This window comes from Dendrobates tinctorius, unplaced genomic scaffold (genome assembly GCF_039654945.1).
Source record: "Dendrobates tinctorius isolate UK_male_01 unplaced genomic scaffold, ASM3965494v1 ptg000231l, whole genome shotgun sequence".
In the NCBI taxonomy this organism is placed as follows: domain Eukaryota; kingdom Metazoa; phylum Chordata; class Amphibia; order Anura; family Dendrobatidae; genus Dendrobates; species Dendrobates tinctorius.
Window position 1 is genome coordinate 22043195 of NW_027361898.1, and position 288358 is coordinate 22331552.

The 288358-nt window shown below is 46.0% G+C and overlaps 3 protein-coding genes across 6 annotated transcripts; 2 read left to right on the top strand and 1 right to left on the bottom strand.

Annotated features, from left to right (window-relative positions):
- Window positions 1-69495: 69495 nt before the first annotated feature.
- Window positions 69496-70750, top strand: LOC141059772 (gap junction alpha-3 protein-like). Its single transcript, XM_073555895.1, has one exon. The coding sequence runs from the start codon at window positions 69651-69653 to the stop codon at window positions 70722-70724; it is 1074 nt and encodes a 357-aa protein (XP_073411996.1). The 5' UTR covers window positions 69496-69650; the 3' UTR covers window positions 70725-70750.
- An 11995-nt stretch (window positions 70751-82745) lies between these two features.
- Window positions 82746-206405, bottom strand: ZMYM3 (zinc finger MYM-type containing 3). Of its 2 annotated transcripts, none has more exons than XM_073556173.1 (25): window positions 206181-206405; window positions 188581-189266; window positions 156995-157038; window positions 147502-147559; window positions 146752-147097; window positions 146466-146640; window positions 145437-145649; window positions 143523-143673; window positions 143318-143433; window positions 134843-134929; window positions 134609-134759; window positions 133856-134028; window positions 133546-133720; window positions 122514-122572; window positions 118619-118778; window positions 116376-116491; window positions 116097-116268; window positions 93648-93794; window positions 93466-93566; window positions 93199-93373; window positions 92526-92677; window positions 91288-91402; window positions 90879-91133; window positions 86601-86718; window positions 82746-83990 (listed from the first exon to the last, which is right to left on the bottom strand). In XM_073556173.1, exons 2-25 carry the CDS (start codon window positions 189155-189157, stop codon window positions 83792-83794), a joined length of 4035 nt encoding a protein of 1344 aa, XP_073412274.1. In that variant the 5' UTR covers window positions 189158-189266; window positions 206181-206405; the 3' UTR covers window positions 82746-83791. The 2 variants fall into 2 exon arrangements, with proteins under 2 accessions (XP_073412274.1, XP_073412275.1); XM_073556174.1 differs by lacking the exon at window positions 206181-206405 and adding an exon at window positions 206022-206137.
- Window positions 206406-271332: 64927 nt separating this feature from the next.
- NONO (non-POU domain containing octamer binding) lies at window positions 271333-282386 on the top strand. 3 transcript variants are annotated; one of them, XM_073556176.1, is made up of 11 exons: window positions 271333-271442; window positions 275837-275980; window positions 276062-276255; window positions 277041-277342; window positions 278261-278356; window positions 279524-279720; window positions 279870-279954; window positions 280036-280138; window positions 281250-281292; window positions 281397-281509; window positions 281597-282386. In XM_073556176.1, the coding sequence occupies exons 2-11, from the start codon at window positions 275842-275844 to the stop codon at window positions 281723-281725; spliced, it is 1401 nt and encodes a 466-aa protein (XP_073412277.1). In that variant the 5' UTR covers window positions 271333-271442; window positions 275837-275841; the 3' UTR covers window positions 281726-282386. The 3 variants fall into 3 exon arrangements, with proteins under 3 accessions (XP_073412277.1, XP_073412276.1, XP_073412278.1); XM_073556175.1 differs by lacking the exon at window positions 271333-271442 and adding an exon at window positions 271493-271664; XM_073556177.1 differs by lacking the exon at window positions 271333-271442 and adding an exon at window positions 271553-271577.
- The last annotated feature ends 5972 nt before the right edge of the window (window positions 282387-288358 follow it).

Below are 288358 nucleotides of genomic sequence, written 5' to 3' on the forward strand. Positions count from 1 at the left end.
TAGACGCCTCATCACAGCTGGAGAGCTACACAAGCCTAAAGAAAGAAAGGGGAAATCTAAACTGCCCCAGAGCAGACCCCAAAGCAATAGACAGCCCCCAACATGTATTGTCGGTCAAAACAGATGAAAACACAAACACAGACAGAAAGACAGGCAGAGCAAACGATGGGGCCCAACTAACTAGATAGGACAGGACAGAAAAGATGCTGGCTGCAATCTGCAAAAACCCTACCAAAAATGTTCCAACACGTCTGATAGGAAAAACGGCCCTGAAGTTACTAGACTTCAAAATCCCTATATCAGCACTCCAATATATTCTGAAGACAGAGCAAAAGAGATTAAACCGATCAGGGACAAAATGGAAATTCAGCAAAGCCCCAGCCGGGGCAGCTGAACACAAAACTAAGCAAATCAGACGAAATCTCATGGAACAATAACAGAGAAAAACTTAGCTTTAGAAGACAGGAACTGAACTGGAGGCCAGAGCTCAGAGCAGAGAAATCACCAGCAACCCTACAGGGCGTCGGCTGCCTTATATCCACTCAGAGATTCCTGATGTCCAATCGCAATCCACCTGTTCAGGTGACAGCCCTCTCCCATCCAAATCAGTTTCACCACCTCCTTTCACCAGCAGAGGGAGTTCATCGGACATCAAAGGTGAACGAGAAAATGAGCTCACAACAGACACCTCTGCGTGTGAAAGGCTTTTCTTCCTGGCTGACCTGAAAGGTGAAAGTGTCTGACTGTAGATTCCAGAGAAGCCCAAGGCTGCGTTGCTTTGGTGTGGGGTCTGACCCCAGGTTCAGGTCTCTGAGACTGTTACCCAAGTCTTGTGAAGGGAATGCTTTCATGAGTTCTTGGCTATTTGAGTCTATTTTGTGAATCCTGAGGTTAGAGCAAGCAAGCATCTCTTGGGCTCTCCTGAGAAGACTGATGGCAATCTCATTTGAAGGCATGGCTTTCAAACAGTCATCAACATAAAAGTATTTTTCTATGAATTGTCTGACATCTGATCCGTATTCTGTTTCTCCTTCTTGTGCCGACCTTTTGAGTCAATAGATGGTGACTGCAGGTGAAGGACTATTGCCAAAGATGTGCACTCTCGCGATACTCTGTGACCTCTTTAGTAGGATCATTGTCTCTGTACCAGAAGAGTCTTAGGAAGTTCCTGTCTCTCTCTCTCACAAGGAAACAATGGAACATCTGCTGGATGTCGGCGATGAAGGCAATGAAATCCTTACGGAAGCGCATAAGTACTCCCAGCAGTTTGTTATTGAGGTCTGGTCCTGTCAGTAGAACATCATTCAGGGAGATATCATCAAACTTAGCACTGGAGTCAAACACCACTCTAATCTGGCCCGGTTTCTTAGGGTGGTATACTCCAAACATGGGTAGGAAATAGCATTCTTCAGAGTCTTTGAGAGTGGGAGCTAGCTCTGCATGGCAGTTCTCAAAAATCTTTGACATGAAGGAGAAAAAATGATCTCTCATCTCTGGTTTCCTTTGTAGATTATGTTTGAGAGAGGCGAAATGTTTTAATGCTTGATTTCTATTGTTCGGTAGATGTGGTCTGTGGTTTCTGAAGGGAAGAGGTGTGACCCAGCTGTTGGTCTCATCTTTTACAAGTCCCTTGTCCATTACCTCTAAGAGCAACTTGTCCTCTACCGACATTGCTACTTGGTTGTCTTGCTTAGTTCCCTGGAAGAATGTGCACCCCAACTGATCGTCATAGCTTCCTGACACCATACCACTGTCATGAGTAAAGTCTATTAAATGATTGGACAGTTGGATGCTGTATGGTAGTTCCTTGACATGGAACTCATTGTTGCAAGGTTGAAACAAAGATGGGCGTCCTTTCTCCAATGTATTTGTTAGCATACTTGTCACAGAAGATGGGGCGTGCATACAGTATGTCCGAGGCATACGTTTCCTATTATGACCCATCCTAGGTCTAGCTTTTGGGCATAGGGAGCATTGTGGAGTCCATTGATATGACTTCTCACTTTATGAACCTGTAGGATATCTCTTCCCAACAGCAGTATTATCTGTGCCTGATGGTTGAGTTCTGGTATAAGGTGTGCTATGCGTTTCAAGTGAGAGTGATGGATTGCCACATCTGGCGTAGGTATTTCAGATCTATTGTTTGGGATCTGATTACACTCGATGATTGTAGGTAGTGGTAGGCAGAATTGCCCGTCTAAGGGCTCAATTTGGTAGTCACTAGCTTTCCTGCCTGCTGTTGTCACAGTACCTGCACACGTTTTTAATGAGTAGGGAGTGCTTGGTCCTTTGATGTTGAATAGGTCAAAGAATGTTGATCTAGCCAAGGATCGATTACTTTGATCATTCAAGATAGCATACAGTCTTACAGCTTTGCCTCTATGACCCTTTGGGTACACTCTGACGAGGCATATTTTTGAACAGGACCTACTGTCTATTGTCCCTTTACAGACTTCAGTACATTGTGATGTGATCTCTTGCGTAGCTGCATCAGTGTTCCTTTCCTCCATGCTCACTGTCAGCTGACGTGTTTTGTGCACTCCATGGAGCTGGGCCAGGGTGTAGAGCAGTGTTATGATCTGTGGTACCACATTCTGTGCATTTTACACTGACCTTACAATCCTTGGCGAGATGAGTTGTGGATGAGCAGCATTTGTAGCAGATACCGTTCTCTTTCAGGAAGCTTCTGCCATCTGACATAGATTTTCCCCTGAAGGCTCTGCATTTCAGAAGAGGATGAGGCTTCTGATGGAGCAGGCACTGCTTATCAGGGTCTTGCACTTTTGTCTCTGATTGGGAGCAGCCAGCAGACATGTAATTGGAACTTGGAGAAAAAACATAAGTCTTGTGCACTGCCACAGATGTTCTGTGTGGATTTGCAGCTGGTGACAGTGTGGCATATGACATTGCAAAGTCAAAGCTGGGATCATTCCTAAGTGTCAGTTGTTTGTGTACAAAGTCTACAAAGACGGAGAAGGGAGGGAATGGAACACTGTGTTTGTATTTGTACGTGGAACCATGTGTGAGCCACCTCTCTTGTAGATTGTAGGGCAACTTTTGGACTATAGGATTAACAGCTTTGGCTGTGTCAAGGAATGCAAGTCCTTGTAGGTCACCTTCACATTTGGCAACTAGGACTTGCTTTAGCAGGTCACTTAGTTCTCTAAGTTTCTGGAGACCGTTGTTAGATATTTTAAGAAAGTCATTGATTCTTTTGAACAAGGCTCTCTCTATTACGTCTGCTGAGCCGTAACACTCATCTAGCCTCTTCCAGATCTCTTTGAGGCCGATCTCAGGGTGATTTATATTAATGTCTCTGATACTTACTGCGTATTTGACTGACTCTTCTCCTAGGTATTTGACGAAGGCTAGTTTCACACTAGCATTTATGAGCGCAGCGACGGCCTGCGCACGGCCGCTGCTAAGCCCCGCCCCTGCCACGCCTCCGCCGGTAGCTCCGCCCACCTGCGCATGACGCTGCATGTGCCCTGCGTCCCCTATCTTTATCACTGGGGGCGCAGGCCGTGCGCAGTATGCGTTTGGCAGTGCATGCGTCCTTTTGACGGTGCGCCGACCTGCGCCAAACGCAACCTGCTGCAGTTTGGTTACATCGGCGCACCGTCAAAAAGGCGCATGCGCCGCCAAATGCATACTGCGCACGGCCTGCGCCCCCTGTGATAAAGATAGGGGACGCAGGGCGCATGCAGTGTCATGCGCCGGTGGGCGGAGCTACCGGCGGGCGTGGCAGGGGGCGGGGCTTAGCGGCGGCCGTCGCTGCGCTCATAAACGCTAGTGTGAAAGTAGCCTAAGAGGTCTATCTCTTCCCTGTGTTGTAGCCCCAAGTCTCTAGTGACTGTCACGCGGCGGCTGCCGCGCACACCTCTCTTTGCCTCCTCCCGGCCGCAGCTTACCCGCTCGCCGGTGTCCTCCTCGCCTTGGCGCCGGCTGCCGCGGGCTTCTCCGCTGTCTCTCCCGGCTCCTCTCCTCCGTTCGGCGGCCGCCTCCGTCCGGTCTTCCGGACCGCGCCGGGTGCACGCCCCCGCCCCTCCTGCTCGGGGGGCACGTGCACACACTGTGCCTGGGCACGCGCGCTCCTTCTCCTCCTCCTCCTCCTGAGGACGCGCGCCGGCTCCTCCTCCACTACAGGTCACGACCCGGAAGCCCTCCTACTAGCCCCTATATCTGGCCGCCTCTTCCTGCCAGCGGTGCCTGAGTATCACTGCTCTTCCCTAGTGATTCTGGCCGCTCTCTATGCACACTTCTGCGTCCTGTCCATCCGTTTCTCGTTCACCTCTTCCATTATCCTCTCTCCTAGGTCCTGTGTCTCCAAGCCGTGCCCACCTGTCCTGTGTCTCCAAGCCGTGCCTACCTGTCCTGTGTCTCCAAGCCGTGCCTACCTGTCCTGTGTCTCCTAGCCGTGCCCACCTGTCCTGTGTCTCCAAGCCGTGTCTATCTGCCCTGTGTCTCCAGGCCGTGCCTACCTGTCCAGTGTCTCCAGGCCGCGCCCACCTGTCTCGTGTCTCCAAGCCGTGCCCGTCTGTCCTGTGGCTCCAAGCCGGTACCGTCAGTCCTGTGTCCCCAACTCGGTTCTAGCTGTCTGTCTGGCGATACTTCCCCAGGGTATCAGCTGCCGTGGTAATAGCTACCCGCGGGCTTGCCCCAAACGCTCCCTGTATAGGGGGTGGTCCACCTGGTCAGCTCGCCCCCGGGAGGTTCGTTACCACGGTCTAGCGGGTCCACCCCAGGTGTACCTTACAGAGACATTTTGGAAGGAAGCTTTCCAAGCTCTGTAACCTTCAGCATGGTCAGTGAATTTGAGTCCCTTGGCAACCTGTTCACGTCACGTGAAGAACTTAGCAAATTCTGTTGTGAACCGGTTGTCAGCAGAGTATACTGGTGATGGGTCGCACTGATAGTGATGTGAGGTGCGTTCATACCTGTTAGTATCCTCAGGGTGGCACCAGCCGGTGTCATATTGCTTCGGTCTGACGTGCGGTGTGTCAGCAAGGTGATTCACATTGGTTACCTGGCGAGTTCACATTGGTTACCTGGCGAGGGGCAAGATAGTCATTAGCAGAATTGTTTTGCGCCACGTTTTCCTGGAGCTGAGCCTCATTGTCACGATGACCCGTCCTGTGTGACGTGACCCGCAGGCCAGTAGCTAAAACAACAAGATGCGGTACGTGATACTGTCCTGTGTGACACGGCCCGCAGGCCGGTAACTAAAACAACAAGAAACGGGAAAGGGGAAACAGTTTCAACGGTGGGCCCTGCGATAGGGAATGGGTATATGGAGACCTCCTGCAATCCACTGAGTCAGTGGCCCTAACGCTCCTAACGTTCCCTATGCCGGTTCCGCACCGAGCGCCAATCAGGAACCTGTCGCCCTAGCACACCCTACACCTATCCCTTGCTAGGGAGCTGGGTGGCCCAGGCACTGGCCCCACCGCTGTACTAATACACACTAAGGAAAAACACAAACAGGGAAACACCACTTAGCTTTACTCTACTGCACTTGCTCCTGGCAACAGAGTCCACCACCAGAATGCAGCTCTCCTACTGAATCGCTGCCACCAAGCTCTGTCAGAGCTATAAGGAAATCCCCTATGACTCCTTCCACACCAGGGCTAAGACAGTGCTGCAAGGAACGCTCTCCAGCTCCTTCCTCCACCAAGGATGGTTGAAATGAACACTATCACCAACACTGATTGCAACACCTGTGACTCTTTTATAGCAGCCAGAGCAATCACACCTGCATTATAATCATGTGCACTTAACTACAGAAACCAGAGTACAATGATGCTCACCACCACTGGGGGCAAACTTAGAACAAAAGACACCACAGTGCAATACTCCTAATGGCCACCAGGGGCATAAACCAAACTTAAGCACAGCTTAAGAAAAAAAAGGTTACCTGTGCTTTTTATCAGTCCTGATCCAGCATAGATCATGACAGTACTCTCCCCTTAATGAGGGGCCTCTGGACCCTCAAGACCGCTCCTCATCAGGGAACCACCTACAGCGGGGACGCCCAGACCCAGCATTCACCCCAGCAACTACGTGCACGTCAGGTTGATGACAAATGAGCCCACTGGTATTGGCAACGTTTCTGGAGGCACCACTCGTCTCCGAAGTGCTGACCTGGGGAACGAGTTGTGTATGTGTATGTTTGGTATGAGCTGGTAACACTCCACAACACACTTCCACTGGATGTTTTTTGGTGGCCACCCATACACGCTCGTTCACACACAGGTCCAGACCTGAATATTTATTGTCACTCGTTCGTTTGTCACCATTTGGAGAACTCTGGGATTGACAACAGAGGTATCCCCCTGTGTCACCACACTCACACCCCTGCACTTCACCAAGGGGTACACCACCCTCCAACCCCTTCCACCACGAGGTCTGCGCCTCCCAGGGTTGGCCAATGGCGAGGGTTGAGACTTGCCCCTACTCTCCTGCAGCACCTCTGCTGCTCTCACCGGAGAGGAAGGGGTCCGTTGAAGAGAGATGGCAGAGATAGTAGTTCCTAGGCAGCAGCCCTCACACGAGTGCCCCCAGCTGGCCACTTCCCTCGCCCGCCAATCTATTACCGGGTTGTGTCTTTTCAGCCAAGGGAGACCTAAAACGATAGGTACTGGCATTCCCTCCAAGACGTAGCATGACAAGGACTCCTCATGATGTCCTATACGCAGATGGATATTCTCTACGACTTGGGTCAAGCTCCCCTGGCTCAGTGGAACAGAGTTTATGGCCTGGACGCTAATAGGTTGGGCTAGCATCCTACACCTCAGACCATGAGTCTGGACAAAGCAAGCATCCACCAGACTGACTCCTGCTCCACTGTCGACAAGCACCGGTATCACCTCCGGTACCCCGCCAGCCAAGACATCTGCTGACATGGTACCTTGGGAGGGCAAAATGGAGGAAATGTATACTCCCTGGTCGCTTCCCTCCAAGCGACCAGGGGAATGCGGCTTCTCAGATGGCACAGATAATTTGGCGCACAATGGGCAAGCCTTCAGGACATGACCAGTCTGCCCACAGTACAAACATGCCGACACCACTCCCCAAACCGTAGGCAGCTCCGAATACAAACTAGCGCCTCCTACTTGCATAGGTTCGTCAGGAGACTTGGCATGAACTGGGCAGGCTCTCATAAAATGGCCATGCTTCCCACAGGAAAAGCATACCCCCCACCACGACGAGCCGCAGACACCCCCTTTTTTGTATCAACAAGACCGGGCTGTCTGGGTTCCTCCGTCCGCACTGGTGGGTCCTCCTCCCTAGTGAGGACATCAGGGGGCACTTTTTGTATATGTCTTTCCCTAAGGTGTCTCTCCACCCAGATGGCAAGGGACATGGCGGCTTCCAGCGACCTGGGGGCGGTGTACTGCACCAGAGTATCCTGCAACTTTGGAGACAAAACCTGCACAAATTGACTCCTAAGCGCAGGGTCATTCCACTGAATGTTAGTGGCCCATCTCCTAAACTCTGAGCAGTACTCCTCAGCAACCTGGGCTCACTGTTTACACCTATGGATTCGGGATTCCGCCAGGGCTTCGGCATCAGGATCCCCATGCACAAGCGCCAGATCCGCAAAAAACTCATTCACGGACACCAATGATGGAGAATCGTCTGGTAGGGAGAATGCCCAGTATTGGGGATCCCCTTTAAGAAGGGACATAATGATTCCCACCCGTTGCTCTTCACTCCCTGATGAACGAGGGCGCAGCCTGAAATATAATTTACAGGCTTGTTGAAACACCAAGAATTGATCTCTCCCTCCAGAAAATCTGTCAGGGAGGGATATCTTGGGTTCTGGCTGAGCCTGTCTCTGAACCAAGCCCCCAAAGCCCACCAACTGCTGCAGTTGCTGCACCAACTCACCGCGCAGCCCCCTAATCTCCTCACTAAGGGTCTGCAGCATTTGGGCAAAGGTCTGAACTGGGTCCATGGCTCAGCAGAAAAAAAAAAGTTATGGGTTGGTGATAATGTCACGATGACCCGTCCTGTGTGACGCGACCCGCAGGCCGGTAACTAAAACAACAAGACACGGCACGTGATACTGTCCTGTGTGACACGGCCCGCGGGGAAAGGGGAAACAGTTACAATGGTGGGCCCTGCGATAGGGAAAGGGGACGTGGAGACCTCCTGCACTCTCCTGAGTCAGTGTCCCTAACGCTCCTAATGTTCCCTATGCCGGTTCCGCACCGGGCGCCGATCAGGAAACTGTCGCCCTAGCACACCCTACACCTATCCCTTGCTAGGGTGCTGGGTGGCGCAGGCACTGGTCCCACCGCTGTACTAATACACACTAAGGAAAAACACAAACAGGGAAACACCACTTAGCTTTAGTCTATTGCACTTGCTCCTGGCAACAGAGTCCACCACCAGAATGCAGCTCTCCTCCTGAATCGCTGCCACCAAGCTCTGTCAGAGCTACAAGGAAATCCCCTATGACTCCTTCCACACCAGGGCTAAGACAGTGCTGCAAGGAACGCTCTCCAGCTCCTTTCTCCACCAAGGATGGTTGAAATGAACACTATCACCAACACTGATTGCAACACCTGTGACTCTTTTATAGCAGCCAGAGCAATCACACCTGCATTATAATCATGTGCACTTAACTACAGAAACCAGAGTGCAATGACACTCACCACCACCGGGGGCAAACTTAGAACAAAAGACACCACAGTGCAAAAATCCTAATGGCCACCGGGGGCAAAAACCAAACTTAAGCACAGCTTAAGAAAAAAAAGGTTACCTGTGCTTTTTATCAGTCCTGATCCAGCATGGATCATGACACTCATGTTGACTCTCACTCGCTTCACTGGATGTGTCATGTTCTTGGTTATAGTTTGGATCAGGAAGTTCATTAACATACTGAGATGTGCGTTGTGGCGAATCTTGCAGTGGCAACTTCAGACTTGACGTACTGCTTCGGCTATGCAGCTCAGGGTTTTGCGCGGCTTCTAGCGATTCTGCTTCAGCTATGGCTGCGGCAGCTTCTCTTTTTGCTGCTAGGCTCTCTAAGGCGGCATCCACGGGTGTCTTCTCTAACTGCATGTTTCTCTCTTGCTCATCTCTCTCTAAGCGTGACCTTCTCTCTTGGTCATCTAGGCATGCCTTCTCTAACTGCACCTTTCTCTCTTGCTCATCTCTCTCTAAGCGTTACCTTCTCTCTTGGTCATCTAAACGTGCTTTCTGTATTTTAAGTTGCATCTCTTCTTCAGCATAGCTTGCTCGCATTTTGGTGGCTTCAGCATTTGCGCAGGGAATGGCGACCACGCTGTTGATGGATATAGTCTTTGAAGAGACGGAAGTAACAGATTTTGTCTTGTGTGATTTGTGGGACATGGTGTCTTGGAGCAAAGCTTGGCTGTGCAGAGATTGCTGCAGCTGTATTAAGTCTCTGTGTAGCCGGTGACTTGAATCTTACTAGGTGGATGGCTGCAGTTTCACTAGTCCCTGCAGGCTGGAAGGCTGTCTTTTCCCTGAATTCCACTAGCTGGATAGCCACTGTTTCACTGTTCTGTCCTCACTAAATGAAGCAGAATTCATGTAGCTATACAGGCAGCTAAACCGCTATACCGGGATCAAATAAGGAGACTGTAGATTGAATCTGTGCTTTATTGAACGTGATGGTATATTGATGTGAAACTACAAGCAAAACATATATATACACTCAGTTAATACAGGGTACATCAGGAATTCATATATACATAATACATTATAAATCAACATCTGCACTAATAGCTAACCAGGGGAAGAGCTAATTAACCAGGCTAATATGAGACAGAAATTAGATACAGGAAGCGTAAATACATACCAGCGATGCTATCACAAGGGGGGAAGAGAAATGAGATGCTTCCTGAATGCAGGCAGATGGAAAATGGAGAACTGGGCTGAAATGGAAGCTGAACTAACTATAATACTTTGCAAAGGCTACCAGGATGCATTGCAACCTTACCAGAATGCACTGCAAAAGCTTACCAGAATGCACTGCAACGGAGGGAAAAAATACAAGCATCAAAGTGAAGCAAGCATAAATACAAGCATGCAAGAAATACAAGCATCAAAGCTTTCCCTTTCTCTGCAATTCTAGGATGTATTAACAGAAGCATACAATCTAGATCATGTGAAGTCATTATTTCCCTCTACTCCTCTTTGGTCAGACCTCATCTGGAATATTGTGTCCAGTTTTGGGCACCACATTTTAAAAAAGACATCAACAAACTGGAGCAAGTTCAGAAAAGAGCAACCAGAATGGTGACCGGTCTGCAAACCCTGTCTTATGAGGAAAGGTTGCAGGATTTGGGATTGTTTAGTTTGCAAAAGAGAAGACTGAGAGGAGACTTAATAGCTGTCTACAAATATCTAAAGGGCTGTCACATTGTAGAAGGATCAACTTTATTCTCATTTGCACAAGGAAAGACTAGAAGCAATGGGATGAAACTGAATGGGAGGAGACACAGATTAGATATTAGAAAAAACTTTTTGACAGTTAGAGTGATCAATGAGTGGAACAAGCTGCCACGAGAAGTGGTGAGTTCTCCTTCAATGGAAGTCTTCAAACAGAGGCTGGACAGACATCTGACTGGGATGATTTAGCGAATCCTGCTTTGAGCAGGGGGTTGGACCAGATGGCCCAGGAGGTCCCTTCCAACTCTACGATTCTATGATTCTATGATTCTGCTTCTTCTCACTACTGGTGACATATCCCCCAATCCTGGCCCCCTCTGCCTCATACATCTCACTAATTCTCACCCCTATCTTTCTCACACTAAAAGAAACTACCGCAATCCCTCACACTTAAAACCCGTGCCACTGACCCCCTCCCTCCCGCACCCTCTTTCTGGAGCACTTTGGAATGCTTGGTCCATCTGCAACAAGCTCCACGTGATCCACAACATCTTTACCTCCTGCAACCTTTCCTTCCTGGCCCTCACTGAGACCTGGCTGACACCCCCTGACACAGCCTCCCCGGCCGCACTGAGTTATGGCAGCCTCCACTTTACCCACAGTCCTCGCCCTGGCAACAGATATGGTGGAGGAGTGGGTTTCCTCCTTTCTAAAAACTGCTCCTTCAACCCTATCCAACCCCCACCCTCCCTTATCCTCCCTTCTTTCGAGGTTCACTCTGTCCGTATCTACTCTCCCTCTAATCTCCAAATGGCTCTCATATACCGACCACCGGGCTCAGCCACTACCTTCATTAACCAATTTTCCACCTGGCTCCTCGACTTTCTCTCTCCTGACATCCCCAACATCATCATGGGGGACTTCAACATCCCCATTGACACCCACCAACCAGCAGCCTCCAAACTCCTGTCACTTACCTCATCCTTTGGACTTACTCAGTGGTCCTCCACAGCCACCCACACAGATGGACATACATTAGACCTCATCTTCACCCGCCTATATTCCCTATCTAATCTCACAACCTCTCCCTTCCCCCTATCTGACCACCATCTACTCACCTTCTCATCCTTGTCCTTCTCACCTGCCCCCCATGTCCAGCCACTAGCACATCCTTGCAGAAACCTCGCACACCTAGACACTCACAGACTCTCAGACTCTCTTCTACCTCTGTCCTCCATATCTTCACTCCACAACACGGACAGTGCCACCGCTTTCTACAATGTCACCCTCACATCAGCCATAGACTCAGTTGCTCCTCTCAAGCATGGCATGATGCGACAAACCAATAGGCAATCTGGCACAACAACCTCACCAAAAAACTTCGACAAGCATCCAGGGTCGCAGAGCGGCATTGGAAGAAAACACGCCTGCCAGATGACTTCACTGCTTTCAAACAAGCTACACTTGCCTTTAAATCAGCCCTCACCTCTGCTAAACAGACCAATTTCACAAACCTTGTATCTTCACTATCCCACAACCCAAAACAACTGTTCAGCACATTCAACTCTCTCCTCCGCCCACCACTGCCACCTCGAACTCCCCTCATCTCTGCTGAGGACTTTGCCACCTACTTCAAAAACAAGATTGACCAAACAAGGCAAACCTTTACAGTTCCACCACCCCAACCGCTCCACATACCAGACCTCTGCCCTTCCCTAATAACCTCCCTCTCCAACATCACTGAAGGAGAGCTTACTCATCTCCTTTCCAAATCACGCTTCACCACCTGTGCATTTGACCCCATCCCTTCCCACCTGCTCCCCAACCTCACTAACATGATTATTCCAGCCCTAACCTATATTTTCAACCTATCCCTAACTTTGGGTACCTTCCCCTCTGCCTTCAAACATGCCACAATAACACCCATCCTCAAAAAATCAAACCTTGACCCAACTGCTATGCCCAGCTTTCGCCCCATATCACTGCTCCCGATTGCTTCCAAACTCCTTGAACAGCATGTCCATGCTCAACTTTCCTCCCTTCTCTCATCTAACTCCCTCCTTGACATCCTGCAATCTGGCTTCCACCCCCACCACTCCAATGAAACTGCCCTGACCAAAATTACTAATGACTTACTCACAGCCAAAGCTAACAGACAATTCTCCATCCTCCTCCTTCTTGATCTGTCCTCTGCCTTTGACACAGTTGACCACTGCCTACTGCTACAGATTCTTTCTTCCCTTGGCATCAAAGACCTTGCCCTATCCTGTATTTCCTCATACCTTTCTGACCGCACATTCAGCGTCTCCCACTCCCACACTACCTCCTCATCCCGCTCCCTCTCTGTTGGAGTCCCCCAAGGCTCTGTCCAGGGGCCCCTACTTTTTTCCATCTATACTCTTGGCGTAGGACAACTCATAAAGTCCCATGACTTCCAGTACCACCTGTATGCAGATGGCACTCAGATCTACCTCTCTGGCCCAGATGTCACCTCTCTGCTGTCCAGAATCCCAGAGTGTCTATCAGCCATATCCTCCTTTTTCACCTCTCGCTTCCTAAAACTCAATGTAGACAAAACTGAACTCATTATCTTTCCTCCATCTCACGTATCTTCCCTACCCGATCTATCTATTGTGGTAAATGCCATCATGCTCTCTCCCGCACCTTGGAGTAACTCTCGACTCTGCCCTGTCCTTCAAACCACACGTCCAAACTCTTGCCACCTCCTGTCGTCTCCAATTCAAAAATATTTCCAGAATCTGTCCCTTCCTCAGTCCTCAATCTACTAAAACTCTTGTACATGTCCTCATCATCTCCCGACCTTGACTACTGCAACACCCTCCTCTGTGGCCTCCCTGCTAACTCTCTTGCACCACTCCAGTCTGTCCTCAATTCTGCTGCCCGACTAATCCACCTCTCTCCTTGCTACTCAACTGTCTCTCCCCTCTGCAAATCCCTCCATTGGCTCCCAATTCCCCAACGAATCCAGTTCAAACTACTAACACTGACCTACAAAGCCATCCACAACCTTTTCCCTCCCTATATCTCTGAACTAATCTCCCAATATCTTCCCTCATGTACTCTTCGATCCTCCCAAGACCTCCTACTCTCCTCCACACTTATTCATTCCTCACACAACCGCCTCCAAGATTTCTCCCGAATATACCCTATCCTCTGGAATGCCATGCCTCAACACGTCCGATTATCCACCACCCTCGGATCCTTCAAACGGAACCTGAAAACCCATCTTTTCAGGAAAGCTTACAGACTGCAATAACCATTCTGCCGCCTCACCACCGCCTGAGCTGCCACCTCATCACCACCAGAGCTGCTGCACCCCCGACCTTCTGTCTTTTCCCCGCTATCCCGTAGAATGTAAGTCTGTAAGTCCGCAAGGACAGGGTCCTCTCCCCTCTGTACCAGTTTGTCATTGTAAATTTGTTGTGGAAACTTGTTTACTGTTAGCGATATGTATAACTTTGTATGTAATTCCCTTGTCATGTACAGCACCATGGAATTAATGGCGCTATATAAATAAATAAATAATAATAATAATACAGTGAAAGTAAAATTACACTGCATGTTATGAATGAGTCACCGAAGGAGGAAAAAACAAAAATACAAGCTAAGTCCAGAAAACCGGAGAGGTTGGTAGCTATCGGATTGCAGACCCCTGATCCTATTCACACAACTAACAGTAGCCGTGGGGGGTTCCTACGGTGCCCTAGACCCCTCGTTCACAGCCGGAGAACTAAATAAGCCTAAAGAAAGAAAGGGGAAATCTAAACTGCCCCAGAGCAGACCCCAAAGCAACAGACAGCCCCCAACATGTATTGTCGGTGAAAAGCAGATGAAAACACAAACACAGACAGAAAGACAGGTTGAGCAAACGATGGGGCCCAACTAACTAAATAGGGAAGGACAGAAAAGATGCTGGCTGCAATCCGCAAAAATACTGCCAAAATAATGTCCAACACGTCTGATAGGAAAAAGGCCCTGAAGTCACTAGACTTCAAAAACACTATATCAGCACTCAGGTATATTCTGAAGACTGAGCAAAAGATCAACTTGACCTGAGACAAAAATGGAGCTCAGCCTGTACCAACAAGGGCAGGCAGAACACAAACACTAAGTAAACAGACAATATCTCATGGAAAAATAAGAGAGCAAATACTTAGCTTTCAGAAGACAGGTACTGAACTGGTTTGCAAGAGCTCAGAGCAGAAAGGATCACCAGCACCGCTGTAGGGCGTCGGCTGCCTTATATCCACTCAGTGATTCCGGGTGTCCAATCAGGCTCCACCTGTTCAGATGACAGGTTCTTCCCAACCCAATCAATTTCACTACCTCTCTTCAGCAGCAGAGGGAGTTCATCAGACATCAACGGTGAAGGGGAAAATGAACTCACAACTTCGGTTATGACTCTGGTCACCAGAGGGAGCCAGAAACACTGAAAACATTAACAAGCAGATAATCAGGATTATAAATCAGATGTTGGAGACTGGTTTTGACTTACAAATACTGGGGTAAAAAACTCACCAAATACTCAATGTGTGCACATGGTCTTTGTGTGAAGCCCAACTCTTGTCCTGATCTCCTATTCTGCAGTGAAAGTACAGGTTGTAGGCTCTCCTTATCATGCTAGTCAAGTTTCGCCTTTGTGAGGCAAAAGTGACTTCTTCTTCACAACACATGAAGGGATTGGCTAACAAACAGACAATCCCTGCATATGTTGCAGCTGTCTAACAGCAGCGAGACATGCAGCCACGGGGACTCAAACATATTATCTGAGCTCGCTGAAGTCACTAAGTTAGCACACGGGCATGTTCAGATTATTATTATTTATTTATATAGCGCCATTAATTCCATGGTGCTGTACATGAGAAGGGGTTACATACAAAGTTATATACATATATCTTTTACAGTAAACACATTTACAATGACAGACTAGTACAGAGGGGAGAGGACCCTGTCCTTACAGACTAACATTCTACGGAATGATGGAGAAGAGACAGAAGGTCGGGGGTGCAGCAGCTCTGGTGGTGGTGAGGCAGTAGCTCGGGTGGTGGTGAGGCGACAGAATGGTTATTGCAGGCTGTAAGCTTTCCTGAAGAGATGGGTTTTCAGGTTCCATCTGAAGGATCTGAGGGTGGTGGAAAAATGGCCGTGTTGAGGCGGGGGATATTCGGGAGAAATCTTGGAGGCGGTTGTGTGAGGATCGAATAAGTGTGGAGGAGAGTAGAAGGTCTTGGGAGGATCAAAGATTACGTGAGGGAAGATATTGGGAGATTAGTTCAGAGATATAGGGAGAGGACAGGTTGTGGATGGCTTTGTAGGTCAGTGTTAGTAGTTTGAACTGGATTCATTGGGGAATTGGGAGCCAGTGGAAGGATTTGCAGAGGGGAGAAACAGGGGACTAGCGAGGAGAGAGGTGGATTAGTCGGGCAGCAGAGTTGAGGACAGACTGGAGTGGTGCAAGAGAGTTGGTGGGGAGGCCACAGAGGACAGTGTTGCAATAATCGAGGCAGGAGATGATGAGGGCATGCACAAGAGTTTTAGTAGATTGAGGGCTGTGGAAGGGACGGATTCTAGAAATATTTTTGAGTTGGAGGCGTCAGGAGGTGGCAAGAGTTTGGATGTGTGGTTTGAAGGACAGGGCAGAGAAAAGCGTTACTCCGAGGCAGCGTATTTCAGGTGCAGGAGAGCATGATGTTGTTTACCATAATAGATAGATCGGGTAGGGAAGATACGTGAGATGGAGGAAAGATGATGAGCTCGGTTTTGTCTACATTGAGTTTTAGGAAGCGAGAGGTGAAGAAGGAGGATATGGCTGATAGACACTCCGGAATTCTGGACAGCAGAGAGGTGACATCTGGGCCAGAGAAACATTGCCGGAAAAAGCAGAAGACTGCCAAGTGCAGTGAATACTGCCGTCAGGTAATGAGCGGTCCCGGAAGCAGATGCGGCCGAGCGATAGCGGGTCAGGAGGATGCATCGCTGTACTGCAGGACACGCAGCTGGACAGTTAAGTATAAATAGAATGGCCCATATCTGTAATGTTCAAGTTCGGGGTTCCGACGCAAGTTCGCGTCATCTCCGGCCACGAACTCGAACTTTGCAAAAAACTCAGGTGAACCTGCCGGTCCCGAACATCGGGGGGTTCGCCCATCACTAAGAGTTACCAAACATTGCCTTTCCATGCAGTGAAAGTCGCACACTTATTTGCAATATTGGGATTTTTTAAGTTGCTTGTAATATGAGGTTTCTTATTGGATGATGTATATAAAGTTCTATTTTAAGTGAGTAAGCCTTAACAATAATACGGCCTACTCTGGCAACTCTCCAGAACAGCTGTTAAGTCCATGACCCCCGTGGCAGTGAAAGCATTACCTATGACATAATGGATGCTAGTTTGATATGGCTTTGAAAGGAACATCCATTTAAAAACATCATCTCTGGTTTCCAGTTGGGATCATCTGTTGCAGAAACATTGCTTATTCTGATACACTGTGTTATGTATAGAGCAGTACATTATGTTCTGTTATTGCTTTAGTATTAGAATGTTACAAATAGGTTTGTGAAAGGTTTTGTAATTCACATATACAACGAGTGGCTCATGTGCTGTCCTAGGATTACATGGCCACTATTCAAATACCCGGCTGCCAAGTAATACGACGTTTCCTGGCCCGCCCAGCATTTTCCGAGACCCTTAATGTTTAAAATTTTTGGTCGATGGGGATGTGTGAGGGATTATTTTTAACACCCCGAGTATATTAATACCATTTTGGGGTAGGTACAATTTTTTGATCACCTCTTATTGCATTTTTTTTGTGTTTTGGGACAGCAGAAAAACTAATTCTGGCATTTTGTTTCTTTCATTACCGATCACATTACTTAATTTTTTATTTTGTTTAATTTTAGTGTGGGTGGAGGGTGATTTAAATGTTTATATTGCTTTTATTTGTGCTTCATATTTTCAAAAACATTTTTTCCACTTCTCACTGTATTTATTAGTCCCCTTAGGGGACCTGCGATCGTCTGATAGCTTGTGCTATACCGCTGGGGCATTACTGTATATAGAAACAATCATGGTCTCCTATGAACTCCAGCCAGAAGATGGGGTTCAAAGGAGTACCTTCATGACAGACATCACAGTCCTCAGCAGATCCCCGGCCATTATGGTGTGGCGTCCCTGAGGGTTCAGTCGCTACAGAGGTACTGCACCTCCTCCTGAGGTGTGGTACCCCACCATCCAGGTAAGGTGGAGACACCTGACCACGCTCCAACACCTGCATCCCACACAACATAGTAGTGTAGCAAAGCACCCTTTGGTGGCTCCCTGCTTGGAACACGAAGCATGCTGGGAGGCGGGTGGAGTTTAGGTTGCATCAAAAGAGTGGGACGAGTTTAGGATTTAGTCAGTCTGACAGAGTCAGAGGAAGAGTGAAGATCCCCTGAGTGGGATGGATGAAGCAGGTGCTGCAGCCGACCTCAGTTACCTGGGTCCGCTGGCACAGGAAAGGAACTTTGATAGAAAGCCTGACTCTCCATAAGAAGGAACGGATTAGTACGGAACGTGAGGAGAAGAGAATTAAGGATTAGGGTTAGAGGAGAACCCTTCCCAAGTTCTAAGCGCAAGGTAGGGGTCCGGTCCCCAAGGTTGTATGGATACTAATGGTCCTGCATCAGACACCGGAGGAATAGAAGTTGTCACCACTTTATTCCCACACCAGACTTGGGGGCACAACAGCATCGATAGTGAGTCGGGACTAGATAGTAAGGAGTCCCCGAAGCAGGCTACAGCTGTCTGCCGTACAAGTACAGTTCATAGGAACATCTGACAGGAGGAACTCCAGTGTAATTCAGTACTGTGAGTACTTCACTAAAGGCGCTAAGAGGGAGACATTCAGAAAAGGCATATATGTTGGCGGAGTGTTGGAAAGGAGTGCTTCATCTTGCCTGGAAGTTGGCTGAGCCCCTGACCCGGAGGACACGGCCCCGAAGCGGGCACCGGTACCTGCAACAGACTGTAAGTAAAGCTTTGGAACTACATGCCCTGGTGTCCTCTACTTATTCCTGCGTCAGCACACCCAGCACTACTACATCCTTGTGCCTAGCCCTGCACCCAACACTACACCATCTACGTGTCACTTCATCTCACTGCCCTGGGACTACAGCCCTGCCTGTGGAGGGCTATAACATCATTGCTGCACCCCACCATCTGTCCCAGAGGATCTGTCTGCAGCGTCGGCTTAACATCTTCATTGCCGAACACCACAGGTGACATCACAACTCATTCATGCATAAACTTCAATCATCATAAGCACACTGAACATTCCCCCTTTGTTACAATGGGCGCCCAGGGCCACGGGCCGGGTCCCAGCTGCCGTGACATCTCCCATTGAAGCTCATCGGGCCCGGTACCGAGTACCCCACAGCCCTGGGAGGGCGACCCAGTGGCAACCCTTGAGCACCCTATAATTGCGCTATACCCATGGGCACATAGAGTGACTTGGCCTCCTGCCGTCATGTGGTAGATGCTGAGGTCAGAGATTGACAGCAACATTTAAACATTTAAAAGGTTAACAGCTCAAAGTATAGCTATAATCCATGTGCGGCTGTTAGAGGCAAATGAAGGCTGAATATCACAGCCATCATCTGCCGTGAATTAAGTGGGCTCAGTTACTGAGGTAAGGGGTCAAAGGGCTATTCTCATCTTTTGGCATCAGCGGCAGACTTCTCCTCACTCTCCCAATGATTGACAGTCCAGACCAGCAGCATAACTGCACCGCTGATCCAAACTATTGTCTTTCCAGGGCTACAAACAGATGCATTGTTGTCTCTGCTGCATCACAATAACACAGTGGCACCCAGCGATTGGTCAGATCCAAAGCAGCACTTACAAATGCTGTGCCCCTTGCCTAGGAGACTGGCCACTGCTGATAGGTTAAGGCCACCTCTGCAGTCTATGTAATGAGCTGTAAATAAAATAAAATAAAAAAAACTCTCGGTGCCTGAGAGTGGAGAGGATTATTAATAAGGGGTAAAATTGCAAAGTTACTTGTTTTTCCAAGAAATTTGTAATTTTACCGATTTTAAGAGGATGACAAACCTCTTAAATGAAAATATACTAATGATACAAATAATATTTGATTGTGGGAAATTTTCTATGTAGATATTTATTAATAGGTCAATATCTTAACTACATTTGTATATTCTAACTGGAAAAAAATGAAAATTCAATTCAGCCAAGGTAAAGCTAAAAAAAGAGGAAGTAACAGACTTTTGCTTCTCTTCTTGTCACATGGGCATCTGTTTAAATGAAATTATATAGTTTTGTAACAAGGTAGCACGGGGTGGTAGTCATGACTGAGTCCATTAAAGCAACAGTCTATAAGCACCCCGCCCGGCCCTTTGCACATGAAAAAGAAAGGTGCGGTCCCAATCCTACAGCACAGTCAGTTATCTTCTTTCCACTTTCACTGCAGCTGGAGATGAGGATCCAGGAAAACACGTCAGGCACAGTTCTGATCCAACAGGGAAAATTTTACTGTGGATGAAACAATGCTTCCTGCTGTGTCCCTGCAGTTACTTGAGGCCAGTCAGTATCAGTCTTTCTGATGACGATCCCACGGTCCATCTATTCTGCCAGGCAGACTGATGCAGCGGTCTGCGGAAGCTTTGTAACATTGTCCAGGGCACCTTCTGCTCCTGGCTGTGTGGAGCGTCCTGCCACAGGTGAGCCTGCCCAGGCAATGACTGGGAGACAGAAATTTCCTGTCCCTTTGAGGCTGCAGATCCAGCCCCCTTAGTTAACCTCTTAGGCTGTGTGCACACGCTGCGGATTCATCCGCGCGGATTTTGTAAAATCCGCAGGTGAAACCGCAGGTCAAAAGACCTGCGGTTTTACCTGCGGATTGCTCTGCGGTTTTGCCCTGCGGTTTTTCATCTCCTCAATGGAGGAGATGGCAAACCGCAGGAGAATCCGCAGAAAGAATTGACATGTCAATTCTTTCTGCGGATTGAAAACCGCAGATAATCCGCGCGGAAAATTCCGCACCGTCTGCACTGCGGTTTTTGATTCCCATAGGGAATCATGGTACTGTACACCGCAGCAAAAACTGCTGCGGGTCCGCAGCGGCCAAAACCGCTGCGGAACCGCAGCAAAATCCGCAGCGTGTGCACACAGCCTTACAATCCCTAATCTAACATATGCATGTTGTATTTTACAATGCACAATAGTAAAACATTAAGACAATACCGGACATACAAACACAGCAATAAAACAGTAGTTCATAACAGTTAATACATGGCCAAACTATCAGGACACCACATGGGGGACACGTGTCCGACATAAAGGATTGAGGGAGCAACTGATCGTCCCCGCCACCTCCTTACAGTTTCACTTAGTGGTAGTACCAGACACTTGCAGCACCGTGCGTGGTGTGCTCTTATGGAAATCTCTGTCTTGGGCACCATGAGAACCTGCTGAGATTCTGTTTCTCAGGCTTGAGTACGAAAGAATTGCCAGCATAGCTTGAGAATTCATGGAATTGTGGACACTCTCATGAAGAATGACTTTTGCAGCCCTTGAGGTCTTCTAAAAAGCCTGCTCGTCAAGGTTCAGCATATGATCTAAGCATAGAGGATGTGTCAGTTTCCCCTAACATGTCGCAGATGGGGAGCTTAGCAGGGGACACGATGACAGAGCACTGCCAAGCTATTTGTGGTAGAGTCAGGGAACATGGTGAGATGTGGCTCCAAAAAGGAAGAGGAGAATGAGGTGTCAGGTGGGACACTTGCTTTGCTGCCACCGGAGGACATTACTTACAGTAATGAACTGTATGGTCTAGTTTATGCTTACTATTTTCATTGAAAACCTTGTGACTTTATGGCCAGGTTTACACTTGTGTATGAAAAATCATTCAGAGTTTCACCCAGAAAAGTGGGACGATTTTTTTTCTCACTTCTCATCCATATACAATCCATTTTTTTACAGCAGAAGCTATTAAACATTTACACAAGCATTTACAGTTTCCTATGCTACAGGAAAATATCAGATGTTATACTGTGGCTCCGTACGGCATCCATTTTTTTTTTAGCACCCATAGACTTGAATGGGTGAGTCGCACTTGATATACGGAAGAAATTAGAGCATGCTGCCATTTGAAAAAAATGCTCATCTACACTGCCCCATTGAATAACATTGGTCTGAATACTGTCTTTTTTTCCCAAACATAGCACTTGGACCACAAATGCAATTATGTGAATGAGCTCTATTGATGAGACAAGAATAGTACAAGGAAAGGGAAAGAGATTAGATAGATAGATAGATAGATAGATAGATAGATAGATAGATACATAGATAACTTTTGTATTTTATCATCTAATCAGTGTGACTTTTTCACTGTCTTTTTCTCACGGTGCTGAAGTCAACGCAGTTCAGCCCGACTGGGAACGCAGCCTCAGTGACCCGCGGTAACGTCGATGATGTCACCGATGATCAATGATGCTGCGCTCACAGCAGCTCATTCACCAGTGGTTCTCAGCCTGGACGGTCGCATCTTGGCACTGTCCAGGTTGAAAACTATTTATCCACAGACATGTTGCTGTTTTTTTATTTTTGATTTATTACAGGAGGTGAGGGATTTGGTGGAATTAAGAGTTAGGCGAGTATAACTGTGTTTGTTATCTAATATATAAAGCTCAATGTAGGTGTGTATGTATGTCCGGGATTGGCATTTGCACCATCGCAGCTACAGCCACAAAATTTGGCACAGTCAAACGTCTGGACACCAAGAGCTACATAGGCTATGTTGTGAGGCAAAATTTTAACCCCGCGTATTCCAATTCACCAAACAATTTTGCCTCTATCTACACAATGGGGAAAAAGTGTATGTATGTATTGGCATCTGCACCGTCGTAGCTACAGCCACAAAATTTGGCACAGTCACACGTCTGGACCCCAAGAGCGTCATAGGCTATGTTGTGAGTCGAAATTTTAACCCCGCGCCTTCCAATTCACCAAACAATTTACATAATGGGGAAAAAGTGAAAGGAAAAGTGTTGGAGGCAAATTGACAGCTGCCAGATGTGAACAAGGGGGACTTAAAGAATGAGAGCGATGGTGCCAAAGAGTATATACCGTACAGTTACTAAGGTGGGGCCCTGACATGGGATACTCACCACACACGGGGATATGAACACACACACAAAATGCGCCACACACTACCACGTGCTTCAACACATATACCACCCTCAGCACACATTTCACCACACATACACCAACCTCACCACATAAAAGTCGAAACACAAAAGTCGCCACTCAAAACTCGCCACGCTGTCCCAGAGCTGTTTAAAAGATGAAAAATGAGCTGTGATTGGTTGCTATCAGCAACAGTTTTCTTTGTAGACAGTTGTGGTAACTGAGGCCTATTATTCTTATAATTTCTATGGTGTTATCGTCCTTCTGTAAAGCTGGAAATAACACAATTTATTACTGTGCCAACACAGACCACCCGCTGACCCAGACTGCAGGGGGAGCCCAGTATCACACAGAATAGGATTAGATACACGACTCAGTAGACTGTATCACACAGGATAGGATTAGATACACGGCTCAGCAGTCAGTATCACACAGGATAGGATTAGATACACAGCTCAGCAGTCAGTATCACACAGGATAGGAATAAATACATGGCTCAGCAGACATTATCACACAGGATAGGATTAGATACGCAGCTCAGCAGTCAGTATCACACAGGATAGGAATAAATACATGGCTCAGCAGACATTATCACACAGGATAGGATTAGATACGCAGCTCAGCACATAGTATCACACAGAATAGTATTAGATACACAGGATAGGATTAGATGCACGTTTTTTATGTGCAATATAATCATTATAATTTGTTAGAACTAACCACAGTTGGTTACTATGCCCAGGCAACGCCGGGCTCTTCAGTTAGTTTTTAAATAAAAATGGAAAAGTGTGTTTTGTTTTATTTCTAAAAAAGGACTTTATACTTGCTGTGTCGTTATTTCCCATATAACTATAGGATTAGTAGTGGATAGGTGTCTTATAGATGCCTCTCCATTAATAAGCCGTAGGCTTGATGTTACAGGACAATACAAAGGTGACATCAACCTCACAAATATGAACCCCATTTTCCACCGCTACAGGGCAAGTGGGAATAGCTGAGTCAAAGCTCCAGAATTGGTGCATCTAATAGATGTGCCTTTTCTGGGCAGCTGCAGGCTGCTATTTTTAGGCTGCGGGGAGTCAATATCAATGGCCCCATACCAGCCTGAGTATATCAGCCCCCAGCTGTCTGATTTAGCAAGGATGGTTGTCAAAAATGGGGAGAACACCACACCATTTTGTTAACATTATTTATTTAAATCATTTTTAAAAAAGCATGGGGACCCCTCTATTCTTGACAACTAGCCTTGATAATGCAGACAGCTGAGGATTGCAACCACCAGCTGTCAGTTTTTCCTGGCTGGTTAGCAAAAATATTATAGCGCAGATGGCAGATGATAAATTCTCTTATCAGCCGCCGTCTGCACTCACTGTTATTAGCTGCAGCAGGTGTAGGCTGATGGGAGTAATAGACCCATTAGTCCAGTCAAAATACGAAAAAAATCCTTTACCCTGAACAAATTCCAAGAAAGCGTTTTATTGTTTTTTTTTGGTAGTATTACATGTAGGGAAAAACATACTAAAAGTTTACCAAAATAGGGTTACCACAAAGGGTCCAAATATGACGTCAAAAAATATGGCCGCCAAAGCTGTAAAATGTTAAATGCGACTCACCTTTCAGTGTCTATCATATTTCTTTTACAATTACTACTATTATTATATTTATTATTTAACGATTTATTTATCTTCATCATTTCAGGTCTCGATTTCTTGTAGACTGTCTCTCAGCCATGGGATATTGTTCATCATATTCGAAAGTTCAGCGATTCTAGGAAAACGCTGCCGCTTCTGTTGGCCAGGATGTACTCGGTGGTACCATAGACAGACTGGATACAGCACTGCTGTTCGCTGCGGACAACATCGATCATAATATCATCACGTTAGATGGGAAGGGGACTTTCCACGGCATGGGGATGGTAGCTACTGTGACTCCAGGAAAGAAGGTCAGTCGCACTGTTCTCAGACGGAAGACTGCGGACGTGGAGATAGTTGAACAAAGCAGAGTTGATGTAAGGGAATACCGCTTCGCAAAACACACTGGCCGAAACATAAAATTCAAGCCCTTGCCATTTCTCGACGCCATTGGCCATCATGTTGATGTATTGTGGGAGATGTCTTTATGCTTCAAACAGCCTGCACCGAGCTGGAATGGAATTGTCATGGTCCAGTCCGGAGTTTATCTTCTGCTGTCTTCACTCCGAACTGGTCATGCGGGGGTTAATCTCCTCAGCCTCGTTCTGGAGCTAGCTGGGCTATTTAAATCCCTCACAGCCTGCTGACCAGTGTTAGTGATAGCTCAAGCTTGCAGTTTAGAGCCGCTGACCCTTGTACCCTGGTGATCCTCCTGCCTTTGACTGATATTCACGTGTATGACCCGGACTGATTTCTGACCCCGTCTCTTGGTATTCGTCTCTGCTGTTACATTCCCTCTCTGGCATCTGACTCCCTGGCTTGTACCCCGACCACGTATTTTGTCTCACGTTTTGGACCCCGTGCTCATGTTCTGGCTTTCTGACTCTCGGCTTTGGTATTTTGACTATGTGTATTGCTGCTCCTTCTGGTACGTCTGCTCCTGTTAGTTTCTGACTCGATTCGTCTGACTATTCTCTCTTGTTACCTGTGGCACCTGTGCTGTTGCTCAGGGTTGCTACTCTTAGTGTATAACCTCTCTTCCCTCACCAGCTCCCCCTGGTGGAGGTTTCACTACAGGAATGATGCACATGCTACATAAAAACTGTGATCATCCGGTGTCGTCTTCGGTAATCTTCCTGCCCATCATTGACATGTATTCCGGAGACAAGTCATGCATCTTCTCTACTCTTGAGTATCTGTGCAACCTTGCTGATAAACACCGATCCGCTGCAGTTGTTACATTCGATCAGTCACTCTACTAGAAAGCGTCAGAAATCAAACACGAGGTGCCTGAAGACAGCCCGGTTCGAGATGTTGTCCTGATGCTCAGGAGCTTCCACACATTGATGAATCTTATGGGTGCCATAGGAACGTTGATGGATGGGAGTGGAATCAAAGAGATCTTGGGAACATTTTACGGTGACAATGCTGTGCAACACATCATGACTGGAAAGGCAGTTCAGCGTGCAGTTCATGGCCATCTCCTTCTTGATCAGTGTCTTACTCAGCAAGTTGCAGACAAAGTACTTTGCGACCATCCCGGTTTTGCAGACCTGTTGCAAGAACTTGAGCAGTTGTATGCTCAGACACTGACAGGGAAAAGTGACTTGAATTCGGTCATCACTTCTACCTGCCTTAGTGAAATTGTCCACCTCTTGTCCACCAAAAGAAATGCACCAGTAAACTATGGCTGAATTACCAACAGATGGTTGGAATTGCAAGGGAGCTTATCGAGGCCGATCGTACAGGATCCTGGCTGATGCACCTTCATGCTGTAGCCGAATGTTTGCCCATTCTTGCAGCTGCTGGGCATGGGAACTATGTGAAGGCCGCCTACCTTTACCTCCAGTCTATGACCACCCTGGAAGATGATATGCCATCAGTCTTCCATAGATTTATGAATGGCTTGCATGTTGTAAGGCGAACTGATCAGTACTGGGCAGGCCTGGGTTGCGACCTAGTCATCGAGCAAGCTCTGATGCGCTCCCTAAAAACTGCAGGAGGACTCACCAGAGGAAGTGGAATGTCCGAACATCAGAGGGTCTTGTGGACTCTGTCTGTGCCAGTGTCCTCTTCCTACAGTGATGCAATGCAGGGTTTCACTCGCCTGAGCTTTGTCACCAGTGAACAACACAAGGAGGCAAGAACGTCAAGGACGAGAAGAGATCGTGAAGACCTGGAGAAAATTGCAGATAAACTCGAGACCTTTTCACCTTTCTCTGATGAAGTGTCTTTTCGCAACATTATCACCGGTGTCAATGCAAATAAGGATGTGAATGTCCATAACCTGTTCACCATTGGCAGAGAAATAGTGGCAACAATGGAGGGTCAATCACTGTTTTCAGTTAAGTACAAGCGGTCAATGAAAGCCAAGACCCTGGCATCCAGTGAGGCTAGTGACAAAACAATAGACCCTGCTCTTTTGTTCCAAAGGTTTCTTGTGGTGTCTCAAACTACTGATCTTTCCCTTGATGAGGTGATGGCCTATGAACTTTCACCATACCCACCATCCCTCTTTGAGGCAAAACATCTCTTACGCAAACCAAACAAAGCACAACTGAAGGCTGCTATAAAAGAACAGAGTTCAGATGACGCAGTACTCAAGGATGTACCCGAAGTGGAACATTATGTTCTTGATGGAGGTTCTCTTCTCCATCAACTGAAGTGGTCAGAAGGAAAGACATATTGTTCAATCGCTGAAGACTATGCATCTTTCACACTAAAGCACTATGGTAAGGCTACGATAGTATTTGATGGTTACATTGGAGGACCAAACACTAAGGACATTACCCATCAGCAACGAGGCAAAAAACAATCAAGTAACAAAGTGAACATTGCTGAAGGAACAAAATTTGTCGGGAAAAAGGAGGACTTCCTTTCGAATGTGGAGAACAAACAGTCTCTTGTCAATCTCGTTTCGCAGTGCATGAATGACAGAGGTTGCCACGTAATACAATCAGAGGGGGATGCAGATGTGGAGATTGTTAAGGCAGCAGTGTCAATGTCATCCAACAAAAGTACTAGTCTCATTGGCGAAGATACAGATCTTTTGGTGCTGTTACTTCATCACGCGTCAACCAGTGATGACAACAAGCTTTATTTCTACTCGAATAAAGGGAGTCCTGCAACAGTATACAACATTAAGGTTATGAAGAAGTACCTGGGAAACCATGTCTGCAGCAGTCTTCTGTTCCTTTATGCATTCACGGGTTGCGATACCACTTCCGCGGTTTTTGGAATCGGAAAAAAACTCGGTCTACACAAGGTTTGGAAGGGAGACTCGGTCTTAAATAGCTGCGCTAAAATCTTTTGCACACCTAACAAAAACAGAGCTGAGATTGAAGACGCTGGGTGTAAAGCGATGGTTTCATTGTTCGGGGGCAAACCTGAAGACAATCTGTCTGCAATGAGGTATTCTACTCTCTGCAAAAAAGTTGGTTCAGCCAAAATCTTTGTTACACCTGGACAACTGCCACCGACCCCCTCTGCAACGAAGTATCATGCCCTTCGGAGTTACCTCCAAGTGATGCTTTGGATGGACAATGGTGAGGCCATGGACACTACTGAATGGGGATGGGAATTGCAGAACAACAATCTAGTTCCAGTGAGGATGGATACTTCACCCGCGCCAGAAACACTTCTGAAAATAATTCACTGCAGTTGTTCTCGTGGTTATAGTACACTTCGGTGAACTTGCAAAAGACACGGACTTACCTGTTCACGGGTATGCGGACCATGTCAAGAAGGGCATTGTGACAATATGAGTGAGGAAGCAGTGTCTGATGATGAAAATAGTGACTATTGACCTGACACGCTTATTCAGTGATGAAGTAGGTCTTAAAATGCACTGTGTATTAATTCTTTAATTTCTAGAAATGTACATATACTGTATGTCATGACGTCATTGATGATGTCATGACCTCGCCTGTCCATGTAGTTAGTATAAAACTTTGTATAAAAATTGTTATATGAAAATATATAGTATACAAAATACAAACTCTTCTGTAACCTAAAGCTACAGCTTTGAAATAGGGAAATATTCGTTATTTTTAGTGCGATGGCTGTCATCGTCTTATGACGCATTAATTAGTGTGTACGTGTCTCCGGTACATGTGAAAACTGTCACCACACGTATCGGACACACTGACGTGTGAAACCAGCCTAAGAGCTGATTTCAACCAGTGAATGAGTGTTTTGTTCATTCATCAAGTGATTGGATTGGTGACCTATTTACACACAAAGATAAGCATGAAACAAGCATTCTTAAAAACACTCATTCACGATCACTCATTCACAATTATCTTTCAGTGTAAATGACCATTAAAAGGGGGTATCTGAGACTTTCTGAAAAACAAAAAATGTGCCTAAGCACTAACAGGCAGGAAATTGTTACTTACCTGCCTGTTGTGCATGGCACCATTCTTCCCTGACACATAGTGGTCACTGAACGCTGCTGCCGGGGACTTAGCGACCTCTGCTTACTTTACGTCGACAGAGCAGCTGCTTCTTTTCCGCTCTGTCGACAGGGAGGGACTTCTGACATCATTCTGATTGACAAGCAGCTCCCCCAGTTAGGCAGCGAGAATCCAGCTGTCAGTCAGAATTACGTTAGAAGTCCCGTCCTGTTAACAGAGCGGAGTGGGAAAGAATCCGCTACTCTGTTGACGTGATATCAGCTGAGGTAGCTGAATCCCTGGCAGGAGCAGTCTGTGCCCGTGAAGAACGGCGCTGTGCACAACAGGCAGGTAAGTAGCTACTACCTGCCCGTCACTGATTAGCCAATTTTTTATAATTTTATTCTTTAGAAAGTCCTAGATATACCCTTTAACTGCTACTGTAATTTGCTACCATTTTGGTACGTGTCCACGATCAGGAATAGTAGCGCTTTGGAGACAGCTTATTTCACTGCCTTCAAAACGCTGCGGTCTTCATTACAAGCACAGTGGATGGGATTAATAGAAATCTCCTGTCCACTGTGCTTTTTTTTAATGCTGTGTAATCTCACCTGATGTGCGGGTTTACGAGCCACAGCGTGTCAATATCTGTAGCGGAGATGCTCGTCTTCTTTATGTACTTTCCCTGAATAGATGGTTATTAGATGCGGTAAACCCGCATAGTTCTAAAAGACAAATGCGTATGTAGAGCGCAGCGTTGTGGACACAGCGAAAATAAGCTGCATCCAAAACGCTACTATTTCTGATCGTGGGCACATAGCCTTTGGCTTGTGGTGGGGATAGCAAAGTGTTGATTACTATGTGGCACGCTGAGTGTGGTCTTGTTCTCTTTCATTTATGCTTTTCAGACAGACAGTACTAGCAAAAGTCCATCTGTGCTTCCACTGCTCTCTATAAAGCCCTTATATACCAATATACCATCGCTCCTGACGGCACCCACAGTGTCTTATGTGGTGTGTTCTGGCAAATAGCATAGAATTAAACATCTATGAAAAGGAGGAAAAGTTGCAAAATCTCGAAGAGAGGTTAGCTACATTGAAGATCATTAAGGAAGGTGAAGAGTTCTTGGACAGAGCAGAATGATCTCTTCATGTTACAGAAAGAGAAGAAATTCGAAGTGCACCTGAAGAAACAGAGGAATGGAGACATGTGACCCAGAGAAGCAGGAGGATCAGGAGACAGTCAGCACCCATACTTCTCAGGAACCAGTACCAGGCTCTCACGCAGGAAAATGATGAAGAAATACATCAGGATAAGACTTTGCCAACAAACTGCAACCTTGTATGCCTTCAGAGTCCTCCTGGATGGAGAAAGAAAAATGTTGTGAAGAAGAAACGGAGAGTGGTGGTCATGGGGGATTCCCTGTTGAGAGGAACAGAGGCCGCTATCTGCAGACCGGATATAACTTCAAGAGAAATGTGCTGTCTTCCAGGTGCAAAAATTAAAGATGTGTCTGACAGGATATCAGGACTCTTCAGACCTACAGATGACTACCCATTCCTGCTACTACATGTGGGAACAAATGACACCGCAAGAAATGACCTGGAAACCATCTGCAGAGACTTTGAAGACTTGGGCAAGAAAATGAAAGAACTGGGAGCGCAGGTGGTCTTCTCTTCCATCCTCCCAGTGGATGGCCGTGGAACAAGGAGGTGGAATAAGATTCTGCAGGTGAACAACTGGCTACGTCGATGGTGCCGTCAGCAACGATTTAGATTTATGGATCACGGAGTCAATTACTTTTATGATGGACTACTTACTAGAGATGGGGTGCACCTTACGAAGACTGGAAAACATGTATTTGGAAGTCGCCTTGCTACACTTGTAAGGAGAGCTTTAAACTAGAACAACATGGGAAGGGAAGCAAAAGACCAGAAAAAGCCATACACCTGACAAATGCTATTGAGAAGTCTGCTATTAGAAGTGGAAAGGAAGAACAAAGTCAAAAGAATCTAATTAATAAAAAAATTGGAGAAAGAGAAATCAATCACAAACTAAAATGTTTCTATACTAATGCACAAAGCATGGGCAACAAACAAGGAGAATTGGAACTACTAACACAGGAAAAGAAATATGATGTCATTGGAATCACTGAAACTTGGTGGGACGATACACATGATTGGAATACAAGACTAGAAGGATACAACTTATTTGCAAGAAACAGACTTGATAAACGAGGAGGAGTTGTCGCATTGTATGTTAGAAACGCGTATATTTGCACAGAGATTGAAGCTTCAGAGACTGGGAGTTCTGTGGAAACTGTTTGGGTAAGAATACAAGGACAGAACAATGGAAAGGACACCATTGTAGGCATTTACTACAGGCCACCTGTGCAAGCTGAAGATATGGATGACCTCTTTATGCATCAAATGGCCAAGTTCTCCAAAAAATATGACATAGTTGTCAAGGGAGATTTCAGCTATCCAGACATTTGTTGGGAATCTCTCTCAGGCAAAACTAACAGGTCAAGGAAATTCTTATCCTCTCTTGCTGACAACTTTATCTTCCAAAAGGTAGGGGAGAAAACAAGGGGAACTGCTACCTTGGATCTAATCCTTATAAACAGGGAGGAAATGGTTGAGGAGGTAAAAGTGGCTGGGACCCTAGGAGGTAGCGACCATGCTATTTTAGAATTTTGGATAACTAGAGGAGGAAGACCTGTGAAGACTCAGACGTCAAGGTTAGATTTCAGAAAGGCAGATTTTAAGGGATTCAGAAAGAGAATTGGAGGGATCCAATGGCTGGATATCCTTAAGGACAAAAATGTCCAGGAAGGATGGGAAATCTTGAAAAATGAAATTCTCACAGCACAATTGTTAACAATTCCGAAAAGAGGGAAGAATAGGAAGCATTTAAGGAAACCAGGATGGATGAACACAGAACTTAAGCACATGCTAAAAAGGAAGAAAAAAATGTTTATAAAATGGAAAGAGGGAGGCATATCTAAAGAAGAATATAATGCTGTCTGCAGAACCTGCAGGGCACAAATCAGATTAGCTAAAGCTGAAAATGAATTGAGGCTTGCAAGAGATGTCAAAAGCAATAATAAAGGATTTTGGGGATATGTCAAAAGTAAAAGCAAAGTCAAAGATGCTATAGGATTTTTACAGGATGAAAATGATGAAATGGTAAGACAGGATGTTGAGAAGGCCGAACTTTTAAATTCCTATTTTGCATCTATTTTCTCTCAGAAAGGAAATGTAACATCGACTGTTCTTCACTGTCCTATTAAGGGAATAGAAGAATCCAGGATATCTATAAACAGAAAGATAGTGAGGAAACACTTAGCTAACCTAAATGAATTCAAGTCTCCAGGTCCAGATGAATTACACCCCAAAGTACTGAAGGAGATAGCAGAAGAAATTTTTGAACCCCTCCCCATAATCTTTGAAAATTCTTGGAGAACAGGAGAAGTCCCAGAAGACTGGAGAAGAGCAAATGTTGTTCCTATCTTCAAAAAGGGGAAGAAGGTGGACCCAGGCAACTATAGGCCTGTGAGTCTGACTTCTATACCAGGAAAGATCTTTGAACAAATTATTAAACAACATGTATGTCAGTACCTGGATAAGAATGAAGTGATTAAACAGAGTCAGCATGGGTTTGTAACTAATAAGTCATGTCAGACTAACTTAATTTCCTTCTATGACGGAATCACTGATTGGGTGGATCAAGGAAATGCTGTAGATATAGTATATCTTGACTTCAGCATAGCATTTGACAAAGTATCTCATACAATCCTTATTGAAAAAATGACTAAGTATGGAATTGACTAGGCAACTGTTAGGTGGATTCATATCTGGCTTAGTGATCGGACCCAAAGAGTGGTCGTAAATGGCTGCACATCCAATTGGAAGAATGTCTCAAGTGGGGTACCACAGGGCTCTGTCCTGGGCCCTGTATTGTTCAACATCTTTATCAATGATTTAGATGAAGGAATTGAGGGTAAACTGATTAAATTTGCTGATGACACAAAGCTAGGAGGGATAGCTAATACTAGAGAAGAGAGAGAGGATTCAAAAAGATATAAATAAACTGGAGAAGTGGGCAGCAACTAACAGAATGGTTTTTAACAGGGAAAAATGCAAAGTACTACATCTGGGCAATAAAAATGAAAAAAGCATATACAGAATGGGAGGAATAGGGCTAAGCAACAGCACATGTGAAAAAGACTTGGGTATACTAATAGATCACAGACTGAATATGAGTCAACAGTGTGATGCAGCAGCAAAAAAGGCAAATGCAATTCTAGGATGTATTAACAGAAGCATACAGTCTAGATCACGTGAAGTCATTATTTCCCTCTACTCCTCTTTGGTCAGACCTCATCTGGAATATTGTGTCCAGTTTTGGGCACCACATTTTAAAAAAGACATCAACAAACTGGAGCAAGTTCAGAAAAGAGCGACCAGAATGGTGACTGGTCTGCAAACCCTGTCTTATGAGGAAAGGTTGCAGGATTTGGGAATGTTTAGTTTGCAAAAGAGAAGACTGAGAGGAGACTTAATAGCTGTCTACAAATATCTAAAGGGCTGTCACATTGTAGAAGGATCAACTGTATTCTCATTTGCACAAGGAAAGACTAGAAGCAATGGGATGAAACTGAATGGGAGGAGACACAGATTAGATATTAGAAAAAACTTTTTGACAGTTAGAGTGATCAATGAGTGGAACAAGCTACCACGAGAAGTGGTGAGTTCTCCTTCAATGGAAGTCTTCAAACAGAGGCTGGACAGACATCTGACTGGGATGATTTAGCGAATCCTGCTTTGAGCAGGGGGTTGGACCAGATGGCCCAGGAGGTCCCTTCCAACTCTACGATTCTATGATTCTATGAACACGCAAAGGCACAAAGTAGGCTGACAAGTTATGCCATTCATTTGGTCTAACATGAAATGGCATCAACAAGTAAATGAAATACATTTTTGGAAAATATAAACAATTTCCTGCACTGCTCACCAGCTAATCAGACCAGTTTAAAAAAGTTATATACATAGGGAAACATGGCTACCCAACCCTCCCAGCACCACTCATCTCATGGCCAAACAGTGGTTAGATTCATATCATGGTTAGATTTGTTTGGTTCATCTTTTTCTTTCTTTACAGCAGTTGATGGGGGTACAAAATATAGGAAAGTCAACTTTCTATTTCAACCTCAAATGCCCCCTGACTGTAAAGCCGCAGTCAGACGGCCATATTAAATGTCCGAGATCAGAGCACAGTGCCACACTGCCTGTACTGCTGTGGATGAATGCTTTACATCTTATTCACAAGAAATCTGGCAGAAACATCTCTGAATATCTGCATATAATGTCAGAAATAAATATGTCCTGTAGTAGACTTCTTTTGTATTTGCTCTATTATTTGACGTGTTTGTGGATTCCCCATACACAGACTCACAACAATCAGTTTACTGTACTGCTCCATCAAGTCAGTCTACATAAAAACAGTGAGGTGTTAACAAAAAAATATATATTGGCACTAGATATCTGGCCCACATATAGCCATGTAAAGGGAGCATAATTCCCCCACCACACAGTGGCGTACATAGAAATCACGGGGCTCCATAGCAGAAGTACTAATAGACCCCCAACCAAAAAAAATAATTAACATGTGGTGGGGGTCACAGTTGAGCATATCTCACAAACTGGCCTTTACAAAGTAATTTTGCTCCTACTGGAGTCCTAGGTTCGCCTTTCATTGCTCCCATAAAGTATGATGCCAACAAAAGTGGTCCACAAAGACAGTATGATACCCCTACAGTGAAGTATCCTCCACACGCACAATTTGATGACTCCACCTCAACTCTTCTGACAAAGTATGGTGACCCCAACAAAGTTTGATCATGCTTCTGTGACCCCCACACAGCCATCCAAGTAGTATAATGGGTCTCCAAACAGTATAATGGCCCCACAACTCACTGCACTGTTTAAAGACCCCCATTAGTCCTCCAAACAGTATAATGGCCCCCAAACAGTTTGATGGACCCCATACAAACCTACAAACCTTCACACTGTATAGCTGAATACAGTATAATGGCTCTCACATAGCCCTCCAAGTATTATAATGCGCCCACATAGCCCTAAATATAGTATAATGGACCTCATAGTCCTCCATATAGTATGTTGCACTCCCCTTAGTCCTCCATATAGTATAATGCACTCCTCATAGTCCTCCATACAGTATAATGCTTTTTCCCCGTAGTGCTCTATACAGAATAATCCACTCCCCATAGTACTCCATACAGTTTAATGCGCTCCCCATAGTCCTTCATACAGTAAAATGTGCTCCCTATAGTCCTCCATATAGTATAATGCACTTCCCATAGTCCTCATATAGTATAATGCGCTCCCCATAGCCCCCCACATATTATAATGCTCTTCTCATAGTCCTCCATATAGTACTATGCAGTCCCCTTAGTGCCATGGAGGAGGAAGCATTAGCTGATGCTCTCTCTTTCATCATTGCTTTCAACTGTACTGGAATCTAGGCTGCTGATACTGTTGAACTTGATGATGGGCGAGGGCTCTACCCCTCAGTTAATGGTGACATAGCAGCCTCTTGGCCTGCCGCCATTGGCGATACGCCAGTGCCTCCCATACACTTTAGATAGCCGTTGGCCAAATCATTCTGCTGGCACCTATCTTTCCCATCTCAACAGACAGAGGAGTGCCTGTGTTCTTGTTATGCACGTAGCTCACTAATACATGGATAACTGGAATAATTAAGCATACAACACAGAGAAGCTGTATCCAAACCCTACTGGTCCCTAAACAGACTTGACAATCCCTAGCTGCACAACTAAAAACACCACCTCAGATCTGACTCCCTAAAAGGCCGTCGAATCGTTTCTCATACCTCCTGAGGAACCAGAGGGGAGGCAGCTCTGCACAACAATTCAGGAGAGGGAAAGTGTGCAGAGCGATATGAGGACCCAGAGTGAGGAAAATTAAAGCAGGTTGCAAGAAGGGGCACTAAGAAGAATAATAAATGACACAAGAATAATCTCCCACCAACCTAACTGAGGAAAAGGAAAGGTGCTGGGAAGAAAGACAAACAAGCACACAGCAGAAATACAAACTGTGTTTGCTTAGCAAGAAAAATCCCTTAGTTGAAGAGCTGTAACTCCTTAGCACTAATCAAGTTAGAAGTATAGCCAGCAAGTAAGTCTAGTGAAGGATAATAAAATAGCCCAACCCAGAATGTGATAGGGCAACCAAAATGGGACAATGGGAAATAACTGAAGAGGAGCAAACCCATAAAGGAAAAATAAAGTCAATAGGAACCATCAGCTGAAGGCCAGAGAAGAAAAGGCCAATAGCTCAGCAAACAAGAGGAGCAATGAGTCACCGGATCGACTCCCTCATGACGGTTCTCTATGGAAAAGCTACTGCCAGATTTCTACTCTGGCGGTAACATATCTTTTGCAGAAATCAGACATCGGAAATTCCATATATGCTGGATCCTTATCTCCCCTCAACATCATCTGGAATGTTGGGGCCCCTATACACATTGAACTTGTCAATTGGAGTGTTCGGCTGATGTTGGTCTAATGTGTATGGGGGTTCAAAGTAATAGCTGAAAATAATGTGTGTTTTTCATCCAGGGATTGGTGGCTGTTTACAGTGCAAATTTACAGCAAATAGACCAGTGGCCTATCAGTTTTGGTGAAGACAGGTCAGGACAGTTATAAATACATTTCCATTTTCCCTGGAGCATAAAGTGTGACCTAATATATTTTTTGCCATGCAACCTTAACTCAAGTGACCAAATCTTAGTGACAAACAATGGCAACTGGCTGGTTTAGTCTTGCTGAAGGAGACTGAATGAATTCCTTACAGGATTAAATTTCTTCCATGAGTAATATTACTGGTATTAGAATCAGTGTAAAGAAGTACTCAGCAGGATAGGATCCAAACAAAGTTGAGATCACACGGATTATCTCAACCATCAAACTATGCTTACACTGGTTTTTTTAAGTGAATGTGGGCGGAAAATGTCCTAAAAAAGACTTTAAAAATTATTTGAAAACTCTTTCTATTCATTTCTACTTAGTGGTTCATAGTTTTTTTAACTACTTTTTTCCTGAAGATTTTTTAAAAGATGATAGCATGATACACCGGAGCCCAATCATACACTAAGAATTGGTCAAACAGTAAGCAGCTGATGGCAAGTACATCCCTGTTAATAGCGTACTAGAAATATTCTAAAACACAAACACTATACCTCCGCACTATAGAAGAACAAATACATACTACTCACATAGAACTCAAAAATTGTGAGCAAAAGTGAGTCCAAGAGTCAACATAGTTGTGACTGCACTCCAGGGTCACTGCAGTAAATCATTAGCTAATAGTTACACATGTATCACAATCAGGACTGGTTTTAGACAAAGTGGGGCCCTGGGCAATAGTTAAAGTGGGGAACCAAATGCTCACATTTTGGTTGTATTTACATGCGCTGAGTTCAGACCGTTAAATGAGCGTGAGTGACAATATTGAAGTCGTTCGATGATTGATCCTGAGTTTCTTTACACTGGCTGAGGAAGCATGATGGGTACATTTAGTCCTCGATACAGTATAATGCAGCACCCATGGTCCTTGATAGAGTATAATGCAGCCCCCCTCTACGTATACTGCAGCCACCTCAGAGTATGAGTATAATGCAGCCCCCCATACAGTATAATGTAGTCCCCTCAGAGTATAATGCAGCCACCTCAGACTATAATGCAACCCCACACACACCCAGCCCTCCATAAACAGTATAATTCAGCCCCCTTACACACAGTATAATGCAGCCCAAACACAGTATAGGGCCGTCCCCTAACACAGAGTATAGTGCAGACCCCCCGACACAGAGTATAATTCAGACACACACATACACAATACTTACCTCTACCCATTCCTCCACTGCCTGCTCTGGCTTGTGCAGTGCTTCTCATTGGCTCCACTGCAGCCATCATGCACCTGCGGAGTCACAAGCTGAGGGTTAGTGAAGGGACAGTGAGCAATGGAAGAGGGAGTGTCATCTGACTCTCTCCTCTATCACTGCTTTCAACTGTATTGGCATCTGTGATCTGTGATGACAATAAGTTGAATGTGCAATGCAGGAAGGGGCGCGGTGCCGGGCCTCTCTTACAGGCCCCATAGGGTCCGCGTGGTGTGCCGCTACAAGCAGCATGCCACTGGCTGGAGGCCCCTGGAGGAGCGGGGGGCCCTAGGCCGCTGTCTGGTCTGCCTGCCCCTAACGCCGGCACTTATCACAATCTATCTCCATGGGAAAAAGCAGTAAAGGCCCTTTTACATTTAGCGATGCACCAGCGATCCGACCAGCGATCCGACCCGGTCAGGATCGCTGGTGCATCGCTAAATGATCGCTAGTGAGCTTTCATACAGAAAGATCTCACAGCGATTCAGCAGCGACGCAGCGCACGATACTTACCATTCACACACAGCGATCCTGGCGTCCTCCCGCCCGCCTCCACGCGTCGCTCGTCGTCACAGCAGGAAGTCTCAGCAGGAAGCGCCCGACGAGAAATGGAGCTGGACATTCTCGCGCGATCAGCGATGGACAGCGGGGGAGCCGGTCGCTGGTAAGTATCACACATAGCGATATCGCTAGCAATATCGCTATAACGTCACAAAACCAGTGACGTTTTAGCGATATTGCTAGCGATATCGCTTAGTGTAAAACCCCCTTTATTCCTAACATAAACCAAGGCAAAGAGACAGAACCAACCAGGCTGAAAAATGATATAATATTGACCACAGAGTGAAAGGTAAAAAAAAAATATTATAAGTATATATTTATATACCAACCTGTTTAGTGTGCATGTTGGTGGCTGCCTGACAGATACAACATGACCAATTAGGCACAGGTGTACCAAGTGGAGGACAACAATGTCAGTACACTCACTGCTAAAAGTAGGGTTCAAGGTGCAGAGCTGTAAGCTTTTCCAATTTGATGATTAATAGCGGTGGAGCACTGTCGGCATGTATAACAGAGAGGAACGATGCAGCAATCCAGGGAGTCCCGGCCAGTGATGTCAGTGGAGATGGAAGCAAAGCACAGGCATGAGCAGCGTGTGACGGTACGCAGTCTCTGAAGCACAGAATCCGAGAATGACCGCACTTATCCTTACGCATTTCGGAAAGATGCGGCTTTCAGCATTAGAGGGGACCTGTTTCCTTCATCATCAATTTGGAACATCTTACAGCTCCTGTACCTTGGACCACTTATGACAAAGATCAGTCCTCTTAAGGACCCCATCACACACAGTGAGATCGCTAGCGAGATTGCTGATTTTGTGACGCATCAGCTATCTCTCCAGCGATCTCGCTGTGTGTGCATCCATCAGCGACCGCCCCCCCCCCGCCTGTTATCACTGATCATGTAGGATTGTCCTGGGCCATTTTTTGATCGCTGGTCTCCCGCTGGCCAGCAAGCATCGCTGTGTGTGGCAGCGGGAGATCAACGATCAGCGACGCTGCACGCTGGTATCTAGGGTAAACAGCGGGTAACTAAGAGCCGCGCGGCTCTTGGATACCCGCTGTTTACCCTAGATACCAGCTTGCTCGCCGGTCCTGATCGCTGGTGAGTCTGTCTATGTGACAGGTCACCAGCGATCACCCTAACTATGTGCCAGCGATCCCATCGTTGTGTGTAACGGGGCCTTAAGCTGTCTATATGGACATGGCAACAAAAATCCCATAAACATGATGTGGTGTAATGGAGATGGGGAAAAGCAACCCAAACTCCAGCGCCAAAATGCACAAGCTCAAAATACAATGAGAACCAGGAGAAAAAAATCGAGCATGTGATAAACAGCATATAAAAAGGTCATATTTTATTAGAATAAAGTACTACAATTTATATATATGTAACAATGTGCTCATCAGACAAAAATAGACGGTATCAACCCAAATACCCTACTCCTCCATATAGATGGAAAAAATGCCCCAGAAAAAATCCCCAGAAAAGCCCATGTGCTGTAAATAACAAGGTGAAGGAAGTGCCCAAACAAGAAGTCCTAAATTAGACATCATGAAAATGCAGTAAGCGAGGGCGCCAGCATGCCATAATGGCCCTGCCGCAAATTGCAGCAAAGTAACATCAAAAAAGGAACCACAGAGGTGCTTACCGGGACAAGGAGGAGAGGGAGAACCAGGCTATGCCACCCCCGACGCGCATTTCGCGGCGCCTCAGGCCGCTTTATCAAGAGGAATCTAGTAAAGAGGTCCAAACAGGAACTTAAAATAGCCCCTGAACTCGGTCATTTGACCGGGATTGCCCAATGATGGTGGCGCTCTTTGCGCATGTGCCCCAGCCTCTGCAGGTCCTACAGAGCATTACAGGCATCATGCACAAATGCGCACACGCCGGGCTGTAGCCCGAGCGCGCGCATAGTACATATAGATGTCGAACGCTGAGTGGAGCTGCAGGGTGCAAAGAGCGATGCGCACGGCCGTCCATCACGGAAATAAAATGGTGGGAGGGAGGGAAATATAGTGCAAAAAGATAAATGCAGCGATACAAAGTATTTAAGAAAAGGAAGGAATGCATAACACACATATAATGCCATATAGTGCATGTATACATAGGTCCATCTAAAAACCGCCAAGTGTGAATAGCATAATACTGTATGAGGGTACATAAGGCGGTATCACAATACAGTCATGGCCAAAAGTTTTGAGAATGATACAAATATTATATTTTCACATGATCTGCTGCCCTCTGGTTTTTATGTGTGTTTGTCAGATGTTTTTATCACATACAGAAATATAATTGCAATCATATTATGAGTAACAAAAGGTTATATTGACAGTTAGAATGAGTTAATGCAGCAAGTCAATATTTGCAGTGTTGATCCTTCTTCTTCAGGACCTCAGCAATTCTTCCTGGCATGCTCTCAATCAACTTCTGGATCAAATCCTGACTGATAGCAGTCCATTCTTGCAAAATCAATGCTTTTATTTTGTCTGAATTTGAAGGTTTTTGTTTGTCCACCCGTCTCTTGATGATTGACCACAAGTTCTCAATGGGATTAAGATCTGGGGAGTTTCCAGGCCATGGTCCCAAAATCTCTATGTTTTGTTCCCTGAGCCATTTAGTTATCACCTTTGCTTTATGGCAAGGTGCTCCATCATGTTGAAAAAGGCATTGTTGATCGCCAAACTGCTCTTGGACGGTTGGGAGAAGTTGCTCTTGGAGGACATTCTGGTACCATTCTTTATTCATGGCTGTGTTTTTAGGCAAGACTGAGAGAGAGCCCATTCCCTTGGCTGAGAAGCAACCCCACACATGAATGGTTTCAGGATGCTTGACAGTTGGCATGAGACAAGACTGGTGGTAGCGCTCACCTGGTCTTCTCTGAATAAGCCGTTTTCCAGATGTCCCAAACAATCAGAAAGGGGATTCATCAGAGAAAATGACTTTACCCCAGTCCTCAGCAGTCCACTCCCTGTACCTCTTGCAGAATATCAGTCTGTCCATGATGTTTTTTCTGGAGAGAAGTGGCTTCTTTGCTGCCCTCCTTGAGACCAGGCCTTGCTCCAAAAGTCTCCGCCTCACAGTGCGTGCAGATGCACTCACACCTGCCTGCTGCCATTCCTGAGCAAGCTCTGCACTGCTGGTAGCCCGATCCGCAGCTGAAACACTTTTAAGAGACGGTCCTGGCGCTTGCTGGTCTTTCTTGGGCGCCCTGGAGCCTTTTTGGCAACAAGGGAACCTCTCTCCTTGAAGTTCTTGATGATGCGATAGATTGTTGACTGAGATGCAATCTTTCTAGCTGCGATACTCTTCCCTGTTAGGCCATTTTTGTGCAGTGCAATGATGACTGCACGTGTTTCTTTAGAGATAACCATGGTTAACAGAAGAGAAACAATGATGCCAAGCACCAGCCTCCTTTTAAAGTGTCCAGTGGTGTCATTCTTACTTAATCATGACAGATTGATCTCCAGCCCTGTCCTCATCAACACCCACACCTGTGTTAATGGAGCAATCACTGAAACGATGTTAGCTGGTCCTTTTAAGGCAGGGCTGCAATGATGTTGAAATGTGTTTTGGGGGATAAAGTTAATTTTCTAGGCAAATATTGACTTTGCAAGTAATTGCTGTTAAGCTGATCACTCTTTATAACATTCTGGAGTATATGCAAATTGCCATTAGAAAAAATGAAGCAGTAGACTTTGCAAAAATTAATATTTGTGTCATTCTCAAAACTTTTGGCCATGACTGTAGAGTATGCATATACAGGGGTTGGACAAAATAATGGAGACACCTAACGTTTTGGCATCATAATCTTTGAACATGTTATAAACATGCAAACCGTGACATATGGTAATGTTTTGTAGTTGATTATTTGTGTTATGTGATATGTGTATGTAAATTAACTGTTTTTTTTGCAGAATTGTAAGAAGATTGATGAAAATCTGATACCAATGGCAGACCTCTTGGATTTTCAAAGAGGCCAAATTGTTGGTGCCCCTATGGCAGGCGCTAGTGTAACAGAAAGTGCCCAAATACTTGGCGTGTCAAGAGGTACTGTCTCCAAAGTAATGACTGCGTTTGAAAGAGAAGGAAAAACGTCCGCAGCAAAGCACAGGTCCGGGCGAAAGTCGAAGTTGACTGAGAGAGACCGTCGGATTCTAAAGCGAATTGTGAGAGAGGATCGCACCTACAGAACCCAGTTTCCACGAAAACTGTTCGTTGGGAGCTGCACAAATCTGGATTCCACGGAAGAGCTGCAATTCAAAAACCGCTACTCTCATTGACAAATGTTTCCAAGCGTTAGAGTGGTGTAGAAACCTCAAGAATTGGTCCCTCGAGCAGTGGAAACGTGATATTCTCAGACGAATCATCGTTTACCCTATTTCTGACCTCCGGCCGAGTGTGCGTTTGGAGACAGCCGAAAGAAGCATTCCATCCAGACTGCCTTCTCCCAACCTTAAAACATGGCGAAGGTTCTGTGATGATCTGCGGTGCTATTTCGTGGAGATCCGCCGGGCCAAAGATATCCCTTCATGGAAGAATTAACAGCCGCGATTATTTAGGCATTTTGGGCGACCAAGTGCTTCCTATGGTTCAAGCACTGTTCCCAGAGGGGAACGCCATCTTTCAGGATGATAATGCACCAATTCATACAGCTAGAATCGCTAAAGCATGGCACGAGGAACATTGTAATGAAGTTGAGCATCTCATCTGGCCCCCACAATCCCCAGACCTCAACATTATTGAGCATTTATGGTCGATTTTAGAGATTCAAGTTAGACGTCAATTTCCACCGCCATCGTCGCTCAAAGAGCTGGAGGGTGTTTTAACTGAAGAATGGGCTACAATTCCTTTGGAAACAATTCACACCTTGTATGAATCCATACCTCGGAGACTTGAGGCTGTAATTGCCGCAAGAGGTGGACCTACACCATATTAAACTAACTTTTGTTGATGTTTCCAGGTGTTTCCATTATTTTGTCCAACCCCTGTATATGGTAAAACATCATTATGAAAAAACATCCAATGATAAGACAGATATAGAAGTCCATTAGACGCTGAAGATACTTGATAGTAGTAGTCCAATCATATAATAAAGTCGCATCCATATCCAGAGCAAAAGGAGTACTGTAAACTAAGGAAATACACATAAAGAAAAAGAAAAATTAATATCAGTGATATAACAAGATTAAAAGCAATAAAAACGAAAAAGGCCGCCATGGAACCTCTGGGAAGATACAGGGATTTGTGAAGGCAGAAGTAAGGAGAAAGGAAGTTCCAAAGTTTTTTAAGAAATCACGCAAGAGAGAAATACCAATGATGATAATCTGGCATACAGAATAAGGGTCATGAAAAGATACACTCCATTGGTATAAAGATATAACAGCACATGGGCATACTAATTAAAGAAAGGGGGCGAAGCTTAAATGTTCGTTGAGTCCTCTCGGAGTCATAGTATCTAACTCAACAATCCATCTCGCTTCCATTTGTGCGAGAATTTTTTTATTATCGCTACCCCTGATGCCCATGTGTAGTACATCAATCCCCCTCACCCTCAGCAACCCAGCATCACAGTGGTGCTGTAGCCGAAAGTGTCGGGGGATTGTTTTTAGTTCAGTCAAATCAGACACCGTCCTCGCTGCGCTAATGTCCCGCACATGCTCACGAACCCGCACTCTCAGCTCTCTGGTGGTGAGACCCACATAGATCTTAGGGCACGGACATGTAGCGTAATAAATCACATTCGATGTGCCACACGAAATGCGATTTCTGATCTTGAACTGTCTTGTGCCGTCTGAGGAACTGAAGGTAGAGCAGCGCAGGACATTGGCACAAGCGACGCAGTACCCACATGAAAATGACCCACTAACCGGACCACAGGAACCAAAGAAGTTCCTGGGAGTAGGAACATAGTGGCTCCGCACCAAAAGGTCGTTTACATTTTTAGATCTACGAGGTGTCATAGAGGGAAAACTCCCCAGGGCGGCCCCCAGGGAAGGATCTGTCTCAAGAATGGACCAATGCTTACGTAAGATGGCCCGCATGTTGTGCCACTCATGGTTGTAAGTTGAAATGAACCTGACAGGTCCATCTCCAACCATACCTCCACTCTTCCGGACAGGATGTAATAGACTGCTGCGTGGGGTATGTCTCGCCCTGTTGTAACTGGCCTTGATACACCTGCGACTGTAGCCTCTAGTTAGAAAGCGGTCTTTTAAGTCCCAGGCCTGTCTCTCAAATCGATCATCGGTGCAACAGATGCGTCGCATACGGAGAAACTGTCCGACCGGGATGGCCCTCACAGTGGCAGAATCATGGGCGGACGTGGCATGTAATGAAAAATTGACGGATGTGGGCTTCCTGAATACATCGTCTGGATGCGCCGGTCGACATCGACCTCCAGGCGGACGTCCAGGAAGTCCACGCATGTATCATCAAATGAATAGGTCAAACGGATGTTGCTAGTATTTTCATTCAACGACCTCATGAAATCCCCGAGCTGGTCGACTGTTCCATCCCACAAAAATGGAACATCATCTATATAGCGATACCAGCACAGCACATGGGACGCGCCCCGCGGGCCTCCGTTGCCAAATACCTCTCTCTCCAAGGCGCCAAGGAAGAGATTGGCATACAAAGGTGCACAGGCCGCGCCCATGGCTGTGCCCCGCTTCAGCAAATAAAATTGGTCTTTGAAGACGAAGAAGTTGTGGGTAAGGATAAAGCCGACCAGCATGAGGATCAGCTCACATAGGGGGCCATCCAGGTCGGAGGTCCCCAAAAACCAGCGAACCGCTTCCAGACTCAAAGAATGATCAATACAGGTGTAGAGACTCTCCACATCAGCAGTTACCAAAAGAGTGGAGGATTCCACAAGGATGCCATTGACCCGCACCAGAACGTCCGTCGTGTCTCGGATATAGGAAGGCAGTGACTCAACAAGTGGTTTGAGATAAAAGTCAATAAATTGACATGCTGGTTCACACATACCTCCTATACCCGACACGATAGGACGCCCCAGGGGGGTCGAGGGCATCCTTGTGGACCTTCAGTAAGAGGTAAAATGTGGGGTTCCTAGGAGACCTGACTATCAACCCATCATGGACTTTTTTGGTTATAGTACCACTCTGAAATGCCCTCTCAAGAATCACTTGGAGTTCCCGTGAGAAAGAGGCCCTAGGATCAGAGGAAAGTCTCAAATATGTATCGGGATCCTTGAGTTGATGAAATGCCTCCCGTTCATATTTCTGGTTGGGCCAGACCACTATGTTCCCCACTTTGTCAGCCGGTTTAAAAACTACATCCCCCAAGGATTGTAACTGGGAGATTGCCTGACGTTGTTTATAAGAAAGATTATCAAATTTTCGTCTAGAGGACAGTTTTTTAAAATCATCACTCACCAGCTTGGTGAAGATCTCAACAGGTGGACTGATAGACAAAGGGGGGAACCTAGTGGACTTAGGCCGAACCAGGGGAGGGAACTTACTTGTGCATGGGCTGCCCTGTTCAGAGAGCAGATCCTCCAGATCAAAAAGTGCCTCCCTTTCAACATCGCTCAGGGCCTCAGGGATGTGACTTCGAGCATGATGTTTTTTCAAAATGAAAATGATTGAAGATCTTTCAGGGCTGTGAAATAATTGAATGAGTTAGTGGGTGAAAATGTCAGGCCTTTGCCAAGAACCTCCAATTGTACCTCCGTAAACACATGGGTAGAAAGATTGAGTACCTGTAAATCCCCCCGGGAGCCGCCCTGGGGGGCCCTTGATCCAGCTGATTTGTTTTTAGAGGACTGACGAATTTCGATCCTCTTGGCAGGAGCCACATTGGTGTTAGTGTTCTGACCAGGGCCTCTCTGTCCCGTCTCATCATCATGATTAGAAACATTAGACCTCAATGATGTAGTCCTTGAGCGGGAATGAGACATATTCCTAAATTTTGGACGTGACCGGCCAGTAGTATCCCGCCATCGATAAACTTCCGATGCTAATTTGTCCTGAACATCCCTCTTAAATTTTTTTGCCTTATTGGCTTGGATGTCCTGGGCCCATTTTTGAAGATCAGCATCAATTTGATCGTTCAATTTTTTGAGGGCATCATTGGACATCTCCTTTTGTAAAATAGACTGTAATTCATCAATCTTGGTCTCAATGGTGGTAAGGGAATCATGGTTCAACTGTTTTAATAGAACCATGAAGCCCTTAGAGCACTCATTAGTTAGTTCTTCCCATTTATTTTTAAAAGTCTCGTCCATAGAATCATAGAATCATAGAATCGTAGAGTTGGAAGGGACCTCCTGGGCCATCTGGTCCAACCCCCTGCTCAAAGCAGGATTCGCTAAATCATCCCAGTCAGATGTCTGTCCAGCCTCTGTTTGAAGACTTCCATTGAAGGAGAACTCACCACTTCTCGTGGCAGCTTGTTCCACTCATTGATCACTCTAACTGTCAAAAAGTTTTTTCTAATATCTAATCTGTGTCTCCTCCCATCCAGTTTTATCCCATTGCTTCTAGTCTTTCCTTGTGCGAATGAGAATAAAGTTGATCCTTCTACAATGTGACAGCCCTTTAGATATTTGTAGACAGCTATTAAGTCTCCTCTCAGTCTTCTCTTTTGCAAACTAAACATTCCCAATTCCTGCAACCTTTCCTCATAAGACAGGGTTTGCAGACAGGTCACCATTCTGGTCGCTCTTTTCTGAACTTGCTCCAGTTTGTTGATGTCTTTTTTAAAATGTGGTGCCCAAAACTGGACACAATATTCCAGATGAGGTCTGACCAAAGAGGAGTAGAGGGAAATAATGACTTCACGTGATCTAGACTGTATGCTTCTGTTAATACATCCTAGAATTGCAAAACTGATAATGAGGGGAAGACCTGAATCCGGAGGCCTCTTGGGATCAGGTCTTTCTTTATATATTGGTCCAGGAACTCGTGGTTCCACCAAATCCGAGTTCTCTTGCGTAATAATTCCTTAAAATTGTAAATGACTTCCTGTATGTCTTTATTGGAGCCAACACATTCCCTGTCTGAATTGTCCTGAAACACGTCATTAAGCTGAGTGCGCCACGTATGGTCACGTGCACGAAAATCCATAATAGGAATAGGGACAACTGTGAGAAACACAGAGACAATTATTGGCAACAAAAATCCCATAAACATGATGTGGCGTAATGGAGATGGGGAACAGCAACCCAAACACCAGCGCCAAAATGTACAAGCTCAAAATACAATGAGAACCAGGAGAAAAAAAATCGAGCATGCGATAAACAGCATATAAAAGGGTCATATTTTATTAGAATAAAGTACTACAATTTATATCTATGTAACAATGTGCTCATCAGACAAAAATAGACAGCATCAACCCAAATACCCTACTCCTCCATATAGATGGAAAAAATGCCCCAGAAAAAATCCCCAGAAAAGTCCATGTGCTGTAAATAACAAGGTGAAGGAAGCGCCCAAACAAGAGGTCCTAAATTAGACATCATGAAAATGAAGTAAGCGAGGGCGCCAGCATGCCATAATGGCCCTGCCGCAAATTGCAGCAAAGTAACATCAAAAAAGGAACCACAGAGGAGCTTACCGGAACAAGGAGGAGAGGGAGAACCAGGCTATGCCACCCCCGACGCGCGTTTCGCGGCGCCTCAGGCCGCTTTATCAAGAGGAATCTAATAAAGAGGTCCAAACAGGACCTTAAATAGTCCCTGAACTCGGTCATGTGACCGGGGTTGCCCAATGATGGTGGCGCTCTTGGTGCATGCACCCCAGCCTCTGCAGGTCCTACAGAGCATTACAGGCATCATGCACAAATGCGCATGCGCCGGGCTGTAGCCCGAGCGTGCACATAGTACATATAGATGCCGAACGCTGAGTGGAGCTGCAGGGTGCAAAGAGCGATGCGCACGGCTGTCCATCACAGAAATAAAATGGTGGGAGGGAGGGAAATATAGTGCAAAAAGATAAATGCAGCGATACAAAATATTTAAGAAAAGGAAGGAATGCATAACACACATATAATCCCATAGAGTGCTTGTATACTTGTCTCCAGATGGCGCATTCTCGGCACAGCCATTAATCTGAAACTGGAAACAGTGGATGAGGTGGTGAAGGCGTGTGTGGTTCTACATAATTTTGTAATTATCTGTCCTCTAGCCTTATGGACTCGTAGTACGTCTCTTCTAAGGAGTAAGACGATCAGAGCTTCATGATCCAGTTCCGGTATCAGATGGGCTATATGCTTCAGATGAGGATGGTGAGCTGCTACCTCTGGCGTAGGTAACTCAGACCTATTGTCGGGAATCTGGTTGCTCTCCAGTATTGATGGCAAGGCTATGCAGGTTTGACCGTCTATAGACTCTACCTTTAACCCAGTTGCTTTTCTCCCCGCCGTCTCGACATTACTACATAATTTTGTGATGGCTAAAGAGCACCCGAACTTTGAACTCGATGATGCAGCTCCTAATATCTGGTAAGGATCAGTGTTTTCTTACAATGCAGTGATTTACAGAGGTATTATTTACTGCCTAGCAGCCAGGAGATGTCATTAACCATTTAGCTACCAGTTCATAGTGAATGTAATCAGGGACTCATGTATTCTCATGTAATGTTTGCATCACTGTACACTTTCTATAAATGTGTTAGCTGTGTTATCATCTGCCGAATACTTACCTATATCATTTTGTATTCCTCACAGTTTTACCGTGCATGTTCCATGCTGTTCACCAATAAACAAGTTAGACTACAGAGAACAGTCTGCTTATTTGGAACAAAGAACAGTGGTTTATGCTGAATGCTGAATTGCACACTGTAACAACGTGTATGAAGGCAGAACAAGTACAATACACAATGCAGTCACTGTTGATCCTGATGACACTGTTGTGTTTCCTGCTAGAATATATGTAGCAGGAAACACAACAGTATCATCAGGAACAAGAGTCAAAGCAGGAACAATACAGCAGTACAATACACAATGCAGTCACTGCTGATTCTGATGACACTGTTGTGTTTCCTGCTAGAATATATCTAGCAGGAAACACAACAGTATCATCAGGAACAAGAGTCAAAGCAGGAACAATACAGCAGTACAATACACAATGCAGTCACTGTTGATCCTGATGACACTGATGTGTTTCCTGCTAGAATATATCTAGCAGGAAACACAACAGTATCATCAGGAACAAGAATCAAAGCAGGAACAATACAGCAGTACAATACACAATGCAGTCACTGTTGATCCTGATGACACTGTTGTGTTTCCTGCTAGAATATATCTAGCAGGAAACACAACATGTTAGGCGTCAGGTTTCTGCGTCTGCTCTGCAGGAATCCAGAGCCTCACATTCTGCGGTCTCCTGCTGTCTTTCTACTGCAGAGGAGATTGCTTTGCAGCAGACCGCTCCAGAGATTAAGTCCATCTGTGCTCCTACTGGGCATGCTCACGAGATGATCGGGAGTCATGTGCCCAGGTCCTGTTCCAGATCTCATTGGTCCATCTCAGAGATCTGGAAGGTCCCGCACGGCTATAAAAAGCGCGCATGGCCGTTCCGCCATGCGATAGTATAGACTATACTTGCTATGTGTGAATGGTGACGGATGCATGATTCTGGTGACTGACTCATTTGAAACCCCTTCCCTCTGATATTACGCATGTGGATAGGGATTAAGTTTCGCAGTCTGCACCAGTCTGTGGCAAGCCTTAACCCACTGTGCTCACCGCACCGCTACGCTAGCGTCCGACATCGCGCTTGCTTTCTGCTTTGTCGTCGAGCGGCACTGTCCTATGCTGCGCTGCAGTTGCAGCCCTCCTTGGCATCCGCAGAAGGGATGCCGCACACACGGTAGGTCTAGAGGGACGCAGCTCCTCTGTCTTGGGTCCTGCTCCTGTGACCAGACACCGTGTGTGCATCTATCTGAAGCCTGTGTCACTAACAGGTTCAGAGTTTTGTGTGTTTTTTGTTGTGGCACCTCTGTGTGTGAACAGAGGCCACTCTGTGCACTCTGGGTGAAGTTTAACCCGTGTGCATCATACCGCCATATTGCTTGTCTGCCACCACTTAGCGGCAGTTATACCACCTACTTCACGGTGGACCCCGAGCGGCGAATGCACTTTATTATTATTTTATTTAGTGCGTTCCGCCATTCCTAACACAACAGTATCATCAGGAACAAGAGTCAATGCGGCATCACAGAGTATGGAAATACTTACTAAACGCCTTTTTGGAAATTGGAGAGGTGCTGTCCCAGCCATCCATCAATGCTGCGGCCACCTCATTCCAGAGCAGCTGGGTCACCACAGTGTCCTTGTACTGCTGGTCAGGGCTGTCCCACAACGGGACACACTCCTGGACCAAGCGGATCAGGTGCTCGTTGTCCAGATAGATGTCTTCGTCCCGTTGTGGAACCTAGAAAAAAAATACATTATAATCTGCCGCTGTTCGGCCTCACTTGCCGGGTCCGATGATGATATCTGTAAAGAAAAAAAATTATTACACATTTGTAGAGGCAGCTATACTTACCCAAAGGCAGCAAGATACTCACCTCATGCTCTGCTTGGGCCAGTTCTTGCTGGGATGGAGAGTATTCCGATCCAGAAGACATGCTGCAATTTAAAAAAAAATAAACATTAGTACATAATAAATTTGAAAGGACAGGCAGACATTAGGTTTAAGAATACTCACATTTTGGCTGCTTCAGCTTGGATCCAAAGTTGGAAGGCTGTCTTGTCTCTTCAAGGCTGTCTTGTCTCTTCAAGGCTGTCTGTAGAGTAGTGGTCTGACAGTGCAGTCACCTTCTTTTATCTATGAAAAAGGAGGATGATTGACCTCATGGAGATCAACATCCGACACTGCGGAGACACCATCACGTGTTTCTCAACGCAGTGATTCTAGAGCACTGCCCCCATCCCTTATGGGAAATATGTAAAACATGCAAAACAGAAGCCGCGGAGACACCATCACATGTTTCTCAACGCAAGCAAATGACTAGCCAGGTCTTTCACCAGGAAGGAACAACCACGGGAAGGGCAGTCTCCAATGAAGGAAACCACCTATGCCAAAACATGGTATCCATCCACAGACAGCTGTTTCGGGGTATTTGCCCCTCATCAGTGTGGAGTAGGAAACTGGCTAGTAGGAGCAATGCCTAGTAGAAGACTATGAAAAAGGAGGATGATTGACCTCATGGAGATCAACATCCGACACTGCGGAGACACCATCACGTGTTTCTCAACGCAGTGATTCTAGAGCACTGTCCCCATCCCTTATGGGAAATATGTAAAACATGCAAAACAGAAGCCGCGGAGACACCATCACATGTTTCTCAACACAAGCAAATGACTAGCCAGGTCTTTCACCGGGAAGGAACAACCACGGGAAGGGCAGTCTCCAATGAAGGAAACCACCTATGCCAAAACATGGTATCCATCCACAGACAGCTGTTTCGGGGTATTTCTTTTATCTAGACTCCACTCAAACAATGTTGCTTGTGTAGGGGGTGGTTTAAACAAGTGTCTAGACATTGCTTACTCCAAAATCGCATGCGCGCAAAAAGCGCTGACGTGCGCATGTCCATGCACACGCATGCGACCCCATAGACTGTATGGGCTGGGGAGTAGCGGGGAGACAGGTGGATTAGTCAGGCAGCATAGTGTAGGATGGACTGGAGCAGTGCCAGAGTGCTAGAAGGGAGGCCAGAGAGTAGGAGGTTGCAGTAGTCGAGGCGGGAGATGATAAGAGCGTGCACTAGTGTTTTTGTCGTTTCGTGGTTGAGGAATGAGCGGATCCGGGAAATATTTTTGAGTTTGAGGCGGCAGGAGGAGGCGTGGGCTTGGATATGTGGTTTGAAAGAGAGCGCAGAGTCGGGGATCACCCCAAGGCACCGAGCATGCAGGACTGGGGAAAGAGAGCAGCCGTTGACATTGATGGATAGGTCTGGTGGAGGGGTAGAGTGAGATGGGGGAAAGATGATAAATTCTGTTTTGTCCATGTTCAGTTTGAGAAAGCGAGCAGAGAAGAAGGCTGAGATAGCAGACAGACATTGTGGGATTTCAGTCAGTAAGGAGGAGAGGTCAGGTCCAGATAGGTAGATTTGCGTGTCATCGGCGTAGAGATGATACTGCAAACCGTGGGATTCTATGAGCTGTCCCAAGCCGAAGGTATAGATGGAGAATAGTAGGGATCCTAGGACAGAGCCTTGGGGAACACCGAGGATGGGTGTGATTGAGGCATCTTTGAAGAATGAGGGAAAGACACCATTTGTAAGTGAAAGGTTGAAAAGGTGTGTTAGAGATAGGATGAGGACTGTGGCCAAGTTAGGGATGAGGTGGGACGGGAGTGTGTCGAGGGCACAAGTGGTGAGGTGTGATCTTGACAGAAGGGTGGAGAGCCGATCTTCTGTCATGGTGGAGAAGCTGGCTTTTGCAGAACAGGGCTGAGCGGCTAAGAGGGGCATTGGAGGCTGCGGGCCAAAGTTTTGTCTGATCGTGTCGATCTTCTGCTTAAAGAAGGAGGCAAAGTCTTCAGCAGAGATGAGAGGAGGGGGAGGAGGTGCTGTGGAACAGAGTAGAGAATTGAAAGTGTTGAAGAGCTGTTTAGGGTTATGAGACAGGGAGGATATGAGAGATGCGAAATAAGTTTGTTTTGCGGCAGAGAGCGTGGACTTAAAGCTGGCAAGGGACTGCTTGTATGCATTGAAGTGCTCAGTAGAATGGGTTCTCTTCCATCTCCGCTCAGCGGCCCTAGAAACCCGTCGCAGTTCTTTGGTCAGGCTGGTCAGCCAGGGCTGCCTGTTGATTGTTCGAGTTTTGCGCTGCGTGAGGGGGGCGGCCGAATCAAGTGTTGCTATTTTTGTGGTGTTATAAAAAGTGGCAGCAGCATCTGTGTCATGAAGGGAAGCTATGTCTGTAAGAGGGAGAAGGGATTCAGAGAGTGATTGTAAATTGAGGTGTTTGAGATTCCTGCGAGGGTGAGCGAGATTATGGAGCGGGGGTTGCGCAGTAGGAGAGGAGAGGGAAGAGAATGTCAGTAGGTTGTGGTCAGACAGGGGGAGGGGTGAGTTATTGAGATTAGTGAGGGAGCAGAGACGGGTGAAGATAAGGTCCAGCGTGTGACCATCTTTGTGAGTGGCAGCAGAGGACCATTGAGTGAGGCCGAGGGAAGCCGTGAACGATAGAAGTTTAGAGGCAGTCGGGGTGGAAGTGTCAATAGGGATGTTGAAGTCGCCCATGATGATGGTGGGGATGTCAGCAGAAAGGAAATGGAGTAGCCAGGTGGTGAAGTGGTCGAGAAAGGTGGAGATGGCTAGTTCTGTGGGGTGGTAGATGACAGCCAGTTGGAGGTTGGAGGGGGAATGGATGCGAACGGAGTGCACCTCAAACGAGGGAAGAGTAGCGGAGGGTGGCAGAGGAACTGGGGTAAAGGAGCAAGTATCAGACAGGAGCAAGCCAACTCCTCCACCACGTTTATTTCTGGGGCGAGGGGTGTGAGAGAGATGGAGTCCGCCATAGGAGAGCGCATCTGGAGAGGCTGTGTCAGAGGGAGTGAGCCAGGTTTCAGTGATGGCGAGGAAGGAGAGTTTGTTGGTGATAAAGAGGTCATGGATAAATGACAGCTTGGTGCAGACAGAGCATGCGTTCCATAAGGCTCCAGGTAAGGGGGTTGGGTGAGTGTGGTGTGGATGAATAGGTATGAGGTTGTCATGGTTGCGAAGACGTGTAGAGGATCGTGGCAGGGTGGTAGAAGTGAGTGTAGGGATGTGTTGAGGGGGGCCAGGATTTGGGGATATGTCGCCAGCAACGAGGAGTAGTAGACAGAGCATTAGAAGGTGGGAGGAGGATAGGACATGATGTGGCCGTGCATTTCTGGAGAAAAAGGATTGTATGGTTAGGTGGCTGGGGTGCATGGAGGGGGAGATGAATAGTTCCTTACTAGGAGGGGGGATTGCAGGAGTTAGGGAGAAATAGAGTAGTATGGGGGTGATAGTAAAAACAAGGCGAAACATTGTTGTGGTGTTATAGTCCGTTACCTTCCAGTCAATTCCAGTCTAATTCAACAGTACTTAGAAATAGTACTTTGAAATAGGATTTTGAACTTGATGGAGCCGACTGCGTCTGGAGCAGACGCATGGTGCTGAATATATGTGCTGCTAAGCACAATCAGGTGTGAGTGAAAGTGGGGTGTGACTGCCAGGCCAAATGCACAGAGTTAAGCAGAGGTCATAAAAGGGGGAAGGGGTTATACAGACCACTTAGATGTGTGGTAAAGATAACAAGATGGACTACAATTATGGATACTAGAAGATGGGTAAGCTATGCATACCATATAAAATACAATGCAGTTCGCATGGGACATTCAGGAGCATGGGAAAGTGGTGGACATTCAGCAATGCATACCATATAAAATACAATGCAGTTCGCATGGGGCATTCAGGAGCATGGGAAAGTGGTGGACATTCAGCAATGCATACCATATAAAATACAATGCAGTTCGCATGGGGCATTCAGGAGCATGGGAAAGTAATGGACATTCAGCAATGCATACCATATAAAATACAGTGCAGTTCGCATGGGGCATTCAGGAGCATGGGAAAGTGGTGGACATTCAGCAATGCATACCATATAAAATACAATGCAGTTCGCATGGGGCATTCAGGAGCATGGGAAAGTGGTGGACATTCAGCAATGCATACCATATAAAATACAATGCAGTTCGCATGGGGCATTCAGGAGCATGGGAAAGTGGTGGACATTCAGCAATGCATACCATATAAAATACAATGCAGTTTGCATGGGGCATTCAGGAGCATGGGAAAGTGGTGGACATTCAGCAATGCATACCATATAAAATACAATGCAGTTCACATGGGGCATTCAGGAGCATGGTTGAGCATGGTTGAGAAATTACAGCGGAAGGCTGGTTTCACATTTGCGTTTTTTAGCGCTGGAAAAAAACGCTAACCTGCGCATGCGTTTTTTCCCCTATATTTAACATGGGTGCGCATACCTGCGCGCTGCCATGCGCATGTATGCGATTTTCATGCGCTGCGTTTTTTTGGGGTATGCGTTGGTATTTTCCAGACGCAGCATGTTGCATTTTTTGGCCCTGCAAAAAAGCGCATGCGCACATATGCGCACGTTTTGCGCTTAAAATGGCCATTATAGCCTATGGGTGCGCATATGTGCGCATTGGCATGCTTATGTATGCGTTTTTTTGCACAAGCGTTTTTTTTTTTTAACCATGGAATTTAGGGGTTTGGGTTAGAGTTAGGGTTAGTTAAAGGGGTTTAGTGTTAGGGTTAGGGTCAGGGTCAGGGTTAGGGTTGGGGTTAGGGTCAGGGTTAGGGTTAAGTATGGTTTGGTTAAGGGTTAGGGTCAGGGTTAGGGTCAGGGTTAGGGTTAGGGTTAGGGTTAGGGTCAGGGTTAGGGTTAAGTATGGTTAGGGTCAGGGTTAGGGTTAGGGTTAGGGTTAGGGTTAGGGTCAGGGTTATGGTTAAGTATGGTTTGGTTAAGGGTTAGGGTCAGGGTTAGGGTCAGGGTTAGGGTTAGGGTTAGTTAGGGTTAGGGTTAGTTAGGGTTAGGGTTAGGGTCAGGGTTAGGGTTAGGGTTAGTTAGGGTTAGGGTTAGGGTCAGGGTTAGGGTTAGGGTTAGTTAGGGTTAGGGTTAGTTAGGGTTAGGGTTAGGGTTAGGGTCAGGGTTATGGTTAAGTATGGTTTGGTTAAGGGTTAGGGTCAGGGTTAGGGTCAGGGTTAGGGTCAGGGTTAGGGTTAGGGTTAGTTAGGGTTAGGGTCAGGGTTAGGGTTAGTTAGGGTTAGGGTTAGGGTTAGGGTCAGGGTTAGGGTTAGGGTTAGGGTTAGTTAGGGTTAGGGTTAGTTAGGGTTAGGGTTAGGGTTAGGGTTAGGGTCAGGGTTAGGGTTAGGGTTAGTTAGGGTTAGGGTTAGGGTCAGGGTTAGGGTTAGGGTTAGTTAGGGTTAGGGTTAGGGTTAGGGTCAGGGTTAGGGTTAGTAAAGTCTTGGTTTGGGTTAGTGTGAGGGGCCACCTAATGTTGGAAAAAAACGCAAACGCGGTAAAAACGCACTAAAAACGCTTACAAACGCATAAAAACGCTGCGTTTTTTTCATGCATGCTCATAAAAATGCTTGAAAAAAACGCAGCAGTTGTATGCTTTTGTATGCGTTTTTTTAATGCGTTTTTTTGCGGGAAAAACGCGCTGCAAAAAAAAGCAAGTGTGAAACTAGCCGAAGCCCACGCATTTTTTAACAACGAATTAAAATAACACCTACACCTCCCAAATTTTGCACACAAACCCTCATCTAATTATTAGTCAGGGACATATAAAAAAAACATGAAATGAAATGGTTTACTGTATGTAAACCATGTGTCATTTCATGTCGGGTTGGGGAATGATTTGATAGAAGCCGGCAATTGAATTAGCGGCTATTCTGCTATGAAGAACTCTGTGAAATATAAATATATATATATATGTTTGTCACAATGACATGTATGTATATATATATATATGTATTCTATGTGTCTATATCTATTCTTTTGTTTCTTTATTAAACCTGTCAGTGTGAGTTTACTGTATAGCGCACTGAATTGCCGGCTTTTCTAAAAGACGCCGGGTGCGTATTTCTCGCAAGTCACATGTGTGGTCCGTGTGCAATGCGTATTTTTAGCTCACCCATAGACTTTCATTGGCGTACTACGGGCGTAGTACGCTGACAATCGCGGCATGCTGCGATTGGCACGGACCGTAGAATACGGACGAGAAATATACGGCTCTTGGGAGCTGCCCCATAGAGAAACATTTGTCCGTGTGTAATGCGTGGTTTTAATGCCTCACACTCGTCCGTATTCCTCTCTAGTGTGACCCAGGCCTAATACACTCTTTCCATGAGCCTTCACAGTCAAATATCTAAAATGAAGAATGGGCATGTCCTGGCAATGGCTCCAAGTGGATGTGTTCACTAAAGCTCCTGTTTTGATAGCAGCCTTCAGCTCGTCTGCATTGTGGGGTCTGGTGTCTCTCATCTTCCTCTTGACAATACCTCATAGATTCTCTACAGGGTTGTAAGGAGAAGGACTGGACCAGGGGCGCCTCTCTTGCGCCGGGTCCGGAACTGTTGGGCTGTCACCTTTGTTGTCCGGGGGAAAGCTTAGAATCCCAGACTGACTTTTGCACTTGACAGCAGGGGGCGTGGCTAAGCTAAAGAGGACAGAGCGTGCAAAAAAGTGAGACCTGATGGAACACGCAGCATGCAGCAGGGGAAGGACTGTGATCAGAGAACTGCCGTATGCCCATTGGCTCCAGCAGCTGAAGGTACCAAACGCTACGGGTCAGTAAATACTGCACGCGTGCTGCCTAAGAAAGACCAGGTGACTCACCGAGAACTATTCCCTCTCACCCGCATACTTCTGCCAAGCTTTGTTAAGCTCAGGCAGAGTTGGAGACTGCACTTCACTTTGCACCACGAATCCTGGACCCAGGACCCTGCACAAGATGTCGAAGACTCACCGTCACCGCCAGGAACCGGATCATCAACGCCTTCAGGACGACACCGGACTCATCAGGCGCTAACAGCGTTGGCGCTACCATTTGAACCTAGGATTCTGCAGTCAGGAAACCAATGGACTGATAAGTTAACCCTAAAATGAACAGTTGCTATACTTATTACAATTGTTACCTCACTCTGCACATCTATTGTGCTCATATCATCTGCCCATACCCCTGTCTCTCCCTTCTCCTCCCTGTGTGGAGTATCCCCCTGTTCAAGTAAAATTAACATTAACCCTTGCTCTGCCTCCTATTCATTACTGCATCCTGCTACCTGCTCACAGGGTTAAGGTCAGATATGGTCACAGGGAAAAGATATGCTGGAGTCCAGTCAGTTTGTTAACTTATGCTGCTCTCCAAGAGAACAGAAACATGACGAGTTGCCCATTATGAGTTTTAGGCCGCGTTCACACTTTAAGGCTAAGTGCAGACGTACTTTTTAGCCCTGCGGATTTTTCCACGCAGAATTGAAGAAATTGCAGAATTGCGGATTTCTTCCTGTTTTCTTGCGGTTTTCCTGCGGATTTCCCCCTGCGGATTTGGAGAATGGAGCAGGTGGAAAACCACACAAAAGAAGTGACATGCTGCATATTTTGAACCACAAGAAAACCGCAGGGAAAAATCCGCAGCGTCTGCACAGCTGTTTTTTTTTCAATTGACTAGCATGCTACTGTACATCACAATGCGGATATCCAACGTTTCTGCGCGGAAAAATCCGCTGCGGATCCGCTGGATATCTGCATCGTGTGCACATGGCCTCAGTATTTGCTCATTATTTTGCATCACTTATTTATAAGCCAAAACCAGGAATGGAACAATCAGAGGAAAAGTATAAGGCCGGCGTCACACACAACGTAGAAATATACGGACTGTATTGTATGGCCGTAATACGCATAAATGGTCCCTAAATAGTTATCCGTATGTCATCCGTTGTCAGGGTGTGGCCGCTTATTTTTCCCATGTAAGCATCCGTATATAATCCGTATGTGATCCGTATAGCGTTTTATTCTCGCAACCTTGCAAAATGGACATTTAACAGTTTTGAGCCCTGCACATAATTTAAACAATCATCACCAACCCTATTTATTGCCTCTACAACAGGTGGCAGCCTCAAATGTGCCCATTTTGGTGCTGTGCTTGTGTTGGTGTCTTGGTGGTTGTTAGCAAACATGTCTGACACACTTCAGTTCACCCCAACTGACCATGTTCTGTTCAACTGGGTTTTGTCCCGGCGCTTTGGCCAGCCATACCCAGTGATTGTGGATCCGAGGAGGAGGAGACGAATGTGGGTGCATCCACATTTGAGACAACGCCTCAATTAAGGCCATTTTCACAGGCTTTATGCAGCTCTGAGGACACATCCCGACTCGTTTTTCCTCTATTGTCGGATGACCGTTTCTACCTTTGAAATTTTGTTGGAGACAGTGTGCCCAGGGATCACCTTCCAGGACACTCGGATGCGCAAATGTATCTCTGCGGAGGAGCGGCTTCTCCTTACGTTACGGTATGTATTCCTCAGCTACAGAATGTATTTAGATTATTCGTTTCAAAAATAATTCTCTTACTCAGTAACACCTTTTTGGCTGAGTGACATTATGAATTGTTCCCAAATATATGCTCTAAAAGTTAGAAGACTTTGATGTGTTCTTCCACATTACATAGCCGTGGTACATGTGTATAAGTATTGTTCGCCTTTCTTCTTACTTACCCACTGTTCTGGTGTTCTATATGTAATGTGTGCATCCTTTAGCATGTAGTAATGTATATATTTTCTCCATTTGTTTAATTGTAGGTTCCTCACAACTGGCCTTTCTTATGCCGCACTCCATCTGGAGTTTTTGATTGGGCGATCGACAATATCTGGCATCGTTCAGGCTACATGTTCGGAAATCTGGTCCAGACTTAATCAACTGGTCATGCCAGAGCTCAAGATGGTTGACTGGCTGAGGATTGCCAGGGGATTTGAGTCGCACTGCCAATTCCCCAATTGTATTGGAGCCCTGGATGGGAAGCACATCCGTGTGCATAAGCCGCCGAACTCAGGGTCCCAATTCTATAATTATAAACAATATTTTTCTGTAGTTTTGTTGGCTCTGGTTGACAGTAACTACAGGTTTATAATAGTAGACATTGGGGCTTATGGAAGAACTGGAGACTCTCGAGTCTTCAATTCTTCCACTATGGGTCGGCGGCTGCGCAATAACCAGTTGGACCTACCCCCACCACGTCAGCTGGCAGGTTCAAATCAAGAAGTGGTGCCTTATGTCCTAGTGGGGGATGAAGCCTTGTAATTGACCACGCATGTAATGAGGCCATACCTGGGCAGAAACCTTTACCACTGGCGCAGGATTTTTAATTTGCGCCTTTCATGTGCTAGAAGACTGGTGGAGTGCGCCTTCGGCATTCTTTGTGCCAAATGGCGTGGCCTCCAGTCTGCAATTCAGCTGAGTGAAGCCAACGACAATGAGGTCATCAAAGCTTGTGTGGGCCTCCGTAACTTCACTAGACTGCATTACTGCTCCTCATCTGATGTGGCTGAAGGTTTAGTGGACAATGGGAATAGGCCTAGGCCACATGTGCTCCCTTTACGGCTTCCTCTCTCAGGACTGAAAGTACGTGATGTGTTCACCCAGTATTTTGTTTCACCTCATGGTGCTACTACCTGGCAAGATCAAGCTGTATCTATGTTGTGATGTTCTTATGTGTGTGTATATAAATAATATTTTTTACTGTCCTATGATTTGTGTGTTCTGTTTATATGGCCTAAAGTTGTCTTACTTATTCGAATGTCTAAAATAATGAAAGAAGAGGCGCAAAGTTGCATTTTCAAAATTTTTATAAATGCAAAAAATAACTTAGAATACTGTTTACCATATTTTTGTCATATGGCAGATATTGACCTGCCCATTGAGGCTTTTCTGTATAGCACATTATATTATTTGGACACCCAAATAGGTAACTAGAAAGAAACATTTGCTAACGCAAAAACATAAACAACTTTTTGGTTTTATAACTGCTGGTAGCTTGGCGGAGGTGATGGCGGGAGGCCTTCATCTCTTTGTTGGAGGTTGGGGTGCCCAGCTTGACCATCACCCTGTTGGGGTGGATGTTCTTGGCCCTGTGGTAATATGTGGCCATGGTCATGTAGCTGCGCGCCAAAGAGACCATAAAGATAATGGCGATTAAACTCCTGTGGCTGGTTGTAGCCACGTCCATCATGCTGGGTGCTGGAGGCTCTGCTGGTTCTGGACCAGATCCAGAATCTGATGCTGGTCCTGGTGCTGGTGGAGCTTGGGGGTTGCAAATGCTCGGGTCAGAACATGGGCCAGCCACCTCTTCACTTTCCCCGTCCGGGTCTATAATGGCCTCAGTATCCGACCCTGTCTCCCTCTCTGTGAGGTTGGACTGAGTTCTGTTAGCAAATGTAATAAAAAAAGCAAAAATATAGCTCTGACCCTAAACAGCATATGTGTCATGTGGTGTGATGTCTGTACTTACGGTCTGAGATCCATAATGGGTGCCAAAAATGACAAGCGGTCAAAATATACTGTATGTATTTCCGCTTGGTTGGTGCTGCTGCCCCACTCCTGGCCCTCTGCTGTCTTTCCTGCCGGTACTGGTCACGGATGCTGTGCCAGCGTCTCATCACATCCTCAACTGCAATGTGAAGGGAAAATGTGCCAAGCAATATTCCTAACATTTCACATAGTCATGTGGCCTAGTAGGGGGTGCTTTTTAGCAAACTTTTTCGTTAGCAAGCAGGGATACCTACATACACAGTATAGGATTGTAGGGTCTACTTTTAAAAAAGCTCACTTCTGGCCCTTAAGATGATTGGTAAAAAAGGCAATTACTTACGAATTTGTTGCTGCTCCTCATGTGGCCGTTGGGCAAAGTCTGGAAACATCTGCACACAGATGCGCCTCCATGCCACCTCTTTTCTGGCCCTGTCGGAATAATGGGCATCCCGTTGGTCCCAAAGTTTGGGCCTTTCCTGGACCAAAACAATCAACAGCTCCACATTAATGTGGGTAGACATGCTGCTGTACTCCGTGGAGGCGTACTTCCTGGATGTCTGAAGAGCTTTTTGAGCTAATTTGCATGTCTAAGCTTCCTGATGATGGATTGGCCCATTTCCTGTCACCAGAAGTCTTGCGTATTTCTCGCAAGTCACACATGTGGTCCGTGTGTAATGCATTTTTTTTGCCCACCCATAGACTTACATTGGCGTACTATGTGCGTACTACGCTGACATTCGCAGCATGCTGCGATTGGCTCGGCCCGTAAAAAATAAGCGACAAAAATACGGCTATTGGGAGCTGCCCCATAGAGAATCATTGGTCCGTGTGCAATGCGTTTTTTTAACGCCTCTCACTCGTCCGTATTTCTCTCTAGTGTGACGCCGGCCTAATAGAAACACATCCCCACTTCTGTATTTATCACCCACTCCTGCTTTTGGCTTATAGATACTGATGTAAAATACTGACCAAATACTGATAGTGTGAATGTGACCTTAAGGGTACCGTTACACGTAGCGACGCACCAACGATTCCGACAACGATACGATCTGGCTAAGATCGTTTGTGCATCGCTAGTAAGCAGTCATACAGGCCGATCTTCATAACGACGCATCAGCGATCAGCGATGTCACTAACGACCACGGTACCGTGTCACACACTGTCTATAATAGCGATTCCGACTTTGAATAGGCGTCCTTCAGCGCTATATATATGAGTTCGGAGTCGCCAACGAGGTCGCTCGCCGTTGATAAGGGGCGTCAAACACAGCGATGCATGCTGGTCAGCGTGACGCCAGCGATCAAAAAATGATCCTGAACGTTCGCGCATGATCAGCGACATCGCAGCAGGGAGCCGGTCGTTTCCGCGTGTCACAATTAGCGAGATCGCTAGCGATGTCGCTGTTGCGTCACAAAATCATTTTCGTTTCAGCGATCTCGTCGTGTGTAACGGGGGCTTAAGAGTATGGTTCCACTAAAAGGACCACACATGGATTCTTGTGGACAGCAGCTGATTTACTACAGTGATAACAGAAATAAATTAACACTTCATTCACTCCTTAAAGATTGGGTAATTTTGTAGTTTTTTCCTCTCCATCTTATGAACCATAATGCAACTTTCCTTTCGAGAAAAAATAAGGGAGAGTAAGCTTACTCTGGATGCATGAAGAGACCACAGGTGTTTCCCTGCATGGTGGTGTTAGAGCAACACAATTTCAATGGGTGTGCAAGGCCTTTCAAAATCCAGCTGAACAGACCATGGATTAAAACTTATACTTTATTCCGTCATATAAAATTCATGGTGCAATACATGTGTGGCGGCACAGTCACGAGACATGCAGCCGCGGGGACTGGAACATATTATATGAGCACAAAGACACTTGGTTAGCACCCGAACACACTCAGATAACAACTTATCTCAGCACATTCGCTCATTACTAGAGTTGAGCGACTTTGGTCGGATCGGGTTTCGTGAAACCCGAATGAAACAAAATAAGTTTCAGATGAAACTCGTCCGACTAGAGCAAAACAAAGTCGGAGTTTCGTCCGACTTTTATTTCCCATTGACTTGCATTGGGGTCGGGTTTCGGACGATACTCCGACTTTGTTTTGCTCTAGTCGGACGAGTTTCATCTGAAACTTATTTTGTTTCATTCGGGTTTCACGAAACCCGATCCGACCAAAGTCGCTCAACTCTACTCATTACTAATAGACACCGATTCATTTAAATGTGTACTGCAACTGTGAAGAATCCACAGACGGAATCTCATGATGCGAGCATCAAAATTTTAATAAATACTTGGAGGAGTTAATTACAAATAATGATTCATTCAATTCCTACCAGATGCAATACGGGTTTTATGTACCTTTGGTGTTACTGATGATTTTTCTTGGATTATTTTGTGAAACTTGGCAACAGCCCTTCTGCATAAGAGTGCATGTCAATAAACCTACAGGTAAATAGGGGTGTGTAGCAGCGGATATTTAGGGTACAAAACAATGATAACATGCCGTACATTAGGAATGCAGCATTTGATTATTATTATTATTTATTATAGCACCATTTATTCAATGGTGCTTTACGTGTGAGGAGGGGTATACATAATACATACAAGTACAGTAATCTTAAACACTACAAGACACGACTGGTACAGGAGGAGAGAGGACCCTGCCAGCGAGGGCTCACAGTCTACAAGGGATGGGTGAGGATACAGAAGGTGAGGGTAGAGCTGGTCGTGGAGCAGAGTGGTGGATCAGTGGTTACTGCAGGTTGCAGGCTTGTCGTGAGAGGTGGGTCTTCAGGTTCTTTTTGAAGGTTTCCATGGTAGGCGAGAGTCTGATATGTTGTGGTAGAGAGGTCCAGAGTAGGGGTGCACTGATTCTTTATTAATGCACAAATCTAACAAGATATAGAATATGCAAATCCAATCAGACGAGGTTACACGTTAGGGGAATGTGCTTTTTTTTCCCTGGTCCATTTGCTTGTAAAACAGCTACAGCAAAAAAAAACAAAAAAAAAACACACCATAAAACTATATATTTAATCTTGTACGAGAAATAGCAGTAAAAACTATGAAAAACTATGAAATAATTGCAGTTTTGTTATTCTTGACTCAAAAAATTAGTATATTAAAAGTGATTACAAAGTCATATGTATTCTAAAAAAAATATTGTATTTGTTTATGCATGGAATGACGAAGGTCGTATGTGGCTAAAACGTTGCAATTTGTTTTACTGTTTGATCTATAAAGACATAAAAGGATTCATCAGAGTCATTATTCCGGTGCCTTGGATACATTTTGTCATATAAATAAAATAGTTAGTACTTTTTTTTTTTTAACTCTAGCCCCCAAAAACAAGAAAACTGTTTGTTTTTTTTCTTTCGTTTGTTTGTTTTTTTAAAGTGATTTTTTTTGTATGAAAAAGTAGTAGAACATATATAACATACATGGTAGCAACATAATTGTATTGACACACAGTGTACACTTACAACATCCCTTAGGCTGGGGTCACACTTGCGAATGAAATGTGAGAAACTCGCGCCTCAGCACCTGGCACTGCCGCCGGCACTTGGACCAGAGTGTGCGGCTGCATGTCTTTCTATGCAGCTGAACGCTCTGGTCCGAACTGCCGGCGGCAGTGTTGGGTATTGAGGCGCGAGTTTCTTGCATTGCATTTGCAAGTGTGACCCCAGCCTTAAGGCTCATTCACACGTCAGTATTTGGTCAGTATTTTGCATCAGTGTTTGTATGCCAAAGCCAGGAAGGGAACTTACCGAGAAAAAAATATAGTTGAAAGACTGACTCCTGTTCCTTATTTTGGAGACATTCCTGGTTTTGGCATACAAATACTGATGAAATACTGATCAAAAATACTGATGTGTGAAAGAGGCCTTACACTGCACGGTGAACTATGTGAAAAATGTAGGAAAAAAAAATCTCCAAATTTAATGTTTCTGTTCATGCCTACTACTTAAAAAAAAAAATAAAAAAAATAAAGAATTAACACTGATCAAAAAGTGGTATGCACCCAAAAATGGTAACAGTAAAAGTACAATTGCTTCAGCGAAAAAAACAAGTCTTAATACAGTGCTACAGAAAAATAAAAAAGGTCATAGCAGAATATAGTGACAAAAAAAGGATTTTTTCTTTGTAAAGTCATTTATTGTGCAAAAGTAGCATAGCATAAAAATAAATTTAGTATTGGTGTTTTAGTATCAACCCACAGAATAAAGCTGGCATGACAATAATATCAAATGTTGAATAGTGATAAAAGAATAATGTAGAATTGCAAGGTTTTTTTTTTTGTATATTTTTGGCCACCCAAATCATTAATAAAAAAAAGTGATGAAAACATTATATGTACCACAAAATGGCATCAATGAGCACCACAACTTGTCCTGCAAAAAATAAGTCATCGTATACCTCTGCTGATGGAAAATTGTTAAACTTATGGCTCTCAGAAAAAGGCAACCCCTAAAAACAATTTATCTTTTCAGAAAGTGTACAAAAATAATAAAACAATTTAAATTGCTTTTTTTAATACTCCTTCCCATAAAGAGGTAATAACTGGTAATTATTAATATTTACAGCTGTGGCAAAAAGTATTGACACCCCTGCAATTCTGTCAGATAATACTCAGTTTCTTCCTGAAAATGATTGCAAATACAAATTCTTTGGTATTATCTTCATTTAATTTGTCTTAAATGAAAAAACACAAAAAGAATTGTCCTAAAGCCAAATTGGATATAATTCCACACCAAACATAAAAAAGAGGGTGGACAAAAGTATTGGCACTGTTCGAAAAATCATGTGATGCTTCTCTAATTTGTGTAATTAACAGCACCTGTAACTTACCTGTGGCACCTAACAGGTGCTGGCAATAACTAAATCACACTTGCAGCCAGTTGACATGGATTAAAGTTGACTCAACCTCTGTCCTGTGTCCTTGTGTGTACCACATTGAGCATGGAGAAAAGAAAGAAGACCAAAGAACTGTCTGAGGACTTGAGAAACCAAATTGTGAGGAAGCATGAGCAATCTCAAGGCTACAAGTCCATCTCCAAAGACCTGAATGTTCCTGTGTCTACCGTGCGCAGTGTCATCAAGAAGTTTAAAGCCCATGGCACTGTGGCTAACCTCCCTAGATGTGGACGGAAAAGAAAAATTGACAAGAGATTTCAATGCAAGATTGTGCGGATGTTGGATAAAGAACCTCGACTAACATCCAAACAAGTTCAAGCTGCCCTGCAGTCCAAGGGTACAACAGTGTCAACCCATACTATTCGTCGGCGTCTGAATGAAAAGGGACTGTATGATAGGAGACCCAGGAAGACCCCACTTCTTACCCCAAGATATAAAAAAGCCAGGCTGGAGTTTGCCAAAACTTACCTGAAAAAGCCTAAAACATTTTGCAAGAATGTTCTCTGGTCAGATGCGACAAAAGTAGAACTTTTTGGGCAAAGGCATCAACATAGAGTTTACAGGAGAAAAAAAAGAGGCATTCAAAGAAAAGAGCACGGTCCCAACAGTCAAAACATGGCGGAGGTTCCCTGATGTTTTGGGGTTGCTTTGCTGCCTCTGGCACTGGACTGCTTGACAATGTGCATGGCATTATGAAGTCTGAAGACTACCAACAAATTTTGCAGCATAATGTAGGGCCCAGTGTGAGAAAGCTGGGTCTCCCTCAGAGGTCATGAGTCTTCCAGCAGGACAATGACCCAAAACACACTTCAAAAAGCACTAGAAAATGGTTTGAGAGAAAGAACTGGAGACCTCTAAGGTGGCCAGCAATGAGTCCAGACCTGAATCCCATAGAACACCTGTGGAGAGATCTAAAAATGGCAGTTTGGAGAAGGCACCCTTCAAATATCAGGGACCTGGAGCAGTTTGCCAAAGAAGAATGGTCTAAAATTCCAGCAGAGCATTGTAAGAAACTCATTGATGGTTACCGGAAGCGGTTGGTCGCAGTTATTTTGGCTAAAGGTTGTGCAACCAAGTATTAGGCTGAGGGTGCCAATACTTTGTCTGACCCATTTTTGGAGTTTTGTGTGAAATGATCAATGTTTTGCTTCATTCTCTTTTGTGTTTTTTCGTTTAAGACAAATTAAATGAAGATAATAATACCAAAGAATTTGTGATTGCAATCATTTTCAGGAAGAAACTGAGTATTATCTGACAGAATTGCAGGGGTGTCAATACTTTTGGCCACAACTGTATGTATTCCAAATAAGATGCCACCGACAAACACAACTTATCCCTTAAAAAACAAGCCCTCATAACTATGCCAAAAGCATGAATCTAGTAATTGTACCACGTAAGTCATCTAATGGTCATCGTTATTGCTACCATTCATTCTCCAGTGTCGATCATTGTGGGCCTGTGACCAAGAATGGATGTGCTGCCGAGAATACTTATGTCCGCATAAAAGCTGTGAGTGACGAGTCCTGTTCTGTCGTTTAATCAGGACATGTTTATACAGGGCAATAATCGGGAACAGACTTTTAAATGAACCTTCATTCAATCAATCAATCAGCCGTCACCCCGTATATACAGCCTTACTGTAAAACTATGAGGCCTACAAAAAATGAAACTAGGAAATTATTTATTTGTTAGGAATCTGGTCATTTTTTATACCATTATCAGCTAGAAATAATTTCTTGCACAATTTCTTTTAGAATAATGTCTATTCAGTTGCTGCCTAGCTCAGGTGATTAAAAGGTCCAAGAAGTGTTCCTATTGCTGGAAATTATTGGGAAAGAAGCCTTCCACCAAATGACCAATCGTAGGGTGGCTACTAGTGATGAGCGAGCGTGCTGGGATAAGGTGTTGTCTGAACATGCTTGGGTCCTAACCAATTGTCTTTGGCGTTCTTGAATACTATGTCCGAGTCCCTGCAGCCGTGAGACATGAGATAGCCCCATTTAATAATATAGCTAATGCATAAGTGGGTCCGCTGGTAAATCAGCGGAAAAAATGGAAAACTACAAGTTAGTTTTGCAAAGGTAAATCCAACGCATGTGAATAAAAGCCTTGGTATCATCTCAGACATTTAGATTCCTATATTCAGGTAAATGAATGAATACCGTAACAATGTTTGATTTAAGAATATTTAGGTTATTGTTCACATGCTGCATTTTTACAATTTTGTTTTTCCAAGCAACGTTTTACTGTCTCGGCAAATAGAACGTCACAAAGGAGGAAGAAAAAGACTGGGTTTTTCAATGTATCCGCGCTGACCACACAAGGACAGAAATAAACTTCAAAGCTTTATTGTGCCAATGCGTTTCGTGGCAAATCTGCCACATCCTCAGGGCCAAAGAATTACAGTATCTGATTACAGCAGTGGTTTTATACAAAACCTTCATGACATCACAATTACATGCAAAAAGACATCACTTCCAAAGTGTAATTCTTTGGCCCTGAGGAAGTGGCAGATTTGCCACGAAACGCGTCGGCACAATAAAGCTTTGAAGATTATTTCTGTCCTTGTGTGGTCAGCGTGGATACATTGAAAAACCCGGTCTTTTTCTTCCTCCTTTGTGACATTGGTGTCTACGGGAGTCTGCGGTAACCACTGGTTCCTTTTACATTCTGCAAGGGGTTGTGACTGTTCACAATCTGTAAAGATGAGTGCACAAACCATGTATTGTCACCCAAAAAAAATCACTTTTATCGCCCTATGTGCACTCTCTTTCCTTAATGGAAAATGGAATGAGAATTCTGAAATCTCATGCACGTCTTTTTTTTTCTTGTAGATTTGAAACCTTCAGCATGTCAATTCTTGTTTCACCCAAACAAATGGGAAAAAAAGCATAAAAAACAGAAAAATGCAGCGCATTTTACTCATTTTTTTCTGCCAGCACTCCAGTATTTGCAGCAGCTTTTTGTTCTGCAAATAATTAAGGTGTGCACATTGCCTTATGTAGTTTTTCTAACCATCTTTGAAGATTCATACTTTCGGAATATAACAAACATTTGCTGCAAGCAATGGACACAATACAGGAAATCCAGCTGGTAAAGCTAATGATTGACTGACCACCAACACATGGATCTCAAGCTTCCTTACTTGACAGACACTGTAAGCAAAATAAAGCTGACACTTGTGAGGTGCTCTGGAAGGAGAGGCTTAGAAATTCCACAGCTCGGTGCAAGTATATATAGAAAAAAAAAAACCTACTCTAAAAATAACAAGTAATACATGAGGGGGAGGGGGTTGTTCAGAGGGTAGCGATGAGACCTGAGGCCAATATTCAGAAGGTAGTCAGACAGGAAGACCCCTAAAACAGGACAGACTGGCTGCAGTGCTTAGGTTCCGCTCTAAGTAAGTAACACTGAAGATTACATTGCTTTTTTTTTTAAATTATTTTGGGAGAGGGAACATGAAAGGAACACGTCACTGATCACTTTTTGGTTCTTTACTAGGGTGAGATGTGACCAATGCTCAAATGGGAGACTGGAACTTGCTAGGGAAACTTCTTGAGAAAGCGCAAGAACATTCCACTGTCGTGGGCAAAGTCTGGTTGACGGTCCTCTTCATTTTCCGAATCCTCGTCTTAGGATCGGCGGCAGAAAAAGTTTGGGGAGACGAGCAGTCTGGATTCACCTGTGACACAAAACAACCTGGTTGTCAGAATGTGTGCTATGACAAAACATTCCCCATTTCACACATTCGCTTTTGGGTGCTTCAGATTATTTTTGTATCCACTCCAACTCTCATCTACCTAGGACATATCCTACACCTTGTACGCTTGGAAGAAAAGCAGAAGCAAAAGGAGAAGTTACGTCAAAGCAAGGAAACCACCGAGAGCGACAAACAGCTCCTTCTTGAACCAACTAAACCCCCAAAACAACCACTGAAAGATGAAATGGGCAAAGTGCGTCTGCGAGGGGCGCTGCTGCGCACGTACGTTTTTAATGTGCTTTTCAAAACTTTGTTTGAGGTAGGATTCATTGTGGCACAATATTTTCTGTATGGGTTTCAGCTACAGCCACTCTACACATGTAGCCGGTGGCCATGTCCTAACACCGTGAACTGCTATATTTCACGTCCTACAGAGAAGACCATATTCATTCTCTTCATGTTGGCCGTAGCGTGCTTGTCTCTGCTGCTCAACCTGATTGAGATTTACTATCTGGGGTTCACCAAGTGCAGACAGGGCCTATCGGGCTCACAGTACGAGTCAGTACCCAAAGTTCCAACTAAGACTGGAAGCATTACCCATACACACATTATTCCACATTACCCCCACTACTCTCCATCAGAGAAAGGGTCCACTTTTAGTCCATCTCTGCCATTTCCCCTCTCCTCCACTAAGAATACTCCATCCGCCATTGAAAGCAGCCAGGCTGCAAGGAAACAGAACCGAGAGAACCAGGCTGTTGAACGCAACGGTATTCCAGAGATGAATGTAGCATTAGAGAGCGGGAGCGACCTGGACCAGAACGAGCAGCAGAGACTACAGAGCAGAAACAGCAGGCAGAGTAGCACCAGGTCAAGGCCCGGTGTACTGGCTGTGTGAAGTGTGCAACTGGGGGAGATACAAGAAGTGATGTAAATGAAAATGGCACTGCTCATGTTTTCAGCATGTGACAGTACTGATGATATGGAGCAGTGAGTGTGTCTGTGTACAAGTGTCCTGAGATTTAAATATTTATAACATTCAATAAATATTTTAGCTGAAGCTGCTTTCACTCCAACGTATCAATCTGGTGTAAAGAATAACAGGCTGTGGCATTATATACAAACTGTAAGTCTGTGTGAACGAATCAACTGGCGAATGTGTGCAGAAGCTTGAAAATCAGAATACTAAGGGTATGTGCACACGTTGCAGATTTGTCTGCAGAATTTTCTGCACAGAATCTGCATCTCTTGGCAGAATCCGAAGGTCAAAATCAGCGCGTTTTTTTTGCAGAATTTGTGGGTTTTTGTGCGGCTTTACTGCAGCTTCTTTGTAGATTGGCATGCGTTTTTAGTCCTGTGGATTTCTTTAATGGAGCGGGTGTAAGAACGCATGCGGATCCACAAAAAGAATTGACATGCTGTTTAAAATAAACCTCTGCGGATTCCGTGCGGAATTTTCCGCAGCATGTGCACACCTATTTTTTTTCTCCATCGTTTTACATTGTACTGTAAATCACTTGCGGATCTGCAGCAAATCTGCAATGTAATAAGTGGTAAAAAAAAATTCAGCAGAACAAGACTAGAGGATCTGTGAAAAGTGAGTGCATCCTGTGTACAGGAGCCCACAACTATCTGGTGTCACACATGCTTGTCTGTCTGCGCACATGGATTTTCCATGTCAGAGAGGAGTGATGAGACGGCAGGAGCAGACACAGGAAAGGATTATTGGTGCACTGTGCAGCCATCTCTGGGATCCGATTCCCTACAGATCTGCAACATGGGGTCGCTTCTATGGCCCTCCTGTAATGTTGGTGTGAGAGCGGAGAGATGGCAGAGGATGTGCGTGTGGAAGTCTTAATTGTAATTTCGTGCTCATTTCAGCAATTCACAAACCACACAGTCGAGAGCTGCATGCAAGCATTATAATTAGTGATGAGCGAATGTGCTGGAATGAGGCAATATGGGAACTTGCTCAGGTGCTGACCGAGTCCCCGCGGCTGTATCTCTCCCAGCTGCAACACATGCAGGGATTGCTTAACAAACAGACAATCCTTGCATAGACTGCACCTGTCAAACAGCCGCGGGGACTCAAATATATTTTTTGAGCACGCCCAAGTCACTCAGTTAGCATCCGAGCCTGCTCCGATAACACCTTATCCTGGCACGTTCGCTCATCAATCTATTCTAGAGTGTAAACAGGTGGTAATAGGAACTTCCATCATTCCTATGGGGGCTGGTTCCATTTCTAAGACCCCAACATATCAAATCTTTTGGAATGTACGGTACTTTTGATATCATAAAATCTCAGATGGTAAGACCTCTTTAAAGTGGTAGTCTGGTTTTCTGTTAAAAGTCTGCAATAAGTCTACATATGCAGTTTGCATACATACAGTCACGTGCCAACTAGACAAGCTCGGACTTGAGCAAGTCTAGTCAGAATGTGACTATAAGTATGCAAATCACATAACTGCAGTCATGTGACTGCCCACTCACAGAAGCATCACCAGGCAATCTCGACGCTGTGTGGTCCGTGCGCTGTAAGGATTCAGAAGTCTGCAAGTTTTATTGCAGCTTCTGAGCTTGGTGCAGTTCAGGATAAAAGTCACAGATTCTGCTTTTAGCATGAAGAAAAACACAAAAACAATAAAATTCAAAAACACTCGAAAAAAACATTAACAAAAAAGATGCACATATGATATGACATTTGTTCTAGTACAATTTATGCCAAAAAGTTCATGACCTAAGAAAAAATGTACATGACCGCAGGAAAACCAAAGTCATGTTTTGAATTAATTATGCATATTTAACATTTCCACAAAATAAAATGCTCTGCTGAAGCCCATTATTATTATTCCAGCATACAAATAGCTTCATGGTGGCTCAGCAGAGCTGCAATGTGCCAGGACGTCAGATGCAATAAACGGTGAGCGTAATGGAAGCGCTCCGGGCGTGGATGGGAGAGGCCGTGTGTGTAAAAGGCTGTGTATACGATTATGTTCGCAGAAACAAATATTCCGAAGAAAGGAGAAGGACGTGGTGAGGATAGATAACAGGAAATTCTATTTGGAGAAAGTCAAATTTACATTTTCTATCATAAGTGATTGCATCTCTGCCAAACACCTTCTGTTTTTCCTGTCTTTGCCTCGATCGCACTAATAATCACAATCAATTTCTTGCACTAATATATGTCAAGAGTTTAGAGAAAATGGTAAATGGATGGAGATACACGGGTAGGGTGCCGCTTCTGCTGATGAGTCACAGCCATGAAGAGGAGGAAGGAAGGAATCCGGCACAACCAGCCAATGTTAAAATCCAGTTTATTCAGGAGCCATTAAAAACAAGGATCCAAGGAAACCGTATAAAACCTGATGTGCTTGTGGCTTGGGGGGAGGAGTGTTTTATTTTTTTTGATCGTAACTAGTGATGAATGAACAAGCTCGGATAAGGTGTTATCTGACCATGCTCAGGTGCTAACCGAGTGTCTTCAGCATGCTCGAAAAATATATTTGAGTCCTCACACTTGCCTGTCTCGCAGCCGTTCGTAAATCCCTGCATGTGTTGCACTAACAGCCACGAGACATGTAGCCGCGGGGACTCTAACATATATTTCAAGCACGCAGTCGACACTCGGTTAGCAACCGAGCATGTTCGCTCATCACTAATCATAACCCACTTGCAAGGAAAACACACACGAGAGTGACGAATCGGCGAATACGGATACCCCCCCTCCGTCACCAATCTGCGACAGAGCTTACAAAGTCGTATCTCTCTGGCGCCCCCTCCCGTTCCCCTCAGGTCAGTCAGGGAACCGCACCTAGGATAAGTAGTCGCCAGAGATGCTGCCCTGTCATGTACTGGTTATCGGGGCACTCTGCAGTGAGGGCAGTATATATATCACCAGTCCCAGGAATATATATATGGGAAAAAAAAGAGAGCGCTCTGGGCCGTCACCGCCAGGGTCCCCCAATAACACCAGAACGGTATGCTGCCACCAGTTCCTCGTTAGATGTAAGCCCGGTCCGTTAACAATCTTATAACGAGTCAGAAACCAACCCCAGGTAGCGTATAAGTACTAGCCAAACTCACGGATGTGGGAAATCGGGTTTCAAGATAAAAGAGAAGCCCAAAATTAATTGATATTTTAATTGCCGTAAGGTGCACTAGATGTTACAAATGTATAGAGAGAAATATAAAGAGGTTACAGTCAGAAGTACAGATAAAAGTAGGGTACAGGGATAGCAGTTAGCTGCATGTGTCACGTTATCGTTTTTATCACATGTGGGTGAGAGGTTCACGTATCCAACAGGCACCTTCTTAGTTTCAGGCCCGTCTCCACACGTGACGTGACGTGCAGAACAAAAGACAAAGGTGTGTATTTAGCTTTTAACCCCTAGCTCACCAGCTCCCATATTTACCACCGCCCCTCTGGGTTGGACCGAATTCTGCTCTCTTGATCTCCTAGCTGAAATAATTTCCAATATCTAGGATGGGTCATAACTTCCTAGTGGGAGGTCCAAACGGGACATCTGACGTCTCAACGGGTTCATTGGGGCAGGACCGATACAGAGAGTCCAAACCTAGGTCGGCTAAGTGGTTCTGGAGAGCCAGTATCGACAGCTAGAGAAATATGAGATGCAGGGGTGCGTGCGGAGGGCTCCCAGGGTTCTGATGGTATATTGGACTTACCCGAGATTCACGGTACTCTCGTAATTCATCTGAGTGTGGGTACCCAAGTGTCTGGAGCTTCCTTTGATGTTGGCTGCCTTGCACAATAGACAGCAGGGGGTCCCAACGCTGCCCCTTCTCTAACACGTGGCTTCTAATTCTCTGGCCATTTGGCAAAAGTTCTGTTCTTTTGGGGATTTGTGTACTTCTCCCAAGGGTGGGGGTCACTTTAGGAGTGGAGGAAGATCTCTGGACAATATATTTGGCCTGAATTAATAAATCTAAAATGGAGTCTCCCTCGTCCCTCACACCACTTTATTTCTAACATTGCATGGGTTTGTGGATGATCTCCTTTTTGCGTGGGTTGGGGAGCAATCATTGATTCCAGATTTCATCCTTTATCTCAACTTCAAGAATTTTTGAGACTTACGTCCAGTAAACCCAGCAACCAAGTTTCTTTTCTTGGTCTTATACTCACTGGTAGTGTTACATTTGCACTTGGCATTGTTGAAACATCAGTGTACAGATGAGAGAATTTTGACAATACCACCTTATTCTCCAGCAGTTGCCGTCCACGACACACTATCAATGCCATTTCACATGGACGGATTACATGGGCCCAGCGCATCCATTCCAGTGATGACACCTTCCTTATAGGAGGGTTTTGTCATTGGTAACAGAATTGCAGACAGGTGTTATGGCAGGCACAGCGCTAAACAGGCATTCAGGTATATCAAAAGCAAATCTAGACATGGTCTTCTATTTAAATTTAACAGTCAGCACACCGGTTCACAACATGAATGCCATACTATCACTTTCTCACACCATACAGTTCCATCAGATTATTTTAAAATATCTACCCATTATTAACCAGGTTGATATCCTTCGGAAAATTATGTATCGGGGCTGCAGGTGTCGACAGACATGGTTGTTCGTTGGGTACTATGCTTTCTCCCAGCTTGACTCGGTCTCCGCAGCCATTTACTTGGCTTTTGGCCAGGGGATTCTACAAATGTTCAGGGAGTCGTTGCAATGTATGAACTTTTACAAAGGAAAGAATCCTTTTCTCTACCACATGGTATGAATCACATTCTAAAATCTTTCATCAATTGTGATTCCCCTCATATGGTTCATTGTATAGAATGCTGTTTGTGCAATGTCAGGTACATTGGTTGTAAGACCAGGAAGCTCAAAAAGTAAATAGCAGAATATATAAATATTAGCAAAAAGGACAGCACCTACTCAGGTGTGGCCTGGCACTTTACTGCCATCTACAATAGTGACTTATCACATATTGAGTTCTATGGTATAGAGAATGCGCTGTGTCCACCCAGGGGGGAACCGGCGAAAGCCCTTGGAGCTATCACTTCTTTGCGCGTAATTGGCATTTACCAAAAATATATATATATGTGAGTGTGTGTGTAGCCACACTAACTCCACACGCAAAGCCCCATCCACACAGCCCACGTTGTTAGCACACACAGGCGGACACACATTCACCTCGAAAGCCACCCTGCAAAACCCACTGGCCTGTGGCATCACAGCAGCTGCGAGCTACAATCAGGCAGAGTATCAGTGTGTGGCAGGCACAGCCACATCTAGCTCCGTCGTATCTAGAATGGAGTTGGCTCCTGTGAGGCATGACATCATGGGAAAGGGAGGAGCTTCATGCATTACCCCGCTGTGCACATGTGGGGTGAAAATGAGAGGAGCGAGGGGGGAAAATGATAGAAGTGAGGTGTTGCTGCAGTATGATGCTATGTAGGGAAGAGTGAGGCGCTGCTGGAGACTGTGTAAAAGGCCACATTCACACGTTCAGTATTTGGTCAGTATTTTACCTCTGTAATTATAAGTCAAAACCATGAGTGGGAGAAAAATATAGAAGTGGTGATGTGTTTCTAAGGTACTTTTCATCTGATTGTTTCATTCCAAGTTCAAGCTTACAAATACTGAGGTAAAAATACTAACCATATAACGTGTGAACTAGGTCTAAAGGAAAAAAGTGTGGTGCTGCTGAAGAAGTAGGTTGTGTATACGATACGTTTTATTACAATTAGTGCAATTTCTCTCGGGATCAAGTGTTTTAAATTGTATATGGAAGAGGAGTGTGAGGTGTTGCCGGAGGAGGTGACCATTAAGGAGAAAAGCTGTGCTGCCGAAACACCAAGGCTACTTACCGGTAGCCGTTTTTTTCCAGAGCCCATGACGGCACACAAGAGAGGGGATCCGCCCAGTCAGGACAGGAACCCTACTGAAGATAAAGGGCGGTACCTCTCCCTCGCTTCAGTTGGTTTACAGAGCATGAGAGTTCCCCGGGTTAGTACACATGGTAAAACTATTACCACATTATATTTAACTAAAAAAGCACCCAAACTACAGTGCACACCAAAGGAGTGATAAGGGGGGGAATATACAGGTGCCGTCATGGGCTCTGGAAAAAACGGCTACTGGTAAGTAACATTGGTGTTTTCCAGTCTCCCATGATGGCACACGAGAGACTTTTGTAGAATAAGACACCTTAGGGAGGGACCACCGCTTGTAGCACCCTTCTACGAAAGGTTAGGTCAGTAGAGGAAGATAGATCAAGTCGGTAGTGCTTAAAAAAGGTTGAAGGTGAGGACCAAGTAGCGGCTTTACAAATCTCCTCAATCGATACCTCCGCCTTCTCTGCCCAGGAGGTAGCCACGGCTCTGGTGGAGTCAGCTTTGATGCCTTCTAGAACTGGAGCGCCACTTGCAGAGTAGGGCAACATAATGGCCTCCCTGATCCATCTGGCAATGGTACTCTTAGCTACCCCGTACCCTTTTCTACTAGCATGAAAGGCTACAAACAGGGACTGATCTTTCCTCCACTGACTAGTTATTGACATATATTGTAATAAGGCCCTCCTTACATCCAATGTATGGAACTTTTGCTCTCCAGGGTTTCTAAGATTATTACAGAATGATGGCAAGGAGATCTCCTGAGTCCTATGAAACTTGAGGACCACCTTGGGGAGATAGGCCGGGTCTGGTCTTAGAACCACTCGGTCACCCAAAATCTGTGTATATGGAGGGCATATAGACAGAGCTTATAGGTCGCTCACTCTACGGGCCGATGTTAAGGCTACCAGTAATACAGTTGTAAGTGTGAGTAGTTTTGGTGACAGCTCTTGTAATGGTTCAAAGGGATCTTTGGTTAAAGCCTCTAAGACTAGATTCAGGTCCCAGGGTGGTATCTTTCGGATAATGACCAGCCTCGAACTGCCACAGGACTTTATGAACCGGGACACTCACCTATTGGATGCTAGGTTGAAGTTATATAGGGCCCCCAGAGCTGACACTTGGAATTTGAGGGTGTTAGTGGCTAACCCGAGTTGCAACCCTGACTGTAGAAATTCTAGGATAGGTCCCACTGGAGCTACAGTACATACCCTAAAGGTTCCCCCAGGAAGTCTAGGAACTTTTTCCACGTTCTACCGTAGATTTTGGATGTTATAGGTTTCCTACTCTTCAACAAGGTGGAGACTAACCCTGGTGAGAATCCCTGGCGACTCAGCAGCACTCTCAAATTCCAGGCTGCAAGATGGAAGCCCTTCACCTGAGAGTGAACCACTGGTCCCTGGGAAAGCAGGTCTGGAACCTCCGGTAAGATCCATGGATCTGTCACTGACATGAGTCTCAGAAGGGAGAAACAAGGCCTCCTCGGCCAAAACGGAGCTATAAGAATTACTCTCGCTTGATCCTCCCTGATTTTCCGGACTACTATCGAGATCATTGTTATCGAGGGGAACACGTAGGCCAGGGAGAACTTCCAGGTTATTTGTAGGGCATCTACTGCAAAGGGGTATTCTTTTGAATTTAGTGAGAACTTTCTGACCCTCCTGTTGCGTGAGGTGGCGAACAGGTCTATTTCCGGTTTGCCCCAAGCTTGAACTATTTGTTGGAAAACTTGGGGGTTTAGTGACCATTCCCCATCTTAGGTATCTGCGACTCAGGAAGTCTGCTTGTGTATTTTCGACACCCCTTATATGCAGTGCCGTGATGGATAACAGATGTTCTGCTAACTGGAAAAGTAGATTTGATATTTCCATGAGGCCCCGAGATCTCGCTCCCCCCTGGTGGTTGATGTGAGCTACCACTGCACAATTGTCCGTCATGACTCGAGTGTGGCGGCCCTGAAGCAAGGGGATAAAATGTTTCACGGCTTTCTCTACTGACCATAGTTCTTTTACATTTGAACCGTGATCCATTTCTAGCGTGGACCAGGTTCTCTGTATTGAGTGAGATCTCAGATGTGCTCCCCACCCTGTAGCACTCGCGTCGGTTGTAAGGATTTCCTCGACTGGTTTCTGCCACGGGACACCGGCTGTTAGATGCTCTTCTACAGTCCACCAGAGTAGGGAATCTTACAGCCATGGAGAGACATAGTTCGCCCTCTAAATGACCTTCTGTGCTGACAGAACTTCCCACTGCAGTTGTCTTAAGTGGTACTGTGCCCATGTTACCGTGGGTATGCATGATGTCAACTAACCTAAAAGGGACATTGCGTTCCTCAGTGTCATAGCCGGCCTTTGCATTGCTGTGCGAGCTAGGCCCCTTATCTTGGTCACTTTGTTCTCTGGTAGGAGGCAGCGCTGTCGCTCGGAGTCCAGTATTAACCCTAGGAAGGATTGCACTTTCACTGGTGTTAATTTTGACTTGGAGATGTTTACTATCCATCCTAACCCTATTAAAGTTGATATCCCTTCCTTCACTTGGTGTGTGCAATGGGTCTCAGACCTCTCTACCACAGGGAAGTCATCCAGGTATGGGACGATCACTATGTCCCGGGAACGAAGAAATGACATTACTTCGGCCATCACTTTGGTGAAAAGTCTGGGGGCTGTAGACAGGTCGAATGGAAGGGCTGCGTATTGGTAGTGTTTGACCTGACCTTGGACATACTCTCAAGTACTTTTGATACTCCCGATGGATTGGGATATGATAGTAGGCATCTTTTAAGTCTATCACAGCCATGAGGCAGTGCTGGAACAGGATTTTTGTGGCCGTATTGATTGACTCCATTTTGAAGGAGCAATTGTCTACCCACTGATTGAGTCGCCTCAGATTGACTATGTTCCTACAAGAGCAGTCTGTTTTTTGTATTAAAAAGAGGGGGGAGTAAAACCCCCTTTCTTCTTCTTGAACTGGGACTTCCTGTAGGACTTGTTTATGCACTAGTCCCAAGACTTCTGTCTCCAGGGCCAGTTGTTGCTCTTGGGCTTTCCTTCGGGGTGTCATTATAAAGGTTTGCCTGGGCGGACGGGTGAATTTTATTTTTAAACAGTCATTGATTATGCTTAGGACCCATGTACAAGGGGAGAAATTTACCCAGGCGGAAAGGAAGAGAAAGCCTTCGCACTACCTCCAACCTGATGTCATTGGGGAGATTTTTTGGAGGAAGTAGAGGGCCCTTTAAACATATAGCCCGATGCTCTCTTTTCTTTAAAGTACCAATTCTTCCTATCTCCTGGGGGACGACCCCTGTTAAAGCTTCTCCGAAAGGGCTGCTTTTTGGGTTTTCCCGGAAATCGGGGAAAGCTTTTCTTCCTATCCCCCATATGCTCCAAAATTTCCTCTAGTTTTTTACCGAAGAGGAATTGGCCATCACATGGAATGGAACACAGACTATGTTTTGATGGCAAATCCCCCGGACTCCCTTTAAGCCACAGGGCTCGTCTTGCCGCATTTGACAAGCTCGCCGCTCTGTTAATCTCGCGGAATTTGCCGAGGCATCCGCTAGGAAAGCCGCTGCTCCATGTACCAGTGTCAGATTAGACAGTATTTCTTCCCTAGGAGCTTTATCCCTGATCTGGTCCTCCATTTGTTATAGCCAGACCATGAGGGCACGGGCGGTACAAGTACCAGCTATTGCCGGTTTTAATTCACCTGCTGATGCTTCCCAGATATGTTTCAGGAAACTATCTGCTTTTATCAAGCGGGTCTTTCAGCACGCCAGAGTCCTCTAATGGTAGGGATACCATTTTTGAGGATTTAGCTATGGCACCAATTTTTGGCATTTTTTCCCAGGTTTCTGAGTCTTTTTGTTCGAATGGGTACCTCCTTTTTGATGTAGAAGGTAAGGCACCCGACCTCTCCGGTGTTTTCCATTCCCTGTTAATTAAGGCCCTTATCTTATCATTTACAGGGAAGGTGCGTTTTTTCTTTTCCTCCAGCCCTTCAAACATAACATCCTCCAATGACTTAGGCGTCTTGCAGACCTGACAGCTTTTCCACATCCTCTGTTGGGAAACACGGACGGCCCCCTATATCGCTGTCCGAGGAGGATTCTGAGGACTGAGTAGAGGAAAAGGAGGCGGAGGGGGACAGGGATTTTTCCCGACCTTCCTGCACTAGAGAGGCCTCTGAATCAGAATCCCTTTTGCGGCTTCTTTTATCTGTCTTTTTGAGGGCTGCCTTTAGGGACCCTTTCACCTCCTCTTGTATTATAGCCGTAAGGCTAGTGACAAAATCAGGGGTTTCATCCCGTATGGTTTTGTTTATACAGTCAGCGCAGAGATCTTTCTGCCACTGAACTGCCAGCGGGTTTCTGCATAGGGCGCATTCTCTATTCTTTGTTTTACCGCTAGACTTCCTCGACCCCTAGTGATCAAACAGAAAAATGGAACCCCGTTACCATAAGGGTGACATTCACGTAGATCACTCACCACCCACTGTCAATCAAAGCTACCGATCTCGGAGGCTCATCAGATGCGCTTGTGACATTTTTTTCTGGATGTCTCAAGAGTCATGCCGGTCGTGTTTACGACTGCCGCTCCCACCACTCGAGCAGCTACTCCTGGTATGCTGGCCGCTCGGCAAGGCATCTGGCGAGAGCTCCTTCTGTCCTTCTTGCCCTATTTCCATTGTGAAGTTTTGGGCATGACTGCGTCTTCTGTGGTCATCCCTCTTTTTAAGAGGGATCCACTGCACTCTCCGCCTCCTCCAGTGCCCATTGGCAGCCCCTCCTCCACGATGATTTGCCAGTCGGCGTTTTTTTTTCCTTCATGGGCGCCGCCATCTTGGATCCGGCGCCACCCCCTGACGTCATGCGAGCCCGCCCATTCCCAGCGTGCCTTGCGCGTGGTCAGATGGGCGCGACCCGGAAGCGGCCGCCTCCTGGAGCTCCCAGAAGCAAGCAGAAGGGGGAGGGCGGCGCGGCAGAGCCTCTGGACCCCAGGCCGCTCTGCACATACGCCAGCTCGCACGCTGAGGCACCGGGGGCTTCCCCCTCCCGACACACAGGGCCCGCCTGATCTTCCACGCCGGCATGGGAGAGGGGCAGGTATGTGTGACCGCTGTCTTCAGCACACGGGTCCCTGTCAGGACAGGAAACCCAACTGAAGCGAGGGAGAGGTACCGCCCTTTTATCTTCAGTAGGGTTCCTGTCCTGACTGGGCGGATCCCCTCTCTCATGTGTGCCGTCATGGGAGACAGGAAAAAATGCTGTGTATAAAGGAGGAGCGTGAGGTGCAGAAGGCTGCTGTGTAAAAAGAAGGAGCATGAGGTATAAGGCCCCTTGGCTGCCACCGCTAAAAGTCGCATTGGCAGTCGTTAAAGGGTTAATGTGTCTAAAAAAAAATTTTGCTTAAAAAAATGGCGCTGGATGTATTTATGTGCAATATAATCATAATTTATTATAACTAACCACCGTTAGTTACTATGTCCTGGCTCTTCAGCGTGTGTGTGTGTGTATATCTCTCTCTCTATCTCCTGTGTGCGTGCTTGTGTTGCGCCAGAAACGCATCAGTTTTATACAGTTTCCTTGATTCTTGTTTTTAATGGCTTGTGAATAAACTGAACTTTAACATAGAATGATTGTGCCCGATTCTCTTTCCGCCACCATGTTGGATATTTAATCTCTGCTGGAGGTCTCAGACACATTAATTGACAAACTAGCGCAGTTGTCTTCAGCCATGTGATATATTAGATTCTCCAGCAATTTAGTTATACAGCGAAGTGTATAGGCACGGCTTCTTCTGGGGTTTATTTTGGGACATGCATGTGTGAAGACAGCAGCTGAATGTACACTGGGGTCTACACAATCTGATGGGTGGGCGTCAGCAAACATCAGACAGTTTCAGAACATCTCACCACAAAACTTTCGATAGTTGAAAACATTCCACGTTCTGCAGCCAGACATCTCTCTGCCATGGATAGACTTGGTAGATTAGATGTGGCTAATAATGGCTAGTTCTGGCATTTTTATAAGAAATGCATATCCACTCACAAAAGGAAATTAAAATCTTTATTTTCAATGAAACTTTCCCACAAACAGGGCTGTCCAGGACCTAGCACATGACAATTGAGAACATGGGGCGAGTGCTAAGGGCAAATGCATAAAAACTGTATGTACATATTTGAGGAGCAGCCAAACCATTGAACTGGATAAAAAAAAATATGTCAGAAGAAAAAAATATTTATCTTTCACACTCAAAGAAAAAAAAAAAAGCCCAATTGTCATTTAAAAAAAAGTCTCCTTTTAACATAAAATTGCCTTGAAGGGATATTGGTCAACTATGAAGACACAAAAGCTTGAAAGATGGCAATTCGGGCTCTCCCATTATGAAGACTGCAGACGTTCACACCCTGTCTTTTGTGAAAGTTAATGTGGAGTTACAAGGACACTTGCTGGCCAATAGTAGAATTACAAAATGAGTGAGAAACCAATGATGGAGACAGTGGAAAGTTTTAAGTGAGGACTATCACTGGGAAGAGTGAGCGTCAGCTCCAGAAAGATGTGATGATTTGGAAGAAGTTCGTTAAATATCTTGACATGAAACGATAATGATCATTTCGGTCCTAGACGTGCCAGTGAGGAAGTTATGAGGGATCCCCAAATTAGAAAATTCATAAGAAGGAGGATATACGGTGTAACTGAATGCACCGACAGGTGGGATAATGTGAATCAGAAGCAGGAAACCCTACTATGTATCGGATGGTAACAAAGTTCTCCATGATGCTGGTCCTATTGGCCTGAATTCAACTGTATCTAAAAAAATCCACAAACATCAGCAGCCCACTCCCTCCAACATTGTCTTCCTATGATGTAAAAGATGGGAGGACAGAACACTGACAGATCACTCCAACACAAAGCTTTCGGTAAGGTGTGGTGGGTAAGTGTCCAGCACTATTTTGTGCTCGAATATGTGGTAGTAGATGAATTCCGAAACTGAAGTCCCTTATCTTCGCCATTGGTCTTGAAGTTCAGAATGGCATGACTGGTGAGCTCACATTCCATTACAACTTTGTCATTGTTCTTCCCCACCCGTGTGTCCATTTAATCAGTGTCCTCGCCTATACTGCCCCCTCGTAACTGTTCTTCATACACCTCTCTCACTGCTAGAATACGGCTCAGCATACTCTTCAACATGTTTTTGTCCATTGGAATAACAGAGTACCAAAGAGGAGATTCTGCCACGCATGATCGCACCGGTTGCAGGTAGAATACATCAGCATGGTTTCTAAGATTTTCAGGGCTGTAGAAATGGGACAAAAAAATTGAGTGAAAACAAATTCAAATGTCAGTGCATCTCATTGAAATGGCCACATAAAGAAGAATCCTCATGCTCCCATCAAAATTTGTATCCTCTTCATATATTGCAGTCATAATATTATACAGTACAGCACTATGCACCAGGACTGTGGAGTCGGTGCTCATTTTGGTGGAGTCGGTATAAAATGGACAGACTCCTAAAAAATATAATAAATTGGGTGCAGTAGTTCAATGCAGAATGTGCTGAATATTTTTTCATAGGAATTTGGGAAAGTTATGAAATGTCCTATAAATGACTGTTCTATTCCTGATCTAAGGCTACATTCACACACAGCGTTTTTTCCTGCGTTTTTTGAGGATACGTTCTTCAGCTGCAAAAGCAGATCAGCTTTTTAAAAAACCGCATCACCTGAAAGGGTTTTGAGCTCATAGATAATGTTTTAAACAGCAAAAGCAGATTAGAAATCTGCTCTATCCATATCTGTCTATCCACATCTTATCTGTACCAAAAAGAATGAAAGCTGGGTAGCACACAGACTAACACTCCCTTTTTTTTTTTAGCACCAGTCAGGTACACCTCATAGCTGCCCAAAAGGACGCCCAGGAAAGGCATTGCTTGTCTTCAGTAACACATCAACATCAATTGATAGTTGGAATAAATAGACTGCATTCACCACATCTTAAGGTGCAGGCTTTATTTTCAAATGTAGGGGTGTGCAGTATGAGATTCCGCGGAACAGTATGAGGTTCTGCCCCCCCCCCCCCCCCCGTCCTAGGTTTGATCCTGGCTTCGCCCATGGTGTGAATGTAGCCTGAGGATCTAGGCTTTGTCTTAGCTGAGATAAGTCATAGTGTTATTATATTTATAATATATATATATATATATATATATATATATATACACACACACACACAGTATACATGTAATCAATATTACACAGTGTATTACATATTTACATTTTATTACAGTTTTTTGTGTTCTAAAGTTGTATTCCAATAAATATATCTTATGTTCTATCTGAATATCTTGACTATTGTATCATAAAAATGATTAAATGTCTGATGTTCACATTGTACTACAATAAATTTTTCACTTAAACATAAGCAATATATGTGGGAGTCGTGGAGTCAGTCGGTGTAAGGGAAATTGAGGAGTCGGAGTCGCAGGTTTGGCTTACCGCCTCCACAGCCCTGCTATGCACTTGCTCATTTTGCCTTTCTACCCAGATAATTCCTCTCTTTACCATCAGGTCTATGACATCACATGATTAAAAACCGAACTGGATCCTTCTAAGCTCTATGTAGAAACAGGAGGTCAATTTTCCCTGTATGAGTCATAAGTCACTGCAAAAGTCCCTGACAGGGGGAGGAGGAGCTGCTGGGTCAGGAGGTGAAGAGGGGAATGATTAGGGCAGGGATAATGTTTCTATATAGAGCAGAAAAAAGAGAATTATCTGGGTAGAAAGGCAAAATAAACAATTGTAAGTACACAGGGCTAAAGCTTACAGCCTGCAATGACCTCGCTGCCTCACTACCTGAGCTACCGCCTCACAAACACCGTAGCTGCTGCAACCCCCCAACCTACTGCCTCCTTCCCCACCATCCTCTTCCCTCTGTACCAATCTGTCATTGTTAGTTTTTTTACTGTAAGGCTATGTGCACACGTATGCAGAAAATTTCTGCATAAAAACAGGACTCCCCAGAAAACGCGCGTTTTTTCCCGCGCGTCCCCAGACACATAGAAAATAGGCAGAAATGTGGAATTTACAGCAAAATTAATGAGCATGCTGCGTTTACCGCAAAGCGTTTTTTTCGCTGTAAAAAACGCATCAATATGCACAAAAAGTGCAAAATGCATTAAAATGAATGGGAAGCTTCTTTTAAGCGTTTTTTGAGCTGAATTTTTGGTAAATCCGTGGGAAAAACGCGAAAAAACCGCTGTGTGTGAACACAGCCTAAGTGATATCTGTAATTTGTATGTAACTCCTTCTCATGTACAGCACCATGGAATCAATGGTGCTATATAAATTAATAATAATAATATGATCATTGCAATATATGAAGATAAAAACCTTGATGGGAGGAGGAGTGCTTCTTTAAATAAAATGAAGTGCAAAAAAAACAAAACATGGCCATACATATATTGTAGTTCGTCCAAAATACATAGCTTTCCAATATCTTGGGAGGCTGGAAATGAGATCTCCCAATCTTATCCTAATGATATGCCATAGCAATACATGTTGTAACATGAGTGACCGTGGTTTACTCTCTGGGGTCCATTGCGACTGAAGAGTAAGGACGATGGGTATAGGACATTTTTTCCTGCCAACCTGTGCCAGCTGTCTAGGAGGTCTGCAATAAGACTCAATTCAGGTAAACGAGCGTGTACTGTGCAGCGAGGATCGCTGTGCAGGGAAATGTAAGAACCACAGAACTAGCAATGGTGGGGAATGGCTCTAAAAGGATGCATCAAAGTAGAGTCTGGAGACCAGAGTAGTTTTGGTAGCATAGCCATAAATGTCCATTTAAAAGCTACATTTATCAGGTGCAGATTGCCAGTGTGTTATAGACAAATTGTGCTCAGAAGTCATACCATTTAGAAAGGTAAAACTCATAAAACTTGACAGGGCATCGGAGAGGGTTCATCTTATTCTCATGCTGCTCCAATAATGGTTGCTGATCATCGTCACGTTTTCGCTTACCTAAACTTTCTTGGGGGCAGAGAAACAAAGAAAAGTCATTCACATGGTGCCACCAGCTCGGAAAAGCAGGGATGAAGACAAAAATAAATAACATATAATTCAATTTATTCATACAATGCAATATACGCTCCTGTTTAAAATTTCTGGGCAGATGTGAACAAATGCTGTAAAGTAAGACCGCTTTCAGCAATAAATGTGTTATTAGCTCATTGCTGTCAAGCAACATTCAAACTGAATTAACTAAAGAGAAATGTAAGTCGGATCAATAGTTGGTGTGATCCAGTTCACCAGTTACAGGAGGAGTGAGGGTCCTGCTCACAAGTATACAATCTATAAGGAAATGGGGGGACACTGGGTATAAAGTGCTTGTCATGTACGGTCCAGCCATCATTATAATAAATGGAGGTTATGCTATAACGCTGCGTGATCCGGTCATCAGCTACTATCTGTACAGGTACAGTTACCAAGTGCTACTGGGTGCATGGAGGACAAAAATGATCTTTTCACCCTCAATTCTTATTTTTCCAAGGGTAACAAGACCCTAACAGATATTGAGCAATTTTTCCTGAGTGCGCTGATACCCCACTTGTGGGGGTAAACCACTATTTGGGCGCATGGCAGAGCTCGGAAGGGAAGCAGTGCCATTTGACGTTTTAGGCTGAAATTGAGATCGGACACCATGTCGCGTTTGGAAAGCCGCTGATGTACCAAAAAAGTAGGAACCCCCCACAAGTGAAACCATTTTGAAAACTAGACCCCCCCAAGGAACTTATCTAGATGTGTGGTGAGCACTTTGAACCCCCCAGTGCTTCACAGAAGTTTATAACGCCCGAGCGTGAAAATAAAAAAAAAATCGTATTTTTTCCACAAACATGATCTTTTTGTCACCAATTTTTTTATTTTCCCAAGGGTACAAGGAGAAATTGGACCCCAAAAGTAGTTGTCCAATTTGTCCTGAGTACGCTGATACCTCATATGTGGGAGAAAACTACTGTATGGGCACACGTCGGGGCTCGAAAGGGAAGAAGTGACGTTTTGGAATGCATACTTTGATGGATTGGTCTGCGGGTGTCATGTGCGTTTGGAGAGCCCCTGATGTACCTAAACTATTGAAACGCCCCACAAGTGACCCCATTGTGGAAACTAGACCCCCCCACGGAACTTATCTAGATGTGTGGTGAGCACTTTGAACCCCCAAGTGCTTCACAGAAGTTTATAACGCCTGGGCGTGAAAATAAAAAAAATATTTTTTTTTTCCACAAAAATGATATTTTTGCCCCCCAATTTTTTATTTTCCTAAGGGTAACATGAGAAATTGGACCCCAAAAGTTGTTTTGAAATTTGTCCTGAGTATGCTGATACCCTATATGTGGGGGTAAAACACTGTTTGGGCGCATGGCAGAGCTTGGAAGGGAAGGAGCACCATTTGACTTTTTCAACGCAGAATTGGCTGGAATTGAGATCAGACGCCATTGTTGCATTTGGAGAGCCCCTGATGTGCCCAAACAGTGGAAACCCCCAATTCTAACTCCATCCCTAACCCCAACACACCCCTAACCCTAATTTCAGCCCTAACGGGAAAATGGAAATAAATACATTTTTTTTTTATTTTATTTTTTTTCCGTAACTAAGGGGGTGATAACGGGGGGTTTGATTTACTATTTATGGCGGTTTTTATGTTTGGCAGCTGTCACATGCTAAAAGACGCTTTTTATTGTAAAAATAGTTTTTGGATCACCACATATTGAGAGCTATAATTTTTCCGTATTTTGACCCACCGAGTTATGTGAGGTCTTATTCTTTGCGGGACGAGTTGACGTTTTTATTGGTACCATTTTTGGGTACGTGACATTTTTTGATCGCTTTTTATCCCGATTTTTGGGACGCAGAATGAACAAAAACCAGCGTTTCATGAATTTCTTTTGGGGGGGTGCGTTTACACGGCTCCGCGTGCGGTAAAATTGATAAAGCGGTTTTATTCTTCGGGTCAGTGTGGTTACAGCGATACCTCATTTAGGTCTTTTTTTTTGTGTTTTGGCGGTTTTATGCAATGAAAACTATTTTACATAAAAAATAATTATTTTCGCATCGGTTTATTCTGCGAGCTATAACTTTTTTTTTATTTTTTCTCTGATGATGCTGTGTGGCGGCTCGCTTTTTGCAGGACAAGCTGACGTTTTCAGCGGTACCATGGATATTTATATGCGTCTTTTTGATCGCGCGTTATTGCACTTTTTGTTCGGTGGTATGATAATAAATCATTTTTTGCTTCGTTTTTTATTTTTATTTTTTAAGGGGTTCACTAAAGGGGTTAACTAATGGGACAGTTTTATAGGGCGGGTCGTTACGGACGCGGCGATACCAAATATGTGCACTTTTATTGTTTTTTTCTATTTTCAAAAAATGAATTTATTGGGGAATTTTTTTTTTACTAATTTATTTGGCGATTTTTTTAAAAATTATTTTTACACTTTTTTTTTTTTTTTTACTTTATTACATTGTCCCAGGTGGGACATCACTGTCCTGTGACATATCGCTGATCTGTCACCTCACAGATCACTGTGACAGATCAGCGATCTGTCACAGGCACTGCTGCAGACTTCCTCATGCCTGCGCTTTGCAGGCACTGAGGAAGCCAGCTCCCTACAGGCCCCCGAAGGTCCCCGTCGCCATCTTGGATCCGGGGGCCTGTAGGGAAAGAGCCCCCCGCAGCAGCGCTGCACATTGCGCTGCTGTCGGGGGCTCAGGGAAGCACGGAGGGAGCCCCCTCCCTGCCGATGCTACCCTTTAACCCCCGGTACACCGCGATCGTGTTTGATCGCAGTGTACAAGGGGTTAACGTGTCGGGGGAGGTCCGTGACTGCCCTTGACACATTGTGCCGGGTGTCAGCTGTGATAATCAGCTGACACCCGGCCGCGATCAGCGGCGCTCACCACGTGGGCGCCGCTGATCGCTATGACGTACTATCCCGTCCCTGGGAATTAAGTCCCAGGGCACATGGACGGGATAGTATGTCTCATGGCAGAAAGGGGTTAAAGGATGACTGACTATAATCCTACAAAATCCCTGACTTATGTACAAGAGTACCTAGAAGAAGTGATGCTGTGTTCAAAGGGCGGTCTCATCAAATATTAATTTAGATTTTTCTTTCATTCACTCAATTTGCATTTTGTTAATTGCTAAAATAAACCATTATCTCTATTTTTGAAAAATTTTTTTTACTTTTAAGCATTTTTTTCACACCTGCCTAACCCTTTTGCACTGTATATGGTATATACAAACACAGACAGAGAGACACAGACATATACACACAGACAGACAGAGACACAGACACACACAGATACAGACAGACATATACCCAGACACACAGAGACAGACATAAACCCAGACACACACACACACACCGAGACACTGACAGACATATACCCAGACACACACACACACACACACACACACACACACACACACACAGACATATACCCTGACATACACACACAGAGATACAGTACAGAATGACATATACCCAAAGACACAGACAAACACAGAGACAGGCACAGACAGATGGGCACACAGATGCGCACACAGAGACAAAGAGACACAGACAAAGACACGCACACAGAGACACAGACAGACACGCACACAGAGACACAGACAGGACAGACATATACCCAGACACACACACAGACATATACCCTGACATACACACACAGATACAGAACGACATATACCCAAAGACACAGACAAACACAGAGACAGGCACAGACAGACAAATACACAGATGCACACACAGAGACAAAGACAGACAGAGTCAAAGACAGACAGAGACAAAGAGACACAGACAGAGACACGCACACAGAGACACAGACAGACACGCACACAGACATGTGAGGTATACCGCGGCACTACTGTGGAGGTGCACAAGTAGGTTACCCAAACCACAATGTGAAATAATCAGAAAACTTGGTACTCAACTCGTGGGTATCTTTGTTCAGAGAATATATTCTCTGAACAAAGATACCCACTAGTTGAGTACAAAGTTTTCTTATTATAGACACAGACAGGCAGACACACACACAGACAGACAGACACAAAGACACACTCTGATAAAATCAAAAATAGATCCACCAGCCCATGTAATAATTGTGAAGCCCAGGTGAACCCAACATACCTCTGCCCTTCTTCTGTCGTGGAGGAGGATAGTATCGGATGCTCACTACTTTGGCAGGTCCTCTGTTAGTTGTGCACTTGCGAGAATGTCTAACAAGATTGGTAAAGGACAGCTGCATATGCTCCTCTGCGGTACGCAGGCCAAAGAATTTGGTATTAAAAAACATGAGTGTGTTCAGGAGGACGTAGGGGGAGTACACACCCAGCTGTTTACAGTCCCACAGATGTTCTTCTTCTACTCGAGAGAATATCAACCCTGAAATTGACCACATGTTAGGTACAAGCCCCCAATCTGTATAACCCAGCACAGACTTTATCTGACTTCCCTCCCCAAAACTACACATATTAAAGCTGTATGCCAGGCAGAACGATTATTGATGTCTTGGACAACATTATGCCCCATTACTTACTATTGGGTGTCAGCTTGTGATGCCACGAAGTCAAAATCTTATTTAATTCTTGAACGAAGGTCAGGTAATATAGGTCAGTGAAAATGTTCACCATCCGATTATTTTCAAGGAGGTACTGCAGAAAAAAAAAAAACCCAAAGAACTGCACATAAGTTAACCGTAGCAGAAAAATATATGTAGTTTTTTCATATCAAATTATTCAATCAGAGTGAGATTATGCATGTACCAAAAGTTTCATATTCTTATGGTCTCTTGATGTTCAGTGACAACAAAAAATATACAGAACAGTATACTTAGTTACTGGCCAGATGTCAGCGTGTCAGGATTTGTCTGAGTGTGTACACGGCTACCGCATCCTCTGTGTTTACAATTAGGATAATCTCCATCATCGTAAAAAGAAATCTGTGCAATCAGATTATTCTTAAATTTGTCACCACATTGAAAATTCTCCAGGTGACGAGTATCGATTGGAAGAGTTTGATTCCTGTTGTAACGCTGCTATGGGTAATCGCCTTGGACCTGATTCATCAAAGCTTTCACACCAGAGTTTGGGCATAAAAGCTTTTAAAAGTTGTAAAATTAAGGCACAGCTCAGAGTTGTGTCAATATTTTGTGACTTTTTGCATTTTCATACCAGTTTTTCCCAGCTTTGCCAAAACGGGCAGAATTGGGGCAACAAGTCACCGCATGTGTAATTCATAACGATCTGTGGCTTTCCCTATGCCAGTATCCAACTGAAGTAAGATTTCTGGAGTCCTGCACGGAGGCACACACTACTCATCAGACGCTCCAGAATCATGAAGAAGTTGAAGAAGTGTGCACCTCTTCATGACTCCAGCCAGGGGCGTACGTAGAAATCATGGGGCCCCATAGCAGAAGCTCAATTTAAGTGGTTGACAAAAGCGGGCAGAGCTCCGCTCCACACAGGAGCAGGTGATGGCTAAATAACACAGCCATCATTTGCCAGATAAAATGCTGGCTGAGCCCACACCAAAGACAGGAACACAACAGATGACAGGAAGGAATTACAGGATTACCTAATTTAGAAATCCCATTTTTATATGCCCTCTATTAAGTAGAGGTTGTCCGAAACGGAGAACCTTTTGATACAAGTGTGGCACCTAATGTAGACATTTTTAAATATATTTCCATAACTTACTGCACATGTTGATTGTTAGCCAAGCATAAAAATTATATACCTTAATAAAGAATCTAAAAAAAAATAAGCAAAACCTCACCTGTTGGATACCCAGGCACAAGTAGTAGATGCTGTCTGGCTCATACCGTTCACCATTTGGTCGTGTTATCTCTTTCACAAATTGTGCTAAACCATAGTTAAGTTCGGCTGCTGTACAGGCTAAAATGTCCTCTTTTATGCGCATAGGTTTAGCTACACAAAAGAAAAAAATAAATATATAAAAATTCCAGGGCTAAGCAAATTAATCAATACTTGGCTATCACATTTTAGTCCCATTCAGTGGTCGATAATGAATGCATGAAGCTAGTCTATCGCTCACTGCATTCAGCTAGCACTTGTGGAACTTGCATTCACATACCACTCCAGCCGCATATAGCAAACGATAGGACGGCAACTGCTGTGTGCATCAATCTCTGATAGCATGAAGCTAGGGAGCATGTGACTACATCTAGGAAGGTGGGATAGGATGGCGCAGACAATACTGCGACCACTGAGGAAGGTGGTGAGTGTAGGGGCTTGGACTTAATGTGATTATAGAAGGTAAAGAAACAAGGAACTTGCTGGTTAAAAGGGGATATGACACTATTGTAACCTCGAGGAAATGGGGATAATGCCTTCCACAGCAATGCAAAAAACAAGGTGAGAATAAACATTTTCTGGGCTTAATCTAAATAGAACAAATTCATATAATATGAAGATTCTTTTCTACTTACGGCCAAAACGTAACTCCTCTCCTTTGCTGGGCTCAACACCTTCATACTTTCGTTGCACCCAACTTTTCCAAGCATTTACGCCATACCTAAAACTGAGGTTTGTGCTGCTGCGTTGGCTGAGTATGGAGTCCCGAGAGCTGCTCTCTTTCTCTGATAAAAGCATGCGCTTTGGACCCTAGATAGAGGGATATATAAATGAGTAATTATTTTATATATGTAAGTTACTAAATCACAAGTCAATCAGTTTTTCTTTGGAATAAAAGGCACCTTTCTTATGACTCGAGAAGCATCTTGTTCTGAAGTGTCGTCAGAGCTCACTAAACCGCAATCCAGCAGGAAATCCACAGTCTGATTTATTTCTGCAGGATCTGCAAAAGAGCCGAACAAAAAGAAAGTAAATAATTTATATAAAAACCTAACAGTTTGTGTACAATGACCTACTAAATTACTTTTTGGGAAGTCAGCCTCAAAGTCCTGCCCAGGTTCTTCTAAGACATTCGCCATTTTGACAGCCATAGCCAGCACATCATCTCGTGTGGGCCCAAAGATATCGCAGTCTTCCAAAAGACCCTCAGCACTCTGGTCACTGGAGAGCTCTGTAGAAGACCATAGCTATGTTAAGTAGGTGACAGTTTTCTCTACACACTAGCAGTTAAAAATTTGTACACACTTGTACATGCTATGGTTTTCCTTGTTCTTATTGGAATGTGCACACTGTAAATTCAGACTGAAGGAAACAAAACCACAAAAGAGCACATAGAGGCAAGAGCAAAGTATAAAGAAACACATGAAACAAACCAGACTGTATATTAAGTCTTAGATTCTTCAAAGTCCCCCTATTTTACACTTTATACACCCTTAGCATTCTGTCCAGCAGCTTCATCCGCTAGTCATCTGGAAAGGCTCTCAAAGAACAGGCATGACCGGCCTTTGGTAGAGAGTGTTTGCAACCATCAGGTGTGTTTTGCAGTCAGTATCGGTACACCGTCATATACAGTGCTGAGCCCCCCATTACACAACTGTTCGAAACAAAAATATTGCAAAAAACATTCAACTGAGTAAGGAGAAATGACAGTCCATCATTACTTCAACCCCTTAATGACCAGAGGTATTTCTGTTTCTGCATTTTGTTTTTAAGCTTCCCATCTTCCCAGAGCCATAACTTTTTTTTTTAAGTTTTTGGCCAAAATGGCCATGTGAGGGCTTGTTTTTTGCGGGATGAGTACTTTTGAATGACACCATTGGTTTTAACATATTGTGTCCTGGACAACAGGAAAAAAATTCCAAGTGCGATGATATAGCAAAAAAAAAGTACAATCCCACAGTTGTTTATTGGGGTATTTGTTTTTGTTTTTTTTTTTAACCATGTTCACAAAATGCTAAAACTGACCTGCTATTATGAATCTCAAGGCCATTACGAGTTCATAGACCCCAAACATGTCTAGGCTTTGTTTTTATTTAAGTGGTGAAAAAAAAATGGCGCATATTCCAATACCCGTTGCGTCTCCAGTTTCGTGATCTCGGGGTGGGTGATGGCTTATTTTTTGCGTGACGACTGCCGAGCTGATGTTTTTAATGATACTATTTTGGTGTAGATACGTTCTTTTGATCATTTGTTATAGCATTTTATTGCAATCTTGTGGCGACCAAAAAAAGTAATTCTGGCGTTTTGCCTTTTTCTGGTTACGCCGTTTACCAATCGGATTTTTTTTTTATATTGATAGATTGGAGATTCTGAATGTGGCGATACCAAATGTGTATATTTTTTTTTTTATTTATTTTGAATGGGGTGAAAGGGGGGGTGATTTCAACTTTTAATTTTTTTAAAAACTTTTTTACTTTTGGCATGATTCAAAAAGGTGCAATTCCACATTTATTTTTTTCCTTCTTCAAGAAATGCTAAAATTGACCTGCCATTATGATTCTCCAGGCCATTATGTGTTCGTAGATACAAAACATATACAGGTTCTTTTTTATGTGGTTAAAAAAAAAATCCAAACCTTATGTATGTATGTATATATATATATATATATATATATATATATATATATATATATATATATATATATATATATATAGATAGATATAGTTCAGACCAAAAGTTTGGACACACCTTCTCATTCAAATAGTTTTCTTTATTTTCATGACTATGAAAATTGTAGATTCACTCTGAAGGCATCAAAACTATCAATTAACACATGTGGAATTATATAATTAACAAAAAATTGTGAAACAACTGAAAATACTGTGTCTTATATTCTAGGTTCTTCAAAGTAGCCACCTTTTGCTTTGATTACTGCTTTGCATACTCTTGGCATTCTCTTGATGGCAAATGGCAGCTGGGGTGAAGTGCACAGCAAGAACAGTGCATAACAGGCTCCTAGAGGCAGGGCTCAAGTCATGTAAAGCTAGAAAAAAGCCTTTCATCAATGAGAAGGAAAAGAGAGACAGGCTGAAGTTTGCCAAAGACCATAAGGATTGGACAATAGAGGACTGGAGTAAGGTCATCTTTTCTGATGAGTCTAATTTTCAGCTTTGCCCAACACTTAGTCGTCTAATGGTTAGACGGAGACCTGGAGAGGCGTACAAGCCACAGTGTCTTTCACCAACTGTGAAATTTGGTGGAGGATCGGTCATGATCTGGGGATGCTTCAGCAAGGCTGGAATTGGGCAGGTTAATCTTTGCGAAGGACGTATGAATCAAGCCGCATACAAGGTTATCCTGGAAAAACAGTTGATTTCTTCAGCTCAGGCAATGTTCCCCAACTCTGAGGACTGGTTTTTCCAGCAGCACAATGTGCCATGCCACACAGCTAGGTCAATCAGTGTGGATGAAGGATCATCACATCAAATCCCTGTCATGGCCAGCCCAATCTCCAGATCTGAACCCCACTGAAAACTTCTGGAATGTAATCAAGATGAAGATGGATTGTCACAAGACATCAAACAAAGAAGAACTGCTTAAATTTTAGTACCAGGAGTGGCATAAGGTCACCCAAAAGCTATACACATATACAGTACATACACACACACACTGAGCTGTATTCACATATACATGCACACACACACACTGCTCTTAAGTGCAAAGTGCAGCTTCATCAAGGGTGAGGTGCCCACTGTACAGAATAGAGAGGTAAGAGTGTTTTACTGGTGACATAGTTTCTGCCTTGCATTTGGAATAGTGCACCCCTACCAGGCATGGCTACTCCAGTATTCTGCAATGACATACCATCAGGTTTGCACTTTGTGTGACCATCATTTGTGTTGCAACACAAAACTGATCCAAATCATACATCTGTCGCACCGCCTTGTGGGATGCAGGCCTACTTATCTCGGAGGGTGGTTCAGTCACGGTGACTCTGTTGGCTCTAATAATCCCTAGGTTAGGTGGCAATTATAAAAAGGAGAGTTTACGGATATATGAGACTGAGGGTTATGTTGATGCCTGCAAGGTATGAGGCCACGGAGGAAAGAAGCATACACTGGAGGTCCCGTGCAAACTTGAAAGATGAATTTTACTGAAGGCTTGAAACAATTCTTATGTTTTTCCATAAAACAGTCATGGATAACAAATACAATTTTCCTTAAACATTGTGTTAGTCAAAGCCTTTTCTCGCTTATGCTGGGTAAAACTTTAGAGGTTAAATATTTGGCGCGAACGGTATCTGATCACTCGCCTGTTTCAGTCATGCTTAGGGGGGGTGGGAACGGGAGGAATGATAGACCTCTCTGGCGTCTTAACCCGTTTTGGCTGCAGCTAATCGATAAGAATGGCGGCTTTATCCCTGAGTTGCAGGAATATCTTAATCTTAATAGAGGCTCGGCTTCTGTTGGGATCGTCTGGGAGGCCTTAAAGGCATACTTAAGGGGAATGTTCATACGAGAGATTTCTAAAATAAAGACCGCCTCCAGGGCAAAATCACAACTTACATTTAGGGAACTGGAGGATGCGGAAAGGGCCCTTGCAACGCAGAGCACACCTGCCACTCGGAAGCGATTGGGGGAGGCGCAGTCAAAGGTGACCAAACAGACATTAGAGGCGGCGGCGCAAAAACGGCTGTTTCAATCTACTCAGTATTTTGAGAGTACGGAAAGTGTGGGGCATTTGCTTTCTGTCGTGACATCGGCACAGAGAGGGTCGGCGGTTATAGCGGGTCTTCAAGATGTGAATGGGCGACTGCTCACTGACGCACCGGGGATTTTAAAAATTCTAGAGATATTTTATGCTGACTTGTATTCCTCACATGCTAGGGCCACGACAGAGGATGTTGTTTCCTTTTTGGAGGCTGCCAATCTCCCAAGGTTGACTCCTGAGGACAGACGCTCTCTAGATAGACCTCTAGGTCTGGACGAGTTGGAGGAGGCTCTGGGAACCATGTCCAATGGTAAGGCTCCTGGGGTAGATGGGTTGCCAGCTGAGGTATACAAGCGGTATAGAACGGTATTGCTCCCTGCTCTATTGACAGTGTTTAATGATAGTCTGGAACGGGGTGTTCTCCCACCGTCTATGCGAGAAGCTGTCATTGCCGTGCTGTTGAAAAAGGATAAAGACCCAACTCTGCCTGCGTCGTATAGGCCCATCTCCCTGTTGACGCTAGACATTAAACTTTAAGCGAAGGTCCTGGCCATTCGACTATCAAAGGTAGTAGCTGTGTTAATACACCCTGACCAGACGGGGTTTATGCCCAACAAATCGACGGCTATGAATATTAGGAGATTATATCTGAATATGCAGGTGAGGCCTGATAATGCCGGGAAGAGGGTGGTTCTGTCCCTAGACGCCGCTAAGGCATTTGATAGTGTGGAGTGGGACTATTTATGGGCGACGCTTCACTGTATGGGCTTTGGCCCGGGCTTTATTGGCTGGATCAAGCTCTTGTACTCGGAGCCGAGTGCTCGGCTGAGGGCTAATGGTCAGTTGTCTGACCCTTTTTCACTTCATAGAGGAACAAGGCAGGGATGCCCTTTATCCCCGCTGCTGTTTGCTCTCGCGGTGGAGCCGTTGGCCTCGAGGATAAGATCGGATGCTGGCATAGAGGGATTCCGGTATGGGGAGCATGAGGAGAAGGTAGCATTATATGCGGACGACCTGTTATTATTTTTAGCGGACGCGGACAGATCATTACAAAACACGATGACACTTCTTGGGGCGTTTGGGGAGGTCTCGGGTCTGGTTATTAACTGGGAGAAGTCTGCGCTCCTCCCACTGGACTCAAGCTCCTGCGATGTGGAAGGTGTGCAGGTTGCAACGTCCCTTCAATATTTGGGCATAAAAATATCCAATAAGCTGACAGATTATGAGAGTCTAAATCTTGTCCCGTTGTTGGACAGGATCAAACAGAAGGTTAAGGCCTGGGCAAAGTTACACCTCTCTGTAGTGGGAAGAGTGAATCTGTTGAAGATGGTAGTTATGCCGCAACTCTTATATGTCCTTCATAATTCCCCTGTCTGGCTTCCTCAGAACAGGTTTCATAAAATTAATATGATTTTTAGAGAGCTCGTTTGGCTGAAACAAGGCGCGAGAATTAAACTTGAACACTTGCAAAAACCTAAGGATGAGGGGGGACTTGCGTTGCCCAACCCATGGCTTTATTTTTTGTCTTCCCAGTGCCAGCATGTAGCAGGAGGGATGGAGGGCGAGTTGGCGGATTTGGTGGGAGGTCAGAAGATCCTTCAATTTTTAGTGGGACGGGGATCACTGGTGTCGAGTCTGGAGTCGGGTAGATTTCGATCTCTTGCATCCAGGTTTCCTACGGTGCTTCTAATGGTGAGAGTATGGGATAAGCTGAGGCAGCTGAGAGGAATACGCGGTCTTACAAAGTACTCCCCCATATGGGACAATCAGCATTTGCCATGTATGAAAACGCTCAGAGGCTTTGCTCACTGGAGGCGGATTGGCATATGGTGGGTGTCGCAGCTGGTGGAGGGAGGGGTTTTTAAAACTTTCGAGCAACTGGGACGGGAATTTCCCCTCCAACGATCTATGTTTTATCAATATTTGCAGCTGCGTCACGCGTATATGGTGCAGAGCAAAAAAGTTGACCTAACCATACACCATGACGTCCTTATTCATAGGCTCGGTATGCAAGGGTCCACCAGAGGACTGATTTCAATGGTGTATGGTGACTTACTTGGACAGGTCCTGTCAAGGCATCCTATTGGCGCACTGATAAAGTGGGAACAACAGCTGGGTACGATATCAGTGGAGCAGTGGGACTCGATTCTACAGATGATTCCCAGATTATCTCTTAGTGAGCCTGTCCGCCTGTCTCAGCTATATGACCTCTATAGGACATACAGGTCTCCCGAATGGTTGTTTAATAGAGGGTTGCGGTCGGATTCAAGGTGCCCCAAGTGCACAGCAGATAATGCGGACATTTTACACATGATGTGGACATGTTCTTGCCTGCAGATATTTTGGATCGTGGTCCTTGGCCTTATACACTTGGTCACGGGACAGGATATTCCCAGGGACCCCATGATTTGTGTTCTGGGTTATGTTGATGAGGTGGGAGGGGATCAATATCTTAAAATTGCTGTGGCCAGAATGCTATTTGTGGCCCGAAAGCTGATAGCTTATCACTGGATTTCTGACAAAATCCCTTCAAGAAAAGAATATATTAATAGGTTGAACCAAATATTATATAGGGAAAAGTCTGTGTATCTTAGGAGAGGTGTGCCGCATATTTTTGGGAAAATATGGGAGGGATGGTTGAAGATTCCCGGCCTGGCAGCCTCGCTGGATTAGTGGGTGGGCTTTGGAGATGGTCTCCTGTCGGTTGTTTCTTGCCTTTTCTCAAGTGATTTGGCTGTGTGATACAATTGGGTTTATTCGCTATGTACCAGTCCATGCCAACGGACAAGGGGAGGGGGGTGTTATGGGGGAAGGGAATGTTTGATAACATGTTGTAAGTTGTACATGCCTGTCATTTCCAAAACTTTTAATAAAAACTATCTGATTAAAAAAAAAAAAGCCTTTTCTCGGTCCCGGTCTTGGGAGGATGGCAGTAACTTTTCATATAACTCACTGTGCTGCGTGAAGGGGGAGGATTAGCTGACCTTAATCGGATCGGAGTATCCGGATAATCTGCTGCGCAGCTCTGCAGCTCCTTCGCTTGTCTCAGCACTTTGTTGCTGTAAACGCGGGGCACTCCAAGAAAAAGGTGCTTTTTATTATCCCCTTGTCCTAGACGAGGAGCCTCAATTTTCTACCTCCTCTCACCACCAAGACCGCATATAACACGTTTTTTCAGTCTCTCACACCACCTCCAACTGCCACTTATTTTCCAATCAGAAAAACAAGTTGTAATGCCAAACTAAGTCAGAATAGGGCAGCATAGTACTACAAGTTGTAATACCAAAACAAGGCAGCAGAGGGCAGCATAATAAGCAATTTACCTCCTCCCAAGGCAAAACAGAAAACCGTTGACACAAATGCAATCATATATTAGTAATGGTTTTTCTGGTCATTACATATACCCCCCTGGTTTAAACAGAGCCGTCCCCGGCGTTTGCCACCATATATATTTTATAAAATAATACAGGTCAAAGTCTAGTTTGAACCAAAGTGCTTTTATAGTCACAATTCCCGTCAAAAGGGCGCAGCGCACGCAAAATCCTACTAGCGCACGGCCATGCTAAAGACAGGGTGTGCAGATCGCTTGCAGCGATGTGCGATACTAGGCGGAGATGACCGGAGGGGGCGTGGCTTAGCGGCGCCGTGTGCTGCGGGCAAAAACGCTAGTCTGAAACTAGCCTAAGTAAGGGCAGAACCCAATGTCTATAGCAAATCTATGGGGTCAACACAATACTTCACCCCATAGGTCACATCGGAACTCCAAGATAGAATTCCGTCAAAGGTAAATTGGCAGACCTGTAAATATACCAGTGGAAGCCAGAATGACTGCAAAATATGTACCGAGGTATATATTGAGATACCAGAAATAGAGTACTATTCTACCTGCCCCCTGTACAAACTTGGGGCACTAAATAATCATGAAAGTATTGTAACATCTGATAAACATGCATTTTAGTGCAGTAATAAACTTTATAACCCAAACTGTGGTTTCACTGTAACAGGAAAACTTATTTATTCATAACAAAAAAAACCACAACTACTAGAGTCTTTCCAGAGGTAGAAATTCTTCTTCTTGTAGCAAATCTTCCAGCGCAGACGAAAGTAACAGTTTTAAAGTAATGCGTAAAATGTGTAAGTGTTTTGGGTCCCCGGGTGCAGGGTCGGGGCACACAGTCCATCAACGTGGCTACACCGTTTTGTAGTCCCGGTGTTTCAAGAAGAAGGGGCATAACGTGTTAGAACCAACAAAAATTAACCAAAAATTCTCTAACAAACTGAGGAAAAGTCACAGTAATGTCTCTGTGCTTAACAGGGGAAGAATGTAGTCTTTTTCAGAAGTAAAAAATATGGGAAAAAACGTGAAGTTCATTCTATAAGTTTTAGTCCAGATATCTAGCTGTAACGGACCTTTGTTGATCCTTCGAGAGCGTTGAACCAGAGTGAATTCCTCCATAGGGTCAGGATATCTCTCTTCAGGGTCAGTTCCGATTTTATTTGTTCTTGCAAGGGGCAACTCTTGATTAGGAGTCATCTGTCTTTGTCCACAGGTAGGCATCACAGGACCAAAACACCAAGATAATGGGGTCATTGATATCGAATTCTGGAAAAGATCAACTGTGGGATCTTTTGGACTCCGGAAAAGATTCACACTCAAATAACTCGTCCTCAGGTGTTGAATCAGGATGGAGGTATTCCGACTTACAGAGTTTTAGTCGATTCCTGTGAACAACCTTGGGTTGTTGAGTATCTCGCTGGATACAATAAATGTCATTCCCCGGGTATGGGATATCTTGGATAGCGGGGTATTATTATACACATAGATGAGCTCTGGGAGTAGTGTTGGCCAGTCAGCCTTTCTGTGAGCTGGAATAGCTCTTAGCAAGTTCAGGATGGTTTGATTCATCTTCTCGCAAAGCCCATTGCACTGTGGGTGGTATGCCGTAGTCCTGAGCTTCTGACAATTGTAGTACTTGCACAATTCTTGGAAGAGTTGTGATTCAAAGGCGGGACCTCGATCGGTCAAAATCTTCTCCAGGCATCCATAAGGTAGCCAGAAGGCTTTCCAGAGGATAGCAGCGGTAGTCTGGGCAGTTAAATCCTTCACAGGGACGGCCACTACAAATTTGGTGAAGTGATCGATGATGGTTAAGACATAGCTATGGCCTGTCCTGCTGGGTTCTACCTTCAGATGATCAATGGCTACCATTTCTAATGGACGTCATCTCACAATCGGATGCAGTGGTGCTTTCTGAACAGCTTTCACAGCTTTCCTAGTCACACACGTGTGACATTCTTGGCACCATTTTTCAATGTCTCCCCTAATGCCAATCCAATAGAATCGTCTACGGAATGTGGCTTCTGTCTTTTGCACTCCAAAGTGACCAGACTGATCATGGTAGGCGGTGAGAACCATGTCTACATCTCTCCTTGGGATCACAATTTGATGGAGATGACTACCTGTGATGGGATCCATGCTACTGCGATACAGCAACCCTTTCTTCACAAAGAACCGCTTTCGCTATCTCCACAGACGAATCAATTCAGGGTCAGCATTGCCTCTGCGAATTCTCACGGGAGGTTTCCCAGTGATTATGAATTCCGAAATTTCTGCAGTAACTACTTTCATTCTGTACTTGTATCCATCTAGTTTCCTCTAGCGGAGGGTCTGAACTAGCTCCCTGGGATTGGGAGGCGGAAGTCTCCTGCCAAAGGGCACTAGCCACATTTTCTTGAGCATACGGGCATAAAAGTTCAGCATCTGCACTTCCTCCCAGTGATCTTCATCTGGCAGGGTATCTGAAGAGGTTGGTAATCGGGACAAGGCATCGGCATTTTCATTGGACTTCCCAGCACGATACTTAATGATAAAATCATAGTTAGCTAGTCTTGAGGCCCAGCTCTAAAGCTCCCAATCTAGCTGTGCTCAAATGAGCAAGAGGATAAATGGAGAGGCAGCTCGATAGTCCTTCAATCGCTCTGTAACGGTCCACACAAGAGCAAGAAACTCTAGTTTAGTTTAAAAGAACTGTAATTTTGATCATTCCGTTCCGCTCCTTTAAGAGATCTGCTAGCAAAAGCGATTACTCGCTCTTTTCCATCTTGCATCTGGCTTAGGACTGCTCCTAGCCCCTTTAGACTTGCGTCGGTGTAAAGACGGAAAGGCTTGCTCTAATCCGGGTAAGCTAGAATAGGTGGAGTGGTAAGCTTTTTCTTGAGATGCTGAAAGGCAACTTCCTGCTCTTCTGTCCAGTGACTGATAATAGATCTTTTTCCTTCCTTTTTTGGGTGACCACGTAAAAGTTCTTGCAATGGTGCAGCGATTTGAGCATAGTTAGGTATTAAGCGTCTATAGTAGCCCGTAAATCCTAAGAAACTCTGGACTTCCGTCAAAGTAGTAGGTGTGGGCAAATCCGTGACCACAGCGGTCTTGTCCGGATCAGGTCTCACTTCTTCAGCACTCACAATATGTCCTAGATAGCGTACTTGGTTCTGCAGTGACACTTTGAAGGTTTGACTTTGAGGCCGTGTTTGATGAGAATCTAGAGAACTTCTGCCAGGTGCTGTAAGTGATCCTCATAAGATTTTGAGTAGACTATGACATCGTCTAGATAAAGCAAAACAGTCTCAAAGTTTTTGTGGCCCAAACAACGTTCCATTAGCCTTTGAAAAGTTCCTGGGACATTGCAGAGTCCAAAAGGCATGTCATTGAATTCAAAGAGGCCCATTGGGGAGGTAAACACCATTTTCTCACGATCTTCCTCCGACATAGGCACTTGCCAGTACTCACTTGTTAAATCTTAGGTGGAGAAATATGCAGCAGACCCCAGAGCGGTTAGTGACTCTTCAATGTGTGGTAATGGATATGCGTCTTTATGGGTAATGCTGTTTATCTTGCGGTAATCCACGCAGAATCGGATACTGCTGTCTGTTTTCTTTAACAAAACTAAAGGTGCAGCCCAGGGACTGTGACTTCCGCGAATTACTCCAGCATCTTTCATTTCTTGCATCATTTTTTTGACAGGCTGATACATGGCCGGTGGAATGGGTTGGTAGCGCTCTTTAATGGGAGGATGAGAACAAATGGGGATGGTATGCGTTATCTCCCGCGCTTTACCATAATCCATAGGATGTTTACTAAAAGCTTGATGGAAGTCTCGAGCAAGCTTCAGTACTTCTTCGATTTGTTTAGATGGGGTGGTTACCTCTCCTACATGTATGTCAGACCACCACGGGGCTTCTGGAGCTACACTGTCCCCCTCTACTACTTGAGTCGCCTGTTGGGCTTTGTTTTGAGTTGGACTCACTACATCCTAGTAGGAAATGATGGATAATTTAGCTACAGGATAGTACCTTCTCAGTTCCACTGCAGTGTCACCTAGGTTTAACAGACGAATTGGTACTTTTCCTTCAGATAATGTAACAAGACTACTTGCGGTCATAAGCATAGGGTGCTCTGCCATGGGTAGGGATTCTACTAGGGCATGATAGTCTTGTCCTTGGATCCCTGGTCGAGAACGACACCACAGCATAGTTTCAGTGTTCGGTTGCAAAATGACAGGACGTACATCACATATGCGGGCACGGCAGATCTCCCCTTTAGGATTACTGAACTGCTGCTGCGCTGACAACACTTTGATAGTTCTCTGCAAAGCTCTTTGCTGTTCTTGTGAAGCAGTGGGTGCTGATTTGCAAAGAGCCTCTAACATTTCGCCATAACAGTTGCACAGGACATTCATGCCTAGAATTACAGAGGTGTCTGGCTTTTCTGGGACATTTACAACCAGAACTCCCTGTTGTGGAAGTTGGGTTTCTCCTGCACAAATGGTGGGTTCCCAATACCCTGTTATAGGTACAGACTGTCCATTAGTGGCTATGATATCTAACCACTGATCTGGAGGTTGCATAAGTAGGTTAGGGTCCCAATGTCTTTCAAAGGTGTCTTTGGTTTTGGTGGTGACCTGGGAACCAGTGTCTATCAGTGCGGTAAATGGAACTCCATTAATGCGAATGGTCACTTCCGGACGAGGTCCAACATATCTGGAGAACCAAGTAACATTTTGGGGACCTACCGTCTGTCCTCCCGAGGGGTGGCCCTCTGCCTCGGGGGTTGCTCTTTTAAACGCCAACATTGACGTTCCAAATGTCCAGCTCGATGACAATATCTGCAGATTGGCCTACCCTGCTTGTCAAAACGGATGGGGTTTGATATACCTGGCTAGTGTGGTCAGCAGGGAATTCCATTTGGGTTCTGGGCGTAGATTCTAGTCGTGGGTTCTCTAACTTGTCTATCTTCTTGCAGACCTCGGCTAGTTCACTATCTCCGCCATCTGTTTCTGTAATTCTATCATAGCATTAGTATTTGGAGCCTGTATTTGGGTGGCTTGCGACAGCAGGACATTACTTCTTGGAAAATTATGCGACAATTGAACTGTTGTATCACTGGCAAAGGTAGATAGTTCAAGTTTTTAAGCCACTGGGAGAAATTCTCTCCCTAAAATCCAAATAGCAAGTTCTTTGAATTCCTGGAAGGAGCTATCTGCATGCTGGAGCGCTAACATTTTTAGCTGACTGCGTAGGGATTCCGTGGCAGCTCCTTCAATAAAATGCTCTTTCAAGACTTCATCTGTAACCCGGGCCTCCTGGGGCTCCACATGTTTCATAGCCCTCCAAGCTTCTTGCAAGGATAAAGCATAGTCTCTTAGCGACTCGTTAACGTCTTGTTTTTTTCAGAAAAAACGCATTTTTAATTCTGATGTGGAGCGGATCGCAAATATGCTTTCTAACTGCTCCAGGATTTGTTCTACAGTCCTTTACTGAACTTTGGGCCAGGACTTGATTTCTCTCAAAGCTGCACCTAGGAGTTGGCCACTCAGGATTTCCACTTTTTGGTCATGGGGTACAGGCGAAACAAAGCAGTCATTTTTTCTCTAAAGTCTCGTAATGTGTTGAGTTTCCCCACTATAATGTAGCATCCAGGGAGCTCCCAAATAATATGGCATGGTGAGAGGCATAAATGCAGTGGAGGCTTTATCAGAAGTGCTGTTGCAAAGATGCTCATTTTCACTTTCGTCTGCCATTTTGAGTGTCACTTTTAGATTAGTGAGCTCTGTTAACACAGTCTTAGTAAACAGTTAGACTACATGCAGGCACAGAAGGTGCACCGCCTTGTGGGATGCAGGTCTACTATCTCAGAGGGTGGTTCAGTCACGGTGACTCCGTTAGCTCTAACAATCCCTAGGTTAGGTGGCAATTATAAAAGGGGGAGTTAACGGATATATGAGACTGAGGGTTATGTTGATGCCTGCAAGGTATGAGGCCGCGGAGGAAAGACGCATACACCGGAGGTCCCGTGCAAACTTGAAAGATGAATTTTACTGAAGGCTTGAAACAATTCTTATGTTTTTCCATAAAACAGTCATGGATAACAGATACAATTTTCCTTAAACATTGTGTTAGTCAAAGCATTTTCTCGGGCCCGGCCTTGGGAGGATGGCAGTAACTTTTCATATAACTCACTGTGCTGCGTGAAGGGGGAGGATTAGCTGACCTTAATCGGATCGGAGTATCCGGATACACGGGTATTACATACCTGGTAATGTGTTTTTTCATGAGACATGACGGCACCACGAGAGAGGGGATCCGCCCAGCGAGGACAGGAAACCTTCAAGATAAAAGGGGCGGCTCCTCTCTCCGCATCAGTTGTTTTACAGAGCACGAGAGGAACTCCGCAGGTTAGTGTACACATAAATAATACAACTTTAATACTGTTAAATTTCCGACACCAAGGGAGTGTATAATACTAATAATGCACCCAACTAATGACGTGATCAATAGGGCGGGAATATAAGGGTGCCGTCATGTCTCATGAAAAAACACATTACCAGGTATGTAATACCCGTGTTTTTCCATTCTACATGACGGCACCACGAGAAGAGTTACAGAGATTTGTATTCTCTTTAGGGGGGGGATCACTGCTTGTAACACTCTTCTCCCGAATGTGAGATCAGAGGTAGCAGATAGGTCTAATCTGTAATGTCTGAAAAAGGTAGATGGAGAGGACCAAGTGGCCGCCTTACAGATTTGGTCGATGGAGGCGTCCGCTCTCTCCGCCCAGGATGTTGCCATGGCCCTCGTGGAATGGGCTTTTAGGCCCTCTGGAACAGCCCTGCCTGCACTACTATATGCTAGTATGATGGCCTCTCTCACCCATCTAGCTATAGTTTGCTTAGAGGCTTTAAGGCCCTTCCTTGCCCCCTGATATGAAACAAACAGGGCCCTCTGTTTCCTCCAGGGTTTTGTCATCTCTAAATATTGTGGGATACATCTCCTAACATCTAAGCAATGTAGCCTCTCCTCTTTCTTGTTACCGGGGTTAGGACAAAAGGATGGCAAGACTATTTCCTGAACTCTGTGGAATTTCGACACTACCTTAGGGAGGTATGCTGGGTCTAATCTTAAGACAACTCTATCGTCCATAACCTGAGTGTATGGCGGGTCTGCTGACAGTGCGTGTAAGTCCCCCACCCTACGTGCCGATGTAAGTGCCACTAATAAGGCTGTTTTTAAAGTTAACACTTTATCTGATGTCACGTCTAGTGGTTCAAATGGACTTTCTGTTAGAGATGATAGGACTAAGTTTAGATGCCAGGGAGGAGATTTAGGAGATGGGACAGAGTTAGCTCTAGTACAGGCCCGGATAAACCTGGCCACCCATCTATCATTTGCTAGGTCATAGTTGAATAATGCTGCCAGGGCTGAAACGTGTACTTTGAGGGTGCTGACAGCTAAGCCCAAGTCTAAACCCCTTTGCAGAAACTCTAGCACTGCCCTCACCGGTACTTCTCCCTCCCGTATTGGGCCTGAGGTGGACAAAAATTTTCTCCATATTCTCCCGTATATTTTTGTAGTCACTGGCTTTCTGCTACTGATTAGGGTGGAAATTAACCTTTGTGAAAACCCTTTTTTCTCTAACAGTGACCTTTCAAATTCCAGGCTGTCAAATGCAACCTGGAGTTCGGAGGGTGATTGAAGGGACCCTGTGTTAGGAGGTCGTGGTCCTCTGGGAGTACCCATGGGTCCGTCACTGACATCACTCTTAGCCAGTAGAACCACGGCCTTTTTGGCCAAAAGGGAGCTATCATAATTACTCTGGCTCGGTCCTCCCTGATCTTCTTCAGGACTAATGGAATGAAGCATATCGGAGGGAAGGCGTACAGGAGACCTGATGTCCATTTTATCCTGAAGGCGTCTACCGCCAGTGGTATGTCTGCTGGACTTAGAGAGCAGAACTTTTGAACCTTTCTGTTGGTTTTTGAGGCGAAGAGATCTATTATGGGTTTCCCCCACATAAGCATAATCCGTTGAAAAATGGACTCTTTTAGGCACCATTCGCCTTGCTTCAACCGGTTCCTGCTCAGAAAGTCTGCCTTCAGGTTGTCCACACCTCGGATATGCAGGGCCGATAATGAGAGAAACTGACGTTCCGCTAGAGTCAGGATTCTTCCCGCTATTTTCATTAATGACCGAGAACGGGTGCCCCCCCGATGGTTCACATATGCTACTGCTGTACGATTGTCTGATAGGACTTTCACGTGATGTCCTGTCAGGTGTGTCAGTAAACCTTCCAGCGGCCTTTCGATGGCTAGCAGCTCCCACTCGTTTGAGGATAGATCTTTTTCGTCCTGAGCCCAAGGATCTTGAAGCCATAGGGTGTCTAGATGGGCTCCCCAGCCCCAAGGGCTGGCATCTGTCGTGACTACTCTGGAGGCTGTATATGTCCAGGGTACTCCCCTTGGAGAGGACTCTATCTGTAACCACCACCTGAGTGACTGGAGTACAGGGTCCGGGATGGTGAGTTTTTGCTCTAACTGCCCCTGAAGCCTCAGATCGTTTTGTAACACACACCACTGAAGTTCCCTTGTGTGAAACTGAGCCCATTTTATTGCTGGTATGCAGGAAGTTAGGGATCCCAACACTGACATGGCTTTCCTCAGAGTCATTACTGGCTTTCTTAATGTTGTCCTGATTAGGTTTTTGATTTTTTCTTCTTTTTCCTCTGGGAGGCGACATTCCTGCACCACCGAGTCTATTGTTAGGCCCAAAAAATTCTGGATCATTGTTGGTTCCAGTTTGGATTTTTTGAGGTTCAGTTGCCAACCCAGAGTCTGAAGTGTCTCCATCACTATCTTGACTTGTTCCTGACAGTGAGAGAAATCTCTCCCCACTATCAGGAAGTCGTCCAGATATGGTATTACCAGAGCATCTTTTTCCCTGAGATGTGCCGAGACCTCCGCAATTAATTTCGTGAAAACCCGGGGGGCTATTGCTACCCCAAAGGGCAGAGCCCTGTATTGAAAGTGATGCCACTGAGATTTTATCTGGACTGCCACCCTGAGATATTTGCGGTCTTGCTGCCGGATCGGGACATGATAGTAAGCATCCTTGAGATCCAGGACCGCCATGTAACACCGAGGAAAGAGGAGTTTCACTGCAGATCTTATGGTTTCCATTTTGAATGATGGGACTATCAAATATCTGTTGAGGCCTTTCAGATTTATAATTGTCCTCCAGGAATTGTCTGGTTTCTTCATTAGAAATAGGGGGGAGTAAAAGCCTTCCTTTTTTTCTTTTTCCGGAACTTCTTCCAGTACGAGTTTCTGTATGAGTGACAATACCTCCTCTTCCAGACTCTCTTGTCTTTCTTGAGAAGATTGCACTGGAGTCTGAATGAATTTTTGTGGTGGCCAATGGTGGAACTTTAATTCCAGACCTGACCCTACTATCTGTCGGATCCAGGTGCTGGATGAGATTCTCTCCCAGGCTGGGAGGAAGTGAGAGAGCCTTCCCCCCACCTGAGAAGGACCGTCACTGGGAGGGTTTTTTGGCTTCCCTGGAGGGCTTGCCGAAATAGAAGCCTCTCCCTCCTCTGTATCGCCTGTCAGAATTGTTTTTTTCTCGATCTCTGAATTGTTGCTTTCTGAATTTTCGGCCCCTCTGAAAGGAGCGCCGAAACGCTTGAAATGTTGTTTTGGAAAATTTTTCTTTGTATCACCCGCTTTTTCCAACACGTCATCCAATGCTGGTCCGAACAAGAAATTTCCCTCACATGGCAGAGAGCACAGTTTCATCTTTGCCTGAGTGTCCCCCGGCCAGCATTTTAGCCATACTGCACGCCGTCCTACATTGGTTAAGGCTGCTGACTTTGCTGCTAGTCTGGCCGAGTCTGCAGAAGCCTCTGCGAGAAAGTCTGCCGCCGCTCTAATAGCCAGTAATGCTTCCAGAATTGACTCTCTGGGAACTCCATGTTCTAGTTGATCCTCCAAGTTGTCTACCCATATCTTTAGAGACCTAGCCACACACGTAGCTGAGATAGCCGGTCTTAGTGCCCCAGCCGAGGTTTCCCAGGCTGTCTTAAGGCAATTGTCCGTCTTCCGGTCCAGCGGTTCTTTCAGAAACCCCAGATCCTCAAAGGGAGGTTTTCCTGGCGACTTTTGATATCGCTACATCGATTTTGGGAGCCCTATCCCAGGATGAGGATGCCTCTTCCTCAAAGGGATACCTCCTCTTCAGAGAATTAGATATCTGGGACTTTTTCTCTGGTTTTTCCCATTCGCGTTTTATGAGCCCTTCTAGTTGCTCATTAATAGGGAAGGTCTTACGCTTTTTCTTTTGTAGTCCACTGAACATGAGTTCTTGGGCTGTCTTTTTTGCTCGCTCCTCTACCAGCCCCATGGTAGATCTGATTGCTTTAATAAGTTCATCCGTAGATTCTACTGGGAACGTATCTTCCCCATCTGAGCTACTATCTGAATAGTGCGTTTTATCTGAGTCCTCCTCTGATCCTGTATAGTCTTCTTGAGAGACCCCTGAGGGGCTGGATCTATCCCTAGTTTTCCTATCTGCATCCGCAGATTGTAATGCACTTACTGACTTACAAACCTCTGTTTGAATTAGGGACCTCAGACTATCCGAGAATGAGGGAGTCTCCTCCGCTATTGTTTTGTTAATACACTCCTGGCATAACTTTTTATTCCAGGCTGTTCCTACGGGACTTTTGCATAAAGCACATTCTTTATTCTTAGATTTTCCCCTACTTTTCTTAGGGACTTCCTATACTCCACCCCGCCAATGTATGTAAGAGAGGGAGGAGAGGGAAGAGAGGAGACAAGAGAAAGAGAACAGACATTAGAGTACTGGACTTTCTCGTAGTTCACTCACCACTCGGACGCTTTCACAAAACGGGTACCGGATCTGGAGGCTGACTGGTCTTCTCACTGTCTCCTAAGGAGACTAGGGACCCCTCCTTCTTGCGTTGACGATCCGCCCATGCGCTGCCCGAGTGGCTTCCACTGCTGCTGCGGCGTGTCTGGCTCTTTTCGTGTGAGCGTGACCGCCTTTCCTTCGCTTCCTGGCGTGGTTGTATATGCTCTGGCGAGGGGCTCTCCATCCTGCCGTATATGTCTGCTGCTATCCTGTGCTGAGAGCAGTCACACCCGACCATATAATGGTGTAGTGACGCCAGCCACTACCGATTTAAATAGCAGCCCCCAGCTTCAAGCTGCTTAGCAGGAGCCACCTAATGAGAGCAGTCTTTTTTTTTTTTAAATTGGACCGCCTGGACCCCGTACCCCGCTTGCGCCCTCTGTGCGCGCGCGCCACTACCTGTGTCCGCGCGCCCCCTAGTGACTGCGCACACCCTCCTGTGTCTCTGCTGTACGCGCCACCTCTACTTCCGGGTCGCCGCTTACCACTTCCGGTTTAGCGTCGGCTTTCTCCCAGCAAGGCCCCGCCATGCGCGCTCCAATGCGCGTGTCCTTGCCGCCCTGGTGTGCTCAGCGGCGCGAACCCGGGTTTTCCGGTGAGCGCCTGGGCCCCATACCGGTCACCTGCGCCCTCTTACCTCAGGAGAAAGGATGGACGATCCACTATACCACCAACGTATACACCAGGTAAACCTTCCAGAGCCGGATTCTGCGGGGACTGGCGTCTGGTCTCAACAGGGCGGGTACACCAATGTGGCACCCCCGAGGAGCAATATCTTCGCCCAGGCACCGATGTGTCACATGGGCTGCATGGCCACCATACGTCGACAGGGAGAGAACACGGAAAGTGGCCTCCGTGGACGTTTTACGGGGTACATTTACATCTTGGAGGGTACACCGCCCGTGGTCTCCAAGGTATCCAGCTTCACCCGGGCATCTGCCCCATGGGTTGTGGCCATGCACTCGCTCAGGGGGGACATAGGAATATATGACCCCCGAGGCGACTACCGGTACCTGGTATCAGGTGTAGCAGACCGGTGCCTGCTATTTGATCACCCGACCCAGGCCCAGGCATCCTCTTCTTTCTTCCAATCATCAAGAGGTTTTCATCTTGAGGGTCTCCCATCGAGGACAGGAAACCAACTGATGCGGAGAGAGGAGCCGCCCCTTTTATCTTGAAGGTTTCCTGTCCTCGCTGGGCGGATCCCCTCTCTCGTGGTGCCGTCATGTAGAATGGAAAAAATCTGCTGCGCAGCTCCTTCACTTGTCTCAGCACTTTGTTGCTGTAAGGCTAAGTGCACACGTACCGGAACTCTCGCGGAAATTACCGCGAGAATTCCGTAATTCCATTCCGCGGGAAAAATCGCATTTTAAATTCCCGCGATTTTCCCGCGGAAAAACTAGCATTTTGCAAGCGTATTTAGCTTGCAAAATGCTAGCGTTTTCCAAGCGATCTGTAGCATCGCTTGGAGAACTGATTGACAGGTTGGTCACACTCGTCAAACATAGTGTTTGACGAGTGTGACCAACTTTTTACTACTGAGGCCGCCTATGCGGCCTCAGTAGTAAAAGATAGAATGTAAAAAAAAAAAATAAAAAATGGTGTTATTCTTGCCTTCTGACGTCCCGCGCATCCGTTCCCAGTAATCCTTTGCGAAAATGCCCGCGATGATGTCCGTTCTCGCGGTAATTCGCGATGACGTCGCGCGAATGACAGCGAGACTTCGCGATCCCGCGAGAACGGACGCCATAGCGGGCATTTTCGCAAAGGCTTACTGGGACCGGGAGCGTGGAGAGAGGCGGGAAGGCTGCGCGGGACGCCAGAAGGTAAGAATAACAATATTTTTTATTTTAAATTCTATTTTTTACAGGGATATGGTACCCAAAGCCCGGAGGACAGACTCCTCTCCTCCGGACCGTGGGTACCATCCGCAATTGTTCTGCTTACTTTCCACATGGTATTAAATAGAAAATGGCAGCACACCAAATATGAAATATGTGAAATACGAATAGCAAAATGGCTTTAGTAATACATTTCATAATAGCTTTTATAAGGCATATCAAATATGTGCACAGCCACATGCGGGAAGTAAACGGAACAATGCATTCCTATGGGTGCGGGATCGCCGCGATTCCGCAAATTAATGAGCATGCTGCGTTTTTTACCGCAAAGCGATTCCGCCGCGGTAAAAACCGCAGCATTAGCACAGCATTGCGGAATCCCATAGGAATGCATGGGATGCTTATTTTTCGTGGCAAAATCGCGCGGTTAAAACCGCCGCGGAAACGCGAAAAAAACGCCACGTGTGAACTCAGCCTAAAGCTGTAAACGCGGGGCACTCCAAGAAAAAGGTGCTTTTTATTATCCGCTTGTCCTACCTCCTTCTCACCACCAAGACCGCACGTAACAACATGTTTTTTCAGTCTCTCACACCACCTCCAACTGCCACTTACTTTCCAATCAGAAAAACAAGTTGTAATGCCAAACTAACGCCAATTTCACATTTGCGTTTAAGGCCGCAGCGACGGCCTGCGCATGGCTGCCGCTAAGCCCCGCCATGCCTCCTCCGGTAGCTCCGCCTACCGGCGCATGACGCTGCATGCGTCCCCTATCTTTATCACTGGGGATGATAAAGATAGGGGACGCAGGACGCATGCAGCATCATGTGTCGGTAGGCGGAGCTACCGGAGGAGGCGCAGCAGGGGGCGGGGCTTAGCGGCGGCCGTGCGCAGGCCGTCACTGCGGCCTTAAACGCAAATGTGAAAGTGGCCTAAGGCAGAAGAGGGCAGCATAGTACTACAAGTTGTAATACCAAAACAAGGCAGGAGAGGGCAGCATAATAAGTAATTTACCTCCTCCCAAGGCAAAACAGAAAACCGTGGACACAAATGCAATCATATATTAGTAATGGTTTTTCTGGTCACTACACATCCAGGCTATGTACGGGCTTTGTGACAAATTATCAGGATGAAGTGCTGTGTTATATGACATGCCCTCCCACAATCGCCCCACCTCAACTCAATTGAGATGGTTGGAATTAGTTGGATGCAGAGTGAAGGCAAAGTAACAGTCGGAAAGCCTCCTCCAGGTGACACCTGAGGAAGCTGCTTGAGAGAATGCCAAAGAGGTGTAAAGCTGAACGAGTAAAACAGGAGAATTGTGAGGAATCTACAGTTTAAAGCACCACTCCAGTTTTTAGTTCTTTGACTTCAGCGCTGGAGTGGTGCTACTTATGTAATATCCCTGCATCATCCAATATTATGTTAACTACCTGCCGTCTTCAGCACTTCTTGGCACCGCTCCAATCCTGCGGTGCCATCTTGTGACCGCAGCTTCTGACTGGCCAGAAGCTACATCACAAGCTCTCAATGCAAGTCTACGAGAGCTGGAACAAATGTCTCATATACTTGCATTGAAAAGTGACATCTGGCTCGCTCCAGCAAACACTAGGGCAATCTGGCAGTTCACAACCTGCTGGAGACCGATCAAAGCGAGTGGATAACAACAGGAGACGGCAGTTGGCAAGTATAATACTAGGGGCAGGGACCTCACATTAGTAGCACCACTCAAGCACTGAAATAACCCCCCCCCACTGGAGTGGTGCTTTAACAGATGCAGGGTTGCTTCCCATGGGTTTCTCTATTCGTTTTAATAACTGTTCTCTTGAACTTTTGCTGCCTTTAGTCTGAACATTCTAATAAGAACAAGGGAAGCCATTGTATATGCAAGTGTGTTCAAACAGATACCAGCAAATTTCCACATAACTTGTTCCCACATAGAGACTTTAAGGGAATCTGTCATGAAGTTTTTATTTTAGGTTTTATCAGCAGTAGATTATCACTAGAGGACTAGTAAAGCTGCTGCCAGGTAGTCCTCCATATTCATGAGCTCTGTATAACCCCACCCCCACCAGATTGGCAGCTTTATTTGTATACTGTACCTGGGCAAAAAGCTACCAATCAGGGGTGTGGGTGGGATTATACAGAACTCAGCATTCAGAGAACTGCTAGATTTGCAATAGATAAAGTGATTTTACCAAAACTACAGCAAGCAGCCCAGTAAGTGATACATTACTGGAACCAGGTTCTCTACCCTACATTATTCTGCTCTTAGATGAGATAGCAAAAATCTGGTGACAGATTCCCTATAAAAGGGTTTAACACCAAATCTGTTAGTCATTCCCTTTTCATAGGATAGGTGATAACTTACTGTGATGGGCACCCAACAATTATGCTGATCTAAGAAGTGGGGCTCTGAATGTAGCAGAGGTTGAGCATGTGGACCTTCTCTCTATTCAATGAATATTTAACTGGCAGAGATAGAAAACTCAGCTCTCTCTGATAGTCACATGCAGAGCCCAAGTCTTTGGATCAGTGACGGTACCAGCGATCAGACTTCCAGCATTCCAAACAATAGCCCATAGGGATCGGGAATCCCCTGAAAACCTGGTACACACCCTTTAAAAGTGCATTTTAAATACTAAATTGAAAGCGTAAGCATTTCTCAACCACATTTAAGAAATACTTAAGATCCACTTTTCCTCTACATGTGATCTTACCACACAAGTCAGAAGATTTGTCCAGCCCTTCAGCCTCCGCAATCATTTCAGCCATGGCCAGAATATCAGCTTCTAGTGGATTGGAAGGAATTTTCACTTTCAGTTCCTCAATGGTTTCCACAATTTTATCAGTATTTTCCAAAGTGGTAGGTAGCAGCAGGGGTACAGGCACCTAATGTAATAACAGTGGCAGGAAAATTGACAACACTATACAAATGTAAAGGGAGCAATGAGGGAAAGAAAGGAGGGAACAAGGGCAAGCCGAATAGAACAACTCACCGGAACAGGCATCGAGAACGGAACAGGCACTTTTTGAGAATATAAATTCATAGGTACTGGCACAAATATGGGCACAGGAACAGGTAGAATAATAACCTGTGGCTTCCAATCCTCATCTACAGCAGAGAAAGAATAGACTGAAGAATACACATCTATCTGGGGAGTCACAATACAGATTATCTAGATTCCTTGTGGATAGCAGAAAACAGGTGTAACATCCTCCTAAATAACTAGTAAGTTTAATAGTCATTACAAACAAAGGGAAAGGGTCATCAGAGAATGACCAACCATTTATATAGGGTTTCATGCAGAATATATATTTGTCTATAGCACTGTAATAAAAATGAATCAGAAACTTGCAAATTTCCCCTGGCCACTAGACCTAATGATACTCATAATGCCGTTCTTCTCAGCAGCCACATGGATAGACTGGCTCCTGCCTTACTGAGTTGTAGAGAAGAATTATGCCTCTACTTTAATTTGAGCAAAAGTAGTTGTGAAGGTGGGAGTGGGGGTGAACGGTATCATCACATATTGTGAAAAGTGGAGTCAGCTTTATCTATTGCATATGGAGGCTAAATGATACCGTGCCAATTTATTGCAGCCCATACTAGCATGATGAACAACCTTCCCCTAGAGTAGACGTGGTGAACCTCAGGCTTATGGGTCGCGTACAGCCCTCAATGGCCTTTTATCCAGCCCCTGGGCAGTTTCCTGGGGACCACAGAGCTTGGGCCGTCAGCTGAATTTAGATGGCCAACTGCCCATTAATTTCTTCTTGCTCTGTGAGCATGTACAAGAAGTGTTCAGTACTGAATGTTAAGGTGCATGCAATGAAAGATTACGTCTCGACATCAGTGCCAGCGTCAGGACGTACTTTGTGGGCGGAGTTGGTGCGTAATTTGTACGGCCCCCGAAGGATGTTATAAATATCCAAATGGCACTTGGCAGAAAACTAAGATTCCCTAACCCTGCCCTGCAGGCTGCAGAGGATAGTTGAGGAAATATCCTTTTAACTAAGCTCTAAACAAAGGGTCTCAAGCACATGGCCCGCATGCAGCCACTGAGGCTGCATCATGCAGCCCACAGGCACTGTAGACCCCTTGATATTCCTGCCCAGTTCAGGGGGCCGATGACGGCAGCGCTTTAATTCAGCTGAATGCTTGGATGCACATTCAATTGAAATGATGTACCTGCTGTGGTGGAGAGGTGGGGGAGTGGCAGCGGCGGAGATGCGGGTCACAGGAGGCAGAAAGCTGGTTGCTGAGCTAACCCCTGTGCCTGCTGCTGAAGAGAAATGAATATTCACGACTCTCCACGCCCATGGGAGTGGAGAGTAGTGAATATTAATTTCTATTTAATAGCGGGCACAGTAAGCGCAGCCGCCGGGTTCCTGCAGCGGCAAGGCGATCATGTGTGCCCGCTACTAAAGATAATGAATATTCACTGCTCTCCACTTGGCCCACCAAATTCCAATTTTTTTTCTATATTTGGCCCATATACCCAGCTGAGTTTGCAACCCCTGCTCTAAACCATATAAAGATGTATGAATTTTGGTAAGAATGTTAGCGGTACGCTATAAACATGTAAGTGTGCTTCTCGCCCCATGCACTGGACAGTAACAACCGTCCAGAATAATAAGACAATATGTGTCAGCACTGGAAGGGTGTTTCACCCCTAATGTGGAACAGATTATAGAGCCCCCTTCTATAACTTATTCCATCCATCTGTAGATATGAAGAGTCTGAACATAGCAGACTTTAGCCCAGAATCTGTACTAAATAGATACATCTGTGATGTTGAATTGAGCTCAGCTTATGGCAGTGGTCAGTAACTGCTCATCGGTTTATATCTGTATTCTCAGCTATAGACATCAATACTTCTCTTTATTAGTCATATTTCTGGCATTCCAATGAGTACAGGATATTTATTGAAATTGCCCGGCATATATTCAAGATTTGTGGTTTGTTTTCCAAGATGATTGGAACAACCTCCCTGCTGACTTCAAATACCATGTGGAAGTGTACCTAGAAGAACTGATCCTGTCTTGAAGATAAATGTCGATCACACCAAATACTGATCTGATTTTTCTTTTCTTCAAAGACTTTGCATTTTGTTATTTGATAAAAATAAAACTTATTAACTCCTCTATTTTTGAAAGCTTTCTTACTTTACAGCATATTTTCCTAAAACTTTCACACAGTGCTGTACATACTGTATACTGTTTATAAAGCATTACTTACCTGTCTGACAGTCACTGCTTTTTGTTTCCACTCGACATGAGACCCCACGATTCTGCATTAATGGTTTACACATAGCAGCCTTGTTTTTACGTGGTACACTGGGACTTGGGGGTGGTGGTGGAGCAGGGGCCATCTCAGACGATCTTGGTTTTGGTGATGCCTAAGATGATCAGACAGATTAGACGCTACATATATTTTCTAGGTTTAGGCTCAAAAAGGAGAGACTCCTGTTGTACAGGTATAATATTAGAGAAGTGAGAACACATCTACATGAAGTTTTACTGTCCTGGCAGAAAGACTCATACAGTTTAACCCCCTTAAAGGGAATCTGTCAGGAGGTTTTACTATTTAATCTGAAAACAGCAGGAAATAGAGGCTGAAACACAAAATTCAATATGTATCACTTCTCAGGTTATGTGCGGTTTACTTAGGCTAGTTTCACACATGTGTTAGGAGGCGCAGCGCACAGCTGCCGTGCAGCTCCGCCCCCTGCCGCGCTCCCTCCGGTCAGCTCCTCCTATGGGCGCATGACGTTGCATGCGACCTGCGTACCCTATCTTTAGCATTGGGTACGCAGGCCGTGCGCTGGTATGATTTTGACGGAGCATGAGCCCTTTTGACGGTGCACCGACGCGCGCCAAATGCACCGCGTTGCATTTTGGTGTGCTCGGCATACTGTCAAAATCATACCAGCGCACGGCCTGCATATCCAATGCTAATGATAGGGTACGCAGGTCGCATGCAGTGTCATGCGTCCATAGGAGGAGCTGACCGGAGGGGGCGGAGCTGCACGGCGGCCGCACGCTGCGCCTCCTAACCCAGGTGTGAAAGTAGCCTTACAATGACTGCTGGACCGAACTCACCCCTTCCTCTGAAAAGCAGCTCAATGGCAATAGACTATGCACACAGAGGGTGTGGTCAGGGCTAGCTTTCTGAGCTCTGCTAAATGCTACCTCTAAGAACTCTGATTGTGTCACAACTGCTGCACCCAGTAATCTAAGTGATACCTCTTTGGATTCAGGGTCTATTTTACCACGTTTGCTGCTCTCAGATGAGATGGCAAAACCTGCTGACAGACTCTCTTTAAAGACCAGGCCTAACTTAAAAGATCTAATCACATTTAGGTTATGTGGGACCATTTTGGGGTACATACACCATAATAACTAACTTTTATTAACACTCTGTGGCAAAAAAAAACAAAAAACAGAGCAATTCTGTTGATTTTTGACATTTTATACATTATGCTTTACGAAGCATTAAAAGGGTATTCCCATCCCCAAGGTCCTATCCCAATATGCAGTAGGTGTAATAATAATATTAGCAAATACCTCCAATTAGAAATGTAGTATAGTTTTTCTGATTGGCTGTCTCTTTCCTCATGAGCAGGCACGGCAGGACCTTAGGTATCCATAGACAAATATAAAAAAATGTTCCCCCCTTTTTTCCTTGGGCCTCATTCGGAGAGCCATAACTTTTTTTTTCATTTTCCAAGTACGCCGCTTCATGAAGGCTTTTTTTTTGTAACAAGCTGTAGCTTTATTGGCTTTATTATATATTGTGCCTCTGGCATGATCTATTATACTTTGATTAATGGCAAACCAGTAAGAGCTGCATTTACGGAGCTGACAGACTGCAGCGAGCACTGACACTTCTTACTCCACATTGCCGTTACCCAAGGGGAACCAAGAGGTAAGACAGTGGGAGCCTCAAATTCACAATCCCGGGGTAAAGAATGACTGCCCATTTCAAGCCCCAAATGGATAGTGACACAGCCATAATTACATGGAAAGGCAGCAATGTGACACTATGGGGTTAACAAAATTGTGCATTAAAAATGTTACATTTAACATATGACTATAGCAGTAATACAATCTAAAAACCATGTCTGCAGACACCCGCAGAGCACCGCTGCATACTTCTGTTTGCTTACGTAGTGCAGCCCCTAATCTATGCGGCTGTAGAGAGTATAGGATTTTGGGCCGGTGAGAAGTGGAAACAGCAAATCTGATATTGTTTATGGGGCTTAGATTTTATGCTGTGCACAGTTTAGTATACAATTACGGCAATAACTTTTTATTTATTGAAGTTTTAATATTTCTACACCATGAATAAAACCTGTATGTTGCCATATTCCGAGCCATAACTTTATATTTTTTCCTGCTGATGGAGTGGATTGAGGACTCGTTTTTTGCAGGAAGAGTTGACTTTTTCATTGGAATCATACTGAGTTACAGATGACTCTGATCAATGTTTTGTTTTTTTAACAAAAGAAGGTTTTTTCTTTTGTTCCCAAAAACCACTGCGTGGGGATAAATATTGTCAGGACCCCTTAACGACCAGGGGTATTTTTGTTTTTGCATTTTCATTTTTCCCTCCCCTTCTTTCCAGAGACATAACTTTTTTATTTTTCCGTCTATATAGCCATGTGAGGGCTTATTTTTTGCGGGACGAGTTGTACTTTTTAATGACACCATTGGTTTTACCATGTGGTGTACTCGAAAACGGGAAAAAAAATTTCAAGTGCGGTGAAATTGCAAAAAAAAGGGCAATCCCACACTTGTTTTTTTTGCTTGGCTTTTTTGCTAGGTTCACTAGATGCTAAATCTGACCTGCCATTATGATTCTCCAGGTCATTACGAGTTCATAGACACCAAACATGTCTATGACCTTTTTAACCAAATTGGTAAAAACAAATTCCAAAGTTTGCTAAAAAACAAAAAAATTGCGCAATTTTCCGACACCCGTAGCGTCTCCATTTTTTATGATCTGGCGTCGGGTGAGGGCTTATTTTTACCGTGCCGGACTGACGTTTTTAATGATACCACTTTTGTGCTGATACGTTCTTTTGATCGCCCGTTATTGCATTTTAATGCAATGTCTTGGCGACCAAAAAAACGTAATTCTGGCGTTTTGAATTTTTTTCTCGCTACGCCGTTTAGCGATCGGGTTAATGCTTTTTTTTTATTGATAGATCGGGCGATTCTGAACGCGGCGATATGTAATATGTGTATGTGGGAATTTTTTTTTACTGTTTTATTTTGATTGTGGCAAAAGGGCGTGATTTGAACTTTTAGGTTTTTTTAATTTTTTTTTTTTTTTTTTTTTAACTTTTGGCATGCTTCAATAGCTTCCATAGGAGGCTAGAAGCATGCGCAACCCGATCGCCTCTGCTACATATGGGCGATGAGCAGATCGCCCATATGTAGCAGATTTACTGCTGTGCTTTCAGCGCCGACCACCGGGTGGCGCTGAAAGCCATATGCCTGGAACAACCATCTGGTTGTCCAGGGAACATGATGCCGACCCCCGATCACGTGACGGGGGTCGGCGATGAGGTCATTTCTGGCCCGGTGGCCGGAAATGCTATTTAAATGCCTGCTGTCAGCTTTGACAGCGGGATTTAACTAGTTAATAGGCGCGGGCGGACAGCGATTCCGCTCGCGCCTATTGCGGGCACATGTCAGCTGTTCATAACAGCTGACATGTCACGGCTTTGATGTGGGCTCAGCGCCGGAGCCCTCATCAAAGCAGGGGAGAAGTCTGATGACGGACTGTGTCCGTCACTGGACATTAAGGGGTTAAGTTCAGTGGTTGATGCAAAAGCAGAAATGCAAATAATGGAATTTTTTTAACCTGATAGTTTTATTGATTTATTTGTTGGTCTTGAATATTTATCTCTGATTGCTGGTGAAATACACTGCAAGACTTTAGCATTGCATTTATTAGTCAGTTTCCCACTAATGTGTAGCATTTTAGATTCTGCTTCTAGCAGGGCCCAAAAGACTTCTTTAGATGGATGAATACACTTAGGGTGACACTAGTGACTGTCAGCTGTCACCATCATGTTCTTCACTGTATCTCTATTTCATACATTTCTGCTTTTCTTTTTACTCACTGTGTTAGTGTCTGTTTTTGGCTGCGTACTTGCTGGGGGTTTGGATCCTGCATTCTGACCTGGTGAGATAAAAGATCAAGTTCATACAAAATAGACAAAATTTTGCTTTTATGCAGTCAGTGGCATTTTGAACAGCGGTTGCACTTTTTAAAAAAATGATACATCATACAGTATAAAGATGAAGTATTGATTGGGAGGGAGCTACAGATACTAATTTCAAAGAAATCAGTTTTATGGGGGAAAAAAAACCCAGCATTTTTGGTTGCTTACCGTAAAATCTGTTTCTCGGAGCCTTCATTGGGGGACACAGGAATCCATGGGTGTATGCTATGCTGCCACTATGCACAAAAGAAGTTAGCTCCTCCTCTGCAGTGTACACCCTACTGACCAGCACTAGGTTAATCAGTTAGTGAGAAAGCAGTAGGAGAAGCAAGAAAATAGAGGAAAAAAAAAAAACAGACAACAAAAACTGTAAAGGTATGTGCACACGTTACAGATTCTGCTGCGGATCCGCAGCGGATTTGGCCCTGCGGATCCGCAGCAGCGGTGAACAGTAGCATTAAAGTGAAGGCAAAATGAAAAACGCAGTGCACATGTGGAATTTTTTTCCACGCATATTTGCTGCGGAATCAAAACTGCAGCATGTCACTTCTTATGTGCAGATCCACTGCGTTTTGACAACTGCTCCATTATAGGAATCCGCAGGTGTCAAATCGCAGGGGAACTCCGCACAAAAATTGCAGAAAATCCGCAGTAAATCTGCACTAAATCCGCAGGTAAAACGCAGGTCATTTTACCTGCGGATTTAGCAAAATCTGTGTGGAAAATTCCACAGCAGATTCGGCAACGTGTGCACATACCCTAACAATATAACACAGAAAAAAGAGCTGATACACATGGGAGGGTGCATTGACCGCCAATGAAGGCTCCAAGAAACAGATTTTACGGTAAGCAACCAAAAATCCTGTTTTCTCTATCGCTTCATTGGGGGACACAGGAACCATGGGACGTCCCAAAGAAGTCCCTGGGGAGGGAACAGCAGAATCTCCGTTCAGGTTGGAGAACTCACCACTGCTGCCTGCAAGATCCTTGTATCTAAGCTGGCGTCCACCAAAGCATAGGTATGGATCCTATAAAAATTTGGCAAACATGTAAATCGAAGACCAGGTTGCCACTTTGCAAAGTTGCAGGGCATATACCCTATGGTCTACCACCCCAGAGCCGCCCACTACCCAGGTAGAGTGAGCCTTAATCCCTGGGGGAGGCACTCTGTTCTTGACCCAGTAAGCCTTCAAAATTGCAGTTCTGATCCAGCGAGCAATCGTAGCCTTGCTCGTAGCCTTGGCAGACCTCTGCACGCACCTTCTGGAATGATGAAAAGAGAGCCCGTTGCCTAAAGGGGAAGGTCCTAGTCACATAGACCAGCACGGCCCTGACCAGGTCTAACTTGTTCAGTGAACGCTCCAGAGGATCAGTTGGAGCAGGACAAAAGGAAGGGAGGACAATATCCTCATTTAGGTCAAAGGCAGACACTACCTTGGGAAGGAAGGAAAGTAGAGGCCACAAAACAACCTTGTCCTTGTGAAGTACCAAGAAAGGAGGGCAAAAGGAAAGAGCCACTAATTCCAAAACCCGCCTGATGGAGGTGATGGCCACAAGAAACGCCACCTTCCAAGAGAGAAGGGACAGAGAGACCTCTTGGAGAGGTTCAAAGGGAGATCTAAGGGCCTCCATGACTAGATTGAAGTCCCAGGGATCCACGGGTGTCTGGTTCGGGGAAGCCGCATGTGCTACCTTTTGAAGAAAATTTCTGACTTGAGAACGGGAGAATACATTTTTCAGGAAAAGAATAGAAAGTGCCAACACCTGGAACTTTAGCGAATTAAGAGCCAAACCAGCGTTAAGTCCCGCCTGGAGAAACGCCAAAATGGAAGGGAGAGAAAAGGACATAGGCGGGATGTGATTGGACTCACTCCAGCTGAAACAGGCTTTCCAAGTCTGATAATAGACCCTGAATGACGGCGGCTTCCTATCCTGGATCATGGTGTGAATCACCCGATCTGAAAACCCGGACGCTCTCAGAACCGCGGTTTCAACAGCCACGCCGTTAAATTGAGCGGCCGAGAATTCCGGTGACGGATCGGTGGTCTGTCTGGGAGCCTCCAGGGGGCGTCCGCGAGAAGAATGACTGACTGACTATAGGGGGTTTTACACTAAGCGATATCGCTAGCAATATCGCTAAAACGTCACTGGTTTTGTGACGTTATAGCGATATTGCTAGTGATATCGCTATGTGTGATACTTACCAGCGACCGGCTCCCCCGCTGTCCATCGCTGATCGCGCGAGAATGTCCGGCTCCATTTCTCGTCGGACGCTTCCTGCTGAGACTTCCTGCTGTGACGACGAGCGACGCTGGACGCGGGCGGGAGGACGTCAGGATCGCTGTGTGTGAATGGTAAGTATCGTGCGCTGCGTCGTTGCTGCATCGCTGTGAGATCTTTCTGTATGAAAGCTCACTAGGGATCATTTAGCGATGCACCAGTGATCCTGACCGGGTCGGATCGCTGGTTGGATCGCTGGTGCATCGCTAAATGTAAAAGGGCCTTATCTCTGCGAGCCAAGGGCCAATCAGGTACAATCAGAACGACCAGCACTCCTTCCGCCTTGATCTTCTTCAACAGCCTGAGAAGAAGGGGTAGGGGAGGAAACCGATAGGGAAGAGCAAATTGTGACCAGGGAATCGCCAGAGCGTCGGCGTCCACCGCGAGGGGAACGTGGGACCTGGAAATGAACCGGGAAACCTTCCTGTTTAGCCGTGACGCCATGAGGTCCACATCCGGAGTTCCCAATCAAAGGCAAATCTGATGGAAGACTTCCTGATGCAGGGACCATTCTCCAGCCGCGAGACCTTCGCGGCTGGGAAAGTCAGCGGCCCAATTGCTGAGAAGCATTTTTCAGTGTCGGAGGGACAGAAGAATGGCCCTTATCTTGAGGATGTTGATCGGCAGAGGATTCCTCTGCTGACCAACGTCCCTGGACAGTCAGGTGTCGAAAGACCGCACCCCGGCAGAGAAGGCTGGCGTCCGTTGCCATCACCTGCCAGTGAACGGGGAGAAAGGACCGACCCTGGAAGATGAGAGGGAATGACAGCCACCAATTGAGAGATCGTGTGACTCGGGAAGAGAGCCGAAAGCGGCAATCTAGAGAGAGAACAGACCTGTTCCACCGAGATAGGATGGCCTGCTGAAGTGGTCTTGAACGGAATTGCGCAAAAGGAATTGCTTCCGACGCTGCCACCATCCTTCCCAGGACCGTCATGGCTGAGCCGAGGGCCCTGGAGAGTTGGGTTTCTAAGACCCTCCACGACAGCACACAGGAGGTTGCCTCCCCATCCTAATTAGGGACAGGAAACAAGAGGTTAAATAGCCCTCCCCTTCCTCTAATACCCAGTGTTTTCCAAGGACCACATAGAGTGAATGCTATTTTTACTCATCTGACAGAGTCTAGGATTCTTTCATCCGTGGTTATTTTCTGCCAGTTCGGGAAGTAGTTTGCAATTCTGCCCCCTACCTGCTAGGCGCCATTTCTTATCTCTGAGCGGGAGTCGTGAAAAATATTTCTGCCTCTTCCAGCTTTTGGGTAGCTCCATCGCCCTGTTTTCCCTTTACCCCTGTATTGAGGGGTTTGAGCCTGGGGTGGGTGACCGGGTTTTTTCTTGGGCGGTTTCGGCTCAGGGAGATTTTTCTTCTTGTCGGTCACCTTCTCTAATAGTTCGTCCAGTGCTGGACCAAATATGTATTCACCCTTGAATGGAATAGAGCATAATTTTGACTTTGATAGGATATCTCCACGCCACATTTTCAGCCATAAGGCCCTTCGGGTGGTGTTGGAAAGTACGGATGTTCTTGCCGCAATACGGACCGATTCTGCCGAGGAGTCCGCTAAAAAAGGCCGCTGCCTTCTGTAGAAGCGGTAGAGAGGTTAGGAGATCTTCCCTCGGAGTTCCTCTTTTTATATGGTCTTCTAGCTGCTGAAGCCAGAGGTATAGGGTTCTAGTTACACAGGCCGATGCGACATTTGTTTTTAAGGAAGTTGCTGAGGCTTCCCAAGACTTCCTCAGTAGACTATCCATCTTTCGGTCAAGCGGGTCCTTGAGCTGCGAGATGTCCTCAAAGGGTAGCTTTTTTTTTTTTTTTAGCTACTCTGGCTACCTGGATATCTCCTTTAGCAATCTCAGTCAAAGGTTTCGCGGCCTCTTCATCCAGGGGAAACCGATCCTTCATTTCGCCTGGGATACTTAGTTTTTTTCTGGAAATACCCATTCTTCCAAGATTAGATTCTGGATATTATCATGGATAGGGAAAACCATTTTCTTCCTAGACTTCAGGCTGCCAAATAGATCATCCTGCACCAAGCGGGGTGGTCCATCTTCTTCTACTCCTATTGTGTTCCTGACCGCTGAGAGTAATTCCTTCATATCGTCTGAGGAAAAGAACCATTTCTTATCTTCTGTCTGGGTTGGGGTTAATTCACCCTCTTTCCTCCAATCTGCTGAAACTGATGACTCGGGTTCGGAATCTGAGATGTCCTCAGGGGCATATTTCCTCTTCCTTGAGGTTGAGGCCCCCCCCCCCCCCCAAATGATTGGGAAAAGGTAGCCAGGGACGACTGGATCTCCTGTCAGACCATCCCTCTTACTTCCTCTATCAGGGATGGTTGTTCCTCCCGGACGATTTTTGCTGGTCTTTTTATAATCGGAGGGGAGTTTTTTCCTACAGATGGCGCATTTGCGGCTTGTAGGTTTTTCTTCCGTTTTTGGTGTAGGATCCTTGTCTCGCTGAAAGAGAGAAAAGGAGGGGGCCCCTAACGATGGGTCCTAAACCAAAAAGGTATATACACACTTTTCCAAATGTACTCACTGGGCCAGGGTTTGTGCTGAGCTCAGCAGAAGCAGCTTTCAGGGAAGATGCGCATCCATCATGCAGACGTTAGTCCTACCTTATGGATTCTTCCATTAGGGTCCTTAAATAGGAACAGAGATCCAGCATTTCCTTACCTCATCCAATTGGATGAGATCGCTCCCTCTCAGTCCTGGTGCCACCTGTTTTTCTCTTCCCCCCCCCCCCCCCCCAAATTCAAGTTTCCTGCCAAGATGGCGGTGCGTTCCACTGTGGAATGCAGGGCGGAAGTGACGTCACACCTTTGGGCTCGGCGGTGAACGTCACTTCCGGTGCATGCCGCTCGGTTAGAGAAGAGCATGCTGCGTGCGGGGGAGGGTAGCGGATCGTGGGTTGGGGAGCTACGGGAGGCCCGACTCACCATCCAGCATTCCCGAAGCGCCGGAGGATGGTGCGGGTCCCGCCAGCAGCGGGAGCAGCATCCGGGGAGGAAGGTCTGGGACGATCGACCCCAGCTGCCTGGCTCACAGGTAGAAAACTCCAGGATCTCGCCGGCCCTATCCACGGAGCACACAGAACCTCTTCATCCCTATAGGGACAGGAAAACACTGGGGATTAGAGGAAGGGGAGGGCTATGTAACCTCTTGTTTCCTGTTCCTAATTAGGATGGGGAGGAAACCTCCTGTGTGCTGTCGTGGAAGGGATTAGAGAAAAATGAGGCGCTGAGTCGGAACAAGCCAAGACTTTGCCCTGTTGACAAGCCATCCGAAACGAGACAGGGTGTCGAGAACGATGACCAGACTTTCCTAGGCCTGAGAAAAGACGGAGCCTTGATCAGGATGTCATCAATGTATGGGATGAGCACTAGGCCTCTGATCCGCAGAATTAACGCTGCCATGATTTTTGTGAAAACCCTGGGAGCGGTTGCGAGTGCAAACGGCAGGGCGATGAACTGAAAATGGTCCTGCTGTACCGCAAAACACAGGAATCTCCGATGCTCTGAGAAGATAGGGACATGAAGAGAGGCATCCTGGATGTCTATGGAGCACAGGAACTCCTGCGATTCCACTGAAGCAATCACTGAACGAAGGGACTCCATCCTGAAATGTTGCAGTCAGACTCTTTTGTTCAGTAACTTTAGATCCAGGATAGGTCAACCCGCGCCGTCCTTTCAAATAGGTTCGAATAAAATCCTGTGAAACATTCCCGGTCTGGAACGGGAACAATGACACCTGAACTAAGAGGCGATGGACGCAAAGAATTCCGGAACCGAGAAGCATCTCTTGGAGGACGGAATTCGAAGAATTGATCTCGGAGCCGCGAAACAAACTCTATTTTGCATCCTGAGGATATAACCTCCCTGACCCATCATGCGTCCTCCACTGAGGAGAGCCAGACATCTCTGAAAAACCAGAGACGACCGCCCAGCCTGGGAAATACCCTAGGTCTTTGAGATGAGTCGTGCGGATGAAGACCTGTCAGGTCTAGACCTGGCGGATCTACCCTGTGTGATACGCGGATGCCAGGAAGGGGTGGGTAAAAAGGAAGCCCTTTTTATATCCTGGCAAGCCTGTGGCCTCTGTTGACGGGAGAAATCCTCTGTCACAGCGAAACGGCGAAAGGGACAAAACTGCCGCTTCAGAGGAGGCCGCGAGGTTTGGACTGAGGAAGGAGGGAACTCGTTCCCCCGATGGCCTCCTTAATAATTTGGTCCAACTTGGAGCCAAATAGACGGGAACCCTGGAAAGGCAACCTGGTAAGGGACTTTTCTGAAGATAAATCTGCCTCCCAGACCTTAAGCCAAATAGTCCGTCGGATGGCCACAATATTGCTGGACGCCTGAGCCTTGCATGAAGCGGCGTCCACGGAGGCAGATACCATGTACTTCCCTGCATGAGAAATCTGGTCCGCGAGGTTAGCCAATTCCTCCGGTCGTGCTCCAGCAAGAATGCCCTGACGGAGTTGTTTAAGCCCATGCAGCTATGGACTTTGACACCCAAGTAGAGGCAAAGACCGGGCACAACGAAGAAGTGGTCGCTTCAAAGGATGACTCTGCAAAAGATTCTATTATCCTGTCATTGGAGTCCTTGAGGGATGCTCCACTTGTAAGCGGGAGGACCGTGTTGGTGGACAGTCTGGAAACTGGAGGGTCCACAGTTGGAGAGTCTGTCCAGTTACCAGTGAGCTCAGGGGAGAAGGGATATAGGATGCCGAGGCGCTTCCCTCTTTGGAAGCGTCTGGTCGGGTTCTCCCTTTCCCTGGCAAATACCTCCTCAAATTCTTTATGTGGGGCAAAGGCCTTGGGAGCTGACAGTCTAAACGGAGCCGCTTATTCTGCAGGTTCCGTAGAGGTATCCCTAATGCTAAAGGTCTGGTTTACCACCACAATGAGGCTCTGGACCATGTATCTCATATTAGAGGCTTGGTCAGAATCCAGGTCCGAGTCATCCGAAACCGCCTCACCTGACTCGGGAGAGGATCGGGAAGAGGCAGACCGACGGGAGAGACCGGGGGGAGAGATGGAGCGGAAAGAGGACCTAGAATGACGAGCCTGCCTAGATCTCTTACAGCCTATGTTGGTAGGCACAGCCAGTGAGTCCTGCAACCCACTAGCCAGAAGGTGCAACTGTCTGCGACACCTTGGTGAGGTCTGCCAAAGACTGTGACAGAGAAGAAGCCCACACTGGGATAGGGGCATCACTCTCTCCTGGGGCAGTAGGGGACTCCTGGGTTGTGGGCACAGGGGGGGGGTTACTGCAATTCGGACAGAAGGGAAAGGACTGACCTGAAAGGATCTTGAATTTACAGGAAGAGCATACAAAGTGTCTGATAAGAGCAGAAGAAGATGAGGAGGCAGGGAATGCTCTCCTTTAGGATTAAAAATGATGAACAGACCCACTAACTAAGGCCGGTTTCACATTCGCGCTTTTTAAGCGCACGCACGGCCGGGGGTAGCTCCGCCCCCGAGCCGGCTCTCTGCCCCCGGCGTGCCCGCCCCTTCCTTGTAGCGCCGCCTCCTAGCGCACAGCGGCGCCTGCGATCGGCGCACCCTATCTTTAGCATAGGGTGCGCAGATCGTGCGCAGGCCGTGCGCTAGTTGCGCTTTGACCTGCGCTGCGCACTTTTGACGGTGCGCCGTGCGCGCCAAAATCAAACTTTTCGGATTTTGGCGCGCACGGCGCACCGTCAAAAGTGCGCAGCGCAGGTCAAAGCGCAACTAGCGCACGGCCTGCGCACGATCTGCGCACCCTATGCTAAAGATAGGGTGCGCCGATCGCAGGCGCCGCTGTGCGCTAGGAGGCGGCGCTACAAGGAAGGGGCGGGCACGCCGGGCAGAGAGCCGGCTCGGGGGCGGAGCTACCCCCGGCCGTGCGTGCGCTTAAAAAGCGCGAATGTGAAACCAGCCTCATGCCAGAAGGTTAGGGGGGCAGGAAGAGAATGCAGAGAAGAGTGTCAGTCTGCAGAGCAGAGCTACTCACAGTAAGATCAAGTTGTCCTGTAGACTGCTTCCAGGCTGTAGAGGGCTGCAGTGCGATGATAGGTAGAAAAAATGCAGGTCCTGCAAGAAGAGTTACCATTCGGATCCACAAGCCGGAAAATGGCGACCACAAGGAGGAGGAAAGGGACCAGCAGTAAAAGCACGCACTGCAGATGGTGAACGCTGAAGGAAAAAGCCTGCTCTCTGAGGCCGGAGGAAGGGGCGGAGCTATCCGCCGGGTCAAGGATGAGAAAGATGGTGACAACCAGCTTGCCTGATGAGTGGGCGGAGCCAACCGCCGGGGTCAGGAAGAGGAAGTGTGGAAGCGACAGGTGAGAGAAAAGGGGGAGAAGCAAACACCAAGACTAGGCCCGAGAAAAGCCGGGACCTAGATTTAAGTCGGTGACCGCGGAACAATGGGGAGGCACGGAGGCCCTAAAAGCACAGCAAAAGGTAGCCCAATGCCCCAGTCCATAGGGGAACAAAGTGTAATGGCCACATATTGATCTCAAAAGGACCACAATAAACTACAGCCCTAGAAATAAAGTGAGGGTTTGGTGGAGATACTCATCTTCCTTCTGTCTTCATCCCTTGTTCTTTGTATTTTCTATACTTGAATGTTTACGTGGAACTTCTCCTTGTCGCCTCTGGAAGGAAACTGGGGAAGAGAGGGAAAAGGAGATGTACCTCTCCATCCAAGAAAATGTCAGACGTCCGAAAATCCTGTATTGCGGGACGTCCACGCCTCCTAAAACCAACAAGCTCTGGTGGGCGAGTAGGTAGGAGACGGGGGCCAGTACCGAATCTGAATCACCTAAACACTCTTCCGGTGTTAGGGGTTGGGGTCCTGCCGACTAGACATGAGGATACGGGGTGGCAGTACACGCTGTACTCCTAGTCTCTACATGGGAGTACAGTTTGACTGTTCCCACTGTATCCCTCCAGAGGTAGGGGAAAGATCCATCTGAAAAAGAAGAGAAGTTATTGGAAAATGCCGAAAACCGAGGTAGATATGGGTCTAGTGAAAGACCTGTGCCCATCTCCTACTTACCCGAAGCTAAAACTGATTAACCTAGTACCAGTCCGTGAGGTGTACACTGTGAAGGAGGAGCTAACTTTTTATGTGCATAGTGTCAGCAGCATACACCCATGGTTCCTGTGTCCCCCAATGAAGCGGTAGGGAAAAAAAGTGTTTTTTTTCTTTAATTCTTTAAACTAAAGGCCCCGTCTCACATAGCGAGATCGTTAGAGAGATCGCTGAAACGTCACAGATTTTGTGACGCAACAGCGACCTCGCCAGCGATATCGCTACATGTGACACATATTGGCAACCGGGCCCCAGCTGCGATCTCGCTGATCGTGCTCGAATGTCCTGGGCCATTTTTTGATCGCTGATGTCCCGCTGGCCAGCATGCATTTTTGTGTTTGACGCCGACAAGTGACCTTGTTGGCGACTTAGAACTCAGGAGTCGTCAGAATAGCTGCTGTGTGACAAGGTCCCAACGACCGCCGAGGTCGTTTTACGGATCGCCGGATGGTTGCTGCGTCGTTCAGTAGATCTGTCTGTTTGACAGCTTACTAGCAACCATTTAGCGACGTACCAGCGATCCTTACCAGGTCGTATCGTTGTCAGGATCGCTGGTGTGTCACGTAGTGTAACGGTACCCTTAGGCTATAGAGAGCACATAAATGCACCAGATAGATGAAATAGAAAACTATGGGCACAGTAACAACAATGCACCCTGCTAAGTACACAGACATGAATGCACAGTATAGTCCACTTTTTTCTTAGCTGCAATTCTTAGTATCAGCCTCTTGGCGGCAGCAGCAGCATACACCCACGGTCTCCTGTGTCCCCCAATGAAGAGACTGAAAAAGTATCATTATCCCCTGCTCTATTCACTACATATAGATTTTAAAATATCATTATCCCCTGCTCTATTCACCACATATAGATTTTAATGCATTACTTTTCATTTTGAAAATAAGTCATAAAATACTATTCAATGGGTGGTCTGATGGACAAACTGGACACATGCATCTATTTTCTATTAAAAGGAATGCATGCTACGAAAAGTGATCTCTCCAATTAGTGTGATGTAAATAAGCATGATGTAGGGGCAGAGAACCTGATTCTAGTGATGTGTCACTTACTGAGCTGCTTGCTGTAGTTTTGATAAAATCACTATTATCTGCTGCAGATCTGCTTTCTCTGAGCTCTGCATAACCACACCCACACCAATGATTGCTTGTTTTTTGTGCACACTGTACATTGGCAGATTTCTGCCAATCAGTGCTGGGGGCAGAATTATACAGAGCTCATGAATATGTAGGACTACATGCAAGCAGGTTTACTAGTCCTCAAGTGATAATCACCTGCTGATAAAACTTATTTTATCAAAACTACAGCAAGTAGCCCAGTAAGTGGCACATCTCTGGAATCAAAGTCTCTGTCTCTACAAAGAGAATCTATTATTTTTAAAACTGTTTGGCAAGCTGCCATAATGGAAGGCATTTGTTCTTCCCATTTTGTGTGTTGATAAAGAGCACATGGTGTCATAGTGGTGAGGAATAAGCCCGGAGGTGTGGTTCGGCCCCGACAATGGCTCCTACAGACAGATGCCTGGTGATCACGGCTGGTCACTGGTCACAAACCTTTCTTGCTGTAAAGCAGGCTTTCTGGCCCTTTCTGGGTGTCCAGATTAGGCTGGTTTTGTTGGTTATAGAAACGTAACAGACATTGTTGATTGCAGAAATGCTTTATTTCTCCACGCCAGTGAATAGTTTCCACTAGTTTTCCCTGCCGTTTGCAGGCATGACAACGAGCTGCCTATAGGAAGACAAAGTCACATATTGTCATCATTTCTATGCTAAAGCTCAATAATCTATTACTTCCCAGGATAGAGCGCTCACTGTCCATAAGAAGCCTGATGGCCACGCTGCATGGAGTACTGATGCCACATACCTTGAAGTACCACAGTAGATACTTGCTCTTGCATTCTTCACTGCAAAAGTCCCATGTGCTGCCATCCAGCTCCTCAGTGACAGCCCGCTGACAGGTCTGAGAGCAGTAAGTACACGTTATACAGCACAGGCCTAAGTTCTTGGTGAAGTCCTGTTTGTATAGGAGCACACAGCCTGTAGGAAAGAGAAGTGGATAAATAACATGAGGAAGCAAGCTGTCATTTGCCAAGTCAAGCTTGTGACATGTCTGCGGCCCACCTTCCGCACTGCAGTGGGCTCTTTTGTGCTCAGCACCAGAGACCAAGGTTACTTGGAGCTGCTACTACATCGCAGTGCAGTACAAATGAACAGGGACCCCCAAAAAACTGCGACGAGCAAGCAGTCCAACCTTGCTAAGCTTTACAACTTTTCACTGTCACAGTGCCCTCAGGGGTCACTTGTATTGCATGGCACCAAGTGAACCCGTATTCCTGCCTAAAACACCGTGCAGCCCTAGTCTTATAATACTGTTAAAGGGAAGCAACAATCTTTCATTTACTTTACACAAAGTAGATTTTGGGCTAACAGGCGTCAAATTTCCATGAAAGAGGACATTAATAGCACCAGGATGAGATTCCTGAGCAAACCATGGACATGATAACAGTAAAACTGGAGTATTCGGACAAGCGGGAAACTACCTAGGTCTTTTCAGCCATTATACTAGAAACATTTCCTTTGCACAGACAAGCTTCTGGGCATCTATACAGACACTTACCCTCACTACAAAAATTCTTCTCCACACCGGAAAATCTGATCTTTTCATGCAGAATTTTTTCCTGCTTACAGTATTCGCACTGGGACACCACCCCATGAAGGCGCTTGTAATCTTCGCAGCAATCTTTACAGCAGAACTGATACACGTGGTCCTGTAAAATGGATACGTGTACTCATCAGAATGTGAATATTATGCCTTGGCTACTGCGGTCACAACCAAGAGCTGTGTTCTTACCTGCCAGTCCAAAATCTCCGGTTTGCCAGTAAACATGTTGTGACAATAATGACAATTGAGATGGATCCCACCCTCTGGACTGGTGCGCTAAAAGACATGCGATATCATAGTGAGCAACACATTACCAAGCTCTCATACTTTCACAAATGGATTTGATTAAATATTTTCATTATTTGTTCAAGCTACTGACAAACAGAAGAAATGCTTCCCAAGTCAAGCCATAAGATCTGAGGAACTTCTAAGACAAGAATAAAATAAGAGTCACGCACTCAGTCCTATATGGCAAAAGGATAATAATCATAAACATAATACAATTTTTTCCATTACTGACTCCAGTAGACAGAATGATGCAAATGACATTCAGCATTTCAGTTGCAAATGCTTCTGAATTGGAAAATAATTTCCAAATATTAATGTGTGGCTGGTGACATATACATGACAGATAAAATATTAAGCAATAGTGATGAGCAAATGTGCTGGGATAAGGCGTCATCTGAGCATGCTTGGGTACTGACCGAGTGTCTTCTGCATGCTTGAAAAATATGTCCCCACGGCTGCATGTCTCACTGCTTATCAACAGCCGCAACAAATGTAAGGATTGCCTAACAGACAAGAAATCCCTGCAAGTGTTGTGACTAACAGCCGTGAGACATGCAGCCGTGGGACTAAAACATATATTTAAAGCACACGGAAGACACTCATGCTCAGGTAACACCTTAGCTCGTCACTATTTAAAACAAAAAAAAGATTGCATTACTGCCATCTTGTGGCAAAATGTCATCACAGCTGCTGATGTATTCTGTCCTGATACTTTCTGGTACAGGAGGCCAAATGTCTTCTTATAAATGGGAGTTATTATAGCTTGTTAATTTTTTTTTCCATAATCCATAAGCAAGACCAAGACCTCCCACACTCCTACTGAACATTTAGGCTGTGTGCCCGCGCTGCATTTTTTTTAAGCGTTTGTGCTGTATCAGTCGCTTCAGAAACACTTAAAAGAAGCTTCCCATCCAATTTAATGCATTTTTGTGCCAATGCATGCATTTTTTTCCGCTCAGAAAACGATTAGCGGCTAAAAACGCAGCATGCTCATTCTTTTGCGCATAGGTCCGCATTTTTAGCTATTTCCAATGTTCCCAGAAACCGTGCGGGAAAAAAACGTGCGTTTTTTTTAAAAATCGCACAAAAACGTGTGGAAATAAAACGCGCAGTCCGGTTTTCTGAGCGTTTAAAAATGCTAATGTGGGCACATAGCCTGAGAGGTTTCGCCAAGCAAATTATTTGGATGACCAATTCCATGGATAACACGTCCATATCAGATCTGGGGTTGGTGGGGAAGGAATCAAGACCCCAGGCAACACCACAGATCAGTCGTTATTAGCTCCTACGTTGGTGAGATTATAATCAAAAATAACTTAAAAGAAAAATCAATGAGCGCACCTGTGTTCTCTACGAGAGGTGCGCTTGCCAGATTGCTCTGGGGGCAGATTACCTCGTCAAGTATAAAAGGCTTGTCAGTCCAAAATTGTACATGCTGGAGCCTTAGGCCTGTTTCATACTTCAGTTATTTGACGTCAGTCAAAATCCGCCATTTTTATAAAAAAACGGATTCGCCATTTTTTTGGCGGATCCGTTTTTCCCCCTAGACTTGCATTAGCGGCGGATTTTGACTGATGGTCGTCTGATGCAACCGTATTTTGACGGATCCGTTAGAATTTTAGCGTCCGCCGGCTGGAGTAGATGGACAATATAACGTTTTTCTCCAGCGGCGGACCGCTATTTTAAACTGCGCATGACCAGAAGATTTTCCCTGTCATGCAGTTTAACCCTAAACGCCATTCTGGGAGCAGCGAAAAAAAGTCTCTCTCGCTTTCTCTGGGATCGGTTACTTTAAATTTCATGAACTTAGCAGCTGCAGCGCATCCTTCCAAAAAAAGGATCTGGTTGCATCCGTTTGTTGCAAAACAGAAATGGATCCGTTTTTTCACACTTTGGCGCTTTGCAATTGACGTCAAACAACTGAAGTGTGAAACAGACCTAAAGGCCCCGTCACACTAAGCGACTTACCAGCGATCCCAACACCAATATCAAGGTGTCAGGATCGCTAGTAAGTCGCTATGTGATCGCTGGTGAGCTGTCACACAGACCGCTTCACCAGCGATCAGCACAGCGATGCCGAGAGCCCGGCATCGCTTGCCATCGCTGTAAATAATAGAATCAAAATAAAAAAGATGGATTTTTGTTCTTACCGTAAAATCTCTTTCTTGGAGCCTTCATTGGGGGACACAGATTACCATGGGTGTATGCTGCTGCTGCTAGGAGGCTGACACTATGCAAAAAACAAGAAAATTGACTCCTTCCCAGCAGTATACACCCACCGACAGATACCAAGTACCTCAGTTGGTGAGAAAGCAGTAGGAGAAGCCACAGAACTATAAACATATGTACCAACCCAACAAGGGACTCAAGGACCCAACACGGTACAACTTAGACAGGGAGGGTGCTGTGTCCCCCAATGAAGGCTCCAAGAAAGAGATTTTACGGTAAGAACCAAAAATCCATCTTTCTTTATCGCCTTATTGGGGGGGGACAGATTACCATGGGACGTTCCAAAGCAGTCCCAAGGGCGGGAACAGCAAAAAGGAACGAAAGAACAGGAAGGGCTTAGGTCGGCCGATGCGCCACCGCCGCCTGCAGGACCTTCCTACCAACGACTGCATTAGACGAAGCCTGGGAATGAACCCCGTAGAACCTCGCAAACGTATGCAAGAACGACCCGGTCGCGGCCCTGCAAATTTGCAGAGCCGAAGCCTGGTGTCGAACGACCCACGAAGCTGCCACCGCCCGGGAGGAGTAAGTTCTCACTCCCGGAGGCGGCCGTTTTTCCTGAAGACGGTATGCTTCCAGAATAGTAGAACGAATCCAGCGAGCGATCGTGGATTTGGATGCCGGAAGCCCTTTCCGGTGACCGGAGATGACCAGCAATGAATGGGATTGACGAAGTGAAGCAGTCCTAGCGAGATAAACACGCAAGGCTCTAACAACGTCCAGTTTGTGGAGTGACTTCTCAAGAGGGTGAGAAGGAACAGGACAAAATGATGGAAGAACGATATCCTCGTTGATGTGAAAGGAGGATACCACCTTTGGAAGAAAGGAAGGAACGGGCCTGAGGACGACTTTATCCTGATGGAGTACCAGCTAAGGAGAACGACATGACAGGGCCGCTAATTCAGAAACTCTTCTGATGGATGTTATGGCAATCAGAAAGGTTACCTTCCATGAAAGAAAAGACAAAGGAATGTCCTGGATGGGCTCAAACGGCGCTTTTTTTTTTTTTTTTGGAGAGCGCTAAGAACGAGATTGAGATCCCACGGTTCTATCGGTGAATGATGAGGAGGGGCCACATGAGCGACTCCTTGGAGAAATGTCTTAACCTGCGGTAAAGAAGCGAGCTTCCTTTGAAAAAGGATAAACGAAGCGGAAACCTGGCCCTTGAGGGTACTGAGAGACAGACTCGAATCTAAGCCAGGCTGGAGAAACCTAATATGGACGGAATGGAAAAGGACATTGGAAAGACTTATCGTCGCACCAACGGAAAAGGCCTTCCAATGCCTATGGTAGATGCGGGAAGAGGATGGTTTCCTGGCTTTGACCATCATCCGAAACATCTGGTTGGAAAAAAACCTGATCCTCTTAAGGTTGCGGCCTCAACGGCCATGCCGTTAAATTCAGAGACCGAGAAGTCTCGTGGTAAAGGGGGCCTTGCGAGAGAAGATCCGGACGGTCTGGAAGCCTCCAGGGGACGTCCGCGAGCATGTTCACCAGTTCCGCATACCAAGGCCTTCTTGGAGCCACAAGAAACACTGGCACGCCTTCCGATTTTATCTTCTTGACCACTCTTGGGATCAAGGCAAGAGGTGGAAACAGATAAGGGAGTTGGACCTGGGACCACGGAATAACTAGGGCGTCGCAAGCGACGGCTAGAGGGTCCCTGGACCTGGCTACGAAACGCGGAACCTTGTGGTTCATCCGAGATGCCATGCGGTCGACATCCGGATAACCCCAGCGCTGGAATATCTGATCGAAGACTGTGGAATGGAGAGACCATTCGCCTGACGCTAGGCTTTGGCGACTCAGAAAGTCGGCTACCCAGTTTTCCACCCCTGGAATTAGAACAGCGGAGATTGCTGGAACGTACTGTTCTGCCCAGCGCAGTATCTTGGCCACTTCTGACATCACTTGGATGCTGCGCGTGCCGCCATGATGGTTTATGTACTCCACAGCCATGGCGTTGTCCGACTGAATGCGGACCGGCTTGCCGACGAGAAGAGGTTGCCAGCGAAGAAGGGCCAGGAAGATTGCCCTGATTTCGAGAAGATTGATAGGGAGCAGAGCTTCCTGTGGAATCCAGCGTCCTTGGGCCGTTCTCTGATGGAAAACCGCTCCCCAACCTAGAAGGCTGGCATCGGTGGTAATGACTTGCCACTGGAGCGGGAGGAAGGACCTCCCCTGTAGGACTGACGTAGGCATTGCCCACCAAGTCAGGGAATGCCTCACTCTGAGAGGGAGGAGAATGGGGCGGTCTAAGGACAACGTCGTCTTGTCCCAAGCTGAGAGGAGGGACAGCTGAAGGGGCGAAGATGAAACTGTGCAAAAGGCACTGCCTCCATGGAAGCCACCATCTTCCCCAGAACTTTCATGCAGAGCCAAAGGGGAATGGACTTCGGCCGTTTGAGAGCTGGAATTTCTTTGGACAGAGACGCAAATTTTTCCCTCGGAAGAAACACCCGGGCCAGACTCGTGTCGAATTCCATGCCTAGGAAGGTCAGACCCTGAGTGGGTCTGAGAATGGACTTTTCTTTGTTGACTAACCATCCGAGACGGCCGAGGGTATCCAGGGTTATGTGAAGACTCAGGAGACAGTCTTGACGGGACGAGCCTTTGAACAAGAGATCGTCCAGATAAGGGATGATGAGAATCCCCCTGGATCGAAGGATGGCCATGACCGTCACCATCACCTTCGTGAAAACACGGGGAGTAGAGGCTAGGCCGAAGGGAAGAGCTGTGAATTGATAGTGATTTTCCTGAATCGCAAACCGAAGTTATTTCTGATGTTGCAAACAAACAGGGATGTGAAGATAAGCATCCTGTATGTCCACAGAGCAGAGGAATTCTCCGGGTTCCATTGAGGCTATCACTGATCGAAGAGACTCCATTTTGAAATGGAGAATCTTCACATGGCGATTGAGCAACTTGAGGTCCAGGATTGGTCGAAGGGTCCAGTCTTTTTTCAGGACTACGAAAAAATTTGAGTAGAACCCTGAAAACCGTTCATCTGAGGGAACGGGGACAATCACTCCGGCGGAAAGAAGGGAGGAGACGGCTTGAAAGAATCCTGGGACGTGGGACCGCTTGTCTTGGGGGTCGAGACAGGAAAAAACGTCTGTTTGGCTGGGAGCAAATTCGATCTTGTATCCGGATGCGATGATTTCCCTGACCCAAGCATCGTCGACAACAGACAGCCAAGCGTCCGCGAAAAAGGAAAGTCTGCCTCCCACCCTGGAAAAACTTCCAGGTGGGGGTGACCCGTCACATGGAGGAGAACCTTGCTGGGTAGATTTTTCTGTGGACGAGAAGGCAGAAAAGGGCCTAAACGGCCGGAAACCCTTTCTGTTAAAAAAGCGTTTTGGCCGAGACTGAGGGAGAGAAGTGCTCTTACCACCAGTGGCATCCAAAATTATTTGATCTAGCTTGGCTCCAAAGAGCTGAGAACCAAGGAAAGGCAGATTGGTAAGCGACTTTTTGGAGGTGGTACCTGCATTCCATGACTTTAGCCAAAGGACTCGGTGTACGGCTACTATGTTGCCGTTAGCCCTTGCTACGCACCCAGCCGCCTCCAAGGAGGCGGCTAAGAGGTATTTACCCGCAAGATTAATTTGATCTGCTAGATCTGTCAGCTCATCCTGGAGAGCTGCCGCTAAGATGCCTCTGCGAAGAGTTTTTGGCCAAGCTAAAATGACTTTTGCCACCCAGGAGGAAGCGAAAATAGGACAGAGAGAGGCGCCGGATGCCTCAAAAATAGACTTAGCCAGAGATTCTGCCTGTCTGTTGGTTCCTTAAGCGATGCCCCGTCCGGAAGGGATAGAACCGTCTTAGAGGCTATACAAGAGACGGGAGGATCCACCTCGGGGGCTTTGGTCCATTTTGTGAGCAGATCTACATCAAAGGGATACAGGACATCTAAGTACCTGCGGCCTGAAAAGCGTTGTTCAGGGTGCTCCCAATGTTTGGTTAGAGTAGTATTGAACTCCTTGTGGTTTGGAAGGGTTCGGGATGGAGGCCTCGCTCGTTTAAATGGAACAGAACATTCCTGAGGAGGAGATTCGTCCTGCTTAATTTCCAAGGTTTGGAAGAGGGCAGAAAGAAGACTATCGACCATATTCCGCGTTTTAGATATATTATCTGCTTCTGAACTAGATCCCGATTGGGGATCGTCGTCAGACCTAGGGTCGTCCTCTGAAGATGGAGAAGGACACCTGGGAGAAGCCGACGGGCCTAGCGAACTGGAAGACGAGTCAGACAGAACATGCTTCCTAGAAATCCTACTCGGCCTGTCCCTCTGAAGGTCGCGGTCAGGTGCGGACGACTCACCCTGAGAGGCGGTCGGTGCACAGGTGGCTGTAGATAGCTGAGGCTAACGTTCTAGGACCTGGACCAGGGACTGAGAGACTTTAGTCAGATCGGAGACCGACTGGAACATTGCAACGGCCCACTCTGGGAGAGGGGAAGTGCCCTCATCCCGGGAATCGGTGTGCTCCTGAGAGGCCGACATAGCTGAAGGGCTGCAGGACAGGCAGAGGGGAGACGACTGACCTGACGCCCACTTCCTTTTACAGCGTGCACAAGCATAGTGCATAACGGTGGGCTTGAAAGATAGCGCCGCTGAAGGGTTAAACATAGGTATGTTGAGCACTATGGCTGCACTAAATAGAAGGGATGCAGAGGAGAGACAATTTTTCCATTAAGCGCCGAGGCTACCGAAGTTCGGACGAGCTGGACCCTGACGTGTCCCCCAAGCAGCGCAGGAAGCCAGTGAAATTGCAGGAGGAAGCTGGCTGTGATCTCGGTGGGCGGCACTTGGCGTCGTGACGAGACTAGGCAATGGCAGAGGAGGGGCGCGGTAAAAATGGAGATTGACGTCCTTAAAAAGAAAGTAGTGCTGTGATTGGTGTGAAATGGGCGCGAGAAAAAGCGCGCCCAGAGTGGAAATTCACGCCCAGAGAAAAGAGGAGCGCGCTCCGAACAGGAAGGAGGGAGCACGCTGAAAGCGAAAGTGAAACCATGTCTCCCTCCCCGCCAAGCTCTTATACTGATGCCGGCGGCGCCGATAATAAAAGGTGAGCCTGCGTTGAACCGCTGCTTACAAGGACCCCCCTGTGTCCTAGTAGACCTTGTGTGCCTCTCTCCCTGATCCTAGTATAACCGGAGCGCGGCTGCGATGTGATGCACGCGGCTGCACTGGGGGAGTAGAGGCGGGAAATTCAAAGTATGAAACCACTGCTTGTGAAGACATACGGGGCTAAAGGGATCGTTAGGGTCTTACCTGACGTCCCTGAAGAGGATGACCGCAGGGGCATGCATAGCAGACAGGCCGCTGGGAGAGGTCCTCTTACCCGTGTCACGTAGAAGACGGCATCCTTTTGTTGGGAGCGATGGCGACTACCGTCTTCCTCTCAGCCCTGTCCTAGGATAGGGATGAGGAGTTGTTTTGGCAAGGACCGGCCACCTGTCGTCCACCCATAGCACCGAATGGTGATATGGAAAAAGTCCTGCCTGCGGTACTGAGAGTTGCGATGTGGGCGACACCACACCGCTCGCTCAGCCGCATGATATGGGAAAGCAGGGTGAACATTTACCCCCTGTTTCCCGATTTAGAATCTGGAAAATAAATGGGAAAAGATTAATACACACACAAAAACCTAAAAGAAAATGGTTAGATGCGGATCTGGGGAGATCCCGGTCCGCCTCCTACAGACACTAAGCACAAACTGAGGTACTTGGTATCTGTTGGTGGGTGTATACTGCCGGGGAGGAGTCAATTTTCTTGTTTTTTGCATAGTGTCAGCCTCCTAGCAGCAGCAGCAGCATACACCCATGGTAATCTGTGTCCCCCAATAAGGCGATAAAGAAATATAGTTATTCTCACCTTCCGACGTCCCGTTCAGCCATCCTGCCTCTCTCCACGCTCCGGTCCCAGTGATCCTTTGCACGAATGACCGCGAGATGTCACGGTCTCGAGGGATAACAAAGTCTCACGGTCATTCGTGCAAAATTACTACAATACCGTTCTCTGAATAAGGCCGAAGAACGTTTTCTATGTTACGATTATTCAATATTTTTAATTTTCTTAACAAAATGTATCTATTGCATTAAATTTCCCCATCATATCACATGCCTATAACAAGAATGGAGTACCTGAAAGGTGGTCCAGCAACTGGGGCTGCAGAACTGGTAAAGGACACGTTCTGTCTTATTGTAGTAGGCTGGTTCTGACAGACTGCGCCGACACAGGCTGCAAGGTCGAGCAGGGCCTAATCCAAAAATGAGAAAAAAAAAATACAGAAAAGTAAGACACAGACCTGATAAGCGTGCCTCTGTATGTATTGTATGCCCGCCTTACCTGGTATTCCAGCCTGCTTGACTTTATGAGAGGTGATGCAGCAGATGGAACAGAACAGACCCACGCGGCCAGTCTTGTCAACGTTGGAAAGCATCTCAAAGTTTTTACAAAGCGTTTTGCAGTACATACATGGATAAACCTTTGTGTTTTTCTGTGAAAGATAGAGAAATTGGGACTTTGTTACCGATTCAAAATACAGCAACTAAAGACAAGTCGGCAGAAGGAAATCGCACAGTGTACAAGTCAATGAGGCGCTTTATCATTGGTGTCCTAGGCCACAGGAAGCTATTAAGTCGGATAAATATCAAAATTGGTTTTACAAAACTGTACGAAACGTGGTTGGGGGAAACCAATTTAATGCGTATTTTTTTTTACTTTTATGCACTTTATTCTTATCACTTATGGCAACAAGTATAAAAAGTGACAAATGCACAATAAACTTTTCTGCTCTTAACTCCTTAGTGACCAGGCCAGATTTTTCAAATCAGACATGTGTCACTTTCTGCAGCATCAACTCTGCCATGTTTCACCGTATCCCAGTGATTGAGACTTTTTTCGTGACATGTTATACTTTACAACATTGGTAAAGTTAGGTTCATATGTTTTACGTTTATGTAAATATTAAAAGACTGACCAATTTCCAACATTTAGCAATATGACCACATGTGTGATTTGCACACTTATCCCACCCGATTTCTCTCAATATAGAGAAAATTCACAGAAGATGGATGAGACTAGTCGGCACACTGAAAGTGTGCAAATCCCATGCATGCAGCCGCATGACCGCCAACCCACACAGGGGAGCAGGATGGCATGCGCATCACATAGAGTGACTGCAGGCCTTTGATTTCATCATGAACACCCATTTAAGCTGAACAGACGGCATAATTGGTTCCAGGTGCAAAATGCATTTTACTTTTGGAGGTCGATTTATGAAAATGTTGCTTGCTCTTGACAATCCCAAGTTGTTAGCAGGCTCCTTTAACAGTATGTGGGTCACAAAGAGGTGGGCTGCCAGTGCTGGCCCGTAATCTGTGTAGAAACCTTTGAAACAAGTGTCCTTTCCCTGCAGCGCCTCCACAGGTGAAATAGCATATTTCAAAGGGTCCATTCAAATGTAAAGATTGTGTATGTAATGCAGGTACCAGGGTCCATAGCAGAGAATTCTCCAACATTATCACAAAATTCCCTAACAAGGGATAAGCTGGAATATCAACACTTTTTCTAAACTTCTGCTGTGGTTGTTACGTTTTTACAACAGGATTTGTGTAGTAAAAATTACCTGGCAAAATGGTTCTCTATGCCAGTACGATTAGCAATACCAAAACACAAAATAGGTATTTTTTGGCTATTTCAGTGATGTTAAAAATTGATTTGTGTCACCATTTTTTTTCAGCGGGTCCCCGGCAGCCATTGCAACTCATTGCCAACTCGTGATAACATCGTCCCACTCGAAACGGTTGTCGGACACAATCGCATATTTTAATTGTTTGCTGCTATCCGTTATTGACGACAACATTTAAGGGTTAACAGCAGCAATAAGAGCAAACACAGCCAACATCTGACTTATATGGAGCAACCACCCTACCACGTAATAGTAAGTCCTAGGGAGGGAAGGGGTTTAAAAGGACATTACACCTCTCCTGAAATGTCTGTTTTAGTAAATCATCGTATTCCCCATGATCTAAGAATTCTGAGGTTGTGCCATTCCAGTTATTCTTAAGAAATGGATGAATAAACTGCTTGTTCTGACCTGGCATTTTACCATCATTTTTAGCTCGTATGATCACATAAAGCAACCTCAGCCCAGAAATGGGTGAGGCAACAATTTACTTTTGCAGCTAACTAGGGATGTACCTAGAAGGGGATTTCATGTGCAGGAGCATGGGCGGCAAGTTATGTGTCTTCACTCACCTTCTTGTAGTTGTTTAAACAGGCAGCATTACAGAAGCGCTTCTGCTGACCTTCATGGAACAGATACTCGAGTGGTAAACCTTTGTTGTATATGTAGATGCCACAGTTGTCGCAGCAGTTTGTTTTCAGACCTTTGGTGGCTCGAAATTTGGTAAAACAGGAATCACTGCATAGTCTGTGGACGACACTTCCATTACTGACCTCATGCTGAATCTGGAATAAAAATAAAAAAGTGTTAATGTACTATAACATATTTGTGCACTCTATAATACTGTGTGCAGAATCTCCGGCGTATTTCATAAGATGCTTCTTCAAGCTGTCTCTGCCTCCTGCTTGTAAAAGCTGACAAGCAATAACCCCTCAATCATAATAGGAGGCAGGGGAAACCAGCTGAAGACCCATCACATACGACACAATAAGACTTTGCAGAGGGGACCGCAGCTCTGTGCCACTGAGCTACCATTCAATGTGATCAACACTATACTAAGGAATCATGAGAAACAAAGCTTTTACACCAGTACTTTGGCGCAACTGGCAGCTGTGCTAATATTATACGACTTTTGGCATTCTTAAGTTATTTTTGCCTGCTCTGACAATGTGAGCGTAGCCGAGACAGAACATGGGCCTGGCTACTGCCGCCTGTCAAATTCATGACGAGTGGCGGCATTCGCTAGGCCACAAATCGTGCTCCAGAAAGGACTGGAGTCGGGTTTGTGGCAATGTGCACACTACCCATTCACCCATCCAGATTCATGAAGAGGTGAACGTGCTTGACTTGAGTCCATTTCCTTAACAAGACCAGTGTGGACATCGCCAATATCGCTCTCAAAAATGTAATCCACGTATGCAAATATATAACCTATTAGAAAATATAAATCTAATGAAACTGAGCAGGACCGTACATATTAGAAAAAAAAAAAAAAAGTTTATGAATGAAGATAAAGTTGCATCCTAAAATATTTTTCTACATCTCATGTGCAAGACAATTTGTGTTCTGCATTTCTGCAGATAGCGCTGTGTGATCCTCACCTCGCCACTTTTGTGACAGATGCTGCACTTTATGATATCAGGAACATCCGATGAGCTCTGGGAGTTGGAGGACCGTGGCTGAGCTTCATACAGGGAAAGACATGCATTGGAGCAAAACTCTTGGAATCCAGAGCCCGTCTGAGCAACCACAGAATCTTTGGAGTTACGAATGTCCCTAAAATGTATACAGCACATGAACAGGGCTGCATCCAGCATAGTAAAAAAAACAAAAACAACACACTAACAACTACACCCTGACATAAACCTTAGTATCATCACAGCTTACTTCTTGCAGAAAGTGCAGATCTTCTTGCACAGTGGCTTCTTGGAGAAGGTGGTAAGACAAGTTGAAGAACAGAAGAGTTGGGGCAGTCCTTTGCGTTGATAAGCAGTCTGACCCTTCTGTAAGGGAGTTCGGCATTGAGCACAAGACATTTTTGTCAGTGTTGGCTTGGGAGGACGTGGTGGTTGTGGTGGTGGTGGTGGTGGTTGTTGCGGTTGTGGTGGTGGTGGTGGAGGGGCTTGGTGGCGAATAGACAGGCGATTAGGAGGGCGTCTAGTTCTAAATGGTACAAAGTCCTCATCATTTGGGTCATCCACCATCGCATCTGAGTCTTCATCAGAAATCTGCACTGAAAAATACACATTCATGTCAACAACCTAAAACAAAGTAAGCAAACCAGTAGTAAATATCTGCAATTTGTTCTTTGGGATGCAACAATGTAGAACCTAGCTGTTGGGTGCCAGTAGTCACCTCCAAAACACTGTCGCAATGGAAAACTCTGCCAGTTTAACATAGCCTCATCTTCTGCCCAGTGTTCCCTGCACAGCCAGGTGGCCATATGTCACAATGCATTGGATCTCTTCATTTCGGAGATCGGTGGGGCCCGACGTCTCAGACACCCCATCAAAGTGATGGCATATCCTATCATTTTATAAACTGAAATGACCTATAATCGGTAAAACAAAGTTTTCTATGCTACTTTTCACATTAACGCTTACAATTTCTTTTGTATACCTTTTGGTGCACACTTACTGCTTTCAGAGGAAGGCATAGTATCAGTGCGTCGTGCTCGATCACTGCGTTTCTGCTCCTTGGAGAAAGGGAAGGTAAATATGACTTTAATAACTGTTCACAAAATGAAGAGCACCTAACTTTCATGCAAACAAATTAATGACTCAAGTCCAAAATTAGTAAAAGTAGAAAAAAATCCATGTGCTTCTGATGAATGTAATTTTACATTAGCTGGATCTGAATATTTTGGTTTATATAGAATTGCAAAGCAATATAGACCTGATTCTTCCCATAGTTGAGAGTTTGCTACAATAGCCAAGTGTCCAGGGCTGCAGTCCTTACCTCCGTAACACTTCACGACCAATATATTCAACATGCTGATTGGACAGGGACTGGTACAGTCGGAAACAGGAGTCCAGCTGACATACGTAGCCAAACTTATGGTGGAACTGGTGGGCTCATTAAGAACACCAATCCTAACAACTCCAAGATGGCACAGTCAATAACAACCATGACATCTAGTGTAAGGGGGTCTCCCCATGTCAGCCCATCTAAATCGTGGGGCAGCCAAAGTGTTTGTCACAGCAGTCATTGGCCTAATAATGTCCCTAATATCTACCACTTGATACTCCTATTAGATCCAGCTGGAGGCTTGGCATAATACAACGCCCGTCAACAGGTCTTGAAAAGGTCTCGTCCATTACTGGACAACCCCTTCTTAATGCTCCAGTTAAAATAAAGTACCCACTCTCACACCCTGGACCGGTGTTGTTCCTCTTTATGTCGACTTTGGATCATCCGTTGGTCACGTGACATTGGTTAGGTCACCTTAGCGCTGTAGCCGCTGATTGCCTACAGCCATGAGACAGCACTGTTCTAATAACAATGTTGTATGACTGCCAGGAGCCGGTGTCAATATTGTTGGAATGCCGCTGTTCCAGGAGGAGAGTACATGTGCTTGTTATTTTATTTTGTGCCCTTTAGGGTGTGTGCGCACACTGCAGATTCTGTTGTGTTGTACAGTACCATTAAAAGCTATGTAAAATGAAAACCACAGTGCCCACGGTGCAGAATTTTCCACGCGGATTTGCTGTGGTTTTAAATCCACAGCATGTCACTTCTTTGTGCGTATTCTGCATCGGTTTGGCACCTGCTCCATGACAGGTGTCAAACCACAGGGGAAAACCGTAGGCTAAACCGCAAAAAATCCGCAGATAACCAGCTGGTCTTTTGACCTGCGGATTTAGACAAATCTGCGTGGAAAATTCCGCAGCATGCATACACCCTTAGGATTTAAGAAGGGATTGTCCATACTGTACCACATTTTATTATATACCGTACCCTATGGATTTACAGGAAGAAGTCCCTGTGCACGTGACGTGACAAATGTACAACTCAAACACGGCAGTGACTGCCTAAACATATTCTTGGCACATCCTCACTGACCCCAATGGTGACTTACCGACACATCTCTATTATAAATGGAAGGCAGGTTCTGAATCTTACAGTGCCTAACGTCGTGATGACCCAGAATACTGGGTGGTACACAAAAAAGTCCTGAACCACCACTTCCAGGAAGTACACACTTGACAGAACAGGGCTTTACACCGGAGAGAGTGGTAGGTGAGTATATAAACAATCACACTACATTACATGCATATATACAGAAATATACATGGGTGTGCTTCTTTAAAAGGGACATTAAAACAATACAAAACATGCAATAAAAGGGTATAAGTTATATTATAGGATAAAACTAGTCTAGTAGTAACAAGTCTAGTGATTGTCCCCAATTGATATGGTGTCCAAACATTATACTTAGCTGGTGGCTTATTAAAACCTTGAGTATAGCCCGGGACTTGTATGACAGAATAGACTAAAGTTGCCTATAGACAGATGCATGCCTCCAATTTTAGGCGATTAAAAGTAAAAGTTTACAAAGTCTGGCAAGTGTAACTCCTCTTTTGTTGTTGAGCATCTATCAGAGCTATATCGCCCCGTGTAAACAGACATCTGCTAGTCACCAGCAGACAACCAGGCAGTGAGATAAAGGACCTCAAAATAAAAAATATACATACAACTCAATGAATAAATGACTGGTAAGGGAGTTAAAAAAAAGTTTCCACTAGTATGATATCAGATTACATCCACCTGGACCCGGTAACCGCTGGTCAAGAGCGTAAAGAGCAGGACTCCACCGCACCGTCACACTGCTCCGTGTCCGCACCTGGGTACTGTTTATAGGCAGATACCTATGCATGATACAATCCGCTCAGCTGGGTATCTAATCCTATCGTGTGTGATAGTCTAAATCTAATCCCTTCACATTGTGATACAGTCTGTATCTAAGTCTATCATGTTTGATTCGGACAGTGCATCTAATTCTATCATGTGTAATGATAGTATCTGTGTATCTAATTTGATTATGTGTGATACAGTCAATGTATCTAATCCTACGATTTATGACACTATGTTGAGCAGTGTATCTAATCCTACCATGTGTGATTTAGTGTGTGGTCCTCGGTGACGTTGTCTACTTGTCAGTATCACTTTGCAGTCACCAACATGGCGCCACTCTGATCCTAAACTTCATCCTCCCTTATCCTTTTACAAACACCCAGAAGAAGAAGAGAGACTGCAAACCCATGAGTAGATCCTGCCCACATTTACTGCAGTGGTAAAGCGAGCTAGCAGCACACAAGGTTTTCATGGCAAATTTCAGCAGATGCCGCCCCTTAGTGTTTAGAAGTGTGAAAATATCAAAATGTACGGTAATTATATTATACCATATTACATTATACCATAAAAAATTGTAAAAATGAAAACATTAATACTTTTTTTCGATTGTTGAAAAAAAAAATTAAAATTGAATGACATATTCCCTTTAACAGAGCATATGTGGTATTTAAACGAGCTTGTTCTTTGTCCTTTTACAATGGCATAATTACAGAAGGTCATTACCGTCTGCATGACCGGTGACAGGAACAGGACAGCCAACCAAATTTACATAATTGTCTAAATTCTAACATATTATGTTATTTAGTAGCACATATTTTATCTACAACATGTTGGTAACACTAATAAAGGGATTGTCTGAAACCAAATGTGAACTTTATACCAAATGTCTATGTAATTAGGCTATGTGCCCACGTAGCGTTTTAAAACGCACAATGAAAACTGGACTCCTTTTTTTCTCAAGCACTTTCCAAGCGATTTGAAGCATCGCTTGGAAAGTGATTGACAGGTTGGTCACACTCGTCAAACATAGTGTTTGACAAGTGTGAGCAGCTTTTTACTATTGAGGCCGCCTATGCGGCATCAATAGTAAAAGATAAAATGTTAAAAATGATAAAAAAAATAAAAAATCGGGGTACATTTACCTTCCGGCGTCCCGCGCTGCATTCCCGGGCCTCAGAGTTCCCAGCGATGTCTTGCGAGACCTGTGATGACGTTGGTCTCGCGTTACTATAGCGATCTCGCGAGACCGCTAGAGTCACGCGAGACTACGTCATCACAGGACCTTGCCGCAAGGCATTACTGGAAACGCTGATGCCCGGGAAGGCAACTCGGGACGTCGGAAGGTAAATGTACCCCGATTTTTTATTTTTTATTCTTTTTTTCCAGGGGTATGGTACCCAGGGCCTGGAGGACAGTCTCCTCTCCTCCACACCGTGGGTACCAACCGCACATGAGACGCTTAACTTCCCGCATGGTGGGCATAGCCACATGCGGGAAGTAAGCGATTCTTATGCATTCCTATGGGTGCAGAATCGCGGCAATTCTTTGCGATTCCGCACAAAAGAATGAGCATGCTGTGATTTTTTCCGCGATGCGATTCCGCCGCGGAAAAAAGCGCAGCATTAGCACAGCATGTGCGGAATGCCATAGGAATGCATGGGGGGCGTCATGTACAAGATTTTTAAACGTTTTCGCGCCAAAAACGCTTAAAAAAAAAAAAAAATCGCATGGGCACACAGCCTTACTGTAACTTCCTGTCTTTTTTATACTTCTGCAAACAGACATCACTGATGACGTTCATTTCAGGGCCAGGCTGGTCTCCCTTTTCAATGGGCACTGACCCCGCGCTCTTTTGCCGGCGATGTCAATGTGTATTCAAAGAAATGTGGCGCAGTGGCATTGTACTGAGCATGTGTTGGGGTCGACAGCCGACACATGCTCAGTAAAGCAGGATCTAGCCTCGCCCTCAAAACTGATGACCTCTGCCAGACCACTGACGATGTCCCCATTTGACAATTCCCAGTGCATGGTGCGATAAACTAAACATCGCAAGTAAAAAAAAAAAACAACACAGGAAGAGAAGGGAATTTTTAATTGTAGTTAATTAGAAAGTGGTTAGAGTATTGCACTAACTAGACATTTAGTATGAAATTCGCCTTTGGTTTCAAACAAAACACTACAGTGATGACTATAAGTTTGTGAACCCTTCAGAATTTGCCATAGTTCTGCATATAATTGATCTAAAACTACATCAGATTTTCACACAAGTCTTAAAAGTAGATTCTGTAAATAGAACCAAATAAAATTAATAGGTAAAACAAAAATATTAGACTACAATTTTTTCACTTTTATTAAGGAAGAACGATCCAACTGCGAGTGGCAAAAGTGTGTGAACCCAGTATAACCTACACTAGCAGATAATCTGAAGGTGAAATTAGAATCTGGTGTTTTCAATCAATCGGGTGACAAACATAAGGGTATTGGAACAATATTTGGTGGACAGATGAAACCAAAAAACTGTGTTTGGAGACTAAAACCCACTGCATTACAACATAAGGGGATCTCATAACCAGCTGTGAAACACTGTGGAGGTATCAAAGTTTGGGCCAATTTTCCTGCGTGGAACAATTAATTCTGGGTTACACCTGCAGTTTGCTCTTGAAGAGTGGGCCAAAATACCTGTGGAGAGGTGCAGAAGTCTCATTGACAGGCAGTGATTGCCTCAAAAGGTTGTGCAACAAAATATTAAGTGAAGGGTGCCATCATTTCTGTCCAGGCCTATTTCATGAGTGTTATTTTTTTAAATTCTGTGGAAGCATGGTTGAAAAGCAATGTCTGACTTTCATTTGTTCATTTTCATAGATTTTTGATTACTACTTTTGTCAGATTCAAGTTATTCCTGTCACTAAATGAGGGGTACCAACAATTTTGACCACTTGTGTACCTCCTCCCAAACCTTTTTTTCTATCAATAGAGCACTATACTGTACAGTAAAACTGTATGGATGTGTACAACATCAATGGATTCTGACATGGATGTATGTTCAAAGGAAATGCATCAGCCTCATCAGGTCTGACAAGATCTATGTAATCATGTATCCAGTTTGTATGGTCAACTCTCAAAATAAATCCACTTTAAAGGGTTTGTTCCCTAAATCCTGTGAATATATGATCAATGCATTTACCATTTTGTGGATCTTGCTGTGAGGGCCACCAGGGTTAGATCCTTTTTAAATGTAACATTTCGTGGTCATTTCAAAAAGGTTTCACTATGTGAAGTCTAGAAAAGCGGCAGCCATATGTGACAATCAGCACTGTGCCCCAACATTGCTCTCCAACACTATCTGAAGAGCAAAAGATAACAGCAATAACTACAAAAACCACCAGTGTATCAAAAAATCTACCTCCGAAAGTCTACATCAGTATTGAAATCAACCCCGTGCTGTTAATGTAATGGCCTTTATGAGCTCCAAATCTAAGTAATAAGACTGTGCACAAATAATCTACATGTAAACACAGTCACCGCCACAATTACACATCTATAAGCAGAATATGGCATACAGCTTTATGTAACGAGGGATTGCTGTTAACCCTCATTTCTGTGACAATGATGTAGTAGTAGAGGCTGCTGTGTGCTACAGTCAGTGCGGCTTGCTTGGCAATTGCCTGGTCGGCGGTCTTGGGTAAGTGCGGCTCTCCCTGACTTCCTTTCTCCGGGCATGCGCACTGGAAAATGCGGATCCGAAAACAAAAAAAAGTTGCAAGGTCCGTCCAGGCATGCCAGCGGACGCAAAAAATTTGGCGGATTCGCAAAAAACGGATCCAACGGATGGCCATCCGTCAAGATCCGCCAGTAATGCAACTCAATGGGAAAAAAACGGATCCGCCCAAAAAAATGGCGGATCCGTTTTTTTCAAAAACTGGCGGATTTTGACTGATGGTCAAAAACGGAAGTGTAAAAGAGGCCTAAGTAGCAATCCCTCATTACATGTAGCTGTATGCCATATTTTGCTAATAGAGGTGTAATAGTGGTGGTGACTATTTTCAGGGCCATTATATTAACAGGTCTGTGTTGATCTCATTTCTGATATAGACACAAGGGAAGGTTGTATACTTCTATATACTGGTGGCATTTTGAGAAGTGTGAGACCAGACATATACTCCTGTAGGCTGTAGCAATGTCATTACATGGCAGAAGCGCTTGTGGCCGATTGGTATACAATCTACAACTTTACTATGACTGTACAATCTACGATTAATACACAATCTACAGCTTTACAAAGACTCTACAGACTGACTAATCTACAATCTACAGCTTTACCATGACTGTACAGGCTATGGTTAGCACACAAGCAACAGCTTTACAATGACTCTACAGACTATGATTAGTATACAAACTACAGCTTTACAGTGACTGCACAATCTACAGCACTACAGTGACCTTACAGACTATGATTAGTATACAAGCTAAAATACACCAAAGCAGCAAAGGGGATTTAATATCAGACCACAGCAATTATATGCGTATCAACGAGTATCCAAAGCCATAAGGCAAAAACCAAGTGGTATCCCTGCTGGCTGATAAAATGGACAAATTAAAGGCAATTGGACAGTCGGAAGATTAGACAACAAAACAAGCAAAGGACAAAACCGACCATAAGTTCATAGTATTTAAACAAGTGACTTAAAATTTATTAGTGTAACAGGTAATTAAGAATGAAGAACGTCAATGAACAGAATAAAATATTTGTATATTTAAAAGGGCGCTAATATCCAGGAAAAATGTTGCTGGCTGAAAACACAATACTAAGATGTGCATAAAATTACAAAATCACAATAAAATGTGTTAAAAACATCATATAGTGCACATATAGTGTAGCAAACAAGTATATGAAACATGCATATATGGGAAAATGTGCAATACAGACTCAAATAGGACAAAAAAGTAAAGTGCACGTGCCATGGCTCCCTGACGAAGGCAGCGTGCCGAAACGCACGTGGAGGAGGGCGCCCATCCAGAAGACCAGGAGCACATTACATTGTAAATGATCACGAATTTTGGATATATATATAATTTTTACTCTCGTATTACATGGCTAATGCTCTGATCCTGCGGTGTATGATGTGTACACACTGACACCTACTGGTGTCTTTGACACTTGCACTTTACTTTTTTGTACAATTTGAGTCTGTATTGCACATTTTACTATATATGCACGTTTCATATACTTGTTTGCATATATATAAAACATTATATATATATATATATATATATAATGTTTTTAACACATTTTATTGTGATTTTGTAATTTTATGCACACCTTCGTGTTGTGTTTTCACATCATCCAGCAGCATTTTTCCTTGATATTAACGCCATTTTAAGTATACAAATATTTTATTCTGTACATTGACTTTCTTCATTATTAATTACCTGTTACACTAATAAATTTTAAGTCACTTGTTTAAATACTATGGACTTATGGTCGGTTTTGTCCTTTGCTTGTTTTGTTTGTACACAAGCTACAGCTTTACGATGATTGTATACTAATCACAGCCTGAACAATCTACAGCATTACAGTGACTGTACAGACATAGTACACAATCTACAGCTTTACAGTGACTGTACAGTCTTAGGGTACCGTTACACTTAGCGATGCACCAGCGATCCCGACAACGATATGACCCGGTCAGGATCGCTGGTACATCGCTAAATGATCGCTAGTGAACTGCCAAACAGGCAGATCTCACCAGCGACATAGCAGCGGTCGGGGGTCGTTACTTACCTGTCAGACGAGGCGATGAAGACGTCCTCCCGCCCGGCTCCACGCGTCGCTCGTCTCCACAGCAGGAAGCCCAGCAGGAAGCGCCCGACGAGAAACCGCCCAGGACGTTCTTGCGCGATCAGTGATAACCAGCGGGGGAGCCGGTCGGAGGCAAGTATCACACATAGTGATATCGCTGCTGCGTCACAAAACCAGTGACGTTATAGCGATATCGCTTAGCTTACCGGGCCCTTTAGTATACTATCTACAGCTTTGCAGTGACTGTACAGACAATGGTTAGTATACAATCTACAGCATTACAATGACTAAGTATGATCAGTATACAATCTACAGCATTACAATGACTAAGTATGATCAGTATACAATCTACAGCTTTACAATGATTGTACAGACTATGATCAGTATACAATCTACAGCTTTACAATGATTGTACAGAATATGATCAGCATACAATCTACAGCTTTACAATGATTGTAAAGACTAAGATCAGTATACAATCTACAGCTTTACAATGATTGTACAGACTATGATCAGTATACAATCTACAGCTTTACAATGATTGTAAAGACTAAGATCAGTATACAATCTACAGTTTTACAATGATTGTATACTGATCATAGTCTGTACAATCATTGTAAAACTGTAGATTGTATACTGATCATAGTCTGTACAATCTACAGCTTTACAATGATTGTACAGGTTATGATCAGTATACAATCTACAGCTTTACAATGATTGTATACTGATCATAATCTTTACAATCTACAGCTTTACAATGATTGTACAGATTATGATCAGTATACAATCTACAGCTTTACAATGATTGTACAGACTATGATCAGTATACAATCTACAGCTTTACAATGATTGTAAAGACTAAGATCAGTATACAATCTACAGCTTTACAATGATTGTACAGACTATGATCAGTATACAATCTGCAGCTTTAGAATGATTGTACAGATTATGATCAGTATACAATCTGCAGCTTTACAATGATTGTAAAGACTATGATCAGTATACAATCTGCAGCTTTACAATGATTGTACAGACTATGATCAGTATACAATCTACAGCTTTAGAATGATTGTACAGACTATAATCAGTATACAATCTACAGCTTTACAATGATTGTACAGATTATGATCAGAATACAATCTACAGCTTTACAATGATTGTACAGACTATGATCAGTATACAATCCGCAGTTTTAAAATGATTGTACAGACTATGATCAGTATACAATCCGCAGTTTTAAAATGATTGTACAGACTATGATCAGTATACAATCCGCAGTTTTAAAATGATTGTACAGACTATGATCAGTATACAATCTGTAGCTTTACAATGATTGTACAGACTATGATCAGTATACAATCTGTAGCTTTACAATGATTGTACAGACTATGATCAGTATACAATCTACAGCTTTACAATGACTGTACAGATTATTAATCCAGACTACTGACAATACAAGGCATGGAGTGTCCTTACCACTACTCGTGTGGGCTCCGTCCCCTTCTCTTCTTTACCATCACCTGAAAAGCAGGTCAAATATGAAAAATATAACTCATAATATAACAGTAACATTGAGGAGATCGGACATTGATTTTAATAAGTAGCGTTGCCATATTGAAAAAACAAACTATTTGGAGGTCAACAAACTTTCCACTTGCAAGTAAAATAATTTCAGCACAATCCGCTAAACAGAGAAGAAAGGCAGAGGCATGTCAGTGAGGAGGGTGTAGGACTACAAGGATCACATTGTGGACAGGTGATAAATATCTGATTGATGGGGTCCCAGTGGTGGAGCTCCCAGACATCACTACAGCAAGGACCTAAAGCAGCATTTCCACTGAAAGATTATTCACAATTATTTTGCTGTGTAAATAGGCCGCCAATCACCCGATGAATGAGCAAAACGCTCATTCATCAGGTGAAATGATGTTTAGCGCAGCATAAAAGACGATCATTCTCGTGATGCATCATCCTGTGTAAACAGGACTTGCACTGCCAAGAACAATGGCAGCCTATGCACTGCACAATATTGTACCGATCTACTGCAGAGCACATCATTTAATTTGGTCTACTTGTGTAAGCAGGCATTAAAACGAATGCGGTGGTATTGCGCTGATAGTCTGTCCATATAAACAGACTAAGTCCTCAGAGGGGATTGAATGAAGTGGCGGTGACGAAGGCACCTCGTCTCTCCATGCTATGGTGATGGACGCAGCAGAGAACAGCAACCTTTTCAGTAATCAGTGGGGCCGCAGCAATCAGACATTTATCAACTATCGTGTGAATGGGTGATAAATGTCAATTATGAGCAAACCTGTTAAAGACTTGATTCACACATGCAATTCTTCAAGCAGTTCTCATGGCCAAAGGCAGGAGTGGGTCCATAAGTATAAAGGAAAGACTTCTTTTCCTCAATTGTATGCACTCTGATAAATGCACATAAAAAGCCACATCAAAAACCGCACTGAAAACGGCATGTGATAATCCAGTCCAAAATACTCTAAACCTACAGTATCTCTTTCCTGTGCAGATGAATGCCATTCATTGTGAGCGGACATTACAGGCCATGGCCAGGCTGACTGCAAGGTGCTTCAAGAATGACAGGAAGCCCAGGAAGATGACTGTCCACAATAATCTCCCACATTTCTTATAAACTCATACTATCTGACATGATACAGTGCCTTGCGAAAGTATTTGGCCCCCTGGAACTTTTTAACCTTTTCCCACATATCATGCTTCAAACATAAAAAGATACCAAATGTAAATTTTTGGTGAAGAATCAACAAGTGGAACACAATTGTGAAGTTGCACAAAATTTATTGGTTATTTTAAATTTTTGCAAGAAGTAAAAAACTGAAAAGTGGGGCATACAATATTATTCGGCCCCTTTAACTTAATACTTTGTTGCGCCACCTTTTGCTGTTATTACAGCTGCAAGTCGCTTGGGGTATGTCTCTATCAGTTTTGTACATCGAGAGACTGAAATTCTTGCCTATTCTTCCTTGGCAAACAGCTTGAGCTCAGTGAGGTTTGATGGAGATCGTTTGTGAACAGCAGTTTTCAGCTCTTTCCACAGATTCTCGATTGGATTCAGGTCTGGACTTTGACTTGGCCATTCTAACACCTGGATACGTTTATTTGTGAACTATTCCATTGTAGATTTTGCTTTATGTTTGGGATCATTGTCTTGTTGGAAGACAAATCTCCGTCCCAGTCTCAGGTCTTTTGCAGACTCCAACAGGTTTTCTTTAAGAATGGTCCTGTATTTGGCTCCATCCATCTTCCCATCAATTTTAACCATCTTCCCTGTACCTGCTGAAGAAAAGCAGGCCCAAATCATGATTTTTTCACCACCATGTTTGACAGTGGGGATGGAGTGTTCAGGGTGATGAGCTGTGTTGCCTTTACGCCAAACATATCGTTTGGCATTGTTGCCAAAAAGTTCGATTTCGGTTTCATCTGACCAGAGCACCTTCTTCCACATGTTTGGTGTGTCTCCCAGGTGGCTTGTTGCAAACTTTAAACGACACTTTTTATGGATATCTTTGAGAAATGGCTTTCTACTTGCCACTCTTTCATAAAGGCCAGATTTGAGTAGTGTACGACTGATTGTTGTCCTATGGACAGACTGTCCCACCTCAGCTGTAGATCTCTGCAGTTCATCCAGAGTGATCATGGGTCTCTTGGCTGCATCTCTGATCAGTCTTCTCCTTGTTTGAGAGGGACGGCCGGGTCTTGGTAGATTTGCAGTGGTATGATACTCCTTCCATTTCAATATGATCGCTTGCACAGTGTTCCTTGGGATGTTTAAAGTTTTGGAAATCATTTTGTATCCAAATCTGGCTTTAAACTTCTCCACAACAGTATCACGGACCTGCCTGTTGTGTTCCTTGGTCTTCATGCTGCTCTCTGTACTTCAAACAGAACCCTGAGACTATCACAGAGCAGGAGCATTTATACAGAGACTTGAATACACACAGGTGGATTATATTTATCATCATTAGTCATTTTGGACAACATTGGATCATTCGGAGATCCACAATGAACTTCTGGAGTGAGTTTGCTGCACTGAAAGTAAAGGGGCCGAATAATATTGCACGCCCCACTTTTTAGATTTTGAATTTCCATGAAAATTTATAATAACCAATAAATTTCGTTCAACTTCACAATTGTGTCTCACTTGTTGTTGATTCTTCACCAAAAATTTACATTTGGTATCTTTATGTTTGAAGCATGATATGTGGGAAAAGGTTGAAAAGTTCCAGGGGGCCGAATACTTTCGCAAGGCACTGTATATGTAGTTTCTCGAATGAAAGCCAAATGAAGATGATGTAAAAGAACCAAAAGAAATAAATACAATTCCAATATTATGGCATTGCCCAATCTAAACACACTTGTAAAGGGAGAGAATATCAAGAAGAAATGTCAAAGCAAAGTATATATAATATAAATTCTGATCCTATTTTTTTTAATCAGGCGAAAGTCCTAAATGTTTTGCTCAGTCAATGGTTTTGCATAAACTATTGATGGATGATGACATTTTCAGGAGTATTGGATGAAGGACTTTGGTTAGTGATGAGAAAGCTTGCTGGAAAAAGGTGTTATCTCAGCATGCTCATGTGCTAACCAAGTGTCTATGGCGCTCTTGAGATATAGGATTGATTCTGTGAAGGAAATATATAATCAATGGGCGGCATGGTGGCTCAGTGGGCAGCAAGGTGGTTCAGTGGGGTCCTGGGTTCAAATTCCCACCAAGGACAACATCTGCAAGGAATTTGTATCTCCCCATGTTTGTGTGGGTTTCCTCCGGGTTCCTCCCACATTCCAAAGACATACTGATAGGGAATTTAGATTGTGAGCCCCAGGGCTGTGGAGTCGGTAAGCCGAACCTGCGACTCCGAGTCCTCAATTTCCCTTACACCGACTCCAACTCCCACATATATTGCTTATATTTAAGTGAAAAATTTATTGTAGTAAAATGTGAATATCAGACATTTAATCATTTTTATGATACAATAATCAAGATGTAATACATAGTTTATTACATAGTGTTATATATTGTAAGTGGCAAAAAAACAGTTTTCAACAAAAACATACTAAATAACATTTGTGCAGTCTATGAATTTGTTCTAAGAAATAGAATTGCCTCCATCAGATCCTCCTTCATAGATGACCTCAAACCTGACCTAATAATTTTAAGGCCAGAGACCAACCTCTCTACACTAGGGTTGGAGGCAAAGCCGTAACCACATGGGCAACATCTCTACCAATTTCCATGTATAAAGGAATTGCCTCATGCACAGTCAGTTTTGATGAACGGTTGAATTTTTCTATTTCTTTGAGAGCAAGTGAAACATTTTGCTGAAATCTGGTCAATCTGCTTGCTATAGGAGACGGAGTGAAATCTTTTTCCTTGCGGCAACGCTTTGCCTGCTCCATGTCATCTAAATACTTGTCAAAGTCAAAACGCCTCATCTGATGAGGATGAAGATATGGCAGCAGTAGCACTGTCAGGACCAAAGTCCTCTTGCGCCTGGCAGTCCTCCTGTAGGCCACTCATCCTAACTGCTACCTCAGTCAGAGCTTCTTTTCCTTTAGTAAGCTGTTAATCATCAAGCAGTATACGATGACTTGGGTCCACATAAACAGCTGCCAGAAAAATTTTATTTTTATTTTATTTTCCAATAGCTGTGTGTCTCTCTGTTTCATTGAAGCAGAAATGCCATCTGTGATTAAACCTCCTCTTTGGGACAGGCAAAATAGCAAGTTCTTCCACTCCCTTATGAAAATGCCATTAGTTAAATCCTCAGCTTGTAATTTTTTAGTCACAGTAAATGGGTGATTAAGCAATTCCTTCAATTCAGTCACCTGTGTCCATTGACCTTCATTTAGGGTTACCTGAGGATTCTCCATATCTATAAGAAACGGTTTTATTTCAAGCAATTGCTCAATCATTAAATAAGTGCTGCCCCACCAAGTGGCTTGATCGACAATTGCCCCTTTCCCAGCACGTCTCTTCAAGATGGAATCAATTTTAGGGGTTCTGGCGGCAATAACCAATTTCCTCACTTTTCCAAATAGATTTCCAGCATGTCCCTCTTGCAGACTATCTCTTATTGCCAGCTGCAGCGTGTGCACACAACAGCGCATGTGATGAATATGAAAGTGTTTTGAAGCAGTTTCAACAAGATCATCTATTTCTACTGAATAATTTTGCTGTTCTTCTGTTGTAATATCTGTTTGTTCCTCAGTTACATGAACAGCACTGTGGCCTTCCATCTCAAACATACTGAATCCTAAATGTTCTTCTAGCTGTTGTTCATTACTCTCATTCATCAGTTTAATTGTACTTATGTTTGAAGCATTGTCCGTTACAATAGCAAGAACCTGTTCTTTTTTGAGTTCGTAATCTTGCAGGACTTTTTCCACTAAGGCCTGGAGAAACTGGCTACTGTGATGAGCTTTAGTATCTTTTACTGCCAGTGTCTTGGTAACAATTTCTTTGTTGTCACAAACATATCGAACATTGATGGCAAAATAGTTCACTCTGTGACGTGTGTAGGCAACCATTTTAAGAAACATGAAACGTCTTTTAAGAGTCTCTTTAAGATCTTCCTTTTACAGAGAGCACATAATAATCACCTACAATATTAGCATTAGTGACCTTCCGGTGACACAGATGAGCAGTAGTACTTTCACTGTGCAGGGCAGGCACCCCTTCCCCTCCTCTCTCTGGTGAAGACAGCAGAAGACAGGACAGAGGAGGGGAGATTGCTCCCTGCAGCCTGGAGCCGATGCAGGACGGGAGCACTGCAGCATACGAGTTTTGATAGGTGCGTGCCCCTGCTTCTAGGGGGGGGGGGCCATGATTCACACACAGCGTTTTTGCGGATCCGTTTTTTGCAGTAAAATGCAGTGACTCTGGGCATCCCAGCAAAGTCAATGGGCCTCAAGATATGACATTCAGACACATCGTTTTGTGAAGATCCGTTTTTGGGCTCAAAAACCGATCCTCCCAAAGAATGAGCATGTCAGTTTGTGAGGCATTTTTCTAATCTGCTTTTGCTATTGAAAACATTATCTATGAGCTCAAAAACCTTTCAGGTGATGCGGTTTTTTTAAAAGCTGATCTGCTTTTGCAGCTGAAAACCGTATCCTCAAAAAACGCAGCAAAAACGCTGTGTGTGAATGTAGCCTTAGATCAGGAATAGAACAGCCTACATTTCAAAAATATTCAGCACATTGTGCATTGAAATACTGTACCCAATTTATTATATATTTTAGGAGTTGGACCATTTTATACTGACTCCACCAAAATGACAGTTCCGGTAATGTCTGTAAAGTGCTGTGGAATTAGTGGCGCTATATAAGCGAGTAAAATAAAAGAAAAAGAAATAAGGGAAATCATAACAGCAGTAGAGTTACATTTAGTAGACAAATGGGTAAAACTGGATATACCAGTATTGTAAGGACAAAGTGGCTTTTGCTGGAGGTAGTAGTCAATCCTGGCCCCTTACCTCCTACAGTCTGAGCATAGAGGGTGTTAGCAAATGGTCTGTACGAGAAGGAATATTCCCTACTGTCTGTATAGGAAGACACTGGTATTTGAAAAGACACAATGTGGCTAATCGTCCAATCACAGATGGCATCGTTTAAATAGACTGATCCAGGTCATCCTGGAAAAATGAGCCTATGGTCCGGACTATAAAAAGCTGGGTTACACAAAGAGAAGGGTTCAGATGTGAGGACAGCCTAAGGACTTATGCAATCCATAATTCATTTCTCCTTCCCTCAGAAAAACAGATGATAACTGTAGATGGAAACGTTAAGGTATTTCTACTATTTATCCCTTTTTATTTTATAACTGTTTAACCGTTTTGCATAGTTGCTTAAAATCTTTAATACGTTTGACCTTGTATGGCCTTCAGAGAGTGTGTGACCTTCTCATTGTCTGATAGTAACATATTTTGGGGACTCATCACCCCGTGTGTTTGAGGAGATGTGGCAGCATAAGAATCTGGGTTGTGCTGAGTGTGTCAGGGCCTGATTTATGCTCACTTTATAACCTAGAAAAGAGGTTGAGAGCTGAATTGAGAGAAAGGAGATAAATGAACCGTTGCAGGTGTACTCCACGTCACGTGCTGAGAAGTGTTCTTTTCTTTGTTACTTCTATCAGAGAATTAGTACTTATTCAGCAATTATTCCCTGTACTAAAGAAATTAAATCCTCGTGAGGAGTGCACCAGTTCTACAAGGTTCAATTCAGTGCTTACATACATATACTTGCAAACAGTTATCACTTCCAGTTTATTTTTTCTATCATTTATTTGCATAAGACTGTTTGTTTCTTGCATATGGCTGCCATATCGGTAGAGTAAGAAGGCTCTGATTATCCTCTGTGAGCAGAGAGGAAAAGAGACAGCAGACAAATCCAAAGATCTGCTCATTGGTGCCTTGATGGAGCAAGACTCAGACCAGAATGGCACCTGGAAAAAGTGAAAGCCCAACTCAAGAGGAGCCAAGCAATGGACCTTGCCCCAGAAACAACTTCTGGGGGTACTAACAATGCCAGTTCAGAGGAAAGCATGGACTTTTCTGTGCAAAAGGTCTTACAACAGCTGGGAGAATGATGCCAGTATGCGCCTGCAGCTTATTCTAGAATGCCAACAGGCTGCTGCAGAATGACAGGCTGAGGCGAGAGAGGCTGATGCTGCAGAACATCAGACCGAGAGAGATCTCCAGCTAGGATGGCCCAAATACCAAGGGGTAACAGTTCTCAGCTACCCCATTCCCAGGATATAAATCAAAGGAGACAATGCTTGGAAGACTTCCCCGTGATGGAGAAAGATGGAGACTTAAGGGGGTTTTACACATAGCGATATCGCTAGCAATATCGCTATAACGTCACCGATTTTGTGACTTTATAGAGATATCGCTATGTGTGATACTTACCTCCGACCGGCTCCCCCGCTGTCCATCGCTGATCGCGCGACAACGGCCGGCTCCATTTCTAGTCGGGAGCTTCCTGCTGGGCTTCCTGTGGCACCGACAAGCGACATGTGGAGGCGGGCGGGAGGACGTCAGGATCGCCGCATCTGAAAGGTAAGTATCGTCCGCTGTATCGCTGCTGCATCGCTGTGAGATCTGTCTGTGTGGCAGCTCACTAGCGATTATTTAGCGATGCACCAGCAATCCTGACCGGGTCGTACCGTGGTCGGGATCGCTGGTGCATCGCTAAATGTAAAAGGGCCTTTAGATACTTTCCTTCAGAGTATTTAAAAAACTTGCAGGTAATACAATCTGCCCTGTGATCAGTGGGCATAGTATTTAATTCCAGGGCTGAAAGGCAAAGCCTTTCAAGTTTTTGCTGACCGTTCGTCAATGGGGAGAATCTCTATATATAAAAGTGAGTGTGTGTGTGTGTGTGTGTGTGTGTGTGTGTGTATATCACCAACCAATCACGAAGCATCTTTCATTTCAACAGAGCAGTTCAAAAGAAGCTGAGCTATGATTGGTTGCTATGAGCTACAGTTTTCCTTGCAACCAATCACTAAGCAGCTCTCATTTCACCAGAGCTGGTGAAAAGAAGCTGAGCTGTGATTGGTTGTTATGAGCAAGTTTTCCCACTTGACAACACCTCAGCAGACACTGACATGGTGGGAGAAATCTAGCATCCCCAGGAACATAACCTCCCAGCCATTGTCTGCCCTCCCAAAAAGAAGCACAGAGCACATGACAGAAATGAATCCCCCCCTCCTGTGCCCATATACACATCACACATCCTCCATCATATAGGCACATCTTCCCTCTTAAAGGGATCATTGGTATGGAAGTCAGAGCAAATCCATCCAGCGCTTTGGTTTGACCCCAGGCCTCTCTTAAAGGGATCTCCGGTATGGAAGTTAGGACCGTCAGCTCTGTGGTTCTGACCCCAGTTTCTCTTAAAGGGATCACTGGTATGGAATTTAGGGCAAATCCACTTGGGCAATTGCCTTCAAATGCTCTGGTACTGACTCCAGGCTCTCTTAAAGGGATCTCCTGTATGGAAGTTAGGGCAAATCCCTCAGCGCTCTGATTCTGACCCCAGGGTTCTATTCAAGGGATCATTGTATGCAAGTCAGGGCAAATCCACTCAGCGCTCTGGTTCTGATCCCAAGCTCTCTTAAAGGGATCCCCGGTATGGAAGTCAGGGCAATTGCCTTCAAATGCTATGGTACGGACCCCAGGCTCTTTTAAAGGGATCTCCGGTATGGAAGTTATGGTAAATCCCTCAACGCTCTGATTCTCACCCCAGGCTTCTATTAAAGGGTTCATTGGTATGGAAGTCAGGGCAAATCCACTCAGCGCTCTGGTTCTGACACCAGGCCTCTCTTAAAGGGATTCCCGGTATGGAAGTTAGGACCGTTCCACTTAGCGCTCTGGTTCTGACCCCAGGCTGACGGGATGATGTGGGATATTAGGGGTAGTAGTCCGGTGGCTCTGGCTGACGTGACGATGTGGGATATTAGGAGTAGTAGTCCGGTGGCTCTGGCTGATGGGACGATGCGGGATATTATAATGAATGTGGCTATGTGGAGTGGGCGGGGCTCTACACTCATAGATATATATATATACACACACACATATATATATTCCTTATAATTTGTTATAACTAACCGTAGTTAGTTAGACAGTGGACAGCCTCATAGAAGCCGTCAATCAGACCTGGGGGATTGAGGATGACCCCGCAGCGGCTACATGGCATAAGGTGGCGTTTAAGCGAGTGAAGCAGCCACACAGAATTTTTTCCTCTCACCCTGAGTTTGAGGACATAGTGCAGCGACACAGGGAACGACCAGACAGGCGTTTCTCGGGTCAAAAGGCACTCGAAGCAAGGTATCCATTTGCCCACGACCTCCGTAAAAAATGGACGGAATCTCCGATGGTGGATCCACCGGTGTCACGCCTAGCCACTAAAACTGTTATCCGTACCTAGTGGTTCCTCTATTAAGGATCCCACGGATCGCCTCAGAGAGCTTAGCTCGCTCAGTATATGAGGCGTCAGGATAAGCGCTCTCTCCCTCGTTCTCAGCAACTTGGGTAGCCAAGGCCATGATCTCATGGTCAGAATCATTAAACAAGGAGATCGAGAGTCAAATCGCGATGGCCGGAGACTACGTAATCAATGCATCTTTGGATGCGGCCAATTTCTATCAGAAGAGCTCTATGGTTAAGGACATGGCAGGCCGATTCTACTTCCAAGAAGTCCTTGACTTCCCTACCCTATCAGTGCGGTTGTCTATTTGGGGAGAAGTTACATCAACTTATCTCTGACTCCACAGGAGGAAAGAGCGGTTTTCTCCCTCAACAAAAGGTCAAACCACCTTTTCGCCACCCTTTTCAGGCACGTTTTCGGGCCTTTCGCTACCCCAGGTGGACCACAGCGGCCAATTCCACTTCTTCAGGCGGCCCCAACCAGGATAGGGAGCAGCAGGTCTCATATAGAACCAACCCATTGGGGAGAATGCGTTCTCAACAGCCCAGATCGAGGGGATCCAGATCCCAAAGATCATCAGCCAAATGACTCGAGGCGTTTACCAGACGACACCAGCAAGGTGGGCGGCTGATTACTCTGGTTTCGCCACGTCTTGTTCAGTGTCGCAGGCGACGCATGGGTAAAGGAGTTGGTGGCCTCAGGTTACAAAATAGAGTTTGTCAGAAACCCTCCAAAACGTTTTTTTCTTTCTCGTCATCCCAGGGTGGATACCCAGGCAAGAGCTCTGTTGGGAGCCATCGAATCGCTCCAGCGCAATGGGGTCATTGTTCCCGTGCAAGAGCACGAAAGGGCTCAGGGCTTCTATTCCAACCTGTTTGCGGTTCCCAAAAAGGACGGGTCTGTCAGACCTGTTTTGGACCTCAAACTTCTGAACAAATTCATCAGGATCAGACATTTCCGGAAGGAGTTTCTCCGTTCTGTCGTATCGGCCATGGAGCGGGGAGAATACTTGGCCTCGGTCGACATCCAGGACGCATATCTGCATATTCCCATCTTTCCTCCTCATCAAAGGTTCCTGCGTTTCGCCATCAACGGTTTTCAGTTCGTGGTGCTACTTTTCGGGTTAGCCACGGCTCCCAGCGTGTTCACAAAGGTTATGGCAGTTGTCATGGCCATATTGCATTCTCGAGGCATAGTCGTCTTGCCCTACTTGGACGACTTATTGGTCAAGGGCCCTTCAAGACGGGCATGCGAGGAAAATGTCAACATCACTCTAGATACTCTTGCCCGCTTAGGGTGGTTGGTCAATGCGAAGAAGTCATCCCTTGTGCCAGCTCAGAGGATTTCCTTCTTAGGAATGGTCTTCGACACTTGCTGAGGGTTGGTAATTCTCCCTCAGGAAAAAGCCCCAGCTCTCCGGCAGGGAGTTCGGACTCTTTGCCAACCAGTCCCTCATACCATTCGTTTCGGGATGAGGATTCTAGGAAGAATGGTGGCAGCAATGGAAGCAATACAGATAGCCCAGTTCCATTTTCGCCCCCTGCAGCACGCTCTCTTGTCAGCCTGGGACAAGAATCCTTTCACGCTCGATCGGCGGTGCCGACTGTCCTCTCAAGTCAGGCAGTCGCTTGGATGGTAGATAACCAGTTCCTCTCTGACCCAGGGGAAACCCTGCCCCCCAGACCATTGGTTGGTGATAACAACCGACGCCAGTCTCCTTGGCTGGGGAGCGGTGTTTCGCCACCACACGTCCCAGGGACGGTGGTCGCCACAGGAGGCACGCCTCCCGATCAACTTATTGGAGATACGAGCAATTCGGCTGGCTCTGCAGCAGTTTCATCACTTCTTAGCAGACCGCCCCGTCCGGATCCAATCGGACAACGCCACGGCGCTGGCTTACATAAATCACCAAGGGGGCACCCACAGCAGAGCAACCATGCGCGAGGTGGGGCACGTTATTCAGTGGGCCGAAGCAAACCACTCGGTGATTTCGGCAGTCCACATCCCGGGCGTGGAAAACTAGGCGGCAGACTTTCTCAGCCGGCAGGGTCTTGCGTCCGGAGAGTGGTCACTACATCCCGAGGTCTTCCAGCAGTTTTGTCAACTGTGGGGAACTCCGGATGTGGACCAGATGGCGTCCAGAGTGAACGCCAAGGTGCCCACACATGTCGCTCGAGCCAGGGACCTGCAAGCAATCGCTGTGGATGCGTTGGTTCTGCCATGGAACCAGTTCCGCCTCCCATATCTATTTTCCCCACTGCCACTACTCCCGAGAGCCATCAAAAAGATCAAGACAGATGGGGTTCCGGCAATTCTGCTGGCTTCGGACTGGCCCCGTCGAGCGTGGTACGCAGATCTAATGCAGCTGTTCGCCGACGTTCCTTGGCGACTGCCAGAGCGCCCAGATCTACTTTCTCGAGGGCTGATTTGCCACCCGAACTCAGGGGCCCTGTGTTTGACGGCATGGCCGTTCAATCTTGGATTCTACCCCAGGCAGGGTTTGGGATCAAGGTGGTTGCTACAATGGTTAGCGCCCAGAAGCCTGCTTCAGCACGAATTTACCACCACACCTGGAAGGTGTTCTTTGCTTGGTGTCGAGGCCGGAGTGTTTCTCCACTGAGATTCTCGATTCCCAACATCTTGGCCTTTCTCCAGTTGGGCCTAGACTCTGGCTTGGCCCCAAGTTCCCTTAGGAGACAAATATCGGCCTTATCCGTCCTGTTCCAGCGCAAAATTGCTACCAATTTGCAGGTTAAGACTTTCATCCAGGGAGTCTCCCACTTGGTACCTCCCTATAAGGCGCCTATAGACGCCTGGGACCTTAACCTGGTCCTAAGTGTTCTGAAGGAAGCTCCATTTGAACCACTTCAGGATGTCTCTTTGAGGTACCTCTCCTGGAAAGTGGTGTTCCTAGTGGCCATCACTTCTATCAGGCGGGTTTCAGAGCTGGCGGCCCTATCCTTCCGAGCTCCGTTCCTCACTTTCCATAAGGATAAGGTGGTGCTCAGACCAGCCCCTCCTTTTCTGCTGAAAGTCGTGTCCTCTTTTCACATTAATGAGGATGTTGTCTTGCCTTCATTTTGTCGTGCACCGTGTGGAAAAGGCTCTTCACACGTTAGACTTGGTAAGAGCCCTCCGGAAGTACGTGTCGAGGACGGCACCCTTTCGTCAGACGGATACGCTGTTCGTGCTCCCCGAAGGGCGCAGTAAGGGACTCGCTGCTTCGAAATCGACTATAGCCAGATGGATTCGTTTGACTATTCAGGAGTCTTACCGCATTAGAGGCATGCCGATTCCAACAGGGATCAGAACGCACTCTACTCGGGCAGTGGGCGTCTCTTGGGCGCTTCAAAACCAGGCTTCGATGGAACAAGTTTGCAAGGCAGCAACCTGGTCCAGCCTGCACACATTTGCCAAACATTATAATATCCATACTCGGGCCTCGGTGGATGCGAGCCTGGGTAGAAGGAGTCTCCAAGCAGCGGTGGCGCACCTTTAAACAAGAGGTGCATGTAGCTTGGATCGGTGAGTCAATCTCCCACCCAGGGACTGCTTTAGGACGTCCCACAGTATCTGTGTCCCCCAATGAGGTGATGGAGAAACAGGGATTTTTGTGATAAACTCACTGTAAAATCCTTTTCTCCGAGACGCTCATTGGGGGACACAGCACCCACCCTATTAGCCAAGTTGGCTTCTATTTTGTTTAATTTATACGCATTTATTTATGTGATATAAGGGTTGTCTTTTTTTCTGGACATATTGTACCTGTATTAAGGCTGATTTTGTTGTCCTCCTACTGCTTTGGCACCAAACTGATTTCCGCTCGCAATAGGGGCAGGGGTATATACGGCGGAGGAGGTGCTAACCTCTTTTTTTCCACTTAGTGTCAGCCTCCTAGCGGCAGAAGCATACACCTACAGTATCTGTGTCCCCCAATGAGCGTCTCAGAGAAAAGGATTTTACGGTGAGTTTATCACAAAAATCCCTGTTTTACTACTACGATATTGATGACTCATCCTTAAGGGTAGCCCATAATTATCAGATTGGTGGGCATCCCCACTGATCAGCTGTTACCAGCTTCTTCAACAGCAGGCTGAAATTGGTATATAGAGCAGACCCCAACTTTTCCATTACAATGTTTAGTGACCATTCCCAGGTACTACTGATCAACGCCTAAAGAATTGAGTCGTTAACATTATAGGCGTAGATAGTCCCTTTAAGGGCTCATACTCACTTGCGAGAGACTCGTACGCTTGTCGTGCGAGTCTCTCGCATGAAAACCGGCACTCGGACCGGAGCGTGCGGCTACAGGTATTTCTATGCCGCCGCACGCTCCGGTCCAAGTACCGGCGGCTGTGCAAGGTTTACATGCGAGTCTCTCGCAAGTGAGTTTGAGCCCTAACCCTCAGCCATTGCAGCTGATCATAGTTCACACCTGGTAATGCTTTTCCTTTGTAGTGGTCACTCTTCTACCCCTGCATGAGAATGGCTGTCTAATGCATGAGTCACCAGTCCAGGAGAAGTGCTTCCCGTGTGACCACCTGCTCAGGCTCATAGAGCAGGTATCCTGTGATCTACATGCTGTGATCTACCTAGCTTATAGACAGCAGTGTCACCATAATTAGTGATGAGTGATAAGGTATTATACAAGCATGCTCCTGTGTTAACCGAGTGTCTTTAGAGTGCTCGAAAAATATAATAATAATAAATTTTATTTCTATAGCGCCGACATATTCCGCAGCACTTTACATTTCAGAGGGGACTTGTACAGACGATAGACATTACAGCATAACAATAATCACATAGATCATAACAGATACCAAGAGGAATGAGGACCCTGCTCGCAAGCTTACAATCTATGAGGGAAAAAGGGGAGACACGAAAGGTGGGTGGTAACAATTGCCCTGATTGTTTGGACCGTTAAGTGTGTAACAGTACGGACACAGAGGGCTAATAGATGCATAAAGCATGTGGGAACATGATACGGGGAACCTGGTTATGGTAAAACTTTTGACTGTGCCACACAGGGATAATTAGGTTAATGTGTTGAGGCGGTAGGCCAGTCTGAATAAATGAGTTTTCAGGGCACGCTTAAAATTGTAGGGATTGGGGACTACTCGTATTGACCTGGGAAGTGCATTCCAAAGAATTGGCGCAGCACATGTATAGCCTTGGAGACGGGAGTAGGAGGTTCTGATTATCGAGGATGCTAACCTCAGGTCATCAGCAGAACGGAGGGCACGGGTAGGGTGGTAGACTGAAACAAGGGAGGAGATGTAGGGTGGTGCTGAGCCATGGAGTGCTTTGTGGGTGAGGGCAATAAGTTTGTACTGGATTCTGGAGTGGATGGGTAGCCAGTGTAAGGACTGGCACAAGGTAGAGGCATCGGTGTAACGATTGGCGAGGAATATGATCCTGGCTGCAGCATTCAAGACAGATTGGAGGGGGGAAAGTTTGGTAAGATGGAGACCGATTAGAAGAGAGTTACAGTAGTCCAGACGAGAATGAATATGAGAAACAGTAAGAATTTTTGCAGAGTCAAAGGTAAGAAAAGGTCAAATTCTAGAAATGTTTTTGAGATGCAGATAACAAGAGTGAGCCAGTGATTGGATGTGGGGGGTGAATGAAAGCTCGGAGTCAAGTATGACCCCAAGACAGCGGGCATGTTGCTGGGGAGTAATAGTGGAACCACACACGGAAATGGCAGTGTCTGGTATAGGTGCATTAGTTGAGGGAAGAAACACAAGGAGTTCAGTCTTTGACAGGTTCAGTTTCAGATATAGTGAGGAAATGATGTTAGACACAGCATTTAGACAATCGCCGGTGTTTTCTAGAAAGGCTGTATAATTGGGTGTCATCAGCATAGAGATGGTACTGTAAACCAAATCTACTTATTGTTTTACCAATAGGGGCAGTGTACAAGGAGAAGAGGAGGGGGCCTAGAACCGATCCTTGAGGAACCCCAACAGTAAGGGGAAGATGAGAGGAAGAGGAGCCAGCAAAAGATACAGTAAAGGAGCGGTCAGAGAGATAGGAGGAGAACCAGGAGAGAACGGTGTCCTTGATGCCGATGGAGCGGAGCATAGTGAGGAGGAGCTGATGATCCACAGTGTCGAATGCTGCAGAGAGATCCAAGAGAATTAGCATGGAGTAGTGACCGTTAGATTTAGCTGTTAGTAGATCATTAGAGACTTTGGTGAGGGCAGTTTCAGTAGAGTGTAGAGAGCGTAAACCGGATTGGAGAGGGTCGAGAAGAGAGTTATCAGAGAGATAGCGAATCAGACGGGAGTGGACCAGGCGTTCCAGGAGTTCAGAGATGAAGGGAAGATTAGGGACAGGTCTATAGTTAGCGCCACAGTTTTGGTCGAGGGATATTTTTTTAAGTAGTGGATGTATGATGGCATGCTTAAATAAGGAGGGAAAGATACCAGAAGAGAGAGAGAGGTTAAATATTTTAGTTAGGTGAGGGGTGACAGCAGGGGAAAGGGACTGGAGCAGATGTGGCGGAAATGGGTCACTGGTGCAAGTGGTTGGGCGAGAAGATGCAAGGAGCCTGCTTACTACTTCTTCTGTGACTGGTTCAAACTCAGAGAGTGAGCTAGATGCAGTGGGGGAAGGAGGACAGTGCATGGTATGAGATGATTGGGAGATAATTTCCTGTCAGATATGATCAATTTTTTCTTTGAAGTAATTAGCCAGATCGTCAGCTCGAAGCTCTGTAGTTGGGGCCTGCACTCTTGGGTTGAGCAAGGAATGAAAAGTGTCAAAGAGACGTTTCGGGTTATTGGACAGTGAGGTGATGAGGGTGTTGAAATAGGTTTGTTTGGAGAGGTGAAGGGCAGTGTTGTATGTTCTAAGCATGAACTTATATTGGATGAAATCTTCGTGTAGATTGGATTTTCTCCATAGACGTTCAGGACACCTGGAGCACCGCTGCAGGAAACGTGTTTGCAGGGTGTGCCAGGGTTGTCGCTGTCTTTGTCGTGTTGTTCTATGTATAGGAGGTGCAAAATCATCCAGGGCAGTTTGAAGTGTTTCATTGTAATGCTTCACTGCAGAATCAGGACATGAGAGGGAGGAGAAAGGGGCCAATGAAGACTGCAAGTTCATCGTAAGTTTCTGGGTGTTAATGGCCTGTATGTTTCTATAAATATGGACGGTGACCTGAGCGGCCTGGCAGTTCTTGATAGAGAATGAAAGAAGTTTGTGATCAGAGAGCGGGAGAGGGGAGTTTGTGAAATCATCCACTGCACAAAGCCGAGAGAAGACCAAATCCAGGGAGTTTCCGTCTTCATGCGTTGGAGAATTAGCAAGCTGCGAAAGGCCAAACGAGGAGGTTAGAGATAAAAGGTGAGTAGCAGATGGGGAGAGGGGAAGAGCAATGGGGATGTTGAAATCGCCCATGATGAGGGTAGGGATGTCACAGGAGAGAAAATGTGGAAGCCAAGTGGCAAAATGATCCAGGAACTGATGGGAGGGGCTGGGGGGACGTTACACTACCGCCACTCGCATGGAGAAGGTGGTGTAGAGTTCAAGTCCTCACACCTGTATATCTTGCTGCTGTTTGACAGCCACAACACATGCAGGGACTGCCTAGCAAACACACAATCCATGCATGTGTTGCGGCTGTCGAACAGCCACAGGGACTTTGTCACGTACACACTTCTCAGCATGTAATGTGGAGTGCACCTGCAAGGGTTAATTTATCTCCTATCACTCAATCCAGCACTCAACCTCTGTTCTAGTCTATAAAGTGAGCATAAATCACAGCCCGACCCACTTGACACAACCCGGTTTCTTACACTGCCATCACTCATCAAACACAGGGGTGATGAGTTCCCGATATCTTTGTTACTGTCAGACAATGATAAGGTCACACTCTCTGAAGGGCTATTGGATTCTTTTAGAGTATACAAGGTCAAACTTATTACAGATTTTATGCTTTAATGTAAAAATATATAGTGCTTACAATAAATATATAAAGTACAAAAAAACCACACACAAATGTGCTAAACAGTTATAAAATAAAAAGGTATAAGTAACAGAAATACCTTAAAGTTTCCATCTACAGTTATCTGTTTTCCTGAAGGGAGGAGAAATAAATTATAGATTGTATCAGCCCTTGGGCTGCCCTCACATGTGAACCTTTCTCGTTTTGTAACCCAGCTTTTTATAGTCCGGACCATAGACTCATATTTCCTGGATGACCTGGATCGGTCTATTTAAATGATGTCGTCAGTGAATGGACGATGAGCGACGTTGTGTCTTTTCAAATACCAGTGTCTTCCTATACAGACTGTAGGAAATAATCCTTCTAGTACACACCATTTGCTAACCCCCTCTAAGCTCAGACTAGGAGGTAAGGAGCCAGGATTGACCCCTACCTCCAGCCAAAGCCACTTTGTCCTTACAATACTGGTATATCCAGTTTTACCCTTTTGTCTACTAAATGTAACTCTACTGCTGTTATGATTTCCCTTATGATCATATATTTCTTCACGCCTCCCTCCTTTTGAACGTGCATGGGAGTTTGACTTGTCCGCTCCCTAGCACGTAAATCCAGTCTCTGACCCTCTTGGCGGATAAACTATCAGCATTGCCATGATCCATTCCTTTCTCATGTTGAATTGTAAAATCATAGTGCTGCAAAATCAGGCTCTATCTGAGCAATTTCCTGTTATCCCCTACTATGTTGAGCCAACTCTGTGTGTTATGATCTCTGATCACGGTGAAGTTGACCATAGACATATGGCTGCAGTTTCTGCAGACCCACACAATTGCTAAATGCTTTTTTTCAATTGTTGCATTAGTAACCTCTCTGGGCAGGAGATTCCTGCTTAGATAGAGAACTGGGTGCTTTTCACCTTGTCGATTCACCTGGCTGAGAACTGCACCTGGCCCATAAGAGCTGGCATCAGTCTACACAAACTGGCCTGAAGAACGGGCGAACTAGCCAATGCTGATTTTAGGGCACCAAAGGATTCCTCACATTGAGAATTACACAAAATAATTTGGGGAAGTTTCTTCTTAGTCCGGTCACTTAATGACACTGTAGTTTAGCACAAACTAATTACGAGGCCTCCTGACTTTTTTCCCATAAACTATTTCAAAGGGGTAGAATCCTTTTGAGGCCTGGGGTACTTCTTAGTATGCAGAAAAAAGATGAGGGAGGTAACATTCCCAGTCTGTTCCTTCAGTCTCCTCCAGCATCTTGAGCATTTGTTTTATAGTTCCAACTAAACACTCACCTAGTCCATTGGTCAGAGGATCGTAGGGACTGACTAAAAGAGGGCGCACTTGAATTTTCTTGCAGAGATTTTGCATCAAATTAAACATGACTTGGGTCCCCTGATCAGTTAACGTCTCCCTGGGGAACTCCACATGAGAAAATACAATACGTAGTGGATTGGCCTTTTTATCTTGTATGGCGGTCCATGCCACAGCTTCTGTATAGGGTGTATTATAGTTAACAAGTGGAACAATAGAGCATATGCCAGGGCTGCGAGGCATTGCAAGTGGCCCTATGATATCCACAGCCACTCGTTGGAAAGGCTCATCAATCATCAGTAGTGGTATAGCTGGGCTTTTAGTCTTTTGTAGTCTATAAAGGGTCCATCAAGTAGAATCTCGTTGGCAATCCTCCATAAAGGTACTGTCACACTTAAGGCCCCGTCTCACTAAGCGACTTACCAGCGATCCCGACACCGATATCAAGGTGTCAGGATCGCTAGTAAGTCGCTATGTGATCGCTGGTGAGCTGTCACACAGACAGCTTCACCAGCGATCAGCACAGCGATGCCGAGCGCCCGGCATCGCTGGCCATCCTGTAAAAAATAGAATCAAAATAAAAAATATAGTTATTCTCACCTTCCGACGTCCCGCGCAGTCTTCCGGCCTCTCTCCACGCTCCGGTCCCAGTGATCCTTTGCATGAATGACCGCGAGATGTCACGGTCTCGCGGGATAACAAAGTCTCGCGGTCATTCGTGCAAAGGATCACTGGGACCGGAGCGTGGAGAGAGGCGGGATGGCTGAACGGGACATCGGAAGGTGAGAATAACTATATTTTTTATTTTTTTTATATTTTTTACACCTGATCGCTGGTCTCCCGCTGTCACACACAGCGATGCGTGCTGGCCAGCGGGAGACCAGCGACCAAAGAAATGTCCAGAGATTTCTTGCAGCGATCAGCGATACCGGCAGGGGGGCCGCTCGCTGATCGCTGTCACACACAGCGATCTCGCTGGTGAGATCGCTGTTACGTCACAAAAGTTGTGACTCAGCAGCGATCTCGCTACCGAGATTGCTTAGTGAGACGGGGCCTTAAGTGATGTACCAGCGATCCCGACCAGCGATATGACGCGGTCAGGATCGCTGGTACATCGCTAAGTGGTCGCTAGTGAGCTGCCACACAGGCAGATCTCACCAGCGACATCGCTGGGGACGGGGATCGCTACTTACCTGTCACACCAGGCGATCCTGCGTCCTCCCGCCCGGCTCCACGCGTCGCTCGTCCTCACAGCAGGAAGCGCCGCAGGAAGCAGACGACGAGAAACAGTCCTGAACGTTCTCGCGCGATCAGCGATAACCAGCGGGGGAGCCGGTCGTAGGTAAGTATCACACATAGCGATATCGCTAGCAATATCGCTATAACGTCACTAGTTATAGCGATATTACTAGCGATATCTCTTAGTGTGACATGCCCTTAACTGTCCTCTGATAGGTGACAACCAGATGCTTCTCACAGTGGTCCAGCTCTGTTGTGCTATGGGGGATGGTCTCTTTATGTAGCTCCCCCTGGTTGGAGTATAGCCTCTCCTTTTTAGACCCAGCAGGAGGTTGCTCTGGAAGACATCTCAGTTTCTCCAGACTGGCATCTGTTATCAGGGCTTTCTGGAAGCTCTATCAGTCTGTAGACCCCAACCTAGTGGGGATGCTAGACCCTGGTCAGAAGCGGACCTATTGTGGACCTCATTAGGTCTGCCATGTGGGAAGGCTCCTGGGCCATAGGAGGGTCCTCCTGTTCTGACAGTTTTTTTTTTCTGAGACTCAACATCTAAGGCTACTTTCACATTTTGTGCCTTTGTGCGCAGTGCATCGTGCGCAAGTAGAAACGCATACAAAAATGCACATTTTTTTTTGCATGCGTTTGCCTTTTTTATGTGCATGCGTTTTAACCCGTTTCCAGACATGTTTACTCTTAAAACTCATGCAAACGCAGACGAACACATGTCCATGCGCACGCCTGCGTTCCCATAGACTGTAATGCGCTGTTTTGACGCATTCCGTGCACAAGCGTACGCATGCGTTTTTTTTACGCCTTTGGGCGGACCCAAAAATGAAACATGTTGCGTCCGGCGTGTCTAGATGCACATCTGGAAAAAACGCATGCGCACGAAAACGCATGCAAACGCAAGACCATGCATGTTAAACATAGGTACGCATGCGCACGATGCAATGAACACAAAAACGCTAATGTGAAACCTGCCTAATCCTTGGGGTTGAGTTTTAGCAGCAGACTAAGGCTATGTGCACACGCTGCGGATTCTGCTGCTGTTCCGCAGCGTTTCTGGCCCCGCGGAACCGCAGCAGTTCCGCTGACATGGTACAGTACCATGTTAAAAACAGACCTCAAAAATAATAGATGGGATTATAAAGTCAATTAAAACACCAGAAGCAACAAAAATAACCCCTAAAATGTAGCTTTTAATTCAACAACTAAAAACATTAGTGGAAATGACTAAAGGAAGGAGGGATAGAGGACAAAAAAATGAAGGGTAGTAGAAATACTATTTTAGTTCTCTTCAATTATCACACAGTATGGGCCACCAGCTAAATTGCCCTAGTCAGCCGTAGTTCAACCCTTCCTAGCCGCGGAGGTTGGCACCCTAATTGTAGACGATGTGCGAGCCGCACACTGTATTGCTCTCTCGGCCAGGGGTAATGAGACCTCACTTCCTGACCCCTGATGAACCCTCAACGGATTAAGAGGGGGAAACGCGTCGGGTTTCCATATGCATCAAGTGGCTGATAAGTATAATGTTGCACATTATTTTTGGCAGACCCTTCTGTGGCACTATGTATTAGATTGAATTTATTGAGCAACTATGCTCTGTTGGTTTACACTCTGTATGCATTGCTACTGGAATATTGGTGTACCACATCTTACAAATTGAGGTGAATTTGGTAGCCTCATTTTTTCATCTATTTTTTTCATCTATGATTCTTGTGAGATAGCACATGTATGGTGCTTTTTTCTTTATGCACAGACATTGGATCTGAGCTGGATGGTGTATTTTTGTGAAATAGGGTGATTTTTAACCCCCACTTTCAATTAATGGCCGCCGCATGTGCTACACAGGTTGCATTTTTTCTGCCTTTAATGTGCAATTTTTGTACCATTTTCTAATGTCTGTCCGGGGATCCGGACAAATGAATTATCATATGTGCTATTCATTGAATTTTCTTGCAGCCGTTTTTTTACTGATTTTGCTATTTGGTAATTGGGTCTGCCATTTGCAGCTTATTAGCATTTTTGTGACTACAAGATAGTCTTACCCTAAGCTGCTTTTTTTATATCAACCCCATTTATCATTCTTTTTACTACGAGATAAGATTTTTTTGTGGGGTATTTATAGCATTAGAATTACTACGAGATAAGTTCATAGCATTTTAGTATTATCTATGAGACCATTGATGTCTCTTCACTTTTTCGGTATTATAAGTGTGTGTGTGTTACACTTTTTTGTGTCCCTTTTTGTATATGTAGGGAGGCGTAGGGGTCATTAGGGATACCGACGTTGAGCGGGGGTGCCATATCGTCTACAATTAGGGTTCCAACCTCCGCGGCTAGGAAGGGTTGAACTAGGGCTGACTAGGGCAATTTAGCTGGTGGCCCATACTGTGTGATAATTGAAGAGAACTAAAATAGTATTTCTACTACCCTTCATTTTTTTGTCCTCTATCCCTCCTTCTTTTAGTCATCTCCACTAATGTTTTTAGTTATTGAATTAAAAGCTAAATTTTAGGGGTTATTTTTGTTGCTTCTGGTGTTTCTACAGTACCATGTTACCCTATGGGTTTTAAAAACCGCTGTGCTCACGGTGCTGTTTTTTCCGTGGTTTACAAACCGCAGCATGTCAATTGTTTCTGCGGATTCCGCAGCGGTTTGGCACCTATTCCATTGTCCAGGTGCCAAACCACAGGAAAACCGCAGGTCACTTTACCTGCGGATCCGCGCTGAAAAACCTGCAGGTAAATCCGCAGCGTGTGCACATAGCCTGACTGCGGGTCACTGCCAACAGGTGTGTTTTCCTGGATCACACAAGCTGTCCGGTGGGTCACTGGCTCCCACCTTAATTTGCAAGGCTGGGACATAGTGGCACACCATTCTGCCCAGGTCTTTGCCCAGCAGCACAATGGTAGGGATGGTGTCTGATAGATCCACTTTCCTCTCTTTTCCCTGCTCTCCCCAGTCCAGATACACACAGACCATGTGCTCTGCAGGAGCTCCCCCCTTCCCCCAACTCTGGGGTTACAGATGACGTCTTTCCTGGAATTATATCAGCAGGGGTTACCAGTTCTGGACACACCAGGGTTACTTCTGCTCCAGTGTCTTTGAGGTCAATGGTAACTTTATTGCTCACAATGACAGATTGACAGTTCTCATTATTCCTCCCATCAGAACCAGCCACAAATAAGAGAGAAGGTGTGGGCCTCGATGGCTTGGTGGTCATACTAGGGCCTATCTTCCTATAAGGGCAAGTTACACGTAAAGCAGAAACGCGTATCAATAAAAGAATGTCTGATCCCAGGCGTCCCGGAGGTAGTGTATGTAGAATGCCCTGGGGACCAGCTGGCGGGGGAGCGGGGTCCCCAACTGGCTTACCTCCCCTCTAGCTGAATCCCAATGGCTTCTGGCATCCTGTTGGCCGCATAAGTCAGTAATCTATGTAGCATGTCTTTGGCTGTAGATGGCACACACTATTGTACATCCATGGGACATACTGTATGTGGAGGAATTGATCCTTGACTATAAGAGCTTCTAGTTCCTCAAAGCTGGTAACAGAAAGTCCTCGAATCCATTGGTAGAGCGTGGTCCTCAAGTTGGCCATGACATCCGCATAGCTGTTAGATGATCCCCGCTGTAGATTCCTGAACTCCCTCCGATACACTTCCAGGTTTAGGTTGTATTTTGTGACCAAGGCCTCTTTTGTAGAGTCACTAGCTGAAAAGCCGGGCGGGTCATTCCATGTCAAGTGAACCAATGATTTTTACCTCTATATTTTAAATTCTTTTGAGATTGTTATTTGGTAATAGTGTGTCAGAGAATGCAAAATGTGAAGGAAAAAAAATTTTTTTATTGATTTTCAAAGTTCAGAAAAAGTGCGAATTTCGGTGTTGCCTGCCTTAACATTTCTCCTCATAACTCAGGCTAGAAAAAAGATAGACAAAATAAACGCCAGTCTACCCAGAACTGTACAGGCTTTGACCAGATATGTCACAAGAGTATCTTTGTTAATATTTTAACCATGCGAATGCAAACGCAAAAGTTTAAAACACATTTCTGAAAAAAATGTTTAATTTAGAAATATCAAAAACTGCACATGTACCTGCTATGCTCCTAGCCACATCTGTACCAAAATTCAAGTTGGGATCATGATGGGATCATATTTTAAAAAATTAAACTATACAGTGTCAATTCCAAAATCTGGAATTCAGATCTGTTCAGCCTGTGGTCTAGAAGTGTGGGGTCTATATTTACCAAATAATCCATGATTTTTAGATATTACTGTATTTTTTATTATGTTACAGCTTAGAAGCAGGAGAGGACAGAGAAAGCTTTGATAGGGCTCAACCTGAGAATGAACAGGGGTAGACAGTGAATGCAGAGCAAATGACAGGCCAGCAGCTCTGTCAGTCATGTTGAGTATCTGCCCACTGCAGAGTCAGGAAGACAGAGCTTTCATGTCCTGACATGTTCACTCTTGAACAAACAATAGTCTCTACGGCATCAAGGGAGTCTGTGTGCTACAATATTGGTGAGTGTGTTTAAAGTTTGAGTAAACTTATATTAATAGTTTAATGCTTTTCTTATTAAGGGCCAATACACACAGCGCTATTCTGAGTGATCATCGTTCAGAAAAATGCCCCTCATTGATTTCAATGGGGTTAACACATGCAGTGTTTTTTGAAACACAGAGTGAGTAAATCACTGCTTGCACTACTTTTTGATCTGCAATAAACGCATTTATCACTATTTATATAAAAAGTTGCCATCGTTTTCACTAGCGATTAAAAAGACTAATGCAGATATAGTGAAAACTCGGTAGAAAAATGTGCCAAAACCGCAGCGTTTATCCGCAGACAGAAAAAGCTGTGTGTGCATTAGCCCTAAGGCCTGTTTCACACTTCCGTTTTTGTGTCCGCCAAACGGATCTGTTTCCGTTTTTTTGACGGAAACGGATGCAAACGGATCCGTTTTTAAAAAAACGGATCCGTTTTTTTGACGGATCCGCGGTAACCGCTAATGGAAGTCTATGGGACAAAAAAAACGGATCATGCAAAAAATGGCGGATCCGTTTTTTTACGGAAACCAACGGATTTTGACGGATTTGAAAAAACGGAAGTGTGAAACAGGCCTAATACTCACTTTATAGTAACAGTTATATCTCAAGTGTACTGTAAATCTTTATTTTTATTACCCATCTTCCTAACATAATATTAACTGTATTTTTCTCACACAGCAATGGCTGCTACTTCTCAAAGAACAGCATTTTATAATATATGCTGTTGCAATCCTTTTGAAAAAACTGGACACACAAGAAAAAAATCTTAGGCCGGTACAAGATTGGATGTTTCATATAAATCCATCAATCAATGCAGGCATGAAAATTTGTGACAGTTGTAGAAAGCAACTTGCAAAAGAGAAAAATGCTCAGCAGGCAGGAAATTTCGAAGAACCTGTAACTTCCAACACAGAGGATTTTATCAATCCTGATTTAACAATAGAGTATTAGAATAAATCACTTTCTAACATTGAAGAATCACCCATTGCAAAAAAAAGAATCCATTATCCAGGTTATTGCCAAAAAAAAATAGAAAAAGTTACAAAAAAATTGACCCTTGATCTGGCAGGTGAAACAGTAGAAGGTGAAGGAAAAAATGACACTGATTCAGAGATCATTCTGCAGCTTAAAGATAAATTTAAATCCACCCACAGCAGAAGTGAACAGTTCATGATACTGACTACACTACCGAAGAGTTGGACATGCAAAAGAATAGAAAATGAATTTAACGTTAGCAATAGAATGGCTAGAAAAGCCAAATCTCTAGTTGAACAAAAAGGTTTCATGTCTTGTCCTGATCCTAAACCAGGCAAAACATTAGATGAAGCTACAGTGGGTAAAGTGAAAGATTTTTACAATAGTGATGAAGTGAGCCGAATTATGCCTGGCAAGAAAGATTGTGTGTCTATAAAAGTGAACGGTAAGAAAACTTCTATCCAGAAGAGGCTGGTTCTTACCAATTTGAAAGAAACCTATGAACTTTTTAAAGAAAAAAATTCCACTTCTGCCAAAATAGGATTTTCAAAATTTCCTGACCTGCGACCGAAGAATTGTGTCCTGGCTGGTGGTAGTGGTACACACTCAGTATGCGTATGTACAACACACCAGAACACTAAGCTCATGATTGAAGGGGGTAAGCTGAAAGATATTCAGATTGGCGAGTCCAACCTTGGCGATTACAAAGTATGTCTGTCTCAAATATTGTGTCCAGAAAAGAGTTGGAGTTATCTCAATATTTGCAAAAAATGTCCTTCAGTATTGGCTCTCAAAGAAAAAATATTAAATTATTTTGAAGAGGCTATGGTAGATAATAATAATAATCTTTATTTTTATATAGCGCTAACATATTCCGCAGCGCTTTACAGTTTGCACATATTATCATCACTGTCCCCGATGGGGCTCACAATCTAAATTCCCTATCAGTATGTCTTTAGAATGTGGGAGGAAACCGGAGTACCCGGAGGAAACCCACGCAAACACGGGGAGAACATACAAACTCCTTGCAGATGTTGTCCTTGGTGGGATTCAAACCCAGGACCTCAGCGCTGCAAGGCTGCAGCGCTAACCACTGAGCCACCGTGCCGCCCAGATAATATAACTTATAAACAGTGGATATCTGTTGACAGATGTACTTTTGACACGGTTTTTAAAAGTGCAGAACTTTTTGTAGAATGTTTTTGTGAACAGCGGATAGTCCTTAAGAAACACTCATTTATAGCTCACCAACAGTCTGACTACTACAATCACCTCAAAGAAAGCATCAAACAGAATGAGGCAGTAATAAGCTTAGACTTTTCAGAGAACTATTCCTTTGTTGTTCAGGATGAAGCACTGTCATTTCACTGGAACAATGAACAAGCAACTGTGCACCCTTTTGCGATCTATTACAATGAGAATGTAGAAATAAAGTACAAAAGTGTAGTTATGATATCTGAATGCTTACTTCATGATTCAATAGCTGTTCATTTGTTCCAAAAAAAATTGATTTCAGTGATAAAAACAGACATCCTACCAAGTTTGAGCAAGGTCTACTACTTCTCGGTGGCTCTTCTGCACAGTATAAAAACAGGAAAAACTTTATAAATGTATGCCATCACAAGAAAGACTTTGGAGTGGCAGCTGAATGGCACTTTTTTGCCACTGCTCACTCATGGCAAAGGTGTATGTGATGGTTTAGGAGGCACCGTGAAACGCCTTGCAGCCCGGGCTAGTCTCCAGAGGCCATATTCAGACCAAATCTTAACACCCATGCAACTTTTCAAATGGAATGAGAAAAATATTCTTAACATCCAGTTCATGTATTGTACGAACCAGGACTACAAAGAGGAGGAGAGTTTGTTAAAGCATCGGTTACAGGAAGCAGAACGCATCAAAGGGACTCAGCAATACCACACTGTCATTCCATGGAGTGAAACAGAAATAAAAACAAGGATTTTTTTCATTCAGCAAAGACAGTGAAGTGCATGAAGTGGTAGAAGGCGGCACAAGATTGGCAATGGATGACATAACTTGGTTATGTGACCTGTGAATATGATCGGCACTGGTGGCTGGCTACTGTACTCTCCAAAAATTGTGAAAATGAAGAAGTAGAAGTGACTTTTTTGCATCCTTCTGGCCCAGCGCCATCCTTTGTGTATCCAAGAAAACCAGACATTTTAAAAGTTAACAAAAATCAGATATTAACTCAGGTGGAGCCCAACACCATGACCGGCCGCACATACTCTTTGACACAAAAGGAAATGGCCATTGCTAGTAAGCGCTTATGGACCAGATTACATTTCACCCACTAGAAGGGATAAATTGATGATAAAAGGCCAGTTTAAAAATGTACTATTAATTGTTTGATTAGTTCATATTTTATAGAACGAGGATTTAGCTACTGTACTATTCTTCTTAAACACTTCATAAATTACATGTTTAGTGATGAATTGTTACATGTATAAAAGGTGGTAAAAATATTGGTTCTTTTAATCTTGTTTTTAACATATAATTTGGATGAGACCACTTAGAAAATCACACTTGAGGATATGATCACCTTTTTTCTTTTGGTTTGTTCAATGTATTCAGGTTGAAAATGCTGAGCAAGTTGTGTTATGATGATTAAGATGGATTTATTCTGGCACGTCGGGATTTGTTTTTTGTGTTTCTTTATTGTTACATATAAATGTTGAGTTCAATACGTTGTAATTAGAAAAGAAAAAAGGAATAAACTCACAAACCTAAAATCAGATGATTCAAGGCTTAAGAAAAAAAATACAAATTTGATAGGTCCCAAGTTGAATCCCTGTACAAATATAAACAAGAACACAAGTAACGCACATGCATTTTTTCACCATTTTAAAACATACGTTTTTTTCACAATTGCGCATCAAAATTATGAATTTGATTTCACAAAAACAAAATGTAAAGAAACATAGTCTTGTGACATATCAAATGAAAGCCAATACCGTTCTGAGAAAAATGATGCCTCTCCCACCTTTGTATCTTAATTCTAGCCCAAGATATGATAAAAAATGTAAAGCCATACCAGGCCAAAATTCGCTCTTTTTCACAACTTTAGAAGTCTGTAAAAAATTAACTGATGAAGAAAAAAATTTAAAACTTTTAATTTGTAATTAACTAAACTTGTACTTCATAAAAACAAAAAATAAAAAAAATCTAAAGACATCAGGTAAAAAAAATATTCATTTTTGGATCACTTGATATGGAATGACCCACGTGACCCTGGAGCATCCAGGTCAAGGGGCTCGTCTGAATCGAAATCTGAGGTCTGCTCGCTATCAACCACTGGTGACGGGGAGCGAGAAGCAGAACTTACGGTTGCCAAAGCACCGGATGGACTGGGTGACACCGCGTGGATTCTCTTCCCTCGGGTCTGCCTGGAATGAGAGTGGCTCCTGCAGGCCGAAGGCTCTAGTGAGGTGGAGGTTCCCTCTAAGGCCGGCGAGCCACTGTCCCTGCCCCTATCTGGGGCCTGAAGGGACTCTATTGCCCTCGTAAGCGACGTCATGGACTGTGACAGTGATAGGGCCTACTCCGGGGGGGTTCGGGACCTCGCAGGCTTCGCATAATCGCTTGCTCTGTGCCCGCGGAAACGCAGGACGACAAGAGATGCATGCAGCGTAAAAAACGTGTGCATCTTTGCTTTTTCGGACACGCTGTATCTGTCCGCTGCTGGGGATGGGGGGGGAGGAGGTAGCACCTCGTTTTCCCTGTAGCGTGGCCTCTCGGGCAGCACTTACCCCAGTCCTGTGCCCCCACGTTCCTGGACGCCTCTACACCAAAATCGCGCACCACCAGCTGTGGGGTGGGCCGCCAACATATAAACCACTCCAGGGGCTGAACTTCCGGCTCTGCGGCCTAGCCGCGCTCCGAAGCCAGGGACTAAATTTATCCACCGCCGCCCAGGACTGGGGGCGGGCCGCCGAAAGTAACGCACGGCCCAGAGGCGGAACTTCCAGCCGCGGCCTAGCGCCGACTAAGGCCGCGGCGTCAATTTATCCCCTGCCCGCGACGGGGGGGGAGACGGGCGCGGACCTTCCATGGCGCCGCAAAAACTGGCGCGGGCTGCTTCGCACCGCGCTCCCCATCTGCGGCAAAGAATGGCCGGTGGCATCCGCCGGCTAAGGGCTCCAACCCCGGATCTTCGCCGCAGGAGCCCTCCCAGGCCCTCTCCTCACTGACGATCCTCTTTGGCTTCCCAGCTCAGGTATGTGAGGGGGCCTTGAAAAATAGGAAGGTGCAGGCACCCTAGCTCCATCTAACCCCTTCGGGGGTGAGGAGATGGGACCATCCGTCGCCTTGCAGCACCGCAGTCTAAGCATTGGTGGAGCAGTGGGGGCCGCACGGACTAGTCTTGTGCCTCTGTGCAGCCCATGGTTTCAATACCTAGGGGTGGTCAGGGCTAAGTCCGGCATCGTGTCCCACGTCGTGGGAGAGGATACGTGGAGGGACACTCGCACGTGCTCGCCCGATGTTGGTTTGGGGAAATCGGACCCTTTCAATAGGATCCGTTGCCCCTGTCTAATCTTCATGGAAGAAATCTGGAGCAAAAAAACAGACGTGTGCCTCCATGGACACTAAGCAAAAAAAACTGATTTCTTCCCGCAATAGGGGCAAGGGTGTATACGGCGGAGGAAGAGCTAACCTTTTTTTTCCACTTAGTGTCAGCCTCCAAGCGGCAGAAGCATACACCCACAGTATCTGTGTCCCCCAATGAGGTGACGGAGAAAGTAGACTTTTAATAATGCTGATCATTGCCAGCTGCCAGTTTCTTCATAAAAAGGAATATTTAAACCTCACCATGTATTTAAAAATCAACAGTATTTCAATAAATTCACTAAAATTGTAATTTATTCCCAAATAGGTGGCTAAGTTAGATGTTACAGGTAGGTAGTAGCTCCTGTGTCGTGTACCATGGCTTTCCTACAACAGCCCTGTAGCACGTTGCATGGCCCTATTGGGGCGCTGAAGAGGTCCTATTGGGGTGGGCTTGAGAGGCCCATCTATAGCTTTTGAATCAAGATTTATGAACACTGTGCCAAATCTCTGCTCAGCCCCACATGCAATCAGAATATATACTTTTGTAATGTTTTTTTCCTATTCTGCCCACAGCGGCTACAAATTGCCCCCAAGGCAGATCTTTCATTTCAATTTAGGGCCCCGTCACACATAGAGACGCACCAGCGATCCTGACAACGATATGACCTTGTTAGGATTGCTGGTGTGTCGCTACATGATCGCTGGTGAGCTGCCAAACAGGCAGATCTCAGCAGCGATCAGAACAGCGACGACGCGGGTAACAAGTGCGCACGTCGCTTAGTTACCAGCGCGCTGGTGCAGGGAGCTGGTAACCAAGGTAAACAGCGGGTTTCTAAGTGCCGCACGGCGCTCAGAAACCCACTGTTTACCTTGGTTACAAGCTCCCTGCACCAGCGGGCTGGTAACTAAGGTATACAGCGGGTAACTAAGTGACGCGCGCCCTTAGTTACCCGCGGTTTACATTGGAAACAAGCGTCCAGCTCGCTGATCGCTACTCTACCGCCTGCCACACGCAGCGATGTGTGCTGGCCAGCAGGAGAACAACGATCAAAAAATGTCCAGGCCATTTGAGCATGATCAGCGATACCTGTCACACGCAGCGATATCGCTGGTGAGATTGCTGTTGAGTCACAAAACTTGTGACTCTGCAGCGATCTCGCTAGCGATCTCGCTGTGTGTGACGGGGGCTTTACAGTGGACAGCCAGTGACAACCAGATTCGACACTAAGACTAATAACGAAAAAGGGCTAAGCATTCATATGAATGTATCAGACATGCATCTTCCTAGTGTAGATGGTTTCTGGTAATTGGTAAAATAAACGTGATCATCAGTATTGTAGAAGGGGCTCTGGAAGACACCATATGGCAGATGCACCAAGTACCCAGTGCCCCGTAGCCTTATCTATAAGAATTAGACTACAAAGCTCACAAATGTAAAGACAAATCAAACTGGCACATATGATAAGAATGATCTACCCACCAGATGAGGGTCTGGAATTGGCCTCTCCATCAGCGCTCTTCTCAGACGGCTTGTTGGGCTTAGCCGCCTCTTTCTCCTGTGGACTGGATCCTTTATCAATGCTTGAATTATGGTCTACATTCTGGGTTACAGAAGAGCGAGGTTTTAATGTAGGTCGCAGTCTCATCCTTCTTGGAAGTGTTTGGCTGGGCTGTGGTGAGTCTGCCTGTGTTTCAGGAGCTTCTCCTGCAGCTTTTGCTTCGGGTGCACAATTTGTGTTCTCTCCAGTTTCAGTGATCGTTTGGCTTGGATCTCCATTTTCTTCAATGCGCTTTGTCATGTGAGTTTTTGAATGTTCCACATCAGGTTTTTTGGTCATCCTTGCTGCAACAAAGACTACATCATCCTTACTTTCGTTATCTGGCTCTGAAGGCGACTTTTTACTTTCAGAGTCTATATCAGAGTTTTCCCCTTTTACAATCCCTTTAGCGCCTGCCTTGGCCTTTTTGCTTGCCTTGCTGGCCGGTTCTTCAGTGACATTCTCTGCAGCATCTTCCTCTTTTTGGCCGTCAGGTTCTTTATTGTCATCACTCTCCATATTTGTAGACTAAAGATTCCTGGCAAAGAGATCTAATATCAGCTGGTCCAAGTGCAGCTTCGGCCTAAAGGTCTCCACTCACAGTTGAACCTGCTAGTGAGGCCCCGGTCTGGAGAGAGAAAACAAGTATACTGTCAGAGAGCTACCCCACCAAACATATACTGAGCAGTTCCACGATGACAAACATGTAAGCTCCTTAAATAAACTATTAGCTAATCCCAAAAGTCATGTAGACTACGGTGATAAAGATATGATATGGAGCAACTCTAAAATGATTAAGCATTGTACCTGAGCAATTTCCCTTTCATTATCATTAACCTGTCCTTTAGAAGCACGAGTGATCCAGATATAATGGGGTTGCCTGGCACTGCCACATCGGGATGTACTATGTTCCTGCACACTCGCCTCCCAATGTGGAGGAGAACAGCATCGGACAATCCCTCTACTATTTAGACACTCTCCAAGGTGTCCGGGTGTGTGCGGAGCATGGATTCACACGTCAGACATAAAGCCCCCGTCACACACAGCGATATCGCTAGTGAGATCACTGCTGCATCACAAGTTTTGTGACGCAACAGTGATCTCACCAGCGAGATCGCTGTGTGTGACACTTACCAGCGACAGGCCCCCCTGTCGGTTATCGCTGATCGTCCTGGAATGGCCAGGACATTTTTTTGATCGCTGGTCTCCCGCTGGCCAGCACGCATCACTGCGTGTGACAGGCGGGAGACCAGCAATCAGCAAGCTGGAGCTGGTAACCAAGGTAAACATCGGCTTTCTAAGCTCTGCACGTCGCTTAGAAACCCGATGTGTACCTTGATTACCGGCTCCCTGCACCAGCGCGCTGGTATCTAAGGTACACAGTGGGTAACTAAGCGACATGCGGAGCTTAGAAACCCGATGTGTACCTTGGTTACCAGCTCCCTGCACCAGCGCGCTGGTAACTAAGGTACACAGTGGGTAACTAAGCGACATGCGTCGCTTGTTACCCACGTGTCGCTGTCCTGATTGCTGGTGAAGCTGTCTGTTTGGCAGCTCACCAGCGATCATGTAGCCTCACACCAGCGATCCTGACAAGTTCATATCGTTGTCGGGATCGCTGGTGCGTCGCTATGTGTGACGGGCCCTTACACAGGACAGTTCTGCTATTGACCATCAGTTCTGTTCATCTGAATGTGGTTCTTCTGTGGCAAGCACAGGCTGTATGAAAGTCATTCAGAGAATTTATACAGTTGCAGCAACAACATCTGCATTCCACTCCATCTAATACTGGGCTAATTCTGGTTTTAAAAAAAGGAACTTCTCATGCCTTTGTTTGTGCACCAAACCCTACCATTCCGGAGACTTCTGAAGTCTCCAAACATATTCTTACTAGCACAATTTGAAAAGTTGTTTTGCATTAAATGGAGCTTAAGGAGGCTGCCCAGAAAAAATAAGTTATCACCTAACCATTGGATGGGCGATAACTTGTTGTTGTGTATGGGTCCTCACACTGGGACAAGCACCGATTGGCAGAACTGGGAACTTTTTATCCCTGTTAAAATGGAGTGGCAGTGCGCATCCTAAACCACTGCGCCAATCATTCCTTAAGGGGTGCCAAACGCTGGTCCATGTGCCAGTAGAGGGATCCCCACAGACCAGCAAGTTGTCACCTATCCCGTGGTTATGTAATTAATAGTGAGACAATTGTAGTATACATTAACACTTATTGTGGTATTGGTTGGCACATTACATAGTGGGTACATAACATTTAGCTCTGTAAAGGCTAGGAAACTTGAAGGACTATTTCGCTAGTTGCCAAATATTAAAAGTGGATTTTTGCCCATTAAAAGGATTTTTGCCTATGACAAGGATGGGAATGTCTAAGACCATAAAAATGATTATCTAGTTACAGTGCCTACAAGTAGTATTCAACCCCCTGCAGATTTAGCAGGTTAACTTGGCATTGTGACATTTGGACTGTAGATCAGCCTGGAAGTGTGAAATGCACTGCAGCAAAATAGAATGTTATTTCTTTGTTTAATTTTTTTTTAAATTGTGAAAAGTTTATTCAGAGGGTCATTTATTATTCAACCCCTCAAACCACCAGAATTCTGTTTGGTTCCCCTAAAGTATTAAGAAGTATTTCATGCACAAAGAACAATGAGCTTCACATGTTTGGATTAGTTATCTCTTTTTCCAGTCTTTTCTGACTATTTAAGACCCTCCCCAAACTTGTGAACAGCACTCATACATGGTCAACATGGGAAAGACAAAGGAGCATTCCAAGGCCATCAGAGACAAGATCGTGGAGGGTCACAAGGCTGGCAAGGGGTACAAAACCCTTTCCAAGGAGTTGGGCCTACCTGTCTCCACTGTTGGGAGCATCATCCGGAAGTGGAAGGCTTATGGAACTACTGTTAGCCTTCCACGGCCTGGACCGCCTTTGAAAGTTTCCTCCCGTGCCGAGGCCAGGCTTGTCCGAAGAGTCAAGGCTAACCCAAGGACAACAAGGAAGGAGCTCCGGGAAGATCTCATGGCAGTGGGGACATTGGTTTCAGTCAATACCATAAGTAACGTACTCCACCGCAATGGTCTCCGTTCCAGACGAGCCCGTAAGGTACCTTTACTTTCAGAGCGTCATGTCAAGGCTCGTCTACAGTTTGCTCATGATCACTTGGAGGACTCTGAGACAGACTGGTTCAAGGTTCTCTGGTTTGATGAGACCAAGATCGAGATCTTTGGTGCCAACCACACACGTGACGTTTGGAGACTGGATGGCACTGCATACGACCCCAAGAATACCATCCGTACAGTCAAGCATGGTGGTGGCAGCATCATGCTGTGGGGCTGTTTCTCAGCCAAGGGGCCTGGCCATCTGGTCCGCATCCATGGGAAGATGGCTAGCACGGCCTACCTGGAGATTTTGGCCAAGAACCTCCGCTCCTCCATCAAGGATCTCAAGATGGGTCGTCATTTCATCTTTCAACAAGACAACGACCCAAAGCACACAGCCAAGAAAACCAAGGCCTGGTTCAAGAGGCAAAAAATCAAGGTGTTGGAGTGGCCTAGTCAGTCTCCTGACCTTAACCCAATTGAAAACTTGTGGAAGGAGCTCAAGATTAAAGTCCACATGAGACACCCAAAGAACCTAGATAACTTGGAGAAGATCTGCATGGAGGAGTGGGCCAAGATAACTCCAGAGACCTGTGCCGGCCTGATCAGGTCTTATAAAAGACGATTATTAGCTGTAATTGCAAACGGGTTATTCCACAAAATATTAAACCTAGGGGTTGAATAATAATTGACCCACACTTTTATGTTTAAAATTTATTAAAATTTAACTGAGCAACATAACTTTTTGGTTTGTAAGATTTATGCATCTGTTAATAAATCCTGCTCTTGTGTGAATTTTGAAGGCTCGAACTTATTTGCATCTTATCAAACCTGCTAAATCTGCAGGGGGTTGAATACTACTTGTAGGCACTGTATATGATTTAATAATGAAAATATGCACCAGTTTGAGTGCCGATCCTGTGGTCCATTTGTTCTGGCACCTACGAGTATGAAGGGGGCTGGCTGTCCTACGCACTCATCAACTGTGATGGGGAATAAGGCTCACGTAACTAATGAACGGAGCCAGCCAACCTGTCCTCTCCACAAGTTAGGGTATGCTTCCACGTTCAGCATTTGCTGTGGATTGGATGCTGTGTACAGCCGCAGCGTCCAGTTGTTACAGCATAGTGGAGGGGATTTTCTGAAATCGCATCTCCACTATGCGTACAAAGATGCAGGTGGCAGACCTGCATAACCGGACATGCAGCGCGTCTTTATAGACTGCAGCCTGTGTATTTATCTTGCGGAGACATTAGTCTCCGCAAGATAAATATCACAGTCTAATGTATAGGATGCAGTGATTACGCATGGTTTAATGAACGCATGCAGTATCACCGTGCGTAGAAAGCCGGCAACGCTTTGGACAGAGCGATCACGTGCCGCGTCCAAAGCACTGCCGGAGAGAGCCGTGGAAACATACCCTTACTGACAAAGAGGATGTAAAACTGACAGTGTTGGAACAAATGCAGAACAGATTCCTGCTCTTAGGGAATGGGCAAGATATAGTTACTTTTGTAGCAGGTTTTATAACTAAAAGATTGGTATTTTTATTATAGCAAGTTTTATTAAATTCCATTGGAAAAACAACTAAGCAATGTTTTAGATTGAAAACAGCCTCCCTAATCTTCATGAATATCAGTGCTCCAGCAATTACGGTACATTTGCGATTTTTTGCCATTTTGCACTGATCTCACCATTTTTAAAGGTATGTGCCATTGATCCAGAATAGCAGCGTTTTGGACACAGCTCACCTGCACTGCGTCCACAACGCTATGATACAAGAACAGTGGATGCGATTTAAAGAAATCCCGTGCCCATGGTGCTTCTATTTATCACTGTGTATACTCACCCGCGGTGCAGGTCTACGAGCCGCAGCATGTCCATTTTCTGCTGCGGAGACACTATTTCCACAATAGATATGTGGTAAATCTGCACGGTTCAGTGAACACATGCAAATTTAACGCAGCGTTTTGGATGCAGCAAAAATACTCTGCGTCCAAAGCGCTGCTATTTCTGGATCGTGGGCACATACCCTTAAGGCTATGTACACACGCTGCGGATTGGTCTGCGGATTTGTATCTCCAGAACCGCAGGTAAAATGACCTGCGGTTTCAGGCTGTGTGCCCACGATGCGATTTTTAAGCGTTTTTACCGCGATTTTCAGAGCGAAAACGTTTAAAAATCTTGTACAGAACGCCCCCCGTGCATTCCTATGGCATTCCGCACATGCTGTGCTAATGCTGCTCTTTTTTCCGCGGCGGAAACGCACTGCGGAAAAAAATCGCAGCATGATCATTTTGTGCGGAATCGCAAAGAATTGCCGCGATTCCGCACGCATAGGAATGCATGAGAATCGCTTACTTCCCGCATGTGGCTATGCCCACCATGCGGGAAGTTAAGCGTCTCATGTGCGGTTGGTACCCACGGTGTGGAGGAGAGGAGACTGTCCTCCAGGCCCTGGGTACCATACCCCTGTAAAAAAAAAAGAATACAAAATAAAAAAATCGGGGTATATTTACCTTCCGGTGTCCCGCGCTGCATTCCCGGCCTAGCGTTCCCAGTAATGCCTTGCGGCACGGTCCAGTGATGACGTGGTCTCGCGAGATCGCTATAGCAACGCGAGACCAACGTTATCACAGGTCTCGCAAGGCATTACTGGGAACGCTGAGGCCCGGAATTGCAGTGCGGGACGTCAGAAGGTACATATACACCGATTTTTTATTTTTTTTATCATTTTTAACATTCTATCTTTTACTATTGATGCCGCATAGGCAGCCTCAATAGTAAAAAGCTGGTCACACTTGTCAAACACTATGTTTGACGAGTGTGACCAACCTGTCAATCACTTTCCAAGCGATGCTTCAAATCGCTTGGAAAGTGCTTGAGAAAATCGCGGCAAAATCGCGAACAGAATCGCGGTGAAATCGCACGAAAAAACCGCGCGATTTCTGGGAAGGCGTCCGGTTTTCAGTGTGCGTTTTAACACGCAACATGGACACACAGCCTTACCTGCGGATTAGCCTGCGGTTTTCCCCTGCAGTTTATCACCTCTACAATGGAGGAGATGGCAAACCGCAGCAGAATCCGCAGAAAGAATTGACATGTCAATTCTTTCTGCGGATTCAAAACCGCAGCTTTTCCGCAGTTGAAAATCTGCAGCATGTGCACAGCAGAATGTAAATTACTTAGACTTACATTGTACTGTACACTGTCTGCAGAACTGCTGCAGATCCGCAGCGTGTGCACATAGCCTAAAAGTGTGTGCAATCTGAACATGGTCGGCTTTGTAAATAAGGTTTAGGCCACATTTCTGAATTGAGACTTTTTAAAAAGCTCACTTCCCCTGGAAAAAAAAAAAAAGTCACAAACTCACTCCGTTAGGAGTCATCTTAAAAACTGAAACTTTATAGATATACTGATAGAGAATTTATACTGTGAGCATGTCCGTAAAGTGTTGCAGAATATGCTGGCCCTAAATAAGCATGATAAATTAATACACACGTGGTCAAAATTGTTGGTTCCCCTCGTTTAATGACAGAAAAACCCACAATGGTCACAGAAATAACTCGAATCTGACAAAAGTAATAATACATCAAAAATCTATGAAAATGAACAAATGAAAGTCAGACATTGCTTTTCAACCATGCTTCCACAGAATTTAAAAAAAAATAAATAAATCTCAAGAAATAGGCCTGGACAGAAATGATGGCATCCTTAACTTAACGCCCTTAGTGACACAGCCAATTTGCAGGCCAATTTTTACAATTCTGACCACTGTCACTTTATGAGGTAATAACTCTGGAACGCTTCAACGGATCCTGCCGATTCTGAGACTGATTTTTCGTGACATATTGTACTTCATGCTAGTGGTAAAATTTCTTCGATATGACTTGTGTTTATTTATGAAAAAAAACAGAAATATGGTGAAAAATTTTAAAATTTTGCAATTTTCAAACTTTAAATTTGTATGCCCTTAAATCAGAGAGATATGTCACACAAAATATGTAATAAATAACATTTCCCACATGTCTACTTTACATCAGCACAATTTTGGAAACAAACTTTGTTTCTGTTAGGAGGTTATAAGGGTTAAAAGTTGACCAGAGATTTCTCATTTTTACAACAAAATTTACAAAATCATTTTTTTTTTTTAGGGACCACCTCACATTTGAAGTCACTGTGAGGGGTGTACATGACAGAAAATACCCAAAAGTGACACCATTCTAAAAACTGCACCCCTCAAGGTGCTCAAAACCACATTCAAGAAGTTTATTAACCCTTTACATGCTTCATAGGAACTGAAGCAATGTGGAAGGAAAAAATGAACATTTACTTTTTTTTTTTTTTTACAAAAAATTTACTTCAGAACCAATTTTTTTTTATTTTCACAAGTGTTAAAAGACAAAATGAACCACAAATGTGTTGTGCAATTTCTCCTGAATACGCCAATACCCCATATCTTGGGGTAAACCACTGTTTGGGCGCACGGCAGAGCTCAGAAGGGAAGGAGTGCCGTTTGACTTTTTCAATGCAGAATTGGCTGGAATTGAGATCGGACGCCATATGTGGGGGGAGACCACTGTTTGGGCACCCACCAGGGCTCGAAAGGGAAGTAGTGACTTTTGGATTGCAGACATTGATGGAATGGTCTGCGGGCATCATGCTACGTTTGGAGAGACCCTGACGTGCCTAAACAGTAGAAAACCCCCACAAGTGACCCCATTTTGGAAACTAGACCCACCAAGGAGCTTATCTAGATGTGTGGTGAGCACTTTGAACCCCTAAGTGCTTCACAGGAGTTTTTAAGGCAGAGCCGTGAAAATAAAAAATCATTTTTTTCTCCACAAAAATGATTTTTTTAGCCCACAATTTTTTATTTTCCCAAGTGTAACAGGAGAAATTAGACTCTCAAAGTTGTTGTGCAATTTGCCCTCAGTACGCTGATGCCCCACATGTGGGGGAAACCACTGTTTGGGCGCATGGCAGAGCTCAAAAGGGGGAGAGCACCATTTGACTTTTTCAATGCAAAATTGGCTGGAATCAATGGTGGCGCTATGTCTCATTTGGAGACCCCCTGATGTGCCTAAACAGTGGAAACCACACAATTCTAATTCCAACCCTAACCCCCAACACATCCCTAACCCTAATCCCAACCCTAACCATAACCCTAATCACAATCCTAGTCCTAATCCCAACCCTAACCACAACCCTAACTCCAACACACCCCTAACCCTAATCCCAACCCTAAGGGTGTTTCCACACTGCGTGCTGGCAGCGCTTTGGACGCAGCGGATACCAGGCTCCGCCAAAAGCACTGCCGGCTTTTGTACGGGTAGTGATTCCGGATGTGTTCATTTTTTACATTTTAAAAATTACAATAAGGAAAATAGGCCAATGCAAAAGTTTGGGCACCCTGCATAGTTAGTACCTAGTAGAACTCCCTTTTAAAATATCACAGCTTGTAAACGCTTTTAGTAGCCAGCCAAGCGTCTTTCAATTCTTGTTTGATGGATTTTCATCCATTCTTCCTTGGAAAATTCTTCCATTTCTGTGAGATTCCTGGGTCGTCTTGCATGCACTGCTATTTTGAGGACTAGCCACAGATTTTCAATGATGATCGAATTGGGGGACTGTGAGGGCCATTGAAAAACCTTTAGCTATCGCCTTTTGAGGTAATCTATTGTGGATTTTGAGGTGTGTGATCATTATCCATTTGTAGAAGCCATCCTGTTTTCAAATTCAGCTTTTTTACACATGGTGTTATGTTTGCAACAAGAATTTGTTGAAATTTCATTGAATCCATTCTTCCCTCTACCTGTGAAATGTTCCCCGTGCCATTGTCTACAACACAACTCCAAAGCATGATTGATCCATCCCCATGCTTAATGGTTGGAGAGATGTTCTTTTCCTGAAATTCTATGCAATTTTTTCTCTGCACATACCTTTGATCATTGCGACCAAAGAGATTTATTTTAACTTCAACTATTCACAGGACTTGTTTCTAAAATGTACTGGGCTTGTTTAGATGTTCTTTTGCATACCTCTGATGCTGAATTTTATGGTGAGGGTGCAGGAAAGGTTTTCTTCTGATGACTCTTCCATGAAGGCCATATTTGATGAGGTGTCTCTGAACAGTAGAACAATTACCACAACTCCAGAATCTGCTAAATCTTTCTGAAGGTCTTTTGCAGTCAAGTGGGGGTTCTGATATGCCTTTCTAGCAATTCTACAAGCAGCTCTCTCTGAAATTTTGCTTGGCCTTCCAGACCTTATCTTGACCTCCACTGTTCCTGTAAATTGCTATTTCTGAATTACATATTGAACTGAGGAAAGGACAACTTGAAAACGCTTTGCTATCTTCTTATAGCCTTCTCCTGCTTTGTGGGCCTCCACCATTTTCAGAGTGCTAGGCAGCTGCTTAAAAGAACCCATGGTGGCTGTTTTTTCGCACAAGGTTAGAGGAGGCTATGTGTTTCTAAACCTGTGGAATCTGCATCAGCTGGCCTTTCCTATCATTGAGGGTGAACAAGCCATAACCCTTACAGGCTAATTAAGGTCTGAAACCTTGGTCAAAGCTATACAATAACAGTAATTTTGACCTTTTAAACTTTTGCATGCCACTGTATCTTGCGGAGACGGAGTGTCTCCGCAAGATAAATAGACATGCTGCGGGTTACAAAGACACGCCGCATGTCCGTAATTTCGAGTGTGACACCTGCGTCCCTGCACGCCTAGTGGAGACGAGATTTCATAAAATCCCCTTCACTATGCTGTAACATCTGGATGCTGTGGATTGAATGCTGCGGCTGTACACAGCGTTCAATCCGCAGCAAATGAGATACGCTACGTGGAAACATACCCTAACCATAACCCTAATCCTAACCCTAACTTTAGCCCAATTGTAACCCTAATGGAAAAATGGAAATAAATATATGTTTTTTAATTTATTTTTCCCTAACTAAGGAGGTGATAAAAGGGGGTTTTATTTTTTTTTTTTCTTTTGATCACTGTGATAGAGTTTATCACAATGATCAAAATGTACCTGGAATGAATGAATGGAATCTCCCCAGGTGCCGGCCATCAGATCTCGGCGTGCGCACTGAGCATGCACCCGCCATTTTCTTTACAGGAAGAAGACCCCGGGAGCTGTGGGAGCCATGGGGGACACCGGGAGGTATATGGGACAGATCGGGGGACCCAGGGACTCTATTTCTCTTCCATCTGATGTGCAATCACATCAGAGAGAAATCAAATGCGAAATCGCAGCTTTTTTTTTGTTGCGGTTGCCGTTATACGGTTAATAATGGCGATCGCAACACCGGGGTCAGTAAATACCGACCCAAATCATGTTCTCTGGGGTTTCGGCTACCCCCGGCAGCCGATTCCCCGGAGAAATTCCGACTCTGGGGGGTGCTATTTACTTTTTCCACAGCACCGTTAATTAAAGGTGCTATGTTTAAGTACCCTTAACGACCGCCGTTAAAAGGCATATCGGCGGTCGTTAAGGGGTTAATATTTTATTGCACAACCTTTTGAGGCAATCACTGCAATCAAACGATTCCTGTAACTGTCAATGAAACCGCAGCAAATCCGCACGGAAAAATCCGCACTGCGGTTTCCATTTCCCATAGGATATTATGGTACTGTACACAAACTGCTGCGGATCCGCAGGGCCAAAACGGCTGCGGATCCGCAGCAGATTCCATAGCGTATACACACCATGTCACCAAACAGCACAGTGAGTATCTGTAGCCCTCTATACAGGCCCACTCACTGGTTCCAAGGTTGTAGACACCTGTGATGCTAATTAGTGGACACACCTTGATTTAATATGTCCCTTTTGTCACATTATTTTCAGGGGTGCCATCATTTCTGTCCAGGACTATTTCATGAGTTTTATTATTTTAAAAATTCTGTGGAAGCATGGTTGAAAAGCAACGTCTGACTTTCATTTGTTCACTTTCATAGATTTTTAATTTATTATTACTTTTGTCAGATTCAAGTTATTTCTGTCACCATTGTAGGTTATTCTATCATTAAACGAGGGGAACCAACAATTTTGACCACGTGTGTATATCTAATGCAGCTACAAATGGAAGAAATAAAAGGAGACATTTTCAGAAATGTGACGCAAATAACGACAAAGCAGCCACAAGGTACACCGACTCACAATGTCCCAACATGATGAACTCCCACCAATGTCCAGATGACTCTCTGAAGGATAAAGTCAACCACAATACGGTACTCACAGACCAAAATAAAGCAGTAAAAAAAGGCAGTTTAAATCCATATACAAATGAGGCTTAAAGGGAATCTGACCGCTTCCCCAGGACTCCCCAAACCGCCACCACGTATGTTTTGCCATCTTTACACCCTTCTGAATATGCTTTCTTATTGTCTTGTTGATTCCTTTAAATACCAAAAATCGTTTTTATAACTGTGGTGACAATACGCTAATTAGCGAGTCACTAGTCATGTGGGCTTTGTCCCCCCCCAAAGTAATAACGCTATGCCCCTTTACACATGAGGGACATGATTTACAAGAGCAACAGCACTGGTAGCTCATCACAAGTCTCTGCCTTTCTGACAATGTGCAATAATGCAGGTGTACATCCCTCCGCTTCATTGGTGCACTGCACATGCCCAGTGAGGCAGCTGTGGCGTAGGACACATCCTGAGCTTTGCGGAGCCTGTGGGTAACAGTTGGCTGTGTCCTACACCACCCCTGGGGAAAACAAAGTCCCCCCCCCCCCATTACTAGTCGCACTAATTTGCTTATAGCCACCACAGTTATAGAATTGCTTTTTGCCAAATATAGTAATCAATAAGAAATTGAAACAAGCTTGTTAGGAAGGTATAAAAATACTAATATATACGTGGTGGAGGTTTGGGGGCTGAGGTAGCGTTCAGGCTCTCTAGAAGTGCTCTGGGAGTGTCAAAGCACTTCCCAAGCCTTGCATCCCTGGCTCTATGATCCATCTAGCCCCAGCTTCCTCTGTGGAGTCAACCAGATGAAGGTCGGGCCATGTGGGGAATTAAGGTTTGGGAAATGCTCCGATCACATCGAAGCACTTAAGCCTCATTTCAATATGAAAGTATGCATTAATTTTTCAGAGATCAACAGGTAGCATATATAAAGGCATGGCGGACATTTATCTTCCAGAGAGCAACATGACCATATAAACCCCTCATAAGATCACAGCTCCCAATATAAAGCCTTTGATAATTTTTCCTCTCCATATGCTAAATGGCACCATGCACCCCTAACTGTGCCCGCCACCTCCTGTCCTCACAAACATCATCTCTCCAGCCTTGACTCGCGTGGCTGCTGTCTTCCAGGCGGAACAAAGTCTTTAGGTGACCATCCAACCACTTGGCGCAAACATTATAAAGGGCATTTTCTTAGGTATGCGGAAAGCAGTGATCTTATGAAAGGATTGCAGAAGTATTAAAGACTGCACAAAGGTGATGGGAAAACTTTATATAGGGAAAACTTGGGGAAGGGTTCCCTCTAAAATTAAAATCGGTCAGTCTGAGGCCTGTTTCACACTTCTGTTTTCTGGCGTCAGTCAAAATCTGTCAAAGAGTTTAAGAACGGATCCGTTGCAGAGTGCAAAAAACTGATGCACCGGATACGTTTTTTGATGGATCCGTCGCAGCAGCTAGTGGATGAAATTCAAAGGAACAGAACTCTGGAAGGAGAGAGAGAGAATTTTTTGTGCCAGAACGGGTTTTGGGGTTAAATTTAATGAATGGAAATTCTTCTGGGCATGCTCAGTGTAAAAAAACGGAATCTGTCAACGGATTCTGTCATGTGACGGACGGGGACGGATCCGTTGCCCATAGGCATCCATTCTACCAGACGACGGACAGCGACGGATCCGTCACTGTCCGCCTTTTCGACGCAGACAAAAAACGTTCCTATAGACTTTTTTTCTGCCAGACAGCAATTTTATGACGGATCCGCAGCACGACAGATGCAACGGAAGGCCATCCGTCACAATCCGCCGCCAATACAAGTCTATGGGGAAAAAGACGGATCCGCCAGGCAAATCCGTCAGATCCGTTTTTTCCCCAAACGGCGGAATTTGACTGACGCCAGAAAACGGAAGTGTGAAACAGGCCTTATATTACCCCACCCAGGAGAATATCTGTTTATGTGATTATTGTTATGCTTTAATGTCTTTTATTGTCTGCACAAGTCCCCTTTGAAATGTAAGGTGCTGCAGAATATGTTGGCGCTATAGAAATTAAAATGATTATTATTAATAATACATGGCTTTGTGGTACTTGCAAATACAATGTAATTGATACCTTAAATGATTTAAAGTGCTGCTCCATTGCTGAGAAAACCCATTCTGGAATGATATGATAATGAGACTGGAAGTGCATTGGGGGCATGTCAACGTAGGGCACGTGCATTAGTTGTCATTATTACTCCAGGCCTAGCCCACCTTTCTCTCCATGACTGACAGCCAGGGCTGTGGAGTTGGAGATGGAGTCGGTGTCATGGAAATTGAGGAGTTGGGAGTCAGAGCTTTGGCTTACCACCTCATCAGCCCTGGTATGTGGGAGTCTGAGTCGTGGAGTTGGAGTCATGGAAATTGAGGTGTCGGAGGTTTGGCTTATCGACTCCACAGCCCTGCACAGCTCCACCCTCTGCTAGCCAAAAGGCTAAAATAGAAGAGGGCAGAGCGGTCAATCAATGGCAATAACGAAGGAAACTGAGGAGAAGGCCAGACGTGGCATTTACATGGCAGCCAAGTAACACTGCGATTTCTTATATTTCTTATAAAACAATGATTTCACCCACAAAACCACACGGCCATATAATCTGTGATGCAGCCATGATGTGCATGCCGCAGCCGCCCTGTTGGCACTGACATTCATTGACACTGCTCCATCAGCATTTAAGGTACTGTCACACTTAGCGATGTACCAGCGATCCCGACCAGCGATATGACGCGGTCAGGATCGCTGGTACATCGCTAAGTGGTCGCTAGTGAGCTGACACACAGGCAGATCTCACCAGCGACATCGCAGGGGTCGGAGGTCGTTACTTACCTGTCACACTAGGCGATCCTGCGTCCTCCCGCCCGGCTCCACGCGTCGCTCGTCCACGCCACAGGAAGCCCAGCAGGAAGCTGACGAGGAGAAACAGTCCTGGACGTTCTCGCGCGATCAGCGATAACCAGCGGGGGAGCGGGTCGTAGGTAAGTATCACACACAGCGATATTGCTACAAGTTATAGCGATATCGCTTAGTGTGACAGTACCTTTACTTTCAATGGGATTTCTCAGCACTGGTTTCTTGCACCTTTGATTTTCAAGACCTACAAGATCATGCAGTCTGCTGAAAAAGACAGGTTGATGATAAATTCCCCTTAACAACTATTTATAAAAAAGAAGGGCATTCCCAATAATATATACACTGCACATGGGTTAACACTTTCCAATTATAAAATTGTCCCATCACAAGATGGAATTGTGCCCATATCGCCATAGGATGCTACAGGCTCAGCAAATAAGACTCACTATGTCACCTGTTTCCCCACATTAAACAATATGCAGACATTATATGAATGTACACTCCTCTGACAAATTACACAGGTACAATAGTAGATCCCAATCCCTCTGATCAAATACCCTATTCTAGACCTACACCCCAATCAAAGACCCTTCATAATAATCCACCCTGAACGAGACCCTCCCTCCTCCCGCTGACCATAGCTGTCCCTTTATAGAGCTGCTCATCGTACTCTTATACTGATTGTGGAGCCCACCCTACTATCATGCTGAAAATAGAGCCCCACTACCATCACATATAATCAGTCGCCACCAAAACATTCATGCTAATCGTAGAATCCCCCCACCATCATACTGATTCTAGAGCACCCCCTCCAGGTAATCATGCCGATTATATTTCCCCCTTCGGAATCATATCTGATCCTTGAGCATCCCCTCTACCATCCCGGTGATCCTAGAGCATCCCCTCTACCATCCCGGTGATCCTAGAGCGTCCCCTCTACCATCCCAGTGATCCTAGAGCGTCCCCTCTACCATCCCAGTGATCCTAGTGCTTCCCCTCTACCATCACGGTGATCCTAGCGCGTCCCCTCTACCATCACGGTGATCCTAGCGCGTCCCCTCTACCATCACGGTGATCATACAGCTCCTAAAGCCTCCCATCTACCATAATGGTGATCATAGAGCTCTTAGATCCTCCCCTCTATCATCATGGTGATCCTAGAGCTCACAGAACGTCCCCTCTACCATCATGGGGATCCTAGAGCCTCCCCAACCATCATGCAGATCCTAGAGCCCACACTCCACACCATGGTGATCATAGAGCCCCCCCTTCAAAATCATGCTGATCATACAGCCCACCCCCCCCAAATGGTTCTGATTGCAGAGACCCCCCTCACCTCGACATCACGCTGATCGCAGAACAAAATCTGGCCATCATGCTGATCATAGAGCCCCCTCCTCAAAATCATGCTAATCGTAGGGATCTCTTCAAAATCATGCTGATTGTAGAGACCCCCCCCACACTGATCATAGTAGCCCCAATGCATATTAGAAAAGCTTTCCTACCATGCGCATAGACCTTTCATAGAGCAGTTCCACTACTGACCATAAAGCCCTTTAAACCATGCTGATTAGACACCCTTCAGAGACCCTCATACAAAAACAGAGACCCCATCCTTATTACAGACCCTTCATATAGAGCCCCCCATCCTGATCATTAACCCTTCATAGAGCCCCAACATTAAGATTGACCCTTGATAAAGCCCCCCACATCATGATTATTTACCATTCACAAAGCCCCCAATACAGACCATTGACCCTTCATAGAGGCACTATACAGATCATTGACCCTTCATAAAGCCCCCACACAGATCAATGACCCTTTATAAAGCCCCCCTACATCCTGATCATTGGCTCTACAATGACCCCCCCCAATCCTGATAGTTTACACTTCATAGAGCCTCTTCGTCCTGATCATCAACCCTTGATATAGCCCCCATTCTAAATCATTGACCGTTCTTTATCCCCCCTCCCCCATACTGACCCTGGAGCCCCCATCCTGATCATAGACCCTTTGTATCACCAATCCCAATCACTGCCCCTTCAGAGTTCTCCCCATCCTGAACATAGACCTTCCATAGAGCCCTCATCCTGATCATTGACCCTTCATACAGCCCCCCATCCTGATCATTGACCCTTCATACAGCCCCCCATCCTGATCATTGACCCTTCATACAGCCCCCCATCCTGATCATTGACCCTTCATACAGCCCCCCATCCTGATCATTGACCCTTCATACAGCCCCCCATCCTGATCATTGACCCTTCATACAGCCCCCCATCCTGATCATTGACCCTTCATACAGATAATTGACTCTTCAATAAGCCCCCCATCCTGATTATAAACCATTCGTATCACCACTCCCCCAAAATGACCCTATAATCGCCACCCTGATCATAGACCCTTCTTATCCTCCCCATGTTGATCATTGATCCTTCATTGAGCCCCCAATCCTGATCACTTATCCTTTACAGAGCTTCACATCCTGATAGCAGACCGTTTTATCCCCATCCCGATCAGAGACCTTTCATAGAGCCCCCATCCTGATAATTGACTCTCCATAGAGCCACCATATCCTGATCATTGACCCATCATTGAGCCCCCCCATCCTGATCAGTGACCCTTCATAAAGCCTCCACATCCTAATAGACCCTTTTTATCCCCATCCCAATTATAGACATTTCATAGAGCCCCCCCATTCTGATCATAGACCGTTCTTATCCCCTTTTCCCCATACTGACCCTGGAGCCCCCATCCTGATCACTGACACTTTATATCCCCTCCCCCATCCTAATCATTGACCCTTCATAAAGCCCCCCTCCCCCAAACTGGTGATAGCCCTTTTTTAACACCCTCCCCCCATACCGACCCTGGAGCCCCCAGGCTGCCATCTCTGCAGTCTGAACTACTTCTGACCCATCATCCCCCCCCTCCTTGCACACCGCCATCTCCAGTGCCCCCACTATTTTGCTCTCCACCCACCACCGTGCCCCGCGGGTCCTCATCCTGAGCCCATGGGCCCTGCCCTCCCCAGAGAGGAGCCCGCTCACAGGCAGCCATGGCCTGTGCCCCCCAACACATGTCACCTGGTGTCTCCCAGGCCCCCTGGACCCCACCCCGCACTGCACACACGACCACCCTCGCCCCGGCCGCTCTCCCGCCTCACATGTTGGGAGCTCACCTCCCGGCCGAGTGTCGGCGGATCACACGCCCCACCTCCCGCCGGGTGTCGTGCACGCTACAGGCCTCCCTCCGCTGGTGCCCTATCCACCAGGCCACGGTGGGCAGCAGCCTGCTCTCCTCACCCCACTGCTCTATTTGCCGCCGTCTCGCACCATACCTTCCAGGGCTCCGGTCCCCTCCCCTTCGCGGGTGTTTTCCCAACCCCCTTCTCGGACAAAGTACAGTACTGCGAGCCAGTTGCAGCCGTACTCTCTTGGCAGCTGCAGTCTCTGGCGAAGCCACACTCTCGAGAGGTCTCGATTTCGTCGTTTCTCGCTGTCTCACGCACTCTGTCGATCTCTCTCAGGCGCGCCCCCGCTGCGGTCCCTTTAAGCGCGTTCTCAAACCTGTATCAGGACAAGCGCGCTTCCGCGAAAGAGGGCGTGACTTGGGGATATAGGCGGGGCTATGGCTACAGTTACTAGCCGCTTGCTCCGGCACTGAGTGTGGAGGAGGGATTGGAGGGGGACTAGTACTTGTGCGCATGCGCAGTGAGTGGCATTTTCCTTGTTCGGAGTGCTGGCCCTGCTGGGGCCTTTTCTGACCAGAGTGCTGGCGGGAAGCGATCCCGGGGCTGTAAGTGCCCGAGGGTGAATGCTGTGGCGCCTCACAACAAGCAAATACAGAAAACTCCGTGTGTGCGCGCGAGGGCATGTGTAATACCTGTCCACAGCCAATTCATGGACGCCCTAGCAAGTCAGTTGTGTTTAGCTAAGTGCTCACAGCCACCACTAGTGTGATATGCAGAGCCTAGTGATACGCGGAGCCTGGCGCAGGGCTGATGACATGGTGATTAATATGCCTGGAGCCTCTGCGCAGCCACAAGACTAAGGTCTTGTTCACACAGTGAGTGCTGGTTGTGCATTACTGTGTCAGCGTGGATGAGTGTTTCAGAATCTTCCACACTGTGGATAATTTCACGTAGAACGTCTGTTCTGTCCTCACTGTATAAGGCAGTGAGGCACTTTTATTTGCAGCTATACAGATCAGCTAAACCGCTATACCGGGGTCCAATACGGAGACTGTAGGTTCACTCTGTGCTTCATTGAACGTGATGGTATATTGATGCGGTGAAACTACAATACAAACATATATATATATATACACTGAGTCAGTACGGGGTACATTGGAATACATATATTCATTATAAATCAACATCTGCACTACTAGTTGAGCAGGGGAAAACTAATTAGACAGGCTAATATGGGACAGAAACAGATACAGGAAGCATGATTACATATCAGTGATGCGCTCACAAGGGGAGAAGAGAAATGAGATGCTTACAGGATGCAGGCTGAGGGAAAATGGTGGACTGGAGGGAAAATGGGGGCCGAGCCAACCATAATCCTTTGCAAAAGGCTACCATGGTGCATTCCAACCTTACCAGAATGCATTGCGAACGGAGGGAAATAGAAAGTGAAAGTAAAATAACAATGACACTGCGGTTATGACTGGTCACTACAGGGAGCCAGAAACAATGGAAAAAACTGAACATTCTACATATTCATTAGTAATCACTGTAAATATTATCAGGCAAACAATCGAAGATTATGAATTAAATGTCGGAGACAGAACACTCCCAGTCTGGCATCAACGGATGTCACTATTTCCATCCTCTGAAGACAACAATAGGACCAGTTCAGTTACTGGTCTGAAGAATGTCTTAAGTTCGTTCTCTTTCGCCATCCTAAGTTCGACTTCGCGGACGTTGCCATCCTCACTCAGGAATGTTGCAGTCACTAGTCCAAGTGGCCACTGGTTCCAGTGGATTTGACTGTCTTTCACAAGGACGAGGTCACCAATCCTCAGATTAGGCCTGGTAGATTGCCACTTTGTCCGTGGCTGCAAGGTAGACAAATATTGTTTGCGCCACCTGTCCCAGAATGTGTTTGCAAGACTTTGTACCGGTCTCCATTGATGCTTGTAGAGGTCCTTAGCCTCGAACCCTCCTGGAGGGGCACTGGATAGTCCTGTTTTCTGGGTAAGGAGAGTAGCTGGAGTCAATGTATGACGTGTAGACACCTGAGGGTGGATTTCAGCATCTGAGTCCTCTCCCACTAGTTCAAAGGTGTGTGGACAACGTTACTCAGTGTACAATAGTTTTGGTCCTGAGAGCCATGTTGTGCTCCCTAGTCGACTTGCGACTATTATCAGACAGACAATCGAAGATTATGAATTAAATGTCGGAGACAGAACAACGTCACTTCTTTCTGTGGATTTCCATCATGGATTTTCCATACTGCTTATTGTGATAAAATCCACAGGAGATTTTCTTTATTAAACCTGTAAACCTAACAAAACACCACCTGATCTATTTGTCCTTCTAGACACCCGCCACATGTTTTGCGCAGCGGGCAGAGCCTTCCCACAACCCGCTGTACGGGTGATGATTTTGTTAGCTCACAGTATGTCATCCGCAGGCATCATCCCGTAGATAATAATAACCTTTATTTATATAGCGCCAACTGTTGTGAGTTCATTTTCCCCTTCACTACTGAGGCCCGAGGAACTCCCTCTTCTGGTAAAGAAAGGTAGTGAGCCTGATTATCAAACACCTGAGTCTGATGATGATGACTGGCTGAGTGGAGTTACTGACTGGATATAAGGCTGCCGACGCCCTTCTGCCCTGCGGGTGATTTCTCTGTGGGATCCTTGGAGACCAGTCTGAATTCCTGCTCCTCTAAAGCTAAGTTTTCTGCTCGGCCTTTTGCATTTGTGCTTAGACTTTGTTTTGCTTTGTTTTTCTGGATTTCTGCCATTCCCTGCTGGGGTGTGCTGAATTCCTTTAGCTCTGTCTTCTGAAAATACCTGAGTGCTGATTTAGTTTTTGAAGCCTAGCTGCTTCAGGGTCTTTTTCATATCAGCTTGTTGGCTTATGTCTTTGATAGGGTTTTGGCAGATTGCAGACAGCAACCTTCCTTTCCTGTTCTGTTTAGCTAGCTTGGGCCCCATCGTTTGCTCAGCCTATCTTTCAATCTGTGTTAGTGTTTTTTCATCTTGCTTCACCGTCATTATATGTTGGGGGCTGCCTTTTACTTTGGGGTCTGCTCTGGGGCAGTTTAGATTTCCTTTACTGTCTTTAGGCTATTTAGCGCTCCGGCTGTGATCGAGGTGTCTAGGGCATCGTAGGAACCCCCCACGGCTACTGCTAGTTGTGTTGATAGGTTCAGGGGTCTGCAATCCGATAGTTGCCAACTTCTCTGGTTTTCTGGACGTAGCTTCTATTTTTGTGTCTGCCTCCTACGGTGACTCAATCATAACAGCCAACATTCCGCAGTGCTTTACAGTTTAACAGTTTCTAAACACAAGTCATAAGTAACAACGTTAACAATACAATAAAGCAAAATAAGGGGACCCTGCTCGTGAGAGCTTACAATCTACAATGAGGTGGGGGAGATACAATGCAATGAGAGAAGGGGCTTCCTCTTTATCCCCATTATTACCCCCATGATTGCAATGGTGTGGCGCAGATGGCTGCCATGATGACACTAAGGCTACTTTCACACATCAGTTTTTTGCTGTCAGGCATGATCCGGCTTTTTTTAGAAAAAACGGATCCGGCATAAATTTTGGAGAACTGTAGAAACGGATCCGTTTTTTTGCTGGATCCGTCTCTGTTCCTGGAGGCTGGCCAATTGGATCTGAGCATGCGCAGACTTAAAAAACCGGATCCGGTTGCTGGATCCGTCTTTTTCTGGATCCGGCGCATTCCGGCGCCCATAGACTTTCATTGTAGCAAAAAGCTGGAAGCGCCGGATCCGGCGCTTCCGGCTTTTTCGCCGGAGACAAAAAACGTTACAGTAGACGTTTTTTCAAGACGCCGGAATGAGACAAGTTGCCGGATCCGGCAAAAAACGGATGAAACGCAATGCCATCCGGCACGATCCGGCGCTAATGCAAGTCAATGGGGAAAAACCGGATCCGGCATTGCATTCTGCCGGATCCGTTTTTTCCAAAAAAAGCCGGATCGCGCCTGAAGGCAAAAAACTGATGTGTGAAAGAGGCCTAAGGCTGGGATCACACATGCGAGAAACTCGGACGAGTCTCGCATGTGAATACCCAGCACTGCCGCCGGCACTCAGGAGCAGAGTGTGCAGCTCCATGTATTGCTATGTGGCCGCACGCTCCGCTCCTGAGTTCCGGCGGCAGTGCTGGGTATTAACATGCGAGACTCGTCCGAGTTTCTCGCATGTGTGATCCCGGCCTAAGCCAAGTAATGGCCATGGGGGTCATCCAGTTATAGTGGTCTGTAAGGTCCTGTCATAAGCAAGGGCTAAGCTGCGGGTGGACATATCATTGGTGTAACTTGTGCAGCCGCAAAGGCTATGTAAATACAACCATACTGAAAAAATTTGATTTTCATCCGGAGAAAATGGACATTATTCATCTCACTTGTCATCCGCATAACCCAGCACACGGACCGAAAATACGCTCATGTGCACTGGTCATACCGACTGGTCTGATTCCCTGCAATGTACAATGTGAGAGTAGAAGTCCCAGTACGGGTCTAAATAAGGAAGTAAAAAAACAGTCCAATAACATTTGTAAAAATGTTTGAAAGAACAGAAAAATGTTTTGCAACTAAAAACACAGGTTTTCTGTAAAAGCAGAACAGTACACACTACTGGTACCAGTGCCTCCAGAATCCAAATGGCGGCTATAAGCAGGGCCGGTTTTAGAGAAAGTGGGGCCCTGGGCAAAAGTTTAAAGGGGGACCCAAATGCTCACACATTCCACATCACACAAACATTTTTCAGGCCATTAAACGAGCGTGATGGACAGCATTGAAGTTGTTCGACGCTTGTTCCCAGGTTTCTTTATACTGGCTGAGGAAGAATAATGGGGACAGATAGTCCTCTATACAGCATAATAAAGCTCCCATACAGTATAAGGCACTCCCCATGGTCCTTGATAGAGTATAACGCAGCCCCCCTCAGAGCATACTGCACACACACACTATAATGCAGTTCCCCCCCCCAAACACACAGTATAGTGCAGCTTCCCCCAAACACACAGTATAGTCCAGCTTCCCCCACAACATACAGTATAGTGCAGCTCCCCCCAAACACAGTATAGTGCAGCTCCCCTCAACATACAGTATAGTGCAGCTCCCGCCAAACACACAGTATAGTGTGACTCCGCCCCCAAAGACAGTATATTGCTGCTCCCCCCAAACACACACAGTATATTGCTGCTCCCCCCAAACACACACAGTATATTGCTGCTCCTCCCAAACACACACAGTATATTGCTGCTCCTCCCAAACACAGTATATTGCTGCTCCCCCAAAACACACACAGTATATTGCTGCTCCTCCCAAACACAGTATATTGCAGCTCCCCCCAAACACACAGTATAGTGCAGCTCCCCAACACAAAGTATAGTGCAGCTCTCCCCAATACACAATATAATGCAACCCTACACAATAATTCATACACACACACTCGCACAATACTAACCACTCCTCCTTGTTCCCCGCGCTGCTCCAGGCTCTGCTGCTCCGGTCTCATCGGCTCCACTGCTATCACAGCATGGCGCACAAAGTGGCGTCATCAAGCGCCTGCTGAGTCACAAGCAGAGGGGAAGTAATGGGAGAGGGAGCGTCAGCAGACGCTCTCTCCTCCATCACTGCTTTCAACTGTATCAGCATCTATGATGGAGGGCTGCACTGGGCCCTTCAGCAGCCGTGTGGTGGCGTGCCCCTATTAGCGGCACGCCACTGGCTCAGCTGGGGGAGCAGGGGCCCTAGGCAGCTGCCTGGTCTGCCTGACCCTAACGCCGGCCCTGGCTATAAGTCTATCTAATTATTTAACCCGTGCTGTGAAAATTAAATAATTTGAACTAAATTTACCTATTATTGTCACAAATGTTATTTTTCACTTTCACACAATTATAATGGTAAAGAAATTGTTGAAGGTCTGTCAGGTAAAAATGGTGTTTACACCCCTAGAGAAATTCCAGAAAGTGTGTAGTTTCCAAAATGGGATTTTTCTCCTGTTCTGGAATCTCGGGGGAGCTACAAGTGGTGCCCACAACTAACACTGACAAACTGTAGTTTCCAACCACATTTTTCACCACATATGGGTTATTGCCGTGCTCAAAGAAGTTTTACAAATGTCAGCATTCATTTTTCCTATTACTCTTGTGAAAATGAAAACTTTGTGGCTAAATCATAATTTTAGTGGGAAAAAAAACCCATAATTTTTCATTTTCACATCCTTATGTTATAAAGTTTTCTAAAGCACCTGTGGGCTCAAAGCGGTAATAATAATAATACATTTTATTTCTATAGCGCCGACATATACCGCAGCACTTTACATTTCAGAGGGGACTTGTACAGACGATAGACATTACAGCATAACAATAATCACATAGATTATAACAAATACCAAGAGGAATGAGGGCCCTGCTCGCAAGCTTACAATCTATGAGGACATAAAAGGGAGACACGAAAGATGGGTGGTAACAGTTGCCCTGATTGTATGGACCAGCCATAATGTTAAGTGTGTAACAGTACAGACACAGAGTGCTAATGGATGCATAAAGCATGTGGGAACATGATGCGGGGAGCCTGGTGTTAGGAACGGCGGAATGCACTAAATAAAAAATATAAATAAAGTGCGTTCGCCACTCGGGGTCCAACGGGCAGTAGATGTTTAAACCGCTGCTAGGTGGTGGCGGAGCAATCAGGCGGTAGTGTGCACAGGGCTAGATATCACCCAGGTGCACAAAAGCAATCTCTGTTGTACTCACAGAGCTGCTAATACAAATAATAAATATAACTGCGCTGAGCCTGTTAGAGGCACAGAGACTCAGCGGCACATAAGCGGTAAATGGTCACCGGAGTAGTTCAGGATGACGGCACTACATCCACCAAGACCTACCGTAAACACTCGTGTGCACAGTGTTGCAACTGCGAACGCACACTAAAGCTGCTACAGCAGCGCGGCATGGGACTTGCCGCAAGATAACACCGCAATAACGGAGGCGCGATGTTGGACGCTAGCAGGTGTGCTTGTGGAGCAATGGCGCGCTGGCGCTAATACTGGCTATAACTCATTCCCTCACACAGATGTAATATAGGAATGGGGTTTCAAATGAGTCATTCACCAGATCATGCATCCATCAACATACACACAGCAGCAAGTTTGACTATACTAGCTCATGGTGGAACAGCCATGCGCACTTTTTATAGCAAATGGGACCTTACGGAAGTCTCCAAACCTCTGAGCTGAACCAATGGGATTAGGAGCAGCTCATTAGGAGCACCTGACTCCCGAACACCAATGGGGGCTCGTTCCACGAGCATGCTCAGAAGATGGAAAGAAGGACTTAGCCTCCGGAGAGAGTTGCTGCAAGGCAATCTCCTCTGCAATATCTTCTGCAGTAGACAATGAGCAGGAGACTGCAGAATGTGAGGGTCTAGATTCCAGCATAGTACGGGCAGAAATCTGACTCCTAACACATGGTTTTGGTAAAACTTTTGACTGTGCCACACAGGGATAGTTAGGTTAATGTGTTGAGGCGGTAGGCCAGTCTGACTAAATGCGTTTTCAGGGCATGCTTAAAATTGTAGGAATTGGGGACAAATCGTATTGATCTGGGAAGTGCATTCCAAAGAATTGGCGCAGCACGTGAATAGTCTTGGAGACGGGAGTAGGAGGTTCTGATTATTGAGGATGCTAACCTCAGGTCATCAGCAGAACGGAGGACACGGGTAGGGTGGTAGACTGAAACGAGGGAGGAGATGTAGGGTGGTGCTGAGTCATGGAGAGTTTTGTGGGTGAGGGTAAAAAGTTTGTACTGGATTCTGGAATGGATGGGTAGCCAGTATAATGACTGGCACAAGGTAGAGGCATCGGTGTAACGATTGGCAAGGAATATGATCCTGGCTGCAGCATTCAAGACAGATTGGAGGGGGGAGAGTTTGGTAAGAGGAAGTATGATTAGTAGAGAGTTACAATAGTCCAGACAAGAATGAATAAGAGAAACAGTAAGAGTTTTTGTGGAGTCAAAAGTAAGAAAAGGTCGAATTCTAGAAATGTTTTAGAGGTGCAGATAACAAGAGCGAGCCAGTAACTACACCTTTAGGCCGGGATCACACTACTACTCTCGCATCAACACCCGGCACTGCCGCAGCCACTCAGGACTGGAGCTGAGGCTGCATGTATTTCTATGCAGCCGCAGCTCCGGTCTTGAGTGCCGACGGTAGTGACGGGAGTTTCTCGCATCATACACGGTAGTGTGATCCCGGCCTTAGATTAATTCCTTGAGGGGTGTATGTTTCCAAACTAGGGTCGATTGTGATGTTTTTTGCTGTTTCAGCAACTTTGAGGCTCTGTAAATGCGTCATGGCGTCTGCAATTCTAGCCAAAATTGCACCCCCAAAGTCAATTGGCTCTTGTTCCCTTGGGAGCCCTGGTGTGTGCGCTTAACCCATTTACCCCCAAGGGTGGTTTGCGCGTTAATGATCAGGCCAGTTTTTACAATCGTGACCAATGTACCTTTGAGGTAATAATTCTGGAACGCTTCCTTGGATTCTGGTAATTCTGACATTGTTTTCTCGTGACATATTGTACTTCATGATAGTGGTAACATTTCTTTGATATGACTTGTGTTTATTTGTGAAAAAAAACCTGAAATTTGGTGAAAATTTTGAAAATTTCGCAATTTTCCAACTTTGAATTTTCATGCCCTTAAATCACAGAGATATGTCACATAAAATACTTAATAAATAACTTCCCACATGTCTACTTTACATCAGCACAGTTTTGGAACCATTTTTTTTTTTTTGTTAGGAAGTTATAAGGGTTAAAATTTGACCAGCGATTTCTCATTTTTACACCATTTTGTTTTTAGGGACCACATCACATTTGAAGTCACTTTTGAGGGGTCTATATGATAGAAAATACCCAAAAGTGACACCATGCTCAAAACCACATTCAAGAAGTTTATTAACCCCTCAGGTGCTTCACAGGAATTTTTGGAATGATTTAAAAAAATGAACATTTACCGTAACTTTTTTCATAAAATATTTACTTCAAATCCATTTTTTTTATTTTACCAAGAGTAACAGGAGAAATTGTTGTGCAATTTCTCCTGAGTACGCTGATATCCCATATATGCAGGTAAACTACTGTTTGGACGCACGGCAGAGCTTGGAAGGGAAGGAACGCCGTTTTACTTTTTCAACGCAAAATTGTCTGGAATTGAGATTGGACACCATGTCGCGTTTGGGGAGCCCCGATGTGCCTAAACAGTGGAAACTCACCACAAGTGACACCATTTTGGAAACAAGACCCCCTAAGGAGCTTATCTAGATGTATGGTGAGCACTTTGAACCCCCAAGTGCTTCACAGAAGTTTTTAACGCAAAGCCGTAAAAATAAAAAATCCTTTTTTTTCACAAAAAATGATCTTTTCACCCCAAATTTTTTATTTTCCCAAGGGTAACAGGAGAAATTGGACCCCAAAAGTTATTGTGCAATTTGTCTGAGTATGCTGATACTCCATATGTGGGTGTAAACCACTGTTTTGGGCACATGGCAGAGCTCAGAAGTGAAGGAGCGCCAGATTTTACTGTTATGGTTTGCAGGTGCCCTGACCCACTGAGTGAGCCCATAAGGTTCCAAAACAGCAGAACCCCCCTCATAAGTGACCCCATTTTATGAACTACACCTCTCAATGAATTCATCTAGGGGTGCAGTGATCATATTGACACCATGGGTGTGTCACAGAATTTTATACCATTGGGCAGTCATGCGGAGAGACTCGGGAGGAACAGAACGCTATTTGCCTATTCAAGTGAATGGGTCTGTGCACATGTCAGTGTGTTTCCTCGGTTCATGGGCAAAACACGCTGGCGTATCCATTTTTTAATGTCAGCACGAGCCACAAAACGTCCAGCACATGTGCATATGCATAACACACATGGATGCCATCCATGTCACACGCATTGGCGCTGGGGAAGAAGCGTTACACTAAGGGCCGTTCCCTGACACTGGGTGCTGAACACTGCTCTCATCATTCTCCCCTGCTTGTGCCGATCGCCGGCAGAGCAGGGGAGAATGATTAAAGCCGCAAGTATAACACACACGGACACTGACATCTCCGGTACCGGAAATATCAGGACGTGTGAAAGAGGCCTTATAGTGGGTTTTTATGTTTGGCTGCTGTCACACACTAAAAAACGCCTTTTATTGCAAAAAATAGTTTTTGCATCACCATATTTTGAAAGCTATAATTTTTCCATATTTTGGCCCACAGAGTCATCTGAGGTCTTGTTTCTTGCGGAACGAGTTGTCGTTTTTATTGGTACCATTTTCGGGCACATGACATTTTTTTATTGCTTTTTATTCCGATTTTTGGGAGACAGAATGAGCAAAAACCAGCAATTCATGAATTTCTTTTGGGAGGGGGTGTTTATACTGTTCCGCATGTGGTAAAATTGATAAAGCAGTTTTATTTTTCAGGTCAGTACGATCACAGCGATACCTCATTTATACCATTTTTTATGTTTTGGCGCTTTTATACAATAAAACTATTTTTTATAAAAAATAATTATTTTTGCATCGCTTTATTCTGAGAGCTATAACTTTTTTATTTTTCCAGTGATGGAGCTGTATAGGGGCTTGTTTTTGTGGGACAATATGATGTTTTCAGCGGTACCATGGTTATTTAATCACGTATTATTCCACTTTTTGTTCGGATGTATGATAACGCATTGTTTTTTGCTTTTTTTATGGTGTTCACTAAAGGGGTTAACTAGTGGGACAGTTTTCTAGGTCGGGTCGTTACGGACGTGGCAATACCAAATATGTGTTCTTTGGTTTGGAGCAATTTGTGCGCTAATGATCCCCTTCTCCATAATACATTGACAGTCCACCAGTAAGGCATCAGGTTCTTTCCACTGTAGATAATCTGTTCCGACTGATTTCCATGGGTTCCAGTTCAGCCATTCAGGGAGGAGATTTTAAAGATTTTCTGGATGTGAGCCACAGAAATCAACCGCTTTTTCTTTACACTGTTCTTTAAGACACAAGTCCACTTGGGGGCAAGAGAAATCAAGTCATCAAAGGAAGACGGCAAATCTCTACCAGTGAGTTCAGCTTTGATCTTACTGGAAAAGCTGACAGAAAATATAGCATGGCAACGGTGTTGTGGCTATTGAATCTTTGGAATCCATGGTCTTGGGATTCTGCCAGGCTCACCAACTGAGGTGGATCCTGTAAGCCTTAGGTCCTAGTGGGCACAGGGATCCTGGGTGTTGATGAAGAAGTGTGAATACATCATAACACACACACTGCGGGGCAGGATCTGGGGCCTCCGCAACACGCAGGCGTGATCGCCTGATGTCAGTTCACGGGCAGCGCGCACTGCGCATGCCCGAGAACTGTTTTCACAGAACAGGCGCCAGCATAGGAGACAGAAGGAGGCGGGGCCCAGACGGCAGAGCAGGGGCATGATGGACGGCTATGGGAGGCGGGGCCCTGACGGCAGCACAGGGGCATGATGGGAGGCGGGGCCCAGACGATATAGAGACATGATTGACAGCGGGGAGGCTGCTGCTACAGGGGGACACACCATACCTATGGGGCGCATTACAGGTATGAGGACCTATTTATAAAAGTTAATATTTCGGTGTTACTGGGGGTCAGAAACTGATGATCCACCTTCACAGAATGCAGCCTTAAGCCCCCGTCTCACATAGCGAGATCGCTGAAGCGTCACCGATTTTGTGACGCAACAGCGACCTCGCCAGCAATCTCGCTACATGTGACACGCAGCGGCGACCGGCCCCCCTGCTATATATCGCGGATCGTGCTCGAATGTCCTGGGCCATTTTTTCATCATTGGTGTCCCGCTGGCCAGCACACTGTCACACCGCGCCCGCAGGTCCTGCCGCTGTCCCCGCTGCTCCCGGCTCCCCTGCTGCTGCCATCCCGCTCCCTGGCGGCTTCCACGCCGCGGTCGCGCCTTCCCCGGCCCTCACCGCGGCTCGCCCGTTTCTCTTACCCGGCACCCGCTCCTGCCCGTATCTGCTCCACACTGAACTCCACAGCGCGTGCTCCCTTCATTCCCCCTGAGCGCACGCGCCCTCCTCAGCCTGCACCTGCGAGGGTCACGACACGGAAGTCCCTGTTCAGATGCCCTATATCAGGCCGCTCCCTCCTGACGGTGCCTGATGATCGCTTGAGCCTTGCTTGTGATCCTGGCCCCCTTGTCTCTGTGCGCACCTCTGCTCTCAACCGGTCCTCAGCTAATAGTGCCTCTCCACTATTCTCGGTCTTAGGTTCCGGATTTCCCAGCCTGTTCCGCCCCGTCCTGGTCCTCCAGCTGTCTCCAGTCCGTGTCTTCTGCCTGCCGGCCCACCCGTGTTCCAGATCTGTCCCCCTGCTGAGTTCCTCTCACAGATTACCTGCCAACCCCTCTTTTGTTCCGTTGGGTCCCCGCGGCCCTCTCCCTGGGTACCAGCTGCCGTGGTGATAGTTACCCACGGGCCTGCCCCAAACACTCCCTGTATAGGGGGTGGTCCACCTGGTCAGCTCGCCCATGGGAGGTTCGTTGCCACGGTTCAGCGGGTCCACTCTCGGAGTACTACCAAAGTCTCATACACGCATCGGTGTTTGACCCCGACGAGCGACCTCGTTGGCGACGCAGAACTCAGGGACGCAGGCGGGAATCATCAGAAAAGCTGCTGTATGACAAGGTAAAACAGCAATGATGAATTGTTGCATCCTGCATGTCATGAATTGACATACAGGTGCAGCAAACACCAGACCATCAAGGATCAGTCGCTCAAAACTTAAATGTGAGGAATGTGGAAAACCACAGAAAAAATGCGACTCTAGATCCGTAGTATAAGCATATTAAACATCTTTATTAGACAAGGACAAAAAGGACAACTGGAAGACATGTGCAAATGGCAACCAGAGTGCAAGTAGTGCAAAGTGCAAATCAAGCAATCCAGCCCTAGTCAGACCCAGTACCAGAATAAACCATTGTACATATCCATAAATAGCAAAAAATAAGGAGGTAAATATAGCACATAAAGTACTTAACAATGAGGGGTAAGTAAGGCTGTTTACATATATGAAAAACCAAAAGGGAAATTCCCAATCCACTCACATATAGACATGGCCAACCCTCAAGGGGTTAATCCTGCATCAAAAAATTACCTCGCTACTTCAGGATGACCGGGCGGACTGCTCGACTCCCCGACACGCGTTTCGGAGCTCTAAAGCTCCTTCCTCAGGGGGCATAAGTGCAGAATGCACGGTGCACACATTTATATGTGCGCACCGGAAGTGCCGCGGACGCGCCGCCCGCAGCTCCGCTGCAGAAGCGCCTCCCACCAATGACGCGGCCGGAAACACGCGGGCCCACGTGATCCGAGGCCCGACAATGGCTGGGCACGTCATACAGAAGGAGCCGCGTGCGCGCATGCGCGGCACTTTCAACCTCGGCGGACATCTTACAAAGGGGCAAAAAGCCCCATTATGCATCTACCAACAAACATCAAAGTAAATAAAAATGAAAGAAAAAAGGAAGGGTAGAGGGGAAAAGAAAAAAGGGAAGAAGAGAAAGAAAAAAGGGAAAAGAAAGGAAAAAACCAACTTATACCCCATAAATAACACAGTATAATATAATATAATATCTGATCACAGTAACGATATTCAAGCATATATATATATTTTTTATCATTTGGAGGATATCAACCACTTGCAATATACAATTATAATCACATTGGATATACATGTAGCCCCCATAAATATATAACGGCCACAGTTTAAAGAACAATCAAACCCAATGGAATCTATATAGATATATATAACAAAAAATAGAAACACCCCAAAATACAATGTACTCCACACACATATGTATACATACACATATATACAATATATATACATACATATATATATACACCGAGGCAAACCAAAAGAAAGGGGGGAAAAGGACAAAAGACACCAAAACCAAACTATACATAAGAAAGGCCATATCATCAGTAGTCCATGTGAAGTCTTCAGAAAAGAGACAGCCAATGAACACGTCATCCATCACACGAACGTCTACAACCCCCAATCCATATCCAGGATAATTGCAAGCAGGACTCTTCTCAAAATTCTTCATAAGTGCCATAAGATGCCTTCTTGAAAATCTTGAACAATAGATTTATCACCCAAAACGACCCCGTACACCCGAACCTAATAAAAAACTTAAAAGAAAACACAATTAAAACCAATACATAAAAACTACCACATCATGGTATGTCAAAGCACAGTCTCAAAACGCAAGACTGAGATCATAAGAACGAAACATACGATAAACTTTCATTTAGTCCATTGGGGTATACCGTGTTTAACGTCCAGATCCAACGTGTTTCTTTTTGTGCTAGACGTTGGGAGATTTTACCACCCCGAATTCCCATATCTATCATGTCAATGCCCTTAAATTTAAGACCGCTGCTGTCACAATTATGGTGCAACTTGAAGTGTCTCGGTAAAGTCTTCAACAAGTGCACCTCCTCTTCATTGGCTGCAGCCTGTATGCCCAGCACATGCTCCCTAATCCTAACCTTCAATTGTCTGGTCGTAAGACCTACATAGATCAGGGAGCACGGGCATGTGGCATAATATACAACATTACGGGATAGGCAGTTAATATTTTTCTCAATCTTATATTCTTTCTGCCCAGTAGAATCTGTAAATTTATTATCACTGATCATATTTTCACACGCCACACAGTGGCCACAGGCCGCACTACCACCCTTCTTACTACGAACAAAATCATCCAAGAAAGTCTTAGGTGGATCTCCAACGTAGTGGCTTCATACAAGATGGTCTCGTAGATTTCTCGCTCTCCTAAAAGTAATTTGTGGTTTATCAGGGATAACCCTTGCTAAAATGGGGTCCGTCTGCAGTATATTCCAGGATTTCTTCAAAATCTCACGTACCTGGGCAGACTGGGCATTAAAAGTTGTAATAAATCTCACTATCTCTGATTTCCCGGCCTCATCATCGATTTTATACAAGAGAGTATCTCTGTTGCTATGTTTAGCCCGCAGATAGGCCCTCTTAATTGACCTATTACTGTACCCCCTTTCCGCAAAGCGACCCCTCAGATCCTTTGCTTGAACCTCAAACTCCTCTTCTGTTGAGCATAGGCGTCTAAGGCGTAGAAATTGACCTATCGGTACAGAACGTACCATATGGGTGGGGTGTGAGGAGGATGCATGTAGGACCATGTTTGTAGCAGTAGGTTTTCTGTAAATCGTGGTCTGTATCCTTCCTTCCGGACCCCTCCTCAACAAAACATCCAAAAATTCTGCCCTACCTAGATCATACGAAGCCGTAAGGTGAATGTTAAGATCATTGCCATTTAATTCAAGAATGAACTGTTCCAGTGACCCCACATCCCCCTGCCAGAACAGCAGAATGTCATCTATGTAGCGCGTCCACAGAGGGACGCGCTCCATAGATGGCAAACGGTCTGACATCAGGAGGTCTCTCTCCCACAGCCCCAGGAACAAATTAGCGTACGAAGGCGCAAAAGCCGCCCCCATCGCAGTCCCTTGGAGCTGCAGGAAGAAAGACCCCCTGAACGTGAAAAAATTATGCGTGAGGGCAAATTCTAGAATTTCCAAGACAAAAGTCCTGAAACATGGCGAAAAATTGGATGTGGAGAGAAAGAAATCAACTGCACGTAAACCGTCACTATGGCGGATATTCGTGTATAACGACTCAACGTCCATAGTGACCAAAAATGTATCATCCTCCAAAGTAAGACCATCCATTTTCCGTAGTAGTTGATTTGTATCTCTGAGGTGGGATGGCAGATCTTCCACAAGTGGCTGGAAAAGAAAGTCCAGCCACTGATTGATACACTCCAAGTAGCCCCCCCGCCCAGAGACTATGGGTCTCAAATTGTTGCTGAACCTATGATACCAACCTTTTATCTCCTCCCCAAGATTCACAAAAACATACAGTGTCCTCCAGGTAGACCCATAGTCTCTGGGCGGGGGGGCTACTTGGAGTGTATCAATCAGTGGCTGGACTTTCTTTTCCAGCCGCTTGTGGAAGATCTGCCATCCCACCTCAGAGATACAAATCAACTACTACGGAAAATGGATGGTCTTACTTTGGAGGATGATACATTTTTGGTCACTATGGACGTTGAGTCGTTATACACGAATATCCGCCATAGTGACGGTTTACGTGCAGTTGATTTCTTTCTCTCCACATCCAATTTTTCGCCATGTTTCAGGACTTTTGTCTTGGAAATTCTAGAATTTGCCCTCACGCATAATTTTTTCACGTTCAGGGGGTCTTTCTTCCTGCAGCTCCAAGGAACTGCGATGGGGGCGGCTTTTGCGCCTTCGTACGCTAATTTGTTCCTGGGGCTGTGGGAGAGAGACCTCCTGATGTCAGACCGTTTGCCATCTATGGAGCGCGTCCCTCTGTGGACGCGCTACATAGATGACATTCTGCTGTTCTGGCAGGGGGATGTGGGGTCACTGGAACAGTTCATTCTTGAATTAAATGGCAATGATCTTAACATTCACCTTACGGCTTCGTATGATCTAGGTAGGGCAGAATTTTTGGATGTTTTGTTGAGGAGGGGTCCGGAAGGAAGGATACAGACCACGATTTACAGAAAACCTACTGCTACAAACATGGTCCTACATGCATCCTCCTCACACCCCACCCATATGGTACGTTCTGTACCGATAGGTCAATTTCTACGCCTTAGACGCCTATGCTCAACAGAAGAGGAGTTTGAGGTTCAAGCAAAGGATCTGAGGGGTCGCTTTGCGGAAAGGGGGTACAGTAATAGGTCAATTAAGAGGGCCTATCTGCGGGCTAAACATAGCAACAGAGATACTCTCTTGTATAAAATCGATGATGAGGCCGGGAAATCAGAGATAGTGAGATTTATTACAACTTTTAATGCCCAGTCTGCCCAGGTACGTGAGATTTTGAAGAAATCCTGGAATATACTGCAGACGGACCCCATTTTAGCAAGGGTTATCCCTGATAAACCACAAATTACTTTTAGGAGAGCGAGAAATCTACGAGACCATCTTGTACGAAGCCACTACGTTGGAGATCCACCTAAGACTTTCTTGGATGATTTTGTTCATAGTAAGAAGGGTGGTAGTGCGGCCTGTGGCCACTGTGTGGCGTGTGAAAATATGATCAGTGATAATAAATTTACAGATTCTACTGGGCAGAAAGAATATAAGATTGAGAAAAATATTAACTGCCTATCCCGTAATGTTGTATATTATGCCACATGCCCGTGCTCCCTGATCTATGTAGGTCTTACGACCAGACAATTGAAGGTTAGGATTAGGGAGCATGTGCTGGGCATACAGGCTGCAGCCAATGAAGAGGAGGTGCACTTGTTGAAGACTTTACCGAGACACTTCAAGTTGCACCATAATTGTGACAGCAGCGGTCTTAAATTTAAGGGCATTGACATGATAGATATGGGAATTCGGGGTGGTAAAATCTCCCAACGTCTAGCACAAAAAGAAACACGTTGGATCTGGACGTTAAACACGGTATACCCCAATGGACTAAATGAAAGTTTATCGTATGTTTCGTTCTTATGATCTCAGTCTTGCGTTTTGAGACTGTGCTTTGACATACCATGATGTGGTAGTTTTTATGTATTGGTTTTAATTGTGTTTTCTTTTAAGTTTTTTATTAGGTTCGGGTGTACGGGGTCGTTTTGGGTGATAAATCTATTGTTCAAGATTTTCAAGAAGGCATCTTATGGCACTTATGAAGAATTTTGAGAAGAGTCCTGCTTGCAATTATCCTGGATATGGATTGGGGGTTGTAGACGTTCGTGTGATGGATGACGTGTTCATTGGCTGTCTCTTTTCTGAAGACTTCACATGGACTACTGATGATATGGCCTTTCTTATGTATAGTTTGGTTTTGGTGTCTTTTGTCCTTTTCCCCCCTTTCTTTGGTTTGCCTCGGTGTATATATATATGTATGTATATATATTGTATATATGTGTATGTATACATATGTGTGTGGAGTACATTGTATTTTGGGGTGTTTCTATTTTTTGTTATATATATCTATATAGATTCCATTGGGTTTGATTGTTCTTTAAACTGTGGCCGTTATATATTTATGGGGGCTACATGTATATCCAATGTGATTATAATTGTATATTGCAAGTGGTTGATATCCTCCAAATGATAAAAAATATATATATATGCTTGAATATCGTTACTGTGATCAGATATTATATTATATTATACTGTGTTATTTATGGGGTATAAGTTGGTTTTTTCCTTTCTTTTCCCTTTTTTCTTTCTCTTCTTCCCTTTTTTCTTTTCCCCTCTACCCTTCCTTTTTTCTTTCATTTTTATTTACTGTGATGTTTGTTGGTAGATGCATAATGGGGCTTTTTGCCCCTTTGTAAGATGTCCGCCGAGGTTGAAAGTGCCGCGCATGCGCGCACGCGGCTCCTTCTGTATGACGTGCCCAGCCATTGTCGGGCCTCGGATCACGTGGGCCCGCGTGTTTCCGGCCGCGTCATTGGTGGGAGGCGCTTCTGCAGCGGAGCTGCGGGCGGCGCGTCCGCGGCACTTCCGGTGCGCACATATAAATGTGTGCACCGTGCATTCTGCACTTATGCCCCCTGAGGAAGGAGCTTTAGAGCTCCGAAACGCGCGTCGGGGAGTCGAGCAGTCCGCCCGGTCATCCTGAAGTAGCGAGGTAATTTTTTGATGCAGGATTAACCCCTTGAGGGTTGGCCATGTCTATATGTGAGTGGATTGGGAATTTCCCTTTTGGTTTTTCATATATGTAAACAGCCTTACTTACCCCTCATTGTTAAGTACTTTATGTGCTATATTTACCTCCTTATTTTTTGCTATTTATGGATATGTACAATGGTTTATTCTGGTACTGGGTCTGACTAGGGCTGGATTGCTTGATTTGCACTTTGCACTACTTGCACTCTGGTTGCCATTTGCACATGTCTTCCAGTTGTCCTTTTTGTCCTTGTCTAATAAAGATGTTTAATATGCTTATACTACGGATCTAGAGTCGCATTTTTTCTGTGGTTTTCCACATTCCTCACATGTATGACAAGGTACCAACGACCGCCGGATTGTTGCTGCGTCGCTGAAGAAATCTGCCTGTTTGGCAGATTACTAGCGACCATGTAGCGACGCATCAGCGATCCTTACCAGGTCGTATCGTTGTCGGGATCGCTGATGCGTTGATAAGTGAAACGGGACCCTTAGTGCTGCTAAAGGTGGCTCTTTTAGTTAAAAACGCCCAGGGGGGGGGTGACAGGTTCCCTTTAAAGTCACTTCAAAACTTAATAGGTCTTGTGACAGGGTTAGGGAATTATCGTAGTTCACGTTATTGCTGTCTCCTGAGCTATAGACAGGCATTCCTGTTCACACCTGGAAATTACAGCAATTTTCCTGGAAGATGAGAGCGCTCTCATCTTGTGGACTTTTATACCTTACATGAGCATTGCAGGTCATTAAACAGGCCCATCTCAAATACCTGGGGTGGCTTAATGGAGCAAGGAAATGAACAGTTCCCTGCTGCCAAACCGCCTGGCTGGTTTATTTACACACCAATGTTTCCCTAACTCCAGTCCTCACAGCCCCCAACAGATCATGTTTCCTTAAGGGCCTGTCACACTAAGCGATATCGCTAGCAATATCGCTATAACTTGTGACGTTATAGCGATATTGCTAGCGATATCGCTGTGTCTGATACTTACCAACGACCGGCTCCCCTGCTGGTTATCGCTGATCGCGCGAGAACGTCCTGTACTGTTTCTCGTCGTCTGCTTCCTGCTGGGCTTCCTGTGGAGAGACGAGCGACGAGCGTGGAGCCGGGTGGGAGGACGTCAGGATCGCCTAGTGTGACAGGTAAGTAGCGACCCCCGTCCCCAGCGATGTCGCTGGTGAGATCTGCCTGTGTGGCAGCTCACTTGCGACCACTTAGCGATGTACCAGCGATCCTGACCGCGTCATATCGCTGGTCGGGATCGCTGGTACATCGCTAAGTGTGACAGTACCTTTAGTATTGCACAGTTTCTGATGTATTGATGTCTGAAATCTTGATGAGGACCATGAGGACTGGAGTTTGGCAAACACTGATCTACATGGTATAAGACAGGAACCTATGGGAAATGTTCATGCCAACAACCAATTTTTCACAGGTACTATTACATACGCCTCCCTCTGATTCGATCTCCAATTCGGAACACTCTTAGCTCCTAAACAATAGAACTTTGACGGGGCATAATTGTTGACGAGCAGATAGTGATGCCCTGCATCAAACTCAGGTCCCTCCAGCCTGGCCCAAATGGGTTCTTGGGCATCAGAATTGGCATCAAAGTGGACAAACAGCCAATTTTCACAGATTTGAATAAGTAAATGATGTTTTTAAGGGGTTAAATGACTTTGGGCTATTGATGTCACACTATGAGTACACAGATAGTGATGTTCTGCATCAAACTCAGGTCCCTCCAGCCTGGCCCAAATGGGTTCTGGGCCTCAGAATTGGCATCAAAGTGGGCAAACAGCCAATTTTCACAGATTTGAATAAGTAACTGATGTTTTTTAAGGGGTTAAATGACTTTGGGCCACTGATGTCACACTAAGAACACACAGATAGTGATGCCCTGCATCAAACTCAGGTCCCTCCAGCCTGGCCCAAATGGGTTCTGGGCCTCAGAATTGGCATCAAAGTGGGCAAACAGCCAATTTTCACTGATTTGAATAAGTAACTGATGTTTTTTAAGGGGTTAAATGACTTTGGGCCACTGATGTCACACTAAGAACACACAGATAGTGATGCCCTGCATCAAACTCAGTTCCCTCCAGCCTGGCCCAAATGGGTTCTGGGCATCAGAATTGGCATCAAAGTGGGCAAACAGCCAATTTTCACAGATTTGAATAAGTAACTGATGTTTTTAAGGGGTTAAATGACTTTGGGCCACTGATGTCACACTATGAATACACAGATAGTGATGCTCCGCATCAAACCCAGGTCCCTCCAGCCTGGACTAAATGGGTTCTGGGCATCAAAGTGAGAAAACAATCAATTTTCACAGATTTGAACAAGTAAGGCTACTTTCACATTAGCGGTAGGGATGAGCGAGTACTGAAATATTCGGACTCGCTATACTCCACCGGGTATACCGTAATACTCGGGTATTCGGTACGATTAGCGAGTCCAATGATAGTCAAAGGAAAATGCGAGTAATTGTCTGCTGGACCCTACAAAGCGGTCTGGGGGCTGAGGAAAAGGCTAAAAAATGTGTAAATGTTAAAAAAATGTATGCTGTAAACAAATGTATATAACATGGGGGCACCTGGTCAGGGGCTGCACGAGTGGTTTTACACCACTGCTTCACTAGAATATACAAACACTATTTGAAATCCTGTGTTTTTTTGCCAGCAGAGTGGGACTCGTACGCCACTTACGCAGTGCCAGTGAATGATATATCAGAAGTGCCGTAAGAGCGAGTGATGCTGGAGGCAATCTACTGACAGCTAAGTGTGTAAGTGGTGTAAGGAGAGCAATCTGCCCTAGGGGCTGTGTGATGGTTAACGCAGGAAGAAGCCACCCATCATCATCATCATCACAAGGGATTCACAATAATAAAGCTTGGACTACTACTGTCCTTGTTGTTCCACTGCCACTGCGCAATGTGTAGGCATAGACATAGTGTCTTCAAAACATTAGCCCTAGGGGCTGTATCATGGATGACGCAGGAAGGAGGCCTCAAGAGCCAGACAATTATGAAAGTAGACTACTAGCACGGTAGTTCCAGAGCCCAGTGTCCAGGCATAGCCATAGTGTCTCCAAAAATTAGCCAAAGGGGCTGTATCATAGTTGATGAAGGAAGCAAGACAGGTCTGAAGGGCCAAACAGTTATGATGAAGCAGCTAGAACTACTAGTATAGTAGTTGCAGTGTCCAGGCATAGTCATAGTGTCTCCAAAAATTAGCCCAAGGGGCTGTATCATAGTTCATGAAGGAAGCAAGGCAGGTCTAAAGGGCCAAACAATTATGACAAAGCTAGGACTACTAGTATAGAGGTTGCAGTGCCCAGTGTCCAGACATAGCTATAGTGTCTCCAAAAATTAGCCCAAGGGGCATGATGATACCTTGGTTGATGAAGGAAGAAGGGTCTCACTCTCATCACAAGTGCCTCCGATGGGAAATATTAATTAATGTAACATTGTTTTTAGCTTATTGTTATTGACCATGAGGTAGAAGCCGAATTTGAAAATATGTGTAAGAAGAAGAAAAGGGGCTTGTATGGGAAGGGATGGACGTGATCACTAATTTGAAAAAAAAAAAGTTTTGGGTGACTTTAGGTTGGGATACTGTTCTCTGGAGGGCATAAATACTGTTGAGGAATCCAGTCCTTGTTAAATTTTATCAGAGACAGCCTGTCTGCATGCTCTGTAGTCAACCGTGTGCTGTGATGATTGCCCCAGCAGCACTGAAAACACGCTCTGACATAACATTAGCAGCAGGGCAGGCCAGCACCTCTAAGGCATATAAGGAGAAGTCTGGCCTATGCAGCTTGGATACCCAGTAATTAAACGGTACAGAAGCGTCAGGAAGGACGCAGGTATGGTCACTAAGATAGTCGTTAACCATCTTGTACAACTTCTCCCTCCTTGACATTGCTACTGTTCCAGCTAGTCCTTGGTGATGAGCCGGTTTATTGAAGATGGCCCAGTTTGTGGACATTTTACCACCACCTCTTTTGGACCTCTCCCCATTAATGCATGCTGTTGCACAGAGCTGGTACCTCTGCTAGCAGTAGTGTCTGATGGTGCTGTTGCCATCAAATGATCGACAACGGCCTTCTTGAAGGATTCCATTGTGAAACCCCTTGGTGACTGCAACAGTAGCAAAGGAAATTTGTCCTTGTACCGTCGGTCTAGAAAGGTGGCCAACCAGTATAGGTTGCTATTGAAAATGTGGATTACACGAGGGTCTTGGCACATACAGTCAGATATGAAGTGTGCCATGTGTGCCAAGCTGCAAAGAGGCAAATCTTCTGTGACCTCAGAAGGAGGAACAATAGATGTATGGACAATTGATGCATCAACCTTCTTCGGTCTCCCAGACTCTGTGCCTTGTTGGGCACCAATAACAACCCCATATCCCTGTCCATTCACAACAGCCTTTTTAGGAATTTTGGATATTTCTGCCATAGTTGCAGATGTTCAAATGCAGATATTGGGGAACAAGGAGCAGTTAGTGCTTTGTGGAAGGTAGGACTACAGCCTAGTACAGCTTTGTGTTTTACAAACAGCACCGCAACAGCACAAAAAAATTGCCCTGAGGTTTAAGGTGAGATTACGCACCCCAGTCATCACACAAGACAGCTGTGCTACCACAAAAAAATTGCTCTGAGGTTTAAGGCGAGATTACGCACCCCAGTCACCACACAAGACAGCTGTGCTACCACAAAAAAATTGCTCTGAGGTTTAAGGCGAGATTACGCACCCCAGTCAGTCACCACACAAGACAGCGGTGCTGCCAATAAAAAATTGCCCTGAGGTTTAAGACGAGATTACGCACCCCAGTTACCACACAAGACAGCGGTGCTGGCTGCGTGTCACTTGTGCATTACTGTGCGTGTGTCCCATTCGCTGTGAACACAGCACCACAACAGCACAAAAATTGCCCTGAGGTTTAAGGCGAGATTACGCACCCCTGTCACCACACAAGACAGCGGTGCTGGCTGCGTGTCCGTTGTGCAGTACCGTGCGTGCGTCCTATTCGTTGTGAACACAGCACCGCAACAGCACAAAAAAATTGCCCAGAGGTTTAAGGCGAGATTATGCGCCCCAGTCACTACACAAGACAGTGGTACTGGCTGCGTGTCAGTTGTGCAGTACCGTGCGTGCGTCCTATTCGCTGTGAACACAGCACCGCAACAGCACAAAAAATTGCCCTGAGATTTATGGCAAGATTATGCACCCCAGTCACCACACAAGACAGCAATGCCGGCTGCGTGTCCGTTGTGTAGTACCGTGCATGCGTCCTATTCGCTGTGAACACAGCACCGCAACAGCACAAAAAAATTGCCCTGAGGTGTAAGGCGAGATTACGCACCCCAGTCACCACGCAAGACAGTGGTGCTTGCTGCGTGTCAGTTGTGCAGTACCGTGCGTGCGTCCTATTCGCTGTGAACACAGCACCGCAACAGCACAAAAAAATTGCCCTGAGGTTTAAGGCGAGATTATGCACCTCAGTCACCACACAAGACAGCGGTGCTGCCACAAAAAAATTGCCCTGAGGTTTAAGGCGAGATTATGCACCCCAGTCACCACACAAGACAGCGGTGCTGCCACTAAAAAATTGCCCTGAGGATTAAGGCGAGATTACGCACCCCAGTTACCACACAAGACAACGGTGCTGGCTACGTGTCAGTTGTGCAGTACCGTGCGTGCGTCCTATTCACTGTGAACACAGCACCGCAACAGCACAAAAAAATTGCCTTGAGGTTTAAGGCGAGATTATGCACCCCAGTCACCACACAAGACAGCGGTGCTGCCACAAAAAAATTGCCCTGAGGTTTAAGGCGAGATTACGCACCCCAGTCACCACACAAGACAGCGGTGCTGCCACTAAAAAATTGCCCTGAGGATTAAGGCGAGATTACGCACCCCAGTCACCACGCAAGACAGTGGTGCTTGCTGCGTGTCAGTTGTGCAGTACCGTGCGTGCGTCCTATTCGCTGTGAACACAGCACCGCAACAGCACAAAAAAATTGCCCTGAGGTGTAAGGCGAGATTACGCACCCCAGTCACCACACAAGACAGCGGTACTGGCTGCATGTCAGTAGTGCAGTACCGTGCGTGCGTCCTATTCGCTGTGAACACAGCACCGCAATAGCACAAAAAAATTGCCCTGAGGTTTAAGGCGAGATTATGCACCTCAGTCACCACACAAGACAGCTGTGCTGCCACAAAAAAATTGCCCTGAGGTTTAAGGCGAGATTATGCACCCCAGTCACCACACAAGACAGCGGTGCTGCCACTAAAAAATTGCCCTGAGGATTAAGGCGAGATTACGCACCCCAGTTACCACACAAGACAACGGTGCTGGCTACGTGTCAGTTGTGCAGTACCGTGCGTGCGTCCTATTCACTGTGAACACAGCACCGCAACAGCACAAAAAAATTGCCTTGAGGTTTAAGGCGAGATTATGCACCCCAGTCACCACACAAGACAGCGGTGCTGCCACAAAAAAATTGCCCTGAGGTTTAAGGCGAGATTACGCACCCCAGTCACCACACAAGACAGCGGTGCTGCCACTAAAAAATTGCCCTGAGGATTAAGGCGAGATTACGCACCCCAGTCACCACGCAAGACAGTGGTGCTTGCTGCGTGTCAGTTGTGCAGTACCGTGCGTGCGTCCTATTCGCTGTGAACACAGCACCGCAACAGCACAAAAAAATTGCCCTGAGGTGTAAGGCGAGATTACGCACCCCAGTCACCACACAAGACAGCGGTACTGGCTGCATGTCAGTAGTGCAGTACCGTGCGTGCGTCCTATTCGCTGTGAACACAGCACCGCAATAGCACAAAAAAATTGCCCTGAGGTTTAAGGCGAGATTATGCACCTCAGTCACCACACAAGACAGCTGTGCTGCCACAAAAAAATTGCCCTGAGGTTTAAGGCGAGATTATGCACCCCAGTCACCACACAAGACAGCGGTGCTGCCACTGAAAAATTGCCCTGAGGATTAAGGCGAGATTACGCACCCCAGTTACCACACAAGACAACGGTGCTGGCTACGTGTCAGTTGTGCAGTACCGTGCGTGCGTCCTATTCACTGTGAACACAGCACCGCAACAGCACAAAAAAATTGCCTTGAGGTTTAAGGCGAGATTATGCACCCCAGTCACCACACAAGACAGCGGTGCTGCCACAAAAAAATTGCCCTGAGGTTTAAGGCGAGATTACGCACCCCAGTCACCACACAAGACAGCGGTGCTGCCACTAAAAAATTGCCCTGAGGATTAAGGCGAGATTACGCACCCCAGTTACCACACAAGACAGCGGTGCTGGCTACGTGTCAGTTGTGCAGTACCGTGCGTGCGTCCTATTCACTGTGAACACAGCACCGCAACAGCACAAAAAAATTGCCTTGAGGTTTAAGGCGAGATTATGCACCCCAGTCACCACACAAGACAGCGGTGCTGCCACAAAAAAATTGCCCTGAGGTTTAAGGCGAGATTACGCACCCCAGTCACCACACAAGACAGCGGTGCTGCCACTAAAAAATTGCCCTGAGGATTAAGGCGAGATTACGCACCCCAGTTACCACACAAGACAGCGGTGCTGGCTAAGTGTCAGTTGTGCAGTACCGTGCGTGCGTCCTATTCACTGTGAACACAGCACCGCAACAGCACAAAAAAATTGCCTTGAGGTTTAAGGCGAGATTATGCACCCCAGTTACCACACAAGACAGCGGTGCTGGCTAAGTGTCAGTTGTGCAGTACCGTGCGTGCGTCCTATTCACTGTGAACACAGCACCGCAACAGCACAAAAAAATTGCCCTGAGGTTTAAGGCGAGATTACGCACCCCAGTCACCACACAAGACAGCGGTGCTGCCACAAAAAAATTGCCCTGAGGTTTAAGGCGAGATTACGCACCCCAGACACCACACAAGACAGCGGTGCTGCCACTAAAAAATTGCCCTGAGGTTTAAGGCGAGATTACGCACCCCAGACACCACACAAGACAGCAGTGCTGCCACAAAAAAATCGCCCTGAGGTTTAAGGCGAGATTACGCACCCCAGACACCACACAAGACAGCGGTGCTGCCACTAAAAAATTGCCCTGAGGTTTAAGGCGAGATTACGCACCCCAGTCAGTCACCACACAAGACAGCGGTACTGCCAATAAAAAATTGCCCTGAGGTTTAAGGCGAGATTACGCACCCCTGTCACCACACAAGACTGTGGTGTTGGCTGCGTGTCAGTTGTGCAGTACGTGCGTGCGTCCTATTCGCTGTGAACACAGCACCGCAACAGCACAAAAAATTGCCCTGAGGTTTATGGCAAGATTACGCACCGAAGTCACCACACAAGACAGCAGTGCCGGCTGCGTGTCCGTTGTGCAGTACCGTTCATGCGTCCTATTCGCTGTGAACACAGCACCGCAACAGCACAAAAAAATTGCCCTGAGGTGTAAGGCGAGATTACGCACCCCAGTCACCACACAAGACAGCGGTACTGGCTGCGTGTCAGTTGTGCAGTACCGTGCGTACGTCCTATACGCTGTGAACACAGCACTGCAACAAAAAAACTGCCCTGCAGGGGTAAATGAGACCCCAAAAATAGCTGGGAAAACTGTCACAACTCTGTCCCTGACCTTATACTTTCAGCTCTGAAAAGAGCTTTTGGGTTTTACAGAGGATTTCTGGATGATTTGAACCAAAAAACACAACTCTCCCTAGCAGCTGCTCACACTCTCCCTACACTAGCTGTGTTCTGCATGCAATGTGCAGGAAATGGTGGCGGCAGGGATTAGATAGAGCCAGGATATGAAGGCTGCGGCAATACTGTGATTGGCAAATGCTGGACGGGAGATCCGAGTAGTGCGAATCGAGTAGTGAAATACTCGCTATGTTCCGAGTACCGCGAGCACTTCACTACTCGCCAAGTACCGAATACCCACGATTATGCTCGCTCATCCCTAATTAGAGGTTGAATCCGCAGTGTATCTTACGCAAGCTAAAACGCACTTAAAATTGCATGTAAACGCGTGCAAATGCAGCGGATTGTTGATGCATTAGCGTACGCATGCGGTCAAAAAAACGCAGCGGTTGCATGCTTTTTTATGCGTTTTGCATGCGTTTGCGTTTTTTATGTGACGCACCCCAGAGGCCGTGGGATACTCGGCACCGGGCCTGTTAACTTCAATGGGGAATGTAACTGTGGCAGTGACCCGGTCCGTGGCCTCAGGCGGTCATGTAAAAGTCGTAGGATTGATTGAGGAACAAAGTTTATGTAATGATTCGTGATGCCACCTGTGGTTTCTGATCATATTGAACAGCGCTGCAGTGTTGCTTCTCTGGGACAGATGTTGGGTGCAGCTGAGATGTTGAAACCCTCCACAGGTAGGGCTGTAGTCCCAGGGCAGTAGAGATGAGTTGGTAGATGGTGAGGTGGTGTAGAGAGGAAGATGTAGCAGTGCCAGACGAGTGGCGCAGAAAGAATTCGGAGGACACATTGGCATGTAGTTCAATGGGCTTTACTCACAGTTCTGCTTGCGATACTGATGCCCGCTTCAGTGCTGTGTCCTCCAGGTGAGGGGTCCAGCCAACTTCCAGATAAGATGAAATGCACCTTTCCTGATTTCCCAGTCAGTGTGTGCCTTTCCTGGCCGTCTCCAACAATATGCTGCTCTTCCCTCATTACTTCCACTACAGCACTTCACAGTTATCGTTCTGGGCCAGCAGTTGTGAATCCTGTTCAGACAACGCCTCACCGTTTCTGTGACTCTATATAGCCGCCTTTTCAGTCGGACTAACTGTGGTAGGGGCGGTAAACTGTGGTAAACTATCGGCTTGCTAGTGGCACCCAAAGGAATGCAATCTAGGCTAGGGGCCGCTCCCTTTGCAACCAGTCTGGTTCCTTCCTCCACCTGACAGCAGTCAGCGTGGAACGAGACCCATGGGATAACTTTCCAACCGTGTCTCTGGAAGAACCAATCTTTCCTATGAAGAATCTGCTGTTTTTAGTCCAGTCCACCCGGCAACTCCTCGTTCAAGTCAAGAGCTGCTCAGACCACGTCCTCCACCTTCCCTTCCTCTGAGGGGACTCAACCTAACTTCAGCCTAGATTCTCCTTCCCAAACTACGCTCCGCCCACCTCCCAGCACTCTTCGTGTTCCAAGCAGGGAGCCATAAAGGGTGCTCTGATACACTACTGGTGTGTGTGGGGTGTGGGTGTTGGAATCTGGTCGGGTGCACTTACCTTACCTGGTTGTGGGATACCACACATACTGCTGTTGCCGTCGCTCCCTGGGCTTTAACAGGGGTATAGACAGTGATCGGAGCCACAGCTGCCGGGGTAGTGGGCGCCCTCTGGTGCTGGTAGGCCTCTACAAATGGGGCGGGTATGCGGCGTATGTCGAAAGCGTACCAGCCGGCGCCCCCTTGTGACGGGTAAAGGTCACGTACTCCCCACAGTACAGGTCGCGGTCCGGGTGTCCCTTGGCGAGATGCGCCTCTACATCCCGGCGGCTCACGAAGAGGTCCGAGATGCCCTGGTGGTCCTAGACAAACCCGAACCCATTGTCCAGATTGAAATTGAGGACCCTGCCCCACCCTGCGGAGGCCTGTTTAGCCGGCCAGTCCGTGTGGGCCTGGCGTTTTTCTTGTAAGTCCCGCTCCAGCACAGCTGACCTGTGACGCTGCCGCTCCCTCTGCTCCGCTGCGAGCTTCTCAATTTGCCGCTGGCAGAACTCCCTGGCTAGGTCTTCCGGGTGGCCTCTGCCTATGGAGGATGGTGGCAACACCGCTAACGGTTCGAGCTTCTCCCCCTGGGGATGGTGTCCCGGTCCCAGGCCAGATCTATTACAATGTGCCCGGGTTTTGGAGCAGGCGGGGAATCACCGGGGCCTATCAGGGCCTCCCAAGACGCAGGGGAGGTCGCCATACCTGATCCCTCCTTGTTGTTAGGGTCCTCCGCAGGTGAGCGGTAGAGATTGGCGTCGGCAGCGGTCATCAGGGCTGCCAGGTCAGCAACCGCAGCAGGCGACGGCGGTGATGAAGCCGGTGCAGGAACAGCATCGGACGGGGCCAGCCTCAGGACCTGCGCAGCTGCATCAGGTCCGGGCAGAGATACAGCCTCTGCAGAGATGTCGGTTTCTGGATCTGGTGATGATGCCTCCTGGTAGACGGTGGCAGCCTCCAGCAGCGAGGCCTGGGAGTCAGCATCTGATAGCAGCGGTGGGGACACCGGAGGAGTGGCCGTGGATCCCGGTGACGAGGGTTCCAGTTCAGGGTCAGCAGGTACCGATGGCATGGGTGCTTCAGGTGCAGACCCCTCCTGAGTGCCCTGCCGTCTGAACTCTAGCAGAGCCTGCCTCAGCCAGAAGCTGCGGTTCAGCAGGGCTATCTCCTCCTCCAGCTGCCTCTGGTCCACGAATTTGATCGGGCCGGAGCCTGCAACGAAGGCGTCAGGGAAGAGAGGCTCCTCTCCTCCACACTCTCCTGGTCTCCGTCCTCCTTCCTTCATGGCGGTTTGGCGTTCTGGTTTCTTCTTGGCCCTTCTTCCTGCCGCTGGGCTTTGATCCTCCTTTTTGGGGCGGTGCCTTCTGCCTTTTCCACCATACCAGGCCAATATCCGAACCACCCTGGGGGTTGGCCATGTTGCAGTTGCATAGAAATTAAAGCAGAGGAGGCCCAGGACAGTTCGTGCTCTTTTTGGGGTGCCAACCACGATGGCACGTCCCTCAGCATTGCTCTTGCAGCCATTTTGAGAGTCCATTTTACAGTGTATCATTTTGGTTCTTTTGCACATTTTCAGCAATTTTAAATGTAATAAATCTTCAGCACACAGGACCCGGTGACTCCGGGCTTCGTCATCCTGTTCGTGACACCAAAAATGACGCACCCCAGAGGCCGTGGGATACTCGGCGCCGGGCCCGTTAACTTCAATGGGGAATGTCACAGTGGCAGTGACCCGGTCCGTGGCCTCAGGCGGTCATGTAAAAGGTATAGGATTGATTGGGGAATAAAGTTTATGTAATGATTCGTGATGCCACCTGTGGTTTCTGGTCAGATTGACCAGCGCTGCAGTGTTTTTTCTCTGGGACAGATGTTGTTGAAGCCCTCCACAGGTAGAGCTGTAGTCCCAGGGCAGTAGAGATGAGTTGGTAGATGATGAGGTGGTGTAGAGAGGAAGATGTAGCAGTGCCGGACGAGTGGCGCAGAAAGAATTCGGAGGACACAATGGCATATAGTTCAATGGGCTTTACTTACAGTTCTGCTCGCAATACAGATGCCCGCTTCAGTGCTGCGTCCTCCAGGTGAGGGGTCCAGCCAACTTCCAGATAAGATGAAATGCACCTTTCCAGATTTCCCAGTCAGTGTGTGCCTTTCCTGGCTGTCTCCAACAATATGCTGCTCTTCCAGCCTTACTTCCACTCCAGCACTTCACAGTTATCGTTCTGGGCCAGCAGTTGCAAATCCTGTTCAGACAACGCCTCACCGTTTCTGTGACTCTATATAGCCGCTTTTCCAGTCGGACTAACTGTGGTAGGGGCGATGGTCCATAAAGTAACCAAAGCTATTGGCTTGCTAGTGGCACCCAAAGGAATGGGGCTAGGGGCCGTTCCCTTTGCAACCAGTCTGGTTCCTTCCTCCACCTGACGGCGGTCAGCATGGAACGAGACCCACGGGATAACTTTCCAACCGTGTCTCTGGAAGAACCAATGTTTCCTATGAAGAATCTGCTGTTTTTAGTCCAATCCGTCTGGCAACTCCTCGTTCAAGTCAGGAGCTGCTCAGACCACGTCCTTCACTTTCCCTCCCTCTGAGGGGACTCAACCTAACTTCAGCCTAGATTCTCCCTCCCAAACTACGCTCCGCCCACCTCCCAGCACTTATCATGTTCCAAGCAGGGAGCCATAAAGGGTGCTCTGCTACACTACTGGTGTGTGTGGGGTGTGGGTGTTGGAATCTGGTCGGGTGCACTCACCTTACCTGGTTGTGGGAAACCACACCTCTGGGTGAGGTGCAGTACCTCTGTGGAGACTGGACCCTCAGGGGTGCCACATTTGCGCATGGTGGAAAACTTAACATGAGAAAAATCTAGATAAACATACACCACCAATGGGACAACAGTGGACATGTCTTATGTGATATGTTTATAAAGACCCTTGGACAGCTGAAATCTTCAGATTTTGCTCCTGTATCCTGTATCACGATGGATCTGGCATGGAGAGATTTTATTTCAACCTGGATTTAAGCATCAAGCTGTTTGTTGCCTATGTGTTTGCTTGTGAGCAACAAAGGAATAGAGAAAGACGGAGAAGACGGCGTCGGCGTTATTGGAGACGCCCCATCATTGAAGTCCGGGAAAGCCGTGGAGCCTACCACACCCTATATAGCGAGCTCAATGCCAACCCAGAGAAATTTCCGGAATATACCAGGATGTCTCGAGACCTTCCGGGATTTGCTTGGTCATGTCCAAGGAGCCATCCGGAGACAGGACACCCAGTTCCATAGAGCGATTCCTGCAGAGGAACGTCTCCTGGTCACATTAAGGTACGTAATAATTCTAAACAAACGCCTGTCATAATTATTATTGTTCTGCCTTGTATAAATTAACTTTATCTGTTTAGCTTGTTAATTTTTTTCTTTCTCTGTTTGGCAGATTCCTGGCTACCGGAGAGACACTCACTTTCATCGCTCGATTTTCAGTACCGGCTAGGAAATTCCACCCTCTCTGGAATTGTTGCGGACACCTGACGGGCTTTGTGGAACGTTCTCCGGGATAAATTTATCCCCCTACCCACCGCGGAAATGTGGATGGAAATTTCCGACAATGTGTAATTTTCCCAGCCGTTTGGGAGCAGTGGATGGAAAGCACATACGGATTACCAAACCTGCCAGTACCGGATCAGAGTACAAAAATATTTTTCTATAGTGCTCATGGTCATAGCAGATGCGGACTGTCGCTTTATCGCCTTAAACATTGGAGCTTTTGGCCGTGGCAATGACACCCAGACTTTTAAAAACTCTGATATGGGCAGATGCTTGTATGGAAAAAATTTTAATGTACCCCTACCACGACCTCTCCCCTGCACTCAAGGCCCACCGATGCCATTTGTTATGGTTGGGGATGAGGCCTGTCAGATGTGTGAAAACCTACTGAAGCCATATTCCAGTCGGGACTTGAACCACACTAAAAGGATTTTTAACTACAGACTGACAAGGACCCGAAGAACAGTTGAGTGTTCCTGTGAGGTACTCCTGGGGTGGACCCGCTAGACCGTGGCAACGAACCTCCCGGGGGCGAGCTGATCAGGTGGACCACCCCCTATACAGGGAGTGTTTGGGGCAAGCCCGCGGGTAACTATTACCATGGCAGCTGGTACCCAGGGGATGTATCGACAGACAGACAGGTAGATCCGAGTTGGGGACACAGGACTGACGGGTCCGGCTTGGAGACACAGGACAGGTGGGCACGGCTTGGAGACACAGGACAGATGGGCACGGCTTGGAGACACAGGACAGACGGGCACGGCTTGGAGACACAGGACAGACGGGCATGGCTTGGAGACACAGGACAGACGGGCACGGCTTGGAGACACCGGACAGGCGGGAACAGGGCTGGACGGGACACGACCACGAACCTCCCGAGCCTAGGAGAGAGGATAATGGAAGAGGCGAATGAGCAACGGACGGACAGGACGCAGGGGCGTACATAGAGAGCGACCAGATTCACTAAGGAAGCGCAGTGATAATCAGGCACCGCCAGCAGGAAGAGGCGGCCTGATATAGGGGAAGTAGGAGGACTTCCGGGTCGTGACCTCCTAGTGGAGGAGAGGGAGGCGCGCGTCCTCAGGAGGAGGAGGAGGCGCGCGAGTACACGGGCATAGTGTGTGCGCGTGCCCGCCGAGGAGGAGGGGCGGGAGCGCGCACCCGGCGCGGTCCAGAAGACCGGACGGAGGCGATCGCCGGACGGAGGAGAGGAGCCGGGAGAGACCGCGGAGAAGCCCGCGGCAGCCGGCGCCGAGGCAAGGAGGCCACCGGCGAGCGGGTAAGCTGCGGCCGGGGGGAGGCAAAGGGAGGAGTGCGCGGCAGCCGCCGTGTGACAGTACCCCCCTCCTTACGCGCCCCCCTCCGCAGTCCGGACAAAAATTTAGCCAAGATTCGAGGAGCCTGGATGTTCTCCTGGGGCTCCCAGGACCTCTCCTCGGGGCCAAAGCCCTTCCAATCAACCAAAAAAATAGTTCTCCCCTTTTGCCTCCTCATGGCCAAAATATCTTTAACCTCAAATACATCGTCTGCGGAGACAGGCGGAGGCGAGTGAGGGGCCTTAGAAAGGAAACGATTGAAGATGACTGGTTTTAGCAAAGACACATGAAAAGCATTAGGGATGCGGAGAGAGGCGGGAAGCCGTAGTTTGTAGGAGACATCATTAATACGGGACAAGACCTCAAAAGGTCCAATATAGCGGGGACCCAGTTTATGGGAAGGGATTTTGAGGCGAATAAACTTGGAGGCTAGCCAAACTTTATCACCTGGGTGTTATGGCGGGGCATTCAGGCGCCTTTTGTCTGTGTGTTTCTTAACCCTGTTACGTACCAACTCGAGAGCGGCCTTGGTCTCCTGCCAGATCCTGGAGAATTCACCGGTCAGAAGATCAGCTGCCGGTACACCCGAGGTAGGAGGAACCGGTAGAGGTACACCAGGATGTTGCCCGTAGACGACAAAGAAAGGGGACTTGCCAGAAGACTCACTGACGTGGTTATTATAGGCGAACTCAGCCCACGGGAGTAGTTCAGCCCAGTCGTTCTGGTGGACATTAGAAAAATGCCGGAGGTAGTTCACCAAACTCTGATTCGTCCGTTCTGCCTGACCGTTGTACTGTGGGTGGTAAGATGAGGAGAAGTCGAGAGTGACATCCATAGATCTGCATAGGGCTCTCCAGAAGCGAGAGGTGAATTGGACTCCTCTGTCTGAAACAATATGTTGGGGCAGTCCATGAAGACGGAAGATGTGCTGAACGAAAATCTTCGCCAAGGCTGGGGCCGATGGCAAGCCGGAAAGAGGGATGAAGTGTGCCATCTTAGAAAACCTATCTACCACCACTAGGACGACAGTACAGTTGGCAGACTGGGGCAGATCCGTAATAAAGTCCATGGCAATGTGTTGCCAAGGAGACGAGGGTACTGGAAGCGGGTGTAGAAGACCAGAAGGCAGCTGCCTAGGCACCTTGATCTTGGCACAGGAGAGACAGGAGGCGACGAAATCCCGGACATCCTGGGGAAGAGTCGGCCACCAGTAGTAGCGGGACACCAGGAGAAGTGTCTTTTTAAGCCCGAGATGGCCAGCCAGCTTGGAAGCATGTCCCCAGTGTAGGATTCGTCTTCGGTCCTTCTCCGGCACAAAAGTCTTGCCAGGTGGGGGTGAGAGAAGAGAAAGCGGTGCCACCGTGATGAGCCGGGATGGATCCAAGATATGCGCGGGTTCCTCTTCGACATCTGCGGAAAGAGAGGACCTGGACAAGGCGTCAGCTTTGAGGTTCTTGTTACCTGGACGAAAATGCAGATCAAAATCGAATCGACCGAAGAACAGAGACCACCTGGCCTGCCGTGGGTTGAGTCTCTGTGCAGACCGAAGGTAAGCTAGATTTTTATGGTCTGTGAAGATTGTGAAGGGATGTGCGGCGCCCTCCAATAAGTATCTCCACTCCTCTAGAGCTAACTTGATGGCAAGCAGTTCACGGTCTCCGATGGAATAATTCCGCTCTGGGGTGGAGAAGGATTTGGAAAAGAAACCGCACGTAACGAGCCTACCAGAGGAAGACTTTTGAGACAAAACCGCTCCAGCTCCAGTTGCTGATGCATCCACTTCGAGGACGAACGGTTTGTTGACCTCAGGACGATGGAGTACGGGAGCCGTGGCAAATGCTCGTTTCAGAGATAGGAAGGCTTCCTCTGCTTCAGGAGTCCAGACGTGCGGGTTGGCTCCTTTACGGATCAAAGACGAGATAGAGCCAGCCAATGAGGAAAAATGAGGGATGAACTGCCGATAGTAATTTGCGAAGCCGAGAAATCGCTGAATGGCTTTCACCCCTTGGGGACGTGGCCAGTTAAGCACGGCAGACACCTTCTCCGGATCCATACGCAGGCCAGAGTCGGAGATGATATAGCCTAGAAATGGAAGGGAAGACTGTTCAAAGGCGCACTTCTCCAATTTGGCGTACAGGCGATTCTCCCTCAATCGGAACAGTACTCGGCGGACATCTCTTCTGTGGGTGGACAGATCGGGAGAGAAGACCAGGATATCGTCAAGATACACGACCACACAGGAGTACAGAAGGTCTCGGAAGATGTCGTTCACAAATTCCTGAAAGACTGCGGGAGCGTTGCACAACCCGAAGGGCATGACGAGATACTCGTAGTGTCCATCCCTGGTGTTGAAGGCGGTCTTCCATTCATCTCCGGAGCGAATACGGATGAGATTGTAGGCTCCACGGAGATACAATTTAGAAAAGATTCGCGCCCCTCGTAGCCGGTCGAACAACTCGGGGATGAGAGGTAGAGGATATCTGTTCTTGATGGTAATCTGGTTAAGACCTCGATAGTCAATACAGGGGCGGAGAGACCCGTCCTTCTTCTTGACAAAAAAGAAGCCAGCTCCAGCGGGAGAAGATGACTTCCGGATGAAGCCTCTGGCCAAATTCTCCTGTACATATTCAGTCATGGCCTGGGACTCGAGTGGACTCAACGGATAGATTCGTCCACGGGGTGGAGTCGAGCCGGGAACAAGCTCGATAGGGCAATCATATTGCCGGTGCGGTGGAAGAGTCTCTGCCTCCTTCTTATCAAAGACATCCGCAAAGGCCCAGTAGGCCGAGGGCAAATCCGCAGGGCCTGAGACAGGAGACGAGCATTTGAGGGGTTGTACTGGACGAAGACATCTAGTCTGGCAGAAGCGGCCCCAGCGAAGAATGTCTTCGGACCGCCAATCCAGGACAGGTTCATGCATCCTCAAACACGGAAGACCCAGGAGCAAGGTGTGGGATAGAGACGGCAGCACGAAGAAGGCTATTTTCTCACGGTGCAGGACCCCGATCTGTAATTCCAGCTCTTCAGTGACCAGTGTAACGGTCTCGCGCAAGGGAATGCTGTCGACTGAGGCTAACTGCCGGGGAACCTCCAAGGACCTGACAGGTATCCCCAATCTCTTCACCGCCTCGAGTTGGATAAAATTACCAGCAGCCCCTGAGTCAATATAGGCTATCTCCGAAAAACGTTTGGAACCCTGGATAAACAAAACAGGAAGGGTCCAGGGTAGAGAGGTATCAAAGGCACCTAGGGAGGCCTCTCTTACCTGTCCTAGGCGGAGGAGTTTCCCGGCCTCACGGGGCAGGAACGCAAGAGATGGGAGTCGCTGCCACAATAGAGACAAAGACCATGAGTGAGTCTCTCCTGGCGGCGTAGCTCCGCGGGCCTGAGTCGGTCTACTTGCATGGGTTCAGGGGCGGACGCCGAGGTGGAAGGCCGCGAGCGGGGAGGACTGCGTGTCGGAGGAGAAAAACGTGTGGGCCTTCTCTCCCTGGCGACCTCGCGGGAACGCTCCCGGAAACGCAGATCAATTCGCATTGCCAGCGAGATGAGATCCTCCAAAGACGAAGGTGTATCCCTGCCTGCCAACTCGTCTTTGATTCGGGCCGACAAGCCACGCCAAAAAGCCCCCACCAGAGCCTCATTGTTCCATCCAAGCTCAGAGGACAACGTACGGAACTGGATGGCGTACTGTCCCACAGAGAGAGTACCCTGGCGAAGGCAAAATAAGGACTCGGTGGCGGAGACCAGACGGCCGGGCTCATCAAAGACCTTACGAAATGTCTCCAAGAAGGTCACGAGCTGGGAGACTATTGGGTCATCACGCTCCCACAAGGGATTTACCCAAGCCAGTGCCTCACCCTCTAAGTGGGATATCATAAAGGCCACCTTGGCCCGGTCGGAAGGATACTGTAGGGGTGCCAACTCGAAATGCAATTGGCACTGGTTAATGAACCCCCGACAGAGTTTGGGAACTCCGCTATAGCGTGGGGGTTTGGCCAACCGTGGGGAGGAATGAGGAACAGCCACGGGCGCAGGGACAGCGGCCGCCGTCTGTAGAGCTAGTAAGCGGTTATCTACTGAGGCTATATAGTTCAAAATATGGGCCTGGGTGTCACGCTGCTGGGCAAGTTCCTGCTGTAAGCCGGAGATTTGGGAGGCAATCCCCGGATCGGAGGTTTGCAAAGACGAAAGTCGGGACTCCATTGATTTGAGGAACGACATGATCCTCGCCTGATTCTCACGAAGGAACAAAAGTTCCTTTTGGGTCGGGGTCGGGGTACCAGCGGGATCCATGGCCTGATTATTCTGTGAGGTACTCCTGGGGTGGACCCGCTAGACCGTGGCAACGAACCTCCCGGGGGCGAGCTGACCAGATGGACCACCCCCTATACAGGGAGTGTTTGGGGCAAGCCCGCGGGTAACTATTACCACGGCAGCTGGTACCGAGGGGATGTATCGACAGACAGACAGGTAGATCCGAGTTGGGGACACAGGACTGACGGGTCCGGCTTGGAGACACAGGACAGGTGGGCACGGCTTGGAGACACCGGACAGACGGGCACGGCTTGGAGACACAGGACAGACGGGCACGGCTTGGAGACACAGGACAGACGGGCACGGCTTGGAGACACAGGACAGACGGGCACGGCTTGGAGACACAGGACAGACGGGCACGGCTTGGAGACACCGGACAGGCGGGAACAGGGCTGGACGGGACACGACCACGGACCTCCCGAGCCTAGGAGAGAGGATAATGGAAGAGGTGAGTGAGCAACGGACGGACAGGACGCAGGGGCGTACATAGAGAGCAGCCAGAATCACTAAGGAAGCGCAGTGATAATCAGGCACCGCCAGCAGGAAGAGGCGGCCTGATATAGGGGAAGTAGGAGGCCTTCCGGGTCGTGACCTCCTAGTGGAGGAGAGGGAGGCGCGCGTCCTCAGGAGGAGGAGGAGGAGGAGGCGCGCGTGTGCCCGGGCATAGTGTGTGCGCGCGCCCGCCGAGGAGGAGGGGCGGGAGCGCGCACCCGGCGCGGTCCAGAAGACCGGACGGAGGTGATCGCCGGACGGAGGAGAGGAGCCGGGAGAGACCGCGGAGAAGCCCGCGGCAGCCGGCGCCGAGGCGGCCACCGGCGAGCGGGTAAGCTGCGGCCAGGGGGAGGCAAAGGGAGGAGTGCGCGGCAGCCGCCGCGTGACAGTTCCTTTGGGATTCTTGTCTCCAAATGGCGCATTCTTGGGACAGCTGTTTGTTAGGGACGGTGGAACGCACTAAATAATAAATAATAATAAGTGCGTTCGCCGCTCAGGGTCCACCGTGCAGAAGGTGTTACAATGCTGCTATGTAATGGCAGATGCGTAATACGGTGGTATAACGCACGCGGGTTGAACGTCACCCGGAGTGCGCTGGACGATCTCTGTTCCTTCACAGAGTCGCCGAGATGTTAAACAGAAAGGCTGAGCCTGTTGACGTCACAGGACTCAGAGGATTGCACACCCGGTATACGGTCACAGGACTTGGCCCAAGACACAGAGTCCACGTCCGTCTAGACCTTCCGTGAATGCGGCGTCACAACCGCGGACACCAAGAGGAGCTGCAGACTGCAGCGCGGCGACAGACACTGCTGCTATACAACAATGCCGGCACACTGTTGGACGCTAGCACTGTGGAGGATGCGTATTGTGGCCTGTAGCTTGCCACTGACTGGCGCTGACTCTAGCACTAGTTCCCTATACACACTCGTAATATCAGAGGGAGGGGAATCTTAATGAGTCATTTGCAAGTCCATACATCCATCATCATTCACACAGTTAGTAACTAGAGTCTATACTAGCGCATGGCCGAGCGGCCATGCGAACCTTTTATAGCCAGGACCTTCCAGAAGCTTCCAGATCCCTGAGATGGACCAATCAAATCTGAAAAAGGACCTGTGCATGTGACTCCCGATCTCCAATGGGAGATCGTCTCGTGAGCATGCTCAGTGGAGCGACAGAAGGACACATCCAGCAAGCTCCTCTGCGGTCGATGGAGAATGGGAGACCGCAGAATGTGACCGCAGGTGAGGCGGGACAAAGGTCTTGCCCGGCGGCACTGACTCGAGGGCGACCGGAGCCACATTCCTCAGATTCCCAGTGGGGAGCGCGGAAAGATCAGCGGGCACCTCCGCAGAGGCTACTTGGACACTGCCCCCATGCACCTTCCCACACAGCCCTTGCTCCATCCCAGTATTCTTCCCGAGGACCACTCTATATGGGGAGAATGGCAGCGGAGCCAGGGAACCCCGAGGAGCACCTGGTCGATGCCCTCTGGCATAATGAGCAGAGACAGCGTCTCATGGTGAGATGGTGGAATTGAGAGCCTAAGGGGTGCTGTCTGGTGGGTAATCTGGGATAAGGTCGAACCGTTGACCACCCTGATGGGCACGGGGTGAAGAAGTGACACCAACGGAATAGCATGCTGTTGGGCGATGGCCGAAGACATAAAGTTCCCTTCTGCCCCGGAGTCCAATGTGACCTCTACCTCCCAGGAGGAAGCACCGCTATCTAACGTCCCTCGGAATGCCGGTTTGGGGGAGGTCTCCATAGCAAACAGACCCCCACCCATTACCACTGGACGTGACCATTTTTTCGACCGCTGCGGACACCTGTTAGCCAGGTGACCAGACTGTCGACACTGGTAACAGCGTGTGGAGCATTGTGCCGGACGCGGCTTGGGACCGGTGTGGGACACCTCCATGGGCTCTGGAGGTAAATTCTCCAGCTCGGGAGGTTCAAGAGGTTCAGAGAGGTTGGAAGCCAAGCTAACCTTCCATCTGGATTGAGCACCCTCCAGCCCGCGCTCTGAAAAACGGAGATCAGTGCGGGTGGAAATGTCAATCAGCTCTTCCAGATTTACGGGAACCTCCCTGGTGGATAGAGCATCCTTAACATGCTCCGCCAAACCTCTCCAGAATACAGGGACGAGGGTTTTATCAGGCCATTCCAGCTCGGAAGCCAGTGTCCGGAAATGGACAGCGTACTGGATGACTGACAGGGATCCCTGTGTTAAAGCAAGTAACTGGAGAGAGGTGTTGTGAGTGACCTGGGGCCCCAAAAAGACCTGTTTTAGTGACTTTAGAAATTGAGCAGTGCGCAGAACCACGGGGTTACCACGCTCCCACAGTGGCGTGGCCCATTCTAACGCCCTGCCCGACAGGAGGGAGACGATAAACCCCCCTTAGCCCGCTCTGTAGGGAGTCGCGCGGCCAGTAACTCGAGCTGGATAGAGCACTGGCTCACGAAACCCCTACAGGTGGCGCTGTCACCAGAAAATTTATCGGGCAATGGGAGGTGGGATATTGTCGGTGCAGGCGCGGATGTGGCCCCATGCGAGACAGCCTCTGCGACTGTCCAGGCAGCAGCCACTGTAGCATTCGCAGCTGAGGTGGAAATCTCGAGGGCCGCCAACCTGCCCTCCAGCTGCTGAATGTACTGCCATAGCTGTTGCTGCTGCAGGTCCGCCATTACTAGCCAGACCCTGGCACTAGTATAATGTTAGGGACGGCAGAATGCACTAAATAATAAATAATAATAAGTGCGTTCACAGCCCGGGGTCCACTGTGCAGAAGGTGTTACACTGCTGCTATGTAATGGCAGATGAGCACGCAGGTTGAACGTCACCCGGAGTGCGCTGGATGATCTCTGTTCCTTCACAGAGTCGCCGAGGTTTTAAGCACAAAGGTTGAGTCTGTTGATGTCACAGGACTCAGAGGAATGCACACACGGTATACGGTCACAGGACTTGGTCCAAGACACAGTCCACGTCCGTCTAGACCTACCGTGCATGCGGCGTCGCAACCGCGGACGCCAAGAGGAGCTGCAGACTGCAGCGCAGCAACAGACACTGCCGCTATACAACAATGCCCGTTAGCCGGCGCACTGTCGGACGCTAGCACTGTGGAGGATGCGTATTGTGGCCTGTAGCTTGCCACTGACTGGCGCTGACTCTAACACTAGTTCCCTATACACACTCGTAATATCAGAGGGAGGGGAATCTTAATGAGTCACTTGCAAGTCCATACATCCATCATCATTCACACAGTTAGCAACTAGAGTCTATACTAGCGCATGGCCGAGTGGCCATGCGAACCTTTTATAGCCAGGACCTTCCGGAAGCTTCCAGATCCCTGAGATGGACCAATCACATCTGGAGAAGGACCTGTGCATGTGACTCCCGATCCCCAATGGGAGATCGTCTCATGAGCATGCTCAGTGGAGCGACAGAAGGACTTAGCCTCTGGAGCGATTCGCTGCTGAGCAGCCTACATTGCTATTGCTGACCCAAAGGTGGCAGCAACAGCCAGACCCACAGAGCAGGTCTGGGCAGAGCGTCGGGAATGACGGGGCTGCTGAGCAAGCTCCTCTGCGGTCGATGAAAAATGGGAGACTGCAGAATGTGAGGCTCTGGATTCCTGCTGTGCCGCTGCAGGAACCCGACGCCTAACAGCTATTAATCTAAAAATGGAGACAGTTGATGAGGTGGTCAAATCCTGTGTGGTTCTCCACAATTACATAATGGCTAAGGAGCGACCCAACATTGAACTGGATGAACCAGTTGCAAACCCATTACCAGTATCACCCTCTTTGGTCAACAGTTTAAGTTGCCCACATGAGGGACCAATTTGCTGACTACTTTGTTTCTGACATTGGACGTCTGGCATGGCAAGATGATATGGTGTAAAATGTTCTGTTGGGTTTGTGTATGTACCCGTTATGTTTGAAATGTTAGTTGTTAATAAATATATTTTTTTTATACCTGTACTGAGTCTCCTATGTTTTTCCTCTCTAAACCACTTATTATGTGAGTTGTATAGTATTTGACGTAATTACATCCTGCGTTTCTTCTGCAGTATCTATTGAACACAGACTGAAGAGACGATAGAGGTATAATACAAGGCATATCTATACTCACCATGCAGGTGTCAGAAATAGTGAGTTCATGAAGTACAAAAACCCAGCAACATGAATTCACTATCTCTGACATCTGTTCAGGTGTGTATAGATATGCATTGTATGGCCTTCATTGTCTCTTCAGTCTGCATCAAATAGATTCCGTAAAATGAAGAGATGCTGGAGGTAATACAAAGCCTATCTATAATCACCTGGCCAGCTGTCAGAAATAGTGAGTTCAGGATGCACAAAACCCAGCATCCTGAACTCACTATGTTCTGAAAAATGGCCTGGTGAGTATACATATGCCGTGTATTATGTTCATTGTCTCTTCAGTTTACGTAATCTATTTAAAACAGACTGAAGAGGTGATGGAGATCATAGAATGCATATGTATTTTCACCTGAACAGGTGTCAGAAATAGTAAGTTCATGATGTCCAAAAACCCAGCTTCAGGAATTCACTATTTCTGACACCTGTTCAGGTCAGTATAGATATGCTTTGTATGACATACATCGTCTCTTCAGTCTGTTTTCAATAGAAAATATAGACCAGAGACACAGTTTATATATTCACCAGCCCATGTGTAAGAAATAGTGACTTCATGATGCTTAAAAACCCAGCATCATGAATTCACTATTTCTGACACCTGTTCAGGTAAGTATAGATATGCCTTGTATGACCCTCCATTGTTTCTTCAGTATGTTTTAAAAAGATTACGTACAATGAAGGTAATACAAAGCACATCTATATTCACCAGGCCAGGTGCCAGCAATCGGTAATTAAGGATACTGTGTTTTGTGCATCCTAAATTAACAATTTCTGACACCTGGCCAAGGGAGGATAGATATGCCTTGTATTACCTCCATTGTCTGTTCAGTCTGTGTCATACATTAAGCAGACGGAAGAGATGACGGAGAAAATACAAGTCATATTATTTTTTGACAACTCATAGCTCCACAGACACAAGAAGCAAAGCTTCAGTTTTCAAGCTGTGTCATTCCTGGAACTCTGTGGTGTCAAATCCAGTGTACGGCGCAGAGTTTTTACGTCGCACGGTGTGTGATGCCGTAGGTGAAATACACAAATAACCACACAGTATTGGGGGAAAAAAACCCAATATATTTGTTTAAAAAATTTACCAATTAACTGCGGCGGCTTGGGGGTAGAGTGACGTATCCGGGGGGGGGGGGTGTTGGGACGCCTGGCTGGGTAAGGACGACGACACAGGGGTTGCAGGAGAAGGGGCAATCAAACTAGTGGGGTCAGGGAGGTCATGGATGGTACTGGAGGCATGGGACGGGAGAGACACACTGGAAGGGAGAGGCAAACCTGACACCTGACATCACAGACACATTGGTAGGGGAGGGAGTCCTTTGTTTTTTGGCCTTTTTCTTTGGGATCTGCGCTGGCTTCTGGGGAGCCTGGGTGTGTCCTGTTCCTGCGGCCTGGTCCTGGTAGACGGCCTGGCAGGGTCCGGGTGCTGCTGCTGCATGCTAGTGCTGGTGGAGGATGTCCATGCAGAGTCCAGGTGCTGCTGCTGAATGCTGGTGGTGGTGGAGGATGTCCTGCCAGGGTCTGGGTGCTGCTGCATGCTGGTGGATGTCCAGGAAGGGTCCGGGTGCTGCTGCTGCATGCTGGTGGCGGTGGAGGATGTCCAAGCAGGGTCCGGGTGCTGCTGCTGCATGCTGTTGGTGGTGGAGGATGTCCAAGCAGGGTCCGGGTGCTGCTGCATGCTGGTGGCGATGGAGGATGTCCATGCAGGAGCAACATTTGGCATGGTGGTGGTGGTGGGCTGTCCAACAACACTCGGCATAGTGGGGGCGCTGTAGTGGTGTCCGGCAGGGCTTGGAATGGTGGTGGCCGTGCAGTGGTATGCAGCAGAGCTCGGCATTGAGGTCAAGCATGTCAGTGATGGCACAGGTGGAAATGCCACCGCTGACTGCTGAAAATACCGACTCTGCTGCATAACCTGCACGTAAGCAGCATTGCAGGTCTGCATCGCATTGATCTGGAGATCAGGAGTAAGGTGTTCTGACATGCCCCGTTCTATTTGATTGAAAAATTGATGTGCTGGCCTCTGGAGGTCGGCTTTAACTTGGTCAAGGCTTTGGTTGACATCCTGGATAACTGTCTTCATAAGGTTGAAGCCATTATCCAGTCTGTCTCCCATCGCCTTGAGTCCATCATGAAAGATTGAGCTCAAGTGCAAAAACTCGGGCATGAGGGTCCTGTCTGAGTGTCATGATCTGAAGTGATCTGACAGTTTTAAATCACTGGGTGAACTTTTTTTTACTTTGGAAAGTTCCAAGGTGTCTTGACTGTCCCCGGTGGTGGTTTTGATATTGCACTTTAGGTTTTGTGCACTTAATCATGTATCAGGTGTTACACCCTATAAAGGTGTGCTAGAGGTGTGCAATCACGGCCTGTGATATTGTGAGTTTGTGTTCACTCTGTTTTTGGAGAGCCTGGATGAAAGATGGAGCTGGTGAGGAGTCCTGCGCAGCTTAGCCAGGGGGGACGTGTTTCAGCTATGGTGTCTGGACGAAGGGCTGGCATGGCGTGGTGGAGTTGCAGTGATGGTGTCAGCGGGAAGTGTCTGCATGGGCTGGTGGAGTGGCGACTATGGAGAGTGGCACTCACCATGTGGGACTTGGCCGCTGAGCTGGACTCCAGCATGCTCGACTTCGTGTCAGCAGCTGAACTCATCCTTGGGACTCTGGTTCTAAGCAGCTACAACTGGTGTTGGACTCTGCTCCAAGGTTGCACTAAGGTGAAGGATCCTGTTATGGTGATGGATCCGGGTGGAGGAGAAGATGCACTCAGGTGGAGGGCTCTGTTGCTAGGAGCGCACGCAACAGAGCAAAGCTAAGTGGTGTTTCCCCTGTATTGTCTCTTTCCTCATGTGTGTTATTAGTGCAGTGGTGGGATTAGTCTCAGCACCGACCCATTCCCTAGTGAGGGTTTAGGGTCAGGGCGAGCAAGGGCGTTAAGGTACGCGTGCGGTGCCCGGTGCGAAACCGGCATAGGGAATGTTAGGAGTGCAGGGACACTGGCTCAGGGGAGCTCAGGAGGTCTCCAATTCCCTTTTCCCTATAGCAGGGCCCACCATTGTTAATGTTTCCCAGGTCCCCCTTATGATTTAAATTCGCCATACTGGAGGCGGGGTTTCCAGAATGTTTATTTACGTGTAATACCTAAATTCGCCGGGTGGAGGCGGCGTATCCACCTGCACGTATTATTATTTAAATTCGCCCCACTGGAGGCGCTGTATCCAGGGTCACGTGTGTTATGGGTCCGCCTTGCGGTATCATCTGCGTCCCGACACACGTGACCATGACATTATCACAGGCCCTACAGTTTTTTTTTTTCTGGTGAGCTTTGGCCATGTGGAGACCACTGAGTAATTGCTGCCGGGCCTCACTGATGTGAGTGGGGAGCGGCAAGGTGTTTAGAGCCGCTGCAGCAGCAGTTATCACGGTCTGGGGCCTCTGCTCAGATAACCAGAGAAAAAAAAAAAAAAAATGGCGGCTGCGGTCTGGCAAAAGCCCCTAGAGTCGCTGCTGGGGAGCGGGACTTGCTCTCGCACGGGGAGGTACCCAGGCAGATGGGAGGAATGGTGCCCCACGGAGCTGCCTGGTATTCCCCGAGGTGAAGGGGTACGTCCCTGTAGGGAGCAGATTGGTGTATAGTCCGCGGGGCTCATGCCAAATCTTCAATGCCGCCCCCTCCTGGTCGTGTGGAGGCGACCAGCGAGAGTATATTTCCTCCATTTCCCGGTCCCCTTCTCCTCCTGGTGTGTGCAGCAGGTGTGCTGCGGGGAGTAGGGACAAATCTCTACCCTCTCCATTAACCAACCTTAGGAGGCGCAGTCCTCATGGTGAAAGGGTTGGAGGGTGGTGTCCCTTGGTGAATAGTGGGGGTGTGAGTGTGGTGACACAGGGGGACGCCTCTGTTGTCAAGTCCAGAGTGAGTTCACCAAAAAATGACAAACGAATGTGTGTAATAAACGTTCAGGTCCGGACCTGTGTGTGAACGAGCGTGTATGTGTGCCACTAAAAAACATCTTGGAAATGTGTTGTGGAGTCTGATCAGCTCATAACAAACAAACATACACATACATAAACTCGTTCCCCAGGTCGGCGCTGTGGAGATGAGTGGTGCCTCCAAAATGAACATGTATTGCCAATACCAGCGGTGCGTTTGTCATAAACCTGAAGTGTCAGGTAATGGTGGGGTGAACTCAGGGTCTGGGCGTCCCCGCTGTAGGTGTTTCCCTAATGAGGGGTGGTCTTGAGGGTCCAGAGGCCCCTCATTAAGGAGGGGGTACTGTCATGATCTGAAGTGATCTGACAGTTTTAAATCACTGGGTGAACTTTTTTTACTTTGGAAAGTTCCAAGGTGTCTTGACTGTCCCCGGTGGTGGTTTTGATATTGCACTTTAGGTTTTGTGCACTTAATCATGTATCAGGTGTTACACCCTATAAAGGTGTGCTAGAGGTGTGCAATCACGGCCTGTGATATTGTGAGTTTGTGTTCACTCTGTTTTTGGAGAGCCTGGATGAAGGATGGAGCTGGTGAGGAGTCCTGCGCAGCTTAGCCAGGGGGGACGTGTTTCAGCTATGGTGTCTGGACGAAGGGCTGGCATGGCGTGGTGGAGTCGCAGTGATGGTGTCAGCGGGAAGTGTCTGCATGGGCTGGTGGAGTGGCGACTATGGAGAGTGGCACTCACCATGTGGGACTTGGCCGCTGAGCTGGACTCCAGCATGCTCGACTTCGTGTCAGCAGCTGAACTCATCCTTGGGACTCTGGTTCTAAGCAGCTACAACTGGTGTTGGACTCTGCTCCAAGGTTGCACTAAGGTGAAGGATCCTGTTATGGTGATGGATCCGGGTGGAGGAGAAGATGCACTCAGGTGGAGGGCTCTGTTGCTAGGAGCGCACGCAACAGAGCAAAGCTAAGTGGTGTTTCCCCTGTATTGTCTCTTTCCTCATGTGTGTTATTAGTGCAGTGGTGGGATTAGTCTCCGCACCGACCCATTCCCTAGTGAGGGTTTAGGGTCAGGGCGAGCAAGGGCGTTAAGGTACGCGTGCGGCGCCCGGTGCGATACCGGCATAGGGAATGTTAGGAGTGCAGGGACACTGGCTCAGGGGAGCTCAGGAGGTCTCCAATTCCCTTTTCCCTATAGCAGGGCCCACCATTATTAATGTTTCCCAGGTCCCCCTTATGATTTAAATTCGCCATACTGGAGGCGGGGTTTCCAGAATGTTTATTTACGAGTAATACCTAAATTCGCCAGGTGGAGGCGGCGTATCCACCTGCACGTATTATTATTTAAATTCGCCCCACTGGAGGCGCTGTATCCAGGGTCACGTGTGTTATGGGTCCGCCTTGCGGTATCATCTGCGTCCCAACACACGTGACCATGACATTGAGGCCTTCTGCCACTGGCGGGGATACGCCGAAAAAGAAATGGTAGAGACCTGGGACAGGGGAACACCTGATGGACCAGCATCCTGGTTTCCAGTCTGTGTTGCCAGCCCACTTGCTGCTTCGATGGTGGATGGCTGGAACGGGTCCGTGGCTGTTCGATGAAGGACTGCTCCGGAACCAGGCTCAAGGGTGCTGCTCCAGGTGCTGTGAAAAGAAAACAAAAACATTAGTACCAAACATTTACTATATTAAAAGCACCAACTCCTGTGGAATAGAAAAATACAGATCAGGCAATACAACACAATCCAATACACCACAAAAATACTTAAGTTCTCTGGGCAAGGACTGGTCTCAAAAATGACAGCATGCGGTGGTACTTATATTTTCTGATCCTTGCTCCAGAACCACTGGAAACCCGGTTCTCCTGAAGAAGGTCCTTGTTGAAGTGATCCTTCGTCGAACGCCAACGTGTTTTCACTTTGAACACTGTAAAAAAAAAATTTAGACAATGAACTTTTGGCCGGGATCACACAACTGTGTGTGATGATAGAAACTCTCAGGAGTTTCTAGCATCACACACAGTCGTGTGATCCCGGCTAAGGTCACTGATGCATCACACAGCATTGCAATACTTACGAAATGCTTTGCGGACCCGATCAGGGGCATTGTCCCATCCATCCATCCATCATCGCTTTTGCCATCTCACTCCATAGGCGCCGGATCCACACCTTGTCCGAGTGCAGTGAAACTCGGGTGTCCCACAACGGGACTCGCTCATGGACCAGGGAGATGAGGATGTCATTGTCTATGAGGTCTTCATCCTGTTCTGAAACCTAGAAAAGAAAGAAATACATTAATGTAGGAGAGATTAAAAAAAAGGAAAAGAAAGAAAAAAACAGACAGAAAACAGGTAATAATAAGTAAAGTCAAGAAAAAAAGAACAGCAGTAGTCAAGACCCAAAAGGTCCAGAAATAAGCAAAGTGAAGAAATGAACAGGCAAGAATAGTACAGTCAGGATACAATAAACAGAGTACAATCAGTCAGGTATACTTACACGCCGCCTAGACACCCGAACATCTCTTTGCTGTTCCTGCTCGCCGTCTGCTGCAGTTGAAGAACTGTTCTGAAAAAGAAAAAAAAACTTTTGACACATGTGTAGATATGACAGAGAATACTTACCAATCCATAGGGCATGTACTCACTTCACTTTCCTGTCCTACAGGTTCAGGGACAGGGTGCTCCTCTGAAGATGCTGAAGACATTCTGATGAATCCTGCAAGAAAAAAGAGACAGAAATCATTAGTACATATAAAAAAGAGAAGACATTGGCTTTAATACTCACATTGCTCAAAGTGGAGATTCTTCACAGGTCAGAGTTTCTAGCTTGTTTGCAGTCTGCAGAGTTGTGGACTGTCAATGCTTCTAGCTTGTTTGCAGTCTGCAGAGTTGTGGACTGTCAATGCTTCTAGCTTGTTTGCAGTCTGCAGAGTTGTGGACTGTCAATGCTTCTAGCTTGTTTGCAGTCTGCAGAGTTGTGGACTGTCAATGCTTCTAGCTTGTTTGCAGTCTGCAGAGTTGAGGACTGTCAATGCACACTCCCTCTTTTTATCTAGGTTTGTGTGGGGGGTGGCTAATTAGTGTCTAAACAGGATTTTTCTGGGAAAACGTGCGTTCACCATCGCAACCAAACGCAGGTGCTTGTGAACGCATGCTTTCGCATAGACTGCAATGCATTTTCTCAACGCATTACTTCCGCAAACAACCGCATACTTTTTTGGTGGCAAATTGACGCCTCCGAAATTGCAGCATGTTGTGTTTACTGCTCCCAAACGCGGCTAAAAGCATCCAATCGCATGTTCCTGCGTCCCCAATGTTAAAGATAGGAAAACAAGACGCATGCGTAAATATGCGGTAGAAACGCTGCGCACACAAACGCTAGTGTGAAACCAGCCTGATGATTTAAACCCCTTAGTGACAGCCATTTTGCAGCTTAACCCCTTAAGCCCCAAGGGAAGTTTGCACGTTCATGACCGGGCCAATTTTTACAATTCTGACCACTGTCCCTTTATGACGTTATAACTCTGAAACGCTTCCATGGATCCCGGTGATTCTGACAAAGTTTTCTCATGACATATTGTACTTCATGTTAGTGGTAAAATTTCATTCATATAACTTGCGTTTATTTGTGAAAAAAACGGAAATTTGGCGAAAATTTTGAAAATTTCGCAATTTTCCAAATTTGAATTTTTATGCCCTTAAATCACAGAGATATAGCACACAAAAAACTTAATAACTAACATTTCCCACATGTTTACTTTACATCAGCACAATTTTCGAACCAAAATTTTTTTTTTGTTAGGAAGTTATAAGGGTTAAAAATTGACCAGCGATTTCTCATTTTTGCAACACCATTTTATTTTTACGGACCACATCACATTTGAAGCCACTTTGAGGGGTGTACATGACAGAAAATACCCAAAAGTGACACCATGCTAAAAACTGGACCGCTTAAGGTGCTCAAAACCACATTCAAGAAGTTTATTAACCCTTTAGGTGCGTCACAGGAATTTTTTGAATATTTAAAAAAAAATGAACATTTAACTTTTTTTCACAAAAAAAATACTTCAGGTTCAATTTTTTTTATTTTACCAAGGGTAACAGGAGAAATTGGACTGCAAAAGTTATTGTGCAATTTGTCCTGAGTACGCTGATACCTGATATGTGGGGGGGGAACCACTGTTTTGGCGCATGGCAGACCTCAGAAGGGAAGGAGTGCCGTTTGACTTTTTCAATGCACAATTGGCTGGAATTCAGATTGGACACCATGTCGCGATTGGAAAACCCCTGATGTACCAAAACAGTGGAAACCCCCCACAAATGACACCATTTTGGAAACTAGACCCCCCAAGGAACTTATCTAGATGTATGGTGAGAACTTTGAACCCCCAAGGGCTTCACAGAAGTTTATAACATACAGCCGTACAATTAAAAAATCATATTTTTTCCACAAAAATGATCTTTTCACCCTCAATTATTATTTTTCCAAGGGTAACAGGACCCTAAAAGATATTGTGCAATTTGTTCTGAGTGTGCTGATACCCCACATGTGGGGGTAAACCACTATTTGGGCGCATTGCAGAGCTCGGAAGGGAAGCAGCGCCATTTGACGTTTTTGGCTGGAATTGAGATCGGACACCATGTCGCGTTTGGAAAGCCCCTGATGTACCAAAACAGTAGAAACCCCCCACAAATGACACCATTTTTGGAAACTAGACCCCCCCAAGGAACTTATCTAGATGTGTGGTGAGCACTTTGAACCCCCCAGTGCTTCACAGAAGTTTATAACGCCCGGGCGTGAAAATAAAAAAATCATATTTTTTCCACAAACATGATCTTTTAGTCACCAATTTTTTTTATTTTCCCAAGGGTAACAGGAGAAATTGGACCCCAAAAGTTGTTGTCCAATTTGTCCTTAGTACCCTGATACCTCATATGTGGGAGAAAACTACTGTATGGGCACACGTCGGGGCTCTGAAGGGAAGTAGTGACGTTTTGGAATGCAGACTTTGATGGATTGGTCTGCGGGTGTCATGTGCGTTTGGAGAGCCCCTGATGTACCTAAACTATTGAAACTCCCCACAAGTGACCCCATTTTGGAAACTAGACCCCCCACGGAACTTATCTAGATGTGTGGTGAGCACTTTGAACCCCCAAGTGCTTCACAGAAGTTTATAACGCCTGGGTGTGAAAATAAAAAAATCATTTTTTTCCACAAAAATGATATTTTTGCCCCCATTTTTTTATTTTCCTAAGGGTAATAGGAGAAATTGGACCCCAAAAGTTGTTTTGCAATTTGTCCTGAGTATCCTGATACCCTATATGTGGGGGTAAAATACTGTTTGGGCGCATAGCAGAGCTTGGAAGGGAAGGAGAACCATTCGCCTTTTTCAACGCAGAATTGGCTGGAGTTGAGATCAGACGCCATGTTGCATTTGGAAAGCCCCTGATATGCCCAAACAGTGGAAACCCCCCAATTATAACTCCAACCCTAACCCCAATCTTAGCCCTAACCCTATGTTAGGCGTTGGATTCCTGGCACTGCACAGCGGGAATCCAGAGCCAGACATCCTGCAGTCTCCCATTTTCCTCTGACCGCTCAGACTCCTGCTCAGTAATCACCGCGAGCCAGGCATTCTCCTCAGTCTCGTTCTGTGAGCCTGGATGTTGCTGCCACCTCCGTTGCAGCAATGTTAGCGCAAACTGCTTTGCAGGGAACCGCTCCAGAGGCTAAGTCCTCGTGCCGTGCTACTGGGCATGCCCGCAACGTGCCCTCTCAGTGGAGAGCAGGGGTCATGTGCAGGTCCTGTGTCGGATCTGATTGGTCCTTCCCAAAGTATTGGAAGGTCCCGGAAGCGCAAGGCTATAAAAGCCCCGCATGGAGGCTCGGCCATGCGCTAGTGTAGCATATTATTCTGTGTGTGTATGGTGATGGATGCATGGACTGGTGTCTGACTCATTATGAAACCCCTACCCTCTGATATTACAAGTGGTGACCGAGTGTGTATAGTCAGCTCCAGGGTTGTGGCAAGCTACACGCCACTTGCTCCACGCCTACACTAGCGTCCGTCGGCGCCCGGTCCTCGGCGCCGACGCTTGCGACTTTCTCTGCCGCTGCGCTGTAGTAACAGCAGCTATTGGTGTTCGCGGCTGCGACGCCACACGCATTTGCTTTAGTGTTCGCCAAGCGACTCTGTGTTTGTACGGAGCCGCCCTTAGCGTTCGGGTGACATTAACCCGAGCGCAGTACCGCACCTACTAGGTGCATCTGCCATTGTTCAGCAGCGGTCTTGTCACCTACCGCACGGTGGACCCCGGGCGGCGAACGCACCTACTATTATTTATATTTTGTGCGTTCCGCCGACCCTAACATTACACTAGCGCCAGGGTCTGGCTGGCAATGGCAGACGTGCAGCAGCTGCAGCGCTACATTCGGCAGCTGGAGAGCAGGTTGGCGGCTATTGAGAGCACCAACTCAGCTGCGAATGCTGCGCTAGATGCTGCTCAGACAGTCACCGAGGCTGTCTCACGTGCGCCCACACTTTTGCCCTCGCCGACAATTTCTCGCCTCCCGCACCCCGATAAGTTTTCGGGTGACAGCGCCACCTGTAGGGGATTCGTTAGCCAGTGCTCCATTCAGCTGCAGTTGCTGGCTGCACGGTTTCCTACAGAGCGGGATAAGGTGGGGTTTATTGTCTCCTTGTTGTCTGGCCGGGCATTACAGTGGGTCACGCCATTGTGGGAACGTGATGATCCCGTGGTTCAGGGACCTGCTCAGTTCCTCGTGGCTCTGAAGCAAGTCTTCTTGGGACCACGGGTCACACACGATACGGCTCTCCAACTGTTATCCCTAACACAAGGCTCACTCTCGGTTAGCCATTATGCTGTCCGGTTTTGGACACTGGCTTCCGAATTGGAGTGGCCGGACAAAGTCTTAGTCCCGGTGTTTTGGAGAGGCCTGGCTGAGCACGTCAAGGATGCTCTAGCCACTAGGGAGATTCCCACAAGTCTGGAGGAATTGATCGCCGTTTCCACCCACATCGATCTCCGCTACACGGAGCATGGGTTGGAACGAGCGCAATCAAGACGTAGGGTTAATTTGGCCCCCACCTTTTCCATGCCGCTGGAGGACCCCGCACAAGAGCTCTCTTCCTCTGAGCCTATGGAGGTGTCTCGCACCGGCACTAAGCCGCGTCCGATGCGAAGCTCTGTGCGCTGTTATCAGTGCCGACAGTTTGGCCATTCGGCTGGCACATGTCCTCAGCGACCGAAAAGACGACCACGTCCAGTGGTCGTAGGTGGTGGTCAATCCAAAATGGGACCCTTTTCACCCAAACCGGTGTTCCGGGGTACTTTAGATAGTGGGTCCTCCACCCGGGAGGCAGAGGTCACCCTGGATTCCGGGGCCGAGGGGAACTTTATGTCCTCGACTTTTGCCCAGAGTCACGCTATCCCTCTGGTGTTACTCTCGCAACCTCTGTCCATTAGGGTGGTAAATGGGGCACCGTTATCGTCTCAGGTGACCCATCACACAGTCCCACTCGGACTCTCTATTTCACCCTCACATCAGGAGACTCTGTCCCTGCTTATCATGCCCAATGGCATTGATCAGGTGCTCCTCGGAGTTCCCTGGCTTCGTTGCCACTCCCCTCACGTTGACTGGGTTTCGGGGAGGATACTTGGCTGGGGCAAGGACTGTGAGGGAAGGTGTCTGAGGGGCAGTGTTCAGGTGGCTTCCACTGAAGTGCCTGCGGATCTCTCCGCGCTCCCCAGGTCCTTCCACCAGTACGCGGACGTCTTCTCTAAGAAGTCTGCGGAGACGCTCCCGCCACACCGTTCCTATGATTGCCCGATCGATCTCCTGCCAGGTACAGAGCCTCCCCGAGGCTGTGTTTATCCGTTATCACTCCCTGAGACGGAGGCTATGTCTCAATATATCCGGGAGAACCTGGCTAGGGGTTTTATCAGGAAATCTGTGTCACCGGCTGGTGCAGGGTTCTTCTTCGTACAGAAGAAGAATGGAGAGTTACGTCCCTGCATTGACTACAGAGGTCTCAATGCTATCACGGTTAAAAACAAATACCCCCTACCGTTGATCGCGGAGTTATTTGACAGGTTGCGGGGGGCCCGGATCTTTACTAAATTAGATCTGCAGGGGGCATACAACCTGATCCGCATTCGCGAAGGAGACGAATGGAAGACAGCTTTTAATACCAGGGATGGCCATTACGAAAACCTGGTTATGCCCTTTGGCCTTTGTAATGCGCCAGCTGTCTTCCAAGATTTTGTCAACGATGTCTTCCGCGACATGCTCTCTACCTCGGTGGTGGTCTATCTGGATGACATACTCATCTTTTCGCCAGATTTGACCACCCACCGGAGAGACGTCTGCAGGGTCTTCGACCGTCTGCGGGCGAACTCGCTATTCACCAAGCTGGAGAAGTGCCAGTTTGAGCAGGAGTCCTTGCCGTTCCTGGGCTATATCATCTCGGCCCAGGGGCTGGCCATGGATCCTGCCAAACTACAAGCGGTAATGGACTGGCAAGAACCCCATTCCCTCAAAGCGGTGCAGCGCTTTTTGGGGTTCGTGAATTACTACCGCTAGTTCATACCACACTTTCCCACACTGGTGGCTCCTTTGGTTGCTCTCACCAAGAAAGGAGCTAACCCCAATGCTTGGTCGGAACAGGTCTCCAAAGCCTTCTCGGCTATAAAATCGCATTTTGCTGGCGCTCCCATATTACATCGTCCCGATGTGGATAAGCCGTTTATCCTTGAGGTAGACGCTTCTTCCGTCGGTGCAGGAGCAGTCCTTTATCAAAAGGATGCTCAAGGTCGAAAGCATCCCTGCTTCTTCTATTCCAAGACCTTCTCACCGGCGGAGAAAAATTACTCCATCGGCAACAGGGAGCTGCTACCCATGAAGTTGGCTTTTTCCGAGTGGAGACATCTCCTGGAAGGAGCCCGGTTCCCCTTTCAGGTCTATACAGACCATAAAAACCTGGTCTACCTACAGACGGCCCAACGCCTGAATTCCCGTCAGGCCAGGTGGTCGCTCTTCTTTTCCCGATTCCGCTTCGCCCTGCACTACCTCTCTGGAGAGAAGAACGTCCGTGCGGATGCTCTCTCACGCTCGGTGGTCTCAGCGGAAGAAGGAGAAGCTGAGCCTCGGTTAATTCTCCCGCCGGAGAGTTTTACGACCGTGGCTCCAGTCGCTCTCGAGTCAGTACCACCGGGCAAGACCTTGGTGCCTCCTCAGCTACGGCCGGAGGTCCTCGCCTGGGCACATGCCTCCAGGGTGGGTGGCCATTTTGGCAATAAACGGACCACCAAACTCCTGGCAAGGTCATATTGGTGGCCACATATGGCTCGAGATGTCAAGGAATACGTGCAAGCATGCGTCTCGTGTGCTCGGAACAGACCCTCTAGACAGAGGCCGGCGGGGTTGTTGTTTCCCCTGCCAGTGGCGGATAGACCATGGGAGATGGTTGGCATGGATTTCATAGTTGGCCTGCCCAAGTCTGGTGGCAGTATGGTCATCTGGGTGGTCACCGACCATTTTTCCAAAATGGTGCATCTGGTGCCACTCGCACGCCTGCCTTCCGCTCGAGGTCTGGCCACCTTGTTCATTAAGCACGTATTCCGTTTACATGGCATGCCAGATAAAATCGTGAGTGACCGAGGTCCTCAGTTTGCGTCTCGGTTTTGGAGGGAGCTCTGCAGTTTACTTAGCATCGAGCTAAATCTATCCTCCGCCTATCATCCCGAGACGAATGGCTTGGTCGAGAGAGCCAATCAGACCTTAGTCACCTATTTACGGCATTTTGTCTCTGTCAGGCAGGATGACTGGGCATCCTTGCTACCTTGGGCTGAATTTGCCCTAAACAATGCGGTGGCTGATTCCACTGGTCAGACGCCCTTTCCCCTAAACTATGGTCAACATCCACGCGTCCCTGTCCCGATGCCAGTGTCCTCCACCGACTCCAGGGTGGCAGACAGGGAAGTGGAGGCCCGTGACATTTGGGATCGCACTCAGGATGCTATCCGGGCATCTAAAGAAAGGATGAGGGCGTCCGCCGACACGCATTGGCGGCCCGCGCCAAGCTTCTCCCCTGGCGACATGGTATGGCTCTCTACCCGAAATATTAAACTGCGGGTCGAGTCTCCCAAGTTCGCACCGCGATACATTGGACCATTCAAGGTCCTCGAGCGACTTAGCTCGGTGGTCTACCGCCTGGCTCTTCCTCCACATTTGGCCATTTCGGACGTGTTCCATGTGTCCCTCCTCAAACCAGTTCACATGATCCGGTTTTCTGAGTCATCTGCCGGGTCATCAGACTTATCGTCTGACGAGTTTGAGGTTAACGCCATTGTGGGGCGCAGGTTTGTCCGTAGCAAAAAATTTTATTTGGTGGACTGGAAGGGTCATGGTCCCGAGGCTCGGACCTGGGAGCCGGTGGAAAACATTCATGCACCGCTCCTGATCGTGGCCTTTGAGCGCAGTGAGGCTCAGAGGGGGGGGCATCAGATTCCTGGCACTGCATAGCAGGAATCCAGAGCCAGACATCCTGCGGTCTCCCATTCTCCTCCGACCGCTTGGACTCCTGCTCAGCAATCACAACAAGCCAGGCATTCTCCTCAGACTCGTTCTGTGAGCCTGGATGTTGCTGCCACCTCCGGTGCAGTAATGGTAGCGCAAACTGCTTTGCAGGGAACCGCTCCAGAGGCTAAGTCCTCTTGCCGTGCTACTGGGCATGCCCGCAACGTGCGCTCTCAGTGGAGAGCAGGGGTTACATGTGCAGGTCCTGTGTTGGATCTGATTGGTCCTTCCCAAAGTATTGGAAGGTCCCGGAAGCGCATGGCTATAAAAGCCCCGCATGGCGGCTCGGCCATGCGCTAGTGTAGCATATTATTCTGTGTGTGTATGGTGATGGATGCATGGACTGGTGTCTGACTCATTATGAAACCCCTACCCTCTGATATTACGAGTGGTGACCGAGTGTGTATAGTTAGCTCCAGGGTTGTGGCAAGCTACACGCCACTTGCTCCACGCCTACACTAGCGTCCGTCGGCGCCCGGTCCTCGGCGCCGACGCTTGCGACTTTCTCTGCCGCTGCGCTGTAGTAACAGCAGCTATTGGTGTTCGCGGCTGCGACGCCACACGCAGGCCTCTGTGACGCTAACAGGGCCCGCGCCTTTGCTTTAGTGTTCGCCAAGCGACTCTGTGTTTGTACGGAGCCGCCCTTAGCGTTCGGGTGACGTTAACCCGAGCGCAGTACCGCACCTACTAGGTGCATCTGCCATTGTTCAGCAGCGGTCTTGTCACCTACCGCACGGTGGACCCCGGGCGGCAAACGCACCTACTATTATTTATATTTGGTGCGTTCCGCCGACCCTAACACCCTAGCCCTAACCCTAGCCCTAACCCTAATGGGAAAATGGAAATAAATACATTTTTTTTATTTTATTATTTTTCCCTAACTAAGGGGTGATAACGGGGGGTTTGATTTACTATTTATGGCGGTTTTTATATTTGGCAGCTGCCACACGCTAAAAGACGCTTTTTATTGTAAAAATAGTTTTTGCATCACCACATATTGAGAGCTATAATTTTTCCTTATTTGGACCCACTGAGTCATGTGGGGTCTTATTCTTTGCGGGACGAGTTGACGTTTTTAGTGGTACCATTTTCGGGCACGTGACATTTTTTGATCGCTTTTTATTCTGATTTTTGGGACGCAGAATGAACAAAAACCAGCGTTTCATGAATTTCTTTTGGGGGGTGCGTTTACACCGTTCCGCGTGCGGTAAAATTGATAAAGCGGCTTTATTCTTTGGGTCAGTACGGTTACAGCGATGCCTCAGTTAGGTCTTTTTTTATGTTTTGGCGGTTTTCTGCAATGAAAACTATTTTTTATAAAAAATAGTTATTTTTGCATTGCTTTATTCTGCGAGCTATAACTTTATTTTTTTGCGGATGACGCTGTATGGTGGCTCGTTTTTTGCGGGACAAGCTGACATTTTCAGCGGTACCATGGATATTTATATGCATCTTTTTGATTGCGCGTTATTGCACTTTTTGTTCAGTGGTATGATAATAAATCATTATTTTTTGCTTCGTTTTTTATTTTTATTTTTTAAGGGGTTCGCTAAAGGGGTTAACTAATGGGACAGTTTTATAGGGCGGATCGTTACGGACGCGGCGATACCAAATATGTGTACTTTTATTGTTTTATTTTTTTTTTTATTTTCAAAAAATGAATTTATTGGGGAATATATATTTTTTTTTACTAATTTATTTAGCGATTTTTTTTTAAATTATTTTTACACTTTTTTTTTAAACTTTATTACATTGTCCCTGGTGGGACATCACTGTCCTGTGACAGATCGCTGGTCTGTCAGATCACTGTGACTGATCGGCGATCTGTCACATCGGCGATCTGTCACAGGCACTGCTGCAGACTTCCTCATGCCTGCACTTTGCAGGCAGTGAGGAAGCCAGCTCTCTGCAGGCCCCCGAAGGTCCGCGTCGCCATCTTGGATCTGGGGGCCTGTAGGGAAAGAGCCCCCCGCAGCAGCGCTGCACATTGCGCTGCTGTGGGGGGCTTAGGGAAGTATGGAGGGAGCCCCCTCCGTGCCGATGCTTCCCTTTAACCCCTGGTACACCGCGATCGTGTTTGATCGCGGTGTACAAGGGGTTAACGTGTCGGGGGCGGTCCGTGACCGCCCCTGACACATTGTGCCGGGTGTCAGCTGTGATAATAAGCTGACACCCGGCCGCGATCAGCGGCGCTCACCACGTGGGCGCCGCTGATCGCTATGATGTACTATCCCGTCCCTGGGAATTAAGTCCCAGGGCACATGGACGGGATAGTACGTCTCATCGCAGAAAGGGGTTAATGACCAGGCCAATTTTTACAATTCTGACCAATGTCTCTTTATGAGGTTATAACTCTGGAACGCTTTAATGGATCCCGCTGATTCTGAAACTGTTTTTTCGTGACATATTTGTGACATATTTTACTTCATGTTAGTGGTCAAATTTCTCCTATATGACGTGTTTATTTATGAAAAAAATGGAAATATGTCGAAAATTTAGAAAATTTTGCAATTGTCAAACTTTAAATTTTTATGCCTTTAAATCAGAGATAGGTCACACAAATTTCTTAATAAATAACATTTCCCACATGTTTACTTTACATCAGCACAATTTTGGAAACAAATTAATTTTTGTTAGGAAGTTATAAGGGTTAAAAGTTGACCAGAGATTTCTCATTTTTACAAGACAATTTGCAACACCATTTTTTTAGGAACCACATCATATTTAAAGTCACTTTGAGGGGTGTACATGACAGAAAATACCCAAAAGTGACACCATGCTAAAAACTGGACCCCTCAAGGTGCTCAAAACCACATTCAAGAAGTTTATTAACCCTTTATGTGCTTCACAGGAACTGAAGCAATGTGGAAGGAAAAAATGAACATTTAACTTTTTTTTGCAAAAAATTTACTTCAGAACCATTTTTTTTATTTTCACAAGTGTTAATAGAGAAAATGAAGAGAAAATGAACTACAAAATTTGTTGTGCAATTTCTCCTGGATAAGTCGATACCCCATATGTGGGGGTAAACCACTTTTTGGGGGCACAGCAGAGCTCAGAAGGGAAGGAGCACCATTTGACTTTTTCAATGCAGAATTGGCTGGAATTGAGATTGGACGCCAGGTAGCGTTTGGAGAGCCCCTGATGTGCCTAAACAGTGAAAACCCCCCACAAGTGACACCATTTTCGAAACTAAACCCTTTAAGGAACTTATCTAGATGTGGGGTGAGCACTCTGAACCCCCAAGTGCTTCACAGAAGTTTATAATGCAGAGCAGTGAAAATAAAAAATCATTTTTATTTCTCAAAAATGATTTTTTCACCTGCTATTTTTTATTTTCCCAAGGGTATCAGGAGATATTGGACCACAACAGTTGTTGTGCAATCTGTCCTGAGTATGCTGATACCCCATATATGGGGGGAACCACTGTTTGGGCACATGGGAGAGCTTGTAAGGGAAGGAGCGCCATTTTGGAATGCAGACTTTGATGGAATGTTCTGCGGGTGTCATGTTGCGTTTGCAGAGCCCCTGATGTACCTAAACAGTAGAAACCCCCATAAGTGACCAGATTTTGGAAACTAGACCACCCAAGGAGCTTATCTAGATGTGTGGTGAGAACTTTGAACCCCCAAGTTCTTCACAGAAGTTTATAACGCAGAGCCGTGAAAATAAAAAATCTTTTTTTATTCCACAAAAGTGAATTTTTAGCCCCCAATTTTTTTATTTTCCCCAGGGTAACAGGAGAAATTAGACCCCCAAAGTTGGTGTGCAATTTGTCCTGAGCACACTGATGCCCCATATGTTGGGGTAAACCACTGTTTGGGCACATGTCTGGGGTCGGAAGGGAGGGAGCACCATTTTTCAAATGCAAAATTGGCTGGAATCAATGGTGGCGCCATGTTGCATTTGGAGACCCCCTGATGTGCCTAAATAGTGAAAACCTCTCAATTCTAGCTCCAACCTTAACCCCAATACACCCCTAACCCTAATCCTAACTCTAATTCCAACCCTAACCCTAATTCTAACCCTAAACCTAAACCTAATGGAAAAATGAAAATAAATATATTTTCTTTATTTCATTATATTTCCTTAACTAAGGGGGTTATAAAGGGGGGTTATTTACTATTTTTTTTATTTTGATCACTGTTATAGGGTTTATCACAGTGATCAAAATGTACATTGAATGAATGAATGGAATCTGCCGGCCGGCAGATTCGGCGGGCGCACTGCGCTTGCGTCCGCCATTTTCTTCCCGGACCAAGATGGCGGCGCCCACTGGAGGAGGCAGGAGGGCCCAAGGTCCACCGGGAGGTACCGGGGGGTGGGGATCGGGGACCCTATTTCTCTCTCCTCTGATGTGCGATCACATCAGAGGAGAAAGTGACAGCAAAATCGCGGCTTTTTTTGGCAGTCACCGTTATACAGTTAATAATGGCGATCGCAAAAGCGGGGTCGGTAAAAACTGACCGAATCATGTTCTCTGGGGTCTCGGCTACCCCCGGCAGCCGAGACCCTGGAGAAAATCCGACTATGGAGGGCGCTATACACTTTTTCCACAGAGCCATTAATTAACGGCGCTGTGGTTTAAGCACCCTTAACTACCGCCGTTGAAAGGCGTATCGGCGGTGGTTAAGGAGTTAAATGACTTTGGGCCACTGATCACACACTAAGGGTGTGTGCACACGTTGCGGATTCTACTGCAGATCTGCCGTGGATTTGGCCCTACGTGTCCGCAGCGGAATTTCCTGTGTTGTACAGAACCATGTTATCTTATGTAAATTGAAAAACGCTGTGCACATGCTGCAGAAAAATCTGCGAGGAAACGCTGCCTGTTCATTTCTGCAGCATGTCAATTCTTTGTGTGGATCTGCAGCGTTTTTGCACCACAGGTCTAAAAATGATCTGCGGTTTTGCTGCGGCTGAAACACTGCAGATCGGGAGGGGGGAAGAGTGTGGGCGGAGTGTGGGTGGTGACTGTGTGCATGTATGGTGTGTGGGTGGTGACTGTGTGCGTGTATGAGCCTATGTGTGTGTGGGGGGGTTTGCGGGGGTCATCAGTGGTGCGGGGTGGTCTGACGGGGCTGTGGGGAGCCTGTGCGGGGTCATCGGCGGTGGTGCAGTGGGGTCTGCTGGGCCTGTGCGGGAGTCATCGGCGGTGCAGGGGGGGGTCTGTGGAGGCCGAGCAGGGGTCATTGGTGGTGCGAAGGGTCTGCCGGGCCTGTGCGAGCGACATCGGCGGTGCTGGGGGGGGGTTTGCCGGGACTGTGCGGGGGTCATCGGCTGTGCGGGGGAGGGTCTGCCAGGCCTGTGCGGGGGTCATTGGCGGTGCGGGGGTCTGCCGGGGCTGTGCGGGGGGGTCTGCCGGGCCTGTGCGGGGGTCATCGGTCGTGCGGGGGGGTCTGCGGGGCCTGTGCGGGGGTCATTGGCTGTGCAGGGGGGTCTGCGGTGGTGTATGTGTGTGTATGTGTATGCAGGCATCGTCCGACGGGACTGCAAGTCCCAACGGGCTATGCCTGCTACCCTGACGGTGAATGACACATTAACCAATGATGGGACAGTAGTAGACCCATCATCCGGCTAATGTATTGAATGTAAAAAAAAACAACATACAACATATAACATACAACACATAACATAGAGTACATACTCACCGCACACACCTAATTCCCCGAAGCCATCGATCACATGTAATAAAGATAAAATAATAAACCAACCTATACTTACCTTTCCGCCGTAGTCCAATTAATAACGAGTGTCCCACGACGATCTCCCGTGGAGAGCTGCCACATCAGCTGATGCGACCGCTCTCCAGGGGCTCCAGCTGAGAAATGACAGGCGGAGGTAACCCTCACTTGATCTCTTCAATGATGCACTGCAGGAGGATTATCTCCCGTCAGTTCATCACTGGGAGGCCCTATAGAGCAGTGACATCACCTGATGTCACAGTTCTATAGGGGAAATCGTTGTAGGACCCTCGTTATTAATTGGACTGCGTCGGACAGGGAGTATATGGTTTATTTTTTTTCTTTTTATTCTAGGAGATCGAGGGTGTCATTTGAATCTGGGCGTACAATAAAAATATGAAAACTGTGTTGTTTTATTTCATTAAAAGACTTTATTCTTATGAGTGTGTGTTTATTTAACCCTTTCAAAAGATTAATAATGGATAGGTGTCTTATTGAAGACTCTCCATTATTAACCGGGCTTAATTTCACCTTCCAATAGCAAGGTGACATTAACCCCTTATTACCCCATATCCCACAGCTACACGGGAGTGGGAAGAGAGGGGCTAAGTGCCACAATTGGCGCATGTTATAAATGCGCCATTTTTGAAGCGGCTGCAGGTTGGTATTTGTAGCCAGGGGGGGCCAATATCCATGGCCCCTTCCTAGGCTATGAATATCAGCCCGCAGCTGTCTGCGTAGCCTTTCTGGCTATAAAATATAGGGGACCCCACGTCATTTTTTTTGGGGGGGGGGTTCCCCCTATTTTAATAGCCAGTAAAGGCTATGTAGACAGCTGCGGGCTGATATTCATAGCCTGGGAAGGGGCCATGGGTATTACCCCCCTTCCCAGGCTACAAATATTGGCCCCCGGCTTTGCCCCTCTGGCGCAGAAAGTTGTGCGGGATCCCAATTGAAAAAACAACACAAAAATCTATCTATCCCATATCTATCTATTATCATCTGTCTATCCGTGTGTGTAATGGAGTGTGGGTTGGACAAATGTAAATGAGGAGGTTGGACAGAAATGACATCACAAATCTTTTTTTTTTTTTTTTTTTTAAACATATCTTTATTTAGCTTACAAAAACGCATACAAATGCGCAGGCAAAACCACACTGAATAACCGCATCAAATCCGCAGCAAAATGCATCAAAAGCGCACCTGCGTTTTCTGCCAAGAGCTGCGGTTTTTGTGCGGAAAAATATGCGGGAGAATCCGTAATGTGTGCATATACCCCAAGAATACACAGGTAATGATGCCTCGCATCAAACCAAGGTGCCTCCAGCTTGGCTCAAATGGGTTCTGGCCATCAGAATTGGCATTAAAGAGGGCAAACAATCCATTTTCACAGATCTGAAGTAACTGATGTTTTACGGGGTTAAATGAATTTGCGCCACTGATCTCACACAAAGGCGAGGGTCAGACTTGCCAGAAACTCGGACGAGTCTCGGACGTCAATACTCGGATTGCAGCGTTCAGCTGCATAGAAATAAATGCCGGCGGCACTGCCGGGTATTGACGTGTGAGACTCGTCCGAGTTTCTCGCGTTACTTATTCAAATGGCCAAAATGGGCTGTCTGGCCACTTTGATGCCAGTCCCAGAACCCATTTGGGCCAGGCTGGAGGGTCCTGGGTTTGACGTGGGGCTCCCTGCAGTGTGATATCAGTGGCTCAGCCATTTAACCCTTTAACGCCCTTCAGTGCCCACTTTGATGCCCCTTTTTGTGCCAGTTTTATAATTTTCGGAGCTGTTGTTAAATGTATTCACATCAGGGCACCTCGCTGCATTCTATGTTAGTATTGTGATGCTTTTTTTCGTTAAACCTATAAAAAAAAAACCAGAAAAGAAAAAATTGCCAAATAAGAAACCAACTTCAGCCTGGTAACCAGGAGTGGGTGACAATATACATGTGGTGACGTGTTTCTATTGCACTTTGTTCAACTCCTGATTTTGGCTGACAGCTACTGAGGGTGTGAACACGGCCTAATACATTTCATGTTGTTGGGAGCTGCAGGCCAGCCGTGCGTTACATAGCGCCAGTGCTTTATTACCCCGCGGCGGTAGTCACGTGAAGACCAGACGGAAGATGGCCGCCCTGCCCCCACTGCACACCAGCCAATCCTTTGTTTTCTTTCCTTCCTATACTTGCCAGCTGCGCCTGCGCAGAAACTGCTCTATTCTTTCCTTCCGCTCTCACACAAACTTGTCGAACAATACAGCGCTCCTGCTGTTCACACCCACTGTCGTCACTAGGTTAAAGCGGCGAAAACTGGCCAATTACAAGGTGGGTTAGGGTTGTTCTTTATGAGTGGCAGTTGTAGGGACCAATCATAAAGCGGAAACCAAAAGCTCGTAGACCAATAGGCGAAAGCAAAGCGCAGGCGCCTCCCCTGGTTAGGTTGTGGCCTGTTTCCGTCTGGTAAGCGGGAGGTTCCTAGCGTGCGCGGGAGGTCGTGGGGCTGAATCTGAACATCGGGCGCTGCGCAGTGATCCTCAGACTGACAAGGTAACGCTTCCCTAGGAGCCCTTATCCGCTCGGGGGAGACATGGCGGCGGCCCGTTGCGCTTCGTTTCCTGCCCGCCGGCCCTGTTGGAGCGGTGCTGGATTGTAGGCCCGGGCCCTGTTTGCATTGGGGGAGGACTGCACGCGCTCTGCACTCTGACTGGGGATGGACTGGAGTAGTGAGTGCTGCCCTGTTCCCCATCTGTGCGCCGCGGACAGTGCTGTGTGACACCGGAGTGAGCCCAGAACATGGAGCACACATGGCCTGAAGGCATCTGCTGCCAACACTGCAGCTTCACCTCTCCTACACTGGCTGGTGCTGCATTGTGCCAACGTGTCTAGTGAGCTCTGTGCCCCCTGAGGGGAGTCTCGGGCTGTAATCTGCCCCCAAGGTGGGCCCTCCTCCCCCCAGCCTGCCCTGTCTCTAGCCATGTAGTGTAAGTTGTCCATTGGTGTGAACAGAGTCGGATTGGGGTGACAAGGGCCCACCGGTAACATTGACTTTCGGGCCCACTTTATACCTGCATACAAATATTACATTACCCTAATTCACAAATTTACCTATATCTCTATACACTAAACTAGGTAGTTTGGTTAATGAATGATGAGATGCTGCTCTTTTCTGTACAGAATAAAACATGTGAATTATGCCAAGTAGTGCCATTACAGTGGGGTTGGGGGCCCATGTCTACTCAGGGGCCCACCAGGGGATTCCCCTGTTCCCCTATGGGCCAGTCCGAGCCTGGGTGTGAATGGTGGCCATGTACCTCTCACATGGGGAAGCTTTTCTTTACAAGATGCCATTTTTCGGCTTTTGCCCTGCAATAAGAACATAATACATAGTTAGCAAGGTTGAAAAAAGACATTATTCCATCCAGTTCAGCCTGTAATCCGTCAGAATAAATCCACAGATCTACATCCTTCTAAAGAACCTAACAATAACTGTAAGATACAATATTGTTACGCTCCAGGAAGACATCCAGCTCTCTCTCTTTAACCCCTCGACTGAGTTCGCCATCACCACCTCCTCAGGCAGGGAATTCCAGATTCTCACTGCCCTAACAGTAAAGAATTCTTTTCTATGTTGGTGGAAAAACCTTTTCTCCTCCAGACGCAGAGAATGCCCCCTTGTGACCGTCACCTTCCTTGGTATAAACGGAGCCTCGGAGAGATATTTGTATTGTCCCCTTATATACTTATACATGGTTATTAGTTCGTCCCTCAGTCGTCTTTTCTCTAAAATAAATAATCCTAATTTTGCTAATCCCTCTTGGTATTGTAGTTCCCCTTTAATAATTTTGTTGCCCTCCTTTGTACTCGCTCTAGTTCCATTATTTCCTTCCTGAGCACCAGTGCCCAAAACTGGACACAGTACTCCATGTTCGGTCTAACCAGAGATTTGTACAGAGGCAGTATAATGCTCTCATCATGTGTATCCAGGCCTCTTTTAATGCACCCCATGATCCTGTTTGCCTTGGCAACTGTGGCCTGGCACTGGCTGCTCCAGGTAAGTTTATCATTAACTAGGATCCCCAAGTCCTTCTTCATGTCAGATTTACCCAGTGGTTTCCCGTTCAGTGTGTAATGGTGATATTGATTCCTTCTTCCCATGCGTATAACCTTACATTTATCATTGTTAAACTGCATCTGCCACCTTTCGGCCCAAGTTCCCAACTTATCCAGATCCATCTGTAGCAGAATACTATCTTCTCTTATATTGACTGCTTTACATAGTTTTGTATCATCTGCAAATATCGATATTTTACTGTGTAAACCTTCTACCAGATCGTTAATAAATATGTTGAAGAGAATAGGTCCTAACACCGACCCCTGCGGTACCCCACTGGTCACAGCGACCCAGTTAGAGAATATACCATTTATAACCACCCTCTGCTTTCTATCACTAAGCCAGTTACTTACCCATTTACACACATTTTCCCCCAGACCCAGCATTCTCATTTTGTGTACCAACCGCTTGTGTGGCACGGTGTCAAACGCTTTGGAAAAATCAAGATATACCACATCCAATGACTCACCTTGGTCCAGTCTATAGCTTGCCTCTTCATAAAAACTGATTAGATTGGTTTGACAGGAGCGATTCCTCATAAACCCATGCTGATATGGCGTTAAACAGTTATTCTCCTTGAGATAATCCAGAATAACATCCCTCAGAAACCCTTCAAATATTTTACCGACAATAGAGGTTAGACTTACTGGCCTATAATTTCCAGGTTCTTTTAGAACCCTTTTTGAATATTGGTACCACATTTGCTATATGCCAGTTCTGTGGAACAGACCCCATCGCTATAGTCACTAAATATAAGAAATAATGGCTTGTCTATTACATTATTACATTACTTAGTTCTCTTAGTACTCGTGGGTGTATGCCATCCGGCCCCAGAGATTTATCTATTTTAATCATATGTAGCCGGTTTTGCACCTCTTTTTGGGTTAGATTGGTGACCCTTAATATAGGGTTTTCTTTGTCTCTCGGCATTTCACCTAGCATTTCATTTTCCACTGTGGAGAAGAAGGTGTTTAATATATTAGCTTTTTCCTCGTCATCTACAACCATTCTTTCCTCACAATTTTTAAGGGGCCTACATTTTCACTATTGATTCTTTTACTATTGATATAGTTGAAGAACAGTTTGGGATTAGTTTTACACTCTTTAGCAATGTGCTGCTCTGTTTCCTTTATGTCAGCTTTAAAGAGAATCTGTCACCTATTTTTTCGAGTATCAGCTGCCGGCTCCACCATTAGGGGCTTATCAACAGCATTCTGTAATGCTGTAGATAAGCCCCCCCCCCCCCATGTAACCTGATGGTGGTGCCGGCAGCTGATACTCGAAAAAATAGGTGAGAGATTCCCTTTAATTAGTTTTTTAGATAAAGCATTTTTCTCCCTATAGTTTTTTAGAGCTTGAACGGTGCCATCCTGCTTTAGTAGTTTAAATGCTTTCTTTTTACTGTTAATTGTCCCTCTTACTACTTTGTTTCATAAGATCATAGAGGGCTACGTCCGTTGGGGCGTATACAGCGGAAACATTTCCGAACGTATCCATAGACCTAAGTTTTATGTGACGTAGATCAAACACCATGAAGGGCCTAGTTTACTTCACCTTTTTACCATGGGAATTTGAACCTTAAATGTGTGTAGTTTGGTCTAAAAATCATTTTTGCAATTCAGCAAACTTAAGTCTTGCAGCATTGCTTTTTCCAAGTTCTTTGTTTCACTGCATATTCAACTTTAAGGTGGTCTGTAATCATAAATCAGCTGTGAGAAGCTGAAAAAGCACAGTTAAAGGGAATCTGTCACCCCTTTTTTGAGAGATCATATAATATCATTCAACTGTGTGTCACATAAGGATTCTCTTAGTACTTTTGCTTCCCCCTGACCCCGCACCTTTCATGCATAAATACCTTTTTTATATCGGTTCAGATGTATGTAAAGTGCTGCTGTCTGATGGGTGGGGCTTATTCACCTGCTCCCTCCTCCCTGCCTTGCTCTACACAAGAAGAAATGTGTAGGGCAAGACAGGGAGGGGGGGAGCAGTTGAATAAGTCCCGCCCATCGGACCGGACAGCGGCAGTTTACATACATCTGAACCGATATAAAAAAAGGTATTTATGCATGAAAGGTGCGGGGTCAGGGGAAAGCAAAAGTACTAAGAGAATCCTTATGTGACACACAGTTGAATGATATCATTATATGATATCTCAAAAAAGGGGTGACAGATTCCCTTTAAGAGTTACAAGCTCTCCCATTGGACTGTCAGAATTAGTTCACTGACAGATTCTTAGTTACCCCACTTTGCAGCCTGCAATAGACATGCAAAACGGAGGCTATAGGCAAATAGTATGACATTTTTAATGAAGCCCAAAGACTAAAATAATTTTTAGCCAAAAATACTTGTATTTACATATAAAAAAAAAATGCCCCCAAAGGTGGACAACCCCTTTTTAATGATGGTAGAGGTCTTTGCCTTGTTCATTCCTAGCATGCAGTGCTGTCATAGGGGGGACTACGCCCTGACTGCTGGGTGTTTGCCATATGAGCCAGTCTAATTTTTTTTATTTAATTGCTAGTGCCCTAATATTGACACCGCCCGTTCAGCTAGAGATGGTAACATCTTGGATGTCTTTCCATGTTGTTTTCATGCTTTTTCTTGTCAGTTACAATGCAGGGAAACAGAGGCTTTAAAATGGAGCATCAGAACCACGCTCATAGAAAGCCCCAGCATAACCAGCCTCATTATATGCAGCAGGGATCAGAAGAGCCTTCCCCCACCAATGGACAACAGCAGCCTGCAAAGCCAAGTAAGTGTCTGCCATCTGGAGCCGTCCAGTTTCTGGAGACTCCTGCAGCCCTTCTCTAAGCTTGTTTAATTTGCTGTCTAGATGATGGCATCGTCATCGATTTGCAGAGTTTTCGGAAGCCAGGAGAAAAGACTTATACTCAGCGCAGCCGCCTCTTTGTGGGTAACTTGCCCAATGATGTTACAGAAGAGGAGATGCGGAAAATGTTTGAGCGATATGGAAAAGCGGGTGAAATCTTCATCCACAAAGACAAGGGCTTTGGATTCATCCGGCTGGTGAGTGATGTTCTGTGGTGTGTTATGTATTATTGTGTTCCCTATATGGGGAATTGTGCACTGTGATCCCTATGGATTGAATCAGTAAAACAAGCTCCACATCGGTCCACAGATTGGGGGCGCTATTGTAGCTCAGCCTCATTCACTTCAGGGGAGCTGAGCTGCTATACCAGACTCAGCCCAAAGGCAGTTGCTAGTAGTGCTGTTTTAGGGGCGAGAAACTGAAACAAAGCGACAGCCACATGTTCTAATCATGGCAACTCTGGATTTATTTTGGATGGCTAGTGGAAGCTACAAATACTGGTCATGTAATTGACACTTTTTTTTTTTTTCCCCTCCATATGGCCATCAATTTTAGGGTTCCCTGCTGTAACCAGTAAGGTGTGTTCACACATGTGTTTGAGGGTTCAGATGCATATGCCAAGTCTAATTCTTCATCAGCTTCACAAACACTTTCACGTCCAGTGCATGCACAAATGTGTTGTAACATGCTAGTAATATCCATGAATTTTGCCTGGAAAATCAGAGGTTCAGGACAATGGGACAAAGGAGATCAGCTTCACCCTTGGACGCCTGCCATGGATGATTTTGTAACATGTACATTGGCTTTGCCATTGATAAATTGTCTTGTATACATAACCTTAGGACATATTCAAGAGGTCGTCACAGGTTTTTTGTTCATCTGCTGTACTAACAGTACTGTATTTAATTTCTCTCATTGTTCTGGCAGCATATAAGGTACTAGGACAATCATTGTTGCGCTCATCTTGTATTTGCATCTGTAGGAAACGCGGACTCTGGCAGAGATTGCTAAAGCCGAGCTTGATAATCTTCCTCTCCGTGGAAAACAATTGCGTGTTCGCTTTGCATGTCACAGCGCTGCATTGTCTGTCCGAAACCTTCCTCCCTTTGTGTCGAATGAACTTTTGGAAGAAGCCTTCTCCATGTTTGGTCAAGTGGAGAGAGCTATAGTCATTGTGGATGATCGTGGAAGACCATCCGGTAAAGGAATCGTTGAGTTTGCATCTAAACCGGCAGCCCGAAAGGCTCTTGATCGCTGTGCTGATGGGTCTTATCTTCTTACTGCGTAAGTAGTCAAAGCAAGAGCTTCTATGGACTCACAGCAGGACCAATAATTCAGCTGTTATGTAATAGCACAAGACCAATTGATAGTCCTGTTCATAAATGTTTATTAGATGTGACAGTTCCTCTCTGCACAATGATTATTAAAGAGGTTGTATAGTTTACACATGTCTTCGCTTAACTTAAGGATAGGTTATAACTTGTAGACCTGTAGGTATACCACCAGTCGGAGCACTTTGTTTCCTCGTTACTAAATGGTGCATTAGGTTGGATGGCCAATTGCCACTCAATTCTCTGTGGGGCTGCTGGGAAAACAGGAAACTCCAAACATACAGCTCAGTAGCCCTATGGGGAATGAATGGAGCAACCAGTTGAGCATGTACATTTGGTGCTCCATTCTTATGGGGATGAAAGTGCCCTGTTCTTTAATCAGTGTGTCCCAGCAGTAGGATCTCTGCCAATCATCAAGTTATCACTTAACCTGTGGCTAGGTGGTATTTTGATTTCCCTTGTTTTGTTTTTTTTTTCAGTCTATTGTAGCACAAAGCTCCTTTTTCTTTCCAGTTCAAATTCATGGACAGATTGCATCTCCAGTACTCTACTTGCGCCATATAAACTAACTAATGCAAATATGAAAAGGAAGCCATAGGATAAAATGTTTCATCTGATCCCACTGGCAGTAATGGAACTGGAATTCAATTCCAAGTATTGCAAAAAGTCTGCCTCTTGTATAACTGGTGGTGTGGGATCTGCCCTCCTGGGTGTATGTTAGAGGATATTGATTGCCTTCAAACACATAGGAAGAGTTTTAGGAACTGAGGTGGCAGGTATTTTCTTACGTTAAGAGGCGATTAACCATCTCTTGCTCCTTCCATCACTTTATGTTGATGCTGAAGCCATTGTTTTATCATTTGCTGTGCAGCTTTCCCCGTCCTATAACTGTGGAGCCTATGGACCAGTTTGATGATGAAGAAGGATTACCTGAGAAACTTGTTTCAAAGAATCAAGGCTACCACAAGTATGTATCTTTTGCATACAACCCTGTGCCTTTCATTTATTCTGCTAAGCAGACAAAAAAGTCAAAACAAAAAATTCTATTGCTTTAGGCTACAGCTACATAGTAATGTCAGGCAACAAAAATATATGTGCAGCTTGTCAGCAACTTGCTGTCTCGTGACTATTGTGCATCTGATTTCACTATAAGTCGCAGAGCAGTAACATGCAACTTGCATCAAGTCTATGGCAAGTGTCTCTTGTGACCAGAAATTCCAGCACATTTGGAAACAATTGTGACTGTTGAAGTGTCACAGTTTGTAACACGCCATAGGAAATCTTTAAATCCAGTGTTGCATGTCACAGTAATTTCAGTGTCAGGTGACACATTTCGTAGCATGTCCCTATCCTTAAAGAGTTTCTCCTGAGGAACGTAATAAAATACACATTTAAATATTAGACCTTTTTTGTAAACACCTTTTATTTAGCAAAAAGTTATACTTCTGTGAAAATTTCAAAGATGGCAACTGCCATATATCACTGTGCAGCCCGTCCTAGATTTCAGAAGACGCGCAGTAGGGACGGTCTGTGCGAAGCACAAGACATTAAGACCATCAGGCTGACTGGGATGGATGTTCATTCTTGGTCACATAAAGAGGTTTATCTTCTCCTTTACTCCTCTCCACTCAGTGTCCTGTCAGGTGGACTGTACTGAGGAATGTGCGGTCACTGTGTCTGACCGGACGCTGCGCTGACATGACGTCTTGCTCGTGCTTCATGCAGACCGTTCTACTGTGTGTCCTCTCAAATCTAGGACAGGCTACACAGTGGTAGTTGTCATCTTTGAAATTTTCAAAGAGTGCAATAGATAAAGCATATTTTTTTGCTTAAAAAAAGGTGTTTAGAAAAAGGTTTAATATTTAAATGTTTTTAATTTATTAAATTTCTCTGGGAACCTCATTTTGATTAGGCTGCCTCTTTGTAAGGTGGAGCGAAACTAGAAGATGACACACAATCTTTGTGACATGTGCAGTCTATTGAAATGGGACCTTTCGAGGCATATGCTAATACAATGTTCCTATTCCTAAAACTGCAGGCTCCCAAATGGTAGCATGATATTGATTCAGGGGCTCTTAAGATTTGGCCAGCATGTGTCTTGTTTTTCCTGATTTGATCTGTGTTGCTGTCCTAGGGAGAGAGAGCAACCTCCTCGCTTTGCTCAGCCTGGAAGTTTCGAGTATGAATATGCAATGCGCTGGAAAGCCCTCATTGAAATGGAAAAACAGCAGCAGGATCAAGTAGAACGAAACATGAAAGAAGCTCAGGAGAAGATGGAACTGGAGATGGAGGCTGCAAGGCATGAGCACCAGGTCATGCTTATGCGGCAAGGTAAGGGTCTTCAGCACTATAACATAGGTGACTTATTCTCGAAATAGGAGGTTTGGATTCAGCCATCAGTTTAAAAAAAAATATTCCTGATGGTTATACTGACTGTTTGTTAAAAAGAAATAACATTTGTTGCATGATTATTATGACAGATTTAATGAGGCGCCAGGAGGAATTGCGCAGGATGGAAGAACTCCACAACCAAGATGTACAGAAACGAAAGCAGTTGGAGCTGAGGTAAAGTTTCCAGGTGCACATCATACTTTTCATAGCGTACTAATGCTTGTTGTATTGTTCATGCGTAAATTTTTCTTGCAGACATGAAGAGGAACGCAGGAGACGTGAAGAGGAGGCACGTCGACAGCAGGAAGAAATGATCATGCGTCAACAAGAGGGCTTTAAAAACGCCTATCCTGATTCAGTAAGTCGGGTGATGATGTCTTATAATAGAGTCTTTGGGGCCCGATTCATCAAACCTTTCACACCAGAATTCTAGTGTTAAAGCTTTGAAAAGATTTTAAAATTTAGGCACAACTCGGATATTCGCTCATGTCTACTCATTAGGTCCTTTTTCTACTTGGAATGTATTTTTTTCTTTATCATATTGCATTTTAATGATTCAGGTTTTTTCTTTATCTGTAAAGCTGAGTGTTGTGCAGTAACTATAGTGGACGAGGCGTGCACATGCTCGACCTCTGCTTCTTTCAGACCAAGCTCTACAGCACTGTTCTTGAGATCGGTGGGTGACCTAGCAATCAGGATGTTAATCAACCTATCCAATGGATAACTTCCACACTTGGTATAAGCCTTTTAAAGAAGAATTCTCCACAATCTTTTTCCCTGATCCGTGTAATAAATACAATAGAATATATTAAAATACTTACTGTTTCATCTTCCCTGCTTTTCAGCGTCGCTCCAGTGCCCCTTCCTGCCTTTGTGACCACCCTTCAACTTATGCAGTCTCACACAACTTATGCAGTGAGGAGCAGTAGCTGCTCTCTGTATAAGGCTGGGACCACACATGCGAGAAACTTGGACGAGTCTCGCATCTTCATACCCAGCACTCGGGAGCGGAGCGTGCGGCTGCATAGAAATACATGCAGCTGCATGCTTCGCTCCCGAGTGCCGGGTATGAAGATGCGAGACTCGACTGAATGTCTCGCATGTGTGATCCCGGCCTAAGTCTGAGATTCGGAACAAGGCTTTACAGACTTCTGGTCCACACATCAACTGGCCAGTCTGGATTTGTGGTCACTTGGTTCAGAATAGAAGCTGCACTAGTAACCAAAGCCAGCGATCAATAAGTATTTAAATACTCGCGCTACAGTATGTGCATAGTAGAGTGACCTGTATAATACATAGTCTACAAAATGTTATATATTCCAGGTTATATTGCACCAATATTGTATAAGAGCCTGCCGTTGTGACATATGCAATATCGTTCCCAATACAGTTTGCACAATGTCACAAAAGTTAGTATTGGATTCTGCCTTGTGTAATCTTGTGTAACATGTTGCTTTTTCTTTATTTAGAGGGATGCTGACATGAGGTTGGCACAAATAGCCATGTCTGGTGGTGAGTGCGTATGTTATACACTTCTGATTCGGCATTCAGTATTTTACATGGTGAATTGCTCATCTTAAGAAAACATTGCCAAAGCTGTTCACTGTCTTGTCTAGGGTCCATGGGAATGAACAACCGATCTTCACTGGGTAACAGCAGCGTTCCTGCAGGAGCAGCTGCATCAACAGGACCTAGTTCCTTGATGCCAGAAGCGGCTGGAATTGGCATGGTGTGTTAATTTTTCAAACTTTATTTTATTTCTCTCTTAAATCCATGTCACTGATGGCTTTTATATCCTTGGTCTGTTCTTTCGTAGACTGCACAGACTGCTGAACGCTTTGGCCAGGCTGCCAACATTGAAGCTCTTGGTGCAACTAATCAGCAGGCTTTCCAACGTGGCACAGCAGGAGCTGAATTTAGTGCTAATAAGCGACGTAGATATTGAAATCGTACCCCCCCCCCCCTTGTTTTTTTTAATGTCAGCAGCTATGAGTTGTCCAAAATTAGTGTGACTGGATATCTATTGGTAGTGTTCATGTTGTAGGGCATTCTCTGGTGCAGGTCTGTGACTTTAGGCACAGTTTGCTGGGGTATTAAGGGTTGGGAAAGAACACTGCTAACAAAAAACCTTGTGACATGAACCTTCCAAGAAATACACTGCTGACCATCTTTTCTTGCAGAAAAGGGGGTGAACACTTTTGGGCAATTCTGAGCTGTAAAGTGCCACTGTGCCTCCCATTCCTGCCTCTCTAGTCCATTACACAATATGAATTGCTGTCCCTGGAAACAACCACACAGCTTTCCTGAGCTTCAGTGGCAAAGCTCACTCTTTTATGATTTATTTTTTCTCCTGTTCTGGACCATACTGTATGTAGTGTTTTTTGTATCTTTTTTATTTTATTTCCCCCTCATGTTCATACCCACTGGGTTATATGTTCTAGTTAAGGTGTCACCATCCCATTGCTTCTTTCATATGTTCTGCTGTTTATACAAATGGTATCATGTCACCTTCCTCAGTGTGTATTCCTCGGCATTTCCTGAAAGAGTTTATTGGTTACTCGGCAATGTGAAAATTGTTCATAAATAAACAGGAGTAAGACTTTTAATTTATTCTTTTTTGGGGGGTGTTGGAAATCTACACAAGTTCAGTGTTTTTTTGTTTGTTTTGTTTTTAAATATGGTCATTTGAGACTTTCTTTTAATAGGAAACACTGACATTTTTCTATGATAATACTAGGAATTTATCACAATTGGCTGTAGGCCGAATTCACGCATTGTGCCGTGGTAAGACTACAGAGCGCAATGCAGGGACTGGTCACCGATCTCCTGACCCTGGACTAAAGGCCCCGTTACAGATACAGTGGGGAAAAAAAGTATTTAGTCAGTCAGCAATAATGCAAGTTCCACCACTTAAAAAGATGAGAGGCGTCTGTAATTTACATCATAGGTAGACCTCAACTATGGGAGACAAACTGAGAAAAAAAAATCCAGAAAATCACATTGTCTGTTTTTTTTTCATTTTATTTGCATATTATGGTGGAAAATAAGTATTTGGTCAGAAACAAAATTTCATCTCAATACTTTGTGATATATCCTTTGTTGGCAATGACAGAGGTCAAACGTTTTCTGTAAGTCTTCACAAGGTTGCCACACACTGTTGTTGGTATGTTGGCCCATTCCTCCATGCAGATCTCCTCTAGAGCAGTGATGTTTTTGGCTTTTCGCTTGGCAACACGGACTTTCAACTCCCTCCAAAGGTTTTCTATAGGGTTGAGATCTGGAGACTGGCTAGGCCACTCCAGGACCTTGAAATGCTTCTTACGAAGCCACTCCTTCGTTGCCCTGGCGGTGTGCTTTGGATCATTGTCATGTTGAAAGACCCAGCCACGTTTCATCTGCAATGCCCTTGCTGATGGAAGGAGGTTTGCACTCAAAATCTCACGATACATGGCCCCATTCATTCTTTCATGTACCCGGATCAGTCGTCCTGGCCCCTTTGCAGAGAAACAGCCCCAAAGCATGATGTTTCCACCACCATGCTTTACAGTAGGTATGGTGTTTGATGGATGCAACTCAGTATTCTTTTTCCTCCAAACACGACAAGTTGTGTTTCTACCAAACAGTTCCAGTTTGGTTTCATCAGACCATAGGACATTCTCCCAAAACTCCTCTGGATCATCCAAATGCTCTCTAGCAAACTTCAGACGGGCCCGGACATGTACAGGCTTAAGCAGTGGGACACGTCTGGCACTGCAGGATCTGAGTCCATGGTGGCGTAGTGTGTTACTTATGGTAGGCCTTGTTACATTGGTCCCAGCTCTCTGCAGTTCATTCACTAGGTCCCCCCGCGTGGTTCTGGGATTTTTGTTCACCATTCTTGTGATCATTCTGACCCCACGGGGTGGGATTTTGCGTGGAGCACCAGATCGAGGGAGATTATCAGTGGTCTTGTATGTCTTCCATTTTCTAATTATTGCTCCCACAGTTGATTTCTTCACTCCAAGCTGGTTGGCTATTGCAGATTCAGTCTTCCCAGCCTGGTGCAGGGCTACAATTTTGTTTCTGGTGTCCTTTGACAGCTCTTTGGTCTTCACCATAGTGGAGTTTGGAGTCAGACTGTTTGAGGGTGTGCACAGGTGTCTTTTTATACTGATAACAAGTTTAAACAGGTGCCATTACTACAGGTAATGAGTGGAGGAAAGAGGAGACTCTTAAAGAAGAAGTTACAGGTCTGTGAGAGCCAGAAATCTTGATTGCTTGTTTCTGACCAAATACTTATTTTCCACCATAATATGCAAATAAAATGAAAAAAAAACAGACAATGTGATTTTCTGGATTTTTTTTTCTCAGTTTGTCTCCCATAGTTGAGGTCTACCTATGATTTAAATTACAGACGCCTCTCTTCTTTTTAAGTGGTGGAACTTGCACTATTGCTGACCGACTAAATACTTTTTTTCCCCACTGTAACTATGTCCCAGCGATCCTACCAACGATCCGACATGGATGGGATCGCTGGGACATAGTTGGGCTGATCGCTGGTGAGCTGTCACATAGACAACCCCTCCAGCGATCAGGACCAGTGAGCAAGCTGGTTTCCAATGTAAACAGCGGGTATCTAAGTGCCGCGTGGCTCTTAGATACCCGCTGTTTACATTGCAGACCAGCGTCCAGCATCCCTGGTCTCGCTGCCACACGCAGCGATACGTGCTGGCCAACGGGAGACCCAAAGATAAAAAAAAACTGCCCGCGACGATCCTACATGATCAGCGATACCCAGCAGGGGGGCCGGTCGCTGACACGTCACACAGCGATGTCGCTGGCGAGATCGCTGTGGCGTCACAAAATCAGCGATCTCGCTGGCGATATCGCTTTGTGTGACGGGGCCTTTAGTCTTAGGCTAGTTTCACACTAGCCATACTAAGAGAAAAAAAGAGCCAAAGTGTCTTAAAGAAAATATCAAATTTTATAAAAAATGTTTTCATAATATGTTATCATAAATACACAGATACCAGTTAGAATGCAGAAAAGGAGACTAACCCCAAAATACCACCGTGCCTCTCACATATGTAACAAACCTAATAAGTAATCACTATTAGTAAGGTAAGCTAGAACAGGTCAGACCAGATGGTATTAAGTGCACAAAAATCAGAGTAAGGATAGCGCTGAACGCACCAAGCGCTCAGTAAACCATAAATCAATAGTGAACTAAAGCCAGTCAGACCAGACAATATTGAGTGCAAAAGGATCACAGTAGAGGTAGCGCTAGACGCGCTCAGCGTTCACTAGAATCAAGCACTCAGTAAGCCATAGAGCAGGCTGTCAAGCTTACCAGAGAGGGACAGCAGGCACAGGAGGGAAGGTGTGGAGCTCCCCGATGCGCGTTTCGCGGCCAAGCGGGGCCGTTTTTTCAAGGGGAAGTGACGGAGGATCCGAACAGGACCTTCAAGTAACCCCATGAACTAGGTCACATGGTTATATGTGACCAATGGCGGTGAACCAAACGGCGCATGCGCAGTGTACCGAAGGCGCCTCTGCGTGTATCAGAGGCGTCACGTACACGGAGTCCACCACAGGGATTAACCCTGTGTGAGGTACCCGCAACGTAAAGACGCACCGACACAGACAGAGCCCTAACGGAAACACTGCCATGTGCACCGTCACCGCCATATAATGGGGACATAAAGTAGGAAATGATATATGAGGAAAGTGCTCAGGCTTATATTAATTGCGGGCATCAGACATATGAATAATATCAGTACATTACAGAATATCAGCAGTACAGATGCAATTTAAATAATGTAAAACGGTTACAGACAATAAGAGCTAATACAAATATAAATATTACAATAATCCACAGAAGATCATAAATGAAATATCTGTATCCTCCGTATAGAAAGATCCGGAATCCTTTATATTCAGATGGTTGATTCAGCGTCCCACCAGGGCTAAATGAATGGAAATGTGGGGACATCAGAATAATCACTGGTAATAGAGAAAACAATAAAGTAAAAAACAAGTTAAAAACATAGGATTAAAAAAAACACACATACACACACACACACACACACACACACCCCCTCGGAATCGGGGATAGATTAGTGTGGGGGGGATACAAAGCAGGGCTGTGGAGTCGGTAAGCCACAGTTGCGACTCCGACTCCTGGATTTTATCAGGCTCCGGCTCCGACTCCTTCATAAATGGCCAATTCATAGCAACAAATTTACTGTTGTAAAATATTAAACATGTGCTTATTCAGTTTCTCACCATCATATAAGTAATCAGACCACTTAGAGCAAAAACTACATTAGAATACAATTAGAATATAGCAAATAACTTTTATAAACTTTTCTAAACTGTAAGTAAATATGCAATAAACACTTTTATGCAGTTAATAAGAAGAAATCTCTAAATTTGTCCTCAGAAAAAGTATTGCCTCTGTCAGATCCTCCTTCATGGATGCCCTCAAATCTGATATAATTATTTTGAGAGCAGAGAACAACCTCTCTACACTAACTTGTGTTGGTGGCAAAGCAGTAACCACTCGGGCAACATCTCTGACAATGTCAGGATACAGAGGAATCGCTTGTTGCACTGTTATTTTTGATGAACGGTCAAATTTCTCAATTTCTTTTAGTGCACATGAAAAATTCTGCTGAAATGTACTGGCTGTGTTCCTTGATGGGGATGACTCTTCTATGCGGGATCGCTTTGCACGGTCCTTGTGATCCAAATATTTTTCGAAATTAAATTCTTCATCAGTTGATGAGGGTGAAGATGTGGCAGGACGACCAAATTCTTCTTGTTCCTCCTGACTGTTCTGCAACCCTTTCATCCTTACTCCTATTTCAAACAAAGCTTCTTTTCCTTTACTTAGCTGTTGATCATCTAGAAGAATCCGATGCATTGGGTCTACATAAACAGCTGCCAAAAGAATGTTATTTTGTAATAGTAGCTCCTCTCTCCGTTTCATTGATGTAGCAATGCCACTTGCAATTAACCCTCCTCTTTGGGACAGGCGAAACATCAGGTTCTTCCACTCCTTTAAGAAAATACCTGGAGTTAAGTCCTCTGCTTGTAATTTTTTAGTCACTGTAAATGGGTGCTCTAGCAATTTTTCCAGCTCAGTCACCTGATTCCACTGACTTTCATTTAGCGTCAGTTGAGGGTTAGCCATGTCTACAAGAAAGGTTTTCAGTTCAACCAAGCGCTGAATCATTAAGTAAGTACTGCCCCATCGTGTGGCTTGATCAATAATTGCCCCTTTTCCAGCACGTCTCTTCAAAATTGAGTCAACTTTAGGGGTTCTGGCAACAGTAGCCAATTTTCTCACCTTGCCAATCAGTGCAGCAGCATGTCCTTCTTGCAGACTGTCTCTTATAGCCAGCTGTAGCGTATGCACAACACAGCGCATATGATGAATGAAAGAACATATTGACACAGTTTCAACAAGATCATCTAAACTATCATGTTGCTGTTCATCTGAAGCAACTTCAGTTTGCTCCTCAGTTACAATACTGTGTTCCTCTATTTCAAACATTTCTGTGTCTGTGGACCCAGAATGTTCTTCTAGCTGCTGGTCACCATCATTACTCTCATTCATTAGCTTAATAGTACTTATCATATTTGAAGCATTGTCAGTTACGACAGAAAGAACTTGCTCTTTTTTAAGTTCATAGTCTTGCATAACCTTTTCCACCTAGACCTGGAGAAACTCACTGGTGTGATGAGCTTTGGTGTCTTTTACTGCCAATGTCTTGGTAACTATTTCATTTTTGTCACAAACAAATCGGACATTGATGGCAAAATAGTTCACTCTGTGACGTGTGCAGGCATCCATTTTAAGAAACAGAAAGCGTCCCTTGAGAGTTTTTTTAAGTTCTTCCTTTTGTTTAAAAGCTTCGTTGATTACTAATTTTCTAATACTCTCTCTCTCCAGAGAAACACCAAGCTTGCGGGCCATTTCCCCATTCAGACACATAAAAGCTGGTCGTGAAAATAATGAAATAGGCACACTATCCTTTACAACAAGCTCTATGATCTGTTTTTTAAATGTATCTACTGTCATTGTCACAGTAACTTTGTCACTGACAAAATATCTTGCAACTGATGGCTGCAATGTTCTCTGCTCCTTTGTTTGGCTGGAAGAGCTGGGCACTGGTTCATTGGTTTGGATGCAGTCTTTCTCATCCACTGCTTTCAGTACTTCTGGATGAAAGCGCTGTAAATGTCTCTTTAGATTAGAAGCTCTGGTAGGAGCATTTTTATCTTTGCCTGAATATGCACTCAACTTGGCTTCACAGCATTTGTTTTCGTCTGGATCATTTGTCATACACTGACAGACATAATGTTTTCTATCTTGAGTGATGGTGAAATGTTCAAATACAGCTGATTTAATGTGATGCTTCTTTGACATTCTCAGGTTTTTAATTCTGCATTCACAATCCAAATGACAATTGTTTTTCCTAAAAACAATTGTACAAAATTATTGCCAGGTCGTACAACTGATATAGTGGTCAGTAATACTGTTATTATTCCTCATGTACTCACAGTTAACTGATGCAAAGTTTGTTGAAAGGAT

Excerpts from the sequence above, each read along its gene's own strand:
- LOC141059772 (XM_073555895.1), top strand. The coding sequence starts at position 69,651 with ATGGGAGACTGGAACTTGCTAGGGAAACTTCTTGAGAAAGCGCAAGAA.
- ZMYM3 (XM_073556173.1), bottom strand. The coding sequence starts at position 189,157 with ATGGAGAGTGATGACAATAAAGAACCTGACGGCCAAAAAGAGGAAGAT. Across the intron at positions 145,650-146,465 it reads TCTGTCACAAAAGTGGCGAG|ATTCAGCATGAGGTCAGTAA; the intron begins GTGAGGATCACA and ends TTTTTATTCCAG. Across the intron at positions 116,492-118,618 it reads AAGCAGTGACTGTCAGACAG|ATGAGGATTGGAAGCCACAG; the intron begins GTAAGTAATGCT and ends TCTCTGCTGTAG.
- NONO (XM_073556176.1), top strand. The coding sequence starts at position 275,842 with ATGCAGGGAAACAGAGGCTTTAAAATGGAGCATCAGAACCACGCTCAT. Across the intron at positions 280,139-281,249 it reads AAAACGCCTATCCTGATTCA|AGGGATGCTGACATGAGGTT; the intron begins GTAAGTCGGGTG and ends TTCTTTATTTAG. Across the intron at positions 281,293-281,396 it reads ACAAATAGCCATGTCTGGTG|GGTCCATGGGAATGAACAAC; the intron begins GTGAGTGCGTAT and ends TGTCTTGTCTAG.